Source organism: Tachysurus fulvidraco, chromosome 7 (genome assembly GCF_022655615.1).
Source record: "Tachysurus fulvidraco isolate hzauxx_2018 chromosome 7, HZAU_PFXX_2.0, whole genome shotgun sequence".
Taxonomy (NCBI): Eukaryota; Metazoa; Chordata; class Actinopteri; order Siluriformes; family Bagridae; genus Tachysurus; species Tachysurus fulvidraco.
In genome coordinates, this window is record NC_062524.1 from 21,528,910 (window position 1) to 21,782,085 (window position 253,176).

Sequence of the window (253,176 nt, forward strand, 5' to 3'; positions counted from 1 at the left end):
AGTAACCAGGCCTTGGAATGTTATTGAATGTTGAAGTGTATGTGCTCATCATGCACGAATCTTCAATTTGTAGGTTTTGGTGATGCTCATGCAGGAAGCTGTTCGGCGTAAGGAAAGAGCCGTTGATTCTGCAAGCCTCTTCCTGTTCTGGTTGCTGTTGGTCATCTGTGATATCTTTCCTTTTCAAACCATTCTAAGAGACACATTGAAGGAGGTACTGGTGAAGATCGTCGACGCTTGTTAAAGGCTTAGAACAATTTTGTGGTGTTTCTTTGTGGTTACTGTACATGTCATTTTCTGTGTCTATCCTTTTCAGGAAAAAATAGCAGATCTTCCCAGGTTTTGTCTTTTCTACATAGCTTATTTACTTCAGTTGGTTGCTTTAGTGTTATCAGCCTGTGCGGATATTTCACCTGAACTTAAGGAGCTGGCCAAAAAGGTAAATATTGGTTTTTATATCATATCATTTTTATATACAGTATATAGAAAAAAGTGATAGAATTCTAAATATATACTAACCAAAGTTTGCATTACATTTACATTTTGCCTCTCACACCTGCAGAATCCTGAACTTAGTGCTGCATTTCTTAGCAGAATCACTTTCAATTGGTTTAACTGGTAGGTTTTTGTCTTTCTTTTTTTCTACAGACTTACAGTGGGTGTTTTTACACATTTACTTTTACTACCTTATACATTTAGCTCTTATAGCAGAATGAGAAGCCTTCCTCAGAAGCAGTAATAATGTTGTTTTCAGGTTCATTAGTAGTGCTGTAGACTGGACTTCAGACATTTTCTTGGACTTGAGCTGGATTTATTGACATTGTGTTTGGATTGTCTTTATCTTAGACACACGGTCTCTTAGACACACGGTCTTGGCTTTGTCTGAAAGGGAATAAAATAATACTGATGTTATTGGCACAATGCAGGAATGGAACAGTATTTGAAGTAAAGGCTTGACCTCGCCAATACAATATGTCTGCCAGCCCATTCATCTGTTGAACAATTAATCTGCCTTTGTACTCCCCCAGTACTGACCTTGCTCTTCATACCTTGCTACTTGAGTGTAAACAATTTGTACATTTGCATATTTGCACTATTTATGAAATTATAACATATTTATGATGTTAAGGTCTTGTGTCTTTTCCATCACCTTCTATGTCTGAGCATACTTGATTATGATTCTGAAACGTACTTAGCACATTGGTTAACATGTTTAACTCATACCTTTGGGGTTGGCAGTTCAATTAATTCACCCTGTGTGTGTGTGTGTGTGTTTGTGTGTGTATGTGTGTAGTTTGGTCCTCTGGGAATGCTTGCCATTGATAGATTGGCAGCTCTAAATTGTCCTTAATGTGTGAATGTGCCCTGTGTTGTGTTGCCACCCTGTCCAGGGTATCATTGTGTATCTACCCCCCTTGGGACAGACTCAAGGTTCCCTGTGACCTTATAAGCCTTACAGAAAATGGCTTCTTGTCTCTGTCTTAAGTCTCATTCAATTACATTTGAAATTGATCTTGACTTAAGACTTTGTCTTAGTTAGTCCTTGTCTTATACTTTATATGTTTATATGTTTTGCATATACTGTATAGTGCATACCATACTGAAACATATAGATTGTGACAGAATACATATCATCTTTTTTTCAAGGATGGTCTTCAATGGCTACAAAAGACCGCTGGTGCAGGAGGACTTGTGTGATTTGAATGAGAAGGACAGCACAAGCTCCATAAGCCAGAAGTTTGAAGAAATCATGAAAGAAGAGCTAAAGAAAGCTCGGCAAAGGCTACAACAGAAACAAAGCAAGAAGAAAAAATCTACATCAAAGCTTGATCGTGAGCAAAATGGCCTGGCCAAGGGAGTCAGTCAGGATATCCTGGTCATGGTAATAATAATAATAATAATAATAATAATAATAATAATAATAATAATAATAATAATAATAATTAGCACAGCTTCCTGAATTTTTGTGGATAAATAATGGTCTTTATTCTGCTTTCTGTCATATTCTTGAGGTACACAGTGAATACCTTGTCAATCTAAAACGAGGAGCATAACACAGAACAGGTGTTGGCATATGATAATACAACAGGCCCATAGAGAGACATTCAAAATTCAGTAGAACGTTTAATACAATGACTGATTCTGTCACACTGGTTAACGATAAAATGGAAAAGACTTGTTATGGCTAATGTACGGACACAAGGAGCTTGTTTTTATTGCAGTGTTTCTTGAAAACCTAACGTTTTAATAGACTTCACCTTTTTTATTTGACCCATGTTTTTATTTTTGCAATCAGGAGGAGAGAGGAGAAGAGAAGGAAAAGAAAAAGGAAAAGAAAAAGAAGGGAAAAAATGACAGAGATTCAAATTATCCCGACGCTTGGTTGGTGCCCACCATCATGAAAACCTTTAAATGGATTCTTCTAGAGTCTGCTCTCTTCAAGCTGTTACAAGACCTTCTTTCATTTGCGAGTCCACAGCTGCTCAAGTGAGTCACTTGATTTTCTCTATGGTTTAAAGGCAATTTTTATGAACACTGCAGATTGCTGATGTTTTTCGCATGCTTTTGATATTCTAGTGACTTCCTGTTATATTTTTTGGCACAGGGTCATGATATCCTTCACTCAGGACAAATCCATTTTCACGTGGTGGGGTTACTTTTATGCTGTACTGCTCCTGATTGTGGCGATGCTTCAGTCCTTGTTTCTCCAACAGTATTTCCAGCGCTGTTTTGCTCTGGGTATGAAAGTACGCACAGCTATAATGGCAGTAGTGTATAAGAAGGTATGAAAATCTTTTATCACGCCATTTGTATGTCATTTTATATTTTTCTTTGTGAATGTACTTCATTTTAACTTCACACTGTGTGTTTCGGTAGTTTGGGTTAAACGAACTAAACAAAAGAGTATTATCTAATTAATGTGTACTTTAATAAACACAGCAGTGCCAAAAATGAGCCACAAACATATTTACAATTTTTAAGTTTAAGTTTAAGTTCAAAGTTTAAGTACAGTACTTTAAGTTAAATTCCATTATGATAAAAGTAAAACATTATTCAAGAAAATATGTTCTAATTAAATTTAACATGTTCTGTTTATGTATTTGTTTATGTTTGTTTGTTTGTTTGTTTGTTTGTTTATTGGAGGTCCTGGTTTGAGTGCAATTTTATAAGCTGACAAATAATTAACAATGAATTAAGCTCCATCTACTATGATTAAACAGGACACACAAAACCATTATTCATGCCATAATAATATTTAAATTATTAAGTATATAATACTTAACGTGTGGTTGTTTAGTGGTTAGTGGTTGCATGTTCAGGGGTTGTCTCCAGGATCTCCATTTTTTTAAACCCAGTCGAATATATGTTTGTGGCCGATTGACATCACTTAATTGTCTCTAGTGTGTGAATGGGTGTGTTTGTGTGATTGTGTCACTTGCCTTAAATCCCCTGGGATAAACCATAGGTGCCCTTGTGTACAAAATATGTGTGCTACAAAATATGGATGGATATAATCCCAATAATATACAGTATATTTTAAGATTAATATATATTAATCTAACTAATTAATTAATCATGTTTTAGTTCAGAGGTTACACAAGAGTTACACACATATAGGGTATACAAAACATGATTAAATATATATATATATATATATATATATTTCTACTGTAAATACACTTTGAAATTAAACTCGTGAAATATCATTTGCCGCTGATATTAAACACAAAAATCCTGTATAACATTATTTATTGTTTTGAACTTCACTTTTTAAACTTCACTTTTTCTTACCACATGGATAACATCGTAGGAGACAGCATCTTGCTTATAATGACCAAAGGTTTTATGGCTAAAATGAATAAAATCATTTCAATTTAGTATCTAGTTGCTTGATTAAGTTGAGAGCAGCAACCGTTGAAGCATGATATTAAAAATGCTGATTAATTAGAGGTCCTGGTTTGAGTGCAATTTTATAAGCTGACAAATAATGAACAATGAATTAAGCTCCATTTACTATGATTGAACAGGACACATGAAGCCATTATTCATGCCACAATAATATTTTATTTTAAAATAAACCATGTTTTATCACATGGCTTAAAGGCATGGAGCTATTAAAAAAAATTCTCAAACACCGGTGGTGTAAAACACCATGCAGGTCATTTGCATATCCTGAATATGGAACCCTGAAAAAAGTTTTGTGCAGCGGCATAATCCGTCTCTAAAACTTCTCTGTGTAAATAATGATTGATTTATTTGGATTTTGACATGGTTGAGTCTGAATATTAGTAGAAAATAACAATCCTTCAAATAAAAATGGCCAGATATTATTCAGAATTATTATTCTTTTTTTTATTCACTCATTAGATTTTATTAAATTAATTCTATTTTCATTTTTAATTATTTAATTATTTATTTATTTACCTTTAACTTATATGTGATATGTAATGCATCGCTGTGATGTTGTGACATCGTTTACACGGTTGTATGACTGGGTTGTTTTCCCATTTTAGGCACTGGTCATGTCTAACAGTGCGAGGAAGGAGTCCACTGTAGGGGAAACAGTCAATCTGATGTCAGCCGATGCTCAGCGCTTCAACGACGTCACAAACTTTATCCACCTTTTGTGGTCGTGTCCTCTGCAGATTTGTCTTTCCATAGCATTTCTGTGGATTGAACTGGGGCCTTCGGTTCTTGCTGGTCTCTTGGTGATGTTTCTAATGGTTCCCATTAATGGGTTACTGGCCACCAAATCCAGGAGTTTCCAGGTATTTCATTTTACTATTAGTGTGAATTGGTGTGAAATTGCTTGTGTAATACCTGGCTAAGTATACGCATAAAGACTTTATAATGTTCGACAACAACAACAACAAAAAAAAAAACACTATAATATCTGTTCATAAGAAAAGTATCTGTGTGACGGGTAATAATGCCTTATAGTGCATTATTATATTAAAATAATTTTATAAACAGATATTATAAGGTGTTATGTATCCTTATCAACATTTTCTATCTAAGGTCAAAGTTATAATGAACTTCATGTACAGTAAGCATTCATACACACAGTTATAAATTTCTTACAAACACAATACAACTTTCTGTATTATACATTACGAACTGTTAGCTTTATATAATATAAGCATAATGTGTCCATGACACATTATTCTCTTAATATAGCTGTCTTTTTTTCCACACTAGTCAGTGTGTGTACACAACAATACACTAATAAACAGGAAGCAGATTTTTTGGTATTGGTGAGATGGTGCGTTATAAATGCTGTCTCTTAAAATGATCTTATTAACAGATTTTATAACCTGTTACACATCCTGATATGATCAAATTGGGTAACACTTTTTGTGGAGGTCATATTTATAATGAACTATTAGCTTATTCATTTAAGGTTATAAAGCATTTATAAGGTATTCTATTATATATTCACTTTTATTAATAATATATATATTATGCATTATGAATTGTTAGCCTTATATATTATAAGCAGTGCTCATGACATGTTATAACACTCTTATTATAACTAATTATTTATAACCACTGCTTATAGTGCAATCGGTTACCAGGTTTTAAAAGCATAACCTGTTATACACATAACCTTCATAGAAAGTGTTAGCATGAGATGTTCCTCACAAACATTTGTTTGTGCCATGCATTATGTATACTTTCTAACATATTATAATGTATTATAAATACTGGTTTCATACTGTTTTCTCCAGAGAAGAAAATTCAGACCTTAGTGTCTTTAAATTGCTAAGAAGTGGCACCCTTCTTTTACTGCTTATATCAACACACTGGAATTAAGTGGACCTTTACTTTTATATTAAGTGAAACGGAACTAATTAAATTAGTTTCTCGCCCAGTTAGTGGGTGATGTTGCAAAATTAAATCATGCACAAGCGAACATCCAAAATGTCTAGAGTTGATTCTAATATCCACAGCTGGTGTGCTGGTAAATAAGGACAAAATATTCAGAGAATTTCATGTACATGAAGCATTCCATTTTGTACATTAAAATGCCGTTGTATTTTAAATCCCGTGTGTTGGAGTACAAAGCTAACAGAGTTACTGATGTTGTGAATTCAAGCCAAGCCAAATCATATGGGTTTTATATTGTTACTCCTTTGATATATTGCTCATATTGTTGCTTGCACTGTGGCGCGACCAACACAGCCACTGGTCCCAAGCCTGGTAAATGCAAAGGTTGCGTCAGGAAGGTGTAAAAAAAAATAAAAATCCGGCATAAAAAAACCTGTGCTGAAATCACAAATATAGATTGATTGATCCACTGAGGCATCCCTGAACAGGGAGCAGCTGAAGTATAACAACAACATAATAATGGGTTCTCTTTTGCTTCTGCATCCTCTCATGGTTTGTTCCTCATGTCGTATCATGGAATTTTTCCTCACCACCATCACCTCTGGCTTGCTCATTAGCGATAAATATAAATTGAAATATTATGATGTTTTTCCCATCAGCTGCTCCCTGTTCAGGCTCACCACAGCAGATCACAGAGATTTGGCACAGGTTTTACACCGAATTTCCTTCCTGACACAATCCTCCCATTTTTATCCGGGCTCCGGACCGGCACTGAGGGTTAAGTCTTCAGTGGCTGGGTTAGCGCCCTGCTTGGAAATCGAACCCAGGCCATGGCAATGAGAGAACTGGATCCTGCCACTGGACCACCTGGAGGCTAAAATACTATAATTTCTATTTCTTTAAATCTGTGAATTTAATATATTTAAATAAAAGGCCTGCACACACATGGACACAACAATGTGAGATATGTTGAAAATATACAATAATTACACAGGACAGAAAAGGGCTGAAACTGTCCAAACGATTATATACTGTATAATCGAGTGTCTGTGCCTTGGCTATTGGTAAAAGTTTGATTGGTGTAGCTGAGATTTGAGTAATGACTTCCTATTGAGAAAAAGCTGTTTATTCAGATTCTAGTGTAGGTGTCTTTGCTTTAGCAACTTTTCCCAGATGGCAGAAGGGTAAAGTTTCCATCAGAGGCGTCAGGACATAAACAATACTAGTTTACTTGTGGATGCAGCAGTTTTTGTGAAAGGCATTGATGGTGTATAGAAAGGCCCCCGATGATTTCTTAGTCTTCTTTAGTCCGTGAGGGTCTGTGCAGTTCTCATACCAGACAATGAGCCAGCTGGTCAGGATGCACTCTCTTGTCCTCTTCTTCCTACAAATGTTATTCTCCTGCTGCACAAAAGATTTGTTGACTCCATTTTTTTCCACTCTCAATTTTATTTTTTGATTTTGTCATTTTCAGATGGAAAACATGAAGTTTAAAGACAAGCGCATGAAACTAATGACTGAAATCTTGAGCGGAATTAAGGTACTTTTACACCACGATGAATAAGCTGCTAATTATAGTCCTCAAGAGGAAGCCTGATGTTTAACGCTAATCACACAGTGACAAATCCCTGAACCGGATCTTACATGTTGTCAGTTCAGAAAACTGCTTCTATTTAGTTGTTTATCACATTCATAATGCAGTCATCTTGTAAAGAGAAATGTTGAGAGGCTAAAAGGACTTATTCTTGGTGGCAGCAATGTCAAACTGAGAGCTGCCTTTCTGTTGGACCCACACGCAGCGGTGCCAGTGCCTTGCGAATTCCATTCTTTGTGCTTTGTCTTTACCTTTCTTTGTATTTGCTCTTTCTTTTTCTCCCTGCTTTGCAGATTCTTAAGCTTTATGCTTGGGAGCCTTCTTTCCAGGCTCAAGTTGAAGATGTTAGAGGGAAGGAGTTGAAGGTGATGAAGAAGTTTGCCTACCTGTCATCCGTCTCCATTTTTATCTTCTCCTGCGCTCCAGCTCTGGTGGGTACGATGGGTATCAAACACGAGTCACACGATTCACTAAATTATGAACATTAAGAAAGACTCTTAATTAATGATATGGCCAGAAAGGAAAAAGGTCATTAGTATTTTAAGTATAGGTTTTTATTGTAGCAGTTATTAAAAAACAAACAAACAAACAAACAAACAAACAAACAAACAAATAAATAAATAAACAAATAAATAAATAAATAAATAAGTAAATAAATAAATAAATAAATAAATAAACAAATTAATAATAATAATAATAATAATAATAATAACAAACAAACATAAACAAACAAACAAACAAACAAGCAAGTAAGTAAGTAAGTAAGTAAGTAAGTAAGTAAGTAAGTAAGTAAGTAAGTAAATAAATATTATTCTGTGATTGGTGTTGAGTAAAAATCTAATAAATAAATAAATAAATAAATAAATAAATAAATAAATAAATAAATAAATAAATAAATAAAAGTAGTTGTTAGTTTATGCAACATTCTCTACAGGCCAAAGTATATCTTTAATCTATGAAGTTTGTAAATTGAAATATAATAAACTTTTAAAAGTTTGTTGTTGTTTTCCCAAATATCTGTCTATTTTTTTCCCCTTTAACTATTTTTTTAACCCTTTAAATATTGATAAAAGTACAATGTGGCTAACAAACCAAAAGGCTAGGCAAAAACATGAGGCAGGCAAATGGTCAGATAATTAATCACCATACAAACTAGACAAGGATAAATCCAGACACATGATGCAGTCAAATTGAGTCGTGTGATTGCAAATAGGTGAGTTCCATTAGTAATCATGTGACTTTGACCGAGATTAGGAACTTAAGTAGATGTCACGAACAATTCATGGACTGGTGAGTGTTCTAAAGTTTCAGACATTAAAAAAATGTTTTAATTTTTTGACTTTTTTAAGTGATATACAACTTTGAGTGTGTTATACAGCATCTATAACAGTGTCAGAGCTCATAATAGTCTAATAGTCAATATATCACTTTCCACTGTGTAATGTTTGCAGATTCTCTAACTCAGTTTAACAGTGCAGTTTATTTATATGCACAGTCTAGAAAGAGTGACCTTGTGTAAAGTATGTGCATGTGACTCGAGTTGCTGTGAATTGTGTGTTTTGCAGGTATCACTGGCGACCTTTGCTGTTTTTGTTTCTGTCAGTCCAGATAACATCTTAGATGCACAGAAAGCATTTACATCCATTTCTCTCTTCAACATACTGCGTTTCCCTTTGGCCATGCTCCCCATGCTGATTTCCTCCATTGTACAGGTACACACACGTTCTGGTGTCTGTGGAATTCATATCCTTTTCTTATTGTTGTGTTTTGTCTCAGCTGTTAATCCTAAACATATCAGATATAAGATTTTTTTTTAAATTAAATAAAGGGAGGATGTGGAATGCCCAGTGGCTAAGGTGGTGGACTAGCAATCAGAAGGTTCCAGGTCCACCAAACTGCCACTGTTGGGCCCCTGAGCAAGGCCCTTAACCCTCAATTGCCCAGTTGTATAAAATTAGATTAAAAAAAAACAAAAAAACAAGATAAGATAAGGTCATGTAAATACATTAATGGTCGTAATCATTTTTGTTCTTTTTTCATAGACAGTTGTATCCAGAAAAAGGCTGGAGAAGTTTCTAGGTGGAGAAGATTTGGACACAAGGGCACTGCAGCACACTGGCAACAAGGGTACACATAATTATTACCCATAACATCTACATCCAGACAAAGTTACACATATTTATAGCATAAAAATGTATTAACCACCCAATCGTTGTTGGTTTCCAGCCTTTTTTTCCCAGAAGGTTTTCAATCTTTTTGAAGGCACCTTTGCTTTTTAGCACATTTCTTTCTATGTGCTTACGATCTTCTGAGTTCCAAATACATGTGTGCACAAATTTGCTGACTATACAAAATGCTGTGAATGCAAATGTAGGCGTTTAAAGGAAATATGCAAAAACATATTCAATAACTTGCTGACATAATTGTTATATATATATATATATATATATATATATATATATATATATATATATATATATATATATATATATATATATATATATATAACTCAAGGTTAAGCCTGTCATGTTGTTCTATAATTATATATGATTTCTGTTTTCTGATTCATTTTTTTTGTTGACCAGACTCAGCAGTAAGCATCAATAACGGCACTTTTACTTGGGGGATTGATTCTGAATCAGTTCTGAAGAAGTGGGTACTTTTTTCTTATGTCAGTCTGTGAATCCAAGCCATATGTCATTGATTCCAAAAAACCTTGATTTCTGCTTGAAGCTTTCAGAAAAACCTTGATTTCTGCTTGAAGCTTACAAACTCCAGCTGTATTTTTTTTGATCTGCGTAGATTCTGATAAAATCCGAAGCACAATGAAAGGGTTAATCTGTGCTGAGATGACACAGAAGATGACTAACACTAACATGCTTCCTAGCAAAGACATCTCGTGACTAAATGTCTGCAGGAATACTGCACAGATGAATGCAAAGCCTCTGCTTTTTTTTCTTTCCTTATTCAGAAAACGTTTCAAGCCTTCTACGTGTCGCATTAAATCATATCCACATATTATAGAATAATGAATTTGCATGAAATTACAGCAACTTAAAATAATCAATTGTTGGTTTAATTACAGTCCTGCAATTATTTTTTTCTCAGTTAGTTGACGTGTTGTGTGCATGTTATCATTAGTGTGTGCTTTATCCGCTCAGATGAGTCATACTAGAAAACTGTAACCTGTAATGTTATAAAGATTCAATCAGAGCAGTCTTTTGTGCTCAATATACATCCGTTTCATAGCCTTATAAAGACGATTCACCAAATATTTCAACAAATGATCATTCATTTGTAAATATTAATGAGCATAGGTAGCTTTTGCATTTAAAAAAAAAACTTAAAATAAAACATATTTCTGTGTGTTTCTTCAGTGTATCTCTGGATGTTAAACCAGGTCGTCTTGTAGCTGTGGTGGGAGCAGTGGGTTCGGGCAAATCCTCTCTGATCTCAGCTCTGCTCGGGGAAATGCACAACCTCTCTGGCTCAGTCCACATCAAGGTAGTGAGGCAGATAAATGACTTTTATTTGTGCACTAACACTACGGTTTCCAACTAGAATAGAGATCTGTAGGCAGCGCGAGAACCTTAATCTTTTGCACACTTGCCTCAATACATGTTAGAAGCCAATAACGAATAGATATGACTAGAGATTTTTTTTTTTTAAGATGATGAAGTACCTAATTAGGTTTCAGCTCAGATTCAGCGCAGTTTCTAGATTCACTGGTCTTGGAATATTACTTGTCAAGTGCTTTTCTTTCTCTAGCTCTGCCAGTTCAAACTAATTTAGGTTTGTTTAATTTAGCTGCGAAATCAATACAGATAAGACAGTGCTACTGCAAGTCCAGTATTGAGAATCACTGATATAGATTGAGCTTGAGTCTATTTTTCTTCAAGTTCTGGTGTCAATATATAATCAAATGAGTCAAACTTTGTAGTCAAACACTTAATAGCAACCATTATAGGGCTACGTGACATACAGTATACACAATTAAAGGGTTAGTCCACAAGGTTTTGATCAACATGAGTCACGTTATGCTTTGTTATTTTGTAAAAAACTGTATAGGTCAGAATCACGTAACGTTACGATCTCAATCACCAAAAGCAAAAAGTAGCTAATATTAGCTAATTTAGTCAGTATGATTCTGCTTATCAGATTTTTATAATTTCAATTTTTTTTATAAAAATGTCAGTCCAAGTCATTGTAGCAAACACAAAAGTGCACATTCTCCTGTGCTTTGTGATGTGGTTAAGCGTCAAACACAATCTCAAGGTCTGCGGAATTCTGTTTTTTTTTAAATTTCACTTTTTTTTTAAAGTTCATGCATGTTACATCAGCTCATCTTTCATTTTACACCACATCAGTATACACAATGCATCTGTGCCTCCAGGTAAACTCATTTCTGAAGTTTCTAGAAAACACAGATGTACATGGGCATCACATCAGCTCTTTTCTTACTTCTATTAAAACACTAACTCAAATTATATATATCTCAAAAAATCTCATTAGCTTATTACATGTAACGGATGCAAACTATTTTAATATATATACGACATGTATTTCACTAAGAATACAGTATCATGAGTAAGAAAATAGTGATCTACTGATATTATTCATTTCACATGCTAGCATGAGTCTATGATTTCATCAGAAGTTCACAGTTGCAAGTCTACATTGTTCAGGTGTGATTATCTACTGAAATATGATTCAAAGACAGTAAATTCTGGCCTTCGCATCATAAAATGATTAAGGGGAAAGTTTAATCATGTGGGAGCAGGGAGAGAAGTAAGTGAGTGAAATTCACTTTAAATAAAAAAAAAAAAAAAGGGAATAGAGGGGATTCACAATGAGTCTGCGCCTTGAGGGGAAAAAAGCAGAGACACTTCTGCACCATGAGGTTTCACGCTAATTAACACCACCACAGAAACCAGAGTAATGCCTTACTACACGCTATGTATGTACTTAAATTCATTCTTGGAAAATCGCACAAATAATTCAATTATAAAAATGAGTACAATTTATTTTAAAATAAACATATTTTTTTTTTTGGCTATGTAATGATAGCGATTTTATTTCTGACCATAAATTGTTAGGCTGATGTGGTTTGCCACATCATTATCAGTCATTATCATGACTTTATAAGACATTCTTTAAATAAAATACTACCCTGTTTTCTCTTCTTTCCATTCCTCCACTCAGGGATCTGTAGCGTACGTGCCGCAGCAGGCCTGGATTCAGAACGCTACTCTAAAGGATAACATCTTGTTTGGCTCGGATGCGGATGAGCAGAAGTTGGAGACTGTAGTGAAAGCCTGTGCATTACAGACAGACCTGGATCTACTTCCTGCTGGAGCTGAGACTGAAATTGGCGAGAAGGTAATGACAAATCTTCTGTTATTATATGATGATCTGTAGATCCGAACGCATTGATTGAGTTTCTATAACAGCAGCTCTGCAGCTCTTATTCATTCATTCATTCATTCATTTTCTACCGCTTATCTGAACTCCCTCTGGTCACGGGGAGCCTGGGCCTATCTCACACACACACTCTCATTCACTCACACACTCACACACTACGGATAATTTTCCAGAGATGCCAATCAACCTACCATGCATGTCTTTGGACCGGGGGAGGAAACTGGAGTACCCGGAGGAAACCCCCGAGGCACGGGGAGAACATGCAAACTCCACACACACAAGGTGGAGGCGGGAATCAAACCCCCAACTCTTGAGGTGTGAGGCAAACATGTTAACCACTAAGCCACTTATTCAAATGCATTATATTACCATATTTTTTTTTACAGTAACCCTTCATTCACAGGGACATGGATCTATCTAACATAACATTTACATACAGAGAGACAGAAGTATGTTAATGATAACAAGTAAATCCATCACGTATTAGGAACACTGTAGAGTGAAGGTTTACACCGGTTATTAGTCATTAATGTAATATAATAGCCACGGCTGAGCTATTTTCTGCTTTATTATATCGTAATATAGTGTACTGTATGTAAATATTTTAACTGAATTGAAGTCTTACCAGCTGAGGTTAAACATGTACATATAGAGAACTCAATTGTTACCATCTGATACTGAAAATCAGCTAACACACCATGAACTAGTAGGAACTCTATAATGTAAGTCTGAAAGGGTTAAACCATTTGTACCAAACATGTAGGCTGTTTTGACATATGCGTCTCAAAGAATTGGATCAATGGTACAGCGATATGTTAAAACATGTGAATACGGTCGTATGCAGCACCAAGGTGCATTTTGACCTATTGACCCAAGATGTATGAGTGGTCAGGAATAAATATGGCCACATATGGCTTCATTTGTAGTGAAGTCTAGTGATGTATTATTCATGAACCAGTAAACTTTGTGAAAGCGGGGAGCCTGACTAAAATCCCTAAAAAGATGTCGGTATACTGCATTCATGATTACTGCTACCGCTTTTAACCACATACAGTGCAGTCACTTAAAAGCAGTTCTAGCATCTTTCTCACTAAGACCTTGAATTTTTTTTAGAGAGGTTATTCTTTATATTTAATTTTCAGGTGCTTTCACATCCTTACATTTACCCTTCATGTGGTCACACATGTTCACTCTGATGTTTACCATTTGAATCCTGTCAGTCACATTAGCGTCTGCAAAATGTTTTAAAAGAAAAACCTCTAGCGAGACATCGGCCTGAAATCTTTCTGTTCCGAAAACACAAAAAAATATTGTCAAGCTATAGTACAGTCAAAACATATATAATGTTTTTAAGGTGTTGGACTTCTGACCTGAGCAAGGCCCTTAATCCTAAACAGCTGAGTTGTATCTCCTTCTTCTTCTTCTACTTTTGCCTTTTCCAGTTCGGGGTCGCCACAGCGGATCATCTGTTTCTAACTAACTCTATCCTCGGCATCCTCTACTCTTGCACCAATTTCCTTCATGTCCTCTTTCAACACATCTATGTATCTCCTCCTTGTCCTTCCTCTTGAACTCTTACCTGGCAGCTCCATCTCCAACATCCTTCTACCAATATAACCGTCTCCCTCCTCTGTACATGTCCAAACCATCTCAATCTATTCTCTCTGACTTTGTCCCCAAAACAGCCAACCTGAGCTGTCCCTCTGATGTGCTCCTACCTAATCCTGTCCTGTTCCTAATCCTAAAGAGAACCTCAACTTCCTCATCTCTGCTACCTCCATCTTTGCATCATGTCTTTTCCTCGCTGCTACAGTCTCTAACCCATACAGCAGATCTGCTCTCACTATTATCTTGTACACATTTCCTTTGATTCTTGCTGACACCCTTCTGTCACACAACACTCCTGGCACTTTTCTCCACCCACTCCAACCCGCCTGCACTTGCCTCTTTACCACTTTTTCACACTCCCCAACACACTGGACAGTTGCTTTCATTCCTCTTCTTTCCAAAGCAGACCTCTATCTTTCCAGGTGTTCCTCCAACTGCTCTCTACTCTCACTACAGTTTACAATGTCATCAACAAACATCACTGACCATGAAGATTCCTGTTGACTGAGGCGAATCAAAGGCGATCCTTGACGTATCCCCACATCCAGTTGAATCTAGCTTGAACTTCAGCTTGTCTGACCTTCAGCACATCTCACTGCTATGCCACTCCTGGTATCCTTATACAGTACCAAAGCTCCTCTCTCGACACCTTTCTCAAATTCTACAAAGACGCAATGCTGCTCCTCCTGACCATCTCTGTACTTCTCCATTAACATTCTCATGGCCAAAGTTGCACAACTTTGCATACACTCTCTCCCACCACTACTTTGCAGTCACTAATCTCTCTCAGATATACTCATCCACACTGAATGTAGTCTACCTGTGTACTTCTACCTCCACTCTTATATGAAACTCTACTTTCCTCTCTCTTCTGGAAATGTTAACTACAGCCATTTCCATCCGCTTAGCAAATTCCACCAGGATCTGTCCTTCTAGTTTTCTTTCTTTAACACCAAAACTGCCCATCACATCCTCATCACATCTGCTCCATTTACCAACATGACAAGTTGAAGTCTGCTCCAATCACAACTCTCTCCTTTCTAGGAATACTCTCCATCACCCCATCTAACTCACTCCAGAATCTCTCCTTCTCTTCTTCCTCACAGCCTATTTGTGGAGCATAATCACTGATGACATTCAACATCACCACTTCAATTTCTTACTCCAAACTGTTTACCCTGTCTGACACTCTTTTCACCTCTAAAACATTTCTCACAAACTCCTACCCCTCTCCTACCCCATTTCTCTTCCTATCCCTACCATAGTAAAACAGTTTGTAAATTGCTCCCTTTGAACCTGGTCTCCTGCACACACAATATATCTACCTTCCATCTCACTATCATGTCCGCCAGCTCTCTTCCTTTCCCTGTCATCGTACCAACATGTATACTATACTCCTGCCTTTCCTCTTCTCTCTCAGTCTATGAACCCTTCTCCCTTCTACTTCCTAGACCAACATTAGGCCAATTTCTGCCAACACAATGCATGTCAACAGCGCCGATGAGGGTCGTTGTTAACCTGGGTCTTGATCCAGTATGAAATTCCCACCCATCTGTAATGTCACCCAGCTGCTAAGTCGTATAAAAAGAGATTAATGTAAGTCTCTGGATAAGGGTGGCTATCAAATTCTGTAAATGTATGCTGAGCACTGACTGCACTTCCTCTCAGGAAAAGACATTTTGTCTACAACTAAAGATACAGAATTTTCTTTATTGTTTACTTCCTTCAGCTGAGAAAAATGGCATGCAGGCTGGAACATAAAAATTGTTCACTGACCAACCTGAAGGATTGACATTTTAACCATGAAATGACATCTAAGGCATAAATATCACTTTTTGACTATTCTATTATGCCAGACATGTTCTGGTTGTTTATTGTGACAACGTGTTACTTGAAGCAAAATTGACAACTCTATGTCACTCAAGACCGATATAAATATGATTATTAACTATTAGTGCAAATTTATTGGATTTCCCAGAGTTCATTTGTGCCAAATGTGACACAAACTTATTTTGTGCTCTAACTGCTTTTTGAGTATCAATTACCATAGTGTATATCCACAGGGCATCAATCTGAGTGGAGGGCAGAAGCAGCGAGTGAGTCTGGCTCGAGCAGCCTACAGCTCTGCGGATGTGTTCCTGTTGGATGACCCGCTCTCTGCTGTTGATGCTCATGTGGGGAAACATCTGTTTGAGAAAGTGATTGGACCCAATGGTCTGCTTAAAAATAAGGTATGCGAATTACCTCAGTCAGAGGAGCTAAATATGACCATTGCTGTCATACTAAACCTGCAAGTTCAAAATGGTTTAATTCAGTTCAGTTCAGTTCAATTTTATTTGTATAGTGATTTTAACAATAAACCTTGTCTCAAAGCAGCTTTACAGAACATAATAAATATAGTACAAAAGGATTAATATTATGCAAAATTTCAAAAATAAATACTAGACATATTTAAATGTGTTTGTATTGATCCCTAGTGAGCAAGCCTGAGGTGAGTAAGGCAACTGTGATTGTGGTTTAGTCATTCACTATAAAAGCTTTGTGCCACCGATGAATCAGCATCATCTCTTACTGGGTTGAATGAATAAGTGAAAAGATAGATGAGTCATACAAATTCAGGCAGTACTGATCAGAAGGCTGTGAGTTCAAATCCCATAACCACCAACCTACCACTACTAGGCCCTTGAGCAAAGCCCTAACACTCAACTGCTCAGTTGTATAAATGAAATAAATGTAAGTCATTCTGGATAAGGACATCTGCCAAATAGCATAAATGTAAATTTTCTTAATATTCATTTACTTTATATACTGTAGCTAGAATTATGTGGACAACAGAGCTAAACACTAAACAATGTGCTTGTTAAACATCAGTTCAACATTTAAAACTCAGCTCTGCTTGGCCGTTGTAATAATTTTCATTCTCCTGACATTCAGTTAGATTTTGGTGCATGGTTAATAGGATTTGTGTTCATTCATGCACTGAAGTTGGGTGAGAAGGTCTGGTGGGTAGTCGCCTTTCCAGTTCATTCCAAAGCTGTTCAGTGGGTTTCAGGTCAGGGCACAGTGCAGGACACACTCTCAAGTTCTTCCACAGTTTGCTGGAATGGCTTTCGGTTTAGTTCTAGTAAAGGAAAATAATCCTACAGCATGTATTGACATTGTAGACAATTCTGTTCTTCCATCTTTGTGGGAACAGTTTGGGGAAGAACCTCAGATGGGCATGATGGTATGATGATATACTTATGGCTGTATAGTGCACTTATATAGACTGTATAGAATAAATGTCATATAAATGCTAGTAGCTTTTTTTCATTTGAAATACGAGCCTTATTATATATCCTAAATTGGGTAAGAGTTACAGAATAACAAGCAGAAAGCTGTGCAGTACGAGTTATTTTAAGAATTTCTACATATCAATATTCCAAGTATCGATTCTGTCCTGGAGACTGTTTATCCTATACGTTTGTTATTGTAAAACTTTTCTTCACTTTGTTTTTCAGACTCGTATCCTGATAACTCATGGTGTCAGCTTCCTACCACATGTTGATGAAATAGTTGTCTTAGTGGATGGCGTCGTGTCAGAAATTGGATCGTATAAAAGTTTACGTACCAGCAAGGGTGCATTCTCTGAGTTCCTGGACACATATGCTAAAGAGGAGAACAAGTCTAATGCACAAAAAGGTAAGCTTTATGCATTCCATACACATTTTATTATATATATATATATATATATATATATATGTATATGTATATATGTATGTATATACCTGCCAAATATCGGCTGTCCGAGGTGTTATTTATTTTATTCTTAGAGGACAAGTAGGTTACACCAAAATACTGTACATCAGGTTGACTTTTCTAAAAATAAAAAATAAAAAAATAATAATAAAATGCTGTAATTGTAGCACATGCTACATGGCAGGCTAAAATGCTATCTAGTTGTATGTACAACAGTTTATACTTGGCAAATTAATTTACATATCAGGATAACAGGCAATCATTTTGGTTTGTTAAAGCACTTTCACTTAAAACATGCATTTACTTTGCAATCAAACATATCAAGACATAATAAATGAATGATATGAATAATGAAAAATTTCTTTTATATATCCTTATGAAGCCTCCTGGTCTTTTAGTGGCAGGACCTCATATATCTCTACTCTTTTATTTGTACTATAACCCATTAAAGGAAAAAACAGTTGAATTGTGTCCAAGGAGAAATTCCAAGAAGTCCTTCAATTGATTTCAGCTTGGTTCCACTTGATTAATCATTTGTTTATTTAATTGATTTTCTCAGACTCTGCTTCAGATATTGAGGAGGTTGACATTATTCCCGAGAGTCACGATCCCCAGCTCGACAGTCCTGCTGAGGATGTTGTGTCTGTCATGTTGAAGAGAGAAAACAGCTTACGTCACAGCCAGCGCCATGCAATGCGCAACGGCAGGTGTGTTTACACTCTAACATGTGCCCAATAATTTATGTCAGAGTTTAGACTTTTCTGAGCAGTCTCTAGTTCCTATCTGAGTGAATAGTTTACAGGATTACAGCCACCTTCTATTTGCCGAACAAAAACAGATGATAAATGCTTAGTGTTGGTTACCAAGCAACCAGTTGTAGGTCTATTATCTTCAGGGAACATCACTCACCTGCCATGCGCTTTGGCTTTTACGATCCTCGTGCTCATAACACACCATATTCAAAAGCATCGTTCAATAGTGCTTTTCTTCAAATACACTTATTTCAAAATACTGCTAATACCTCAGACTTCAAATGAACTTAAGTGTGTGTCTGTGTCCAAGGGGAACATCCTATGACTAATCTGTGCAGTGCAGAACATATTTTCAAACAAAACATGTAAGAAATTGTTTCTCCTTCAATCAGCATAAAGGTAAGAAGGAACGGCTCGGCTCGAACTAAAAAACCGCCAGAAGAGTCCAAGAAAGGGCAGCGGCTGATTGAAAAGGAAACAATGGAGACTGGAAAGGTATGTTAGAAATGTTTAGGAATGCTTTCCTTATTTTTTCATGTTTTATTTATTAAATGTAACAATAAGTTATAAATAGTGTGCTGGAGTGCAGAGATCAAACACTCAAAATATCACGTCTGCTCGTTTTATTAAGGGCTTTGTCAAAACTAATTTTGCGATAACTAAGAAACCTCCAATTTCTTTGTTCCACCAGGTCAAATTCTCTATGTATCTGCAATACCTGAGATCTGTTGGCTGGGGCTTCACCACCATGTTCATTGTAGTTTACTTCATCCAAAATGTGGCCTTCTTAGGTCAGAACCTATGGCTTAGTGACTGGACCAATGATGCTCTAAAGTATCCCAATGGAAGCAGCTACCCCACCCATATTCGAGATATGAGAATTGGGGTATTTGGAGCACTTGGAGTGGCACAGGGTATCTACAAATTCATCATACACACAAATAATACTTGTGATTTCATTTGAAGAGATTTTATTTCACACCTTAGCAAGTTCGAGCATACCATTTTTAAGTAAAACACAAATAAATGATTTTTTTTTTTTTTTTACCAAACACTATTTTTAGTAATATAATTGATAGGCCAATACTGGAAAAAAAATGTTCCATTGAATATGTATTTGTGCAAGCCTAATTTACTAGTTAACTCTGTTGTTACACTGTTGTAATGGTCATAAAATAATGAATGCTGTGCTTCCTAAGGTGGAACAAAGCCATATGGTTTTACATTTAAAATACATAGACACTTTTTTTTTTTTTTAATCCATTTTGCTTCAATATTTGCATTTGTTGCTGTCTCTGGAGACTTCCTCCTAACGCAGAAGGAATTAGCTGATATACCACAGACTTTAAGTGCTGCCTTGTTCATCTTGCACTAATCTCTTGCAGCCCAGCATTGTTGGTGTTTCTTGTTTATATCAGCACACTTTAACATAAGTAGACTTCTTCACTAAATACTACTAAATACAACAGAATACAACAGATTAAATTGTTTATTATTTTATTGGTAATAAAAAAGAATAGAGGATGCAGCCATTGCTAGGACAATTTCCACTGAAAGATTTTATTAAGTGTCCTTTTTTTTATGAAGGCATACACATAATTCACCATCTGTGCAAATTTAAATGGAAATGTCTAAATTAAGCTTTCAGAAATGCCAGAAGAACATAAAGAATAATGGTACAGTACAGATGTTCAGCCAGATGTTCAGAGATACATAAAGCTGGTTATACTGGATATACTGGAGTTGTCAATAGGAAAATGACATTTTGGTGGTGTTGGAATTATGGGGATATAAGGACACCAGAAATTCATATAACACTAAAACAGTAATCCCTCTCCATTTCGCGGTTCAAGTTTCGCGGTTCAAGTTTCGCATCGCTGATTTTCAAAAATATTCATCGAAAAATAAAAATAAAAACGGTTTCGCAGGATGCCAGACAAAGAGAGAAACTCTCTCAGAGGCTTGGTACATACCCACGGGCACTCAGACAAGGCACGTGATTGGTTCCCGGCGCGAGATCTGAGCTGATTGGCTGCACATCATCGCATCCTCTCCCAGCTTCTTCCCTTTTGTATCTCACCACTCTCGTTCACGCTGTCAACTGTGTCTCGCATATTGTGTTCGAAATTAACTTTTCGTTAAGCCCTTACAATGCCTCCTAAGCGCCGTACCCCTGCAAAAGATTCCTCTAGTGAGCCCAAGAGGAAGAGGAAGATGATGACCATCAGTGAAAAGGTCAAACTTAGGGCCAATCCTACTTCGCGGAGTTTCACCTATTGGGAGGGGTTCCGGTCCCCATTAACCGTGATAAACGAGGGATCACTGTACTGTATACTAAAATGCCAAGACCCAAGTTTTCCCAAAAGTACATTGCCCAGAATATCACACATCATTCAGTGGTTTACATTCTTCCCATAATGCATCCAACTCATGCCCAAATATATGATTGCCCTTCCATGGCAATCTAACAAATTTTGTTAGATATCAACCTCCTACTTTTCAGGAACACCACCACAAAATCTGCTATTTTGAAGATTGATGTCTGACTCAGACATCTTTCCAGCACAATCTGGCCTTTGTAAAAGTCGCTCAGATCCTTACACTAAACCCCCCACCCCCTTTTCTCAGTTTGTCCCGATAAACTGAGGGATGTGGTAGCCTAGTGGTTAAGGTGTTGGATTGCCAATCAGAAGGTTGTGAGTTCGATTTCTGCGTCCACCAAGCTGCCACTGCTGGGCCTCTGAGCAAGGCCCTTAACCCTCAATTGCTCAGTTGTATAAAAAATGTAAGTCGCTCTGGAAAAGGGCATCTGCTAAATGCTGCAAATGTACATGTCCTGTTTCTAGAACTGACCGTTCCCTTATTTATCCCTCCATTTGACATGTGCCATTGCAGCGAGATGATCGATGTTATTTACACCAACTGTCAGTGGTTTTAGTGTTATGGCTGATCGGTTTATATTTGCTCTCAGTGCTAAAACAAATCATCTAATATTGATATGTAATAAATAAATCAGACACTTGTCTGTGAAGAGGAGTAGGAGAACCATTGGTGAATTTCAATATCATATAGCAGCACATTTAAAGGAAAGCTTGACCGTGAAACAAATTAAAAAAATTGTTTATTTGTGATTTTTGTGCTACTCTGTTAAGTGCTTAACTGCGATTAAAAATTAGTTAATAGGAAAAAAATTCTCAGCAATGTTCAAACGATTAAAGGTCACAGTGTTGATTATAAAGATATGCATGCAAGTCGTTTAGTGTGGATTAAATGTATGCAGTATTTGCAGTTCTGATCTGCACCATTTGTCAGTGATTCCTTGACCATGACTCACTTTCATCTCTTTCACCAGATTTGAGTGTTTCAATGAGCAAATCCATAAAAAGCTTTTGAGAGGTCTTTTGGACTGCAGCGTTATTTTAATAAAATAATTTGCTACTCTACTGACTGTTAGTTCTTTCTGGAGAATTTTACATTTTTTAGAGTACCAAGAAATGGCATTTATTAATATGAACAGAAATTACAAAATTTCAAGAAGTTAAAGTGTTTTATATAAATGATGAAATCTGTCTCTGCAAATAAAATTTGTTTTTCTGTCTGCATCAGGTTTATTGGTGTTTATCGGTGCTTTGATCCAGACCAGTGGAGCGATTCGTGCTTCCAGAATTTTGCACAGTCGATTACTGTCCAACATCCTCAGAGCACCCATGATGTTCTTCGACACCACACCATCAGGAAGGGTGGTCAACCGCTTTGCAAAAGTGAGTCTGCCACTACAATAAGTCCATTATCAAGAACTGTTTTTATTTCATTTATCTGAAAAATCTTTTTTTATAAAGCGTGTACTGAAATATATGAAAGTCCTAACAGGCCATGCATTATAATATTTTTTTCTTTCTTGTTTTCTCATGATCACAATTAAATTTTCTTGTGATCTCGACAAAAGAAGAGCTGTTTTCTCATTAACACGACTTAATTTTCTCATGACGTAATTGTATCACGAGAAAAATCTCAGTATTTTTCTAGTGTAGTCAAGACAACAAGCTTTTATTATCATTTCAACCATATATAGCTGATGCAGTATACAGTGAAATGAAACAAGGTTTCTCCAGGTGCTACATAAAATGACATAAAGCTACATAGAGCAACACATAAGGACTTAAGTCCTAGCCACATAAAGTGCAACATGTGCAACACAAAGTACACAAATAAGGTCAAGCACTCCTGGACTTTCTTACTGATGGATCTGGTGTTGATTGACCTGATGAAGTTCTTCGCCAGATGAATACCAAGAAATTTGGTTCTCTTGACGATCTCCACAAAAGATCTGTCAATGTTCAGCGGAGAATTGTCTGAATTCAACAAATTTTATTCATCTTTAGTTTTGTCAACGTTCATATACGGGGTGTTGTCTCTACACCAGGCGGTTAAATGTTTCACCTTGTCTCTGTATGCTGACTTGTTGTTCTTACTAATGAGACCCACCACGGTTGTGTCATTAGCAAACTTGACGATATGTTTCGAGCTGCATTGCTACACAGTTGTACACAGTCAGCAGAGTAAACAGCAGTGGACTAAGCACACAGCCCTGAGGGTCCCCAGTGTTCAGTGTTGTTGTGCTGGAGATGCTGTTCCCAATTTGGAATGACTGAGGACTCTCAGTAAGGAAGTCCAGGCTGCAGATGCAGAGGGAGGTGTTCTGGCCCAGCGGGCTCAAATTCTCAGTCATGTGCTAAGGGATGATTGTGCTGAATGCTGAACTGAAGTCTATGAACAGCATTTGTGTGTACATATCTTTATTGTCCAGGTGGGTGAGGGCCAGATGCCCATCTGTGGGCCATCCGTGGAGTGGTTTGGGTGATACACAAACTGCAGAGGTTCCAGTGAAGGTGGTAGCTAAGTCCTGATGTGCCTCATGACAAGCCTCTTGAAGCACGTCATCACGATAGGTGTGAGTGCGATGGGACAATAGTCATTGAGGCAGGACACTGTAGAATTCTTTGGCACGGGGATGATGTTGGTTGTCTTGAGGCATGTAGGAACAGCGGCACTACTGAGGGAAATTTAAGATGTCAGTGGAGACATCAGCTAGCTGTTCTGCACATTCCCTGAGCACTCTACCAGGAATTATGTCTGGTCCAGCACCCTTGTCAGGATCAAGAAGTTTATGTTTCGTGTTCACTTGTCTGCCCTGCCCTTGTCTATTCCTTCCCGCCTCAGCACATCTGTCGCTTATGTGTCTAATTGTCTTTAGTATTTAGCCGTGCCGCATTGCCTTTGGCAGCGCGGAATCCTTGTCTTTTGAAGGATTGTTGTTGTCATCTTTTGTTTTGTCTTTGTTCCAGTTTTGTGTGTTTTATTTAATAAACCAGTTTCAGATAGCTATCCTGCATTTGGGTCTGTTTTCATTCCCGCATTGTGATAACCCTTCTGTGGGTTAACTCTGCATAGAGTTCTCCTCACATCAGCCATGGTTATATATAGTGCCTGGTCGTTGAGGGGATAAATTGTGCCTCAATGCATCTAGACCTTGCTGTTCTTAAGGTTGTCTTGTCCCATGCTCTGAAGGCAGTTGAATAGGTGCACGCTTGCATGTAAAACTAAATTTACCACACCTGACAGCCTTCTTCTTTAGTGTCAGATAACTAAGTGGAAGTTGTCGATCATTGAGAGATACTGTAGAGAGTTTTAGTTTGAGTACCTGATCAAAATAAAAGCAATGCTTTTGATGAATGATTAATGATTAATAAAATTTTCATGATCACGATAAAACAAGAAAGATAAAAATTGTAATAATGCATGGCCTCTTAGGACTTCCATACTTTCTTATGTTGAGATCACAATAAAATTAAGTTGTGATAATGAGGGATAATAATAAGTTTTTTTGTGTAGAAAAATGCAAAAATTTTATAAATATATAAAATAAATAATAATAAAAAAAGGTAGTATCTGAATTCTGTGATTACAGTAGTATAGTATGAATATAGAATATTATTTCTATTGTGATCTATGATTGTGTATTGACTAATACAAAGTGAAATGGAAGTAATCCTGTACCTCTAAGGTGATACGCATTTATATGAAGTGCATGGAGTATAAAAGCATGTTCTCATCTCAATTGCTCTCATTTAGGATGTGCTTACCGTGGATGAAATGATCCCCACGTCTTTCCGTTCTTGGGTCCTCTGTCTGTTTGGTGTCCTTGGCACCTTATTTGTCATCTGTCTTGCCACACCACTTTTCACAGCAATCATTGTGCCTCTTGCTGTGATCTATTACTTTGTGCAGGTAATATAGTGAACAAAATGTCCAAATTTGACAAATGTATTCCAGATAGACTTGAAATTTAAGAAGGTTGATTTGTGTAACACTGGGCAAAATTTTACATTTGTGACTTCTTTACAAACTTTTAGACGCTTTTAAGATTGTGCCCAAACTATGTGAAATATCTAGCAATTTCTCTTTTCTTTGAAACTAATAACTGTTCTGTAAATATTCCTGATTCAGGCAGAATGTCTCTACATTCGTCTATTCTTTGTTGCAGAGGTTCTATGTGGCCACTTCAAGGCAGCTGAGGCGTTTAGACTCTGTTTCCCGTTCTCCCATCTACTCCCATTTTGGAGAAACGGTAGCTGGACTTTCTGTCATTCGAGCTTACGGACATCAGGAACGCTTTCTAGAATACAACAAAGTCACTATCGATAACAACCTCAAAAGCGTCTACCCTTGGATTGTTTCTAATCGGTCTGTGTCTTGGAAATTTGTGTTATATCATATTGCGTTATATTATACAATATTCTTATGAAGATTTTCTTGTTTATTTTTAAATTGCAGATGGTTAGCCATCCGGCTGGAATCCTTGGGTAATCTGGTGGTGTTTTTCTCAGCATTGTTTGCAGTGATATCTCGAGATTCCCTGGATAGTGGGTTGGTCGGATTATCTATCTCGTATGCGCTAAATGTGAGGCCACAACTTTGTCAGCAGTTTTCATTGTGCCCTTATTAATGATATACTAAACTAAGCGTAATTACACTAAGCTACACACATAACTATATTGTTGATGACAAAAATTTGACATTACAATATATGCTGAAGAGCAGACCATAAAAAAAATGTATTAATTTACATAGATTTATATTTGTGTCAAATGTTTCACACATTTCCTATCTGTAAAATAAATTCTCGAATTCAATCTATTTGTATTCGAAATGTTTGTTTCCGCAACAAAAACAAATGATATATGTGTAAATTATATAAGATGTAATGTTTATTTATTTATTTATATTTCACAGATTTTATATCATATTTAATAAAGTATCCAACTATTTTAATGTGTGGATTTTAGTCACTAGATTTATATATATTTATATATATATACATACAGTTGCTTAAGTGTGTATGCTTATTTATTCTATAATTTTCATTGTGGACATTCAACACAAAAAAGATGACTAACTTTGTATCTTCTCTGTTTAAAACCCATTAGGTGACTCAGACACTGAACTGGCTTGTGAGAATGACATCAGAGCTGGAGACAAACATTGTGGCAGTGGAAAGAGTCAGTGAATACACCAAGATTGAAAATGAGGTACGGCTTAAGCTCCTAAAGTGAACCGTTAAATGTAGACTTTTATTTGTATTAAATTGACACATTCATTCGGTTTAAATGATCCATTCATTCGTTTATCTTTTAGCAACAGCTTTATCCTGGCACTAACATTTGTAGATAAAACAAATTATTCTAAATGACTCAAATTTTTCTGCCCTTATCCAGGGGTTTGCTGATTATTCATGTGTGTTAAAGCATGGTTTTTAACTGTGCTGTGATATTAACACCTGGGGTAGAATATCACCTATTCTGTGCATGGTTTATTGCTGTATTTCATACCCTTTATTTACTCTATGTGTAATTAGGAAAGAGAAAAAGGAAAGCAGTAAGACAAAGTTTATTATTAGAACGTATGTAAATGTAACGATGAAATGTGTTATGTGATATTCTTTACTGATGTCTACTGACTCTGTGGAAAAAGGTTGGAAAGTGTCTTTATACTGTATATACTTACAAAGAGATATAGGATTTAGATTTAAGTTTTTTTTGTGTGTGTGTGTCTAGGCTCCATGGATCACAGATAAATGTCCTCCAAAAGATTGGCCCACTTTAGGAAAGATCCAATTTGAGGACTATAAGGTCCGATACCGACCTGAGCTGGACCTGGTTCTTCATGGCATCACCTGCAACATTGAAGACACTGAAAAGGTAAAGCATCCATTGAGACGCATATAGTCACAAACACTGCCCAAGAAAAAGTGTGTGACTCCCAATTGGTGAAAAAAGACAAGTGTAATGGTATATGGTAATTTATGGTGTATATGTAAACAGTAAGGGGGCACGGTGGCTTAGTGGTTTGCACGTTCGCCTCACACCACCAGCTTTGGGGGTTCGATTCCCGCCTCCACCTTGTATGTGTGGAGTTTGCATGTTCTCCCCGTGCCTCAAGGGGTTTCCTCCGGGTACTCCGGTTTCCTCCCCCTGGTCCAAAGATATGCATGGTACGTTGATTGGCATCTCTGGAAAATTGTTCTGTAGTATGAGAGTGTGTGTGTGTGTGTTTGTGTGTGTCCTCTGTGATGGGTTGGCACTCCGTCCAGGGTGTATCCTGCCTTGATGCCTGATGACGCCTGAGATGACCCGAGAAGTTCAGATAAGCAGTAGGAAAAAAATGAATGAATGAATGAATGAATGAATGAATGTAAACAGTACTTGAAACTGCATTGTAATTGAATTCATTCAGAAAGATGGGTACATGTTATACTTACTGTATTGCTAACTTGTGTCGCATGAACGAATTCTATTCTTTAGCATTTTCCCATTCAGATGTATTTTGAGCAATGCTACACTGAATGAAAGAAATTTACACTGAATTCGATTAAACCAAAGGAAGAACATCTCACCAAATTGATTCCAAGTACACAACCAAGCACATGCCAAACAATCAGTGTATAATTAGCTTGTGGGAGTACTGGCACCTGTCTCTGCATGCCACATTTCCCTATAACCCATCTCTCTGTATTGTGACATAAACACGCAAGTGCACGTTAATATAGAAATATAAACCAGGACTGACACCAGCTCATGACATGACCCCCTTTCTGCCTGGACTCCGTGGAATATAAATTCCACAAGATTGATCATTCTTTAAAGAGTCTTGCCAAACATTGTAATTGTATACATTTCACCTTATTATCCTGCTACTGGTCTAATCTAAGTCTATGTCAGTGTCTCTTGGTGTAACCCTGTGGAACAGAATTTACTTATGCTCAGACAGCTACATGGTGTCCAGCAGTGTTTCTCATTTGCTGCTAGGATTTTTAGGTTATTACAAAGTGCCACTGTGTTTCAGTATGTGGATTCTCTCTCTCTCTCTCTCTCTCTCTCTCTCTCTCTCTCTCTCTCTCTCTCTCTCTCTCTCTCTCTCTCTCTCTCTCTCTCTCACACTTCCCCCCCTCTCTCTTTCTCTCTCTCACACTCTCTCTCACACTCTCTCTCATTCTCTCTCTTTCTCTCTCCCCCCTCTCTCTCTCCCCCCCTCTTTCTCTCTCTCACACACTCTGTCTCTCTTTCTCTCTCACACATACTCTCTCTCGCTCGCTTCCCCATCTCTCTTTTTCTCTTTTCTCTCTCTTTTTCTCTCTCGCTCTTAATCTTTCTCTCTCTTTTTCTCTCTTTCTTGCTCACTGTCTCTCTCTTTCTCTCTCTCTTGCTCCTTCTCTGTCTTTTTCTCTCTCTCTCTCTTAATCTTTCTCTCTCTCTCTTTCTCTCTTTTCTCTCTCTTTTTTTCTCTCACTCTTACTCTTTTTTTACTGTGTCATATGTGAAGGAGAACAGTCGGATGTTAAAAAGGAGCAGGTTAAGGATACGTTCATAGGGGATGAATATGAGTGCACTATTTATGAGCTCGGTAATACATTTGTGATTATAATTTCCTGGGCTATGTTGTCTGACTAGACAGACAGATCTAATGACTCTGAGGGAATCAGAATGTGTTCCATCGCACACTGGGATGAGGAGATTACTAGCATTCTGAGTATTTCAGAAGGACTGCTGTCTGGACAGGGGAGACAGGAAACTGTTATGACAGGAACCTGATGCAACTGTCCATCACTGGACACACAGTGGTCTCCATGCATTTTGAAAATGCCTTTGTTTCTGTGAAATGGCAAAAGTCAGAATAATAAATTAGAATGTCTGTCCCTGTTCACCAAACCCAGATGCCTCTGTGTCCTGGCAACAGGAACATGAAAAATGTAATGCCCATGTTCACTTGTTGTCTTTCCCACCTGTCTAAAAGTTTGGGTAACAGTCAGGCTTTTAAAAGTGTTTGAATCCTGGGATGTAATGTCCTAAACCAGGGAGTAGATTCATTTAGACTCATCTGGCAGAATTGGATTGCAGTAACCACACCAATGCTGGAAGAGCTTCACCTCATACCTTTGCACAAAATCCTCATGCTAGGACAGAGTTGCCAGTCAAATCCTGTGGGACTTGGTAGCTTAGTGTTTAAGGTGTTGGCCTACCAAATTGAAGGTTGTGGGTTTGAATCCCAGGTCCACCAAGCTGCAACTGCTGGGACATTAAGCAAGATCCATAACCCCCAATTGCTCAGTAGTGTAAAATGAGCTAAACATGTAGAGCGTCTGTCAAAATGGATTACAAGTCAACATCTTAAAATTAGAGCAGCAGAACAGCTGACCTAATATCAGTGCCTGTCACATGTGATACCATAAGCACATCTGGCTTCAGTGTTTTATCTGGCGAGACCAGCAATATGACAAAAGCTTCAGAATTCATCATATTTCATTCATCAAAGCAAAAGATGCAGAGTCTGGCTATGAGTGATCTGGGACTGCACAAAAAGTCTTTATGCATTGGCAAACCCGGCAGGCACAGGTACCATGCAAATGATGATGTGCTTTGTATTGCTTATTGTACCTTATTTGAGCCCAGGCGTGTTATAGTGGTTGTTACAGCTTGCTTTGTGCCTGCCATAGGTGTGATAGAAGCATGTATATACTTATAAATATATTGGATGGATGGATGGATGGATGGATGGATGGATGGATGGATGGATGGATGGATGGATGGATAGATAGATAATTAGATAGATAGATATCGGAGATGAGAAATACGAGAGAATGGAGATTTCAACCAATTCGCCACTAATAAGTCCATGGAAACATGATACACCTCGAAGAAAACAATTTAAACATGTTTTCAACCAATGCAGGCATCCAGAGCTCAGGTGTTTAGATTAGGCTTGTTAATTAGATCAGTGCTTTCTTTATCGTGATTATACACTGTACGTCAGATTCTAGCTTTAATTCAGAATAAATTTACAAAGACCTCGAAGTATTATATGTCCGAGCCACAAATAAGGTCATTACACACATCCAAATACCTGTACACCTATACGTAATAAAAAAGAAACAAACAAAAAACGATACCTGCAGAAATGTACCATGTAATGTTGAAAATTTCTTAGTCTTTCCACTTGCTGGAGTAATTTGAACACATTCAATTTAAGTCATTAATATTTGTTCACAGCTGTACAAATGTCCTGGATGAAAGATTGAATCTCGACGTGACATTGAAATCACTGACTTGAAGAGAAGCGTGAATCACATTTATGACCAAAAGATTCATTCATTTTTATTTATTTTTTTATGGAAGCAAATCTCAGATTCACTGAATAAAGTGGGGCTGATAAATATTACTGCTAATAGGATTTGTGGAATTTATGGAAGTTTAAAGAACACCAACCAATAACTGTATAGCATATACCTGTAAAATACGTACGTAATAGACTTAAAGCCATTCAGCAGCAACTGATTACAAGGTATGAGTCATTGCATGCTAGTGACTGATACTGTGAAAAAACCTGAATTGCTTGGAATTGAAATTTCGCTGACATGTACAGTGTGTTTCTATTGAACTAATCCAGGAATTAGGTTTAGGAGAAGCGGCACTCAAAATAACACAATGTGAAATAAAATAAAAGCCAAGGACCAGGAGATTTACTGGAAGTGTCATGTGCTTACAGATAATGAGTCGTTCGGGTTCATGGGGTCACGGACGCAACCTCACGCAGTCATTCTAGTTAAAATAATAATGATGGGATGTAAATCGGTGCAGAACTAGACACTGTGTTGCATGATTGTTTTACAGATCGGCATTGTTGGCCGCACAGGAGCAGGCAAATCGAGCCTGACCAACTGTCTGTTCCGCATCATGGAGGCAGCTGAGGGAAGTATCTCAATAGATGGAATCAACATCTCCACCCTGGGCCTCCACACTCTCAGGAGCCGATTAACCATTATTCCACAGGTGAGCCGTCGGTACACAAAAAATGATGCAGACACAAATACTGTATGCATGAATAGCTTGAATGAAAGTCAGTATCTGATTTCAGTATTTAAATTTTTACTTGTCACATAAACAGCAGGCACTAATATTTTAGAATACAATAAAGTCACTACAGACTCCCGGATTTTAGCTCAATGATCACGTTATTCAGAGAATATTTCCTTTTTATAAAAAATCTGAAACAGATGGTTATGTTTGCACAAATGCACAGAAGTACAAAAATAGCCGATATTAGATAAAGTCCATAGCTGTAATCTAGACTGAACTACATTTGCAAACCTTCCTAAATCAACACAAACTCCTAGTGAAGGCTTAGTAGTTAAGACTCTAGTCCACGTTCATCAGAATCTAGTCCAAAATCATCAGAAAAAAAAATGCTGGCATACAGTACGTGTTTGATCGATTTATCGGCAAGACGCACAGCTGTAGACAGGCTACGATCATGTGTATAAAAAAAAAAAATCACTTAAAAATCCCTATTTAAATATTTATTTCCAGTACAATTTATGCATGTAATTAATGATTAAGAATGACTTGCATTACTGTAGTGAATAATTCATAGAGAATCTTGAATTAAGTGCATAGACTAAAAGATATATATATATAAAGTAGACTCCAAAAGCAATGGACTGTATAATAAAATATATAATATATAAGAACATTATGTCAGTGTGCTGTTTCACTGCACGTATCTTAGGAATGTTGGTCAGGTTCGACTATTTGTTTTCTAAATAGATAACCATCAATGTTACGCCATCATTTTAAACATCATTTTTATTTGCAGGACCCAGTGCTGTTCGCTGGGACTCTTCGGATGAATCTAGACCCTTTTGAGGTGTTCGGTGATGAGGAGATCTGGAAAGTGTTAGAATTGTCTCACCTGAAGGAATTTGTAGGGACTTTGCCAGCAGGGTTGCAGCATGAAGTCTCAGAAGGAGGAGAAAATCTCAGGTAGGATTAAACCTGATTTTCTAAATTAGGGATGAAGTGTGCATGCCATAATGTACAGTATATCTGTATATGTTTAGTACTCCAAATATATTAATTTGACTTCAATCCTGAAGTTAGTGTTGCCTTCTTCTTCTTCATCATCTTCTTTCAGCTTTTCCCTTCAGGGGTCGCCACAGCGAATCATCTCTCTCCACCTATCCCTATCTTCTGCATCCTCAACACTTGCCCCCACTAGCTTCATATCCTCATTAATTACATCCATATACCTCCTCTTTGGCCTTCCTCTTTGCCTCCTGCCTGGCAGCTCCATGTCCAACATTCTCCTACCAATATACTCACTCGCCCTCCTCTGAACATGTCCAAACCATCTTAATCTGTCCTCCCTAACTTTGTCTCCCAAACGTCCAACATGAGCTGTCCCTCTGATGTACTCGTTCCTAATCCTGTCCAATCTTGTCACTCCCAAAGAGAAGCTCAACAACTGATGTTTATAGGAAATACTGTTAAACTCCAGTAAAAAACAAAAAGGTAGAAATGTCAGTTCTGCAATTATGTACAAATTCTTAATGAACACTTTATTAGGAACACCTGTATATTGACTATATTCGTGTAATTATTTAATCAGCCAATCACGTGACAGAAGTGCGGTGCCTAAAATCATTTAAATGCAGGCTAACGGCACTGGGTAACGTTCACATCAGCCACGAGAACGAGAGAAAATTTGATTGAAGTCATTTTCATCGTTACACCATTGGCTGGCTTGAATATTTCTGCATCTGATGATGGTCTGGGATTTTCAAACAGCAGTCTCTAGCGTTTATATAGAATGATGTGAAAAACAAAAAACGTTGAGCGATTCACAGTTCTGTTGTTGATGAGATCAGAGAAAAATGGCCAGATTGGTTCAAGACTACAGGACACTGTAAATAATCAAATAATCAGTCGGTAAAATTGTGGTGAGCAAAAAGAATCTCAGAATAGAAAAAATTTTAAACCAAAAAATTAAACAGGCAGAGATTCACTAAAACCGGACAAATGAAGACTGGAGAACAAATTTCCAATCTTCAGCTGTCTTAGATAATAACCATTTATTGTCAATAACAGTAAGGGCACGACGTCGGAGGCTCGATGAAAAAATTCAGATACTTTGTACTTAGAATTTGAAAAAAATCCAATAAGAACTTGTTATTGCTGTACAGTATACTTTTTACACAAAAGATGGCATGAGCCAAGAAAGTGAATCATTTTGTCAGGCTGAGGCCAGATGGGTGTACTCTAATTTGAAAGCTGTAAAAAGACTGAAGCAATTACATTCTGTGCCAGTGACCAGTGGCTGGAGATCCACTGTACAAATCTTTGCAATGCAAATCTGTGCTGCTCAGTACTGTAACTTTCAAATCCCACCGCTTACACGCTCTAGCCAAGGCCTGATCTGCTTAATGCTGGAAGTCCAAAGTATGTGTAAAACCTGTATGTGTGTGTGTGTGTGTGTGTGTGTGTGTGTGTGTGTGTGTGTGTGTGTGTGTGTGTGTGTGTGTGTGTGTGTGTGTGTGTGTGTGTGTGTGCGCACTCGGCTGTATGGATAGCTAATGAGATGGCAAACTTCAAGGCTCTAGGCAAGACAAGTATATAATGAGTCTCAGCATCAGGGAGATTGTCTTCACATTGTCCATAACCATTTTTTTATGCTTCTGATCTCTCACTCAGCTCTGAATGTGTTGTTAAAAACAGATTGTGAGAAGTGGAAGTGGATCATTATTGCAATTGTAGTCAACAGTACTATGTATGGAGATTTATATAGAATAGAATGTGTCCTGGTCAAATCATGTGACACTTATTTAGTATGTTTATACAGTATGTATGTATATACACTAAATAAGGGTCAAATCATGTGACACTTATTTAGTATGTTTATACAGTATGTATGTATATACACTAAATAAGGGTCAAATCATGTGACACTTATTTACTACGTATATGTGTATGTATGTACACTAAATAATGACAACACCAGGTAAATGTTTAGATATTTATTTATTAATTTTGTGCACTTTTTAAAAATGTATACCCAGTTTTAGGAGATGGGCTTTCTTTCAAGGACAGAACAGTCTTGTGAAAACTTGTTTCTGAGAACAGTTCTTCAGAGCCGGCAGAATTATTTCCAGGATATCTTTTTTCTTTTACTCTGAAGAAATAGAAAGAGTTGTACACAGAAACCTTTTCCCAAAGGTGATAGCAATAAAACACTTTCCTGTCTGGTATGCGTACAGATAAATTGTTGGATGTTGTAAGCTAGTGGTAAGTAAGTGTTCGTCTAACACTCAGAAGGCTGTAATTTCGCATTCCAGGTCCACTAATCTACCAATGCTGGGCCCCTCAGCAAGGCCCTTAACCCCTTAATTGCTCAGTTTTATAAAATGAAATAAAAATGTTAGCCACTCTGGATAAGGGTGTTGGCTGCACACTTTTCTACACTATTTATCAGGTTTTTTTAAATACAATTATTAATTAAGTTCTGTTAAAATTGACCCAAAAGTGTGAGCATATCTTATTTATGTTTCTATTAAACAGCCGCTGTTTGTATTTTTTTCCCTCAGCGTGGGACAGAGGCAGCTGCTGTGTCTGGCTAGGGCTTTGCTACGGAAGTCAAAGATCCTGATCCTCGATGAGGCCACGGCCGCCATCGATTTAGAGACAGACGAACTGATTCAGAGCACCATCACGCGAGAATTCTCTCAATGCACTGTGCTCACCATCGCGCATCGTATCAACACCATCCTCAACAGCACACGGTAAAATCTCACAGTGGACATGATTAAGTTCTCACTTGCTCACTTACAGGCATGTTTTTGGAGGAGAAAACCATTGGACCCAGAGGAAATGTATGCATACATGATGCCAAGCCAGGCTCTCTAAAGCTTCTGCGCCACCTTCCAGTCCCTGTGAAATAAATGCTATTTACTATAAAAGTAATTGTCATGTTTTTAACAGGCATAAAAAAAAAACTAAACCTCCATGCTGAGTAGGATGACGTGAGTCACACAGAAGTGATATTCAGGCCAATATTTAAAATTCAGCATGTGTCAAAACCTGCTAATTTGCATATGCACATGGAATTAATTATGCATACAAATAGTGAGCATGTTGTGAGAGCTGTACAAAGAATAACTCTATTTATGTAAATCAGGGGTTTGTATAGAAATAATGTAGCTCATGCGGTATGTCTGTACCTTAAAGAAGCAACAAAAAGATTCAGTTGACCTTGAAAATATACAAACAGACTAAAGGCATTTATCCCTGTGGTATCATCACAACGAATTTGCATTCTAACATTTTTTGTTCTCACGGAACAAAACAAGCTGTAATCAAGATTCTAATCCTGGCTGCTAGGTTGTCAATATAAGCTTCTACTCATGTGGGGTTTTTTTTAACAGGGTGATGGTTCTGGATGCTGGGAAAATAGTGGAGTTTGATTCCCCGAGTGTGCTGTTTGAGAAGAAGGGACACTTTTATGCTCTGGCTAAAGAAGCTGGGATCTCACCGATGCAATACTCAGTGCTTTGAACTTGATAGCAGTGCCTGAATTAACCAGGGAACTATTGGACTCTTAAATAAGAAGCTGCAGGTTTTATTGTGTTCAATGATGCTTTGTGACCATACGCACGGAAGAAGAGTAACCATTAGTCTCTTTACAATATAAACCTCCACTAACAGGTAGAAAAGCTGTAACAACTTCTTTCTGGTTTTTGTTCTGTATCTAATATTTAATCCAATTCGATTTTTTGCAGCACTAGACATTGTTATAGAGCAGTTTACAAGGAAAATATACAACAAAACAAGAGATGATCCGTGTAGAAAGTACAGTGGAGTGTCCAAGATTGTTTTGTTTACTTTCTTCAAGACCATTAATATGCTTTTTAAGGTATTTGTCATTGTGTGGAAAGTAAAATTCATTTTTGCATTGTTGTGTGTGTGCATGTGTGTGCGCGTGCTAGGCTGTATGTATGCAAGCAATGCTACTTGTTTGTACATTTACATGTTTAGTGTATGTGAACTGAACAAAGTGTGTGCACTTACATGTATAAACTGTAAGGATGCATTTAGGTTTTTTTTGTTGTTGTTGTTGTTTTTAATATCTGCGTTATTTATGAATTTAGCTTCTTTTCTGACTTAGTCAATTAAACAAAGTGTCCAAGATATTACTGGTCATCTACTTATTTATTTATTTATTTATTTATTTATTTATTTGTGATAGTGATCGTTGTTTGTTTCTGAAATGTTCACAGTATTTTATTATAGATGTAAAAATACAGCATTAAGGTTAGAATACAAATACTTTATTTGGAATGGACAAATAATTTTTCCTGAAAGATGCAACAATACAAGAAAAAAGTTTTTGCTTTTATGTGAAACTGGAGTATTCAGACTAAACCCCAGTAGCATGGTGTGAGGCATACATGCTAACCAGGAAAACTAGATTTATACACTGTATAAAAATTTCTATGTAATAATGACACAGAAAACCTACAAAAAAATGTTTTTTTTTAAATTATTTAATATCCATCATTTCTATTTATTTTATGTTCATTATGTTCTTATGATCTTATGTAGTCCATCTGCCTCAAAGATGAACATGTTCTGAATTGCAGGGTATTGAATAGTCTACTTATTTATTTGCTGTATTTATTTCTAAATGTCATGACCGGGTGAGTTCAATTACGATAGGAACTTAGCAATGCAGAAGGATGCTCAAGGAACAGTCGCTTCTTGCATTTACGTCTAATAAAGGTTCCAGTCTATTCGTTTCATCACCTTGCTGGTCTAACCTCAAAGAACTCATTTCAGGTGTAATAAATTCCAAACAATTATTCTTCAGTGAGTAGATCTGGTTATTAAGGGTTTTTTCCTGTATAAGATGCAGCAATGGTCTTTGATCATAACCGTTCTTTGATGCTCTATTTATCAATTCTCCACATCCTAAGAGCCTTTTTTGAGAAAACTGCACTCGTGTCTAACCATTTCCACAGACGTGTTACTTTCTACGTCCTTCCTTCTGTTAATAATGCAGCACTCCGGGTTTATTCCAATTATTGCAGAATTACCTTGTAATTTTCATACGCATTTAATCAGGATTTCTTCCTTACCATTGAAATCATTTTTCTTAGTTTAAAAAAATCATTGTCCACAAATTGCCCTGATATATTGTTTCTTAGATATTGCAAGGTCAAACAATACAGTCATTACTCAATACAACGTGGGTTCTTTCTGGGAATAAACCTCCTTAGAAACACAGCTTGAAGCTCATTTTCCAGAAATTATCACCAGGCTTGTGTTATCTCTGTATTTTTTAATCAAAAGAAATAAGTTGCATATGTTTTATCTGACTGAGATTGTGTCCTCAATGAGTTCCATGGATTTAAACAACTAAATTAAATAAACACTTTTGTCTGAAGGAAGTTTCAATCAAGAAGATAAAGGGTGTCTCTATCCATCCAGCTCCCCAGTTAATGAAAATATATCGCACATTGTCTTAATTTAAACAGAAAGGCTTGTACATTTTGAGGAAAAGAAAAAGACAACCTTCAGCTGAAGCACATTTTGCCTGTAAATACAAGCCTCGGTCTTTTGTAAGAGGCTAGCAAATTAAAATTTCTTCCTTGCAGAAATGTTTTATATGAAGGGGATCTTTGCTCTCTTCAACAGGATTTACATACTTGTATAAGCTCTTTTTCCAAAAACCTTCTTCTTCTTCTTCTTCTTCTTCTTCTTCTTCTTCTTCTTCTTCTTCTTCTGATATTCATTTTTGCATTTTTGTATTTTTGCGTTCAAGAAAATAACAACATACCCACACACACAAAATTGATAAATTTGTCCCTGACCAGGATAAAGTATAGTTGATAATAGGATTAACAGAGGAATGAATACATTTGCCAGTTACGTAATATTCCATAAATCCGTTTCCATACAGATATTCCTCCTGAAAAAATAAAGTACTTCCATCTGTAGTTAAAGTAAATATCTCCATAGAGACAGAAGCATCACTGGTTTAGAGGCTCCTTTGACATGGCATTGGCTTTGGGCTCAACTGAGGAAAACATGTCATGTTGTTTGCTTGAAAAAGGAGTGCAGGAGACAGCGAGAGACAGAGAGAAAGAGAGAGAGAGAAAGAGAGAGAGAGAGAGAGAGAGAGAGAGAGAGAGAGAGAGAGAGAGAGAGAGAGAGATGGTGTGTTGGGGCAAAAACAGAACCGCATGTACTTTTCACATGGAATTCTCCAAAGACATTAGTTTGGGTGGCTTGAAATCACATCCCAGTATGCTAGAGCAAATCATCACACAGTATTCAGTATCTTTCGGCTGGAGCAGCACTTGTTTGCACTTGCACTTTTTGCTGCAGTTCCACTGTTTATTCTGCTAACAATAATTACTATTTGTTCATATTTTATTTATTTGGAGAGTTTTAGTGTTGACAAAAGATCCAGAACACCAAAATAATTTATACTGACATCTTCTTTTTTGTGTACTATGTATTTAAATGTGTATTTATGCTTTACATGTTCAATTTGTTCTAGACTGTTTAGCATGAGTAGAACGAACAAAATGACTCGAACAAAACAGTAACTGATGTCATGTAACAAAATTCAATGCCTTTTCAGCCATCACACTTGAGAGTGAGAGAGAGAGAAAGACAGAGAGAGGGAGGTTAGATAGATAGAGAGGGGGGGTAGATAGATAGATAGATAGATAGATAGATAGATAGATAGAGAGAGAGAGAGAGAGAGAGAGAGAGAGAGAGAGAGAGAGAGAGAGAGAGAGAGAGAGAGAGGCATGGAAGGATGCAGGGAGGGAGGGAGCTCCAAGTGAATGTTTCATTTAATGGTTGAATCAGACTTGGATGCACATCTCTGTCTCTCGTGTTCCACACTTCCAAGTAAGTAATTATTTTCAGCAAATATTATAGGAATTGTGTGTTGTAACAAAATCTTTAGAAGGGTAATTCTAGAAAGTGGCTGTTGTTAGAATACATTTATCCTTTTTAAAAAAAAAAACACGTTTGTTTTTAAAAACTATCATCAGCATCCATCAGTGATTTTGTTTAGAATTTATTTTATTTATTTAAAAGTGTGTGTGTATATATATATATATATATATATATATATATATATATATATATATATATATATATATATATATATATATATATATATATATAACATTTTCTAAATATTTTACCTGGCTTTTTCTTATTTATTTCAATAATAATTAGTTTTTTTATTGTCTGAATGGATTTTTGAGAGTGTGGGCTAAAGTATGCTGACCGTATTGAATGGGAATACTGACTGTCTTATACAACATCTTAAATGCCTGAATAATATTAGAGATTGTTGTATGATATTATAGTTGCTAGGTATGCTTTTCTTTTGGGACATTCTGTTCTTAAACATGCATGATTAGAGAAAAAGTTGATAAGACACCAGTATATAATGTATTCTATGTCATATATTAATTTTAAATTTAATATTAATTCTTTTTTTCATTTCCTTTAGAAAGTTATCTGATCAACTCAGAGGCTTGTTTAGCAACAAGACATTGTCATTCTGGTTATTTGTCTCCACATTCTCCCAATATGAATGAATCTTTGATGAATTTCGAGTTCTCCTGCAACACAAGTCCAAGCTCAGCACCTGACCTTTACATCAGTGTCACCAAACAGGAACCTTACCATGTTGCCATCCCCATGACAGCCTTCTATGGCATTCTATTTATCTTTGGGGTCCTGTCCAATGGGATTAGCATGCTTACTCTCCTCAGAGATGCCCGCATGAAGGTCAGTGCAATACAGCTCTACCTGCTTAGTCTGGTTCTATCTGACATCCTCCAACTACTGACAATTCCCATCACTGTATACCGTTACTATTGGGAAAGCTACCCATGGAGACTTGGAGAACCCTTGTGCAAAGCTTACTTCATGGTGCGCCAGATGTACTGTGCTACAACCAGCTGGGTGATCCTTGCATTTACTATCGAGCGCTATGTTGCCATCTGCCACACCATGTGGTCCCTTGCTGGCCTCAGGAAGTCACGACTGCCCTGTCTTCTAGGTTGGATTTGGCTACTGGCATTGTGTACTTCAGTACCATTTGCCCTTGTCTACAGGCATGCCCGAGCCTGCATCCTGGATTATGGGGCAACGTCACCTGACACAGCCTTCGTGATGTCCACCATGTGTGAGATGACTGAAAAGGAACCCTCACCCCTTTACAAGGGAGCACTGCTTCTGAGAGGCATCCTTTGCTTCTTGGTCCCACTTGTGTGCATCTTCTGCCTCTACTTACTCATCATTGCCCACTTTCACTACAATAGCCGTCAGCGAATGGCCATGGGCATCACTAGGGCTGTAAGTGAAGGAGGAAGTCCACAGTGCCCCCATAATGGGAAGCTGCTGGTTCAGGAGAAACGGGCCTTGCGGCTTATGGGTAAGATTTTATTCTCTAGATAACTCTACCATAACATATTTTTGCATTCAGATTTTTGACCCTGATACCTTTATTGTGCTGTCTTTTGTGGTGCAAGTCTGGGCTCTTGAAAGCCTTGAAAGCCTGGTTTAATCAGGAACTAGAAAACAGGACTTTAAGATGGTCAAGCAAGGCCATATGACCAAAAACTTCATATTCCATTTGATTTCCCATTTTTTTTTCTTTATATCAACAAGTGTATCCAGGCAAGCCAAAGGTTAACCCTAACCCTGAGGTATTGGGTGTTGAATTAGATGCAGATGACATGCATGGATTGCATCTTGAGTCCATAATTCATATCTAAAGATGTACTAGGAACCTTCGACAACAGCATGTTTATATATTTATATTTACTGTATAGTATATTTATGGCATTTGAGGGTATCCACACTCAGAGTAACTTACATTTTTATTGCACTTTATACAAATGAGCATTTAAGTGCTCATATCTATTTGGGTTATGCTAAGTAAAAGTGAGTGGGATACCTGTATAAAGGCCAAAGAAAATTCCCATTACTGTATACCACTAGTGTTGGGGAAAACTACTCAAAGAGACTTGCAGAATCCTTGCGTAATGTTTACTTTATGATATGCCACAACTAGCTGGGTGATCCTCACTTTCACTACAGAGGAAGTGGTAGCTCAGTGGTTAAGGTGTTGGGCTACTGATTGGAAGGTCATGGGTTTGAACCCCAGGTCCACCAAGCTGCCACTGCTGGGCCCCTGAGCAAGGCCCTTAACCCTCAGTTGCTCATTGTAAGTCACTCTGGATAAGGGTGTCTGCCAAATGCCGTAAATGTACAAAGCTTTATGTCACATTGTGTGTCCCATACCAGACTTAAAAGGTCACAGGTACCTTGATGGATTTGGCTTCTCTTCTTTACAGTGGAACACTGGTTCTCTATGAAGATTATTGTAACAGATCTGGGTCTTTGAGACTAGCTGAGCTACAGAAGGAGGACTGCAGATTCTGTACTCTGACGATTGGTTTCTTTTCTCCTTTATATGATAAAAATGGTCAACTGCACTTTTTCTTGTTTCGTTTTTGCAGGGGCTGTGGTGGTGACTTTCTTTGTGTGCAACTTTCCTGACATTGCATCCTCACTCATGCAAGTTTATGTGGATTCGTGGTCAGGGACGGTGCTAACAGTTTACACTGTGCTCAAATCCTATCTGTCGCTGCCTCTGTGGTATGTAAACAGTGCACTGGACCCCATCCTATTCTGCATCTCCTCTAAAATCTTTCGCAAAGCATGTTGGGAAACCATGGAGCCTCTCAGACCCAGATGTCTATGTGTGAACAGACAAAGAAACACAACGTCAGCGGTTAGCCAGAATTCCACAGGCGCAGTTAGCACATCAGCCTGATGACTCTTAATTGTTCCCCATTTCAACCATGTCAGTATTAATGTTAATGAAAAAAAATGTAACGTGTACTCTGTCTGGAATTAACACTTCGTTCCAGCTGCTACAGGTGAAAATATTTTGTGTGTTTTATTGAGTATATATCGATGGTATGTTCTGTGTAGCAGCATGTTTTCTTATTTTGTATCTGCTGTATAAAGAATAATCTCAGGAACAATTGGACCGATTACTGAATACAGGGGTCATTAAAGGGATCAAAAAATGATTAAATAATAATAAAAAAATTCCTCAGGGGTTCTATTACTCTTAACAGCACAGGAAAGGAAACGATTTGCTATCTTAAGTATGCAGAACCATTAAGACTATCTCCAAAGGGATTTTGCTTGTAAAAATGGAATACGTGTCTCTTCTATCATTTGTGATTGCTGTTGTTTCTGTTATTTATCTAGAATTGCAAAATTACTCTAGCCTCTCCTATGGTTTAATGTGAAATTGGAAAAAAAAAATTTTTAATAATGATGTTGATAATGATTTTGTGGTTATATTGTGGCTTTATGGACCTTGCTTTTGCTGGAATGTTACACTGAACAATTCAGCACTTGACCTGCACTATCTTTGAATCACAGTCATAAAATGTTATGTTATAAATGTACAGATTTATACATGATATATAAATGCCACACTGCAAGAAGAAGAAGAAGAAGAAGAAGAAGAAGAAGAAGAAGAAGAGAAAAAGAAGAAGAAGAAAATTAAGAAGAAGAAGGAGGGGAAGAAGAAGAGGAAGGAGAACATGAAGAGGAGGGCATAATAATCTAGAATTTATGTCATTTTATTAGCTTGCATGTGATAAGTCTGACCAACAATAAACTGTTTAGGTTTTTGTTGTTGTTGCTGTGTTTAACTGTTCAAGGTGCATTTTGCAGTGAATTCAGTGAAAGCAGGAAACTAAACTCTGACCCCTAGTGGTGAATACAGGTTACAGCAAGTAAAAACACACTTACTTTACACTACATTGAACTAGACTAAGAAGTCAACAGTTGTATATTGGCACTTGTTAAATGAATGTGGCAAAACGTTTCACTGCATTTTCTATTATATTAGACTAATATTTACCTAATATAACACCTTTGCACGACAAATCACAAATCAACACAGGTAAGGACATGAATATTGATAAGGTAGAGCACAGAGCCGCCATATGATTGGCTGATTACTCCTTCCATTGTAATACGAATCTATAAATTCCCTTTGAATATTATATAACGAATTTAAATATGTATAAAATATTTGTTGGTGGTGTAATTATTATTATTATTATTATTATTATTATTATTATTGTAATTTTTGTTAGTATTATTGTGTATAAATGAAGAACATTATTATTTAAATTTAAAACAGAGAAAAACGAATATATAACTTTCCACTGCAGAAATAGAAAAGAGTGAAATATCTTTATTCAGCCAATCGCATGCTCGTCTGTTCAACTTCATTAATATTCATGGTTTTACCTTCTGCGATTTGAAAATTCGGTTTGAATCCCAGGTCCACCAAGCTGGGACATTAAGCAAGATCCATAACCCCCAATTGCTCAGTAGTGTAAAATGAGCTAAACGGGGGCGCTGTTGAGCAGCCAATGGAGTAAGACGTGTGATTTGAGACTCCTGCAGAGTTTATGGTAATTGTTATTTTATATCGCAATTTGGATTACCTTTTTGATATATTCACCCCTGGGATATTGTGTTAAAGCCTTTTTTCACCACTTGGACATAATATCATGGCTGGTAAAACAGCAAAAACCCGTGCCACCACGACCCAACAACTGAGGCCTGCTACACAGGTAGCGACCCCGGACCCTGGGGCTCTGTCTTCACCCCACAGCTCCACCTCTCCCAGGGAAGTCGCCCAGGTAATTGATGCGGAGTCCCTGAAGCGAGAACTGCTAATCTCTTTAAAGCAAGACATTGCTGAGATTTTTAAGACCGAACTTCGTGCGGCACTGGGTGATGATTTGTCCACAATTAGAGCTGACCTACAGTCAGTAAAAACACAGTTGGTGAACGATAAGGCCGCTTCAGACGCAGAGTTGGCCGCACTCAGAGGTACAGTGGGAGAAATGGGGGATTCTCTCTCCGTCTGTACTGATGATGTAGCAGAGCTTAAAAACAAACTCGCACATTTGACCGCGGAGTTTGTTTCACTGCAAAATAAGTGTGAGGACCTCGAATCTCGGTCGCGACGAAATAATATTAGGATAGTCGGGATTCCTGAGGATACAGTCATTAACAATACAGTTGTCTCTACCCTACTTAAGGAAACTTTTAAACTTGATGAAACACCGCTGATAGACCGAGCACATAGAACCTCTCAGCCGAAGCCCAAACAAGGTGAGCGACCGCGCACTGTTATTGCCAGGTTTCACTATTATAGCGACTGTGAGAATGTTCTACGGCGTGCCAGAGAGAGACGACAAGAGGCTGTGCGTGAAATAAAGATGTCCGTTTTCCCCGACCACACGGCCAAGGTGGCCCGGGATCGAGCTGCATTTAATGAGGTCAGGAGGCAATTGCGCGGCCTGGAAGGGGTTCGTTATGGTCTTTTCTTTCCGGCTCGTTTGCGGATTACATATAAAGGCGTGGAAAAAGACTTTGTCTCTGCAGAAGAGGCCAAGAAGTATATAAAACGATGAACATTGGGTAGCGTTTCAGTTTGCAGAAATACGGCAATATCGGTGTGTGTTTACTTCCTGTTTATATTATGGGGTTTACATTAATAATATTGCCTAATGTTCAGTATTAAGACTCTGTGGGAGTTATCTATCTCTCTACTGCAGCTTAGTCTCAGGCTGTTCTCCGAGTTGATGTCACAATCACGTGGCATCAATGTTTTTTTCTCTTGTTCATGTATAGTTGTCTTTTTTTTCTTCTTTTTTTTCTCTCTTTTCCCTTTTTTTACTTTTTCTTTCTTTCTTTCTTTCTTTTTTTTTTCGGGGTGTGTATATGTTCATGGGTGTGTGTGTGTGTGTGTGTGTGTGGGGGGGGGGGGGGTCCTGGCAATTTGGTACTATTCATGTGCACTTAAATGAGTACTGTTAAGTCGAATTCCGGTAATCCTGGTGTAGGCCCATCTGTTCGTTTCACTAGCTGGAATATACGTGGCATGAGTAGCCCATCTAAACGTGGTAAAATTTTTAGCCATTTGAAACGGCTTAATTCCGACATAGTGTTTTTGCAAGAAACTCATCTCAAATCTAAAGATCATTATAGGCTGCAGGCTTCTTGGATAGGGCATGTCTTTCATTCTAACTTTAACTCTAAATCAAGAGGAGTTGCTATTTTGATCAATAAAAATATTCAGTTTCTACCTACTGATGTTATTGCTGATAAAAATGGCAGATATCTTATGGTTGTAGGCATGTTAATGCAAACAAAGGTGCTGCTGGTAAATGTCTATGCACCTAACTTTGATGATGTTGAATTCGCCAACAGATTACTTAGTAGCATACCTCATTTAAATTCTCATTTATTGATTTTTGGAGGTGATTTGAATTGTGTACTTGACCCAGTGCTAGGTAGATCTAGTTCACGACCACTATCTCAGTCAGCTTTGTCAAAATCCTTTTCTGACTTTATGAATCAGAATGGGTTGGTTGACCCTTGGAGAGTTCGTAACCCTTTTGTAGCAGCCCTTGGCATCGATAAATGAACAGAGAGTCTCTAAACGGGTGTAGATCATTTATTGGGACACGTCTTCAGTTCACGAGTCGTACTCTTTAACATGAAGCATCCACCAGTCATCACCGTTTAACACCGTGAAACTTAAATTAAAGAAAGAAAAGTACACATTCAAAACAAACAAATGACCTACACACATTAAAAACAAACTTAACAGTGATAAGCTTTAAGCTATCGTAACCAGATTCACAATAAAATAAAAGACATACCTCGCTCCGCTTTACCAAGGGTGCAAAACAATACCAACTCTGCTAAACTCTGACAATCCAGTACCGGTGTGCAAAAATAAAAAACTTACAAAAGTATGTGATCCATGCTATTGCCCTGAGCACATGCAGAGACAAAACCAACAGCTAACCAAGAAAAAGGAGCACATGTTGTGAACATGCGCAACATAAATAAATTCCTCCGGTCAATCTTATCCCGAAAACAGGTTCCGCATACACACGCACACACAACCCTGCACGTGAACAAATGCTGCCAAATGCTGTACATGAACAACGGTTCAAACAAATGAAAGCCCAAAGCCACTTACACTCCCACCAAATCATGTTATGATAAACAACAAACAGATAATCATGCATGATTTCTTCTTTATAACAAGTGGCTATATGTAAAGTAGGTTTCATATATAGGAGGAAGATATCACCCTTGTAAAGCAATTAGAATAACATGTCTGATGCAAGTGTACTTTAAGTTGATAACCAATTATTCACTTTCTATTAAAAGAACTAACCTTTGAATCGGTCGTTCAATAACTGAGGGTTTGGAATGATGGTAATTTTTCCCTGACATCTTGCGCTCTGCAACTTGTACTTTCACACGACGGACTAAACCATCAATTCCTTCTGTGGTCTCAACCACTCTTCCAAGACGCCACTCATTCCTAGGAAGTGAGTCTTCCTTGATGATGACTATGTCATCCACCTTCAAGTTTCGTCGAGGTGTGTGCCATTTTTGTCTTACGGAAACATTCAGCAGGTACTCTTTCTTCCAACGGCTCCAGAATTGTTCGACTAAGTATTGTACTCTGCGCCACCCTTTTGCAGCATACATGTCCTCTTTAACAAACTTTCCAGGAGGGGGTAAGGCAGTCTTGGATTTCATCAGGATGATATGATTTGGAGTCAAGGGTTCTAGTGACATGGGGTCATTGATTACATCGACATGCAATGGACGGCTGTTTATTATAGCCATCGCTTCGTAAAATAGTGTTCTGAGAGAGGCCTCATCCAGTCTTCCTTGACATTGTGCAATTGTAACATTCAACACACTCCGAATGGACCGAATCTGACGCTCCCAAATGCCACCTGCATGACTTGCAGAAGGAGCGTTGAAAATAAACTCACACTGCTTATCTGCCAGAAAGGTCTCCAATGCCTTTGTATCACATTGTTTAAGGGCTTCCTTAAGCTCATTTTTGGCTCCCACGAAATTTGAACCCTGATCACAGCGAAGTTGGCTAACAGCTCCTCTAAGGCTAACAAAGCACCTTAGAGCATTTATGAGAGCATCAGTGGACATATCCTCAAGCATTTCAATATGGACTGCTCGAGAGTACAAGCACGTAAAGATGAGTCCATATCTCTTGTGCTCCTTGCGACCCTTCTTAACAACAAAGGGGCCGAAGCAATCCATTCCACAAAATGTGAAGGGGGCTGAGGCCTCACAGCGTTCTACAGGGAGTTCAGACATTCTTTGCTCTTCAGCCGGTATTCTTAATTTCCGGCACCACACACATTTGTGGATCAGCTTAGCAACTGATTTGCTTCCACCGATGGTCCAAAATCCGTTAGCTCTGAGTTCCATTAGGGTTTGAGTTCGTCCCTGATGATGGATTTGGTTATGGTAGTGAGATAGAATCAACTTAGTAATATGGCTATCTTTAGGCAGAATAATGGGATGCTTTAATTCTTGACTGAGGGTTGACCCGTTCAATCTTCCCCCAACACGAAGCAGTCCTTCATTCAGAATGGGATCAAGGCGGAAAAGAGGGCTTGACCTTGGAAGAGTTGCCTCCTTAAGGTCACCTTTAAGAATATTTAGTTCTTTAGAGAAGGCCTGTTGCTGGATGAGATTAATTATCACTTTAGCAGCTCCCTTGCGTTCCTCGACAGTGACAAAGTCACTGTGCTGTTTTAGTTTGGACCCTAGTCTTTTGATTCTTGCGACAACTTTGACAACTGTTGTCCACATGGAGAAACGACTCAAGCGGCTTATAATATCTTCAACCGCACTGACCTGACTTACAAATACTCGAATTGACTTAACCTCGGGATCTCCAACAAGCAGCTCGGTAGAGGGCTTAGGTGGTGAGAGCGCCTCTTGTTCCCATAGAAACTTGGGCCCTGATAACCAACTAACTGAAGAGATCTCTCCTGCCTCAAGACCTCTCGAGGCATGGTCAGCTGGGTTTTGTGCTGTGTCAACATAATGCCATTGACTTGGGTCTGTACACTCTCTTATTAGTTGAACACGGTTTGCCACAAACACATTGAATCTCCGTGCTTCATTGTTGATGTAAGCCAGCACGACCTGAGAGTCAGTCCAAAAGAATTCTTCATCAATTTTAATCTCTAGCTCTGCCTTCAGCATAACACTCATCTTGGCTGAGGTAACTGCAACTGACAGCTCTAATCTTGGGATGCTTATGATTTTTAAAGGTGCAACCCGTGCCTTAGCCATAACAAGACAACAATGAATCTCGTCCTTGTCATTTTTATACCTTAAGTAGGAACATGAGCCATATCCTACATTACTAGCATCTGAAAAGTGGTGCAATTCCACTCTAACAATGTTACCAAAGTTATGAGGATGATAACACCTTGGTATAGCTATTTCCTTTAATCCTTGGAGTCCATTTTTCCACTGCTCCCACCGTGAGCGCATGCACTCAGGAATTGGATCGTCCCATTCAATGCCTCTACGACATAGCTCCTGTAGTATGCGTTTTCCCATTAAAGTAAAAGGAGCCACAAAACCAAGTGGGTCGAACAGAGAGGCTATAACCGCTAGGAGGCCACGGCGAGTTGAAGGATGGTCCTTTGTATTTAGGTTGAAAGTGAAGGTGTCACTTTCTATTAACCACTGAATGCCAAGCACGTGTCTGTCTGGTATCACATCTAGTTGGAGATTAAGGGAATTGGTGGCTACTGCCCTTTCCGAGGGGGCTACACAAGAGAGGACGTCAATTTGATTTGAATTGAACTTATGCAGATGTAGGCCTGCAACCTTGCACAATTGTTGTGTCTGGAGAATCAGATCTTTAGCTTCCTGCACTGTTGGGACACCGATTAATCCATCATCCACGTAGAAGTTTTTTTCTACAAACTCTGAGGCTAAAGGGTAGTTAGCCGTGTGCTGTTGCGCTAAATACTTAAGGCCAAAGTTGGCACACCCTGGGGAAGATGCAGCACCAAAAAGGTGGACTGTCATCCTATACTCCTGAGGTTCAGTTTCCAACTGTCCGTCTTTCCACCAGAGAAATCTCAAGTAATTGCGACCTTCAGAAGAGACGTAGAACTGGTGGAACATCCTTTCAATGTCACATGTCACAGCTACTGCTTCCCTTCTAAAGCAACACAGGACTCCCACGAGTGAGTTGATAAGGTCTGGACCTGTCAGTAGGGTGTCGTTTAAAGAGATTCCACAGAACTTAGCTGAGCAATCAAAGACTACTCTTAACTTATCTGGCTTCCTTGGGTGGTACACTCCATGATGTGGGATGTACCAAACAGTGTCTCCTTCAGATGCTGGAGGTGCTAGCTCTGCATCACCCCTTTCGATTATTTCATCCATGAAGGTCAAGTAGTGGTCATAATACTGTCTGTTAGACTTTAACCTTTTCTTCAGGTGTTGCAGCCGAACAGTGGCTAGCCTTTTATTGTTAGGAAGTGAAGGTAGACCATTGCCTTTGAAGGGAAGTGGCATCTCATAATGTCCGTTCTCCTTCTGTCTTATTTTGTCGCTTAAGAGTTGTATGAAACGGATGTCCTCTTGGGATGCATACTTTTCCTCATAACTCCTCTCATTGAAATCTGCTTCTAAGATCTTCAGCACATCAGCAGCAGCTGGCACAGGTATCTCTTTCACAGCGATTCGATGAACAAAACTCTGTCTTCCCTGTCTATCTAAGAGAGGGTTAACTGTTCCTATAATGCTCCAGCCTAGTGCAGTTCTTTGAGCAAAGGGCTCGGTTTCATGACCTATGACGACCTCTAAGGGAGCTAGTGCTGATGGACAGTCATAGCCAATTAACAATCCTACATCGCAGTCTTGCAATGAGGGTAACTTATTTTGCAGGTGTCTTAAATGAGACCACTGAAGTGCTGTGCTATTGGTGGGGATATGAGACCTATCTACTGGGATAAAATCTCGTGTATATGCTTGCTGCAGTTTGACATGTGCATTGGTGTTCAGTCCCCGAACTTGTAAACCACTAACAGTTTTACTTGCTATCACTGAGTTGACAGCTGTCATAGTACTGAGCTTGAGTTGTACTGACTGCATGTTCACATTTAGTTCTGAGGCTAAGTCCTCCAAGATGAAGGTTGAATCACTTTGGGTGTCAAGAAGAGCATATGTGAGAATCTCCTTCTGAGGTTCTGTTGTTGATGACACAAAAACAGGGACAATGCTAGAGGTGGCAGAAACGTTCCGTGTCAATACACGAGTCATAACCTTGTGGGTTTCTTCACTTGCTCCATGTCCTGAAGCTGTGGGATTTTTACTTACAGTTTGCTCTGGATTTACATTTCTCTCTCTGTGTAGACAAGTTGGATGACGTTTACCACATGTGCTGCAGGTGTGGCGCCTTTTACACTCCTTGGTTGTGTGCCCCTTTCTTAGGCATCCGAAACAAAGATGATGCTCATAAATGAAGGCCTTTTTCTCATCTGCAGTCTTTGCTGCAAAGGTTGGACATCTTGCAACACCATGTGTTTCATCCTTACAACATAAGCAAGGTGGCTTTAGCGTTTCAGGTAACGCTGGAGTAGGATTTCTTACGTAAGTGCTTGTGTTAAGTGCTTTGGCTCTCTTTGGCACTCTCTCATCTGTGGGTTTGGTGTTAATTAGGAAAGGAGAGGCTACTGAATTACATACTACTCGAGCTTCCTTTTCCAGGAACCTTGTGAAGTCAGCAAAACTTGGATATTCGCCAAATTTGTCTAATTTATCCACGACTATACGACTCCACCTGCGCACCACCCATTCAGGAAGTTTCTTAAGAAGCTTGTGATTTTCTTCACAATCATTCAAAATTGCCAATCCTTTAACATAGGGTATAGCTGCAGCACATCCCTGAAGGAAATCAGCAAACTCTCTCAGTGCAATCGGGTCATTGGCTGCGATCTTTGGCCACTTCCGAAGTTTGTCTCTGAAAGCTCTTTGTACTATGAATGAACTTCCATACCGATCTTCAAGAACTGTCCAGGCACTCCTATATGCTTCTTCCGAGTTTTGGTAGAAAAATCCCTCTACTGCTTTGCGTGCTTCACCTGCAAGATAACTCTTGAGATAGAGCAATTTTTCATTAGCAGGGAGTGCCTTATGGCCAATGAGGGCATTAAAGGATATCTTCCAGTCCATAAACTCTAAAGGATCGCCAGTGAATTTTGTTGGCTCTGGGACTGGTAATCGGCTCAGAGTGAATGAGCTTGCAATTGCCTTGGCCAGATTGACCTCTTCCTGAGTCGCTGACATAGATGGTGACGTAGGACGTGGCAGGAATGGTATAGCTTGTGGGTTTAACAAAGATGGAGGTTCATTGGTTTGGTAATCGGAGAGGAACTTAAGATTAGTTTCTCCCTCTTTAATGCCACCAAAATTATTGTAAGCTCTTACACGAGCTGCTGCTACCTTTACTTCGACGTCTGCTTGTAGCTGCTGTAACTTAGTTTTTTCCTGCTCAAGTTTTGATTTTGTTTCAGCTTCACCTTTCTTGATCTCTGCTAGCATTCGTGTTTCTTTGAGTTTCCATTCGCTCTCCAGTTGATCAACTCTTGCTTGTTGTGCATGTAGCAACTGCATAACCCTTGCTTGTTCTTGTTTGGCAGCCAGGTCTGCTTCAGCATCTGCATGTTTGTTGGAAGACCAGGAGGTGGCATTTGAGTGGTCTGATCTCAACTCTGAGATTACCGTTTCAGTATCTGTTTTCCCAAAGACAGACTCGTACTCATCCTTATTAAGTACCATTCTCACTCTCTCCTTTTCAAGTTGATCATTGAAAACTTCTTCTATGTTCTCTAATCTTTTACTGACAAGATCACAAACATCAGCAGTCAAGGTGACACATGCATCCATTTTCTTATCAATGTTTGATGTAACACTATGGTTGCGTTGAATGGCTTCGTAATGTTGTTTCACAGTGGCTTGTTTAGATCCTATGTCCCTTTGGCTTCCTTCAAGTTCTTCAGCTGAGCAGAAAGTTTTCAATCTCGTTCTAATGTCCTTTGCTGTCTGCTTCCAAAGATCATAGGCTTTGTGGAATGCCCTTTCATTTTTTGCTGCACGCTGTTCATGCATCTCTTGGCCCTTCTCAGTTAAATTTCGTTCGCGAGAGCTGGATCTGAGTTGTTTCTCTTCAGATGAACTGTCTGATTGGTCAACACACGACATCTTGTTGCACTGTACTTATACTATGAAGCCTAAAGTGTCTATGTCTGAACTCTAATTAAGAAGTGGTGACCTTAACGTAACCTTACTATATATTACCACTCACATCAGACATTTACACATCAGAAAAACACATAAGAAAGCAAGTAGGAACAACAGAAAATGTCAGAAATCAACACAAAAATAATGTAAAATCAGACAATTTGCTAAATTGGGTTTAAACCTCATGAGCTAACAATGACCTTGACATACAGTAACTTTTGTATACTCAACCTTGCAGCTGAGTGACCAAAACGATAGCGTGGTGGACAACAGGTTGTATACTCCTTGCTAAATGGCACTGGTACAGCGTAGTGGATGACTTTCACTGAACTGGCACGGCGTGTAGCGACGACCTTTACTTTAGCCACGCGTTGCGTCGAGTTTCACTGTAGCAGCCCTTGGCATCGATAAATGAACAGAGAGTCTCTAAACTGGTGTAGATCATTTATTGGGACACGTCTTCAGTTCACGAGTCGTACTCTTTAACATGAAGCATCCACCAGTCATCACCGTTTAACACCGTGAAACTTAAATTAAAGAAAGAAAAGTACACATTCAAAACAAACAAATGACCTACACACATTAAAATCAAACTTAACAGTGATAAGCTTTAAGCTATCGTAACCAGATTCACAATAAAATAAAAGACATACCTCGCTCCGCTTTACCAAGGGTGCAAAACAATACCAACTCTGCTAAACTCTGACAATTCAGTACCGGTGTGCAAAAATAAAAAACTTACAAAAGTATGTGATCCATGCTATTGCCCTGAGCACATGCAGAGACAAAACCAACAGCTAACCAAGAAAAAGGAGCACATGTTGTGAAGATGCGCAACATAAATAAATTCCTCCGGTCAATCTTATCCCGAACACAGGTTCCGCATACACACGCACACACAACCCTGCACGTGAACAAATGCTGCCAAATGCTGTACATGAACAACGGTTCAAACAAATGAAAGCCCAAAGCCACTTACACCTTTAACTAAAAAATTCTCCTTTTTCTCTCAGGTTCACCAGTCATACTCAAGAACAGATTATTTCTTCATAGATAACAGCTTGAATTCATCTGTTACTGCCATTGATTATTCAAGTATTTTAATATCAGATCACGCACCACTATTTCTGGATATTCAGCTGTCCACACAGAGATCTACTCCCCCCTTTGGAGATTTAATTCTCTATTGTTGGCAGATAACAAATTTTGTGAATTTCTGTCCACTTCTATTGATGAGTTTCTCCTTTTCAATCAGAACGAACTTACATCATCGTCTTTACTTTGGGAGTCACTGAAGGCTTTCCTTAGGGGGCAGATTATTTCATACTCTTCACATTATAACAAAAAACATAAGACCAAGCTTACAGAACTCACTTCTGCCATTGGTATCCTTGACCAAGAATGTGCATCCAATCCCTCTCCAGAACTGTTTAAGAAACGTCTTAACCTTAAGACAGAATTTGATTTGATCTCCACTAAGGAAGTAGAGCGATTGTTATTACAGACACGCGGCACTTACTATGAACATGGGGATAAAGCGAATCGACTATTGGCTCACCAATTGAAACGTCAATCTGCCTCACGTTTGATACCTAAAATTAATAATAATGTTAATGTAATTGTTACAGACCCGGTAGAAATTAATGCCACGTTCAAATCATTTTATACCTCTTTGTATAAATCCGAATTTCCGGATGATATTCAATTCAATTCAATTCAAGTTTATTTGTATAGCGCTTTTTACAATAGACATTGTCTCAAAGCAGCTTTACAGAACATAAACATAGAGCAGAAGGTAAACATAATTAATGATAAAGGAAATAACGAATAATAAAAGAAATAAGAATTAACAGAATAAAAATTCTAGATTATTATTAGATGTATATAGTTCACAGTGTGTATGTATTTATTCCCCTATGAGCAAGTCTGAGATGACTCAGGCAGCAGTGGCAAGGAAAAACTCCCTTAAATTGGTAAAGGAAGAAACCTTGAGAGGAACCGGACTCAAGGGGGAACCCATCCTCATATGGGTGACACTGGGGGTGTGATTGTAATATACAGTCAAACAAATGTTGTATTGGTGTGAGGTTCAAGGACTTCTGATCTTCTGAGTACCACAGAGTCTAACTGGAGATGTCTCAGGATTCTTAGAGTCGGCCTCGGCTCAGTGGACGTCCACAGGCCTCGTCCCACAGAGGACGATGGGAGCTGGTACAGTGTCTGGATGCCTCGGGATGGGTACAAAGAGAAAAGCAGTGGAAAGGGATTAACATATCTGCCGTTCATAAAAATGCGCTGGTCTGATGTACTGGTGCATGATATTATGGGATGTATTATGTGTACGCCTGACTGAAGAGATGAGTTTTTAATCTACATTTAAACTGGGAAAGTGTGTCTGAGCCCCGAACACTATCAGGAAGACTGTTCCAAAGTTTGGGAGCTAAATAAGAAAATGCTCTACCACCTTTAGTAGACTTAGATATTCTGGGAACTACCAGAAGCCCTGAGTTTTGTGATCTCAGAGAGCGTGAAGGATTGTAACGTGTTAGAAGACTAGTTAGATACATGGGAGCTAAACCATTAAGAGCCTTGTACGTAAGTAGCAGCAGTTTGTAGTCAATTCTATACCTAACAGGTAGCCAGTGTAGAGATGATAAAATTGGGGTTATATGGTCATACTTTCTTGTCCTAGTGAGAACTCTGGCAGCTGCATTTTGGACTAACTGTAACCTATTTATTAAAGATGCAGGACAACCACCTAGTAATGCATTGCAATAGTCCAGTCTAGAGGTCATGAACGCATGAACTAGCTTCTCAGCATCAGATACAGACAGGATGTTTCTCAGCTTGGCAATGTTTCTAAGGTGGAAGAAGGCTGTTTTGGTAGTATGGGCGATATGATTTTTAAAAGACAAGTTACTGTCTAATATAACACCGAGGTCTTTCTCTGTCGAGCTACTTGTAATAGTACATCCCTCTAAATGGGAGTTAAGTTGTGAGAGTTTATGTGCACTGGTTTTTGGACCTATGAGTAGTATTTCAGTCTTATCGGAGTTTAACAATAGAAAGTTGCAGCTCATCCAGTCTTTTATCTCTCTAAGGCACTGAGTTAATTTGGACACTATGGCTATTTCATCTGGTTTTGATGAGATATATAACTGTGTGTCATCAGCATAACAATGGAAACTAATCCCATGTCTTCTAATAATGTTCCCTAATGGAAGCATGTATATAGAGAAAAGCAGAGGTCCTAGAACTGATCCTTGAGGGACCCCATAATTAACTGGTAGTAAACTGGAGGATTCACCATTTAATTCTACAAAATGGTATCGGTCAGACAGGTAGGATCTAAACCAGCTTAAAGCCTGACCATGAATACCTGTGTAATATTGTAAGCGATCTAAAAGAATGTTGTGATCTATAGTGTCGAATGCAGCACTAAGGTCAAGTAGAACTAATAGTGACATACAGTCTTTGTCCGAAGCTAAGAACAAGTCGTTTGTAACTTTAACAAGTGCAGTTTCTGTGCTATGATGGGGCCTGAAACCTGACTGAAACTCTTCAAGGATGTTGCTCTCCTGTAAGAAGGAGCTCAGTTGAACAGACACAACCTTTTCAAGTATTTTAGACATAAACGGGAGGTGTGATATCATATTGATATTATGAATCAGTTTTTGGACAATCTTGAAAACCCTACCATTGATTCTGACCATGTACAAGAACTAGATGCCCCACTCTCCCTTGAAGAAATAAAATTCTCAATTAAAGCGATACAGTCCAATAAAGCCCCGGGACATGATGGGTATCCTATTGAGTTCTTTAAAAAATTTGTTAATAAATTAGCACCTCTACTTTTGTCAGTGTTTAATGAATTCTTGGAAAATGGTTTGCTCCAAAACAACTATGACCCAAGCTTCGAAAGCTCTTCTTTTGAAGAGTGACAAAGATCCAACTTTGTGTGGTTCCTATAGGCCTCTATCTTTGTTAAATGCTGATGTTAAAGTTCTGGCAAAAACTATAGCTCTGCGCTTAGAGAGAGTGTTGCCCAGCATTATTTCTGAGGAGCAAAACGGTTTTATTAAGGGACGTCATTTTTTAATACTCGCACTCTTTTAAATATTATTCATACTGTACATTCTGAAACGGTACCTGAGATTGTGATTTCAATGGATGCCGAAAAAGCATTTGATAGGGTAGAGTGGGAGTATTTATTCGCTGTATTAAAAAAATTTGGTTTTGGTAATAAATATATTGGTTGGGTGAAATTACTTTATACATCACCTCAAGCCAGCATTCAAACAAACAATGTGCGTTCAGAGTATTTCCCATTAAAACGTGGGACACGTCAGGGTTGCCCTCTCTCTCCATCTTTATTTGCCTTGGCCATTGAACCATTGGCCATTTCATTACGATCCTCTACTTTATTTAAAGGCGTCACTAGGAACGGCATCGAACACAGACTATCATTGTATGCAGATGATTTGTTGCTCTATGTATCAGACCCCGTGTCTGGTCTACCTGGTATCTTGTCCACTCTTGATACATTCAGCTCCTTTTCTGGATATAAATTAAATTTTCAGAAGAGTGAATGCTATCCAATTAACACAACTGCTTTGCAACTTAAGCATCTGGACATGCCCTTCAAAATCAGTCCCGCTGGATTTAGATATCTTGGTATTAATGTGACACGTACATTTTCAGGTCTTTTTCTGCAAACTTTACTCCACTCGTAACTAAGATGAAGTCTGACCTTCAGAGATGGAATAGTCTGCCTTTGTCTCTGATTGGGAAGATTAATGCTATAAAAATGAATGTTCTGCCTAAATTTCTTTTTTTTTATTTCTAACAATCCCATTGTTCTTACCTAAACATTTCTTTGACTCATTAGATAAAACGATTAATGCTTTCATTTGGTCCGGGGGATGTCCCAGGGTGCGTAAGTCATTACTCCAGAGATATGTCTAGCGGTGGTCTGGCACTACCAAATTTTCAGTTTTATTACTGGGCAGCACACATCCATAAGATACGGTGCTGGGTTGAGTCACCTCATTTAGCATGGTGTAAGTTAGAAGCCCAGTCATGTTCTTCCTCATCCTCTATACCTGCTCTTATATACTCTTCTCTTCCAATAAAAATTTCTTTGTATGTTAAAAGTTCTGTTGTGTTTAATACTCTAAAAATCTGGTATCAATTTAGGAAACCTTTCAAGTTTGTAACTGCTTCTCCTTTAGGTCCATTATGTAGCAATCATCTTTTCCCCCCTTCGTGTCTGGATTCTTTTTTCTTAGTGTGGTATAGCAAAGGTATACACTGTCTTCTTGACTTATATTCAGAGGGACTTTTTCACAGTTTTGCTAATTTGTCGTCATTGTATGGGCTACCTGCCAGCCACCTCTTTAGATATTTTCAAGTTAGGCATTTTGTTCAAAAATGTTTTCCTGGCTTTCCCTCAGCACCACCTCTCCAACACTGGGAAGGTTTGCTTACGTATAAATCACAAGGAAAAGGTGTTGTTTCTGAGATTTATAAACATATTCTGGATTTCTGTGACCAAACTACCTCCAAAACAAAGGCTGCTTGGGAAGGAGAGCTGGGACTTCAGCTTGGGGACGGGTGGTGGGATAGTGTTGTGAATGGCTTTGGTAATGTTTCGTGTGCTCGTCTCGCACTTAAACGCCAGTTTAAGGTCATTTATAGGGTGCATTTCTCTAAATATAGATTGTCTCAAATTTACCCAGATGTCGAGGACAAATGTGAAAGATGCTCTAACGCACAATGCCACCTGAGTCACATGTTTTTCTTCTGTCCACAACTATATAATTATTGGTCGGGTTATTTCAGCACGATGTCCACTATTCTGGGAGTACATTTGCAACCCTGCCCATTGATTGCTATATTTGGACTTCCAGATGAAGCATCTCAGTTAAACTACATCCAAAAAGAAGTTATTAGTTTTACATCATTGTTGGCCAGATGTCGCCTTCTTCTTCAGTGGAAGTCCTCTGTCCCACCATCCCACTCACAATGGCTAAAGGATACAGCATTTTTTAAGCTTGAGAAAATAAAATATACGATAAGAGGTAATACCTCCAAGTTTTTTCATAAATGGCAATCGTTTATTTCATATTTCATGGGCCTTCAGGTTTTGCCGGATTAGGTTTTTCTTCTTTTGTAAATTTTAAATGACTTGTATTCGATAGTTAAAAAGGGCCAGGACCTGGGGTAAGCGGGTGGGGGGTGGTTTGTTCTTTTCTTTTTCTTTTTTTTTACTTTCTTTCCATTATTGTTGTTGTTGTTGTTGTTGTTGTAATACATTTACTTTACTCCTTTTTTTTCGATGAAAAACTAAAATGGGATTGTATTGTTATTTGACTTTGTTTACAATAAAAAGACTTCGACAAAAAAAAAAAAAATGAGCTAAACATGTAGAGCGTCTGTCAAAATGGATTACAGCTGACCTAATATCAGTGCCTGTCACATGTGATACCATAAGCACATCTGGCTTCAGTGTTTCATCTGGCGAGACCAGCAATGTGACAAAAGCTTCAGAATTCATCATATTTCATTCATCAAAGCAAAAGATTCAATTCAAGTTTATTTGTATAGCGCTTTTTACAATAGACATTGTCACAAAGCAGCTTTACAGAACATAAACACAGAGCAGAAGGTAAACATAATTAATGATAAAGGAAATAATGAATAATAAAAGAAATAAGAATTAACAGAATAAAAATTCTAGATTATTATTAGTTGTATGTAGTTCACAGTGTGTATGTATTTATTCCCCTATGAGCAAGTCTGAGGTGACTCAGGCAGCAGTGGCAAGGAAGAAACCTTGAGAGGAACCGGACTCAAGGGGGAACCCATCCTCATATGGGTGACACTGGGGGTGTGATTGTAATATACAGTCAGTTAAATGTTGTATTGGTGTAAGGTTCAGGGACTTTTGATCTCCAGTGCTTGTCAGATAAGATGCAGAGTCTGGCTATGAGTGATCTGGGACTGCACAAAAAGTCTTTATGCATTGGCAAACCCTGCAGGCACAGGTACCATGCAAATGATGATGTGCTTTGTATTGCTTATTGTACCTTATTTGAGCCCAGGCGTGTTATAGTGGTTGTTACAGCTTGCTTTGTGCCTGCCATAGGTGTGATAGAAGCATGTATATACTTATAAATATGATGGATGGATGGATGGATGGATGGATGGATGGATGGAACAATAATATTACAAAACTGTTTTGTATGTAATTATATTGTACTTATTTCCATTGCCAGCTTGTCCTTGTGTTTAGATATTACACATATAATTATGCTTTGATCTTGATATGCTAGGAGTAAAAATAGGAATGAATAGTAAACAAAGGAATATATAACATTTTGCCTTTAGATTTGAAATATATTAAATATATTATGCCTTTAAATTTCAAACAACTTGATTGCTTGACTTGACTTGACTTGACTTGATTTGACTTGATTTGACAATGTAAATTCAGATGTAAATCTATTTGACAGAGTTTTAATAAAGATCGTAGAAAACCACATGGAATGACAATCCAAATATCCAGAGAAATAGAAATGTCATTCATGTTCTGCTAAGCCAGAGTGTAATTGAATGATAGCTCTGATAAACAGGGTTTAAGGCACAAAAAAGCATTCAAGACTGGGAGGTCTGACAAGCACTGAGATTAAGAAGATTTGATTAGCAATGATTCAATAAACTACTTAAATGCCATAAAACCAGGGTGCCTGGATGTCTAGTCATAATCTTGTACATTTCCTGGCTTCAGTGTAGATCAGAGTAAATGCTCTGTAGAGAGTGAAGGCTCAGGAAAGAGAACATGTACAACGCATTTACTTCATGTGGATTATTGTTACTATTTTATGTCCTGGTTGCTGCATCAACAATGAATTGAAACCAATCAATTTGTCAGATATGTTTTGTAGCTGACACATAAAACGGAACAGAAATGCCTGCCATATCGGAGATGAGAAATACGAGAGAATGGAGATTTCAACCAATTCGCCACTAATAAGTCCATGGAAACATGATACACCTCGAAGAAAACAATTTAAACATGTTTTCAACCAATGCAGGCATCCAGAGCTCAGGTGTTTAGATTAGGCTTGTTAATTAGATCAGTGCTTTCTTTATCGTGATTATACACTGTACGTCAGATTCTAGCTTTAATTCAGAATAAATTTACAAAGACCTCGAAGTATTATATGTCCGAGCCACAAATAACGTCATTACACACATCCAAATACCTGTACACCTATACGTAATAAAAAAGAAAGAAACAAAAAACGATACCTGCAGAAATGTACCATGTAATGTTGAAAATTTCTTAGTCTTTCCACTTGCTGAAGTAATTTGAACACATTCAATTTAAGTCATTAATATTTGTACACGGCTGTAAAAATGTCCTGGATGAAAGAATGAAACTCGACGTGACATTGAAATCACTGACTTGAAGAGAAGCGTGAATCACATTTATGACCAAAAGATTCGTTCATTTTTTTTTTTTTGTAAGAAAATCTCAGATTCACTGAATAAAGTGGGGCTGATAAATATTACTGCTAATAGGATTTGTGGAATTTATGGAAGTTTAAAGAACACCAACCAATAACTGTATAGCATATACCTGTAAAATACGTACGTAATAGACTTAAAGCCATTCAGCAGCAACTGATTACAAGGTATGAGTCATTGCATGCTAGTGACTGATACTGTGAAAAAACCTGAATTGCTTGGAATTGAAATTTCGCTGACATGTGCAGTGTGGTTCTATTGAACTAATCCAGGAATTAGGTTTAGGAGAAGCGGCACTCAAAATAACACAATGTGAAATAAAATAAAAGCCAAGGACCAGGAGATTTACTGGAAGTGTCATGTGCTTACAGATAATGAGTCGTTCGAGTTCATGGGGTCACGGACGCAACCTCACGCAGTCATTCTAGTTAAAATAATAATGATGGGATGTAAATCTGTGCAGAACTAGACACTGTGTTGCATGATTGTTTTACAGATCGGCATTGTTGGCCGCACAGGAGCAGGCAAATCGATCCTGACCAACTGTCTGTTCCGCATCATGGAGGCAGCTGAGGGAAGTATCTCAATAGATGGAATCAACATCTCCACCCTGGGCCTCCACTCTCTCAGGAGCCGATTAACCATTATTCCACAGGTGAGTTGTCGGTTGCTTGTTTATTTACTGTGCAAAAAATGATGCAGACACAAATACTGTATGCATGAATAGCTTGAATGAAAGTCAGTATCTGATTTCAGTATTTAAATTTTTACTTGTCACATAAACAGCAGACACTAATATTTTAGAATACAATAAAGTCACTACAGACTCCCGGATTTTAGCCCAATAATCACGTTATTCAGAGAATATTTCCTGTTTACAGAAATCTGAAACAGATGGTTATGTTTGCACAAATGCACAGAAGTAGAAAAACAGCCGATATCAGATAAAGTCCATAGCTGTAATCTAGAACTACATTTGCAAACCTTCCTAAATCAACACAAACTCCTAGTGAAGGCTTAGTAGTTAAGACTCTAGTCCACGTTGCCAGTGAAGAAAATCATAAGAAAAAAAATGCTGGCCTACAGTACGTGTTTGATCGATTTATCGGCAAGACGCACAGCTGTAGACAGGCTACGATCATGTGTATAAAAAATACAATTTTTCATTGTATTAAAAAAAAATACAGTCCACGTATAATACAGTCTAATAAAAATCCCTATTTAAATATTTATTTCCAGTACACAGTTTCTTGCGTATCATTTGTATGAATTTATGCATGTAATTAATGATTAAGAATGACTTGCATTACTGTAGTGAATAATTCATAGAGAATCTTGAATTAAGTGCATAGACTAAAAGATATATATATATATAAAGTAGACTCCAAAAGCAATGGACTGTATAATAAAATATATAATATATAAGAACATTATGTCAGTGTGCTGTTTCACTGCACATTTCTTAGGAATGTTGGTCAGGTCGACTATTTGTTTTCTAAATAGATAACCATCAATGTTACGCCATCATTTTAAACATCATTTTTATTTGCAGGACCCAGTGCTGTTCGCTGGGACTCTTCGGATGAATCTAGACCCTTTTGAAGTGTTCGGTGATGAGGAGATCTGGAAAGTGTTAGAATTGTCTCACCTGAAGGAATTTGTGGTGACTTTGCCAGCAGGGTTGCAGCTTTTTTGTGCAAGAAAATAAACAATAAATAACAACATACCCACACACACAAAATTGATAAATTTGTCCCTGACCAGGATAAAGTATAGTTGATAATAGGATTAACAGATGAATGAATACATTTGCCAGTTACGTAATATTCCATAAATCCGTTTCCATACAGATATTCCTCCTGAAAAAATAAAGTACTTCCATCTGTAGTTAAAGTAAATATCTCCATAGAGACAGAAGCATCACTGGTTTAGAGGCTCCTTTGACATGGCATTGGCTTTGGGCTCAACTGAGGAAAACATGTCATGTTGTTTGCTTGAAAAAGGAGTGCAGGAGACAGCGAGAGAGAAAGAGAGAGAGAGAGAGAGAGAGAGAGAGAGAGAGAGAGAGAGAGAGAGAGAGAGAGAGAGAGAGAGAGAGAGAGAGAGAGAGATGGTGTGTTGGGGCAAAAACAGAACCGCATGTACTTTTCAAATGGAATTCTCCAAAGACATTAGTTTGGGTGGCTTGAAATCACATCCCAGTATGCTAGAGCAAATCATCACACAGTATTCAGTATCTTTCGGCTGGAGCAGCACTTGTTTGCACTTGCACTTTTTGCTGCAGTTCCACTGTTTATTCTGCTAACAATAATTACTATTTGTTCATTCGTATTTTATTTATTTGGAGAGTTTCAGTGTTGACAAAAGATGCAGAACACCAAAATCATTTATACTGACATCTTCTTTTTTGTGTACTATGTATTTAAATGTGTATTTATGCTTTACATGTTCAATTTGTTCTAGACTGTTTAGCATGAGTAGAACGAACAAAACGACTCGAACAAAACAGTAACTGATGTCATGTAACAAAATTCAATGCCTTTTCAGCCATCACACTTGAGAGTGTGTGTGTGTGAGAGAGAGAGAGAGAGAGAGAGAGAGAGAGAGAGAGAGAGAGAGAGAGAGAGAGAGAGAGAGAGAGGGAGGTTAGATAGATAGATAGAGAGAGGGGGGGGGAAAGAGAGAGAGAGAGAGAGAGAGAGAGAGAGAGAGAGAGAGAGAGAGAGAGAGAGAGAGAGAGAGAGACATGGAAGGATGCAGGGAGGGAGGGAGCTCCAAGTGAATGTTTCATTTAATGGTTGAATCAGACTTGGATGCACATCTCTGTCTCTCGTGTTCCACACTTCCAAGTAAGTAATTATTTTCAGCAAATATTATAGGAATTGTGTGTTGTAACAAAATCTTTAGAAGGGTAATTCTAGAAAGTGGCTGTTGTTAGAATACATTTATCCTTTAAAAAAAAAACAAAACAAAAAAAAAACACCTTTGTTTTTAAAAACTATCATCAGCATCCATCAGTGATTTTGTTTAAAATTTATTTTATTGGCTTTTTCTTATTTATTTCAATAATAATTTGTTTTTTTATTGTCTGAATGGATTTTTGAGAGTGTGGGCTAAAGTATGCTGACTGTATTGAATGGGAATACTGACTTATACAACATCTTAAATGCCTGAATAATATTAGAAATTTGTTGTATGATATTATAGTTGCTAGGTATGCTTTTCTTTTGGGACATTCTGTTCTTAAACATGCATGATTAGAGAAAAAGTTGATAAGACACCAGTATATAATGTATTCTATGTCATATATTAATTTTAAATTTAATATTAATTCTTTTTTCATTTCCTTTAGAAAGTTATCTGATCAACTCAGAGGCTTGTTTAGCAACAAGACATTGTCATTCTGGTTATTTGTCTCCACATTCTCCCAATATGAATGAATCTTTGATGAATTTCGAGTTCTTCTGCAACACAAGTCCAAGCTCAGAACCTGACCTTTACATCAGTGTCACCAAACAGGAACCTTACCATGTTGCCATCCCCATGACAGCCTTCTATGGCATTCTATTTATCTTTGGGGTCCTGTCCAATGGGATTAGCATGCTTACTCTCCTCAGAGATTCCCGCATGAAGGTCAGTGCAATACAGCTCTACCTGCTTAGTCTTGTTCTATCTGACATCCTCCAACTACTGACAATTCCCATCACTGTATACCGTTACTATTGGGAACGCTACCCATGGAGACTTGGAGAACCCTTGTGCAAAGCTTACTTCATGGTGCGCCAGATGTACTGTGCTACTACCAGCTGGGTGATCCTTGCATTTACTATCGAGCGCTATGTTGCCATCTGCCACACCATGTGGTCCCTTGCTGGCCTCAGGAAGTCACGACTCCCCTGTCTTCTAGGCTGGATTTGGCTACTGGCATTGTGTACTTCAGTACCATTTGCCCTTGTCTACAGGCATGCCCGAGTCTGCATCCTGCATCCTGATGGGGCAACGTCACCTGACACAGGCTCCGTGATGTCCACCATGTGTGAGATGACTGAAAAGGAACCCTCACCCCTTTACAAGGGAGCACTGCTTCTGAGAGGCATCCTTTGCTTCTTGGTCCCACTTGTGTGCATCTTCTGCCTCTACTTACTCATCATTGCCCACTTTCACTACAATAGCCGTCAGCGAATGGCCATGGGCATCACTAGGACTGTAAGTGAAGGAGGAAGTCCACAGTGCCCCCATAATGGGAAGCTGCTGGTTCAGGAGAAACGGGCCTTGCGGCTTATGGGTAAGATTTTATTCTCCAGATAACTCTACCATAACATATTTTTGCATTCAGATTTTTGACCCTGATACCTTTATTGTGCTGTCTTTTGTGGTGCAAGTCTGGGCTCTTGAAAGCCTTGAAAGCCTGGTTTAATCAGGAACTAGAAAACAGGACTTTAAGAAGGTCAAGCAAGGCCATATGACCAAAAACTTCATATTCCATTTGATTTCCCATTGTTTTTTCTTTATATCAACAAGTGTATCCAGGCAAGCCAAAGGTTAACCCTAACCCTGAGGTATTGGGTGTTGAATTAGATGCAGATGACATGCATGGATTGCATCTTGAGTCCATAATTCATATCTAAAGATATACTAGGAACCTTAGACAACAGCATGTTTATATATTTATATTTACTGTATAGTATATTTATGGCATTTGAGGGCATCCACATCCAGAGTAACTTACATTTTTATTGCACTTTATACAAATGAGCATTTAAGTGCTCATATCTATTTGGGTTATGCTAAGTAAAAGTGAGTGGGATAAATGTATAAAGGCCAAAGAAAATTTCCATTACTGTATACCACTAGTGTTGGGGAAAACTACTCAAAGAGACTTGCAGAATCCTTGTGTAATGCTTACTTTATGATATGCCACAACTAGCTGGGTGATCCTCACTTTCACTACAGAGCTTTATGTCACATTGTGTGTCCCATACCAGACTTACGAGGTTACAGGTACCTTGCTTGAAGGCTGGATTTGGCTTCTCTTCTTTACAGTGGAACACTGGTTCTCTATTAAGATTAGAGTAACAGATTAGACTAGCTGAGCTACAGAAGGAGGACTGCAGATTCTGTACCCTGACGATTGGTTTCTTTTCTCCTTTATATGATAAAAATGGTCAACTGCACTTTTTCTTGTTTCGTTTTTGCAGGGGCTGTGGTGGTGACTTTCTTTGTGTGCAACTTTCCTGACATTGCATCCTCACTCATGCAAGTTTATGTGGATTCGTGGTCAGGGACGATGCTAACAGTTTACACTGTGCTCAAATCCTATCTGTCGCTGCCTCTGTGGTATGTAAACAGTGCACTGGACCCCATCCTATTCTGCATTTCCTCTAAAATCTTTCGCAAAGCATGTTGGGAAACCATGGAGCCTCTCAGACCCAGATGTCTATGTGTGAACAGACAAAGAAACACAACGTCAGCGGTTAGCCAGAATTTCACAGGCACAGTTAGCACATCAGCCTGATGACTCTTAATTGTTCCCCAGTTCAGCCATGTCAGTATTAATGTTAATGAAAAAAAAATGTAACGTGTACTCTGTCTGGAATTAACACTTCGTTCCAGCTGCTACAGGTGAAAATATTTTGTGTGTTTTATTGAGTATATATCGATGGTATGTTCTGTGTAGCAGCATGTTTTCTTATTTTGTATCTGCTGTATAAAGAATAATCTCAGGAACAATTGGACCGATTACTGAATACAGGGGTCATTAAAGGGATCAAAAAATAATTAAATAATAATAAAAATAAAAAAAAATCCTCAGGGGTTCTATTACTCTTAACAGCACAGGAAAGGAAACGATTTGCTATCTTAAGTATGCAGAACCATTAAGACTATCTCCAAAGGGATTTTGCTTGTAAAAATGGAATACGTGTCTCTTGTATCATTTGTGATTGCTGTTGTTTCTGTTATTTATCTAGAATTGAAAAATTACTCTAGCCTCTCCTATGGTTTAATGTGAAATTGTAAAAAAAAAAGTTTTAATAATGATATTAATAATGATTTCGTGGTTATATTGTGGCTTTATGGACCTTGCTTTTTCTGGAATTCAGCACTTGACCTGCACTATCTTTGAATCACAGTCATAAAATGTTATGTTATAAATGTACAGATTTATACATGATATATAAATGCCACACTGCAAGAAGAAGAAGAAGAAGAAGAAGAAGAAGAAGAAGAAGAAGGAGGGGAAGAAGAAGGAGAGGAAAAAGAAGAAGAAAATTAAGAAGAAGAAGGAGGGGAAGAAGAGGAAGGAGAACATGAAGAGGAGGGCATAATAATCTAGAATTTATGTCATTTTATTAGCTTGCATGTGATAAGTCTGACCAACAATAAACTGTTTAAGTTTTTGTTGTTGTTGCTGTGTTTAACTGTTCAAGGTGCATTTTGCAGTGAATTCAGTGAAAGCAGGAAACTAAACTCTGACCCCTAGTGGTGAATACAGGTTACAGCAAGTAAAAACACACTTACTTTACACTACATTGAACTAGACTAAGAAGTCAACAGTTGTATATTGGCACTTGTTAAATGAATGTGGCAAAACGTTTCACTGCATTTTCTATTATATTAGACTAATATTTACCTAATATAACACCTCTGCACGACAAATCACAAATCAACACAGGTAAGGTCATGAATATTGATAAGGTAGAGCACAGAGCCGCCATATGATTGGCTGATTACTCCTTCCATTGTAATACGAATCTATAAATTCCCTTTGAATATTATATAACGAATTTAAATATGTATAAAATATTTGTTGGTGGTGTAATTATTATTATTATTATTATTATTATTATTATTATTATTATTATTATTATTATTATTGTAATTTTTGTTAGTATTATTGTGTATAAATGAAGAACATTATTATTTAAATTTAAAACAGAGAAAAACGGATATATAACTTTCCACTGCAGAAATAGAAAAGAGTGAAATATCTTTATTCAGCCAATCGCATGCTCGTCTGTTCAACTTCATTAATATTCATGGATTACCTTCTGCGATTTGAAAATTCGCCAGTGATTCCAGCCAATCAGAATTAGGGGGCGGGTCTAAGAAGTTCTAAGTGGCAAATTCAAACTGAACATGGCGGCTGAGAAAGATAATGAAGAAAACAAACAGAGCAGAAGGTAAGTAATGTTTGTGTTTTATTGGCTTGTATAAAACGTGAGTTTGATAAAAGTGCGTATTTGTTCACTTAAATTTATATTCAGAGTGCATTTTCAACATATTTGTGTTAGTATCGCATAGCTAGCAAAATTAGCTTTGATGTGTTTTCGTTGACAGCTAGCGTTAGCGGTTAGCATTAGCAGTTAGCATTGGTTGGATTTTCAAATAGCTTCGAATATTGTATTCTTTAAACCCAACAATTAACTATAAAAATGTGTTGTAGTTTACGTAAAACATGCGTTAATCGATATTTATCGTTTAAGGCAACGGAGTTCGCTTATTGTTTTGTTTATATCTGCTTTGGTTAGCTTTATCGCTAATGGCTGCTTAGTAGCTTTCGACTTGACAAAATAACGACCTGTAATAACGTTATTTTTAAATAAGACAACTACAATAATAAACCACACTGACCTGCAAGTATAAAGTCTATAATTAATTCTGCAGACTGATATTATACCTATATGCATTTTTTCTATCATTGCTAACACATTAGCAATTGCTATGAAAAAGTTTTTTTTTTTGTATATCCTGACATGAGCCTTATATGAAATAATACTAATTTGGAAACTGAAAGCTGAAAAAATGATTAAATAATAAAAATACTAAAATAATTTTGACATCTGGGAATAAATACAAAAACAGTAATGTTAATGTTTTCTGAATTTCTTCTCTGACTTGGTAAATATAATTTATAGATTATGGTAATCGATTAATTGTTTTACTGAAGCTTGATAATGACAAGACAATTATTAACAAGATACATTAGGTTGAATAAAAAAGTCACACGTGATAGAAATCTATATTTCTGCATCGATATGAGCCAAAAAACATCCTTAGATTAACCCTAACCCAGTCAAACAAATCAGATGAATATATTAAACTTGGTTAAAAAAAAAAAGTGTGTGTGTTATATATATATATATATACACACACAGTATTTGTGATATATGAATCTCACAAAATCCCATGTGTGGAAGCTGGAATGAGAGAAAATTCATCTAAGCCATCGTGCAGGACTGATCAAAAGTTACTGGAAAGTTTACTTGCAGTTATTGCTGCACAAGGGCTCACAACAGATAATGAAAGAAAAACATACTTTGCAAGTCACAGATCTGTAATGCTGGGTTATTTTAGAAGTTTAACATTGCTGGCTTAATAATTGCCTTCACTTGTGAAAATCTGATGTTTTGAGTCATATTTATGCAGAAATATATCAATTTCTAAAGCAAACAATGCAAAATTTTCAGTTGGCATTGTGGCAGGAATAATGCAGGTTGCATTATAAAATTCAATACAATGATGACTAAGATAACTTGCCTTGTGTATCCGTATCATATTTGACATAGACATATTCAACACAGTGTTACTATAACAATCGGTGTAAAATATAAATGCATTATTAGTTGCTTAAATAAAGTACATATTCATAGTATTCCATAACTACTTCAAAACAAGCAAAGATGTCCCTACAAAAACAAACAAACAAAAAAAAACCTAGCAAGTCAGTCCATAAAGGCAGCCTTATTGGAAATGACAGCCTAAAGCCTGAGGATCATGGGTAAATCCACTAGGGGGCGGTAGACAAGTCTCAGATTGTATACATCAGGTTTTTGAGGAAAGTATTGATAATGCAGGTGTTGCAGAGGTCTCATAATCTCATGTATCAAAGATGATACATTTGCTGTTTTAGGGTTAATTTCTTTTTTCTCCATTCTGTTTTTGCCCTAGGGGAACAGTATGTAACATAGTCATAAGCCAGGAGATGCCTCAAAGCCAGCCGGTTATTTTCAACCCTGATTTCTTCGTGGAGAAACTGAGGCATGAGAAGCCCCAGGTTTTCTCTGAGCTCTTGCTGAGTAACATAAGTAGGCTCATTGATTTACCCGGAGCAGAATTTGCACAGCTCCAGGGAGAGGCAGACCTCAAGCTCCCCGCTTCGACAGGCTTCCTGCGCCTACCCAACTTCCTGAAGCGTAAAGGTGAACAAAACACTTCTCACATAGCAGTGCTACATGAGATCACACACAGCACTGTTAGAACAGTATTTTATCAATCAATTTTTAACTAATGATTAGGAAGAGCATAAAACACAATGGGACATTGTGAAAATATCTACACAATATAATATTTTCCTATCAAAAAAGCAGACAGACTACTTAAAAATAGACATAGGAATCCTTGTGGAATAACGTGCTTTTATTAGTTGTAAATATAGCCGTGAAAAATGTTTCTGAGCAAAGAGAACAGCACATATTATGGGTCAGTAACATAACTAATGATCAGTGATTGCTCGTTGGGAACATTGGCTCAAGTAAGTCCAAGTCAGGAGAACCTGCACTCAGATTGTATGACCCACAGCTGTGATGTAAGTCGAGAGACATGTACAGGACAGTCTGAAATGACTACTGAAAAGCACTGCAGTCTAAAAACTTAAAAAATCCTCTATGGGAACCAACAGGAAGTGTACATCAAAACGACCCACATGTGTAAACTCACTGTGTATTGTAGGTTGTCTGCTGTTCTGATACATCTACTTCTAAATGTTTTTTTTTCCCTCTGTGCTTTTACATTATCAATAAGTTTTGCAACTTGTCACAGTAAACCAATGTTATGTTAAACATGTTTTTGATTTCAGAGAAAGGAGTGATCTTTGGAGCACCATTAACTGAGGAGGGAATTGCCCAAATGTACCAGCTCATAGAGTACCTTGGAAAAAGTAAGAAATCGCTCTGTTACTCTTAGACTGAACGTTAGTGAGTTCAGAATCCACTGCACTGTCACTTTCTTGACCATAAATGAACAAGTAAAAAGTATAAAGTACCTGAACGGTCAAGTAATTAACATATCCTAATGGCGATGGCTCTTTCCTCTATCTGTCAGACCTACATGTGGAGGGTCTTTTCCGTGTGCCAGGGAACAGCATCAGACAGCAGGCGCTGAGGGAGTTGCTCAACAGTGGCGCAGATGTCGACCTGGACACAGGGGATTACCATCCGCATGACGCAGCCACACTGCTGAAAGCCTTCCTGGGGGAACTGCCTGAGCCACTGCTGACTCATCGCCATTACCATGCACATCTCAAAATAGCCGGTACTCCCTTACACGGATGACAGTTTTGTGGCTGCAAATACCTGTGGCCACTAATTTCCACATTTATTTCTTTAGTTCACAAAGTGGTGTTCATGGACCTCTGGGGATTTACAATCATCTCCAACCAGCCATTATTATTTATTTATCATTGAGCTCATGTAGCCTGTTTGATTGGTTACTTGAGTTAAAAGGATTTAATAATAATAAAAATAACATGATCTAATTGTGTTCTGTTGGTGGAAAATTCAGGAATAAAATTCTCCATGGTCAAGAATGTTCTTAATATGTGAACAGTTAAGTCAGTTCATAAATCAATACTTAGGGCTTTAGAAATTATTTAAAAGTGGCAAAGAGTTTGCCACTTTAAAGAATAGATTTGGCAATAAAGTTAGATTAAAGATGTGATTCAGAGAAGTGTGCTAAGTGTGTAAACTACTATTATGTCATGTCATCATCTGAAAGGACAATGCCATAAAAATTGTGCTCTTTCTTACCCAAATAATGACACAAAGAACAAAAATAAATTTCAGAACAAACCCAAAATAAAAAATAAAGATGTGATTTTAGATGGACAAAGCAGTCAGTATGCTTGAATCAAATATTAGTATTTAATGTTTCTATATTTCACAGAGATCACTTTGTTCGACGAGAGAGGCAACAAGACGTCTGTGCCGAACAAAGAGCGTCAGATCGAAGCACTGCAGCTTCTCTTCATGCTGTTGCCTCCAGCCAATCGCAGCCTACTCAAACTGCTGTTGGACCTGCTCTATCAGACCGCCAAGCATCAAGACAAAAACAAAATGTCTGCCTTCAACCTGGCTCTCATGTTTGCACCACACATCATATGGCCCAAAAATGTAGGTCTGAGTTGTTTTCCCCTCTTTATTTTCTTATTGGGTGTTGCAGCCTTCTCAAAAAGCTTTTTGTACACAGGTGACCGCAAACGATCTGCAAGACAATTTGAATAAGCTAAACAACGGCATCACGTTTCTTATCAAGCACTCACAGAAGTTGTTTCGGGTAAGACACTGAATTAGCGGAGGTTTGGCTACTAAGAGTCATTTCATTTTAGAAGTCCTTCAAGAAGTAATCTAATGAAGTCCTATCTTATGGGCATGGATAATGACTTATTCTGTATTTTCTAGGCACCAGCATACATCAAAGATCATGCACGGATGCTCTTCTCTGGCTCAGAAACTCCTCTATCAAAGGTTGTAATTATTGAATTGTGCACTTCATGCACTGTGGTGTAGAGAGATCTTTGTCCCCCCCGCCCCCCCCCCCCCGATCTGTCACCTGGACTCATTAACACACACATTGTGATGGTGTTTTTTTTTTTTTTTTTAATTTTCATACACAAACATGATTATAACTTTTGTTCCTGATCTGGTCAAGTTAAATTAATATTTGAATATAAGTGGGGGGAAAATTAGCATATAAATTAAGTTTGGCTTTCATTGCAGTGTTGTAAAGCACTGACACCCCCCCCCCCCCCCCCCCCGTCTGTGATGGAACCTCATAGATGTCACACACGCATCAAATGTGCACCAGAGTCTTAGTCACTTCTAACACGTTGCTTTAGGATGACACGGCTCTGTACGCCGTAGCCGGGGCTCGAGGCCTGCCCTCTAAGAGAAGAAGCGAGGAGGATGGCAGTGGAAACCAGCAGCACACACAGGAGGCTCTACGTGAGCTTTTTCAGCATGTCAGCAACATGCCCGACTCTACAAAGAAGAAGAAACTCATTCGACAGGTAAGCCGTTGCTTTTCACCTTCACACTGGCTTTGCTGATGTGGTGAATGCTAAAGGTTTCTTGCATTGTCTTTAAATCCACACTACATACAGTGTTATGTGTTGGTACTCATGCTGAACGAACAACGCATTTTATAGTTTACCAAGCAGGGAACTCCGATACGTGACAGCCCGAGATCTTCAGGCCAAAAGCACGGTCGCTCCCGGTCGTTCGGTGGTCTCATCAAGGTCTGCGTTTGCTTACATTTCTAATCTATTGCAGTATTTCAATTCTGTTAGTACTCAGGAAGACAGTTGTATCATTATTACACCTAGAAATCATTTTCTTTAAAACAGAGAAAGGTTTTGGGGAATCCAGTCACAAACGACAGAGCTGGGTCTGGGACGAGCCACACCAAAGAGGTGAACAAGGAAAATGTAAGTTACAGCTGAACCTCAAACTGTCTTCAAATTTAATGTGAAGACATTTAATATGTAATTGCGTTCGATACGCAGATAACACTTTTACATTACAATACACTAAAAGGATTTGATACTTTGGTTAACATTAATGGGTTAAAAGTAACACGAACGCAATTCATGTTTTTATTTGTTGTTTATGTTTATTTTTACATAACCAAAGACTAAACCTTCATTCCAAAATTTGCCTTGGTTGGAATTTTCAGTTTAAACATTTAATCAATCAGCAAAATCACATTTTAACCTACTATCACTTAACTATATTTATCCTTCAGTTTTGTCGATTAATTTTTGTTTTCTTTCATACCACTTTTCAGGGTTCCACATCTGTCAAAAGAACTCTTCCTTCTCCAGCACAGCACTCCAGTTTAAGCCTGTAACTTTTCATTTTGTAAATTAATTTTTTTCGATCAGGTTTGTGTAGCGTTTATTTGGGCTCAGACGTGACCTCCAACTTGTTAACTATGCAAACAAGACGAATTTCTAGACCAGTACGTGTAATTTACACGTCGTTCGGATTTCACCAGTCGCAAATGTTTCGAATTTACAACTAGGAATGAGAAATGAATTGTAAATGAATTATCCGTTTGTGAACGATATTTATATTAAAAAAAAAAGGAAAGAAAAAGAAAGAAGTATAAATTGTCCCAAACATGTAGCATCTACTCAGAAAGGTCAGGAATGGAACGTGTATTCAGAAAGGTCAAGGATGTAGCGTGTGTGTGTGTGTATATATACACACAGGTATGTGAGACTAGCATGACTAGACATCCAGTACATCTAAAAACAACACACTGCCATACTAACGTGTGGTTTTGTCCTTTTATGGCATACTACATTGTATGAATATACAGAGGTTTAGGGTGTAATTGTGGTTGTAAAAAAAAATCAATTCTCGCAGGCTGCACAGCTAGTCCGTGTTATTTAGGGCTGTTACACTGAACATTTTGATATCTGAGAGGATTTCGAAAGTTTGATTTTGAATCTTGTATTTTTAGGGAAAGGGAGATGAATAGCGGGAAATGAGTTTCTGTACCTTTGTGAACAGAAGGTGTCTTGCTGGTAGGCAACTTATTTAGAGGCATGTTGATTTATTTTTTTTCCCCTTTAGGATTTAAAATATTTTTATGCTGTAATAGACTTTATTACTCAATTGCATTATCACTCCAAAGCACATGACAGAAATTACCCCAGGTTCAGCTTTGTGAACGACGACATAAAGAGAGCCGCTTACAGAAGGATCGTACGTAAAAATCTCCATCGATTCGCTGTTTTATGTTTTAGAGTTTTATGGTATTAATTTAAACAAGAAAATATAACAGTCTCTTGGGACACATTACATCCTTCTTTCTGGAGAAGGGATAATATTTTCTGTTTTAACATTTTTTTTTTTTTTTATTAATGGGGAGATTTTAAATGTGAATAAGCTTGAGCCAGACTATATTTTAGACGTGTATTAATGTGTCTTATTTTGATAACTCTGATTTTCATCTCTTCAACTACTGTCTAATTTTTTTTTTTTTTATACTTTACGGAGTTAACCACTATTTCATTTAAGATCGCTTTTAAGTTATTTCTTTTAATATTTTTATATGTGAAAGTGCTTTATGCTATGTGAACACCCCCATGCCCCACACACCAGGTTTACTTGTTTTATTTTATTTTTCTTTTGGTTTGTTTTTCCTCCATATGGTGTCATCGCATTGTTCACATTTTACCTCCAACTTTACCAGTAACTAGCGGTGTGTATGATGTTACCATATGGGTTTAAGTCATAGCTGTATTGTACAGTGCCTTCAGCTTTTGACATTAAAGCAAAAGTATTAAAATCCCTCTTTTTTTGTGTGTGTAAATATGATCAAGGATGTAACGCACTTTCACAATTATTCACTCCTCTCATTGAGGTCCAGCATTATTAAGTGTAAAAAAAAACACAACATTGGGAGATTAAATATAATACTTTGCCAGAACCTCTGAAGCAAAATGAATTTGTATAATTTGCATTCAATTTGTTTTTCAGATTCACAGCAAACACTTATTTCTTTCACCATTTATTAAGTGAACATTAAAGCTTAAGTATGTGCTTTTTCATGGTCTGGCTTATGATGGATCTGGAGACAACAGGACACCGTACCAGCGAGCAGTACTCACTCTGTCATACATCTGGGGACATTTATAATCCAACTGCCATGTTTTTTGGGTTGCTGGGAGGAAACCAGAGAACTCTGAGGAAACTAAAAATGTACAATGTCAGCTGTGCTCTCTCGTTCTCTTTCTTTTGCTCTCTCTCTCTCTCGCTTGCTCTCTTTTTCTTGCTTTCTCTTTCTTTCGCTCTTACTCTCTCTCGCTCTTACTCCCTTTCTCTTACTCCCTTGCTTTCTCTCCTTCTCTCTTGCTCTCTCTCTCTCTCTCTCTCTCTCTCTCTCTCTCTCTCTCTCTCTCTCTCTCTCTCTCTCTCTCTCTCAGCTGTATATTGATTTCTTCCACTGTGTTGAATTCTTTAATCTTGTTGGTCAGTCACTGTTGTCCTCTGATGTTTGAGCCAGCTGTAGTTCATGTTAATGCCCTCATTCTAATGCTATAGTAACCATTCATTCATAAGGGTGATCTACTTAACAATGAAAATGTAGAAACATTGATAGGGATTAAGTTTTTAGAAGATATCCAACATTTCTGGAAGGAGGCTCTAGTGTCAGCACTTGGCAACAGTGAGGTTTCTTCAGGACGGAGATCTTTTCGATGACCTTTTAAGAGCAGGGTGATGTTTATGGTCTAGCTGTAAAGTGCAACTTGTTTATTGATTAATCTAATCACCTGCATATTGCTGTGAAATCAGGGGAATAAGATTCACCTCACGGTTTGATGTTTTACCTTAATTATTGTCCAACGACATTTAAACACAAAGTTCTGCTTATTCAATGCATAAGCTTCTCTCTTGCACTCCCCCCTCTCTCTCCCTCGCTCTCTTTTCCTCTCCCCCCTCCTTCTCTCTTTTTCTCTCACTTTCTCTCTTTTTATCTCTCTCTCTCTGTCTACCTTGCTCTCTTTTCCTCTCCCCCTCCCTCTCTCTTTTTCTCTCACTTTCTCTCTTTTTCAAGGAATGAGGTTCAAGCTTGAGTTGCAGCCAAAATAGAGTTAATGCCTAAAATCTGCTGGAATGATCCTGCCATGTAACATATGAACTTATTTTTTTATGCTCCAGTCTTTGGATGCTGTTATCGTTATTTATTTCCCATTTTTTATTCCAGAGGCTTACTGGAAGTTCTTCATTTCACCTTGACATTGGCATGAGCATGAAAGTTGAGAGACAGAAATGAGCATCATCAGCTGTAGGTCATGCATGCAGTTATTTGTAAAATGAACTGATAAAATTGAAACAAGACTGAAATCTCACTGAAAGTTTTAGGGTTTAAAAAAGCTGGAAAAAACTTTTTTCACGTGTGTGGATTTCACGATTTTGTTTTCAAATTGTGGTTAAGGTTATTCCAAGATTCACCACAAGGGGGAGCAAGAGCTAGAAATCCATGCGGTTCTTTTCACACATGCAGTTAGTTTATCTGTCCTTAGCATGAATCCATGAATAAATCTGTCATTTAGAAACTTTTTTTTTTAATCTGACCCACTATTGATCATTGAATCTCTGAAATAAATGATTTGTGTTGCTTTTTATTGAAGAATTTGCTCCATTTCTGATGCTTTTATATGACTCGTTTGCCAAAATATGATTAAAACTTTATAATACCTAAAAAATGGAAAAAAAAAAAAAAAAAAAAATCCCCAGTGTTTCATTTTGCACAATTCTTGCCATTTCATTCCTGGCATTGTAGCTCGACTTTGTATAAGCCTGGCTCACAGACGCCCAAGGAGTCCTGTTTTCTCTCAATGTGACTAAATGTGGAATTTGCAGAATCTATGTTTAGAGTGTTGAAGTCGAAAGAACGGGCCTCGTTTTTCTTTGCTTCTTACCCTCCGTCTGCATGCACTTATCTCCTGGCTCTTGACAGCTCTTTAAACCTTCAGTTACTTATTCAATAAGTAATAAAGCACGTTGTTCCTGCTGAGCTGTTCCTCTCATTAATGCTGTTTTATATCCACTGACAGAATTACTGTGATGTGTTTGCATAAAGCCTATATGTGGTATTGCGGGTACGTTATACTACGGTACTCAGAGCCGGACAGTTTGATTTGTTCCCATGTGAAGGACTCTGTAGGGACCGAGCGAAGGGAAACTGTAGTGTTAGACTATTTTAAACGTCCTACCCTAGAGTCCCAATTCATGCAATGATATGAAACAGTTCTCTGAACTTGGCGTACAGATATTATGTAATCTTCATATTCTCTGTAGTGTGCAGCAGTCATTTAGCCAGTGATATGTCTAATTTAGTTTTAAGTGGGTTTTTTCCACATTTTCCACGTACCTCAAACGCAGCCAAGACGTGTACGGTGTCCCAATTTTGCTCCCTTGGTTCAGGACTAAAGCTTCAGTATTAACATAGTTCATATGTAATGGAAACTTCTTACCACCAATTTGCATCATTCAAAAAAAAAAAAACATATTTTTCTCCTGTTGAACCATCCATTCAATGAAACACCCCCCCCCCCCCCCCCAAAAAAAAAACAAAAAAACAAAAACAGTAGCATGATTAGCACCATAAAGATCGCTGTGGTTAAACACAGCGGTTTGTACGTCATCACATTAGATCATTAGGGCCAGTTTTACTGGGTCGTAATGTACTCACGTCTATGCGAGTCGGCGCTGTGTATTTAAACCCAAACAAAGACTTTATATTCTGTCCTTTTTGTTTACGTGCCTCTATCGCCAAGTTATTTCTTGATGTTTATAGATTGACTAAATCTTATTTCTTCTTAAACTCGTTGTAAACGAAACCCTGTTGTAAATTCTACACGCAGATAAGGCTAACTTTGACATATCAGAAGTAACATTGCTCACGTTTTTCTGTTGAAATAAATATATTTAAGTCGATTCTTCTTCTTCTTTCGGCTTTTCCCTTCAGGGGTCGCCACAGCGAATCATCTCTCTCCACCTATCCCTATCTTCTGCATCCTCAACACTTGCACCCACTAGCTTCATATCCTCATTAATTACATCCATATACCTCCTCTTTGGCCTTCCTCTTTGCCTCCTGCCTGGCAGCTCCATGTCCAACATTCTCCTACCAATATACTCACTCTCCCTCCTCTGAACATGTCCAAACCATCTTAACCCTCTGGCGTCTGAGGGTATTTTTGGGCCTGGAGAAGTTTTGACATACCCTGTCCTCCCTAACTTTGTCCCCCAACATGAGCTGTCCCTCTGATGAACTCGTTCCTAATCCTGTCCAATCTTGTCGATTAATAGCATTTATTCGTAAATAAAGTCGGTAAGTTTGACGTATCGACTCGACTGAGCGTCTGTTAGCTTACTGTGTGTGGAGTTGCACACGTTCTCTCTATGGGTGGGTTGATTGGAAAGATCGGTTATACCGGAACGTCTCCTAAGTGCAGGATAAAGCGCTTCCTTAAATGTTACTGACAAATATATTGACGTATTTAACGTATAATGACCATAACTGTCTAATTGGATGGAAGTAGTTTTTGTAATCAGACCCCAGATTTGTTTCCTGTGTCGTCCTTTTCAACAGAGCTAGCACAATAAAAGTAATGAAAGTGCCGTGTGCCCTGGACTTATGGTCCAAATCAGGAAGTGAAAGGAACTCCCTTAAGTCTTTTGATTAATGTGCGGTAAACGTGATATTTGCTCCTTCTCGTCTTTCTCATAAGGATCTACACCAGAGCTGTCACGGCTAAGCACCTCTCTCTGGCAGGTCTGTTTAGGCTATCACACATTATTTTCCTCTCCTTGACAAAACAGCTGATTTGTTCATCTTTTCTACAACGTGGTGGACTGTTACGGATACTCTGCAAATTTTGGAAAGTGGGAAACAGCTCGAAGTAACATGGTAAAGGATCATTAATGCTTTAATCAGTTCTTCAGCAAAGTTTTGTTCAAAGTAGGAAAGCGTAATCCATCACTGTCTGCTCATTTGCTTCCAACACCTCAGGTCACTATTGTGCAGCGAGTGATAACTAATATGATACTAGCATTCGATCGCTTTTTTATTATTTTTTTATCCCCATCGTGTCGCTTTCTTCGAAAGGTTTCCAGGAACATCCAGAGGAACCTGGAGCAGAAGAAAGCGTAACTCACCATTTTAAAAGCTCTATTAGAGCTCATGGAGTTTATTTGCCTCAATTATTTAAGCAGTTCTATACATACGGTAATATTTGGACCTGAATGTGCTCTCTCAGAAGAAAGGCCTGTGGCCTCGTTTAATAGCCAGAATATCGTTCTACATTCACAGCATTTAGCAGACACCCTTATCCAGAGTGACTTACAACTGAGGGTTAAGGGCCTTGCTCAGGGGCCCAGCAGTGGCAGCTTGGTGGACTTGGGGTTCAAACCCATGACCTTCCAATCAGTAGCCCAACACCTTAACCACTGAGCTACCACATCCCATGTTCTGCTCATGTTAATAGTAATATTTCAGTAATTCTTTGGCTTTTCTTTAGCTGCCCTTTTTTTCTCTTCAGCTCCCTGGTGGCTAAAAGTTCGAGACCCGCTGTGTTCAAAGTTATTTTGTCTTCTTTGCAATTCTACTAATCCTGTAAAACCCTAACGTTAACCCTAACAAAACAAGCAAGCGGAAATGCACTGATGTGTCTATATTTTAGCTCACACACACAATATGGTTACACACACACACACACACACACACACACACACCATACCTGTGAACGCTTTCTGTTTTGCTCTGTGTAACTAAACCAACCCTGTCCCCTGTCTTTAAGGTCTTCTCAAGAGAGCGTACGCATCGAATTGTCTAACGTGCCCCAAACCATGTCGTACCATTTAATAAGGGGTCAGTGTGTTGGAACACGGGACGCTGTAAATCGTACACACGTGTGTATGTATGGATGCCCAGTGCTGCACTGAGATGCCTGAGAGATTGTAGGGGGTGAGGGTGGTGTGTTTAGTATTGGGGGAAGGAACACTGGATGAAGGGGAGGGGATATGGGAGGAGCTTGGGAGCTGCTATTTGTAGATCTTTGTGATGGATGACTGCTGTGTGTGTATATGTGTGTGCGTGTGTGTGTAAGAGAGAGTGTGAGAGTGTTTTTTTTTTTTTTTTCTTTCTCTTTTTGGTGTTCCTCTGTTCCCCTCTGTGTAGGCAGCCAGAAGAGTGCAGGAGTGGGAGGGAAGCAGACACAGACGCCGAGCACAGCGAGAGAGACAGAGACAGAGAAAGAGACAGAGTTTTCTTTAGGAAGTGAAGCACGGCAGAAGAGGACGAGAATCTTTTTTTTTTTTTTTTTTTTTTTTTTGTTGTTGTTTTGTTGGGTTTGTCTTTTCCCCCTTACCATTAGAACAATCAAAACAGGACAAGTCTGACCTAAAGTAGACATTTCTTCTACTTCTGAGGACAAAACAAAATTACCTTTTTATACGTTTCTTTTGGTTTCATACGTAGTCTTTCTCCCACACGTTGTGTGCGCTTTGCTTTCAGCAGAAGGACTTCTGCAGCAGTAGCAGCAGCTTTGTAAAGGGAAGGAAAAAACAACAACAACAATCTCTTAAGGACAGGCAGTTAAAGGAGTTTTACGGAGCTGTGGATCAGTCATGCCCATGAGAGGCTGTAGGGCATGGAATTGGGCACTGCTATTGTGTGGTGCCCTGTTTGCCCACCGTGCCACAGCGTGCCCGGCACTGTGCACCTGCAGCGGCACCACCGTGGACTGCCACAACCTGGGGCTCAAGAGCATTCCCAGGAACATCCCAAGGAACACTGAGCGACTGTGAGTAGCCTCTCAAGCACAACCTTTCCTCCTGCAGTAAATATGATGTTTAGTGGAGTAAAAAAAATCTGTATTAATCTTCAGGGCAGGTGTAAAGAGGTCCAGGCAGAAAGAAAAGAGAATAAACGTATGCAAGGAAATGCGCCTGTGATTGACACACTGACTTGTGTGCGTGTGTTGTGTGTGTGTGTGTGTGTGTGTATGCTGCTGGTGGTAAATGAGTTCTGTTAGTTTCTTTACTTATTTATTTATTTAGTTTAGTGTTAGGATTTGACCCACTCCCTAATTCTCCTGTAGAAATCACTTTGGAGGTTTCTAAGACACCAAACTTCGATGAAAGTCAATGTTTGTCCTGCTGATTTTGTGATTATATCGACAGTGTAACAGTTAAAAACAACTCTTCTCAGGACAGAATGTGTCTGAATCTGTGGATGGGTCTAAATCAGTGGGGAAATCAGCAACATGGTGCTTAATTATGTGACTAGTGAAGTGAGGGTGTCTCATCAGCAGCTGGTCTGCAGAAGGAACTAACAAGCAGCTCAGTCTGCACATCAGCCGTCCTCTCGTCTCTCTCTCTCTCTCTCTCTCTCTCCTCTCTCTCTCCTCTCTGTCTCTCTCTCTCTCCTTCTCTCTCTCTCTCTTTCTCTCTGTCTCTCTCTCTGTCACTCTCTCTCTCTCTCATCTCTTTCTCTCTCCTCTCTCTCATCTCTTTCTCTGTCTCTCTCTCCTCTCTGTCTCTGTCTGTCTTTCTCTCTCTCTCTCTCTCTCTCTCTCTCTCTCTCTCTTATCTCTTTCTCTCTCCTCTCTTTCTCTGTCTCTCTCTCCTCTCTTTCTCTGTCTCTCTCTCTCCTCTCTCTCCTCTCTCTCTCTCTCTCTCTCTCTCTCACTCTTTCTATCGCTCTCTCTGTCTCTCTGTCTCTGTCTCTGTCTCTCTCTCTCTCTCTCTCACTCTCCTCTCTCTCATCTCTTTCTCTGTCTCTGTCTCTCTCTCTCTCTCTCTGTCTCTCTCTGTCTCTCTCTCTCTCTCTCTCTCTCTCTCTCTCTCTCTCTCTCTCTCTCTCTCTTTCTCTTCTCTCTATCTCTTTCTTCCTGCCTACAATCTTTTGTAACACTTTAAAATATTCATGTTGTAATTAATTTCCGAGGACTAGAAATGGGAAAATTGATTGTACCGGTTTCAGGTTTAGAATATCTCTGATAAATTATACATGGCAAGGAAATTGTGTGTGTGTGTGTGTGTGTGTGTGTGTGTGTGTGTGTGTGTGTCAGTACAATCTTTTTTTTTCATGACCGATAGAACAAAATCTTCCTTGAAGTATCTGCGTTTCTTTTTCTCGATCAGTTCTGGGTTGTTATTTTTCTAGCGAATCATGAAATCATGGTAAAATGATGCACTTTATGTATTTAAACATAAGAAATCTTTCCATCCAGTGGCCCCATTGTGTAGTGGTCATTTTTCAAGGTGATTGCTCAAGTCAAATAAACCACACACAAGTCCCTAGTGATTTTATCCCTGACTCTTATGACAAATCGACGATACCTTACATGCTTTCCTAATTGCTTCTGGTTTTTCTGTGGAATTCCTTTCTTTCTTTTTTATTTGAGTTTTTTTATTTTCTTTCAAAAGGGCATCCAGACAAACTCAAATAAGAGGATTTGAACTCAAATGATTCTATGTTGCACTTTCAGGAGAAAACCCCACTACATGCCCGTCACTGTTTGTACTTCTGTTCGTCCCGTAAGTGATAACGGACGCAACTTTAAATACACGTTTAACGTCAAGATGAGCAAATATGTAGACGAAATTTTTACATATTCATAAATGGATACGTGTCAGCTTGTTTTAGTGCAGACAAAAAAAAACAGGGATTTCTCAGTCAAGATAAAGTGGCTCCGAAAGGGTTGATTGGTTCAGACATCCACTCAAAAAATGCCCTTGCAAGCAGAAGCTGTGTTATACATGCTGACAAGGTTCTGTGAATGTGTGCGTGTGTTGAAGTGTTGGGGGGTGTAATGTGTGCGTGGATGTCGAATCCCATCTGTACTCGTCAGAAAGCGTTTCGATTGTCCTGACCTTTCTGCTCGTGTTCCTTAACGACTGCAGCCACATGTGCCCAACTCGCACCCCCATACGAGACTTCATCCTAACCAGCTTTTGCTAAATATACTAGACAATGAGCCCCACATTCACAAAGCACTCCCAAAGCTGTGAGGTAAAAGATGCTCGACTGCACATTGTACATCCTAACTGCGTAAAAACGGTTACTAAATATGTTTTCCGAGCAGCTTAAACAGCATTGGGAAACGTTCTTCTTTCTCTTTAATGTACCGCATCTTGTTTAATTTTTTATTTATTTTTTACATGCTAATGCATTTATGTATATTCGCAACGTCGCACTGCCGAGATCAAGCGTGGTTGATTGTGCTGAAACCATGCTGTCTGATTTGGGATTCTCTTTGTAGTTAGACGGCTCAAGTGTCTTTTCTTGCCTCCTTTTTTTGATTGTTTATTGATTTAACCATCGAGGGTTTGAAGGACGAGTAGAGATACTGCATAAAGAAAGAGTTTAAGCTGCATAATGAGTAAGTGTTTAGAAAGCTTGGTTGTAACTTCAGCTTTAGTCTAATAAGAGGTACAGAGTATATGGTTTAGTTGAATGAATTGAAGGCTGTTTGTAGAAACTCCTTCAAAATCATAAAGGCTTCTACAAAAAGAACCCAGAACAGCTTGCTGAAGTGACCTCTTTAAAAGATATCACTTCGGCAAGACTTTTAAGCCGTTATAGAGGCAGCATGGTGGTATAGCAGGTGGGTTTTGCTACCTCACATCTCCACAGTCCCAGTGGTGGGGCAGTAGCGGCTCGAGCGGTTAAAGCTCTGGGTTTGTTGATCGGAGGATCAGGGTTCAAGCACTTGAGTAAGTCCCATAACACTCACTGTTCTCTGACCCCAACCTCCAAAGCTGTGATATGCGAAGACACATTTTCACTGTGCTGTAATGTATATGTGACAAAAAGAAAGGCTTGTTCTTCCATCCGGACCTGGAGTTACTGTCCGTGTAGAGTTTTGCATGTTCCTACTGTATGTCCCATTCCATTTAAGGTATTTTCCGTCACATGTCTGGGATATTTTCCAGATCCATAACAACTTTTACCCGGACGAATCGGTTACGGAAGCTAAACAAATAAATAAAATGACCTTTTATTTTCCCCTAATTTAGTCGTGGTCTGTTCCCACCCAACAGGTAATTCTCCCGATCACATCCACACCACAGCTACCAATCAGGGAAGACGAAGCCTATCATATACTTTCTCCAAGACATGTGAAGCTATCTGTCTCTATTTATTCAAACACGCTCAGGAAAAAAACACTATCTGTGCTTTTCTACATGCATGATTGACTAGTGTCACTGTGATTGATAAGGTAGAGCGTGACTAATTTTGCTCTCTTGGACTCTTGCTGTGACATCATCAGGATTCAAATTTGTGATCCTTTGGATGCAAGGGGCAAATGCTTTCCTTTTGCCCTACTCAGGAGTGTTGCTCAGTAGTCTTTGATTAATGTTCTATAAAGAAACTTCGGAGTGGATCATGATGACAACTTTGCTGAAAAATTTCTTCCTTTAACCTGCTTAAGTAGAAACAAACAAACAAACAAACAAAAAAACACTTTAATTTGCATAATAGAACTCTTTAAGGTTTCTGTTAAGTTCTTTATAAATGCACACACACAAAAAACAAACTTTCTTGAAAGCCAGAACCATTAAACACCCAAACAACATCGTGCAACCAGGGCAAATCCAGCTAAAATGAAAAAGATTTCCCAGGCTCATGTACGGTGGCCTAGAAGTGCAAAACACATTAACAAATCCGAAAACACATTAAAAAATCCGAAAAACAAAACAACAAATTCAAAAACACATTAACAAATCCGAAAACAAAACAACAAATCCGAGAAAACATTAACAAATCCGAAAACACAACGACAATTCAGACAACCCGGAAACAGTAGGTATAGTTTGTGATTGGAAACTTACCGATATACAGGTATGGAATCTTACAGTATGTGTAATGTGTAAAGTTCTCTGTTTAAATATAAAAAAATAACAGAATTAATCCACAGTAATCCATCCATCCTTTGATTCCATCTTTTCCCTGTGGCAGACTGTTGAACTTCATGTATACCTTGAGTGACAGGTGTTTTGTCCAATGTTCGCTAAGTGTTCCAATCTATACTATACCAACTATACCAACCTCTTCCGCGTTGTCTGAATTGTCGTTGTGTTTTCGGATTTGTTAATATGTTTCGTACAACGACTCCGACAACCCGGAAGAGGTAGGTATAGATCGCGATGGAAACTTACCGATCATCGGACAAGAGACCTGTCATTCAAGATATACAGGTGAATGACAGGTGTCTTGTCCGATGATCGGTAAGTTTCCATTCACAAACTATACCTAGCGTTTCCGGGTTGTCTGAATTGTCGTTGTGTTTTCGGATTTGTTAATCTGTTTTCGGATTTGTTAATGTGTTTTCGGGTTTGTTAATGTGTTTTCGGGTTTGTTGATTTGTTTTCAGATTTGTTAATTTGTTTTCGGATTTGTTAATGTGTTTTGCACTTCTCGGCCACCGTACTCATGCCTTCTAAAGGGTTTCATACATATTGTGACATCAGGCAGGAGAATCCTGTCACATGACCCTTCTTGTTTTTTACAGATGGTTTAGTTTTAGGAATGTGGATTATTTGAGGAATGCTAATGATGAGTATGGTGGAAAATTAAAGGTTGTGTAGAGCAGACACATTTCCTTTCCACACATTCCCATCATCTCATAAGCCATTGTATTAAATTAAATCGTATTGGCAAGCAGGATCTGATAGATTTCGGTTAAGGTGAGCAAACGAGGATCGAGGAGAAGAGCTTAAAGATCCATCACGACATAATATCAGTGACAAGACAGCTTTTAACCTAAACCGTGAGCAGAAAATGTGTCCGCTGAGTATCTTAATTTACATGAACTGCAATCAGACAAACCTTTTACTGACGTAGGAGTGTCAGAGAACCACAAAGACATGGCAACCCAGCCACAAGGCCGTCTTCCATTTACTCCGTATCAGGTACTTTCTAGAAGAACAAGTTGAAGGTATTCCGTCTGTTACAAACTGTTGTGAGCAAAACATCCACAAAGCACAAACACAAACCCTGTATTTGCTCAGAGGGAATGAAAGCCTGCGTGTGTTCTCCGTCTCAATGTGCTCAAGCGCTCCATGTCCCTGAAGCACAACTTGTTTCCAGTTTCTGGTTGAACAGTTTGGCATATTCAATTACAGGCACAGATGTTTGATTTACTGGCAGTTGCTGACTTTTGTGCTGTTAAGTGCACCTTGTAAATGAGGTTTACTTTCAGACTCCTACACATGGGTACAGTCAATTCCAGAATTGTTGGCACCCTTCATTAAAATAAACACAAACTGAAAAAGAACTGCATTGAGTAATATTTTGAGCCTAAATATATAGACTTTCTAAACAATTAGCAAGATTAATATTTGTGAGGTTAGCGGAGGGACGCCAGCACCGAAATGTTTCCTGAAATATCTAACAAGGTTGGAAATATTTTGTCCAGTTCTCCGTGCACATTTTCGATCCTCTATATTCTTAGGATTGTGCATTTGGACTGCCCTCGATTTTAGAACTGGTGTGCTGTTGTGATTTTGTGTTGCTGCAGCCATTTCTATTTTGACTTGGATGTATGTTTGAATCTTGTTGGACGATCTACTGTATCTATGACCAAGTCTTAACCTCCTGGTAAAAGCAACCAGACATTCAATAGAAAAGTCTGTGTTGTTGTTCAAGGGCCATTGACTGGCGTCCTGTACAGGATGCGTTCATTCCTTCCTCCGGTGTTTCCAGGTAGGCTTGTGATCCAATAAGACCAGCACAAAGCCAATATTCCTTCCAGAAAGACGCCAGTTCTCATGGGGGTGGATCTGGAGCCTATCCCCGTGCATTAAGCATGAGGTTAGGATATACACCTCACAGAGCACCATGTACACATACATTTACTGTACATTAACCCTAGGGGCATTTTGCCGATTTGTACCCAATCTACCAGCTAGACAGAAAAGCATTTGTGGGAATGGGAGGTAGTGGTGAATCCCAGACCCATCCCCTACCTCCCCTCCTCTTCTTCTTTACTTCCATCATTTGCAGTGAATCTGTGACTCCTAAAATGTCAGGTTTATTTCACACATGGCTGAGTGTGGTTCTGATGGCCTTGCTATAAGCAGGGGGGGGTCAGTCCAATGGTTTGCAACATGACTCTAGCAATTCTAATGTCTAGACTAATCGGGCAATAGTCTCAATTCCCCCCTGGCTGTATGGCTACAGATTGAGTTTGCAATCCATTCACTCCTAAGGTAATTTAAGCAAGGCCATTGCAGGTCAGTGTTGATATGGTCGATTACCTCACGACACCTTTTTACCAGGTTCTCTTGCTCCAGGGACTTGTCAGGATCTTCATAATGCTGGTGATAACAAATAGTAAAAGCAGTTGAATGAAAAGATGGCTTATCGAATTCTCAAATATGTTTTAATATTTGAAATGTTCTAAAATAAAAAATATCTTTTTTCCAGTATTAATCGTTTTATTTACATGTGATCTTCAATAGCATAAAAATATATATTCTAATAGAAGATACTCTTTCATTTACATGTTGATGTATTTGCAATTTGTATATTTATATCAAACATTAACTAAAAGACTGGGATTTATTTCTACCTAAAGAGCATAATGTAATTATCGAGGCCCTCCAGGCTCAACGTAGCCGTCAACACTGTCACGTGCATCAAGTAACCAAGCGTCTCTGTCAAAACTTGAAACTGTGTTCTAGAGCTACAGTAAATTCTGGATCGTTCTCTCCAACAAAATATACCAGAATCACTAAGTACATGACAAATATATAAATATAATAATTTTCTTTGTTAGAATTACATTTTTTCTTTAAAGGACAGTGATGCATGGTCTAGTTTTAGATTACTGTATGTGGTCTTTCAAGTGTTTTGCTTCTCGGGTTTTCCCCAGTGTTCAATCTCATTGACACTGATAGTGTTAGATGGAGCGAGTGTAGTTCTGTTTAGTCAGCACTGTACCTGCAACAGTAACGTATTATAGAAAGTGTTCCTTCCAAATAAATAAATAAATAAATAAATCCAGCCAGCCAGCATTTCAACTTAATTCATCTCTCTATTTATGACTAAATGAATGAAACCTGTGCTGTTATTCTGTCCTGTGGGAACAGGATACAACTGATCATCTATTTGGGTTTGTTAGATTAACTATACTAACACTGTCTCCTGGTAGTTATTTTTGTCCTGGTCTGGTTTGTCTCTCTTTTGGAAGACATAGAGTTGTATGTGCAGACAGGCATTTACTGGTCTGCTATGTAGGCCATGCTTCTCAATGTCATTGAGCTTTAGTCCCTAGTCTGTTCTGGCTCACTGGGTCGTCTCTCCTCAATTCTCTCTCACCCTTTATTGTCCTCTACAATTTTATGTGAAATTAATTAATTAATTATATATGTGTGTGTGTGTGTGTGTGTGTGTGTGTGTGTGTGTGTGTGTGTGTGTGTGTGTGTGTGTGTGTGTGTGTGTGTGTGCACAAAGATGCTACAATCTTTCTTCTTTCACTTTAGAGTGTACTCAGTGCCTGGCTGAGGATCTCATAGCTGGCACCTCCATCTGTCAGGAGAGCAGGGTATGCAAGAACATAAGCACAGAGTATTAACTTCTCAGTACTAGCAAATAAATCAAAAGAGCAATATACGGTCACAGCATGTGCTGACATTTGGTGGGGTTCAAGAATAAGAACAAAAAAGATGTTCGGGGTAAATCAATGCTCTGTTAGCGTATAGTGTTCTGAAGCTCAAAGCAAGTAGCTGTGGGAAGCACAGAAGTGGAGCAGAACATTGGAGCACTTTTTGCCAGAGATCTGTGAATTCTGAGTAACAACGCCAACCGTAACAGCATAAAGCAGTCTGCTAGAGTGTGATGTGATGGTCAGCAGCTTGTTGGCCCAGCAAGGTGCACTGTCTGCACAGTTGCGCTGACCCAAGATCTTCCTTGGTTTCCTCTACTTCTGCCAATATACTGTATGGCTTTGGAAACAAACTCTTATTTCCTTTGGAGAATCACCAAGCAAAATTTGATTCCCCACCTTGTATCACATACAGTATATGTTTTGGAGTGCCCTGTATAAAAGTGAGCGGGAGAGAGAAATGTACTGAGTATATGCCTTGCATATGCATTTCCTACACTCTGCCACAGATTCCATGTCATGTTATACAGCTCTCGCCTCAGCGGGATTTTTTAACAGATGGCAGAAATAAACATATTGCCTTTTTTCATTGGACTTCTTTATAGCTCTTTGAATTATTAAGAAATCAGGCCTTTCGGGAGACATGAAACATCTAGGTCCCCAGCTCTCTGTTGAGCTGTGATGAGATGACAGGAAATGGGCAATGGCACTCGTTTGGCTCCTGCACCCGCTTCAGTGGGAGTTCCCCGTGAAGGAAGGGGAAATGGCAGAATTTTTGTGTAAGTGTCTGGTAGAGCTAGTGAATAAGATCTTATTTGGATGCTTTTTCAGTGACCCCAGCAATGGCAATAAACCGTCTCTGTGATAGGAAGTTCATTTTCACTCTATTGTAGTGTGTTTGCAGACTTTAAACCATCAGGAATTAACTTATACTCCTCTGGTAACTATTTAGGTTTCACTATAGTTACTAAATACGTGTAAACAAATACAAGTTCAACTAACTTTCTTTTCTTTTTTTTGTTTCTTTTAAATGGAAAGCTTATCCGAACCATTCACAGGGTATCTGGTTGGGAGTAGAGCAGTGCATCAGGACTGAAACAAAAAATATTATATAACGTTATTTGCAGTAATGTTAGTAATTGCCTGGTTAGGATTACAGTTCTTTAAATGAGACTACTAATTTGTTTATATTTTGTGAAAAATAACCAAATAGTTAGCATGAAATACTGTTGGCAGGTACAAACAAAATGAGTGTGCAAGTGGGAAAAGAAAAACAGTCCCATTGACAGTGGTGGCATTTCTACCTCTGTTTTGTTTTTTTTCCCCCAATCTGCCGAGTTTAGATCCAAATACAGACAGGGATATTTAGAGCACTCAACAGATATAGATAGTAGCATTGCACAACACGCCGGTTAAAACATATTACCCTTTCTGCTTCCCTAAACAAACCATTAGCGCCTTAAAATGGTTTTAAGACATGCCCTATTTTATAAAGAGGCCACTCATTTGAATTGGGAAATTAAAAAAAAAAACAGCTGTTTTGCAAATACTGTAACACATGGACTACCACATCTTTACAAATCTACATAGTCTACTTCCAAGTGAATTAAGGCTCTCTTTTGGGATTCAAATGAAGACGTTTGTGTGTAAGTTTGCACCAGATAAAGTCTTTTGTCACCTTGCTTGTCAGTAAGTTAAATACAATTTGCAGGCAGATGGTGAATGCAGTTAGCATGATTAAGGGTGATTGGTTGTGTTTTGCTAAGTCTCCATTCTCTTGCACAAGGCCTTCAGTCCCCTCGGGTTCCGGTACAGGGGGCCACCCAGTAGATTTATACTTGAGAAGCCATGAGAAAAGCTGGATTAAGTGCCCAGCAATAAACAGCACATGTGTATATCAGGCTGCAGCTAATGAATCCCACTCCATTATTTATTTCCCTCTATCCATGCACCTGTGTACACAGACCATCTGTCTGCAATGACCTCTCACTCTCTGGTTCTCTCTTTCTAGCTATGTCCCAAGAGTGGTCATTATAATGGACCAAGAGAAGTCAATTTTGGGTCCACGGATAAAGATGACTTTTTGTGTCTGCATGCAAGTGTGTTTTTGCCCATTTTATAAGGTGGTGGCCTGACTGCTACAGGATTAACTCAAAACTCCCCAGATCTCATCATGGAACTCATAATAACAGAGTTATGTGTGTTTATACCTGGTACACAGTGCAGGGGCTCACAGCCAAATCCCACAGCTGCTTTAACGTTTAGGAGTGTCGACAGTTGAAAAGTCGCTCGTCATTGATGTGTTATAGAAGGGCAAATTTTTTTTTTTTTTTGTCATGAATTGGGAGAATTCCCTGCAGAGGAAGCGCAAGAAACCTTTAACATATTTAAAAAATATATTCATGAGCATAAAATGTTTTAAATGAACAAACCACTTATGTTACAGAATGCAGTGTTTAGTCAGAACATATCATACAATCATTAGAATATAAAAATCACATGAATGCATAAAACGTTTTCATTTTTGGTTCACACATTTTTTAAATGGTCAGTAGTCAATATGGTCAGTATTCCTGTCGGAGTCTCCGAAACTCATGACAGGCTGGTCAGCCATTAAACATAGAGTGCTTTGATAGATGACTGATTTCTTAAGCTGATATCGATTTATCAAGCTTTATTGTCTTAATGCCTTCGACACAACATAGCAAAACTAGCTCAACTTTGCAAAAACAAAATCAAACTCCAGACTTCCAAAATCAATCCAAAAATATGGCTACATTTCTGGAAGAATGTACATTTTATAGTTTGGTATTGATTTTCAATTCATGTAAAATATTTAAGAAATATAACCCCCTATTCAATAAGACGTTCCTGTAACTGTTTTAATACCGTTTAGGTTTGTGTCAATGTAAAAACGCTTAATAGAAATGAAATTCTTGTTTTTCACGTAACACGATTACGGTCTCAAGTGCCATATATTAGATTACTGATTCTATCATGTATTTCAGTGGAAATGTCCATATATTTATATACATTTTTTTGTTTTGTTTTGTTTTTGCAGGGAACTGAACGGAAATAACTTCACCCGCATCAACAAGAATGATTTTAGTGGACTCAAATACCTCCGTGTTCTGTAAGTCTCTCTTCAATAACTTCTACATGCCTGGTAGCCTCAAAAAAAAAAAACAAAAGCATTGCTTTTTACTGAGGTGAAAGTTATAATATATTATATATTATAGTATATTATATATACTTTATATACCAATGAACGTTTTATTTTAAAGGATTTTTAAAGGAACATTGTATTGTATTGTATTGTACAACGGAACACCATTGTATTTATGCGTGTCAAAGTCTATACTCCAGCATACCCTTTGGAATACTGTTATTTTGTTACATGCAAGATGGAAACAACTTTCTACAAGTATCTCGCTGTTAATATCCCCAACCACTCACTCACTCACACCCATTCACCCACCCACCCACACACACACACACACACACACACACACACACACACACACACACACACACACACACACACACACACACACACACCAGTTTCCCCAAGGAGCTTGAAGGTCTCCCTACGGCCCCTGTATTTCCATGCGGGTTGTTAACATGATTAACTTGGAGGCAGGAGCATGGGGGGTACTCTCACATTTCTGACCCCTGGGATTTAGCTGCCTCACTGTGAAAATGGGGGTGTGAACCTTTGCCCTTGGTGAAGACGGCGCTTACAGGAAAAACGGTTTATGCTTACGGTCACGAGCCTCGCACGCACACTGAGAAAACAAAGAATGGTCGCCTACGTCTTAAAACCCATGCCCGGCGTGTTGTAAAGTCTGAGAACATATCCTTTCCTACTGATTCGGTTTGTTAAGTAATCCTATCCTTGTTTGTCGTTAGGTTAAATAGTAATCTTTAAAAATATATACGATCACAATGACAGAAAGAGCTGGTTTCTTCCTGTATTTTGCTCTAGACAGAGAGGCGAAAAAAACATTCTCATCAATCAACGTTCAACCAAATAATGATCATCTGTTTATTTATTTACTCTATTATTTATTAAGATGCCGTGATCTGTGACTTGCAATTATGTCTCAACCTAGGGAAATAAAAATCAAATTGCTTCATCTCGTTCCACGTTCTCTCAGGGGGAACTGGCTATTTCACAAAAACTCATTTTTTTAATGAACAACTCTTTTGTTTCTTTAAAGCCAGTCTGCGTCTCTCCCAAGGTGTTAGATTGCACCACTTCCAAAGGAATCAATGTTTTTTAAATAAATGTTTTACATGCAAGTGTTTTTGCAGTCCCTGTGGTGAGTCTGATTATGCGCAGTGTTGAGGGTTCATGTGAAGTCTGTGGTTCTAAGGGCTTACCCGACCTGTTTTGAATAAGTAGCTTTAGTTTAAAGCACCTAGCCACAAAGCTGACGGTGGCCTACACATCCCAGGGCTGCACGCCTGCATGGTTCACACCCCACCACCATTCCAGACCACACCAGCCAATGTCTACTGGCCAAACACTGCCACCACAGTCTCCCAGCCCTCCCATGCACCTTTCCCTACCCGCTATCCTGGCTAGACTCCCTCAAATTCCACTTTATTTGCCAACATTCCACCACCTTCTAATTTCCTTCCACAAACAGGTCTACACCCCACTAAACTTACCTGAAGAGCACTCTGTCCCAATCCACCCAAGCTATGCCAAACATCTCCACATCTCCATCACCAACTGTGATTTCTCTCCACAGGCAGCTGATGGAAAACCAGATTGGAGCCATCGAGCGGGGGGCCTTTGATGACATGAAAGAACTAGAGAGACTGTAAGTGTGTTGAGTTTGCAGTCTCTTCTATTAGCCAACCGAGTTCCTAACCAATATTAAGGTTAAAGCAAGGAACAGCTTTAAGCTCAGTGTTGTTAGGAGATCCCCTTCCAAAAAAAAAAAACAAAAAAACAAGAAGCTAAACAAAACCGAACAAGTGATCTGTGGTTCCTGGCTAGATTTACTAGCCAACCAGGAACCCGACCAAGAATGTGTGGAAAAAAGGCTTAGGCTTACATGATACTAAACAGATTTGCCAGTCTTGCTTGTCTGAGAAGCTACAAAAGCCTCTCATCAGACAGGGGGGAATGGTGGCTTCAGCATGTAGCCACTGTCAAAACGGTGGAGCCACATCACAGCTGCACTGCTGTTCTGTGCATATCTTGCGGTAAACTATTGAAACTAGGACTGCAGCTGAACAGCTGCTCACTTTAATGTGCAACATGTGAAGTAAAATAAATAAATAAATAAATAACACCATCAACTGATCTTTATAATAGTCTCCCAAAATGATTAGCTTCCAGAGCCATATTTTTTTTAACTAGCATAGCCTTCAACTGTAAACACTTAGAACCTGTGGTCTCATTTGGTAATTCGTCACAATCTGTCTCGTTCGGTTGTTAATTATGCCAGTCAAACGTTTTTGTTTGTTTTGCACGTTGTAAAAGATATTTTAATACCTTGACCATGTTGTTTGCTTAATTTTTGCCAGCTGCCTTTTCTATCAGATAATTCTCACTTCATTTGTATTCCTGTTTACTGTAGTGACTTCAGTGTAGCTTTTTCCTTTTCGTTTCTGTTAGACGTCTAAATAGGAACCAACTCTACCAGCTGCCAGAGCTACTGTTCCAGAAGAATGCTGCTTTGTCACGACTGTGAGTCTCCTGACATTTTCGTATCTATTGTCTATGATGTGTTTCAGCTTGGCTAAGATTTTATGTGTGTATTTACACAATGGCTTGAAATTCTTTAGCATTCTTAAACCATGTTGTGATGTGATTTGCGGTGAAGGTGAAGGTCATGCTTTCTAGCAGCGTATAGATATCAGAATACCTTTATGAGAGATTTGTAAGAGATGTTTTTATGCAGATACGATTAGGTCAAATCCTGTGCGTGTATGTGTGCCGGTGAGAACAGTAGTAAGGAAATGCAGAATTGCTTGAGAAGATCGAAAAGGGAATTTCTTTCTTCATTTTTATGAATGTTGTCATTGATGGGAAATATTTGGGGTTTGCAGTAGGAAGCCAAATGTTGCCCTGAGAATAAACTTTTGCTTCTGGTAGGTTGGACAGGCTGTTCCTCTGTTCTTTCGAGAGGAAAACTAGCAATCAAAAATGCCCACATCCCACCCCCCACCTCCGTCTCAGGGTAGCAAACCAAAGTCTAAGATTTAAGTCTGAAAGCCTCTACTGTTTCTGCACATAATTGGTATGAACTGTCCTTTCTGCTGATCGCATGAGTTCACCTTACCTGTAGCCAATGGTGGGAATGTTCTCCTTATTGAGACAAGGTAAAACCATTTCCTTTTCCAGACCTCTGTTCCCCCAAAGACACGCATAAACAATTGGACTCTCTAAGACCAAACCTTTAAATTCTCTTCACATCATTCCACTTTTATGTTTTCAGGCAGGAATTAAACTTCAGCCTCTGGCAACAGAAACAGCTGTTTGAACAATTTACCAGCCATTTATTGACTTAGTCGTTGTGGAAAACTACTTCATAAGCAAATTACAATGAATCATTTATTGCCTCATCCTTTTTTTTTCTTTTTTTTTTCAAACAGCAAAGCTTTTTAATTTTGACATCACAAGTAGATGTGAACTTAATGAGTACGAATTTAATTGTTTTGAATGAAACCATGGCACGATCATCAAGGATCAAATGTACCCTTAGTGCCCCTAAACCTCAAAGTCATCAGACATCTGTAACACAGTCTGCTCTCCACCAAAGGGCAGTATGAATAAATTACAGAACTGTCTTACTTGGGTTGAGGAAATTAAATACCGGTAAAATGTTTCTTGTCCCCAAGGAACACTTACTCTTGCACTTGCTTGGAGCACTCACTGGGGCTTGATAAGATGCTTACTTTTTTCAATGTCATTAACAATTGGATTTAATGTAAAAGCCTGTTAGCCTTAGGTGGTATGTTAACCCAGATGTTTTCTTGGAGCATTAATTGGCCCCATTCGTTCTCTTGTGTGTGTGCTCATTTTAATACTGGCACAAATAGTGGCTCCAAGTCATTGGAGCTATCTGGGGAGTGCAAGGTCAGCCTCAGTCAAATTGCTCTCTGTTCCTTTTATACAAAAAAATGGCATCTTCCAGCTATGCACAATGCCATTTTTAGAAAAATCGGTGCTGTTATTTGTTTTAGGGCACTGATCCTTGCTCATTGAGAAGTAATACATTAATGAATTTAGAGTGTAACAATTCTAGAAAAAGAGTCCCGTTGCTCCCGTCTACTGTAGCAGGTCTGGACCGGTTTTATTACACTGTCCGTAAGAAGGCCTTTCGACTTGATTAGGTGTTGTAATTGCTTTTCAAATATGAAATAAGGAGCTACTTCAACCTAGTAAGCAAGACGGTTATCTGTTTGCATTACTCTCACTATGCAACTGTTGACCAATGTAACACAGCATAGATACAGGCAGGATGATGGATTTGTATTGGAGATTGCAAAGGTGTGCATAGCGAGACCTTGGGAACATGACGAGAACGAGGACTGACTTGGCAGAACAATAACAAGCAAGAATGGGTGGCATCCATTATGGTTAACAACCTGTTACTGCACCTTTTCCTCTCACTCACTACCCCCCATGCTAGGAAAGAAAAGCTGTAGTCCCTGTAATTTACCTATACTGTGCCTGTAATTAGTGCATTCGTACTGTGAGTACAGCACAACCAAGGGCTTGAGAGAGTTTAGGGAGGAGGGGTCAAACTAAGCTTGATGTGTGCCTTCTGGCAATGGCATCTGGCATCTGTGCGGGTGCATGTGTGAAGGTAGCAAGCAGGGTCGGCAGGTTTATGACCCTTGCTGATGCTGGGAAGCTTAAAATTACACTGGCTTTGTATAAAGCATCGCTTCTTCAGTTGCTAATATGAACAAAATTACCTGTTACTTTCCATGCATACGGCTTTTCAGTATATAAATAGACAGGTTGTGTGTGTGCTCATGTGAGTGAGGGATGGGTATCTTTAAATGTAATTTTTTTTTAAAGAATTCTAAAAGTTTTTTTTTTCGGTTTTCAGAAGCGGATGTCTATAATAAACAAATATGGTTACTCACAAATTTTGTAATAAATAAGTGGCCCAGCATCACGGCATTCAATCTGTAATTTCCATTGTAATAGACATTTGAAACACTCTGGGAACGTTAAAAACGAGCAATTAACTTAGACCATGTCATGAATCGAAATCCATAAGGGTCATTTTCGTTTCATCTAAGAGTCATAAAAGTGAAGTTAAATACATGCCATATATTGGAGCGAGCTACTTTATTTTAGAAAGAGTGACACAGTAATCAGCCATGAGGTCATCTAACTGCCCATAAGCTTTCAGCAACTGATCAGCTCTCTGTCCCCTGCCCTTCTACAATGTTCAGAGTGGATTTTACGAGTTGTCGGTGCTTTTATGGGCTGTGCTGGTGTGTTTAAAAAAAAAACAAAAAAAAAAACAGGAACACCATAAAACCATCTGAGGTACGGGGAAACCGAATGGGTAATTTAGAAACCACTCTGTCGTCTAAAGTATTTAAATAAGTGAAAAGTGGAACAGTTCTATGTACTAGCAGTTCTGTATATCACTCTCATCGATAATTCAGAGGATGGATAGGCTGTTAAATATTCACGAATAATGCCTTGAACATCAAGCCTTTCAATCAGCGGGTATCAAGAACTGTGCTTCAATGACTGTTCTCAAAGGACATCCACATGCTGGATCAGTTGAAAAGCCAGGAAATCTCTGGAATATCTTTAAAGTCTAGCTCACTCTCTGCTTCTTCCTACCATGAGCATTTAACACAAATTTTCCTAAATGTAACTAGATATTATGAATCGACAGGACGAGAGTAAATTAAATTTCTGATGTCGGACCGCAAACAAGTCAAAGAAATTTTGCAAGATGACTAAGCAGTGCAGTATCCGGGTTAAAAAGGTTGGATGCAGCACTGTTAATGGTGCTATGCTCCAGAGCTCCTACCTAAACTATCCAGCCTTTGGTGCTGGCTGGAATTATGAATCAGCAGCCAGCAATAACATCTTTTATAGTAACTGACTTGTTCTCAGTGAATGAGCATAAACTTCTAGCATCCTGCATTTTCACATGCTGTTTGCTGTTTTACTGTTTTTGACGAATGTGAGTTTGGACCTTTCAGGTCTTTTGTAATAATTTTTTTTGTAAAGAAATCCTCATCGTCTTGCATGTAGAAACAATATCACATGTTGTACAATCCTTTGGTTTATATGATGGGGGTAGCATGTGGTGGTTGTTGTTCGAACTGGAGATGAGTGATGCTCAAAGGAGTACGAGTAGTCGACTGAAAAAGCAATATGTCTAAGCGATTTGTGTAAACAAGGCACGGAGGAAGCTACTTCTCCCACTCCCTGTTTTGTCTCCTGTTCGTCGTGTGTAAACAAGCAAACAGTAAGGGGCAAATGAAGCCCACACACACACACACACACACACACACACACACACACACACACACACACACACTGCCAGCGTCAAGCAGACTAGTGTTAGCCTACACTAATATGTGCTCCTGAGTCCTGTCAACACCTCCTCCTAAGCCCTCACTCCCAGGCGACTGCAATGCACAAGGCTAAACACCAAAACAGAGAGCTGGAGATGGGTAAAGACTTGTAGAGTGAAAGGGCAATAGACCAAGAAAGGTGGTGGGTTCTTGCTTATTCTATCATGTTTGTAATTTAACTTGGCTATTTGAAGGCTTCTTGGTTAACTGATTCTCAATTCTTTCTCACACTTACCCTCTGTTGCTTTGATTTTCCAAGCACTTTTATTTTACATTTACATTTACAGCATTTAGCAGACACTCTTATCCAGAGTGACTTACATTTTTTTTTTAATTTCAGTTTATACACATGAGCAATTGAGTGGCAACTTGGTGGACCTGGGATTCGAACCGATGATCTTCCGATCATTAGTCAAGCACCTTAACCACCGAGCTACCACATCCCGCTTTATCTCCTCTGTTAGTTGTTAATCTTTTCTTAAGGTTGTACATTTGTTTTGCCTTGTGTACAATGTCCCACTTCTAATGTCCCATGTCTAATGTCCCACTTCTGAAACAAATCGAAACAACACTGATTGACCACGTTCGCAACCTAGTCCCTAGGTCTACCACCCTGCAGATTGGGATCGCAGTGGTATACAGATATCTTTAGTAGTCTCCATCAAGAGCAATCCCTAAATCAATAAAAAACAAATTATCCTCATGCTATTACAAAAAGGTCAGGGTCTAAAAATACATTCAAGCTAAATGCTATTAAAGAAAAAGAAGTACATCAACAAACTACATACTGTTGTTGTTCTTTCGTCTGCTCCCTGTCCGGGGTCCCTACAGCAGATCACGTGGACCCCAAATTAGATTCGGTGCAGGTTTTACACCAGATGCCCTTCCTGATACAACTGTCTCATTTTATATGGGCTTGGTACTGGCACTAAGAGTTAGCTCTGCACTGACTGGGTTAGCTCCCTGCCTGGGAATCGAACCCATGCCGCCACAGTGGGAGCGCAGGACCCTGTTTCTGGACCACATCAACAAATACAATTTTTTTAAAATATATATGACTATTATCTATTTATATTTTTATACTATTTCTATACTATTTGTTAAATGTTTTAGTGAAGAAATTTAAGATTTGAAGGTCTTAGGATTTCTATGCTGGAACATTCCACCACCTTGGTGCCAAGACAAAGAATAATCTCGCTTCATGTTTTCTTTATATATATCAAGGGATTGTGGGTCAAGGGGATGTGCTGAAGATGTATTCTTGATACATCCCTACTTTCCACTGCCTAACAGTCAAAGCTTGCTGGTCCAAGATGATGATCTTACTCTTCATATGATCAGTTATTAGCTAAATCGGGATTGAAAATTGAATCTAGGTTGTTTCTAGAAGTCCACCACACACTAATACAAGGACTACATGGTAGGCTATCACTGATCACAGGTGAATTCTATAGCAGTTGAGAAGGCTTTTGCAGTCCAGTGGGAATAACTGGAGTCTGTTTCTTTTGCCAATCAACCCAGACTGGGGTGCCTTTTACTTAATTGTTGGTTTACATCTTACTGGCAAACAAACAAATGTTTGTAGAAGGGAAAGAGACTTTTGTGCTGATACCGTTTCTATGTGATTGTGTTTTAAGAAAACCACTGTTACGAGAGATTTACCAATAGGATTAAGTTATTTCCTCATCCCAGTACAATCACTATGTCTGACAGGTTTGCTTGAGATGCAGCATAATATAAACTGACATCTTGTTTGTTCCTGTAATTTAGGCTCGATTAATATACACCAAACTTTTTCCCGTGTTTACTGAATAACGGATCTAGCCATAACATTGGGATTAAATAGAATGGAAACACTTGGAAGAAGAAGTGTACTAAAATAAAAATAAAAAATAAGTCCCAGTTTTAGAACAAACTTTTTAATCTCTGTGTAATAAATCACACTGGCAGACATCCTCTAGAAAGCTTCTAATGTTCCATGATCATTCCGATCGTTGCGGCATGTATATTTATAGCCGAGATCCCACTGGTCTTGCTGTTTTTTTTAAATGAAAATTTTCAGTCCAGTTGCTGATTAACACCAAGGCATTCGATTTGTGCAGCTAGTAATTGCAAATCATCCAGCTTGGCAGTCTTGATTATCGGTTCAAAATGTCAAAGCTGACAGTGTATCTGTCAGTTTGCGGGGATGAGGTGTGGGGCTCTGATCTCATTTTCCTCCCAGTAGGAGAGGGAGAGAATACACAGGCAGGCTTCAACAAGCTGCTACATAGGCTGGGAAGTTCTGACCCTCCCTAGGTTCTTTGTAAGAAAATGAAAAAAAAAAAAAAACACTAGCAGGAGGAGGAATAGATTTCCTTTGCCATCTTACTGTTTATCCAGACAACATGGGGAGGAACCTAAGTGGGTTCCATTCAAAACATACTGTATTCTTACCTATACTTCTTTTATGGTATAGTCAGCTAACCCTATCATAGAGACTCCCATATCGGTCATAGTGTGGAGACAGGAAGCAGTAACCATGGGCAGACTCATCCATCTATATACAGTCTGGGTGAGGTTACAGAGTACATTTTTTTAATTCATGCTTGTTTGAATCTGTAAATCCCCCTAAATCTGACAAAAAGAAACCAGCCAAATTGTTCTCATAGTTTTTTTTTTTTGCACCTTATTTGGTTTACTACAGGGGGGCTTAGTGGTTAGCACGTTTGCCTCACACCTCCAGGGTTGGGGGTTTGATTCCCGCCTCCACCTTGTGTGTGTGGAGTTTGCATGTTCTCCCCGTGCCTCGGGGGTTTCCTCCGGGTACTCTGGTTTCCTCCCCCAGTCCAAAGACATGCATGGTAGGTTGATTGGCTTCTCTGGAAAATTGTCTCTAGTGTGTGAGTGTGTGAGTGAATGAGAGTTTGTGTGTCCTGCGATGGGTTGGCACTCCGTCCATGGTGTATACTGCCTTGATGCCCGATGACGCCTGAGACAGGCACATTCTCCCCGTGACCCGAGGTAGTTCAGATAAGCCGTAGAAAATGAGTGAGTGGGTGAGTGAGTGGGTGAGTGAGTGGGTGAGTGAGTGGGTGAGTGAGTGGGTGAGTGAGTGGGTGAGTGAGTGGTGAGTGGGTGGGTGAGTGGGTGGGTGAGTGGGTGGGTGTTTGGTTTACTACAAAAATTCAAACAGAGGGACTTCATTTTGGTTTTGAACACTATGGTAATTTATTTAGTACCTTGTATAAATAAAAAATTTTTCTCTATAAAAATTGTAGGCAGAAATGTGGGTTTTATGGTTACTAGTTGTGCTAAAGAAGGTGTGTAAGAAAATGGATAGAATATAGTTCAAAAGAGGGTCAGTTGGATCAGAAAAGGTGGGGGGTTAGTTGTTAGGGGCCCCTTCTTACAAACGGCACGGTCATTGAGTTGTCAAAGTGGGAAGTCGAGGCTTGGAATGACATCACATTTTGAGTTATAATACTGCCTCTACGTTTGTCTTTTGTTAGCAAAAAGCTAGCCAGCTAACTGATGAACAGTGTATATTTAGACGTAACAAGCTCATATGTATGTATGTTGAGTGATCTAAAGGAAAATAGTTGTATATAACATCACTTTGCTGAGCGTAGAGGAACCATCCTGAGTTCCCAGGCAGGAATTCTGAATTGAGGAGGCGATTTCTTTGTTTTTGATGATTGAAGGCCAAGAATGATCGATTAGGAACTTTATTCAAATGCAGCATAAGGTTTGTCTGGATGAAACAGGAAAGCACAGTTTATAGGCAATAAAGAAGTAACAGCTTTTAGTTAGACCTGGATGAGGTATGAAATTTGTGCGGTCACAACTTAGCTCTCAAAAATGTAAAAAAAAAAAAAAAGATAGGACAAAATTTATCACCGAAAATTCATTTCAGTATCTCATTTGATCTGTGATTTTCCTCCTGCAGTCTTTTGCTGATGAGGTCCTTTTATGTGTAAGGCGACACTGTCACTTGGCTTCTTTTTTTTTTTGAAGAAGAAGAATGAGAGAGAGAGAAAAGGGGGTAGAGCACAAGAAGCAGAAGGAGACGCTCTCTTAAGCCTGCACTTTCAGAGAGGAGAAAGTTAAACGGTTTGGCAAGGATGTGGATATGTGTGAGACTTCCACAGAAAGGAGTTGTCATTCACTTCCCCTGCCGTTTGCTGAATGTGTCAATAAACCGTAAAGCCGTCGTCTAAACAAACATGGCTCAGGCTGTTCATCTGTGCTGGGCTGAGCATCTACACAGAGGCACATCAGTGGGTAGATGCTGAAAGTCTAACGGAAGATCAGATACGAAACAAACGCTCACAAAATGCTAGAATGTCTTCCTTACCCAGTCTTTATTATCTAAGGCAGAATGCTTAGCTCCACCAAACTAGTCCTGGCTTTTCTCACTATCTAGCTACCTATAAGTATGTTTTTATTGCAAGGGACACATCCTTAATCCTTAATATCCTTAATATTAAAGCTTTTCACACACATTAAAAAAATAAATAAATAACATTTTTAATCAGTCCAGGACACTCCCTCGGGGTGTACTAGTGTATTTGTTTTATTTAGCCTTCCTTTGTTTTCTCACTTTTAATCCCCGGTGTCTAGAAGATTCTGCTTGGCTTCCCAAATGGCAGGGAACCATGGATGCATGGACATTTATTGTGATGTTTATGTCGATATGGATGATATGCCTTGAATTAAAAAAAATAAGCATTACATTTAATGTTTGGATTATTGCATTAGTGTAATGTATTTTTTATGAAACGGTTCATTCATCTTTGTCTTTTGTAAACTGTAATCATATCCTCTGATATGTGTAGTTTCAGTTGCCATAGAAACGACAGGAAATATGATTTACTTTGTCATATCATATAATAGGTACCTAGATCTGTCTCTTAACCATTCTACTCTGCAAGGTTTTCTCTTTCTGAAGCATTCGTGCATCTTATATGTCAATTTTAGTATTTCATCGTGCTTTCTCAGTAATCCGGTACAGGGACCAATCAGGAATAACCTCAAGAGTTTCAAAGTGTTACAAAGCAACTCTATCTCTATCTGTAAAATAAATTGTCTGTATGCACACACAGATTGAAGCATTGGTGTCGAAAGGGTCTTGTGGCATGGGGAGACCCTCTTTGCTTTGGTTTGTGTCTAAAGCCAAACTTAATCAGAACATGTTGATGTTCTCATTTGTACAATAGGACTTGTTGAAAGGCTTTTAACTAAACAAATCGAATCACGCTGCTTACTGAGAGACGCCAATAAGAAATAATCCCCTTACTCTCGAGGAAATTTAAAAAACAGAGAAATTGAACTTAAAAAAATAAGAGTTATTGATTTAGGGTCATTCATTAATCTGATTCAAAATCTAAATACAAGTTTGTGACTGCCTTTAGATATAAGCATGCGGATAATATCACTTTTTTGTGCCAGAGAATTAGCCTGGTCTTGTTCTTTCTGTCTCTCTCTCTCCTACTTACTCTCTTAGTGCCCCTTTGCCACCTCTTCTCTCAACAGAGTGAAAAGACTGCCCTTTTGCATAAGCAGTGTGCTTTCCCAGGGACTCATTGTTCTTGGTTGCTAAGCAACGGCGCAGCCCCGCTTACGTCGCCAAAGAAATGGGGGGGGGCCCTGGGTATTTGGTTTTGGGTCAGGCGTGATAAAGATGATACAATGGGCTGAGGCGTGTTCAGAACCTCCTTGCTCGTTTATGAGGGTATTTGGCATCCACTCATCTCTTGTAGGAACCCCACGGCGAGGCCTGGCAAAGGTCCGTCAATCTTGGCCGAGTCAGACCACCGCGGGCGACGCAGAAATATGTGACAGAGCCCTTTGCCTTGTACAAAGCAGCTGTGGTTCTACAATTGGAGAGCTCACAGAAAGCTACCTCAAGGTCTGATTCGGGCTGACAAGGCTAGTCGCTGAAGGGTCAGTCAAATTCCGATTTACAGTATAAGGATGTGTTTCAAGAGTGTTTCAAGGACCATCATGCACTCAGGGACTGGGTACGCACGTGAATGCTGAAAAGAGATAGTGGAGTTGGGGGAGTAAAACCAAGCTTTTATTCATATGTATGGTTTATTAAACTGCTTTTCTAGAATTCTCTCTCTCTCTCTCTCTCTCTCTCTCTCTCTCTCTCTCTCTCTCTCTCTCTCTCTCTCTCTCTCTCTCTCTCGCAGTAATCAACAATAAAAAGAGCCACAAAATGTATCTCAATTGCTACTTTGGATTCTTGTGTTCATAATTGCTTTCAATATGCCTGTGATTCCTTTGCATTATTTATAAGATCAATTTTAATAGGATTAAATCTAGGAAGCCTAACTATTTTGTTTTGCCAGGAGGCAGCTCGCAAGACCAGTGCTTTTCTCATAAAAGAAAGAGAAAAAAAAAATCTCATAACTCACTCAATGGAGAGACCTCATAAAAGCCTTACTTGTGTTTATTTAATCAAGCAGTTTCAACACAGTGGATAAAAAAATACATGAACTCAGTCCCCAAATTGTTCTTAATTAACATGTAATTATTCCCTAATTGTAGATTATGCTTTGCTCCTAGATAGTGGGTGGTTGTGAATCAATACCTAATCTTTTCTTCATGATGCACTCTCAACGAGATGTTTGCCTGCAAGGTACATTCTTAATTTGGTGGCTCAAGCTGTTTCTGTTCAGTTTTTCAGACCTTTTATCAGTGATGTGTGTGTGTAAAGATGTGAACCTGGAAAAGGAAAATCTTCTGAGGTGAATGAAGTCGTCTTTATTTTTATGGTCCTCCTTTAAAAAAAAAAAAAAGTCTTCATAAAGTCTGAATTAATTTCAGCTTGCAAATTAATTTTCTAAATTCTTTAATTTCATGTTAGTGTGTCTGGAAAAAAAAAATCTATTTCCCTTGATTGTGAATAATGGGATATGCACCTTATAGGATATATTTTAAAATCTGTGTCATTGTGTTTATTTTTGCTCCTGTATATTGAGTTTTATGCACGCTAAGCACATAGTGAAGGAAATATCTTGTGTATCAAAAACCTTTATAAATATATGCACCAGCTCATACGTCTTCATGGCTTTTTTACAAGCTACACATTGTCTGGCAATGTGCATCATGGAACCTGCAGAAAGATAAGGCACTGAAATGTGGAGATAGGAATGAGGATTGCTAGGGCATGGAAAAATAAACTCTAGGGTTTCTGTCACTCAGACGCCTATCTGCACAGAGAAATGGATGTGGGCTGCTGAAGCTTCTTTGTGAATAAATAAATGTCTTAAATCGGAGCAGGTCCCGGTAGGATTGCTGTGCAGTGTCGGGAGGATCTGTAATTGTAGGTGACTATGTCTTTCTTCAGACTTCCTTTGGTAGAACCAGATCCACGAGCGAGTATTCCCTTCTGTTCCGTGGCTCGTCTCAACCCGGATTTGCATACATAAAAGCGTTTATCCCTTTGAGTCACAGTTGACATATTTACTTCATGAGTTAGCTAACGTATCATTAACTCATGGAGTGTGTAGCAATTGTGAATCATCAGGATAAATCCCAGTCTTTTTTTCTCTTCCTCTGCTCAAACATTTCATCTGGGTGTCAAAGAGAGGGCAAAGACTCAGAGAGAAAGAAAGAAAGAACAAGTTCCGACGGCCCTTTGTTCCCATGATCCCGTTTCCCCATGTGCTTTAAAGCTTCAGGGTCGGGAAAGCGAGACGGCATGCCACACCACTTTTAATTACAAGCAGAAGAATAGTGTCTTTAAATATTTGGAGTCTGCATCTACCTTGTGTTTCGAGTAACTAGGCCACGGAATTTGGTCTTTCCAGAGAGAGAGAGAAAGAGAGAGAGAGTGAGAAAGAGAGAGCGAGCAAATAAAGTAAATCTACTGTATTGCATTACTTTTGGCAGGCGATGGCCGGCTGCTTTGAAAACAAGACACTGTGAGACACTGAGTCTGCTCCTTGCCCTTGTCCACGTTCCCTGAGCTGGCATTCTAACGCAGGCCAGGAAAGAGCCACTGAGATGTAGTGAAACGTAGACAAAGATGGTACAGACAGACAGCTGGGGTCCTGTTGACTTCAGTCAGTTATCTTTCTGCCTGGCTGCAACCACACATTGTACTGTGCCATGTTTTGGAGCCAGGATTCACAGAGCTGAAACTGCATTATTAAGCTTTAAAAAAAATATGATTAAGCATTGCATTTGGCTCACAGGTTTTATTGGAATTATATGCTTGAGTGGCATTTGGGTTTCAATGCATATTGAAAGTGTTTATAACTGAGATAATTTAATGCAGCTGGAAGACAACTGCATGGTGGTCGCTGCTTTTTTTTATGATGCCATTTTCGGATGAATTCTCCATTGAGTTAAAATAAAAGGAAGTCCCTTCCGAGAAGAAAACTAGATGTTTCCGATATATAGATGTCCTTCCACTTAAGACAAAGACAAAGGTAGTATAGATCATGTGGAAATAAACATTGTGCTTACTGTTCTATCGTAAGGAACATAACCCACAATGACCCTGTCTGCCTCATTAAAAGAAACATCACAGTGTGGAAAACAAAGCCTTTGTTGGTGCTTTTAATGACTGTGCCTGCAGTTCAGAGCCCAGGAATGGTCTTGGATGTTTACATAATTGGCTTTAAAATGCATGGTGACTGTTACATTGTCTATTGGCAAGTTAGTGTTAAGTCCCAAGGCCAGTCTGGATTATGACTGGTAGTGATTAGTTGCAATTGCATTAGCACAGATGGTTGAGCAGTACTGTTACCATCACTCTACACTACAATGCAAAAATTTGGTGGACAACTTAACATCACACCCGTATGTGGGCTTTTACCAGACTGTCACCACAAAGTTACAAGCACACCATTGTAGTATAGTATATGTATGTTGTAGCATTAGTCATCTTTAACATGGCCTACTTGTTTTGGCATGGCAATGCTCCTGTGTGCAAAGACAATGCTGGATTGTAAATACAGATGCCCACCAAAGACCACCGGGATAACCTCTGGAATGCTGAATGCACCTAACATCAGTACCTGACATCAAAAATGCTCTTGTGACTGTAAATTGGGGTAAATGGTCAAATCCGCACAGCCTTGCTCCAAGTCCAGTGGAAAATCTTCCCATTTGGATGGTTAGTTTATTATAGAATCTGTACTGGGATGCTAAAAATCACATGTAAGTGGTATGGACAGGTGTCCACATACTTTAGCTCATATTATGTATTAAAGGCTGTAAAGAGAGAGGACATAGGATTACTCTTGTAATTTTTGTGATACCAAAATATCTCTGTCTCTTGTATGAGTTTAGTGATATTTTTCCCTCCCTTCACTCTTTGTGGTAGAAGGACAGGAATGATAACAGGATTCGTATTTAGAATAATAAGCATATTTCCATACAGGAACTTGTACTCGTTCTCCCCTTCATCCTCTCTTCCCCATGGCCCCATGCTGCTAGGTAACTCAGCAGCGATCTGTCTTTTCATTCCTTTTTACAAACAGTGAGAGCAGAAGGGAAAAAAGCTAAATCTGTGCACAAATATTAGCCCGGAGTAACAAAGGCATTCCTGAATTGCACGTCACTCCCTGACTTGCTCCCACATACTAAGCCCCCACCCCTCCCAAGCCTCCTACCAACAGCTTACTCCATGACACCTCTGCTTAAGACCCATTTCCTCTTCCATGATTTTTTTTTTTTCCTTTTGAACATTTTTCCTTTCCCCTTACTGCTGTCAGTGGCTTTTTGTCAACCTGTCATGCTGGGGCTTGCAAGCTACAATGCAACCATTTGTGGATTATGAATAAAAAGCATAAAAAGCAGGTAATTCTTCAGTCACAGAATTTTGTGCAGTGTTCAATTGTGTCCCAGAGTACACAGACAGGATTCCCTAGGAATGGGGGCGGAACAACACAAACAGCCATAGCAAAAGGGAAGCGTTAATCTCCATTCAGATCTGTCACCTCTTGCCCCCTGGTTGAAATGTCATTCTCATTCGTGTCAGTGGCCTCTAAGATGGAATGGTCAGAATTGTGTCTGCCAGGAGCTCTGTTTGCTTGGAAATGCTTAGAGGTGGAGTGGTTAGTGTGTGTTTGAAGCCTGAAGAAAGGTGTCCACCAGTAAGCTTCAATGGAGTTCCTGCCACCTCCTAGGCACTGCTATTTTCTCAGTAAACACCTCTATCCACACAGCAACGTCAAACATCCAGAAGGGTAAAATTGCCTTTCGCTACGAGCCATGGGGTTGTAAATATCTGTCTAGAAAAACAGATATATGACCCCCAAGGCCTCAGAACCTTCCACTGAGAAAATCAATTAGCTGTCTGGTAGTTCCCAACCCCCAACATCTTAGTGTCAGATCCTAACTTTTTGGTTCAGTGCCTAACCTACACAATTCCCTATCCCCTCTATCCCTGAAGTTAACTGATGCTTCCTCCCCAGCTGGAATATGTATCACATTCTCTGGACAAAGCTGAGGTCAAAACATCCTTGCAATGGCCATGTGGCTTGGCCTCTCTTTAACCCATTTTAAGATTTAGTAAATCAATGAACTCTTTAGAAACATAGACTACATAATGGTGAAATGATGTCTGGACACAGAGACGATGTACAGTGTCCCTTATTAAAACAAGTACTGACTGTTACTAAGTAAAAAACAGCCTATACACTGAAGACAATACTAATGCGGCACATCCTTAGGTTCAAAGTCCAAGTTATATTTGCAAGCAGCTGCTTAAACAGTACTTCTGGCATTCTGTTTTGATTTTACCATCTGCCCAAAAAGCCCTATGCTTGATTTTGGTGAAAGCTATATTTTTCTTATTATCCCAAATCCAACAATGATGTCAGCCTGTCTCAATTTTTTTTTTTTTTGGTAAGTAGTCAATAAGCAGTGATGTTCCTGGCATGCAGTATTTCATGTGGCATTCTCATTTTATAGACATTTGCCTCCATGGTGTCCTATAGTCTCAGGCTTGTATCTTTATTAGCCTTTGTCCCAACACCACCACAACCCCCGCCCACCATTCTGTGGTCGTGGGCTTTAATTTCATGCACCCTTGCTCTGGCAGTTACTTCCTCTGGAAATGCCAGCCTTGTGAAATGACAACTCCAGAGGGTCCCTGTGCTGCCCAGGCCACATGGTGTTGGCGTCCAGTTAAGCCGTCGGGCCATAAAATAGACATAAAATTAACTTTTTGCTCAGCCCACACATACTTAAGAGAAATTTATGTGTACCTGCCCACATGTGCACAGATACGGACTTAAGCTTGAAAAAGTGTTCACTGATCTATTTCAGTTAAAGCAACCACGAGGCAATAAACAATCCTTATATGCTAATACGTGAAGTCTAAAGTATGTCATTTTTATGGCCACAAGTAAAATGTCATATTTATTGAATCATTTTTTAAAGTGGTCTCTGATAAAGAGAAATGAATCTCTTCAGAAGATAATCTAAATGATTATAATCTTTTTTGTTGTATTATAACTTCAAATTAGAATTTCATGGCTTAGCACAAAAGTAATTTGTCTAAACCTATGAGTTAAAAAACTGAAAAAAGAAAAAAAAAAAACAACAAACTTGTAAAACTAAGCTTCATTACCTCTCCTTGAGATAGAAACTGCTTTCTACCCCTAGGGCTTGAGACTACCTCTCCGATCCTTGCTACTCCAGGAGTTCATTAACTGTGACGAGCCATATTCCCTTTCAACTGTCATTTTCAACCCCCTGCCAAAAATAAGAAACCTGCCTAATGGTCTCCAAAATGAGAAAAGGGGAAGTGATCAGAAAGGAAGTCAATTAAGAAAAGAGAGCACATGTCTGTCTTCGGCACACATTTCTGCAGCACCACTGAGGATGTCCAGCCTCTTGTGTGTATTAAAATAGTGGCAACCCACAGATCTCAGTTAAGACCATGTATAAGCCTAGTAAATATAATTCGCCCTGCTTTAACTGCAATCCTGTGCTGCCCTCAAATGTGGTTTCCCTGCTGAAAGTTTTCATCACTGTCTCTGTTTTTTATAGCGTGCTCGAATGTGAAATTTCCTAGCCTGAAGGAAGGGAGGATGTACTGTTATTATATTGATGTACTGAAAAGGTGTGTATATACAGTATGTGAAGGCAGGGTTCAGATAGTGGTTGGGTCTTACAACTGGCAAGAGATCAGTTTTTTTTGTATACACTTTTATTGTATTAGTATTTTTGCAGCTATACTACCATTCTGTGTAATACATTAACAGGAAAAGAGTTCTCGGAGGGGAAAAGAATCCACTAGTTTGGGTTATAATTTGGTACTGTTTTGTATTTAGTTTTTTAAATTACTTTCTCTGTAGAAAGTAGAATGTGTCTGTTTTTTCCTGCTATAAGTATTATAACAGATAATGATTTAACCACAGAGTGGTTTTACAGCCTAATTAAAAATTCCTTTACACTTTAGCTACTCTACTGAAGTTTTTTTTTTCTTTAAACACAAGCATTGCACAAATGCAAATATGCCATATATGTGGGAGAGTAGTTGAGTTTGACCTCTTTGCTTTCTCCTTTTGCTGAAAGAGACAGAGGTTTTGTTTGTCTGGAGGGGAAGTTTGCCTTTCTCGCCCTTACCCGTCTTTTCGAGATGGTGATGATGGAGAGCGCTGGAGCAAAGCGAGTGAGAGAGGGATTTATGACCTCTGAAGAACAAAGTAAATATGAGAGACCAGCTATTGTTGCCCTGCGCCCCCCATTGTTGCCCTGCAGCTCTCTTCCCACTGCTGCACAGCTGGGACCAAATCCTATTGTTCCTACACCCCCAATATACACACAGACACACATACACACTCCCCCAATGGCTTAGTCACAGCTCCAGCTGGGTACCTTTAGTCTCCTAGCAACCTCCACCTCAGCAATTTGACTCGAGGCACCTCTGGCTAGGAATCTTTATTGATTCAAAGAGCCTCCAGACATTTCATATTATAGCACTCAGTGATGGGCCTGTATGTATTGCTAGGAAGCACCCGTAAGACTTTCTGTTTCCCTCAGACAGCCTTGAATAGGCCACTTTTATATTTAAGCTTTGTTAGTCTAATGCCACCTATTAGGACTGGGTTACAGTGTCCTTGGTTGAGAGTTGATTCCCAGAATCCACTTGGACAAGAGATATTACTACTTTTATTTGAGGCAGATTGTCTACAACAGCAGAAGTCCACACTGGGTTCCATTCCTGTCAGCCAAGAACAGAAATCTGAGGCTACGGTGGGAAAAGGCTCACCTAAATTGGACCAGCTGAAGCTTGGGAAAATTTTACCTGGTCTGATGCATTTTGAATTCTGCTAGAAAGCCCAGAGTTTGAATCCAATTCCAAATTATGAATCCAAGGACCAAACCTGTCTTGTGTCAAAAAACCTTGCTGCTGGTGTTGGGAAGGTTTTCTTGGCACCTGATACCAATCAAGTTGCTTTTAAATGACACAATGTTTGAAGGTGTGTTGTTCCTGAACAGCTTTATGGCTTTATATATCATTAAATAATGATATTTAGTTATTGATGATGACAAATAACAAAACAAATAATCACAAACGGGGTCCATGAATATGCTAAGGAGTTCTGTGTACTGCAATGGCATACTTTACTTTGTCAGCAGATCTGAATCTAAGAAAGTACTATTGAAATGTGGTAGAAGGGGAGATTTGCAGCATTAATGTGTGACTAGTGAGCTGTCCGTAAACAATGTCCAGTAAATCTTCATGCAGACCTTGGCCTGGTCAGATTAGCTTGGTCAGGAGATGAGCATGCGGTAATTTTGAGCCAATGATTGATGCTGTTTTGCTTTTACATATCTTCTGTTTTCTTGAGTTCTGTCTATAAAATCTTGATGTAATCAATGATCGTGGCCCTTCGTTTCTCATGCTACTGTACATGTGGAGTGTTGGGTCCTGCTGCACAGCTGAGCTCAATAAATTGCGTAACCTTTTTTATTCTTGCCCGTGTCTACCAGTGTTATACTTTATTCTTGAAATCTCTCTAACCTCAAAACTTCCACAACACAATTCTACAACAATTTTGCGATGTAATCTCGTAAAATATTGAATATAATTTCAAAGAGGTAGTACGGCACTGTTATATGGTAGTTTTAATGGCCAGCAAAAATATGTTTTGAGAGTATTGAATTTGCATTCCTGAATGCTATTTTTGTCCTAGAAGACACACATGGACATACACTTGTCCTAGAAGACACACATGGACATCCCTTAGAAAACCTTTGAACGTTTGCCCATTGCAGTGTTTTTAAAGACAACCAGTATCACGTTGGCATCAATGAATTTTTAATTTCCTTTGCTTACATTTCTACCTATTCCACGCCAGTTTACATAACACTCCATTTAGGGAGTGACATAGCCCAGATATCCATCTGATGCTCTCAAACATCAACATATGGAATCAGTGTCAGAGACTGCTGGTGATAGAGAATTCACTGATTGCCTGTTCTCCCTATTGTATTCAGTGAAGGAGAAACCATGCTTACAAAAATAGCTGAGCAGAGTGTTTCAATTATAAGCAGAGCATTTCAAAATATTCATTAGGAAGTAATATGATAGTCTAGTTTGGCTACATCCCAATCAATTTTTCTCACTAAATTTCATGCCAAAATGACTTTATTAAGACAGATACTGTGGTCTGTTTCAATTTTTCAACAAGGCAGTCCTCCAACAAGTCCTCCTTGATTTTGCTCTAGGGCTTCAACGCAAGCTTTGTGCATCATTGTACTAAAAGTTAAGAATAAAAGAAACTGTGCCAGCAGTCACATTAAGACAGCGATTGAGTGATGAGTCATGACACTTTGGTCTAAGCTGGCAATAGTCAGATGTTTCCCAGATCTTGATATGTTTGATAAATAGAGATTAAGTTTGATGAATAGAGATAGAGATTGATCATTCTAACTATGCACAACATCGATAGCGTATGTGTAGGTTTGGGCCGAGCATGTGCGTTCCAGAGATAAGAAGACTATGGTTTGTGGAGACCGGGTGTACGTGTCCATGTGATTTATAGACACTACAGTATGCCTCAAATCTGTTATTGTTTCTAGATGTTATTTATTTCTAATCTTGTTCCTGCTTGAATGCCATTAGTATGGCACAAACACCGACCAAAAACAAATCACACCCATGCTTGTAAAATTACACAGAAAATAGAAAAAAAGAAGAAAAAAACAATTTTTTAGTTCACTCGTGCATCTAGACATTTGGTTTAGAATAGATAATGAAATACCGGGTGAATTTCCAATGATGAGTCAATAAAGAGGATCGTTATCTCTGAAGCTGTGCCCCCTGCACATGCATAGATTTATAAAGCTGACAGTTTCAGAGGCCAAACTGTCAGCTTAATTAAAAGAGCATAATTTATCACAGTATTATTGGCAGCAAGAATGTGTATTGCAACAGGAAATTTCATTAATGTGGAGATGATTATCTGACCAAGAGAAAGAACACGTGAGGCAGGTATTGAAAGGAACTGGTCAGAACTGTGTGAGAAAAGTGAAGAAAGCATTAGTAAGAGATGTGTGAGTCCTATGATTGCCTCCCAGCTCCTTTTGTTTAGTCAAAGCCTACTCTTAACATGGTCATTGATTTGAACTGAGCACAAAAGCTGAACATTGTTTAAACTAGAAGAATGAGAACCACCTGAGCACTCAGACTGTTGACTTTTTGTTATTGTCTGTCCAAAGCTGAAAAATTGATTGTAAGTTGCAACCTGGGTCTTAATTATACCAAAATCAATAGGGATTCAGAGGTTTAGCTCTACAATGGCACACTTCATTGGTATTGGCAGAGTAGAGTGTGTTGAAGGTGATTTAAAGTATGAGTAAGATGCTTTTTATGGCTGTTCCCAGTATGGTAGCTCTAATATGGTTAGTTTTATATCTGTACGGTGCTCCCATTCCTCATATAAAGTGGGCTAAGTGTAATAGAATATCTTATCATAAGCTATCTTCAACTTTTTGCTTAAACAATTTTGCCAACAATGAACCTTGAATCTAAATGTGCTTAAGTGCTCTAAACCTAATTATCTATAGTGTTTGAACGGTGTAATTCTTATGGTTGTACAACTTGTCATAATATAACAACCTGCAATAGACTTACGTATGTCATGACAGTTCATGTACTTAGGGATGTGGTAGCTCAGTGGTTAAGGTGTTGGTCGACTGGTCGGAAAGTCATGAGCTCAAATACCAGGTTCACCAAGCTACCACCGCTGGGTCCCAGAGCAAGGCCCTTAACCCTCAATTGCTTAGTTGTTTAAACTGAAATAAAATGTAAGTCATTCTGGATGAGGGTGTCTGCTAATGCCATAAATGTACTTACCATATCTCCTATAATAATAATTATATTATATTATATTATATTATATTATATTATATTATATTATATTATATTATATTATAATAGTAACAACAACAATAATAATAATAACAATATATTGTTATTATTATTATTATTATTATTATTATTATTATTACTACTACTACTACTACTACTGCTATTACTACTACTACTAATAATAATAATAATGTACTGCATGATCCGTAATTAAGCTAGTGTTAAACAGAGAACAGTTGATGTGGCAGAGATTAGGAATCTGTATGTGTGTGTGTGCATGTATAGACTAAAATGTTTGTTTGTTTGTTTGTTTGTTTATTATGGCGCTTACTTCTTCCAGTTTTCTAGCATCTTTTGTGGTACAATCAACTGGTATAACCGTTTTTGGATAGCTATTCTTGGAGTTTAACAAGTTTTTGCAGAAATTATAGTTAGTGGTTCAGTAATGGACGTGCTGATGCTTTAGTTTCAGACAAACTGACGGAAATGTTTCTCAGCTGCACTATGTGGCCACAAATAGGAGCTCAACCTGGCCGAGCACTAAAGTGCTCTAATGGCGTAATGGGCTATTAGTCTGCACTACAGTTACACCTCTCTCATCGTTTCTCTTTCTCGCCTTCCCTATTTCTCGTTCTCTTACTTTTACTCACTCTGGCAGGTATCATCTGCATCAAGTTTCTGGCAGGTATCATCTGCATCAAGTTTGTATATTCACAATTATTTGAGAATATACAAACTATACCACCCATACATCCCCCACCCACACACACACCTCACCACATACACTCACACACTTGCACGGTGAGACAAATCAATCAATGCAACTTGAGCTTAGTCGATTCTCTTTGTCAACCTTCGCCTCCTGACTGCCAATCTGTGTTTTTATGTAAGTCAGCAGGGTGTATTTAAAGACTTCTACACCACTGAGATTCACTAATTGAGCCAACACCTTCAGTCAAGTGGGATATTTTTGGCAGTGCAACAGTAATTAGGGTAGTTGGGATGACATGAGAGAACAATGGTGAATATGTGATATACACAGTTTTTATAGTGTGCTACTTTCTCTAGTTTCTTTTAGAAGGCACAGACAAATGTTGCATATTGAAGTGATACAAGACACCTACCATTCCTGCCGATCACATAAGATGTCGTGTATGGGTAACTTTAGTATCTTTTTGTTATATACAGATAAAATTAGTTCCATGCCATTTCCCTCCTGACCCAAAATAACATAATTTAGCTTTATGAGATCTTTCTTGTGGTCTGCTCACAAATTCAAATAAATAAATTAAAGAAATGGGTTGGCTTTAAAAATCCGGATGTTTTACAGTAACTGAATGTCCCTCCCTTAAGTCAGTTAATTTTTTTAATTTTTTAAAAATGCACATCGGCATTATACATTCTTCTGAGTTATGGACAACAAAAAGACAACTCTTTAAACTTATATTATCAGCTACTTCAGAGGGAATAATCTCACACAACTTTACACTCTTAGACATCTTGATGAGTATAGTTAAAGGTGGGGTCTCCGTTGTTTGAGAAAACTGTGTTTAGCAGCTAAACAAAGCAAAAACAAATCTAATGTGTAGCCAATGAGCAGAAAGAGGTGTGTCTTGTCAATATGGGTGGAGAGAGTGTTTCGTGCACATGTGTGACATTATCAGAAAGCAATTTTAACATTGTCATGGCGGATAAAAAGAAAGAAAAGTAAAGAAAGAAAGTGAAGAAAGGCTTGCATTTAGGCAAGAAGCAGGACCCGTGTTAATATAGGATCAGCTTTTCAGTGCTGGAGAGAACTGAACGTCTTCCACGTGAAACGGAGCTAAACCTTTCACGGTACAACACACACTACTACAAAAACACATTTGTATTACCGTAGTATTACTCATTGAGTTCATTTATATACAGCCGCCCCAACAGGTTCCGCCATAATACTTGTCTGGGTTATACTTGGGTTATACAGTGCTTGTCTGGTTGGTGTATGTGTAGGGCGGAGCTATCAAAACAGGGGTGGGACCCATTTGGTTTAGGGGCGTGTTTGTTTTAGTGATTTCAAGTGTCAACATTGGCTTTCAAACAACGGAGACCCCAACTTTAAGGATTTCAAGCTCATTGAAGGTGTTCTACTCCAGAGGGTAAACTCCCTTTAATAGGGAGTTTACAAGGAACAAACTGTTTAAAATTTCATCCAAGAGTGAACTTTTTCTGCTTAAAGTACCAGAACATTTTCATTTGGAGTGGTACACAAAGCAAAGGCAGTTTATAAGATGGGAAAACAGAAGACATATGGACTGTTTTCTTGATTGCTATCCTCTAATCTGTAATGCCACATTTCAACAGCTTTCCACAAATATTCACTGTATGTGTGGGTTTAGGTGATAAAGGGATGGCTTGAATGAATTAGGACCATCTGTAGTGCGTACTTCCAATGGCAGAGCTTCAGCGAAAGACAAGTTGCCAAGATCTTAGTACTATTTGCTTATATCTTGAAATAACAGAATAATAATGAACAATAATGGGGCCTTTTAATGGAGAGAAGTATGACCCCACCTCCACCCCACTTTGAGATTATAGCTTCGAGATACCATAGACCACACACCTCCCAAACCTGAGACCTCTAGAGCCGTCACAGGAACCCATCCTCTTTTATTGGCGGTCCCCTGAACAATCTTTAAAGTCTTCCTTCTGTCTCCTCCATTAATCCTTCATTTTTAACACCATCTCTATCTCGCTTGACTTACAGCAATCCATCATTTGCCCATCTACTTCTGTCTGTCACACCTAAACCTCTGCGTTCTTTTTCTCTCTCTCTGTTTTCTCAGTTCCTCACTTCTTGAGCACTTTTTCCTTCTCCAGAGAAACACAGCAAAAAAGGAGCAAAAGTAATTTGTCATGCCCTAGCATTTGCTTTTCAGGCAGCCTGATTTTATAGAAGTGACGGATGTGGATGTGCCATTGCACAGGAAGATGGATGGTGTGCAATGCTCTGAGCATTCCTTATTGGCTCATTATTAGGGAGTTAGAGTGCATCACAGAATGCTTGCTGTCAAAATGCTGAAGTATTTATTGATTCTTGCAGAGATTTGCAGTCAGTGCTGGTGTTTGAACTGCTAAGAATCTCTTCTTCTTGCTTTCATATTTTTTCCAAATTATTCTTTTTTCTCTCTCTTTATGTGATTTAGTTTCACCTTTCTCACCTTTATTTCTTAGTCCTTCACACATTAGGAGTTTTCATACTCGAATTCTGGAGGCTTTCACGGTTTATGGTTGCATTACACAGTATTACTGTAGGTTTATTCTGTGTATCTCATCTACAAGAAATCGGTAAACAGTGCATATTGTAATATGCATAAATTTCACTCCTAAGCATACATTTTTTTAAATGTACAAATGCTACTCTTTCTGATTTTCTCTTCCAAAACGAACCACTTAAATCTCTGGAAGTGCTAAGATTTCTGACAGGCTAACACATTTGGGTATCTAGTCAAGTGACTAAAGAGTATAAGATAAGAAACACTAAACTCAGCAATACTGTAAGCTGTCTAACTCCTGGCCTCGTTCATTCACAATTTGGAGTTTCTGCCCTGCTATCTGTTTCTACACAGTTTTGGTGTTAGATGAAGCAGATAAAAAGGGGATCAGTAAGAGTTTGTTGGACCCTGTCATTCTATTAACAGCTTTCCACACCTCATTTGGGCAAGTAATGACTAACTAATTACAAGCCACTGTTCAAACAGCAGCCGTGCATCATCAGATCAGCACTCTTTATCTTTCTTCTTCTTCTTTTCATCACATGTGATCGTTCATCTCAGATCTGACTTGAACGTTCCACATCGTGCGTATACGTAGGATGACGGTATAACACTTATTAATCATTTGCTATTAGACAAATGCACATCGCTATTTGATTTCAGCAGCAGATAGACTGGGAAAATGTGTGGAGAGCAATTGTTTTATTCCTCTAACATCCCTATTTATAAGACACTCAGGTCTTTAAAAGCAGCGGATGCTTTTATATCAGCTATAAGCACTGCAAATGGCACCCCAGAACAAAGTCAGGGTAGAGCTAAATTGCACAGCGTTTCCTGAGATAATTGGGTTATTTGCTTTCCTTTGTGGAATGAGAAAGCGAGAGGTAGGTATGTGGAGAGTGAAAGATAAAGAGGTGAGCGGTAGATAGATAAAGGGAAGTAGCCTAATGGAGAATGATGAAAGACGGTTTGTTTAGCTGGTAGACGATTACTAGTAAACCGTACAAAATGCAGCGTCTGCCACCGTATACAGCTAATTATAATCTTGTAAAGCTGATGTCTAATAAAGTCCAAAAATTACAATAAACGAATTCAACATCTCAGAGCTGTTTATACAGTGACTCCAGAAAGAATCCTCTCGATTGTGTTAACTAAATTTCCCGCCTACAATGTGTTTGCAAGAACAGTATAACAGTTTCACAGGCTTCAGCGTTTTCATTTAATCCTTGAGTACCGCAGACGCCATAATCTATATCGTGGATAACCAATGGTTACTGATTCGTTACTGATCCTTTAGGTAGACTATGGCGTCTGGCAAGAAAGACACGAAAACATATTTTAGATTTAAGCGTGGGTTGTGATCTGCACTTAATGAGGTGGATCAAACAGAAGTTTTCCACAGAATGACTTTCCTAATCCAGAGGTGAAAGCATTGAAGAATGGCTGTTAATCCTGCTATAATTATGACGACACGTGTCATTAACAGAAGGTCTGTAAAGATCTTTTCTGAAAGCATGTCACTTTAGAATTTCCTTTTCTTTATGACTACATATCCTGAGTGGGATTAGGTAGAATCAAGTAATTATATATTATATTATATTATCTCCATTGTCTTCACCCCAGATGCTCAGATGGAACAGACTATAAAGACGATAACAGATCACATTGCACTACCATTTTTTTCCCTAATTAATGGTGCGTCCTGTGTCCCAATGAGGAAATTTTAGGAGAGCTCTTGATTTCTTAATTTCACATAAAAACACCTGTAATCAAACAGCAATTGCAAGAGGGTGAAAAAGCACAAAGCTTAAAGTTGTGTGGTGTGGCTTAATATTATTATTACTATTATTACCGCAGCATAAGATATGTAGGTTCACCTATATTTGGAACTGAAATTTAAGCTCAGGGACTTTTTCTAAGTAGTGTTAAGCAGCTACAGCTAAAATTCAGCAATCAGTACAGGAACAATTCTTACAAAGTTTTTCTAGTCTTTCTTTAAGGGGAAGGGTTTGCCTTTATCTGAACCTGCATCAGATAACTGAGTTTACAGAGATCTTATGGCATCAACTGCTGTTATCACTGTGACTGTAACTTAACGCTGTCTGTTTCCACCCTCCATAACTTGGGGATCTGATAACCAATAAGGCCCTGAGTCTGGCAGGACAAAAGCGCTGGTCCCAACTCCAATTAGTTCTGCTTGGTTTGCAGCAACGGACCACCTCTTCAACCTTTGGCAATGCCAGCTGGACCATTAATTAAAGCAGAATCCAGGCACCAAATTGTGAAACAAGAATGCGTATTTCAGTAAGACAAGCAAATGAAAATATATATTGTGCTGTGTTAGAAAATTATTAATATGAATGACTATGGCATCAAAGCAGTTCTAAAGTAGTTACATAAACACAAACAACGCAAACATTAGCTGAAAGCCTTGAATTATAATCGGTTAGTCAGAACACAACCGCTTGTCTATAATGTTTTGGAAGCCAATGTAAGAAAAAGCTCTCCCACCTGTCTTATCCTTTCAAATTACTGAATAGATACTGAAAGTCTGGAGAAAAATAACTGCTCTTTGATTCTGTCTTTTTTTATTCTTTGTGAGATAACTTTGTTTTTGTTTCTATCCCTGCTTTAGCTCCTTGGATCACACACACACAAAAAAGAAAATAGATCGGCAGGGTCAGTTAAAGGTAGACTGAAAAACAGGAGACTTTAAAGCAGCCTTAAATGAACTTTTTCCAGCAACACATTCAAATAATCCTGTAAATAAATCATACGAAAATAGTTTCACGAAAACAAAAGAAAGCAATGCCTTTCTTTTGCAGCCATTTCCCAGATAGGAATCTGCAATCCTGTTCCTGACATTCCTGAGGGTTAATGATTCAGGTTCTTATTCAGACCTTCTAGGAATATGCATATTTATAGGTGCGTATTTAGTCATTTACTCATCATGCTGTCGCATTGAGATATATACTTAGCAGTCAGTCTTTGGTTTGCCGAGTGACTCTCACGGCTTAACACCACTACACACAGTGAATCATCACTGCAGTAAAAACACCCACCACATCCAACACTTTCCCCAAATCACACAAAACCCATAGCACTAGCTCATTTGTCCTATAAATGTGTGTATTTAAAGCACTACATTTAAAACTTTATACACTCCATACACTATTTACACACCTGGACATTCTAAGGACTCTTTAACTCTGGACTTGCACAGCACAATGCCACTTTATACACTATTTACACACCATACTGCACCTGGACACTTTAAGGACAATCTTTAAAAACCATACACATTTATGTATATGTATATTTATGTATATGTAAATACATTATCTCTTCATATTCTCCATATATTTCATATTTTGATGTTTCTTATATAGTTTATACTTTCTTATATGAGAATTATTTTATTTTCTTAAATGAGAATTATTTTATTCTCATTTTATTTTTTGCCTTTTTTTACATTTTTTATTCTTATACCGGATAGTTGCATAAAGCATTTCACTGCATATCGTACCCTGTATGTATGTGTATGTGACAAATAAAATTTGATTTGATTTGATTCGATTTAAAAGATCTCTCCAAAGTTCTTCCATGAAGTTCCACCAAGCCTGGACTCAATAATTATTCTATTACTCAAGGACAGAGACTGAGTGTGTGTTGTAAAATCACTAAAGAGAGAAAGAAGCCGCATTTGTCATCCTCTGCGTTCTCATTATCTTGTTCAAAGGCATACAATTAGCCCCCTGCCTAACACCAGTTCATAATCCACTAAACAAACACAATCCTAGCTCAATCACGTTAGCGCATGCTAACAGGATTTATGATGCTGATTTGCAGCTTGTCAGTCTTTGTTTTTATTCAACATGGTTTTAACCACTGACACTTTGTTTTGTTCTCTCATCCAGACTATCCACAAAATACCGAAGTCAAGTAATATTAGTAACAAATTGCAACTGGTCTTCTTTTTCCTTCTGCTTTTGGCATAATGCTTTGTTTTCAATGCTGTTTTAAACATCAGGTTGCTTTTGAACTCTGTTCTTTCTTGGATAGATAAGAGAGGACAATTAACAGTCAAAAATCAGCGATGTGAGAGAAAAGAAATGTAGTCCATAAAAAAACAAAAACAACATGTCAAGGCAATTATCAGCACAACGGGACATCAAATACCAGGCTGAACTCCACTGTTAAGATGGCGGGATGGCAGTCTGCTTTTGCATTAATATTCAAGTACAACCTTTAAAAGATTTTATTTAAAAAAAATTGTGAAATCTTTGTTTTCTTTGCTGAGTGACTGAGGAAGAATGTTCGATCATTAACATAATATCAAAATCAAATAAAATTTGATTTTGCAAATATGATATGCAGTAAAAATGCTTTATGCAACTGTGCGGTATAATAATAAAAAAGATATATAAAAAGTATAAAAAAAAGCAAGAAATAAAATAATATTATTAATTACTGGTGTTACTGTTTGAAATTTTCAGCATGATAACATATTTGGAATATATACTGTATGTTTCACAGTATCATGATATTAATTAATTAACTATTTAAACACACAATCACAAACCGTTTCATTCATTTTTTTACCTATATTTGGAAAAAGGCAACAGTAAGGTAACACTCGTTGTTGAGTGACTTGCTAACAGGGAATACGGTGACACCTCGAGATACGAGTGCATTGACACAAATTTTTTGAGAGACGAGCTGTGATTCGACCAAATTTTTGCCTTGAGATACGAAAAAATGTTTGAGATACGAGCATCTGAGCCACCACCGAAACAAAGATCCCCAACAACCATGTGTGAGATACCAACATCCGAGCCGGTTTTTATTAAAAAGACCGGCAGATGTTAGTGAGGGAAGAGTGACAAAAAAGGCAAAAACAAGTGAAGAGAATATTAATGTAAAGAAAACAGAAATTGTAGCTATGTAAAGTTCAGTTAAGAGAATTTCAGTTAAGTTCGTAAATTTTAGTGATGTTTAGTTAAGTTCCATTTAAGTGTAAAGTAGCATTAAGAGTATACAGTAGTGAGTAAGTGAACGAAAGTGAAAGTGTAATTCCTCCTAACTCCTCCGCCTGTTTACTCCTCCATCAACCTCAGTGTGCATATTCCGTTAGCTCAAGTCGTCTGATCTCCAAGGTAAATAATACACTTTATAGTAAAACCAGTTTATTTTTTTAACCTTCTCTTTTATTACTGTATGTTTTATACAATATTTCTCATTTATAAATAAAGGTTCTGTACATTTTTCATATTCAAAACACATAAACAAAACAAAACTGGAGTGGAATTTTGCGAGCTGGAACGGATTAATGGGATTTCAATTCATTTAAATGGTGAAAATTGCATTGAGATACGAGCAAATTGAGATACGAGCAAGGTCACAGAACGAATTATACTCTTATCTCGAGGTATTACTGTATATAAAACAACAGCATTTCCCACAACTTATTTGGTCTAATGGCAGATTTAGTTTTTTAGGCCAGAATCATTTGTCAGAAATGGACTGGCTGGTCTTGATGAAATGTTTTATACAGGAGTGCAGATGGACCTGGAGCTTCTACATGCACATTCTTACATGCTTTTATTATTCATGGATAATGGTAATTGCTCCGGGTAAAAAGTTGGTAATAAGAAAAAAAAAATTTCCATTCTGTGGGAAAGCATGTACACTGGTTTGTTTTTCGTAGAGAGTGTGGGGCATGGTAACTACCGCTACTCTGAAAGTGTTCAGTTCCCCATTGAACCTCAGAACAAAACCTCACACTAATTAGCCTCATTGGGTTTGTTCCGTCTCTTCTACCCTCCTTCTTGCTCCACCTTGCCATCCGCGCTCTCTAACACTGTTCACAAATAGTGCTATCAATGGCTTTTAGAAACAGCTAAATGGGTTCAACCCTTCACACTGAAAGGCACATCACACTGGTTCAGTCAGGACTGGCGCTTTGTAGATGTTTGTGATGGAAATGAGATTAAAATCCACTTAAAAGCATTGTGCCTGCACTTGCATAGTGACAGCTGCATTAGGCTGCATTGCATTAGTTTTAATAAGGCTTCAGGAATGTATTTATTACGATCTTTATTATAATGCTTGCAGGTCTTTGGTGTCTTCTGCATTCTTCAGAAATGCATCACGTGATTAATAAAGCTATTTGTTTTAACAGAGACTTAAGTGAGAACTTCATACAGGCCATTCCCCGCAAGGCCTTCCGGGGGGCTACAGATATCAAGAACCTGTAAGTTAAACATCTCACTGATTTAATATATATTTATATTCAATATACAGTAAAGCTGTCTGTCTTTCATGTTAACAGTGCATATAGTTTGGTAAAAGTGCATGCATTTTGAACAACTTTTGACCTTCAAGTCTCAAGTGCCTCGCAAAGATGTAATTAATGGCCTGTACACTCACTCTATCAGTACGAGATAATTTATAATTGAGCCATCATGGAAACCCACTGGGACCTGATTTAGGTCTAAAGCGGTCTTGCTATTCAGCATGACTACACCGATATCGATTTCACCAGGCAGTGAGCGTAGTTCCCGCATATAATAAGCTCTTGCTTATGGGAATGACTGTTATTAAAAGGCATGAGAAGAAAAAAAAAAGGAGGTGGTGTTAGATGATGGGACATTCTGCATTGCTCATCGCTTTCACTACTTGGTTCCGAATATTGGAACAGTTTATTTGAATCGATGCTGTTCTAAGCTCAAAGTGTGTGTGTGTGTGTGTGTGTGTGTGTGTGTATCCTTTAACTTCTGTCTTGTTCATCCAAATTATCTTTTGCCTCCACAGTCAGTTGGACAAAAATCACATCGGCTGTATTGAAGATGGAGCATTTCGGGCACTTAGAGGGTTGGAGGTTTTGTAAGTAAAATACTTAGTAAAAGTCTTTCATTAAAACTCACACACAAATAAATCATTTACATATCAGTATAAAAAATATTCATTATCTGTACACACCTATTGTTATTTCATAATAACTATCAATTTAGTATTTACTGCAATGATAAGCTCTGTTTCTCGTTGAATCAGTGCATCGATCCCGAGTGGTTTCCATGAGTTTCTGTGCTACCTGTTCATGATCAGGCTAAAACTATTGCACGTTAATGTTTATTTTAACGCTCACTACTCTTGCAAAACCCAGCCCCAGATTTATTTATTTATTTATAATTAATATTATTAATGATTTTTGAGTCAACTAACTGTCATTTTTCATAGTAAAGACAAATGTTTTAAAAATACACATGTGGTAATCACACACACGTTACAGATGTGGTAAAAACACTCTTTCCTCGAACCCACAGATCTTATCATAGATCATTCATCTGACAGGAGCTGAGGTAGTGATTGGATTTTAGCCATATTGCTTTGTATAGCTTTGTGGTTGTTTGTGTGTGTGTGTGTGTGTGTGTGTGTGTGTGTGTGTGTGTGTGTGTGTGTGTGTGTGTGTGTGTGGTATGACAGAGAACAAGACTGATAAAAATGACCTCCAGCAGAGGTCTATGGGAACAAAAGTGATCTCTGCTTCCTATTAGGAAATCATCACACCCTGCCAGACACTGACGAGACTTTGTAAACCTACATAAGCTCCCCAAGGCTTGCAAACAGACATTCTCCAAAAAGCAATTTCAACATTTTGCACCTCTTAACATTCCTGGTTGGTCTGAATTTGCCATGTGGCACTTACAATGTTTGGCTTTTGATCGATGTTATTTTCCATCTGCAAGAGATGGGGTGTTACTTGCCCTCCAGGAGGGTGAAAGAGAGGCAGGTGATTGAGGAATGGCAACCAAAAAAAAAAAAAAAAGGTGATACCTTTAGAACATGATGTAAACCAACTGCACAAACCATTTAGAATATAAACAGTTCTATTACAAGGAAAAGAAAAACTGATTCCAGAACAGCAGTTTATGTTCAGAGTATATCTCATGATCTAAGCAGTGGCAATTAAACAGAATTAGCTTTTGGCAGGATAATAATTAATTGCACATTATCTTGCTTGATGTTTCACAGAACACTAAACAACAACAACATCAGTGCCATACCGGTGTCGAGTTTTAACCACATGCCCAAGCTGAGGACGTTGTAAGTAAAACACACACACAACATATGCTAATTCCAAGTCACTAAATCATAGCCACTCATTTCGATTTTTCTAGGTCACAAACGGTTGCATTCTAGACGTATAGAATGTTTCAGGGTAAATTCTATTGAATGAAAATGACACCCAGTCATTTAAGTAAGCACGGGCTATTTTTTCGACTAAATAAGTAACCGGCGATATGTCGTGCTAGTCAGTCTTATCCACAAACCCATGTATTATATAAATCAGAGACTAAAACCAGGCAATTCAGATTCAGTTATTTACAGCTACTTAATAATGTCTTGCTAAACATGTCGGACTTTATGTCTGATCAGGAAAACTGTTTTCAGTGTAACGTACTACTGACATTTAAGACCACCTTTCATGACATGCCACAAAAACAGACTATTAATTTAAGAATTTTTTAAGCAGCACTTTGGTCTCTCTGAACCCTTGTCCGCAAACTTTTATGACATTTTTATTTACTTAGAGTTCATTTTTTTGGTCTGCTCAGCAGGCAGCTCAGCAGCTAGCGAAACCATTGTCCCACACAGTTTTGAGCCAGAAGACACACACTGTATCATTCCATGGAGTTTTGGTGGGCAGCCATAGGCCACACTAGGGTTTGTAGCCGTGCCAGAAACCATTTCCTCAGTTGATCCTCAAAAGTTTCAGAGCGAACAGCCCCAGAAATGAATACCCCCCTCTGACCCTATTGTGTGTATATAATTAGAAAATGTGAATGCATGCTGAAATAAAAAGTACTTTCCCAAATTTTCATAAAGTTAAAAAAAAATAAACAATACCACCCACTATTTAAACTGCAACTTGTTTTTTTTTCCCCCCTCCGATTACAGGACATTAGACACGATTGCTTCGGGTTTCTGTCACGAGATGTAATACTGACAATAGTTGTATTTAAATCCAGACAGGACCGTTTTGTTTTACACCGAGGGAAATGAGACGATTCAGTGCTGTGAAAAAGTATTTGCCTGATTTGCCAGTATTTCTCCTTCCTGATTTGTCACACTTATGCAATTTAGATCATCAAAAAATTTAATATTACCCAAATAACCTGCGATGGGTTGGCACTCCGTCCAGGGTGTATCCTGCCTTGATGCCCGATGACGCCTGAGATAGGCACAGGCTCCCTGTGACCCGAGAAGTTCGGATAAGCGGTAGAAAATGAATGAATGTATGAATTACAAAATACATATTTTAACAATGATTTCATTTATTAAGCTACAAAAAGCAATTGCCCCTAAATATAATGCCACCCTTGGTGGCAGCAACTGCAATCATGCGTTTGTGATAACTAGCATTGAGCCTTTCACATTGCTGTGGAGGAATTTTTGGCCCGTTGTTCTTTGAAACATTTTTCCCAGCACTATATATCTCCTAAGGAAGATGATGCATGACATAAATGTGTCAGTACTGTTATTAATGTCAATAATACACCATTTCATTCTATATGGTCACTATATCTATATTTATTGTATTACTTGTTTTCATTTATGGAGCTCTGATGAAAGCTTTTGTAAAATCGGAATCACCTCATTTTAATTGGACTTTCCTCCTTTAGCCGTTTGCACTCAAATAATCTGAATTGCGACTGCCACCTGTCCTGGTTGTCCCAGTGGCTGCGTCAGAGGCCAACGCTTGGTCTGTTCACACAGTGCTCATCTCCACCACAGCTCCGTGGGATCAACGTAGCCGAGATCCAAAAACACGAGTTCAGTTGTTCAGGTAAGTCTTTTTTTTTTTATTTATTTATTTATTTATTTATTTATTTATTTATTTATTTATTTATTTTAAAACCACCTTTCAGGCTGTTGTTCAGAAATATACAGTGCAAAGTGCTTCAGAGCCTCCAAGGTTTATTCTCCTTACTGCAACGCAATGTGTCCATAGTACAATCATATCAAACACGGCCATGTTGATAACAGCTGGTGTGTTCATCATCCTTCTTATTTGCCGAGCCAGAATAAAATAGATATGCACTGCTGTTTCTTAGATAAGTCCAAGAAAACAGGTAACTCCCTCACACTTCTCAAAAAAAGCATTGAGGCTGTATGAGAAACAGTGGGGGGTATGCAAGGTCATTTCTAACTCCCAACAGCATCTGATGGTTTTGTTTTAATCAGAGGATAGACAGCTCGTTCCAAATCTTAAATATTTGGTGTCAGGCTAAATTAAAATCTTGAGCCATAATTATGACGAGGTATAAAGGTCAGTTTATTCCAGTTAGCATAAAAAGCCTCTTAGAGTCTGTTAAACAGTCTTGTATACTGTTACCATTGTTAGCATAAATTTCAGACAGACTTCCATACAAAAAAAAAAGCAGATTGTATTCACAAAGACTTGATTTTTTTAGATAATCGCCAATTACACTCACTCCTTTGGGGCCCCAGAGGCCTCCAGTGAGACTGTTAGTTTCTGTTCATAGGCTAACAGGACAAGGTTCTTTTAGACAGAACTAGGCCTTGTATTAATTACTCAGAGGAAGTCACAGCAGCTGAGTTTGGAACATCATGGAGCCAGTGCAGGTTGGGGACTGTGAACCTTTTCACATGACTTGTGATTTTCACACAAGCACGCAAGCACGACAGGATATGAACTATTTACTGACAGTGGGAACGGAGCTTCATGCAAGATACAGAGCAGATGATAAATAAAAAGAAGGGAAAATACATCTGCAAATATTGTGGTGCATCTGACCTGCAAAATCCGAAATCCTCAAGAGGATGCAACATGGATGTTACATAGATGCAGTTTAAGATGAGGAAAAAGTTAGAACATAAACTTTGATTTGGGTTTCCATGTTGTCAAATGAGGCACCCTCAGGTTTCTATTGATTATTATATATTTTCATAATAAAAATAATAATTTCTACTTTTGTAATATTCTCATGTTCATCACATTGAGTAGAAACCCAATCCATGAGCCTAATCAGACAGACGTAAACCATGTCTCCAGAGCCCTGACCAGCGCGTGAACTCGCAGTGCAGAGATCGTTACTGTGCGACTCGCTGGCACATAAATGCATGTTGGCTGCTTTTTTACAGGGAGGTGTGTGTATGTGTGTGTGTGTGTGCATGCTTATGCATAAGAGGACACCTGGGTGGGATTTAGGGTGCATAATCGGGATGCATTTTGCTGTCCGGATAGTGGGAAGGCTTTTATCAAGTTTAAACTTTATTTATTACAACTTTATTCAAACTTGTTATCTCTTATTATATGGTATTATGTTTGTTCTCTGAGAGTTAAGTGATAAATACTGTATCTACTTTCTATTGTCAAGTGTGGATAAAAGCATGGCTTTTTGTTACGCTAAGCATTTAAGTAGTTGTAATTAAGTTAATGGGCCATGAACTAGTGCCAGGAATTTCACTGTGTAATGCTTATGTGTAAAATTCCGCTCGATATGGCCAGACACACTAGGGAAAAGTGTTAACCATGTATATAGATGGCGTACAGACAGGCGTAAACACCTTTGTTAATAGGAGTATTTCAATAATCCAGATTTGTTTGTGCATTTTGGATTAATCTGGACCCACCTGGAAATAAACCAGAATTACCTTCAAGCATATTTAAGAATTGTTTCTAATATTTGGCACATTTTGAGGGTATAGCGATGCCCTCGGTGTGCCTTCTTTCTCTTTGACTTCCTTTCCTTGACTCTACCTCCCTCTATTCTCTGGTGCCTTTCCTCACTTCCCGTATGCCGGATGCGTTTCTCTGGTTATGAATTAACCAGTAGGCAGCCGGCACAACCAGAACTCTGTAAAAGAGAGAGAGAGAGAAGCAAATCAAATATTCATTGGTCGAAAGGCTCCCAAGGACCAGATTTGTTATGCAGTGCAAATTAGCCCATTTAAAAGTCTGTTTTATTCGCTTTCTAGGTTAGGCTGTCTGGAGGGTATCACAGTGCAGTGTTATCTTCTTATGACAGGTGCAGAGCAAAAAGTATCAGGAGAGAACATGGAGAGTGAGAGACTATTATAGTGTATGCATATTGCTGCGCCCTCTTCTTTCAGAGGCAAGGGATAAAGCGCTGAATTGTAGTGAGAAGCGCTGATTGTGCGGATTTCAAAGCACTCCCTTGGGCAGTGGACTGCATTAATGCGTCTTTAATATGCAGTGTATCGTACTAGAGGTGATTTTAGTTCGTCCTTGGCATTGCCAAGACGCTATTACAACAGATTTTGTTTCAGAAGTAGTACAAACGATAAATTCCGTTTCTGTTTCATTTTTCCTCCTTTAAGTTCACTTCACAGAATCCCCCTTTATTCTCTTGCCTACAAGTGCCATATATTTGCAATTGACTGACATGGAACTTGCTAAACAGAAAAGGCTTAAGGTCGAACCTCATTTTTCCAGGGACTTGACAAGACTAATGGTGCCTCAAGCCAAAGCCACAATCCTTTCCTCTGTGGTCAGTGCTGAACTCAGGAGTTTGATTCTGCTGTAAAAAATCATTGCTTTGCTCCTTAAATAAGAACGGAAGAAGATTTACTGTAGTCCGTCATACATATTTATATCATTTTTATTTCGTGCCTTAATAATTTTTGTACTAATATTAACCATATTATGTCCAATAAGCAAATGCTTAAACAAAGATAACGCATCATATGGTTTCAAATACAGTAAACAACAGTAAAATAAAATCTATTATATTGCTTTTTGTTCATGTTTACAGGTCAATCAGAGAATTCCAGCCCTCAGACATGCAATCTTGCTTCTGGCTCCTGTCCTGCCATGTGCACCTGCAGCAATAACATAGTTGACTGCAGGGGTAAAGGACTAACGGCCATCCCGGCCAACTTGCCTGAAAACATGGCTGAAATGTGAGTATACTGTACCATGATCAATACAAAGGGAATCTTACTATGCTAGTGTAACTGTATATCTAAAATGGCAATGAACAGCTAAATTATTGGGAGCATTATTAATTGGGAATACTGGCCTATTGAACGGCTTTGTCATCACTTTTTCTCAAGAACACTGTACTTTCTTTTCAATCTGCCATTTATCCACAGGATGGAAACCTGTGCCAAAATTGATGCCACGATTACCCCATTTTGATTACAGTGGGCTCCAAGGGCAGCTTTTCAGACTTCTAAGATGAAAACTTAACATAATGTACATATATCATCCTCAGGGAGCCTGAGTATCTGACTGTTCGCCTTTTGCCCTTTTCCTGTTGCGAACATATGTGAGCAATTACTCTAAAACCAACGGTGGCTTATCTGCATGCATGTCGCCCAGGGCAAGTAGGCCATGGTTATGATAACTTACTGTTCTAGGAAATCTCTTAAGATGATATCTTTATATTATGCAGGATTGTGCAGCCTGGGTAAACCTTTTTTGTATATTTGGAAAAATCCTAGCAAAAAAAAAAAAAAATCGTTGATATCTACTATTTTGAATTAATACGCATCAAGAAGCTATGAAAATAATCATTCTATATTATATAGATAATGTTAGGGAAACACATTAATTGATGTACATACTGTAGAGACAAGTGAATGACATGCTCATACAACTTAAATTTACTGTATCTATTTATTTCATTATGGCATGATGCAAATAAAAATGACTTAATAAAGTTTACTTAGCTACATTTACAGCACATTTATTTGACAGATGCTTTTTTTAATCCGAAAACGACTCACAACAGAAGAAGCGATGATACATTATATAGCCATACCTGACTAGTTACATGTGGCAATTTACATTTTTATATAAATTGATTAATTCATTTTAAGGAATATAGTAATCTGTTGTGTTTAGTTACAGTCAAATTGTTAGCACGTATAATATATATGACACACAATACACTATGTATTCTAGTATGAATTGTAGAAGGGTAGCAAATAGAACCTTACTTTTTTTTTTCACAAACCGGAAGTATAAGCCTATCGATGGAACGATGGCAAACGCATGTAAATAGTGTGTTAGTAAACTAGCACATTATAGTGAAAATTATTTTATCATTTAAACATGATAATCATACAACACTTGTATGCAACTTCGGTTAGCAAGGTAGCGTATTTTACCAACCAGAATACAGTGGGCAAACATAACAGACGTCACTCTGTTCTTCCCAGTTTTGTCTAGAATATCATGGTATAATGTCACTTTTGTTTAAACATGCAAACAGATAAACTGACAGACGGACCTGCTAAAGCAATACTAATGTAAAATGTAAAGCTTTTGCTCATAGAATCGATTCTTTGAGTCTGATCTTTGAGTCGGTTCATTAAGGTGAACAATGGGAGTCGTTTAATTGATTGTTTAGCAGATAAATAACAGTCAATTTTTAAAAATACCACAATTAGACTGTAACTGCATAATATACAGGTCGGGGATATTGATAACAGCGAAGCTATGAGACTAAAGACGATTTGACGTCAAATACATCAAAAAATTGATCGGAGCCAAGTATTCCTAAAGCATACTCAAGTACAGTATTTCTAGTAGATTGGAAGCAGATGTTAGCATTATGAAAAACTACAGACATTTTTGTCAGTTTTTTGAAGCCAGGAACACCTTTAACTATAAAATAAATTTACAGAACCCCTTACTTCTGATGTATTTCATGAACATTATTTTATTAGTGGCCAAGCACCAAAAGTGCTAGTTTGTTTTTTCAATGAGATTTGGTATTATTGGTAATTCCAGTTCCAATTAATTCCGGTTTGGGTAAACTGGCTAATAACTATGCAAACTCCATAATAAACATAGTAACTTGGATTGGAACTTGATGGATTGTGTTTCCCATTCTGAAAAAAAAAAAAGACTGCGTCTTTGGCTATGCTTCCTGAACCCCCGGGTTTCCACAGACCCCGCTTTGAGACCCACTGGTTTAAAGAAACATTACTTTTAATTAAACCATTTTAATCATATCTTGAAGTAATATCCAAGAGATTCAGATTCAATTCTAAATAACAGTAACTCCTGTCTAGACATTATGTCGAGTAAAGTGAACTGCAGCTAAGGCTTGGGATTTCACTCATCAAGCTGTGCACATACAGTTTGGGAGCAGGGTGGCCATGTTAGCAGCTCATTCATCCATCTATGGCCCAACTTACAGAAAGGAAACCATCGGGCTGTTCTCACAGTGAAGAAATGATATCGAAAGGCTAATATAGCCTTGGCGTAATCTCAGTATTTTCTTGGCTAAGCACTTAGCTATCCTGGACGTTTCACTTTATTGATGTAGCACTAAAAAATGCAAAATTGATTAAAATCTGGTTTCACTGTCAATGTTATTATGTAGCACATCTTGTAAAGACATTCGGCTTCACAGTGGACTAATATAATTTAATAGATAATAATATAATACCCATTTTGTTTAATAGTTTTCACAGAAAACCTGAGTGTGAACAAAGATACAGTACAAGTTAGCAATTATCCATTTACAGTTGAACAAAAGCAAAAGTTGTCCTTTATGGTGAGGGCAAGAAGGGCAGTGGATTGGTTTTTGCATTTCAGTTTACTGAAAAAAACATGTTTAAAAATACATACACAACATGGGTGTAGCTTAATAACCCTGACCCATTTTCAGTGCCTTGGCAACAACGTTCAGAGGCGACCAGAACCTCCCCAAGTGGCAGCACAGAAGAAGGTGTCCTGTGGCCATACAGAACCATCTTGACACAGACGCTCAGACACTTTCAGAAAATTTTGTGCATAATAAAATTTTAGCACTTGCAATATTATCAATGCCCAAAGAATCCTGTTTCTCTCCCCCCCGCAAAAAAACAAGTATTTAGTCTGTGTTCAATCAGATGTATCTACTCATACTCCCAGACTAACGTATCTCTGTTCTCTGGCCTTCAAAAAAAAAAAAAAAAAAAACCTGCTCATCCTTAGCCGTCCAGTGAGTTTTCTTTCCCTAGTGGCCTTGAAATGTTTTTCTTTTCAAAATAAGTTATGAAAGCTTGTGACATGATATACGAGGCCAATATATTACTTCGAAAACAAAATAAAATCTTGGAGTTTTTTCAGTTTGCTTCTTTTTATGATGCATTTGTCATCACTACAGACATACAGTCTACAATCATCCATGCCTTGAACCTCTTGCCCTTCTCCTGGTTCCTTCAGGACTGGACTACCTAAACACTCCAGTATCCATACTTTATCCATCTTTCACAAGGTTCTCCTCCACCTTCATTATACTATAGCTTTCAATTACAGCAGGACAGCTATGCTTCCTCATGGCCTCGAAACAATTCACAGAAGCCCAGCAGTCATTATTTTTCTGCTTCCTGGTCTGGGCCTATGTGGGAGGGTGTTTGTAATGTCTATGATTACTGCAGATTGGGGGTTTCAAAAGCATTTTTTTTTTCAGACTGGCTTTTTTTTTTTTTGACAGTTATGCTGCTTTTTCAGCAAAGCTGCCCTCTAGTTTGTGCCTTTTTTGAGTATTTCAGCATGAAACCAAGGGATCATTATCCAGTTTCTTATGATTTCTTACAAAGTCCCAGCTTCTTCTTTTTTTTTCGCTCGTATTAGCCGAACACAATTACATCAGAGCAAACCAGAGTGATACTGTTAGCTATCAAACTTTGAGCTGATGAATGGCATGGCATTGATTGTGCTCCCTTGATTATTTCATTCTCTTTCATGGATTATTTTGGATGAGTGTATCTCTTTTTGTCCTCTTTTGATTATAGGCTCTGGGCAACTTGTCTGTTAGTAATCAAGCCTGTCTTTGTGGAAGCTTTGTACTGACCTACAATCAATTCCAATTTGTCATTGTCCAAGCTTCTTTATTCATCAGCTGATCTCTACATCGTGACCAAACTTAGTCACCAAGTATTGATTTATAGAGTTATATTCATGCCTCAGATGCCTGTGAAGAGCATCTTGGTAGCACCCTATAAGGCCTTGCTATAAGTAAATGTGGCTTTAAATAAGTAAGGATGTGCACTTATAATGTCAGAAAAAGGACGAAGAACCAAATATAATTCCTGAAATAGAGTGGTCCAAATAATGGACATGACAGAAACGTGCTTAGCTCTATCCTATGTTCTGGAGCCAACGCCATCCATGCAATTGAATGTGCAATTTAATTCCCACTAAATGCATCTTTGAAGTGGAATATCTCTCTTCATTAAAAATTATGTAAATCAGTCTTCACAGCCAACAATGCTATTCCATTAAAAATATCAGTGATCTCCAAATGTTTAATGGAACTACAGTTAACTTATACAAACGCAAAGAAGTGCCTTCGTGGTGGAAGCTTTCCACAATCAGGCTTATGTATGCAAGCAGACGCAGTTTTGTCTGCATTGATGCTCTAGGTCATCTCGCAGCTTTTAAAATTGCCCCTTTTAATAAGTCTTAGGGGGGATCAAGGCTTATGCCTTGTGGCAGAGGTGAAATGTGTGGTCATTAAGTGAAAGCTTCTTAAGTTTAAAAAAAATAAAAATAAAAAAATAAAGACCAGCATGCACAGCCACTAATGGGACTCGCAAAACGCGAGAGAAATAAACCTTTATTGCGTTCCCGGACTTTTTCCAGCACAGCTGACGGTGATTAGAGCAGGCCAATTCGTAAAGATTCCGCAAAGGGATCACCACATATGCGATTAATAACAGTTAAATAGTCTGAATTTGAGCTTTTTTGTGCTCTCACTCTTGTCATTACACACACAGTGCATAGACACAGTAAGTCGGTGAGATATACAGTATATATATTCTTGCAGTTAAGTTAAAGAGGACATTGTTTAGTCATTACATCAACAGACACATACGTGAAACATTTTTATGTCATATATATATATATATATATATATATATATATATATATATATATATATATATATATATATATATATATATATATAGTAGAATCAGAATATGCATTCATTGCATTAGTACATAGCTGTAAGTAAGTGTGTAATGACATAAATGCAGGTGCACGGATCTAAAGCCGTGGAGACAGATTCTGGAATTGAGACTCTGCATGATTGATGGCGAGAACTGATTGTGTGTGGCTTAATACTAACTCTCCTAATGGCTGCCTGCGATGTAAAAAGAGGCCAGAACAACTTGTGGTTTCTAATGATGCCAGCAATATAGTGGTTGGAGGAATCTCAGATGTCTGAGACTCACACTTGCTCAGGGTCTCTATTTCAGGAACACTGAAACTAAACTAAAGTAGCATGGTATTTCCTTTTGCTCACCTTGATCAGTGTTTTCCTTTGCTTTTTCACTTATGTTTTAGTTATTTTTTCTTTCTAAATTGAACTGGAAAGAGGAAGAGGAACATTTGCAGTTCTTATGGGTGGGGTGAACAGCAGTCAGGTGCTCATTTGGCATGTTTCTACGGTGTGGGGCGTTGGGATTATGAGGCTGAGGTTTAGTTCTGTCATTTCAGTCATGTCTTGCACTTAATAATCGTGCTCTTGACAATGCATCCACATAATGCCATTACTGCCAGCTTATACCATATGAAGTTGTTGATATTCTTCAGACCTTTCAGTAAGAGGAAGTTCACCAACAGATGGTTTTAGAATGTAAGTGGATCTTTTGCTAACAGGTTATACAGATTTTTATGCAGTATAATTAGATTTGAAATATAATTCCTTGACGTTTTTGCAGACCTTGAGGTTCTTCTGGATCAAATATTTTTAAAAGTGGGTGAGCTAGCCCAAGGAAAGTGACCCAAGGCTAACAATGTCGGTTGAAATGCAAATAACCTTCCCTTATTTCAGTCATGTCTATGATTTTCTTTGTCGTTGTCACTGGCACAATAACTTGTTATTATGTAAATATGATCCAGTTGAAGCCGGGATAACAAGAAGCACCTGACCATTATGCAATCGGGCCGAGCGGCTGCATATTAATGAGCTTTGTTGCCATGGTGCTCTTTGTTGTCTAGTTTTCTGACTTTCACCAATGTCCCTCTCTTCTTCTCTCCCTTCTTTTTTTTTTCCTCTTTACACAGACGACTGGAACAGAACGGCATCAAGTCCGTCCCACCAGGAGCGTTTTCGCCTTACAAGAAGCTTCGCCGAATGTGAGTTTATTGACCCAATAACACTGAAATTCCACTGAATAATAATAATAATAATAATAATAATAATAATAATAATAATAATAATAATAATAATAATAATAATAATAATTTAGCAGCTTATATTAACTTGTATTTTTAAAATTGGACAACATCTCTTGGAAACGGATAAAATATTTCAAAAGCAAAAGTTATAAAAATAAAAATCAGAGCACGGAGAAGTAAATATAGTTTTTCCTGCTCCATTGTTAACTGCACCATTGATCTTTTTTCCTACAGGATTCAGACAATCCTCTGACTTTTTAAACTGAAAAATCCTTACATCAGTGCTATTGTAATATTTGATTGGTCTTCCATATCATTCATCATCCTGTCTACGTGCTATAATTATTTAAAAGTGTTCTCAAATTGGACACTTCTAGAGAAGAAAAAGAAAGAAGTCGAGAAGAAAACTGTGGAACCTGAAAGACATAATGTCCCACCACACCCATCTTCCAACCAATCCTTTGTCAATTTTTGTCTGCATTGTCCAAAATCTGACTTTGGGAATATGAATAATGATTAGTTTGTCCTATGCATTAGGTCAAATTAAGCATATTTATGAGGCATTTTCCCTGATTATTGTACACAAGTTACAACAGTTCAAACTCACTGTAATTTGTGACAGAGGGATTACCATCCATGGGAGGACAAAAATTTCACATGGAAGACTCTAGACATAATGGCCTGAATGACCTGACGCAGCAGCCACATCCACAAAAACGTTTGCTTTTGCCTAGTTTTGGACCTCAAATAGCAGCCGTGGGAAGAAGGAGAATTTCTTTTTTTTTCTATTTCAGAGACCGCTCACTTGTCCTTCGGTGATGCGTTGGTCCAGTAACCAGACGAGTCATGGCAATGCTTAATCTGTGTAAAAATAAAACTTACAAATTTCCCTCCCTTTGGCCTGTTTGCTTTTTCAGCTGTCCCACTTGCCATCACAACTTTTCACCAGGCTGGAAGAGCCCAAGTAATCCACTAATGGAAGGGTGGTAAAGAAAAAGTTCGCTCCTCGACATTCCTGTTGATACAAACCACAACCCTGTTTTAGAGTCATCTGCTGGCTCCTTGCACATCACAGCTATGGTCATCTTGTTGTTTTGTCACTTTTTAAAAACCAATTTGAATCTGAGATGTAGACCACCTCTGACTAAAATGACTAGCTGGGGGGGTGATTGGCCAAATCAAGGACATTTTATTCACCTTCCACACTGTGCAGGAAATTAGACTTCTGCCTGGAGACAAACTCCCTGAATGTATTTCGTATCAGTTTAGGTGCCTGGGAGGAACCACATTATATCATTTATGTAAAAAAAAAGCACATATTTGGCTGGACGACTCAATTCCACACGTTGTAGTTGATTAAAATACATTCAGCTGACTTTTCTTGTGGTTTTGTATAAATGTTTGTTAAGAGGACAGCCTCTTCTTTATACAAGACAGATTAACAGAGCTGGAGCAATGTACATGCTTTTTTTCCCTCCTGAGGCATATTTTGATGCACATTTAGAATATACTCGGCAGCTATGTCTGGTTTAGGAAGCTCACAACACAAAGAATGCCCACTGTGGTTTTGAAAGAGGGCCACGAACCTGTGGAGTTTGTTAAACTGTGTTCCAGTATGAGGGAAAAGCCCTGTGCTGTTGTAATATCCCACCTCATCACTCTGCCACTGGGCAGACAGGCTGACCCAGCCAGAAACCATGCCCTGGACAACTGGATTTTCAGCCAACCCATGCGCAGCTCTTTGTGGGCAGCTATGTAAATGGGTGCAGACTGGTTGCCCTAAAATTCCCCTTGCCTCTCAGCAAAAGACTGATTAAACTGTAGACAGTCACAGGTAACTGATGTTCCAGTAGTGCCAGGGAAAGGGGGCACAAGGTCAGATTACTTTAAGAATGTCTGAGTCAGTTATGTCCTGCTTTTACATACTCTGCAATTCTATCATTTTCATTACCCTATTTTCCCCCCGTTTTCAGTGACCTCAGCAACAACCAGATCTCTGAGATTGCTCCTGATGCCTTTTTAGGCCTGCGTTCCCTCAACTCTTTGTAAGTGTGTCTTGCTTGTCAAAATGTTTGTGTTGAATTTAACCCGAAAGACACAGAATCATGTGGAGCGTAGATCAGTTTTTTGAGTGTAAATATTTGAACTTATCAAGAGCCTCTCCAAGCATTTCAGCCTTGACAGCTTAAGACAGTTACATTTGCTTGAAATATCAGTACCATATGTATCAGTCTGTTTGATTTAGACTACCATTACTGCATACTGCAAACACTACTTTGTCTGACCTTCAGGGTACTGTATGGGAATAAGATCACCGAGTTGCCCAAAGGAGTGTTTGACGGCCTCTATGCCCTACAGCTGCTGTAAGTTTGACACAATTTTGGAGCCCTAATAAATACAGTATATGTAAATTCCATCAAACTGCTTGAGGTGATAACCATAGCGTACCCTGCTGTCTGTATCAATTTGGCTGAACTTAACTTTACCAGTAGAATTTGTCTTGTTCTGACCTGCTCCCATCAGTCTGTTTTTCTCTGTGTGTCTTGTTTCCTCTCCTCTCCCCAGACTACTTAATGCCAATAAGATACACTGTGTTCGTGCTAATGCATTCCAAGACTTGCAGAATCTTTCTCTGCTGTCTCTGTATGACAATAAGATCCAGACTTTGGCCAAGGGCACCTTTGCTTCTCTGCGTGCCATTCAGACACTGTAAGTGCCTTCCTACCTTTCGTTCTTCACATTCTTCATTTTCTCATCTGATAAATCCATTTCAAGGTGTCAGAAAACACAAAAATGGCATATTTTGGCCTTACTAACTCCCTCAAGCAAAAACAATATTTTTACCCAACTAGCTCAAGTGCCCTTTTCCCATACTTCAGCTCTTAATACATCTAGTGACGAATTATGCTTACACCTGTAACCTTATCTCAATACAATAGCAATAGCGTAGGGATGTAAAGAGATGTCATAAATCATTCATGTCAGTAATTTTATCCTAGGAGGACTTCAAACTATAGTCTATAATCCTTCCGGGTTCCTGAACTGCTCCATAAACCATAGAATATAAAAAACAGTACCTTCCAGCCCACATACTGTGAAATTAACTAAAAAGTCATGTTCCTTTATTTTTGTGTGTGTGTACATTTTTACCCTACCCTATTACTAGCAGAGCAACCTTATTGACGAAGTGTTGCAACTGAACTGCACGCAAACATGGCAGACATACTGTAGCATGCAAGACCAAGACATTTTTTCTTAACATTTTCTTGTCTCCTTCCCAACATACATCTGTAATGTCAATAAAGCATGCCGGGTGACATTTAGAAAGAAAAGCCAAAATGTTTGTTATATATAGACTGAATTGTGAGGAAACACTATAAGATAACCCCTGGCCCCTCTTTGTCCACTGCCTGAATTGTTCTAGATTTAGACACAGGGCTCGTATGACCACAGCTATGGTTGCTGCATGTCTAGCACTCCAAGCTACTGTGTACCCTCTCATTTAACTCTTGGACAGCATGCAGGGAACTTAAAAAAAGGTTTAACAGTTACCGGAACAGTGTTATCGGATTACATTAAAGCTGAAACAGTCCCTATTCACTGCAGGACATGCTTGAAGTTAACTGACTATAGGAAATAGAGAAATAGGATAGTTTAATGGATGCAGAGGTTTATTTAAACCCTTTGCTGCTGCGATATCAACATCAAGACAGTTATTTGTAAATGAAGCTTTAATATGGAAAGAAAGGTGTAAATGAAATGACACAATTTTACTTCAGTCTTTTCAGTACTTTACTACAGTCTGAGTTATTACCCTTAGCCTTTATTTGTCTCGGTTAACATTAACAAGTGAAAAATATAGCTTTTGTATTGATTGATTTTAAAACACTGCGTAACTAATTGCAGTGTTGTACAGACAATGTGCTTATCCGGATGCTAATGTTTTCTTTTTTCCACTTGGCCACTATAGTCACCTGGCCCAGAACCCATTTATCTGTGATTGTAACCTCAAATGGCTAGCTGACTATCTTCGTGCCAATCCCATTGAGACGAGTGGAGCACGGTGTGCTAGCCCACGCCGCCTTGCTAACAAGCGCATTGGCCAGATCAAGAGCAAGAAGTTCCGCTGTTCTGGTGAGCCTTTAATTTATATATATATTACTACTCTTTCTACCAATCATGCAGCTTATCATATACATTTCTACCATCCTCCTGGTCACTTTATCATGCAATCTATGGGTGTGCTGTCACCGCTAAACTAAAACAAAATATTAAGCTAAGTCTAACAGAAAAGAAAATCAATCTACCCTGGCAGTGAAAAAAGTAGTTGTGACAAGACAAATTTTGCTGGTTTTATTTGCCCATTTAATACAAAGTAAATAATGTTTCCAGACATTGATTTTCTCAGGCAGTGTGTTTGAGGCATTGAGTTTCTCACCAACATACGCACCCAAACATGGTCAGAAACACAAGTTCCTGATGCCTTACTTTTGGCTTTAGCGTCTTGGAAGCCTGTGAGTGTCAGAGCTTAGCAGCCTGGCACATATTTCCCCAGTGGTTTTTCTAACAACTGTCTAATCCTGTCTGAATGGGCCCATCCCTGTAAACGCGGTCTCAGAGTGGAACAGCTGCCAAACATGCCCTTATTTACGGAACAGACATCCTCAGACCTGCCCTTGCTATTCAGAGAGTCCTGAAGATTACACAATTAGCTTCTCTTGGATTTGCTTAGTTGAATTTTTATGTAATTCATTTCTTTTCCACAGTGTTAATACAAAACACCAAATAAAGCTCTTTACTAGATAAAAGCAGTAGATTTTATAATAATAATAATAATAATAATAATAATAACAATAATAATAATAATAATAATAATAATTATTATTATTATTATTATTATTATTATTGTTATTATTATTATTATTATTAGTAGTAGTAGTAGTAGTTATTTATTTATTTATTTATTTATCTATCTATCTATCTATCTATCTATCTATCTATCTATCTATCTATCTATCTATCTATCTATCTATCTATTTATTTATTTTTATTTTTTATTACATTAAATAATCCAATTCTAGTTTTATTGTATGACAGGTAAAATAAAATAATAATAATAAAAAAAAACAAAGAAAAGAAAGTTTAATTTCAAGTCCAGCACCTGCATTTGCATGGGTCTAATACATCCATTTAACTGTACCTTAATGATGTCATTGCTTTTTCCCTTCTGTCTCCATCACAGCCAAAGAGCAGTACTCCATTCCAGGTAAGTGGGCTTCAACATTGCTTTCTCTTCTCTTTCACTTTGTCATTCACTATATCACCTACTGTCTTTTATTTTCTTCTGCATCACATCGCTTTGTGTACATTTATTCAGTAACAACAGGGATCTCGAAACGTACATATTGGTTATATGTTGCGGTTGGAGTAAGAAAGGCAGAGCGGCATTTTATAATAATAAAAACAATTCAAAAACAAAAGGAGGGTCTTTACTAGAGATTCATATCTGGATATCTTTCTGGAATCTTTTACCCGAACATCTTCCATGGAAATAATTTTATGACCAGCAGTCATGCAAATAAAATTAAAAGCTGACTTTGGCTGAAGTCTAATAAAAATTTTAAGCGGAAGAAAGATCAAAGAGATACTTGATTCATGCATTATCTGTCTTCCTTAGAAAAGAATAAAAAAAAAAGCTGAATTAGTTCCAGGTCTGTCCTGAAGAACATTCCTGTATGAATAATGAATAATAGGAAACCTTATGTCATAAGACAAAGCACCTGAGGCTTTATATAGTTAAACCAAAAGCCATAAAATACTTAAACGAGAGGTATTTCAACTCCCTCTTTTGTTATCCTCTCTGTTGTTCTTTTTCTTTTTCTTTGCCACCCTAAAAGTTCTAGAAGTTAAACAGCCCCAGGAAAAGTGAAATTATCTGTGTTGTACTGTAGATGCTTGTCTCTGTGAGTCACTCAAAATCTCCTGCAAGCATGCAGTCTTAATTGGAGCTCAAAACAGCAGTCATGAACACAGGAATTTGCCACCCATCTTCATTACCCCTGGAAAAACAAGCGGGGAAAAAAAAAAAAAATCAAAGAGCTCAGCCAATTTTATTGTTTCCTGTTTAACTCATTTGTCATTATCCTACCAGGAAATGCTGTTTCCACCAGTCACATCCAAAACAGTCACTAATGCAGATCATTAGTGTGTCTAAACTTCCTGATTCCGACGCAGTCTCGGAGTGAAGTCTTTGAAGGAATGTTTAGAGGAAAGTGTGTCAGAGGACTCTTGCTTCATCAGAACATGATTATTTGGATACAGGGATACAGCCAAATATCGCTAATCATTTTATGCATTCAACGTCAAACAGATGGTTTTTAGGTGCTCAGATTTAGGAGCTGGATATTATTTACTGCCGTTGAGTTCCCGAAGAATTATTCACTTAGCTCTAATTTGTTCCAGATCCATACTGTTCCCTGTTAGAAATTATGTCTTTGAACAGAATTTGTGGGTTGCTCCACTTCAGGATTTTGGTTAAACAACAAATTAGCTTTTAACATTTCATCAGATGGATTTGTCTGTGGTGAGTGAGAATGGGCTTTTTCTCCCACACGCTGTAGCCAGGAGCGCTTCGGCTCGTTAACAGCTACCCACAGCCACAGCAAGAGCAACAATAGTGCACCATCCAACCAAAGCCCACAAAGCTTTCACTATAAGTGGCTTCAAGTGGAATCTGTGTGCTTAATTATTTAAGGCCTATTATATAACTGTGTTCAAGCACCTTGGCACATTAAGTCTGTTCTTGGTGAGTCACAAACGGTGAGGGAAAGAACCAGTATGCTGGTGGTCCTGTGACCTTTATGGCTTACATGTATTAGAGGTGCATATTGACCAACTCCCATAGAAAGCTTAACTAATCCATCCTTTTCCCACAGTTTTGCCTACCAAACATAGTTCTCTTTATCAAAATACATGTAAGTAGTTTATTTAACTCTTTTTTACCAGAGGCCAAAATATTGAATTTGAGCTTTTTTGTGTCCATATTCAGTATTGTCATGTCACATTCAGGGGCTGTAAGCAGTTGTAGCTTTTCATAAGTATTTCTGTTTTCATTTGGTCTACTAGGGGCGATAAATTCATGGAAACGTTTTCGAAAAAAATTACATAATTGTTTATGTAAATCAACTAAAATTCTGTATAAAATGAAAACATTTCGTGCTGAATGCCAACAGTGTCCTGACTCATTTAATATCAGACTTGCAGTGATGAAATAATTAATTAACACACAAGGAACATTCCTGGGCTCTAAAGTGATGCTAAAGAAAGTGTTGTAGCTAATTTTGCAGGAGATTATGGGTGCATATAATGCAGCCATACATGGCTGTGAACCCTAGAAAGCACCACTGTCCATATAATCTAGTTGTGATGGTATATTCTCTCCCTTGTCAATCAGAGCAACACTAAGCATATGTCGGCATCTTTAAGTTCATGTATGCTTAAGAGGGCAGATAGTGCTTTCTTATCTGCCCAGTGACATAGACTGAGCAGGAAACACATACTGTAGGAAGACAGCCTTCACCCTCACTGGGATGGTAGATATCATGTAAGGACTTGCTAGTGAGCATTCAAATTGGCAAATCACCAACTTGGGAAAAAATACTAAAGGTACTTTCTTTGTCACATACATTTCAGCTAGATATTTAACCGACTCTTAAAATAAAAAATGCAGGTTCTCTTACGATTTTTTTTTTGTTGGGTCCCACAAGTCATGTTTGATCGCAGTCACACTCACACCTACAGTATATTATCTATGGAGCAAAGTGATACCTTGCTCTGAAAACAAATCTCAGCTCTCTCTCTTATCTTCCGTTGAAGTTCTTTGATTGTGCAGTTCCTTTATTTCTGGCGAAGCAATTCCCACGTAGACCTACAAGAGCCAAACAACTGCTGTTTTTACACCACAAAAGACAGCAGGAAACCTTGACTGGGAAACACATTGCCTGACACAGAGTTAGGATCTGACAGATGATTCACTGCAGGCAACCAAAAACTTGATGAGCTGAGGAGAAAACATTTGAATGAATTTGCTGGTATAATGATTTAATGTGTGAAGACTGAGGCTTGTCCGAAGATTGGAGAGACCATAAATTTCATAAAGCTTAAGGGAGGTGGAGAGAATAATGTTCACAGCCTCTTTTGATATAAAAAATTTTCATTTGTGTTCCTTCAGGCACAGAGGACACCAGGTTGAACAATGAATGCAACAATGAACCAGTCTGCCCAGCCAAGTGCCGCTGTGAATCCAACGTGGTGGACTGCTCCAATCTGCGCCTCACCAAGATCCCTGAACACATCCCGGCTTCCACCACCGAGCTGTAAGCATTTCTGCATGACCGGAAGCTCTAAATCAGGGCTATTCATCTTAACTAACAACTGGCCAAATGGGAAACTCATGTGGATTATACCGTACAAGCAGAGCTAGAATACTTTCAATGAAAGGCTATTGCGGATAAAACCTTTCAAAATACAGTTAACTTTCACTACAGATGTCAGTAGTATAGCTTAATTTCTTTCACCTTGTACTCTGTCATCATGGTTAGACTTTCAATATACAGTAATTAAAGTTTAAGATACTGTTGATATTGATTCTTGGTAACACCAGGGAGTATGGCATGGTATAGCCATTAGGGTATTGAATATTTTTCTACATTTACTAATTACCTTGCAACCTCATGTGCACAACTGGAAAAAAATTCTCTGTGTAAACCTGTCCAGGACACGCACACTGTGATTACACTTTAATCTCTGAAAGCTCCTGCATTACTACAAAGTCTAGTTCTCTTTCCTGTAGATGATGAATCTCCAGTGGCAAAACCCATTGCCTCAGTTTAGGATGTGGTTTTCTGCAGTCATCAATGCTGAAAGTTTACCCACTGATCTTTATTCAGAAGGGACTCGGATTTGCATGAATTTTTGCCTTGCCAGCATGCCATCAAGACTGATTGTTTTAACAGGGCTAGGAGGACTATTTGCTTTAATATCTACCTCAATCTGTCTGTTTTTAACTTTGTTTCGCATCGTTTTCCCTGAAGCCGCCTGAACAACAATGAAATCACTTCTCTGGAAGCTAACAGCGCATTCAGGTCTCTGACACAGCTGAAGAAAATGTAAGAACAAACCCCAGAGCCACATTCAGACATGTGTTTCAAACTTACTGTGCCAAAGGTTTCTTTTGATATTGCCATTTGTCTTGCAGAAACCTCAGCAACAATAAGATTACTGAAATTGAAGACGGTGCGTTTGAGGGCGCTTCGTCTGTCTCTGAGCTTCACCTGACGGCCAATCAACTTGACTCCGTGCGCAGTGGCATGTTCCGGGGTCTTGAAGGGCTTCGGATGCTGTGAGTTATGAGTATATGTGGAGGGAAAAACACATGAGAGAAAAGTATAGCCTTAGGTTACAATGTTTGTTATATAATAAATGGAAAAGAAAAGCATAGTAGTGCCTCATAGCATTCATATTGAATTTCTTTATATCGTTGTGGTCTTCATTATTAAACTGACAATCCCCTTTGGAACAGCTGTGGAAATCTATTACCTTTGACACAATATCATTACATATGACTGTTTTTATGCCGATTTTTAGAATGCTGCGCAACAACCGCATCAGCTGCATCCATAACAACAGCTTCACCGGCTTGTACAACGTTCGTCTACTGTCCCTCTACGACAACCAACTGACCACAATCTCACCTGGAGCTTTTGACACCCTTCAGACCCTCTCAACCCTGTACGTTCTAACGCGATTTTCACTTTATTTTTTGATTTTATCCACTCAGATCAAAATTTTGATTTTTTTTCATCTTGGTCTTAAGGCTCACAGAACAGAAAACCAACCAAATACTTCTTTGCTCCAATCATCAGTCTTTGTATATTTGGGCGATTCCAGCAATTTAGAGTTAGTATCAAATTTCTTGAGCAGCAGCTCAGGAGTAACGGAGCTGGTTTTCATTAGCATGAAAGAAACAGGCTTTTACTCTGACTTTATCTACTCTGACTTTTCTGTCTTGCAATTTCATTTAATATTTTTCTATTCCTGTGGCAGGAACTTGCTAGCCAACTCCTTTAACTGTGATTGCCGGTTAGCATGGTTGGGCGACTGGCTGAGGACTCGCAAGATTGTCACTGGCAATCCGCGCTGTCAGCGTCCTGCTTTTCTGAAGGAGATTCCACTACAGGATGTGGCTCTACCAGATTTCCGCTGTGAAGATGGTAGAAACTCTCTTTTTCTATTGAACCAGAACGTTTTTTAATGTAGCATCATAGTCCATGAGAAACCTTATTTACTTTCATTGTGTACTTAAACGGCTATATATAATTTAAATGACAATTAAAGCTACTTGCCCCGTGACCCAAGAAGTTCAGATAAGCGGTAGAAAATGAATGAATGAATGAATGAATGAATGAATGAATGAATGAATGAATGAAGCTACTTGACTTGACCTGGGTGGAAGATGAATACAACAGCAGTTTGTAATGTATTTGCTGAGACTGTTAGTCAATCACATATTTTCCAATATTTATTGTTTTAATCTGTAGCAAGATTAATGTGCAGTACAATAAGAAAAGACTAGAATGAAAACTAGGGAAAGATACTAGGATAGAAAGTTAAGCCAAATGCACGATCAGTACACATTAAACTGCTGCACTAATGCAATTTTACAATCGTTCACCTCACGGATTGAAGAGAAATGTAAGTTCTCTTGCTTTTTCGTTGTTTTTGTTACTAAGAGCAATACTATCTTAGAACAGGAGTGTCAATGTCAAGCCCTTGAGGGTCAAAGCTCTAGAGAGATTTGTGTTTTGATCTTTCTTACATGCTAAATTCACCCATGGTAATTGACTGATGAGTTAAATTGGGTATGTTAAGTGGGGCTGAATGATTATCCCTGCAGTACTGTGGCCCTCCATGACTGGAGTCTGACACCACTCACACTTCTCTTATTCGGATTTATCTCCTGTCATTATTCAGAATAAACCTATAATATATTCTGTACAGATATGAATAGTAAAGTTTCACAGGAAATTTGATGCTATGTTTGCTACTAGAAATGTGTATCTGGGACATGGCAAAAAAGTTCTAGCTCATGTTTACAGATAAATACCATATGTGCATGTTTGGTTCAGTAAACAGATATAAATGCAGGTACTGTCATTGTGTTACAGTCTTAACCAAATAGGTTGTTGAGCTCTTTTTTCTCTGTCTGTCTGTCTGTTTACATTTCTTCAATTCTTTGTATTTACTGACCCCTCTGTGTCCCATGGCACAGGCCAAGACGATGCCAGCTGCTTACCACGCCCACAGTGCCCGAGCGAGTGTACTTGCCTGGAGACAGTGGTCCGCTGTAGCAACAAACACCTTCATTCCCTCCCTAAAGGGATCCCGCGTAATGTAACAGAGCTGTAAGTCTGGTGCTGGGAATATCAAGGAGAAGCTTTTTATACATTATTTTTTAACAAGATACTCAATCACAAGCATATGGTCATTATGCTGTACTGTGGAAAGTAAGCCAAATCTGATATAAGACTGAAATGCAGCTAGAAAGACATAATCTTTCACATGCTCCTGAATAGCTGAACATATCGATATCTGATACGCATGCTTTCATTGCAAATTTTCTAAATTCACATTTCTTTTCTGTACTTCCTCTACTTCCTCTATGGTTTTGCTATAAACATGAAACCAAGAGAAAAATAAATAACCGCATTCCTTGGAGTGTGGCTCCCAAGAGGAACTAGGGCTGATGTCATTCAGGTGCTCAGGGCCAAAGAGCCCCAGGCAAATTGGGAAGGTGATATGAAACTCCAAAAAAAAAAAAAAAAAAAGCATCCAAAGGCAAAATTACATGATGATGAGTAGGAGTGATGGAAACTTGGACACTTGTAGGTATCAATCTGCTTTCCCCTAGTTTACTCCGAACAATGTGCAATAGTCTTTTCCAGACCATCCTGTCATTTCCAAATACAGGTGCTCTCACTGATGGTAAACACATACATTCCAGGTGTGTCCTGCTTTCATCTTCAAGCTCCTTAACCACAGTCATTAGCCAAAACAGAAAATCTTACAACCCATGCTCCATTTTTCACATTTTTCGGCATAGACAATAGTATGTAGGTGTATAGGTTTTGTTGAGTTTGCTGAACGAGAGTTGACACACCCCAGTGACCTAGTAGAGTAAAATATATATGGGTCAGGAAGAGGGTCACAATGAGGGGCAGGATGCAAAGTGGCCCGTGCGTGTCTGTGTGTGAGTAAGTGTGGAACTGACACATTCCACACACAAGCACAAACAAGCGTGTCTGAAAGCATGCTGTCATCGGTTATCCCGGCTTGCCTTCTTTCCATGGTGCATCCTGGTGATTATCCACATCAGACTAACTTCTTCCATTGCTCCTTGATCCAGATCTGCTGCCTACATGCCCATTGTAGATGATCGGTGTTCAGCATGGGCACTCAGACTGGTCTTCAATTTACCTTTTCAGAACGTTGTGCTACAGTAGCTTTTCTTTGAGATCAGACGATGCGGACTAGCCTTTGGTCCCCACACGCATCAATCAGTAAACCCTGGGCACTGTGACCTTTTTTGCAGGGTCACCAGTTGTCCTTACATGGACCATTTATTTATTTATTTTTTGGTCATAACCACTGCATACCAGGAACAAGCCAAGAGGCTGTTTTGGCAATTTTCTTATATAATCATTTTATATAATACAATTTGTCCCTTTGTCAAAGTCTCTCAGAACATAACAATTGCCCGTATTTCCAGCTTTTAACACATAAATGTTGAGGACTTACTCTTCACATTCTACCTAATATAGTCCCACCCTTGACCGAATATTGTACCAAAATAATAAACGTGATTCTCTTCACCTGTCAATGATTATAATCTTATTATTTTATGGTTGATTGGCTGGGGGGCACGGTGGCTTAGTGGTTAGTACGTTCGCTTTACACCTCCGGGGTTGGGGGTTCGATTCCCGCCTCCGCCTTGTGTGTGTGGAGTTTGCATGTTCTCCCCGTGCCTCGGGGGTTTCCTCCGGGTACTCCGGTTTCCTCCCCCGGCCCAAAGACATGCATGGTAGGTTGATTGGCATCTCTGGAAAACTGTAGTCTGGAGTGTGTGAGTGAATGAGAGTGTGTTTGTGCCCTGCGATGGGTTGGCACTCCGTCCAGGGTGTATCCTGCCTCGATGCCCGATGCCGCCTGAGATAGGCACAGGCTCCCCGTGACCCGAGAAGTTCGGATAAGCGGTAGAAAATGAGTGAATGAATGAATGAATGAATGGTTAATTGGCTTATATAGGGTCAGTTAACATACATGCAGATAAAACGTTTATAAGACAAAACACTGTATAAAATTGACAATACAGTATTTAAAGGTTCTATCTCTTGATTTATCTATCTATCTATATTTTTTGCTTGTACTGGACATGATCAATTAATTCAGGTCGTATCCATTTATTATTAACGTTTAATCCTTAAACCCACTTTAAGTAGTCATTTCCGATATACAAAATGTCCTATGTAAATAAAGTTTTTATTGTCATTATCTTTATTAATACGCACCCCTACTGCTTCTTTTCAGAGTAGGCCAAGCACCAGTTGCCAAAAAAGGCGGCCTATTATAACACACTGTGGGTGACAGACTCTCAGAGAGGCTTTTGTTCTGGAAGAGAGAGAGATATTTTCTCACTGACGATATGGGAAGAGAAGTAGCATTTAACCGTGACTGCCTCTCTCCGCAGGTACCTGGACGGCAACCAGTTTAGTGTCGTGCCAAAAGAGCTTGCCACCTTCAAGTATCTCCAGCTGGTGTAAGTGTTTCACATGCCTTATTCTCTCCTATTTCTTTCTACGTTTGATATGTGAAAAAAAAGGTAGTGCCACCTACAGTATAAGTGTGTGATATTTGGAATTAACGGTCAGTTCTGTTGTTGTCTCGTTTGTTTGTTTGTTTGATTGTTTGTTTGATTGTTTGTTTGTTTCTTTAGTGACCTGAGCAACAACAAAATCAACGTCTTGACAAATTCGTCTTTCGCAAACATGAGCCAGCTCACCACCTTGTACGTTTTCAACATTTGTGAGAAATTGCTTCATTACTCAAACGAGAATTTTGTGTATAGGTTAAAAATCCAAAGCCTAATTTAACACACTGTCTCTTCTATCCAAACAGGATCCTGAGTTACAACGCGCTTCGTTGCATTCCGACGCTGGCTTTCGCAGGACTCCGTTCTCTCCGTCTGCTGTACGTCTCCTTATTTTTCTTAGCAAAATGATTCATTTTAGTTTCAAATGATTAGCTTCGACCATTCACCAGTTGGCATGCAAGTTGGCATCTTTTATGTAATATGTTTTCACTTTACAGTAATTAAAGTCTAATGCGATTCATTTAACTATAATTATTTTAGAAATAAAAAAGCGTCAGAAATAAGTAGACAATTCAGTTCAATTCAGAATTCATATTCGTATAGCACTTTTTTTCAGTGGATGTCGTAATTTGGAGTTTAATATGTCATATACAGAAATATCTAAATTCAGGATATACATTTTAAATTGATCAGTTTATTCCTAAATCGGTGCCAGAGGAAAATAAATAGATGCATAAACTAATGAAAACATTTTTGGATGGATGGATGGATGGATGGATGGATGGATGGATGGATGGGTGGATGGATGGGTGGATGGATGGATGGATGACTTTAAAGTAAAGCAACTAAATTCTCCATATCTGAGTTCTTTAGCGTCATTTCAGATAGACTGTGCAAAATATTTTATTAAAATATATGACCTCAGAACATTTTAAAAGAAACTGAAGCCAAATGATTTAAATACTCATTCCTATTAAACATTGCTTTATTTCCATTTTAAAATAGTATATTGTTGTTGTTGTTGTTGTTTTGTTTACCCGAGCAAACTGGAGGTTTTTAAGGTAGCATGTTGGATCAGAAAGGTGGCAAAACCAGTAAAGATTTTTTTACAGCACAGTTTGTATTGAAGAATGTTTGCAAAGTAAGAAGCAGATGTGGGATCCTTTCTTTCTTTCTTTCTTTCTTTTTTTTTCTTTCTTTCTTTCTTTTTTATAGCCTACTGGGTACAGTTACACAGCCTGACAGAGTCTGAGCCTAGATCAGTGTTCCTACTGAAGTGTGTGACAGGGTGCCAGGAGGTTCAAAATCAGCCTTGGCCCATTTTTTCTGACTGCCAGGGACATAATTTCCACCTTTAGATGGTGGCCTGCATATGAACCTCTATACACTTCAAGCATCGGCAAGAGTTATGGAGGAGAAACTAAGCAGAGAATGTTGCCAAATTGTGTTTTGAAGACTCCTTTCATTCAGGAGGGGAAAAAGCAAAAAGCCATCTGTGTGTGGGGACTGGGAGAAAGCGAGGGCACTTTGACAGATGGAACTGTGTGTGTGTGTAGCTAGAGGGGCATGTTTTCCAGAATCTTTATATCTCCACTCTTGATGCTTGTGTGTATGTGAGTGTGTGGTGGGAAAGGGGGGGAGGTTGCGTTAGCAGCAGACTTGTGACATGTGGCCCTCCAGACATGCGTTTTTACAGCCTGCAACAAAGCCCCGAACATCCCCCTGCTCTTTAACGGCTAAATGATGCCAAAATCCGATAATCATTAGCAAATACGGTCTATTTCTGCCCTGCCCCCATTTCTTTGATATTTATAAATCTGCATTGGTGCTTGCCCTGACTGCTGTTCTTTAACATTGTGCTCATTTGCAGCGTATCCCTACAAAAGATCTCTTAAAACTGCACCACTCCCCCACCAGCCGCTGTAGTCTGGACCACCCTATTGTCTCAATCACCATTTAACTCTAGCAAAAGCAATCACAGTCACGGTAGAACTTTTGATCTCTTTATTGCTAGTCTGATTCTTCAAAGACTTTCCATAAAATATGAATTGGCACCTTTTTTTTTTCCCTGCCGTATTGCTTAAATAACGTGTCGCGACATAACCGTTTAACAGTTCGCTTAAAGACTCGAAAGAGCTCAGGGGTTCAAAGCCACCAGGCATGAAAGACCGAGGTAGCCGTCACAAAAAAAAAAAAAAAGGCACCTAGGTGCTAAAGCGATCATAAAGCGTCACCTTTAAATTGTTTTTACTGGGATTGGGAAAAGAGCGAAAATAATTGTGCAGCTCGGCATGTTCTTGGAGCTGGCTTGAATGTGGTTTTTTTATTTGGTATTAACAGGCTGTTAATTGGCCTTTTTGGGGGAAAAGAAGATGAGGTTTGCTCTTGGTCCAGAAAGAAATGAGACTAGGATGTGAGGAAGTAAATAAAATAAAATAAATAAATAAAGAGAGAGAGAGAGAGAGAGAGAGAGAGAGAGAGAGAGAGAGAGAGAGAGAGAGAGAGAGAGAGAGAGAGAGAGAAAGGGACAGAAAGGAATGAGTCGAAGCCAAGGACTGTCAAACCATGGGTCTTTTTAGCAGCACATGATAATGACCTGATGGATTAGGACGTCCATATTGTTTTACAACCATTAAGCCCTTGATCGCCTTGTCACCTAATCATGCTGCTGAGAGATGAGGAACTCTCCCTGTCGCACTCACTCTCGTCCTCACACTCACTCTGACCAGACGAGTACGGGCCGTTCGTCGTAACCCAACACGCAGCACCACTGAATTCCATACAAGCTTGCTGCCAAAACCGCAGCACCAAAATATAGTTTCGACTTCCGCCATGGCACCAGCGACAGGTGTCGAAAAAGTAACAGAGGGAAAAGAAAAACAAACTTGCAAGAATGGGTAAGGCTGTGGGTTCAGTCAGGGCTTACAGCAACTACGCTTGATTTGTCCACTGGGAAAACTATATGTACAGAAGAAATAAGGATTATCCTGATGAAAAGCACATTTAAAAAGAAAAGCGCAATACTTCGCATTATGCAGGCCGTAAAATCCAGGCTGTCATTTCAAACCTCAAGGCTAAAGAAGTAAAACGTACATCTTACACACTCGAGAACACCTTTAAAAGAAAAGAAAAGAAAATCACTCTCCTTTTCTACCATGAAGAAAGAAACAAGGTAATCGGACAGGAAATAATGTCTCTCTGCTCCACTTATACATTTGATGGTATATAATTGTATTGCAAACACTGGGATATTTCCAAAAGGAACAGAAAGTTAGGTGCTCATGATAAGAGCTGACAGTATGGGGAGAGGGACGTGGAATATGATCAAAAATCAGAAGACGTTCAGAGAAGTTAAAACTTGTGCACACGTCTTGGATTTTTGCATATCGTCCTTCACACCTCCAAAAACATGCTGGTAAGTGGCATGGCAACACTAAGGTGTGTGTGAGAGTGTGGGAGAGGCTGGCAGGCCAATAAGGGCATAATCTAGTGTCCCTGGTGTAGGTTCTGGATACAGTGAGACCCGGCGCGAGTTAGAGCTGTTAATGAAAAGGAATGAAAAATCAGTGCACATGTAATATTGTGATTTAATGATGGTAAGACGATAGTAAGAGTAAGTGCTAAACTGGAGAGAATTGGCTTTGGTAAAGGTGCACAGTGTAAGTGTGATTGTGTTTCATTTCCCTTCTCTCAGGTCCCTGCATGGTAACGACATCTCCGAGTTTCCTGATGGGATCTTCAGTGATGCAGTCTCTCTGTCTCACTTGTGAGTATGGCTGTAGTGTATAGATCACAGAAACACACACTCACACACACACACACACACACACACACATACACACACACACAACACACACACAATGTGAATACAGTTCATCTCCGTAGTAGCCTTCAGTTAGTCTGCTTTGTGTTATATTGAAGAATACACACACGCACACACACACACACACACACACACACACACACACACACACACACACACACACACACACACACACACACACACACACACACACACACACAGAGTCCTTTAACTGTCAGTTGATCATAGGCGCTTCACATGATGCAGGCATTCTGTGGTCTGCGGCTTCTGTACACAGCTCGGGCCGCAGTGTGTCCTGCTTGCAAAAACTCCCACACACTGCTAGCATGTGTTTTTGTTTATTCTGACAGTGTAGACTGCGTCGACTGTGTGCGTGTGGCCCCAAACATCTGCATGTATGTCAATGCAGAAAATGTTTGAGCTTCTTAACTTCTCCTTCTTGTTCTTCTTCTTTTTCTTGTTCTTGTTCTTGTTCTTGTTCTTCTTCTTCTTCTTCTTCTTCTTCTTATTATTATTATTATTATTATTATTATTATCATACACATCGTGCCATACACATCGATATTAGCTATTTTTCCACTTTTATGTCTTTGTTGTCTCAAAAAGCTATTTAAATGGAAAATAAATAAATATATAGGGAGAAATTAAATGCCGAATTAAATGTTTAAAATTAATTAATTTAAAATTAAATTAATTTAAAATATTCAATCATTTATTTTAATATTTTTAAAAATATTTTGTCAATACCATTACACACCTATCTATCTATCTATCTATCTATCTATCTATCTATCTATCTATCTATCTATCTATCTATCTATCTATCTATCTATCTATCTATCTATCTTTCTTTCTTTCTTTGAGAGAAAGTGAGCCGCCGACCTGTCTGTCTCACAATAAAACAGTCCAGACCTTTGCATGTTTATCTCAGTTCTTCTATTTTGTATCTATCTTCTGTTTTCATTGTTTAATGCTTGTATTTTTTCCACACTAACTGCCTCTCTCTTTTACACACACACACACACACACACACACACACACACACACACACACACACACACACACACACACACACACACACACAGACACACACAGACACACACACACAAAAAACCCAAAAGAGTTCCAATGCAATGTTGATTCAGTATAATGAACAGTCCTAGAGCGCCATCTACTGAAATCTATAAGATTACATGTATTTAACTTTATTCATGGCTGAAGAACTTTTTGCATTTACTTGAAGTTGTTTTTTTAAGTGAAAAGTTTGCTTTTTCAGAGCCATCGGTGCGAACCCACTGTACTGTGACTGTCGCTTGCGTTGGCTCTCAGACTGGGTGAAGACAGGCTATAAGGAGCCGGGCATCGCTCGCTGTACTGGGCCGCCTGAAATGGAGGGAAAGTTACTCCTCACCACGCCAGCCAAGAAATTCGAGTGTCATGGTATATTTGACTTGTTTTATCATTTATTTCCCTTACACTATGCTAAAAAATGGTAGGTTGATTGGCATCTCTGGAAAATTGTCCGTGGTGTGTGAGTGAATGAGTGTGTGTGTGTGCGCCCTGCGATGGGTTGGCACTCCATCCAGGGTGTATCCTGCCTTGATGCCCAATGACGCTTGAGATAGGCACAGGCTCCCCGTGACCCGAGGTAGTTCAGATAAGCGGTAGAAAATGAATGATGTATTAATTTTTACATTTTTGATGTATTAATTACTTGGAGCATCTCAGAGAGCAACAGTGGGCTCTATATAACCATTTACTTTAATGACATAAACATATGTTTGAAAAAAAAACAAAACTAATTATTTTATTGCTTTGAATATTTCTAAGAAAATATGAATACATTTACATTTCCAGCATTTGGTAGACGCCCTCATCCAGAGCGACTTACATTATCTCATTTTATTTTATACAACCGAGCAATTGAGGGCTAAGGGCCTTGCTCAGGGGCCCAACAATGACAGCTTGTTGGACCTGAGATGGAACTCACAACCTTCCGATTGGTAGCCCAACACCATAATCACTAGGCTACCACATACACCACAATAATTAATAAATAAATAGATTAATGGTTCAAAGCTCTTACTGCCGACTTTCATATAATACACCTTTTATATTACTTTTGATAAACTACTGTCAGTCATTTCATACTCAATCAGTATCTTATTACTTTAAGTATTAGCTACTATCATAGTTAATTAGATATATCAGATATACAAAAATGCATGTTCTGTCCAGACACCGTTACGCTTTCTGTTATGAAGATATGTAACTCCAAAGCAGCCCAGATTTATGTTTAAAAAAGCTCCAAACTGGTCAAAGTACGGTTTAGCTCAGCATTGTTGTGATGATGGATATATGGATTCATTTTCTATCACAGCGGCTCTGACTATAGTGTAAATTAAAAACAGATGAAAATATTTTGAAAATACTTCTCATGAAGCTCTAAGGAGACGTTTATTAACCATTTATGGAAAGAGTCGCCAGTGTCAGAACTTTGCTGACAAGTTGCTGATGTACAGTATATGAATAAACACTTTGGGACAACGCTGTTCTAGGAAATGAATCAACCTTTTTGGTTGGTATTAATAACTTTATTATGCACCATGCTGCATATAGCTGCATCACACTAATCCTTTGTTGATCATTTTTCTGTAACTACACAAAGATCTGAACAAAGCTTAGCTTACCAGACAAATATAAATATGAGAAACAAATACACAGACATAGTTCATGATGATGAGCAATGAGTATTTGAATGACTGTGACCTCTAGTGGTTGTGGTGTGGATTTTTTTTTACTGGAGTTCTGTATGATGTTAGTTAAAAACTAGATTTGTAAAGTGCGTCGTGACAAACTTTGATGTTGGCTTTGACGATGCAAGTATTCGCAACGGATGGTGCTTTTTGGAGGCAAGTGGACATAAGGGTTAGTGTTGCTTTTGGAGGCAAGTGGACAGAAAGCTAGGGTGCCAAAAACATTTGGAGGTAAGCGGAGACAAGCATGTGACATCACCCAAATACTCTTGAGGAAGTTCCCCATATTGGGCTGATTGTGTTTTGATATGTCACTTGTCCATGTTGTGCTAATTTTTGATTTTCACGTGACATCACGTAACGTCATGTGACGTGAGCAGAATACACGTGAGGAATTTCCCCTCATTGTTCTGAGTGTTTAGATATGTCAGATGTCCATGTTGTAAAAAGTTTTTTAATTTTGCATATTTTGGGGGCGGGGCTGCGAGACAACCGGAAGGCCAGTCGGTACACCAATTTAAAACTTTGTTTAGAGTATCACCCTACAGGAGCTGGCCGAGTTTGGTGTAGGTAGTTCGAAAGCTAGCCGTGTTATAAACCTCCAAAATTTATAATGGGAGTCTTTGGGGAAAAAAGGCCACTTTGAGACCCAGTACCTCAAGTACCGGTACTCGGATCGCTTAGAAAAGTAATAGCAACAAACTTCAGACCAGGATCTAAAACAGATCCGAATTCGGTGCATGTGGCTCAAAAGTCCTAGGAGGAGTTACTCTTGATAAATTTTTGTCTAAGCTTAAATAGGAAAACAGAACGTTGGCTTCTACAGTACAAAGCCAACATAATAAAGTCTTTTTTACGCTAGGAAGTAACCTTCAGAGGCTGTACTACTACTAATGTGTGTGTGTGTGTGTGTGTGTGTGTGTGTGTGTGTGTGTGTGTGTGTGTGTGTGTGTGTGTGTGTGTGTGTGTGCTTGTTCGTGTGTGTTTTGCAGGTGAAGCTGACCCGTCTGTCCTGGCAAAGTGTAACCCGTGCATGTCTAACCCCTGTATGAACCACGGCACTTGCCAGCTAGATTCAGCAGAACTGTATAAGTGCACGTGTGTAGAAGGCTTCAAGGTGAGCGGCATCCTGCTTATAGTTCTGCATTTATTTCCACCATTACAAACATTAAGAGAAAATATTAGAAAGATTCATTTTGGTTCTATTTGGTTCTATTCTTATTGACTACTATTAGACCAGTTTTTAGCCCTGTGGGAATTTCCCTATAAACACTTATTTATATAATTACACAGGGGAAGAACTGCGAGACTGCCCTCAACGCCTGCATTAGTAACCCGTGTGCTAATGGTGGAACGTGCCAAGTGACTGAAGAAGAAGATAGCTACATGTATGTGTTTGTTGTTAATACAGCACATCTGTGTTTTATTTATTTATACCACAGCAAATCTTTGCCCGTTTATACAGTAATTCAAAGTTATTAATATAAACAGTAGTAGAGAATCAACACCTACTGGTAATATCATAGTACAGGGACTGGCGATTTGCAGCGATAAAATGATCGTATATGTGAATGCAACTTTACATTATAACATCTGTCAACACCAGCTCTCTGCAGCTTGTAATGTTACGAAGAACCATGAAACAACGTATTATTAAATGTTACAGTTACCTCTGTCTATACTGACACTGGAGTCTCCTTTCAAAAACGCTGACTAAAAATGTCCTTACGGAAAACATCACCCTGAACATTTTTTTATGGTAGATCACCATCGAAGCCTTTGAGTAAGCTGTCGCTATAGAAACTATAATGCATTGACACAAGGACAATAATTTGCCTTGAAAACAAACTACTGTCTGAGTCATGGTTATAAAAAAATGAATCATCAATAAAATCGGGCTAATCGGCGTCAGGAATTTAGCAAAGCTGTGGTGTGAAATATTACAGTGATATGCATTAAGGGTTGTGTTTAAATCATTTCATTTATAAGTTCAAATAATGGTTACAGAAGTTTAATGGACTCATGTCTAGTAAACCATATTGTCCCAAATATACATAAAATGCCCTAACTGTAGCTTAAATCTCTAATCAGTGTTTCCTCCATCAGTTGTTCATGTCCGCTGGGATTCGAAGGCCAAAGATGTGAAATTAACATCGATGACTGTGAGGACAACGACTGCGAGAATGGAGCAACCTGCAAAGACGGTGTGAACAACTACACATGCTTGTGTGCACCTTATTACATAGGTACCCAATTTTCATTTGTTTAATGGTTTGGTTTTATAGAGTTGTGTTGCACCATTTGGTTTTAAACATGACCAAAAATATCACCAATTAAACACTTAATCTCTGATTAAAATTCTAACATGGCATTAATTCTCGATGCAAATGCATTTAGTGCTTTCAGACTACTTTTTTTTTTTACCTTCAAACACGTTAATTTTCACAATCTATTTTAACGCATGCCGGTTTAAATTTCACATATTTTAAACCACCTGAATTCCGATAATCAAAACCACTGTTTAAGATTTAAAGTGGAGCAACAGTAAACAAGTGGAGTTTCTGTAAACAACTCAAAGAAGGATACAGTTTTGGTTTGATTTTTTTTTTTTGTTGTTGGAAGGATTTTTCATTTAATCCAAGTTCATAATTTGTTGGTCTTATAATCAAATCGACATTAAAACCTGCATAGAAACCAAAGATGTTCAAAGGCTTAAATGTGTCATATACATCTGGCAGATGTAAAAATGTTGGCATATGAATAAAGAAAGGGTGCAATAAAAAGTATTAGAAACAGACTGTTCAAACAGATTGTGTGTGTGATCTCTCCATAATTTTTCATATCTACGTGTGTGTGTGTGTGTGTGTGTGTGTGTGTGTGTGTGTGTGTGTGTGTGTGTGTGTGTGTGTGTGTGTGTGTGTGTGTGTGTGTGTGTGTGTGTGTGTGTGTAGGAGAGATGTGCGAAGAACTGGAAGACGTGTGTGCTCCTGAACGCAGCCCCTGCAAGCACCAATCAACCTGTCTTATTACAGCAGCTGGCCCAAAGTAATAACATTTAGTATTAAATTCACTAAAGCAGACATCTTTTTAAAAGTTTTAACAACATTTTAACGGCCACCTGTTAAGATTCAGATGCGTGACAAATTTGTTGATGTGGGATGTTAACTGCTTAATTATATCATGCACAACACCTGCCTAGGAACATCTGTACTTTTTTATCCATTCACATATTTGTTTTTTTTTTTCTCTTTAATTTGTCACAAATCTGCATCTACAATGAGATAGAAATGTAAATAGTAAACCCCTTTATTTTATAAAGTACCACTTTATAGAAAAGTTTGGAATGAATTTTCTACATTGCTTTTCATTGCTAATGTGTGTGTGTGTGTGTGTGTGTGTGTGTGTGTGTGTGTGTGTGTGTGTGTGTGTGTGTGTGTGTGTGTGTGTGTGTGTGTGTGTGTGTGTGTGTTGGCAACAGGTGTGTGTGTGCGCCTGGGTATGTAGGAGATGACTGCAGTGTGGACTATGATGACTGTCAGGAACACAAGTGCCAGAACAATGCAGAGTGTATAGATGAGATCAACGGTTACTCTTGTGCTTGCACCCGAGGCTACAGGTCAGTCTAAGTGATGAAATATGGTACACTTACTGTACATCTGCCCTAAGAGCAAGTCAGTTAAAATATTCTAGCTGCTTTCTCTAAGCAAACATTTCAAAACACAGTGTTCTTAAATGTGTATAAATGTCTTCCTTTAAAATTTTTAACTAGGGATGCATGGATACTGTTAGTGATTTCAGTTTGATATCATGCTTGTGTTTATGTCCTGAAAATATACTGACGTGGTCTATTGAACAGTCGGCACGAAACAGACAAGTCTCGGGATTAATAACGGCAATCAGAACAAAGGAAAATGGCAAGCTGTGCTTTAGTGAACATCTCAAGAAGAAGAACTACTGTACAGCATTAGATTAGTGCAAGGTTTTGCAAATTGAGCACACAGAAATTTTCACAAGTGATGTACAGAGAAACGGCCAGGCATTAGAGCACTGTCTGTGAGCGCTGGGCACTGAGACTGCCGCACTTGCAGTGTCTCATCTTTGTTCATGAATAAAAGTCGCATTCACTCAAAAGCCATAACATGACTCATAGCACAAAGGGTTCATTTCTAGCATGACATGGCAGTGAACACTGTGTAGGCAAAAAAAAATAAAAAATCTACTGAATGTCACAGCCTGTATATTGTGTTGTTTTCCATGTTCAGCATCTCTCGGTCATTGACAGTAAGGAAGACAATGAAGCATACTATAAATTAAAAACAGAAATTAGCTTGTTGCCATTGAAACCCCACTCAATCCATAATAAATAGCTAGTCAATGCACTATGCACAATGCACAATGCCTATCGTTGCATCCCGGCTCAATCTATAATATCGTTAGAATTGGTGTGACTGGCAGGAATTTTCTATCCAGATAAATTAGATGTATTCAAAATCCACAACTAATAAATAAAATCTCTTGTTTTTATTTAGCGGGCAGCTGTGTGAGGTGGCTCCTGCACCTCGTTCCCCCTGCCAGCTGGCTGACTGCCAGAATGATGCACAGTGCGTGGAGCGAGCAGGACGGGCACTGTGCCAGTGTCTGCCCGGCTTTGGCGGACCGCGCTGTGAGAAGCTGGTCAGTGTCAATTTTGTGGACCGGGACTCATATCTACTGCTGAGCGACTTGAAGAACTGGCCTCAGGCCAACATCACCTTGCAGGTCTGATAACATAAACGCATGTTTGTCTGTTTATGTGGATTCCTCACTGTAGTTCATACACACACACATCTGTGTTTCACTGTAAGGTCTTGAGCTAAACACTGATTCATAATTACCTGATTTTTCAGTAGGCTTGGTTTATTATTTGCATTCCAACAGGGATGGTTTACTACCAACTAGCTATGACATGACAGCGATGAATTCCTGTTAGTTTATTTTAGCTAGGTAGCATTAGCAAGAAGGAATATAAACTTGTATGAATCTCACTAAAAGATGCAGTCTTGTATTAGCAGTGAAGATTCTTAATAGTTTTTTTTAAATATGACTTAAAATCATATCTGTTATCGCTCAGGTTAGCCAACTGGATAGCATTAGCAATACAGCAGATAAAGTTTCCTGACTTAAAATCCTTGTGGAATACAGTCACATTAACTCCATTTAGCTTGTATTAACAGTCAAGGTTATAAATACTTGAGAATTTGACCCAGTCCTCAGTGAGATTATCTCATTTTAAATAAATATACCAAGTTGTAATACCAAAGCGATATCTGCTTTCTTACATCCTAATGTTTCGTGTCTCTTTAAGGTGTCCACTGCAGAGGACAATGGCATCCTCCTGTATAATGGAGACAATGATCACATTGCTGTGGAACTCTTCCAAGGTCATGTCAAGGTCAGCTACGACCCAGGCAGTCAACCCGGGCATGCCATTTACAGGTATGTCAGTAAATAGAGACAATCTACAGAGCCAATAGAGTCCAGGGATATTTGATTTTTAATTTTTTTGCTGTCTTACTTTTCCCTGCTTTAAATAGCTTTAACCTCTAACTTAATTCCATCCCACTACTGCTGTTTTATTTCATTTTTTTTACTTTAATCTGTCACTTTTTTGTATTTAAATAATAACATTATTTCCCATTCACCATACTTCATACCTTATTAACTTATTCAGTGAAACGTTCTTTTTTAAATGTGATATATTTTCAGATTCTGATTTATTCATTCCTAAAAAGGAAAAAAATAATAATAACCATCAATGAGTGAATCAGTCTTATGAGTCAAACAGGCTTATGTAACTTGACTCAGCCAAAAATATCTAAGGTGTGATGTTGCTTCTGTCCCCATCCCCCATCCCCCCTCTTTTTCTCTTTTCATCTCTCTTTTGCTTTCTATCTCCAGCACAGAGACTATTAACGACGGTCAGTTCCACACGGTGGAATTGGTGACATTTGACCAGATGGTGAACCTGTCGATCGACGGCGGTGTGCCCACTACCATGGGCAGCGTGGGAACAGAGAGGCCCCTCAATGGAGACGCTCCGCTATACGTGGGGGGTAGGGGCCCAGCGCAGATACCTCGCTCCACTGCAGGCACTCGCAATTAACACTACTGTTAATCATCCCTATCCTAGACACCCCCTCTTACCATTTCCCCAGACTGTGTTTGCTATGGCCCATTTCCCTGTTTAAAAAAAACAAAAAAACAAAAAAACCTTTTAACTGCTTTTGCGTCATTAGATGCACAATTTTTATTAGCTCAGCAGACAATTGTTGTACAGTCCATAGTTTAAGTCCTTATCAGATACAGTCTATACTTCCAAAAAAAAAAAAACGAAAAAAGTACAGAACGATAAAAAGCTATTCTTGAGATCACACCATTACTGTCAAATTCTTGAAGTATCGTAAGTGTGAGGGATGCTAATTGTGGCAAAAGCGATGCAAATTGGTCTCAGATCTCAAAAGTGGCTTCGTGTGTTCTTATGTGTGACTTACTGTATACTTTGTGCTTTGCTGTTTATTGTTGCTTGCCTGTGCTGCAGGAATGATCTTGCACATTCCCCTGTCTTTGTATTATAAAGTCGCCGAGTCCCACACTATTGAATCTTGCTTTAAATCACGTGATCACATCCCATATTCCTAAAAGATAAAATATAGTAGCACTTAATGAATCCGGTCTTTATAATGTTATATACTATTTAGAACACCTTATAACTGTTCATACGTGGCTACGATTCAAAGTAAAGCATGAAAACATTACTTATGGGGTCTGGGGTTTTGTGCTCTTGTGAAGATGTGAAGAAAATTTCACTGTGGTCTAATAGTTTTTGGACAAAAGTAAAGGCTTTTGTATAAATTGCTCAAAGATTTTGTCACATGCATGACCGTTCACAGTATTTTTGACTGACGGTGTCGTAAGAACAATAAAAAATATTGTATATCACTCTTTTAACAATAAAACTATTAAATAAATAGTAGAATTTATAATTTAAATAGAAATAGGATTATCTGTGCAAGGAAAGGAAAAAATATAGAGGAAAAAAGACTACTAAGTTGTCTTAGACAGGATCATATAGACAAAAGTTCATGTGTGGAACACGGCTCTTTAAAATATTCCTTCCTCCCCTTTGCCATGCTTCATCTCTTATGTATTAAATGTGTACTCTTTCCATCCTGTTACCTCTCTGTTAATCATGCTCCTTGTTCCTTTTTGAATGGCAGGCATGCCCGTTGATGTGCACTCCTCCATAGCTCCACGAGCATGGCACATTCAGAACGGTTCCAGTTTCCATGGCTGTATTCAGAACCTGTACATCAACAACGAGCTGCAGGATTTCACCAAGACCCAGATGAAGCCTGGCGTGGTGCCCGGCTGTGAGCCTTGTCGAAAGATTTACTGTCTGCATGGAATCTGTCAACCAGATGCCGCTCTTGGCCCTGTTTGCCATTGTCAGCCAGGCTGGAGCGGTCAGCACTGTGATCAGCCCAATGCCAACCCATGCCAGGGCAACAAGTAAGTTTGCTCTCCAAAAATGGCAGTTTTCCCCAATTGCACACTTTATTCTAATACAAATTACAGTCATACTGTTTCTGTCACTTTTCTGTATGTGTATATATATATGTGTATGTATATATATATATATATATATATATATATATATATATATATATATATATATATATATATATATATATGTGTATACTCTCTAACCATTAGGCCACGACTGCCCTTAATATATATATATATATATATATATATATATATATATATATATATATATATATATTAAGGGCAGTCGTGGCCTAATGGTTAGAGAGTCTGATCCGTAACCCAGTCGAGTCTCAGCTCAGGCCGGTTCGAGTCTCAGGCCGGCCATGACTGAGGTGCCCTTGAGCAAGGCACCAAAACCCCCCAACTGCTCCCCGGGCGCCGCAGCATAAATGGCTGCCCACTGCTCCGGGTGTGTGTTCACGGTGTGTGTGTTTTCACTGCTGTGTGTGTGCACTTCGAATGGGTTAAATGCAGAGAACAAATTCTGAGTATGGGTCACTGTACTTAGCCGTATGTCACGTCACTTTATATATATATATATATATATATATACTGATTAAAAAAAAGTTACATTTTGTTGCATTTCGTATTGTGTACGGTTGTGTACAAACCAATCAAATTTACATTTGTAACGTAGCATAATTCTAAGTTTCTCAAACACGATGCCCAAGACTCATCGTTAATATGGAGGATAACGTCACCTGGATACTAAGAACTGATATAATCATAAAAGATTGTCCAGGTTTATTCACAATCTACTAGTACTGAACATGCTAACTGAATATTTCAAAAATCCCCAGACTCTGTGCTGTTGATAAAATGGTCAAGCACCGGTGCATCCAAGCCTCTGTGGTGCTCAAAAAACCCTGGAATTCTCAAGAATTTCACTATGTCCTGCCTGTTCCAGTAATCCCATGATACATTAACAACCACTCATTAGTTCTCGGTAACACGGGTTTAAATCCCAGGTGGTGAACCAACCCATCCACTGAAGGGTTAACTCTCAGTGCCAGTCATAATCCTGGGTAAAATGTGAGGGGTGCTGTAGTAACTCTAAACAATGAGCAGCTGAAACACAACAGCATTAATATCCACTTATTATGTAAGCAAAATATAATCAGTTTGGCCATAAAGAAAACACAATTTTTGCATTACAGTTGGATCTGTTTATCAGATCAACATTGCAAATGTCACTGAAGAACCTTTCATCTTACTGTAGGTGTGTACATGGAAAATGCATCCCGCTGGACATGCAGTCCTACCGCTGCGAATGCCAGGAAGGTTACCGCGGTGCTCTGTGTAACCAGCATGGAGAACTCTTCAACCCTTGCCGAAGGTTACAGTGCAAGCACGGCCGGTGCCAGATTTCAGACACGGGTGATGCGTACTGCCACTGTGATAGCGGATACACTGGAGAATTGTGTGATCAAGGTGAGAAATAACTAAAGTACCTGAATGTTTGTCAAAAAAAGTTATAATGAAAAAATAGAACATAAAAATCATAATAAAGCATAATAGAAGCCTTTGTTTTGTCACATATACAGTACAGCACTGTGAAATTTTTTCTTTGCTTATCCCATCTTTGGAGGTTGGTGTTAGAGCACAGGGACAGCCAATATACAGTGCCCATGGAGCAGAGAGGGTTAAGGGCCTTGCTCAAGGGCCCAAATGTTGCAGCGCCGGAGCTTGAACCCTGAGCCTTTACCGCTGCCTCAAATACTATAATAAGCCCATAATAATAATAATATAATATATTAATAAAGTTGCCAAAGTAGTCACATTCCCAATGTCAAGGCACTGTGGTTGTGTCTTAAAGCATACACTGTACACTATATAGTATATGGAATATGTGTTACACTTGTGTTGAGTTATTGCAAAGACTTGGCTCTTTCATTGGTAGCCACTTTAAAATGCTTTGGTTGAGAGAGCTAGATAAGATAAAGAGACTGATGCAGCAGAGCTTTAATTCTGTAAGTAGATGAGATGCAGTAACTGATTGGTATTGTGTGTAATGTAGGAAACTGAAAATAGATCTAGGGTTAGGATTTATGGAACTAATTTCTAAATCAATCTAGGATTACCTCCAGAGGTTGTGGGGATTGATCCCTGCCTCCAACCTGTGATTGTGTCTCCAGTTTCCTTGCCAATTCCAATAATATTCTCTGGAGGCTTACTTGCATCTCGAAATTGCCTGTAGTGCGTGGTGTTTGTGTTTTAATGGGTTGGCACCATGTCCAGGGTGTCCCGCACCTTGTGCCTCAAAACCTCTGAGCTATTTCATGACCCTGTGTATGTTAAGCACGGTATCTTTCTACATATCGGTTCTATACACATGTATATTCTTTTCTGTTTAGAGTCAGAGTGTCGCGGTGAGGCAGTGCGGGACTTCTACCAGGTGCAGCGCGGCTATGCGATCTGTCAGACGACACGCATGCTGTCGTGGGTGGAATGCAGTGGAGCATGCCAGCCAGGAGCCTGCTGTGCCAGCCAGAGGACCAAGCGCCGCAAATACACATTCGAGTGCAGCGATGGCACCTCGTTCAGCGAAGAGGTGGAAAAAAGCATCAAGTGCGGCTGTGTGGGCTGCATGTAGTGCAGAGAAGAGAGGCAGAGAGTTAGGAAGAGATAGGCAGAAAGAGAGAAAGGCAGAGAGATAAAGAAAGAAAGAGAGATGACACGAGTCAGAGAGTATACAGAAATATATAATAAAACTATATATTATGGACAACGTTTGTAAAATAGAGGACTTTTTTCTCCCTCCGTGAACTCCAAAAGGGTGTACGGCATAAGACAGAGCCAAAAAAAAAAAAAAACAACAACAAAAATACACAAAAACAAACAAAAGTATGTTGTATCTGTGAAACAAAAAAAAACCCACGGTGGCTGAGAAGTCATGAGGTGTCGCACGATATCCATTCGTTTCCTTCTTTCCATCCATTTGCTAGGCCTCAGTTAGCCTCAGAGCAACCAGCAGAGAGGTTAAAGCTTTCTCGGGTTGAGCACTAGAGAAGCATGTGGATGAAGAAACGAGGCTTTTTTCCTTTCTGCATAAGCAGCGCAGGGGCTGTCCCCTTTGTAAATGAGTGTCTCGGTAACACCAATGACGCACAGTCTCACCACTGTCAATAACACTGAACTTTTCTATAAAGTACCTCTACATCTACATACACACACACGCACACACACATCTACAGACATAATCTATATTATAGACGATGTATACTGACTAATCGACCGTACTGGACCATGTCCAAACAAGTACAGCATTAGATATGATGCTTCAGGCATGTTGGGCTAACAAGTGAGTAGCTTTGAGAAGCTAGAGAAAAAAAAATCATCCAGAGAGAGCAGGACAAGAGATAATATCTTAGAGCATGTGCTCCTAACATCCGAGCTAAACAAAGCTAGCTACCTGTTGTGCTTAGCCTCGCATTAACGGTATTGAGAGCACAACCTTCTGGTGCCATTAACTTGTACATCGACTTACACAAGAGGGTTTATCAACATTCAGAATCTTCCACAGAATGTCTTGTGAAGGTTTGGGCCCTAGATCTTTTTATATCTTCACGCTAATACGTGGATGATAGTTTTCTTACCCCCCCCCCCCCCCCCCCCCCAGTGTGTTTCTTGCACATTTGTCTTACAGTGTAAACGGAACGTATATTCAGATGATAGTACTGAAAAAAATCTAATTAAAACAACATCGTGGTGACCATCACCACACAAGAACTGTCGTTAAAGTTTTCAAGACCCCAAAGTAAAGTCAATTGTGTTGCTTCTTTAGTTCGTATCAATGAATTCTGGTAGGTGTTTAATGAATAGCGCTTTTCGTTTTCTTTCCTCCTCAGGATTCTCCATATACGCCACTGTATTTGTACAGCTGAGTGCTATTACTACATCAGACACTATACACACCAGCCGATAGTGTTGCGTGAACACCGTTTACCCAGCATGCATTGCGTTTCCCTTTCCCTCAATGTGAGCAGAAGGAATCTTATGTCCTCCTCTCGAAGCCTGCAGTATTACTTGTGCAAATTTTTTTTTGTGCATGTTTGAAAAACTAATCTAAACATCGTTATTACTCGTTTTTTTTTTTTTTTTCTAATTTCAATGCTTTTTCGCATTGCTTTCTTTGACATTTTGTTTCCTGATGTAACCTAACTCATTTAGCCCTCTCTTTATAGAGAAATGCCTAACAGATTCTAATATATATTTGTATTTTTTTCTTTTGGTATAGTATTTTTATATGTTAAAAGAGTTAAGCTGTGTTGTTGTTTTTTATTTTTTATTTTTATTTTATTTTTTTTTTTGGAAGTTACAGTACTGTTGGAAAAAAAAGGCAGAATGACATTTGGCAGACTTTATTTTATTTTATTTTTTTTTTTAACTCTACTTATAGCAAGCTAAACTAGATTGAAATTGGCCAAGATAAAATAAAAAAAATCCCAATGGCCTCGTTCTAATAGGAGCCAGTATTGATTTAGGGGAAAATTTAATCTTGTATATGTTGTCTTCCATTTGTATATTACATCTAATACTGTGTTGTTGTTTTTTATTATTTTTTTTTCTTCATTTTAATTTATTTTATCTAAAGCCTTCCTGCTCTAGAAGTGGCAAAATAACGTTACAGATTTGAGGAAAAAAAAATTCTTCCTTTCTTTTTTTTATTTTTATTTTTTTCAAATGAGCATCAAAATAAAAAACCTTTCTTTAAACCTTTGTATTTATGATATCGACATTATTATTATTAAAGCTAGAAAGGGCTGCCTAACACATTCCGGTTTCCCAAACCAGAGAGTTGAGAGGCTTAAACACAACTGCGAGCAGAAAAGATTGTACCTCTGACTTTTTTGTTGTTATTATCATTTTTTTTGTAGAGTTTAACTTGTGTTATTACTTTTGTTTCCCAAAAAAATCCCTACACAGAATGCATATTTAAGGTTACTCTGTGCTAATTGCTTGCTCGGTCAGCATCACCCAAGCATAGGTGCCAACATCACAGACTTTTTTTTTATAGCGGCCTACTCTTTAGTGAAGTGCTTTTAGGACTGACTTTTAACGTGTCTGCTATCTGAAAGTCATTTCCTTTTTTTTTATTATTATTTTGTTTTCTTTTTGTGAATGGTGACACATTTTATCCTGCATTTTTCTGCTACTGTGGAAGCTTAAGCACTCGTTTTTATAACCCCGTTCAAGCCTTGTCCTCTCATAGTGCTTCTTCTTTACTGAACAGCGCGGCTGTTAGATGTAAGTGAACTCTTAATCCATGAAGGTGTGTTGCATGGTTTCAATGCACTTTCCATGCTTTCCGTCTCGCTCTCCAGTCATTTTCCCCTCAAGACTTTAAGATCCTGTCATAAACCCTCTATTTTCCTAAGCTATACTCCTGAACATGTATTGTGAACAATGCAGTGTTTCTGTTGTACTGATTTTTTTTTTAAGTGCTGCAAGAGCTCTTAAATGTTCGCTAACTATCAAATGTGCTTCTGTTGCTTTTTGTGCGTCTCTGGGATTCGATGGTTATAATTGATCATTGCAGTAAATCTGAATGTAAGTAGTGCCACCGACAAAATGTTTACCGAAAACTCCACCCTTTTCATTCATTAAAAATGTGTGTGCTTTTATTATGTAATACTGTGTATGCTACTTCTTTTCGATATTTCTGTATGCACTTGTACACTAAGGTTTCAATTCTGAGCCAAAAAAAAAAAACTTTATGAATGAAATAAAGACCATCATGTAGTTTATTTTATCATGCTGGTATATAAAAAAAAAAAAAAAAAAAAAAAAAAGTTTTAGGCTGAATAATTTAGAATCAGAATTCTAAAGAAAAGAAAGAAAACAAAAAAATTGGACAAAAGTATAATTACATGTAATAATCAATAATTGTAATATAAATTTAAATTCAATGAAAAATAATATTAAATATGTAATCATCATCGGGGGGCACGGTGGCTTAGTGGTTCGATTCCTGCCTCCGCCTTGTGTGTGTGTGTGGAGTTTGCATGTTCTCCCGTGCCTCGGGGGTTTCCTCCGGGTACTCCGGTTTCCTCCCCTGGTCCAAAGACATGCATGGTAGGGTGATTGGCATCTCTGGAAAAAATTGTCCATAGTGTGTGAGTGAATGAGAGTGTGTGTGTGCCCTGTGATGGGTTGGCACTCCATCCAGGGTGTATCCTGCCTTGATGCCCGATGACGCCTGAGAAGTTCAGATAAGCGGTATGAAATGAATGAATGTAATCATCATTAAAAATAACAATAATAATAATAATAATAATAATAATAATAATAATAATAATAATAATAATAATAATAATAATAATGATGATAATAATAATAATAATAATAATAATAATAATAATAATAATAATAATAATAATAATAATAATAATAATAAAGAACACTTGAAATGGTTAAATCTAGAATTTTGTTATGCCTAATTCTACATTTCTTAATAGAAGGGAAAAAAGGAAATGGAAATAAATCGTAATTTGCTGTACAACAAAGTGGGAAGCTGTACAAAGTATGGGAAAATATAACACATGACTACATTTCAAAATGATATCACAGTGTTTATAGTCAGAATGATTCACATTATAAAAATACAAATAAATAAATTCATATAAAATAGGAGATTTGGGGGATTTCCTTACTAGACCGTTTGTAAATCCCGTTACCACTCTCAGAGTCAGGACCCAAAGTTTGGAAAACTCAGCTTTAAAGCTTTTCAGTAATATTTTATACCGTCCATAGGCTCCTTTTTTCTGATTGTTTCACACAAAAATGCTTTTCTGAAAATCTGATCTGTGGAGTTACAGAGTTTTTTGTGATCTTACGGAAAAACTACTTTAAAGGTTTTTTTTATTTTAAGCTCCAACCAGTCTCATATGAAATGACTTTCTATGAAAGCTGTACTCGTGTGACACCAATACACACATGAATCTGGGAATATACACATAATTGTACATAAACATAAGTATCTGTAAAATCAATGCCTTAATTTACTCAATTTTGCGCGTGCATACATTCTCAGTGGCCACGAAATTAATACAATTAAACAGAACAAGAAACTGTTCAAACCTTATACTATAAACCTAAATAAAAATAAAAGTGCACAGGTTTAGAACGGTGTGAAAGTTGTTGCAAAGGATGTCTTAAATGCAGCTAGGAACAGAAATGTTTATCACACAATAAGCCATTTTTTATCACAAGACTTTTTTGATAAATGATGAAGATGAATTAGTTCGTCAATCGGTGTAAATGGGCTTCTGTTAATGTAATACCTGCCCTTTAGAATTATAATTGGCATTTTCATATGAATTTCAGATAAAAGTGTAATATTAATTAAATGTGACACCAACCTTTTTTTTTGCATATTTAGATAGAAATTATGTGTATATTCTTTAAGGGAAAAACAAAACAACACAAACAAAAACCTCAGTGTACATATTTTATCCTGCTGTCAAGTTTTTCCGAAGACCCAAGAAAGAGAAAGTTTTGTAATTGCTGGTTAATATTACTGAAGAATCTTCTAATATTTGTCTGAAAGGGACCTTGTGGTGGATTCAGACTTTTGGCTCCTACTGTACTGCCAAGACTCAGTCGAGGTCTAAGGATACTCGATCTACTGAATCTAAAATTAGAATGTTGTTTACTTTGAGAATTAATCATGGTGGCAATGTCTAAACAGATTGCTGAAAACAGAGAGGAAAACTAACAATACAGACCGCTTCCTGACGCTCAAAAGACTCGTCAAGAAGCATGGAGTTCACAAGAGGCTACCTGCCTATGGAATGGGAAGAGCGGTGGAGAAGAGAGAAAGAGCGAAGGAAAAAAGTAATGGAGGAAGGAGGGGAAGAGTTTGATAGAGAGAGCAAGAAGTTAACTTGGATAAAAGCTTACAATGACCGAAGAATGGGGATGAAGGAAAAGGAGGACGTAAAGAATGAAAGAATGATTCAGGACACAATAAAGAAGTGGGATGATGAACAAGAACCAGAGAAGTGCACAAGAGAGACTCACTCATCTGAGGTCTTCCAAGCGATGGAGGAGCTGAGGTGTTGTTCTGTCCTTACTGACCTGATTGTAAATATTAAGCATGGACATACTATCCATGCTCACTCTTTAGTCCTGGCTGCTGTAAGTTCTCTCATCTTAGAGATGCTCCAGAAAAGGAATGAGCAGAACGAGAGAGAAATATGTTTATGTGTTGATCCTGAGGTATCTGATTTGGGCATAAATGCAGTGTTGGAGTTTGCCTACACTGGAGCCATCTCTGATTTGAACAGAAGATCTTTAGCACAGATTCAAGCTGCTGCTCTATATCTGGGAGTTACCAGGGTTTTGGAGCTTTGTAAAGAAGAAGAGGAAAGAGAGAGAAGGAAATATGCAGAGAAGAATCAGAGGAAAAATGTTGGTGAAGAGCACAGAAAGGTCACTCTTCAGAGCATCAGGCAGCTGAGGCAAGATAAAGTGGGCTGTGATGTGGAGCTGGAGGCTGAAGGAAGAACATTTCATGGTAAAGATATGCCACAATATCAACCATTGGCCAACAGTGTCCAATCTTATCCGGAAAGGACCGATGTGGGTGCAGGATTTTATTCCAACCAAGCAGAAGCCACACCTGATTCCTTCTGTTTAATCAGCTGTTCTTGGCTTTGACTCTGATGTGGCTTCTGTTTGGTTGGAATAAAAACCTGCACCCACAACAACCCTTTCCGGATAAGATTGGACACCTCTGCTACAGGCTATAGGTTTATTTTAGTTGTGTTTACATAATAATATTTATATACAAGAAAAATGGTAGCTCAATAGAACAAGGGCTAAAGGCACACCTCAGATGTTTCAAACTCATTACAAATAGACCACATTATGTCTAGAACAAGTTCAAAAAACAACAAAATCTCTTTCTTAGACCACTAATACACATAGAATTCCTCTTAAATGCGTTACTTTATCAACATTTATCTGCAAACATAAGTACATAAGTCAATTCTCAATGCAAGGCCAATTCTATTCATTTTTGCTATACAATAAAGACATTTGTGGTCGAGATCAAAAAATAAAAAGAATACGGATAAGACTTGCAACTTTCACTTCCTATTATTTATTTATAGATATGTAATGCAACTTTTTTTTAGCTGAGCAAAAAGTAAATCAAAGTAAATAACATTTTAAGTTGTGTCTCAGTCAGCTCTCTAACTCCTTAGGAAGTGAATCTAGAAACTAGTTGGGTTACTGATAAAGGCTCTGGCTCAACACACATTGGGATGAAGTTTTTATGGCATATAAATTCATTAGCTTAATCACATTTCTGTCCATAAGGGAACATTTTTAGGATCGATGCTCCTTGATCTGTGTAAAGCATTGTGAGATTTTTTTTACTTAGGGAATATACATTTAAGACAGCCCTTAAAATGTCCGACTCCCCTATCAGTGCTCTAACTAATCTGGCAGCAATCCACTGACATCAATTGCTGCATTCTTCTTCTGTGATACTTTTTGTTTCTCATGTGATCCCAAATATTGGAACATTGTAGTAGTAACACATCTAAATATCATAAAATGACAGCTTAGGCTCTGATCTATATGTTTAATTTTTGAACTCAATTCCAAATGACTTCAGTCTACAACAACAAATTGTAAATCATTTACAAAACTCATGTGCAGTGCTTTACCAGCATTGAAACTTCAAATAAATATTCAGTTATTTTGAAGAGTCATGGTTTGAAAAGAGTTAAATTTTAGCTTATCCAATGAAGAATTTAATATATTATCAGTAGCTGAGTTCAGTTCAGTTTGTTGCTCCATATAGTGAAATAGAGATTTATTTATTTATTTTTTTTGTGAATTCAATTATGTTCCCCAAGAGAACCTTTATAGGGCCCCATATGTGACATGTGACATGTATTTGATACACTCTAACATACATATACTCTTAAAAATGTATCTAGAACCCTTGTTCGGCTTGTTTCTCTGTTGGAAAACAATGTTATTGTTAATGTATAGAAAACTACAATGGAGTTTCGCTATGAAAGTAGGTTACAAGTATAACTAGGAAGATATAATATATTGGATAGTTCAATGCCCTTTATTTACATTTTTTTGTCAATTTTCAGCACACAGAGTCATTCTGAGCGCCAATAGCGACTACTTCCGTGCCATGTTCTGCAGTGGTATGAAGGAGACACACCAGACCTCAGTGTCCCTGCTAATGATAGGAGCACCTGAACTAGAAGCCCTTCTTCACTGCTGCTACAGTGGACATCTGTTTCTTGATTGGGGCTGTGTTTTTGAGCTCACCTCCACCGCTCTTCAGTTCCAGTTCCAACCCGCTCTGTCACTCTGTCTCAACTATTTGGAACAGAAAATGGATGTCAACAACTGTCTGGATGTGGTTGCCTTTGCTGAGGCGTATATGATTAGTGACTTGCTTGAAACAGCTGAAGACTTTGTTCTCATGCACTTCCAGGAAGTTACGGCAACTCCAAAGTTCCTGGAGCTGCCGACAGAGAAACTGTTAGACCTTCTGAGACGTGACGCCTTGTGCGTTCAGTCTGAACTGGCAGTCTTCAGGGCAGTGGTAGCATGGATCGAGGCTGAACCAACCCAAAGGCTGTGTCAAGCCCAGGAAGTAATGACAGGTGTGCGCTTTCCACTCATGACCTTCCGTGAGTTTCGTGAGGTCCGAGCTGTTAACCTGCAGATGGAGTGTAGTGGTTGTGATGATGTATATCTGTACCACACAGCACTAAAAGAATTTGGATTTGGAGACTCCAGTCCTGTAGTTCAGCACCGCATACGTTACCCCAAAGATGTTCTTCTTGTTGTTGGAGGCGATCAATTAAATCAAGATGAAGGCCAAAGGCTTCCAAGTAAGCAGATGTGGTTTGCTAACTCCCTGCGTAGCGGTACAGGGTTGGTTAAGGATATGGAGTGGAGGATCCTGGGTGAGATGCCAGAGCAAGCCAGGTTTAGGCATGGAATCAGCGTACTCCACAAAAAGCTCTATGTGGCAGGAGGCTGCTATTACTATTCTAAGGCAGACACAATGAAATCTGCATACAGGTATGTCATAGTTAAGACATGACAAAGGTTTGACATCCCAAACTTACTAAAAAGCACCACACGTGGTTTATAGACTATTTGGATTGTGTGCAAGTGTTTTTCCATATGTAATTTGTCACACTATTTACTTTTCATAAAACAACAACTGTAATTCAAAGGTATTTGGAATTGGCATAAAAATAAAGAGCAAAAGTGTAACATGCTCCATGTTGATGAGGCATTAAAGTTAAATCTTTTTTTTTTTTACACAATTGTAAATGGTTTATAATTATAAACCATAAACCATATAACTTTATAATTTATGGTTAGCCTGATGTTGTTTTTTGTACAGTGTGATAAAAACATTAAATAGTGATGTGATTTTTATCTCAAACTAATAATCACTACATAAGGGTTAATAGTGCACTCTTTTGTTTTGTGTTTGTTTCTATCGTGTCCTACTCTATTTTTTTCTTATGCATAATGCACACATACAAAAACTGACACAGGTATGACCCTGTAAACAACTCATGGGACAGACTGTCAGATATGCAGGAGCACAGGAGTAACTTTACCATGGTGGTGAGGGAGGGCAGTCTGTACGCTATTGGAGGAGACAGGGATATCAGGACTAATTTGGACAGTGTGGAAAAATACTCAGTTGAAACGGACACCTGGAGGTAAGAGACTACCTTTACTTAGTGTATGTAAGTGTACTCAAATTTCCCTAGTAATCATAATAAATCATCAGGAGACTAAGGGACAGCAAAACAAATATGTTTCGTAACAAAGGTATACAGTTTACACACACATGTAAAACCACAGATGTTTAAATTATGTTTACTTGGAATGAACAGTGAGACTGCAGACAACAATATCCACTACTGGTTTATTTTTAAAATCTAAAAAGTTCACCAGTGATTTTAACAGAGCTTAATTATTGCTGAATTGGATTTCACAAACAAAAGAAAGCTTCTGTGTTTTATTTTAGCTTCACACATTCGTTGGACCAGCCTCTGAGTGGCCACGCAGCTGTCGTCTGGGGAGGAGAGATTTTTATCTCAGGAGGGTTTAATTTAAAATACCAGTGCCTGGTGTCCATGTTCCTCTACCATCCAGAACAAGGGACGACTTATCTGGCGGACATGGCGCATGATCGAGCTCAGCACTGCATGGAAAACGTGGCCCAGGGCTTCTACGTGGCCGGAGGAGTGTGTAACTTGCGAGAGTTTTACACTGACCAGTTGTCCTGTGAAAGCTATGACCCTATAAATGATACGTGGACTGCATTCACACCACTTCCTCTCTGCCATGTTGGAGCTGCCTCGGCTGTCCTGGAGGGGAAGTTGTATGTGCTGGGTGGGTATTCACAAGAAGATTTCAGTGAGGCTAGACTGGTGCATCGCTATGACCCAGGAACTCAGAGGTGGGAGAATATGGGCAAGATGGCCGGCCCTGTCACAGACATTCGGGCTTGTTTACTCCACTTACCTGCTCATTTAAGAAGGTCAAATTGACAGAAAGATTTGGAAAAGACCTATTGATTTTAAAACAATAAAATTACATGTTATATATTTTCCTTAATTACTAGTATAAACCTGTTTCTGAAGACAGGTAGTGTAGTGTCCATAGTGTGTGAATGTGTGTGACTGTGCCCTGCAATGGATTGCCACCCTGGCCAGGGTGTCCCTTGCCAGGTTATGCATGACTCTGTGCAGGATAAGCAGCATAGAAGATGTATGGATTTATGGATGGATGGATGGATGGAGCCACTTTGCAACCTCATAGAGCCTAAAAGATAAATAATGTAAACATAATTTCAAAAATATTGAATTAAATACACTTATGTACATGATTAATTAAGCACATGATTATGACCTTAATGTTTGAATTAATTAATTTGGCTATATTGTCTCACTTTAAAAAAAAAAAAATTTTCAAAGTGATCATTTTGAGTTTTGAGCACATATTGTTAATAAACACTGTATTGCAGTTAAATACATCAGTTATGCTATATTTAATTTAAAATATTTTAAACTCCATGAAGAAGAAAAAAATCCATAAATCAGTAGAACTGCATCTTTTTTATTTTAAAAAGCACTATATTCTTAGTCAGTGTGATGATGCATGTCTACTATATTAAAAGCTTTGAGCATAAGATAACTGTTCTGTAAATCTTATATAGAAAGTAAACTACAAATTGTTTCATGACTTATAATAAATAAATTCACTGTTTTAAAACAATGCTTTGTAATTGCTGACTATACTTTTAAAGCCTATATCCCGATTCCTAAAATTCAGAAGCTGAAGGCCAACAGACGATGAACAGTAAATACAAATGAAGTCCTGTTTGTCTTGTTTAACATCTGATGTAAAATATATGGTTAGCATAACACCTAAAATAAAAACAGTATTAAAATAAAAAAAAATAAAAAATGCAGTATTATATTATACACACAATTTTATTTCAATAATGAATGATAATCACATTTTAGTTATTATTTTTGTCAAAGCGCATAAAGCTCCAATGTCACCAGAGCTAACAAATATGGTCACCACGACCCAGCTCCCAGCAAGCAAAATAAAAACCTGTTTCTGAAAAAAGTTTCCAGAAATATTAAAGAGAATAATAAACCTTAGTTGTACAGGTGGTTTGATCTTGAATTTAGTTAATTGTTTGTATGACATTTTGCATTTATTTTGTCTATGTTTATGGTCTTCCACTAGGTTCCCTGATTTTCTGTATGAAAACATACCAGTAGGTACAGTAGTGTGATATCACAGCCCACACCGCCACCTTACAACGCCTATTTTCCACTCCTCTGTGGGTGTTACGCCCCGCCTAGTGGTGAGGGCAAAACATGAACGAGAAACCAGGGGTAACTGAAATAACAATATTTTGAAACAGCTTTTCGGAGGTTGTCAGTAAGGGGTTTCACTACATCAGAAAAATTTCTACAGAAACTTCTGTAGTAACCAGCCATGCCTAGAAAGCGCCGGAGTTCTCTCTTTTTGTCTGAGGTGTAGGAAAGTTAACAATGGCACTAACTTTGGCTTCTACCGGTCTTACGGTACCTTGGCCAACTTTACCTAAATATGTAACTGTAGCATGACAAAACTCACATTTGGCGGGGTTGAGAGTTAAGTTGGCTTCCATCTAGAGAACACCTTTTCTAATGTGTTCAAATGACTTTCCCAGGTCTCTGAATAACACACAACATCATCGAGATAAGCTTCACAGTTGTTCACATTGGACAGAACTTTACACATCAAACGTTGAAATGTTGCTGGAGCATTCCGAAGACCAAAAGCTAACACCTTATACTGTAAGAAGGTATCTGGAGTAGCGAACGCAGAAATTTCGGAGGCACGTTCTGTAAGCGGCACTTGCCAATAACCCTTTAGTAAGTCTAATTTAGTTACAAACTGAGATCTTCCTATTCGGTCAACACAATCTTCAATTCGTGGGAGTGGATAGGAATCTGCTTTGGTGACCTGGTTAACCTTTCTGTAGTCTGTGCAGAAACGTGAGGAGCCATCAGGTTTGGGAACCAACAAGTAGGGTGAGCACCAGGGACTAGATCTAGCTAAACGACTAAACCATGTTTCACAAGGTAGTAGGTTTCTTGTTTCATTATCTGATGTTTGACCGGATTTACTCGATAAGCATTCTGTTTGATCGGACGATGGTCAGCAACATCAATATCATGCTTTAATACAGAAGTAACAGTAGGCACATCGGAGAAAAGTGATGAAAATCTTTCAATTAATTTCAACAACTCATTTCAGGATGACTCAGATAAGTGGGAGAGTTTTGAACTTAAAATCGCAAGGGTTTCTGAATTTGGATATGGCGGTACTGCCTAAACGAAGATCATCTGCAAAGGGAGAATCCTCAGATGAAACAACTTCCACAGGAACTGCTACAGAGGGGCAAGTTGTTGGAGAAGATTTAGAATTTTAAAAATCTGAACGGACAACATACCGTATGACTAACATGTTAATGTGGCAAACACGGGACTTTCTGTGCCTTTCAGGAGTTCGTACAACATAGTCTAGATCACTTAGTTTCTTCTCTATTTCATATGGCCCTTGAAACTTTGCTTGCAGAGAGGACCTGGCAAAGGCATTAATACGAGCACTTTATCACCAACCGCAAATGAACGCTTGACCGTTTTTTGCCATAATTATCCTTCATTTTGGACTGTGAAGAGGCTAAAGACTGACGAGCTAACTTCCAAGTGGAATGCAACCTTTCACAAAAGGAACTGACATGATCCAACACATGGGTGGGAGACTGAGAAGAGGGGACATCAGCAAGGAGATGCTCTTGAAGCAACTTTAAGGGTCCACGGAGGAAATGTCCGAAGACTAATTCAGCTGGACTGAAACCTACAGACTCTTGCATGGTGTTACGAACTGCAAACAACAAAAGTGGTACCTGCTCATCCCAATCCCTCTGATGTTCCACACAATAAGTACGAATCATAGTTTTTAAGGTGTGGTGGAATCCTTCAATTGGACCTTGTGATTGAGGATGATATGGACTAGACACAGTGTGAGTAATGTTCAGTTCGTTCATGGCTTTTCGGAACACTCGAGAAGTAAATTTTGTACCTTGGTCAGATTGAATGACCCTGGGTAGACCAAAAGTGGTGCAAAATTTTACAAGGGCCTTCACAATGTTGGGGGATTTCAGAGAACGTAACGGGATGGCTTTGGGAATCTAATGGCAGAGCACATCATAGTTAACAAATATATATGTCCCAACTTAGTCTTGGGCAAAGGTCCTACACAGTCGATCACTAGCTTTTCAAACGGTTCATTTAAAACTGGAACTGGCTTTAAAGGTGCTGGAGGCACAATCTGATTAGGCTTCCCTGCAATTTGACATGAATGGCACGAACGGCAATACTGTGACACAGAGGACTTCATTCTTGGCCAGAAGAAATGCTTCAAGAGGTTATTGTAGGTTTTCCGAAGACCTAGGGTCCTGAAAGTTTGTGGTCATGGGCTAGACTTAATACATACCCACGGTAAGTTTTGGAACAACAATCTGAAATACAGAACTCCAATCCTGTTTTATTTTCTCTGGTCTCCACTTACGCATGAGTACACCATCCTCTAGAAAATATGCAATTGCATACCGAGGCAAATCAGACTTATGTACCACAGAGGACTGACATGTCCACAGTGTTTGGTCATCTTTTTGAGCACTAACTAATTGTTGCTAACTGAAAGGAAAGTCAAAGCTAGGCTGAACAATCACACCTGAAGAACAGTCTTTTCCTACAGCAGCCTTTGTATGAGACATTTCGGATCCCATTTTGTACGAGACATTTCGGCTTGTGCACGAGTGACAACACAAGACTGGAAAACATTTGGAAACTCCTGCACCAACACATCATCTTCACTAGCTGCACACGGTACATCAGTAACCTCGGGTAAAGCAGTAACTTTACTTCCAGCTAGATCATTTCCAAGAATAAGGGAAATTCCTTTTACCGGCAATTTAGAACGTTCAGCGACTTTGACTAGGCCAGTCACAATGTCAGAACGCAAATAAATGCTGTGTAAAGGAACCCGCACTATCCCCAACTCAATATCCTGAACCAACACATCAGACCCACAACTGGACTGAGAAGAAAATGCTAACGCACTTTCTAAAATGAAAGTCTGTGCGGCACCCGTATCTTGCAAGATACGCACAGGTTTAAACTCAGAATCAGACAAAGCAACAGCACCATCACAAACAAACGGTTCAAAGGTTTGGTCAACAGACTTTAGTGTCTCAGAAGAAGGAACACAAACAAAGGCTACACTCTTGGACGTGTTCTGAGATTTCCGCCAGTTCTTACGCTGCAATGATGGACAAACAGCAAGCACATGTCCCTTTTCGTGACAATAAAAACATTCACGAGCTGCAAAAGTGGTGTCAAGTGATTGTTCATCCTTTTGTGCACACCTAACATTATGAGTACGGTCTACTGCATTGCGTGAAAAGGAACAGGGTGATGGAAAAGCTTTGTGGGTGAGCACAAACTCGTCTGCAAAGACAGCAACATCAGCAAGAAATGAAACTTTCTGTTCATTCAAAGAGACAACAATTTTTTCTGAAATACAGTTTTTAAACTCCTCAACTGAGATTAACTCTTAACTGCTCAAAAGTTGTGACTTTACTAGCATTACACCACTTCTCAAACAAAGTAGTCTTCTCACGAGCAAATTCAACAAAATGTTTGACTGGGGATTTTTATATGTTTTCTGAATTTCTGACGATAAGCCTCTGGAACTAACTCATACCAACCCACATTGCCGCTTTAATCGTGTCATAATCCAAACTTTGTTCTGACGTTAGAGCAGAGCACACCTCCTGTGCTTTTCCTAACAGTTTGCACTGCAAAAGCAAAGGCCAAATATGTCTAGGCCACTGTATTGTGGTTGCGATGCGTTCAAATACAGTAAAGTAAGTGTCGACTTCACTTTCTCTGAACGACGGAACTAACGAGATTTGTTTGCCACCATCGAAATCAGAAGGACTTACCAGTGCCATATGCGATACAGCAGGGAGAGGAGAGGATGTATTCACTGTCACAGGAATTATATTCCCCTTTTCATCAGGAGACGGACCTGAGGGCTGGCCAAACTTTAACTGGAGCTCGAGCTCTTTCAGATGAACGTCACGCTGCGTCTCAAGCTCAAGTGCTCGGATTTGTAGCAGCTGACATTGATATTGTTGGCGTGAGAGTTCCAGGTCTAATTCCTTCAGACAGACCGCCAACAACTTCTCATCCGGTAAAGACAGGGGAATGGGATCTATGCCAATGACCTTCAGATTTGAGCTCCGCTTCGGCAGCACCCAAACCTTCAGAGAGTTCAAGGTGAGAAGCAACAACCGAAACCATACCCGCTTCCGGCAATACCTTCTGTTTTACGAGCTCAGTGCACAACACCTCTTTAATCCCCCTCTTAACTGCAGTACAAGGAACAGCGATATCAAAGAAATCAGCAATAAGCAATAAATCATCCTTACGGCACTTGCTCATGCATGGGTGCGATCGCAAATTTCTCCGATTCAAATCCCGACAACATCATTCAACCTAACCACCTCCCACACAAAGCAGAAAATCCCCGGCAAACAACAAGCGAAAAAAAACAACGATGATCGTAGGTGAGGACAAGCCCCCAATTTCATGTTACACCCCGTCTAGGGGTGAGGGTGAAACATGAATGGGAACGAGAAACCAGGGGTAACTGAAAGAATAATATTTTAATAGGAAATTAGTGTACAAGCGGGGGTATGTCTTCAGGAGCCGACAAGGCCAAAATAACAAACAAAACAGCTATTTATTGCAACCTTTTACTTCCCTACTAAACAAAAGAAAAAGAAAATACAAATCACTTCCCTATCTCCCTAAACATAAACACAATCAAGAAAAAGTACCAAACAAAATGGCATTGGTCTCCCTACCTCCCCAAGAATACTATGTACAACTATATACAGATTAGCAAACAAGTCCAAACAAGGGCAATCCAGAATCAAAGTCAAAAGAACAGACAGGAGACAGTATTAACAGGGAATGCTAAGAATATAAATACACAGAACAATTCACAAAAATAGTTTGCAGAACGCAAGTAACCACAGCAAATGAGCCAAAAAAAAAAAAAAAAAGCTAAACAGGAAGTGGTGGTGGAGGCTTTTATAGGCCAGAGGGAGTCAGCTGACCAGCAGGGCATGGCACCAGGTAAACCTCAGGAACCAATCAGGGTTTATCCTGCACAGAAACACAAACACCTCCACAAAACAGAAAACAGACAGCCACAGTTCAGCACAAGATTTGTTATGGATAGCCAGCATGCATTCGGTGTCGAGGCGGGGCGGAAAATGCGTGGTAAAATCCTTGCAGCCAATCAGAGCACAGCTACAAAGTCCTCGCTCTCACAAAGAGAAGCATTTCAGCCATGCTGGGTGCAGTGCTCCCAAACAGGTTAGAGGCTTAGGCCAGCAAACCTAATTGAGTGTCTCTGCTGTGCTTTTTCAAATTGTCCCTCTGGGACAACGGATGATCAAGGCCAATGGATTCACCTTGCTAATGACTGCCTGTCTTCTGGTCATGTCGCTCTGCTGCCGTTTCACTGAAGGCAGCTGTTGTCTCGTAAGCTGCACTGCCCCTCCCTATGGCTAAAGGATGCCTTCGCTGGGAGCATCATACAAAGGAGTGGACTCTTCTCTGTATATTATTCTTATGTTATGTTACTGACTCAGTTATCATTGAGTACTCCTTTAAATGCTATTTTTTCCTGAACACGGCTATTTCTGTTGTTAAATAAAGCTCCTGTGTTTGATATTATCCACTCCACTCTGTCTCTGTGTTCAGCCAGTCTGTGAGAGAGAAAAAAAAAAGAAAAAATGGAAAAAAAAATTGGAGCAAGTACTTAAACATCTCAGGGAAGCAAGCTTTCAACAGCAGGCAGTGAACCAAGAGCTGGCCCACCGCATGCAAATGGCCACCATAGAACTCAAGACAATTAAACAGCTCTCCATTGGCACTGCCACTCCTCTCCCAGGGCCCGAACAAGCCCTCAGGAGCCTACTCATGAAACTGATGGCAGAGGACCAGCTGTACAACTACCGGAGCTTCAAACAGGTCAGGGATACTAGCAGGTGGCCCTGGCCATGGGAGCAAAAGAAAAAATGGGGTTCAGCATCGCCCCAAGTCACTGCCAGTTCCGGGTTCACCCATTTGGCCTCCATGGGGCACCAGCAATGTTCCATAGGTTATGGATATCTGCAGCCTCATCAATCCTTTGCAGCAACATAACTTGACGTCCACATAATCCACTCCACCACCTGGACAGTCTATTTACTCCATCTCAGAGAGATTCTGGGGGACCTCCAGAAAGTTATGGCCAACCCCAGGAAGTGCCAGCTGGAGGCACAGTAGCTGAGAAGAAATTAAAAGCCTTGTGCTTCTATCCACAACCACGGAAAAAGAAACAGAAACGTTCCTAGGGCTGGCTGGATACTACAGAATGTTTGTCCCTAGCCTCTCTTCTATAGCCTTCCCCTCTCAAATCTCAGAAGGAAGGGACAACCGGACCGAGTGCACTGGACAGAGGTGGAGGCGTGCACCTTCAAGGAGTTGAAGAAAGACCTCATGAGCAGCCTCATCCTTTCCAGACGGAGGAATCTATGACCGGACTTGGGACTGTCTCAGCTCTTCGAGGGTGAAGAACACCCGGTCCTATACATAAGCCAAAAGCTGAAACCAGCGGAGGAGAAATACACCACTGTGCAGCAGGAGATGCTCATTATAAAATGGGCCAGGAGGCACTACTACTGTGGTGGGGCTGAACGGACAGTGACAGTTCATGACCACATTTGTTATGTATGGCAAGTGTGCACGCTGGAGCAAGGCGGGGGTGGGAAAAGCATGGCAAAATCCTTGTGGCCAATCATAGGACAGCTACAAACTCCTCACCCTCCAAAGGAGAGCAGTTCAGCCGTGCTGGGTGCAGCACTCCCAAACAGGTAAGCGCTTTAGGCCGGCAAACCTAATTTAGTGTCCCGCTGGGACGATGGATGATGAGGGCCAACGGATTCACCTTGCTGATGAATGCCTGTCTCTGGGTCACGCCACTCTGCAGCCACTTTACTGAAGCCCACCGACACCTTGTAAGCTGCACACTCCCACTGGCTAATGGAAGCCTTCGCCGGGAGGATCATACAAAGGACTAGACACTTCTCTGGGTTTTCTTGACATTATTTTTATTATCTTACTGACTAAATGTATGTTTCTCTTAGTTATCTTACTGACTCAGTTATCTTTGAGGACTGAACACGGCTATATCTGTTGTTAAATAAAGCTACTGTGTTTGATATTATCCACTCCTCTAACATGTCTGTGTTCAGCCCTCTGCAGACCCAAGTGCCACAGTAGATAAACTGTAAACTGTGATTGAGTGTCACTTCCAGAATATATTTCTACCTAACACCTACTGTAGTGTTCGCAAGTTCAAGATACACTACAACCCTAGCCAAGCGGTTTACTGCTGACGAGGATAGTCCCAACATAGACAGGCTGAAAATACACGGGATTGCTTAGAAACTATGGTGATGAATTTGGACTGCAATTGTCAAGATCAGTTTTTCACTCAAGTCTCCATCAGTAAACAGTTCATAACTTTAAAGACTTCATGTTAAAACTAGAATGAATTCAGAAATTCTGCTGATTCTCAAATTGCTTAAAAGATCTTGGTTACACAATTGCACTTTTCAGAGAGTTTTTCCTTACAACCATTACCTTTGACTCGCTCATTAGGAATATTGATTATCCATATTAAGATGATCAATAAAGATTCAGCTTCAGTCTGTAAGGTTAAACCATGACCAGTTACCAACAGTGGGTGCCAACATCCCACACCAGTCTACCTTATATGACAAAATAGCTTAATCACTTGACATCACAAGACCGTATTTGAGTAAATGCACAAAAAAAAATTAGACATATTTTTATAAAAATGCATAAATGCATAAATGCATTTTGTAAATGCATAAAATATGCATTTACAAGATGTGCCATTGTGATGTACCATTGTATATATCTATAATTGTGAAAATATGAAAGTGTTTAAATTAGAGAATTATTGGGTGTGCATATAGGGATTGTATAAAGATGGTAACATCAAAAAAGTTACATTAAATATATTATATTCAAGTATGTGCTTGGTGATAACTGGTTGGAGAAAATCTTACATGACAGTCTATATTTCTATATACAAACCACAGTAAGTTAAAGAGCAAATGAAAGCAAACATCTTCATTCTCTAAGGTGATGAGGTAAAGCCAGTACACAAGCAGCAATATACGTGTTAGAGCCAGGGGTTCCACTCAAGTTCTCCCAGAGTTGCATTAAAGGATCAAACCTATGGACCACTTTTGTGTCGCTATAGTCTTCATGGCAATAGCCACCAATGATATAAATCTTTCCTTCCAACACTGCAGATGCTGCACCAACATGAGGCAAAGACATGGGTGTAATGGCACACCAGCATCCGTTAACTGGATCAAAGGACTCACAGGCTAGCTGGTCAAGTAACTGTCCACCCACACCTGAGACTCCACCAGCTACATACAAGCAGTCATTCAAAGTCTCCATGCAGTGCTGGGCTCGATTCTGTGTCATATCTACAAGGTATGTGGAGCCTTTCTCAGGATGGTAGACCAACATGGATGACAGGCACCGGAATCTACTGTCAAAGCCTCCTGAGATGAAAATCCTTTCATTCCATACACTGGCAGCATGAGCACTTAAGGATTGGTCCAGAGGGTGAACAAAGCTGGAGAAGGTAAGAAAAACAGAGTTTTTATGGTTCAATTCATGGCCTCAGTAATCTGACCAGTGGTGTTTTTTGGGTTCAGTGTTTTTAAAAGTTCTAGCTTCAAACTCAAACCAGGTTTTACATGGTTCTATACATAAGCCTATTATTATCCAGTATGAGCATAGCATGAATGCAAAATAGACACCAACTATATCAAGACCAATCAATATCTGTTTACACACTCACATACTTGAAGCCTCATTATGACAGAGGCGAAAGTACCTTTAAGCTGTAGACATTTTACATACACCTCATTAGAGTAATACGATTTGTACAAACCTGCTTTACTCACTGGTCTTAACAATATATAAACATTAGAAAGTCTTTACTGCAGCAGAAAGCTGTGTTTTATCTACCATCAGATAACACTACCATTAAATACTCCTCACATTTACAGTAGCTAGCTAGATGCAACATTTTTCTAATGGCAAAACAAAAGATCCTAAGAATAACCCCATTTAGGACATTTAGAAAAATTTAGTCCAATGTTTCAGTGTTTATCATGCTTACCTCCAAGTATCTGTAACAGGAGAGTAGACTTCGACACTTTCTGTGTTGAACTCAGAATCTTTGACTCCACCTATTGCAAACATATTTCCATCCAAAACCACAAGAGCAAAGTTGCCCCTTCTTTCATTCATATCAGCCAACCTTTGCCATCTATTTTGGATTGGATCGTACCTGTAGAAGAGGGTAAAACTCATCTAACAATGGACAAGAAACTTCTAAATGATCTATCTACAGTCTGAGTATAATCATACTACTTTACCTATAGGTGCATTTCATAATGTCTTCCTTTCCATAATAATGTCGACCACCAACTACATATAGTTTCCCAGCTATTACTCTAACACTATGACAAAATCTTGGCTTCTCTGGTAAATCTCCCAATTTTCTCCATTCAACTCTTTTCATTAGGCCAACGTGGTTACGGAAAGAGTTGCTGAACCATATTTCCCTACATGGTAAGCGTTTATCAAGGTTTTCAGTGATCCTTTCACCTCCAACAAGCACCAATGATTCTTTAGGAAGGTAGGTCCTAAAGTCTGAATGTGAATTAAAGGTACTGGTGCAGAACTCTTCAAACAGAGACTCATAAAGATCCCTATTGCTGACTTGTGGCCATGACATTATAACCTTCACTTCCCTAAATTCTGTAAAGGTCATGAGAGGAAATAGGACAGTTCTCATTAGATCCCTGGCTTCTTTCACCCTAGTCTTCGGATCGGCCTCAATCCAAGATACGACAGCTCTGAAAACAGACAACTCTGATGTTACGCAGAGGCAGTTGCTATGTAGATATTTCTTCAGCTTTTCCACAGACAGGTCCTGAAATTTCACAGTGGCTGCTACATCCTCAAAATGCCTAAGCATAAATTCTTCCGCCATTTCCAGTAAGTCACTCATTTCATAAGCCTCGGCAAAAGCAACTACGTCCAGACATATGTATGCATCCATTTCCTCCTGCATAAAGTTGAGGCAGAGCGATAAAGCAGGTTGAAATTGGAACTGAAGAGAGGTGGAGGTGAGCTCAAAAACACAGCCCCAATCAAGAAACAGATGTCCACTGTAGCAGCAGTGAAGAAGGGCTTCTAGTTCAAGTGCCCCAATTAGTAGCAGGGACACTGAGGTCTGGTGGGTCTCCTTCATACCACTGCTGAACATGGCACGGAAGTAATCGCTGCTGGCGCTCAGAATTACCCTGTGTGCTAAAAATGGACAACAAATAAATAAAAAAAACAACAATGGTTTCTTATTTGGTTACCCAAAAATGTTGACATCAATGTTCAATTGCCATGTCCATATAATTTTTGCATATATACTATATGTAATATGCACATTTATGTATAGTAATTTTTCTTGCTATAGACCATAAAATTCTAAACAAAGCTATTTTTTTAATTATCTCCATACCACAAAATATTCTTCCTTCTGCCTCCACCTCCACATCACAGCCCACTCTCTCTTCCCACAGCTGCCTGATGGACTGCAAGCTGACCTTCTTCTGTTCTTCAGCAGACATTCGACTGTCTTCTGTCTTCCTCTCTCCGTCTTTCTTTCTCTCTCTTTCAGCTTCTTCTTTGCAGAGCTCCACAACCCTGGGAACTCCCAGATATAGAGCAGCAGCTTGAATTTCAGCTAAACATCCTCTGTTCAAATCAGAGATGGTTCCAGTGTAGGCAAACTCCAACACTGCATTTAGGCCCAAGTCAGATACCTCAGGATCAACACATAAATATATCTCTCTCTTTTTCTGTTCATTTGCTTGTATGAGCATCTGCTGAATGAGGGAGCTCAGGGCAGCCAGGACTAAAGAGTGAGCATGGAAATGAACTTCGTTTTGAGTTCTTACATTGAGATCAGTGAGGAAGGACAATTGTCTCATTTCTTCCAAAGCTTGGAAAAAACTGTTTGGGAAGGCTGGGTGACAGTATAACTTTTCTGGAAATTCTTCATATTCTTCAGTGGTTTCGCTATCATCATCATCATCATCATCATCATCATCATCATCATCATCATCATCATTATCACTAACAAACGATGTCTTCCCAAACTGCTGCTTGTCATCGTCATCATCACCATCATCATCATCATAATAATCATCATCATCATCATCCATGGGAAAATGCAGAGCATTACAACTGTCAGATTTTTCCATTAGCTGGTAATTTTCCTGTAATACCTTTGAATGCCTTTTCCTCTCGTCTTCTTCGGGGTTTTTGTCTTCTTCCATGTCATTCATGACTATTCTGCTACTTTCGTTGCACAATTAATTTTTTTTTCTGCCTCTTCTCCTTTCCTCGTCTTCTCTATCTGTTTTCGAAGATGCTGGCAAGTTGCATAAAGGCCAAAGCTGAGACACTGTCATGACTAGCCTTCACCTCTTTATTTATTTGGAGCTCACTTTCTTCTCATTCTGTATCCCTCCTGTAAAAACCTGTTGCAGTATATAAAGTAGCTGTTCAGTACTTGGTAGATAAAAAAAAACAAAAACAGACCCACTCCAGTCGGTTTATTCACGGTGTGTTCTCTCTGCCCTACTTTTCTAATACTAAGTCTGTGTGACTGGGTGTCTTTTAAACCCCCTCACATACCAAGCAAATGCTATTTTTACCTTAGATGGGACTTCAAATTATGGACAGATTCTGAGTGACTTTTTAAAGACATCTTAAGTCATCGGATGTGTTTTATGGTTTCATTGTTTCTTTGGTTCAACATTATGGTGATTTCTACACAAATTGAGCCCGGGTCATTCGTCAGCCCACTTTTCTTATGCTTAATATTGGTAAGTCGTTATTGATGAATAATGGTTGCCAAAGATTAGTAATACTAAGCAAGTGTTTAGTAATATTTAAGCAGTTATATAACCTCTAACTAAAAGTTATTTTGAGGACTTTGAGTAGTCAGTGCAAATGTATAGCTGTTTACTGTAACAGTAACTGTTTCCCCATCCTGACCTTGGCTGCATTAGAAGGTTTGGATTCAAGGCTGAAGAAGCATGTGACAGCCTGAGGGATTAAACCAGATGCATAAAATTCTTAGGCAGTCAGAATCATGTTGCTCCTCCACAGCCAGAGAATGGTATCTGGGTTAAGTCATAGGAGGCAACGTAGAGCAAGAATATAGCTTGTGGAAAATAAACAGTCAGAGGACAGAGAAATGTTCAATTACATTTTAGTTGTATATTGCTTTCAACAATGAACAATGTCACATAGAAGTTTTACATATATTTATCCTCATGAACAAGCCAGAGGTGCCATTGATCAGGAAATATCCCTGAGACGATATGAGGAAGAAACTTTCCTCAGGAACCAGACTCAAAAATGAACCCATCATCATCTGTGTGACATCTGGGTGACTTTCTTGCTTGATATCTGAATTAGTACAAACTAATCTGGTTTCAAATTCTGCCCACTGCTTTCTAATATTGTTGTAAAGAATAATCACAAATTATGAAAGAACTCTGAGAGCATTTTATAAGAATACAGGTTAACTCCTGATTTATTTGCAAACACAATTTAATACACCTGGTTCAAAATGACCCACATTTAGTACTTGGTGAAATCCAGTACTGAATCAATCAATCAATCAATCAATCAATCAATCAATCAATCTATCTATCTATCTATCTATCTATCTATCTATCTATCTATCTATCTTTCTTTCTTTCATTCTTTCTTTCTTTCTTGTTTTTTAATTTTGATGTAATATAAATATAACACTTTAGCTATACTGTACTTCTGATCAGCGGCAACAACCTCACAATATTTTACAGTGCACAACTGGTTTATATTTACACTACATGAACTGACCATGCTCTATATCACTTAATGTATTCATTCGAGTTTAATATACATAACAACAGTTACTAACAACAGTTAGTTTAGAGACATATTTTTATGTAAACTATACAGTATAGTAATATTTATAGTAATAACTTTGTTTTATGAGGAGTATAAAGCAATTGTGGTTTCCAAACTGCACAATACAAAAGCTGATTGTTTAAACTGGACAAATGCCCAAATATGCTATCTCTAGCAAGCTAATATTAAAAGGTATCAACAACATAACAAATATTGTCAGTCATTATACTTGTTACCAAACAATAGAAAACAATAGAAATAGAAATATATAGATAGAAAAGTGCATTGTATCTAAGCTAAAAAATTTCACATATTTGCATTGCATTTATTTGAACAATTTTCACTTTTTATCGTGTTTCTTTCTGTTTTAGTTCTACTCTGTAACGATTTAGCAGACCTTCAAAAAAGTTGAGCAATTATTTACGAACAGATAGTTATTATGAAAATGTGTATCTATAATCGTTTTTTTCCCCTCAAATGCTGTAAAGGCTGGCGTGGTACTTCAATCCCTGAGTGTCTGCATCAGAACGCTTCCACCTCATCCAGACTTTGTCCTTGATGATGATGACTATGCTTTAGTATTGTTAAGTAAGTAGCACTTAGACATTTACTACAAGTGCTACAGGCCTCGAAACCCAGCAGAACGCAACTTACTCTACTAACTCTACTAACTGATCCACAAGCAGCATGTGAATATGATTACATAATGTATGCAACAAAATGTATGCAACACAAACCTTTCTAAAATTAGCCCTTTTTATTAGTACACTAGCAGAATGGAAATCGACCTATGGGACATTTTCAATCAGTACATACAAATGAATTATTTTAGCACTATCGAAAGTCTGAAATAAAATGAGTCAGGACACTGTTGGCTTTCAGTCTGAGGTGTTTTTGCCTTTCTTCGGATTATCTTACACAGAGGCGTTGAAGGCTTCAAATTAACGGTACATGCTTATGAACAAGCACTTGGGGGATCTCAGAGAGCAGAAATGAGTTTGATATCATCATTTGCTTTGAGGATTTAAATTTTTTTTGTTTTTTGGAACTTTTCTTTGAGTATATTGACACTGGAAAGCTATGTAGAAACAGAAATCGTTATAAAAGACTACAAATTCCTAAAATCCTGAGTGTCTACTTTCATATAAGCTTCATATTAACCACCACTGTGGTGTGTGTGAGATGACGAAGAGTGTTTCTGGTAAAAAAGAGTTAAAACATAACACTATAAAGCTGATATTTTCTGCTACTTTTAGTAAAATAGCGAAAATAGTGTAGTTTACGTTTTGAGCTCACGCCATATAACACAATAAAGCATATGCTTTCAAACCATTTTTTTTTTATTTATGTTCAAATGGACCCAAAAGTTTTCACATACACACCTCAATTTTCATTTTAAAGCTGAAGAGGAAACGCATGAGACGGTGACACGGACAGAAACATGATGGAGCTTGTGCAGCTATAAAAGCACAGAATCAATAGCATAAACATTTAATAATACTGAATAGGAATGCCTGAGCGATCGCATCAGGGCTGTTATTAAGATGTAACATAAAAAAAAGCATAGAGGAAGAAAAAAAAAGTTCAGGATGCACTTAAATCTTTAATGCTGAGGTCGATGTGAAACATAAGTAAAGTATTAAGCTTGGCCACTTATAGCAGATTAGATGCATCGGTTGAGGTTTTGCTTAATATCGCTTCAGCCATGCATTCACAAAATAAAGTACAAAAAAAAAAAGGTGTATTTTTATCATAAACATACCCTAAACGACTTGTCTGTACATTGCATAGTAATTTCAATCTTTTACACATGTGATGCTTTGGCCCTCAAAGACTCTATACGTGCACATGTATGCAGTGGCGTAAAAAATGAGCAAACATTTGAGCACATGGTGACGCTTCAGGACAAGCCATACTAAACAGCAAATTAATAATTTTTTGAATATAGCCATTAATTAATGGAATACGATGGGTTATCGTGGGTTATAAAACATTGACAGTTCAGTCAAGACAACAGAAAAGGCATAAGGAGTGAATTACAGCATTCTGTCAGACTAATAAAACTGCAGACATTGTAAATCATGAATACAATGAATATCCACTAGCTAACATGTACCAGATGTTAAAGTTTCATTTCAAGGCGATTTTTGTGCTTCTCATAAAATACCAATCAACAACAACCAAAAAAAAAAAAGGGGGGGGGGGGGTTGTTCCTTGAGTAAATTGTTACAGGGGAGTGTGTCGGGTATTTGTAAGTGGGAAGAGGAATGAAAAGAACACGATTATGATTGAAATACAGAGGGGGAGGAGAAAGAGGAAGAAGAACAGAGGTAAAGAGAAGGAGGAAGGCCATATGTTCGTCCACCATTTTCCTTCGCTGGGGTGGATGTCTGAAGCAGTCGGGGTATCTGCTGGGTTACAGTGACAAATCACCAGCGGCCTAACCTGAGAAACGCTTTCCTTTAGGACAGAGCAGAGAAAAAGAGAAAGGGAAGAAGAGGAAAAGGATATGAAAAAAAAAAATACTGCTCAAGTAAGCCATAATAAACATGGACTAATCAGCTAATTATTGTTCCTATTTTTTATGATACAAAGCTGGAACAGAAATATGAATTAACTACTATATGTTATGAAGCTTCACTTAGTTTGTAAAAGTTAATTAGTCGCTCCTCTTTACAGCTTTTCAAAGTTGCAGCAGATTTGGGTCGAGACGTCATTACGGCACACGATCAACCACAGCTCTCTTCGATGCACGTGCATTCGACATGAGCACCTTAGCTATCTTAGAAAGTAATGTCATGTTTGACTTCACTGAGAGGATTTTAAACATAGAATCCTGTGCTTGCAATTTTAACTATTCAAGTAGTTTTCAAACATACATTAAATAAAAAATAAAAAAATGAACATGCTTCAATAGCGCCATTGCTTCCTCACCGTTCATTAAAGGCCAATGGGTCAATCCAGTATAACCTGTACAACACAATCTATTTTGACCTTCTTCCTATGTTGTTTGCCATTTACCTAATATATGTTCGTTTCCTGTAATGTTGTTCATGATAATCACTGTATCAGTTAACACACAATATGCTGTAGGTTCTAAATATGCAATATGCAGCGTTGAGCCGTCAAATCAAAGGATTAAATCGGAAATGAGTTGATTCAATGATTTAATTGAAGGCAAGTCAATTCCGAAGCTTGGGAGTCTATAGCAAATACAAACAGAAAAGGATTCGTCTCATGCAAACAATACAAATTCAACTTCTCAACGTTACAGCTAATGAGACAGTGGATATTGGTTTTACTCTGAACTTTGACTTACTCAAAATGAACGAAATCACAGATTGAATAGCAACGATTCAGAATTAGTCCCTTGATAAGATATAACATTTTGGATGAAATTACAGTGTATAAAAATGTGTTAGAAATTTTGGTATTTGACCTGGTATTTAACTCATCCTAGTTACAGGAGTAACAAAATAATTAGTGCTGCTCTAATTACATTTAGTCTGATTATGAAGTTTAAATATAACACAAGACTGTTAAAATCATTAAATAATTTAGCATACAATAATAATAATAATAATAATAATAATAATAATAATAATAATAATAATAATAAACCTCTAGTATGGTTCTGTTGGGTGAGCGATGAGGACTCAGTCTCAGATTCCAGCGGTGGTTCCTGTGGCTCTGTCCGCCATCATCCTCGCTCTCTGTAGTGTCTTGCCTGGTTACTCGCTGGCGCCTTCGCTTCCGAGAGCTGATTCTCTGCAGAGAGCCCACCACCTGTAGTCTGAACCCGTAGGAACATACTAAACCAACAGGGCATTTTTTTTATGTTTAATGTTCTGCAAACTGTTTTACAGCAAGCTAGTAATGTAACTGACCTGGCCATGACATGAAGCAGAGTTAAGTACAAAAGTTAAGTTCAGCTCCACTGCAACAAGCAGAGTACTTCAAAAACATGATTAAGAAAAATCACTCACAAGAATGGGACCTAATTAGATGGATTTAGTGGGGTTTAGTGTTATAATTCCAGGGCTATCAAGTATCACACACTGAGAGTGACAGTCACTCATTTGGGTCTTTTGTCACGCTCTACCGCCACACATTGTATTTGTCACGCAGAAAAACTGACTATTTATCATATATTTAATATGCCGCAGCGCCCAAAACGTATCTCTATGGAACCGGGCAGAAATCAAGCGCGTCTTCCCTGGAGTTCTTAGTCTAGCCTGACACTTATCAGCCAATCAAAAAAAAGACTACAAAATAGCCAATCAGAAAATAGCACTATTGTATCTGGGTAAGATTTAACACAACATCCAATGGAAAAAAACAGATCCTGGAATTGTTCAGCATCATCCTCGTTCACCCTTAGAGAAAACCACTGGAGCTGCGAGCAACACTTTGAGCACAGAGTAAGTCATGATCTCCTGTTGTAATGTTACAACAAATTCACAAATTCACTTGTTTGACACAAACAATGACATTTTGACTGCTGTTAGAGAAAATTTCCTAGATAATCAGCATCAGTGTTTCATGAGTGTCTGTAACTTAGCCAACAGTTTTACAGCCTGTTCACGGACAACACCTGCTCAGAACAAGTAGTCTAGACAAGTGGATCTCAAACTGGGGGCACTGACATGGTGCCAGGGGGCCCCGGCTCACTGACAACACCTGCTCAAAACATGTAGTCTAAGCCAGTGGTTCTCAAACTGGAGATGTCACACTTGCCTGTCTTCAAAACTTGAGAGCCCTGTAATTCAATCCCCTAGCCATAACCCAAGCACATGTCTGACTGAATGTCTGACTGCTAATAACTAAATGCTAACAATTAGCCACGGAGAATCAGAACGCTGATGCTAGCTTCCAGTAACAAGCAGAATACCTGGCTAACATTAGGTCACCCAGGAAGTGTAAAATATAATCATCATTAATAATAACCACCTGTGTATATCTGCATCTGTATGTTTTTACTGCTAAGCGCTTAAATGACCGTGCAGGCAAAAGCTAAACACTAAAGTGCTAAAATCGACCAGGCTTTATACAAAGCTCTGATGCTGGCCGCTGAATACTTCTGTAAAATGATACGAGAATAAGTTCACTTAGGATAAATAAAATATAATTTCATATTAATGAATAATGTCAATCATCACCAAACACATTAAATCTGCACCTACTCGCTCTCTCTCTCGCTCTCTCTCTCTCTCTGCCTTTTAAAAAAAAAAAACTGCATGGATTTACATCAATTTAAACAACACACATGATCAGGAATGACTGGCCAGACTGGCCAGACTCCATTATCTTTTCCTTAATAATGAGGCGATTAAAAGAAAAGTGCTATTAAAGTTCTGAAAGCTTGAAAGTCTGACATCATTATGGTTCGTGTGGGTGAAAATAACTACCTACAGTAAGACTTTTGAACAACTTTGGTATTCTGAGTGCATGGAGAGCATATTTGATGACTAGTGTGTGAGTCATTTACCTGGTGTCTGCATCCTCTACGTCTGCATCTGCATCGCTCTCTCGCTGAGGATCGGACTGGACGCACTCCTCCTGCAACATGAGTCATAGGCATGAGCAAACACACACTTCTACAACTCCACTCGAAATATCACTTGCTCTTTCACTCTCTCACACACACACACACACCTGCACACATACTCAACTACACACACCTACACATACTGTACATACTCACCTACACACACACCTACACACACATTCACCTACACACCTACACCTACACACACATACACACCTACACACACACTCACCTACACTCACATATACACACACCCACACACATTCACCTACACACCTACACACACACTCACCTACACACACACATACACACACACCTACACACACACACACCTACACATACACACACACCTACCTCAGTGCCATAGCCCTCTGAGTATCTGGCCATTATTACCCTGTTTTTCCCACATTCCTTACACTTCAGGCTGCTTTCCTGGAACAGTCGCAGAACACAGTTGTGACACAACAAACAGTACGGTGTGCTCTTTAAACACAGTATTAATTGTTGTGTCTTTCAGAAAATAGTGACCCATCACCATAACCATCAGACACTTCATTTTGGGGAAAGAAATCGTACCCAATGCACCTTAGCTAACATATAGCTAACACACCCAAGTGTGTTAGCCTGAAACGCACAGAATATGTTTTTAATGAAATATTTGTGATGTGATTTTTTTGTTGGTCACTTGATGCTATTTTTTCATTGTTTCCATAATTCCTGTGAGAAGTTAGTGATTATGTGACACTATGACATAGTGGGACGTTTCTAGCTCAGCTACAGTGGCCTTTCATAAGACCGACAACCATCTTGTCGCAGCTTGTTAGTAATCTATGAGGAATTGGCATCAAAAGTGAATCTTTAAGAGCTGTTGAGTAATGCAGACAGATGAGATGAAAGGAGAGCTAAACAGACTAAATGACTAAAGCACTGCTGCATCAATCTTTGTAGGCAGAGGCAAGGGCTAAATGGCTCTGGAGCCACTATTGGCATGTAGGTAAATAGCATGGTGGGTGATGTAGGAAATGTTAACCAAATTGAAAATATACCCACATAATAAACATCATTCATTACAAAACATAATTAATTATAAATACCAGTGAGTCAGTGTGTAGCTTATGACCCTTACCAAAATTGATCCAAGTAAAATTTAAATTTTATCATATCCTTCAGTCATGCTGGATTCAGGTGGGAATAAATAAATACCACAGTTTATAATGCCAAACTTGGAGTGCTGATTCACAAGCCCTTATGCCATGCCACAACTTTCATTCCACACCTCTTCAAACCCTCTCATCCAACACCACGTCATTCTATGTTCCTTTTCCTTCATCCCTTCATCCAGCATGTCACATCATTCAATGCCCCACCATCCCATCACCTCATTCCACATCTCCCCATGTCAGCTCATCCCATATCTCATCAATCCACCTACATTCCATATCAATCACACACCAGCCTTAACCCACATCACCCCTTCCTACACCCTGATATTCCATCCCCCTCACACACACACTTACAGATTTTGCTTGGCTATGTATGTATGTATGTATATATATATATATGTGTGTGTGTGTGTGTGTGTGTGTGTGTGTGTGTGTGTGTGTGTGTGTGTGTGTGTGTGTGTGTGTGTGTGTGTGTGTGTGTGTGTGTCTGTGTTGGGGTGCATTACGGGTATGAGCTCATTTTATAGAAGCATTTTACTCACACATTTTAAACAGGGACAAATTTCTCTCTCTCTCTCTCTCTCTCCTTCTTCTCTCTCTATCTCCCCCTCTCTCTCTCTCCTTTTCTCTATCCTTTGCTCTCTCTCTCTCTCCCTCCTTCTCTCTCTCTTTACTGTATCTCTCTCTCCCTCTCTCTCTCCCCCTCTCAGACCCTGACACCTGATTAATTTCTTATTGAAGTTAGCACATATTCATCTAGAGTCCATGAATAGTGAAAAAAGTGAATGTCAATCATCCTCACACACACACACACACACACACACACACACACACACACACACACACACACACACACACACACACCTCTGTACCTCACAGTCATGGTCAGAGTTGTCAGAGAACTGGCCACTGGAGTCTCTTCGCCTTGTCACCTCCATTCCAGTCTTCCTTGCTCTAACATAGACCTTTATAGGACGCAGTCACATTCAAAGAGTTTCTTTATCATTAATAGCAGACTTATTACTATTTAAAGTACGTAATGAAACGTCATTACGTAAATCATTACGTAATCCAGCTCTATGATTAAGATTAAGAGTCTATTGAGTCATTCTAGCAGCAGATACAGCCTTTAAACTAAAGAGTGTAGTAATTATAGAGAAAATAAAACAAGCACAGATCACAAAAAAAGGTCAACTTGTAGGTAAACTTGTTCATACCTTAAGCTTGGGTTATTGTGAAGATATCATCACTTTGGAGCAAAATATCACTTCGAGTGGGAGTCAGAAATAAAGCAACAAATAAATCACGACGGATCTTCTACCCTTGGAGTGAAAACGGAAGCTCGCGATACTCCTAAAAGGTTTGACATTGTAGTCGGTGACAACGTGATAGAGCCAGAGAGCACGTCGTGAACGCGCGTGCCATAAATAAAAATTCCCAAAACAGGGAACGTGACCGCGCACGACTGTGTGGGAGGAGATAAAACGCGCATGCGCAGTTACAGCCTATAGTTAACTCGGCAGTCGGCATGGCAGTGTGCTAAATATTGTGTACTGTTGTGTGCATGGTATATAGCTGATAGATAGATTTTTTTTGGACAATAGCCCTTATTTTTTTTTATTATTAAATTCCAATCATCTAAAGCTGGAAAAAGGCTACAAAGTGTTTAAAAATTATACTCAATTCTACTAAGAAATTAAATTAGTGCTATTTTTTATGTTTTGGTATATATATTTTAGTATTATATAAAAATGACCAAAACATATATACTAAAATGTGTGTGTGTGTGTGTGTGTGTGTGTGTGTTTTTAAAAAAAATTTAATACATATATAATTCTTTATTTTATTTATTTTTATTTTATTTTATTTCATTTTTAATTGAAGAATTGTTTCTGCTTGGTAAAACCTTTTTCCTGTTGAATGTTTTTCATGCAGTGCTCAGTATTAGACTCTATGAGGTTGCACTGATGATCCCATTTCTTTAAGGCAGAAGCAGTAGCACTAACAATAATTCAGCAGCCACCAAACCTGCCTTTAACCACCGAAACAACGGTTTAAAACCATCTCGTCATCATATGGACAGGTGAAGAACGGAAAATTTTGACTAGGGTTTTCAACTGTCCAGTTCTTGATGTGTCTTGTGCTGTTGTACCTCAAGAAAATGGGATGTTGTGCATTTTGTGATGTGTTTCTGCTCACCATGGTTGAAAATAGTCATTATTTCAGTGGTTGGTAGACATTTCTTGTCCTGTCTGTCAGAGAAAGAGGGTGCTTTAGAGACAGGATCAGAGATCTCGCTTCCATTTGACCTCTTGCTCTAGACACTGGTGCTGGTGCCACTGGATAATTATGCATCATTATGTATCATTATGGGGCAGATCTGTATGAGCGATGTCTATCACCTCCCATGGGTTTTCAAGTACTGTACTTTAAATGTGAAACATGAAAAGGAGTTGACTACAGGGGTGGAAAAGTATAGTGTGATTATAATTTAAATATAAAATAGAGAATATAAGATTTTCCCTTCTATAACGGCATACTGTATGGTTAAAAAGTGCAATTGTGTTAAAATTTTAATACATTTCCTGAATTTATCTACTTGTTATGTTAATAAACTCTTATGCTTCCTAGCTGACTAACAACTTAACTAACTGTTTATGTGGGCCTTGCAATTGTCATGAAATGGCTTTTCTATTTATCATTTATTTTATTATTATAATTTAATGTGATAATGATACTGCATTTTCTGAAGTGTTTCGTGTAATCATAAGACAGACTAAAGAAGATTTTTGTAATGAAATAAATGATTATAAAGTGTAAAGAGTATAGACAATCTAAAGTGCTTATAATTCATTCTATATGAACAAAATGATAAAAAAAATAAATGTTATACATCCGAGTTGAAATATTACAAGACAGTGACTATGTCTATACTGGATGCGGCTAGGTTTTAAATCTTTCTATTATGTATGGCTTAAATAAGCAACATATAGCTGAATAAAATGGATTTACTCTGTGGTCTCATGTCTATTTCCCAAATGAGTGAGATTTGCAGACTGCAAGCCTATTAGTCCTGGTCAACTGATTTAACTGAATAGCTTCAAAACATCATAGCATGTATATATATATGTATACATGCTATAAGAACCTGCGTCACACAAACTACCTTGACACACAAATGTCTTTATAGTAGGGATTAGTGAAATGCTTTTCATTGCACTTCATTTGGATGAAATAACACGTGAAAGTGAAAACATCTGGACGAGTGCACAAGTAAAATGAAATGCTCTAGGTGTTCTATGACAACAGTGTTTGACAACCAAGCATTGAAGGTCAGAATAAATATTTTGGGTTGCTAACTGCCCAAGACTAATATCATAAGAGATGAAGGGGAAGCAGTGTGTGCTCAAGCAGTACAGTATGTACTTGTATGTGTAAAAGTGTCTAATACAAGTGCTGTGTTTCAAATTAATAAAGTTATGTATAACTAAATGTCGACACACCAATGTATTTAAGATCATTTATAATCATTGTGTCTAGCAGTCTATGAAATCTCAGTTAAATCATTAGTTCACTGTTGATTTCTTGAATCTGATTGGTCAGTGGGTGTTGATTAATGTTCTATAACAAAAGCTTTGAAAGTATAGCCTTGCTGGGTTTAGGTTAATGCACTCAACCTTAAACATTATCGTATCTATGGTTAGAACTGATTAGTTAATAAGAATTTGTGGTAAGTGAATAATTGATTGTAGCTGCTAAAACATAACAGGAACCAACATCAAATGTAATAAATTATGTGTAATGTGTAATTATGGGAAATTCCTGCTGTATAAAAAGAATAGAACACTTAAGGATCTGCACTCTACATGTGTTGGACCACCAGATTGTGGATTATTATTTTTATAGCAGCAAACCCCCATGTATTTAATGCCTTATTTAATGTATTGTCCGTATTTGGAATTTTTTATTAATCAGTGCAGTTTGGTTTGAGTTTTTAGTTTTGTCCAATGTACATTTAAACTTCCAGATTGTTCACTCAATCCAAATGGAAGGCTTGGACAGGCTCCGAGGCCATAAAAATGAAAAGCGACGAACAGAGAGAGAACGAGAGGCTCTTAGTTTGGGTGAGAAAGAGGGTGGAGATGTACAGAAAATGATAGCACAGTTGTGTATACTCAGGGAGCAATATAAACAGGAGATGCTGGTGTGATAAGGAAATTAAGGGAAAGGGCGCAACTCAAATAAGCACGGACTGATGCCCATATAGACCACTGATTTAAAAAGCTACTCAAACACAGCTACTGAAGAGTGGAGGACTAAACTGGTGGCTGAGGGTTAGCTTCAGGGCTTTAAAGCTACACAACATTCTGGAGAGTGTTCAAGACAGGACATAATACAAATAGATTATGCTTGCTTCTAAAAACAACATGGACTGGACATCTGAGTAAGCAGATTTGAATTTTGGATCACGATTTCTCTGAAAACGTCCAGAAACTGCTTAGGGTTGGAGGCTGGTAAGGCTTGAATGCTTATTTGAACACTTTTAACTGAGTTTTGGATAGTGTCTAGAAGAATTAAGCTAATACTTGGAAGATGTCTCAAGATGAAACAAAGAAAATTGTATAGCTTCAAAAAGAGAAAATAATTGTTTGCTCCACTGGAATCTGAATGAATCTGTAAATAAAACTGAAAGCAACTCTGGCTTTTAATAAATACAAATTATTTAAACATTTGTAGTAACCTTGCCAAGAAGCACCGATGAAACAGTTTGAATACTCTAATTCTGAGCAATGCTGGCCTTCTTTTGTCAACCGCACTCCTCGACTAAAGCTCAACACTTTAGATTTTTCTGATTTGTGGGATGAAGAGGATCTGGACCTGGGCATTGTTGATGATGACCATTTCCAAAGCAATGTGCCGCCCATGCAAAACTCAGGATGCCATTCATATCCTACAGCACCTCCACACGCACCACCACTGGCTCCTCCTCTTCCTCCTCCTCTTCTTCCTCCTTCTCCTCAGTTGAATCCTCTGGGTTTGGGATCAGCCCGTCGAACCCTGAGGCTCCACTGGAAAGAGTTGTTGAATTTGCAGCCCCTGCCGAGAGTCAGCCGTTTTGGCTCGCAGTCCATTTGGGCTGCTTTGGAGCCAGTCCATCTGGACACCAACAGACTAGAATATCTGTTCGAAAGCAAGAGTAACAGTAATAAGACTCTTTCTGCACTGAAGGGTGGAACACGGGTGAGATTCTTAATAATGTGAAGAGATGAAAACTGTGTATATGCACTGACTATTTTATACAAGCAAAGAACAAAATTTTAAGTAGAGACAAGTGCATTAGCATTAAATGCCCTATTGCCTACTAAAGACTGAATAAATATCTCTGTCTATATGTTTCACTCTAACAGAATCAGCTGTGCGTGTCTGTATTGGGTGTGAAGCGGAGTAACATCATTACTATAGCACTGAGCAGCCTGCCTCCTCCCCATTTGCTCCCTCCAGCTATCTACAGTATGGACTCCAGTGTTCTGGACAGGGAGGATGTACAGGTAGAATCCCTAATGCTTTATTGTCTGAAATCATTCTTTAAAGAGCCACAAATATCCAAATGACAGAGCTGCTATTTCACAGGAGGGTGATAAATTGTTCTATGACCATTAGCATCATACTTTCTATAGATGAAAATTGAGGTATTTGGAAAATATAGTGTACAATGATTTGCTAATTCCATGATCGTTTAGTGGTTCACATTTTTCTCTCACACCCACAGGGTTGGGGGTCTGATTCCTGTATTTACCCTGTTTTCTTGTTCTCCCTGGGGGGTTTTCTTGTTCTTCCTTTCCGGTTTCCTCCCCATTTAAAGAATGGCATCTCTTAATTGTCTGTATTATGTAAATGTGTGTGTGTGAGTGATTGTGCCTTGTAATGGGTTGGCACTCCAGGGTGTCCCCTACCTTGTGCCCAGAATCTCCTGGGATAAAGGAACTGAATGTTTGAATTGGTACCTGAATACCTGAAAAAGTGATTTCTTGTAATAACATCATGAATAATGAAGAAAAATGGCATTTTCCTTGTACCTCAATGTTGAATCTGATTCTTTTATACAAATTCCATATCTAAAGGATTTGCAGATGTACATAGGTGTTGTGATTGTGTGAATTATTTGAAATACTTCATTTGCTTTTCTGACCTGTTTCAATGTAGACTAATTTAAGGTTGTGTACCTCGAATTCGAGGTTTCTGGAACAACAGAGGTACATTTTCACTGAGCAAAGAAAAAAATAGCGACTAATTAATACAGCAAGAACTTTTTGTCTTCTAATCTTCAGTTGTAAATTAAGCTGAATGAAGCTTCTTTTGATGGATGTTAACATTATGTATTTATCTTTATGTAGAATGTATAACTTTTGCTCAAATTCTATCCTACAATTTGTTTTACTTCTATTATTACATGAAAAAAGCTGAACTATTGTTTTAATGCACAAGAATGATGAAATCTTCTGTGTAAAATTAAGACATTAATCGTTTTTTAATGCAGAGGATTCAGTGTCTGGTCCCAACTGAAGAAGAGCTGAAATTGATTAAGGAGGCAAAATCTCAGGCACCACACTGTCCTCTGGCCCTTGCTGAGCAATGTCTCCTCACCATGGGCAATGTCACACACCTGAGCTCTAGGCTGCAACTTTGGGCATTTGCACTAGACTACGACACACTGGAGAAGGTAAGGTTTCCATCCCTTTTTATTTTTATGAGTGATTATTTAAAATGCTTTCAGCTACCGTAGAAACCGCTAGTTTTTAGTTGTTTTATAGATAGCATAGTTGTATATGACATATACTGCTTTACGCATTCTGCAAACCTATTGTACGTTCTTGCTCGCAATCCAAATAAGAGAATTGTCATCAAAGTGACACACTTTGATGATAATTTGCCTGTAATCTGTTCATATCTAGATGACTCTGGAGTCACCATGTGGCACAATCCAGTTTTTCTGCTCATTTTCATTTTCTATTGACTCTACAGTATATAAATAAGGTGCCATATCATGTTATATATTTTTTCTAAATAAGATTTTTTTTCATGGTTAAAAAACAAATTCTTTCGAATTTTCCCAGTGATGCCTTCTTGTTTATAAAGTGTGGCTGCAATTAGTTTTTTTTAATCTGAAATTGTTTCACGCATTACTTAAATGTTTTTGTAAACAGGAAATTGCTGAGCCTCTCTTTCATCTCAAGCTTGCAATGGAGCAGCTGGCAACCAATCATACGTTCCACTGTATACTTGCAACTGTACTCGCCATTGGAAACTGTCTTAACGGCTGCAAGGTGAGATATTATCATATTCGTTTTTCTAGATGCACTTAGTGGTGTCCGTCTACTACGAAAATATATCCGCAAACTACTTAAAAACACTTTTGCAACTATGGGAAACTGTGTCATTAACTATGTAAAATACTGAAATGAATGCGATCTCGACTTGTGTTGAAAAACAGATCCTTGGAGGATAAACCTGTTAAAAAAAAGACTAACAGACAGTGCTAATGTTAAATGATATACATATACATATGTCTTCTAATTATGAGTACCTTAAGTTGTTTTTACATATCACTTAGTTAGATTATTTAAAATTCAAGCAAATCATGGTGTGATCTCATGTATCACATATACATCATATGTATATTCTGCTTCTCTAGGCTCGGGGGTTTGAACTTAGCTACCTAGGGAAGCTCTCGCATGTAAGGGACACACACAGTCGGCAGCCTCTTCTACACCACGTGTGTGTGTTACTCTTGCAGCTTTACCCACAATCCTCGGACCTGTACTCTGACATCACCGCCGTCACCCGGGCCAGTAAGGTAGTGTGTGTGTGTGTGTGTGTGTGTGTGTGTGTGTGTGTGTGTGTGTGTGTGTGTGTGTGTGTATGTGTGTGTGGGTGTGTGTTTCTATTTTGATGCCTTTACCCTGTACAAAATTATAAAAAAAAATTCATTTTTATTCTATTGTATTCTATGACATATGTTTGTATCTATGTATAATTCTGCTTGTATAAACAGGAAGCATTAAGACACAAAAAGAGAACATTTTATTCATGTTATACTTTTAACAAACACCTAATGACTGTTACAACACTGATTAATTACCATCGATACTAATGATATTTGGTCATGCTTTGGTCTGTTAGTGTGATTACTCGCAAGTCAAATCCAGTCTCTCTGCTCTGGAGTCCCATTGCAAAGCATCATGGGAGCAGCTGAATGTGTTGAATAAAGAAGGTGTGAAAAAAGGAACAGGGCGAGGAGATGGGGTTGAGCAGAAGGGTATTAGTGAGGCATGCCTCTACCACAGACTGCCACAGTTCCTGAAGGAGTGCAATGAAAGGCTAAAGGTGCTTAGAGCTGTGCATCGGCGTGTCATCAACAGGTAGTCCTGAAGATACAAAAAAAATGTTCAAACATGATTTTTTTCTCTTACTCACTTCTGTCTCTCTTTCTGTCTCTCTCAACCTCCCTCTTCTCTCTCTCTCTTCTTCTTGCTTACTGCTGCCTTTCTCACTCTCTCTCTCAATCTCTCTGTCAGATTTCACTCATTCCTCCTGTACCTGGGATACTCACGTTCCATGGTGCGGGAGACGAGCGCGGATGCGTTCTGCAAAACTGTCAGCGATTTTGCATTAGAGTACAGAGCTGCTCGTCATGCCATTCTCCAGCAGAGAGAGAGGGAACGAGAACGGGAGGAGCGAGAGAAAGAAGAAAAAATACGAAAAGTTTCCTCTTCTACAACCCAAGCTATGCTTAAAGAAAGCCCGGCTCCGGTGAGAATAGGTTCTGCTGTATCTTTCTTGAACATCTGAGGCACTAGAGAATACCTTCCTGTTCTTGTGTATGTGAATGCTCTAACCTTTTAACAAAGTCATATACACTCTGAAAACTAAAGGTTCTTAAACGGTTCTGTGTCAGGGTGTATGGTTCTGAGAAGAATTTTGCAGTGGAAAAAGGTTATTTATACTATATAATGGTTCTATGACATATGACGCCGTATTTGAAATATTTCTCTTATACATTCCGTGTTTCCATTTTGAAACCTGTCCTCTAAAGCATGGAATAACACTTTCCTTCTTCATCTTCATCGTCTCTTCTGCCTCGGCATTATGAATGTTTATTTTTATGTTGGTATGAATGGAAACAATATTATACATCAGCATGTGACCTTGTCGGATGAGCTTCGGTATGCGTGTGCACATGCACAAGAAGGTATCTGGTTTATTCTCACTGCTCCTTGTAGTGAGAATAAACCAGAAGTGGAATTTAAGTGGAAAACTTCAAACTGAAGACTTTCTAACAGGTATCTAACTCTCTCACTCTTTAGGATTGCATGGAGCAGTCAGTGCTAGAGGAGGTCCTGAACACACCTACATCACCCTCTTGTTTTGACCTCCCACGTCAGCGCAGGAGAGGTATTACCAGCACACACCTACACACGTATTTGTGTATCCGAGGGCATCAGAAAAAATCACTAACACTTGAAGGTCTTTTTTCTTTCAGGTTGCTTTCCACGAAGACTAAAGTGGTAAAAGAAACAGCTTAGGATATCTAATCGACTGAACTTTAAACTTAATACACAGCAGTTAAAACAAAGCTGTTGAGAAATACATGAAATTGAACCATTCAGTCATTCGCAGTAAAGATACTTTTTTTTTTTATTATTTCACTTCTATGTATCTGCTTGAATATAAATAAATCTGTTTTCTTTACTAAACTGACTTCCATCTTGTGTTTGTTCAGGATGAGTGTTAAACACAGACAACCTTCTATTTGCTGTACACAATAATTTGCATTTCATTTACACATCAACTTCAATGATGATTATAAATATTACTATTGAGTCAGAGGACAGAAAGTACTCTAGAATATGCTGAGAATATCATGAGTGCCATGAGTTACCCTGACAATCCTGTAATAGTGATTCACAGTCAGCACTTTGTCAGGGGTGTTGAGGTGAACATCAACAGCTACATCATATGCCTGCTCGACAAATGAGCAAAATATTATCACACCCCAATATTAGCTGAGGTGCTAAAATTCTAGCCGGAGGAAAGAAAACAGAATTTTACCAAAATATTTATAAAAAATAAAGTATTGGAGGATGGGACAACTTCAGCAGTGATGCTCATATGATTCATGTACATTGTAGACACATATGCAGACTTGAATATCCCTATTACCTATTATCTGAGTAAATTGTTAACATGCTGAAGGTTTAAACAAGAAATGTTTTGCATTTATAATATTGTAGGTCACATGACGGTGCCAAAAGGGTGGGCATAGTATGTATGGATTGTATTCTATCTATCTATCTATCTATCTATCTATCTATCTATCTATCTATCTATCTATCTATCTATCTATCTATCTATCTATCTATCTATCTATCTATCTATGAATGCATTTGATACTGAATCAAATGCATTTAATACTAAATCAAATGCAGTATGTACTGAATCGGATGCAGTTGGTACTGAATCGATTGCATTTGGTACTGAATAGAAAGTAGGTCACATGACGGGGCCCAGCATGGTGGGTGTAGTATGTATGGAATGTATTCTATCTATCTATCTATCTATCTATCTATCTATCTATCTATCTATCTATCTATCTATCTATCTATCTATCTATCTATCTATCTATCTATCTATGAATGCATTTGATACTGAATCAAATGCATTTAATACTGAATCGGATGCAGTTGGTACTGAATCGGATGCAGTTGGTACTGAATCGATTGCATTTGGTACTGAATAGAAAGTAGGTCACATGACGGGGCCCAGCATGGTGGGTGTAGTATGTATGGAATGCATTTGGTACTGAATCAGATGCATTTAACACTAAATCAAATACTGTGGGTACTGAATCAAATGCAGTTGGTACTGAATCGAATGCAATAGGCACTGAATCGAATGCACCTAATACTGGATCAGATGCAGTCTGTACTGTCTGGCCTTAACGACCTGGCAATAAAGCTCTTTGTGATTCTGATTCTGATTCTGATTCTGATTCTGATTCTGAAATGTAAATTGAAGACATCAGAATCCACCTAATTATCTGTACTCTAATATTAGGTAACGTTCTAACGCGGTGCTCCCCCTGGAGGCTGCACAGTGTAAAAGCACTACGTGTTTGCGCATGCGCACGGCGCCATTTTCCTGTCCTCGCCTGTGGTTGCAGTGTTAGCGAGCAGACACCCGCTCTGTCTTCCAACAACACTGCGTCGAATTTTAATCATTTTTAATCTTAAACTCCCGGTGAGTATTTTGATTCGAGAGATTTTTTTGTGATTTTTTTTATTTTTTGGCTGACTATGAACTTATCTATGGAGCGTATTTTTTATTTTTTTTTTATTTTTATTTTTTATTTTTAGCATTTTTCTGCCTGCTTGAGACTCTGATGGTTTGGTGGCGTACATTTTGTGATGCAGATGTAGAACAGCCTAAAACAAACGAACAAAAAAACAGAGAACTTTTTTTTATATCAGAGTAATTTATTTTTCACAAAATTAACTTTTTTTCCCTCCCAGTAGCTGAGATGTGTTTGTATTTTTGAAGGTGAATGTAGGCTAAGTGTAAACTGGCTCTGTTGTGTTTTCCAAGATGGTGGTTTTCCTCATCCATGTCTGGAGTCTTAATCCTTTTAAAAAACATTTTTCAATAAGTATTTTTACCCCAAACGTAGCCTACATAGTCTGTTTTTAATTTGGACATGAACCAGTGTGCTTTGTTTTTAATGTATTGCTGATTTTTTTTGCTGATTCATGGCTGCACTCATGGTTGGACAATGAAACTGAAACACTGGCTGATCTAGAATCAGAGCTTTCACACCTATATGTTCACATTTTTACGTTCCGTAAGTAAAAACGACGTCTGAAAGAGGAATAGAGCGATAGCACTGTTTTAAATAATATACAGCAATGCACACAACATACTGGGAGACATTTCAGAGGATAAATTGCTTGTCGTGTATTTAGGGCCATGTAGGTATCCTGGGTAATGTCGGCGTACCACAGCCAAGGACGAACCGCTTCCAACAGGAGTAACTCAACACAAGGAAGCTGTGTCAAAAAGATGTCTGGATACTAATCATCGTTGTATCCCAAATCACATTTGCCAAAATCACTTCTTTTCTTCAGAAGAATGAAGCACCTACCTCCTTTCCACTCGTTTGTTTTGAGATCCATCGGTTTAATATTTATAATCTGGTTGCTATCCAAACCCTGGTCATTTGTGCCAGTGCCAAATTTAGGTGTCTGAAGTGAAAATCTTGGCCCGTGGTTCATGTGAAAGATGTATAGTTCTCTGGTGAGTCCACCTTCACTGTCTTTCCCATACAATTATGGTGTCGAGAAACCAAAAAAAAGGCTTACTGTGCCTACTGTAAAGTACTGGGGTCAGTACTGGATCAGTGAAGGTTTAGGATGCAGTATCTTGGCATTCCCAAGATTCCTACTTGTGCTAGATTGGCACGTCCCTGCCGAAGACTACCATGCTATTCTGGAGGACAGTGTGCACCCGGTGGTTCAAACGTTATACCAAGGCTGATGCAATGTATAAGGGGGGTGATGCACTAATACACACAGCAAGACTGATGACAGTAGTTTGATAAACATTAAAATGATGTTGGACATCTCGCATGGCCTCAACAGTCACCAGGTCTGAATAATACTCAGACACTTTGGGGTGTTTTAGAGAAGCCAAACTTCTCCACCAACATCATGTAGGGAGTCTGCAAGAGGAATGGCTCAGAATCCCTCTGGCCACAGTGCAGGACAATGAATTGATGCTGTATTGGCTGCAGAAGTACGTACACCTTGGTATAAATTTATTGTGGTCTAAAAACAAGGTTTTTCAGTTTCATTGTCCATCCTATTGTCCATGTATTGTACAATTCTTTGCAATTTTTTTTTTTTTTTTTTTTTTTGGAGAGACGGATTTTTGAATGATGCTTGTGGGACGAATGATTTTTAAATGGACTGCAGGAGAATAACGATGTTTTTTTGCACGGACATAATATAATCAGTGACATTGTTGAAATCAACAACTGCGTTGATGATTAATGCCAAATAAAAAAAGAATTGCCTGAATATCCAGGAAGATTTCTTATTGCTTACGTTCAACAGAATTATTTAAGGGGGAAAACTGATTCTTGTCATTAGGGATTCTCAAATTTGCTATTCACTGACTTTTATAGATTTTTCTGTGTTCAGTACTGTTTTTGACACTCCTCTTAAATTCCTCACACTGTTTGGAAGTGTGCAACTCTTACATCGTGACAAACGGGCGGAGAATTATTTACAATTCGCTAACAAGCTATCAGGGATAAAACCAAAACCCTTCTAATAAGAAATACGATTACCAGTAAGCATTCAAAAAGTAAATATAAATTTGAAAAATGGTTAATAGAAACAACTAGGACAGTTTTTTTTCTTCTTCCAAACCAGGGAGATATTTACTACACATTGTACAGGATTATTTAACGCCAACGTTGATACGCAGGCGTGATTTCGCATATCTTAATAAAATGTACATTACAGGACACGAAACAAAATGTCATTCAATGTATTTAAGGTATTTATGTTCCCACATTTTCAGACTTCGTTTTGAAGCAATATTTAGCAATACTCCAGATAGTTCAGGAAATCTTTCGCGAATTGACACACATTTGTTTGGTTTTTCTCAGCATGTGCTGGTGCGAACGCAGCTCTGCTTTGCCTTTTAATCATCTTTATATTTTATACCAGTAATAGGTCTGTACTTTGAAGATACACTGTTTGCTTTTACACCTTCTCTTTGTTAGCCTACGGTGAAGGAACATGATTAGATTTCATTCTGAGCGTTCAGTTTTAAACTGGATTTAGGTGACTAACCTCTTAATTAGAAAACATACTTTTCCCTGGATGCACTACATACTAAACGGTTAGATGAGATGTAAAAAACAAATAAGCTACTCTGGCAACCCTGGATGTTGAAATTTTATCAAGAATAGGAGAGATCCCCCTGCCGAAACCCGTCCCTGTCTGATCATTTCATTTAATAAATAAAACAATTGTTCATGAATTTATTGATTTATTGATTAATTAGTTGCGCTCCTGTTGCATATTATCTCCTATCTAGCTTTCTGTTAAACAAAGCATAATTTTCTAGTGCGCATCGCTCCAGGAACCTACGAATCGGTCAGTGGGCATTTGTGTAGAAATTGTGCTCAAAAGTTTGCGTACCTTGGGAGAATTTGCAAGAATTTTTTATTTTTTTATTTTTTAAAGAAAACGAGCGAGAGGTTAAAACAAATAATTTTTTTTCTTATTGGACTCAAGTTAATATGTAAGGCACAACAGAATGGCACAATCCTCAAACAAAACATCATAATCCCTGTTCTAATGTTTGCATACATTTAGTTGTTAATATGGCGTATTGGCCGCTCTAGCATCAGTGATGGCATGCAGTCTTTTGTAATAACGGTGCATGAGGTCCTTAATTCTCTCAGGTTGTCTAGCTGTGCTTTCTTTCTTTTCTTTTTTTATTGGCAAAATGCCTAAATGTATGTGTTTTGGTTATCTTGCATGTTTAAGATCTCCCCAAAGTGGCTCAGTGATATTGAGGTCAGGAGACTGTAATGGCTGCTCCAGAACCTTGACCTTTTACTGCTGTAGCCATTAAAGGTGCAAACTTGTCTTGTGCTGTGGATCGTTGTCATGTTGGAACATCCGAGAGCGTCCCATGTGCAGATTTCCTGCTGTAGATGCAAATTGTCTGCCAGTATTTTCTGATAACATGCTGCATTTATCTTGCCATCAACTTTTACTAACTTCCCCGTGCCACTGGAGCTCACACGGCCCCAAAACATGAGATCCATCACCGTGCTTTACAGTACGGATGGTGTACTTTTCACCGTAGGCCTTGTTCACTCCTCTACAAGCATTTATGGTTGAGATTATAAAGTTCAGTATTGGTCTCATCACTCCGAATTACTGTGAGGCTTGTCTAGGTGCTGTCTGGTGTACTGAAGTGAAGATTCGAGTCAGTTCTATTGTTAGGTTCTTACTAATACAGTAGTTGTAGCTTCTGTGGCAAGATTTTTCTTCAGTTACATTTTACAGATCGTTTAGAAAAAGACCTTTCTTTCTTTTTATTTGGTTAGTTATATTTCTTGAGTCTTCGAATATTGTTAACAATATAACGAACAAATCCTCATATTTTGGACTATTAAAAAAATAACCCACAGGCTTTCATGGGGCGTCCTAATTTTTTTGACATGACTGTGTATACAGTGGTGTGAAAGTGTTTGCCCCCTTCCTGATTTTTATTTTCAGATCAAACAAATGTAAACATTAGTCGAAGATAACACAAGTAAACACAACATGCAGTTTTGAAATGGTTTTTATTATTAAGGGAAAACAAAATCCAAACCTACATGATCCTGTGTGAAAAAGTGTTTGCCCCCTAATCCTAATAACTGGTTGGGCCACCCTTGGCAGCAATCGAGCGTTTGCGATAACTTGCAATGAGTCTGTTACAGAGCTGTGGAGGAATTTTGGTTCACTTGTCTTTGCATTGATGTACAGTAATTCAGCCACACTGGAGGGTTTTCAAGCATGAACCGCCTTTAATAGCCTGAGGTTACAGCATCTCAATAGGATTCAGGTCAGGACTTTGACTCGGCCACTCAAGTCTTCATTTTGTTTTTCTTCATCCATTCAGACGTGGACTTGCTGGTGTGTTTTGGATCATTGTCCTGCTGCAGAACCCAAGTCCGCTTCTGCTTAAGGTCACGAACAGATGGCCACACACTGTCCTTCAGGATTTTTTGGTAGACAGCAGAATGCATGGTTCCATTTATCACAGCTTTATCCATTTAAGTCTTCCGGGTCCTGAAGCAGCAAAACAGCCCCAGACCATCACACTACCACCATCATATTTTAATGTTGGTATGATGTTCTGCTTCTGAAATGCAGTGTTACTTACACACCTTCCAAAATTTCAGCTTTTTTCTCGTCAGTCCACAGAGTATTTTCCCAAAAGTCTTGGGGATCATCCAGATGTTTTCTGGCAAATATGAGACGAGCCTTTATGTTCTTTTTGCTCAGCAGCGGTTTTTGTCTTTTAACTCTGCCATGCAGGCCATTTTTGCCCAGTCTCCTTCTCATGGTGGAGGCATGAACACTGACCATAACTGAGAAAAGTGAGGCCTGCAGTTCTTTGGATGTTGTCGTGGGGTCTTTTGTGACATATTAGATGAGACGTCGCTGCGCTCTTGGGGTAATTTTGGTCGACCGGCCACTCCTGGGAAGGTTCACCACTGTTCCATGTTTGTTCACCACTCTCACTGTGGCTCTCACTGTGGTTCGCTGGAGTCCCAAAGCTTTAGAAATGGCTTTATAACCTTTTCCAGACTGATAGAAAGCAATTGAGATCTTTCTCATTTGCTCCTGAATTTCTTTGGATCTCGTGATGTGTAGCTTTTGAGGATCTTTTGGTCTTCTTCACTTTGACAGTCAGGTCTTATTTAAGTGATTTCTTGATTGTGAACAGGTGTGGCAGTGATCAGGCCTGGGTGTGGCTAGAGAAATGGAACTCAGGTGTGATAAACCATAGTTATGTTTTAATGGGGGGGCAAACACTTTTTCACACAGGACCATGTGGGTTTGGATTTTGTTTTCCCTTAATAATAAAAACCTTCATTTAAAAACTGCATGTTGTGTTTACTTGCGTTATCTCTAATATTTTAATTTGTTTTACATTTGATATGAAACAATAAACTGCGACATACATGCAAATAAATAAAAAATCAGGAAGGGGGCCAACACTTTTTCACACCACTGTATTTATATATTAACTGCATTTGTAGCTTTGTACATGTAATTTTCCCAATGACAATAAAGTCAAATCTAATAGGAGTCCATCAGTGGAACGTTAGCTTAGAGTTTAGAGGACAGACGATTGGAATCAAATTTATTGTGAATCAAATCCCGGGGCCTTTAACACTCAACTGCTCTACAATAATGTGCATCACTATTTTTGTGTGTTTATAAATTGATAATACAATTTGTACAGTGGCTGCACAACTAATCAGTGCCTCCATGATTTCAGAATTTTCTGTGCAAAATTGTTGCAAAAAATGCTGCGGATTTTTTTTTTATCTTTTACAATTTGGCGAAATTGCATAAACAGGATTCTTTCTTTAAACTTTTAGCAGTGAAAAGACACATGATATTAAAGGTGGGGTGCACAATGTTTGAGAAATGCTTCAGAAAACTGAGTCGGGCCGACTAACAGAACAAACATGTAGCCAATGTGCAGAAAGGGGCGTGTCTTGTCAATATGCGGCGGAGAGACTGTTCAGTGCGCATGTGTGACATTAGCCAAAAGCGGTTGAAACGTTGATATGGCGGATACCTGCCGTTACATATGCATCGGGTTCTAGGTGTTGAACGTCGCCTTCCGCATGAAACGGAGCTAAACCTTTCACAGTACAGCACGCAGTACTACAAACACATTTGTATTACCATAGTATTACTCATTGAGATCATTTATTGATAAAAAATACCCCCTCGGCCAAAAATACCCCCAAACAGGTTTCGCCATAATAGTTGCCTGGGTTACGTATGTATGTATGTGTGGGGCGGAGCTAAAACAGGGGTGACACCCATTTGGGTTAGGGGCGTGTTTGTTTTGGTGATCTAAAATGTCAACATTGGCTTTGAAACATCGTGCACCCCACCTTTAATGTCTATAATGGCTGCACTCACGTTCGGCAAACATAAGAACAAAGACGACTTCAGCTCTCGTGATGCCGTAATGCAACAGACCAAAAAATACTGTGATCTTTTTAATGGGTTGCATTTTCTGTCAAAGTACGTTGAGTTTGCTTGATATTTGTGTTAATTTCTGCTATCATGAAACCCTGGAGGAACAGTAACTCTTATGTTTGTTTGTTTTTTGTTTGTTTGCTTGTTTGTGTCCATACAGTCATAGGGGTTTTGAGACATGTGCATAGATAAGTGTAGTACACACAACCCATGCGATGTGACGGCAAAATAGAATATAATAATAATAATAATAATAATAATAATAATAATAAAAGTACCCTTAAAACCCGAGATTGTAGTTCAGCTTCTAAACTATAGGTCCGTTAATATTGCAATGTTTTGAGTATGGCGTGCCAAACACATCCAATCTGTCACAGTGTAGATGTTAAGTGTCTCAAGAGTTTAAGTTGATCAGAAGATCAGTGTTCAAGCCCCACTAAGCTGCCCTTGCACTCTGACCCCAACCTCCTCGGCTGGGATATGCGGGGAAAAAACAATTGCACTATGCTGTAATGTATCTTAAAGGCGTCTTCTTATAATCTAATATATAAATACGAATATATTTCCTCATATCAAACCAACTAATCCCTAGACATTTCTTCATTAATCATGCTTAAATAAGTAACTAATTACACACTAGTCTGCAGAGGAGAGGATCCGGATGAACATCAGGATGCGTTTACCTCCTATGTATCTGTACTCATACCTTCAGTGTCCACTTTGGACTTTTTAGAGTATTCCCCTCATTCTCTTCTCCGTTTTTGTTTCTCCCCTTTTATCATTTTCACTTTTAAAAGAAGGTCTCTTTCCCAGCATCAGTCTGTAAGTTTGTTGTATTTGTTTTTCTTTCTCATGCAGTTACGAATGAGTACTTGTGCCCTGTAGTTTCTTTGAGCTGGTTCAAGCGTCGTCTTGTAGTACCGATCGCTAGGCTGTGCAGTGACTCTAATCACCCATCCTCATCCTCCTGACCCCCGACCCTATTCCTAAAAGTCCAGACTGTTGATAAATGTTATTCTAATATTGGTATAATAAAAAAAAATCCCACATTGTATTAAATCCTACTCAGAAAGTGTTAAAACAAAATAAATAAAAGGATTCAAGCTACTCAAGATAAAAAAATTGTATTCAAATATTTAACTTTTAAAGCCTTTATTCAGCTAGGAATAACCAGTTTTTTTTTTTTTCTTGTTTCATTAATTGTTTAAGCTTTATTTTCACGTATTTGAATATTTACAGAAAGCCTCCAACATACTCATTTTTTTAGTTCATGTCTGATGTCATAATATATATATTTTTTTAGGGTTTCTTGTCTTGAAAGTAACACGCAAACAGACTCCAGTTGTGCAACAGCCACTTTTTCTCCCTTTTTTCTTCAGTCTTCATTATGTAGCGAGCAGATATATTGACAGTTGGAAGCCTACTTGTAGGTTGGCCTGAAAGAGCAAAAAGAAACAGCAAGAGAACACAAAATCGATTCAATAAATGAATAAAAAAACATATATATGGCTAAACGTTTATATCACGTTGTAGTATAAATGTGTCACGGGATGATGAAGTGATTCAAAAGAACCGCATTTATTGAAAGACATTAATTAGGAAATAAATAATAAACTCTTCGCATTAAAAAGTTGACTATAAATAAGTGATTATTATTAAAGAACGATACACTACAACTACAAACACAAAGGTCTCGGAAGTTGATTACATTTTTATTTATTCTTAAATTAACCTCAAATAATAAATTCATACCGAAGTAATTTAGGACGTCTTCTGCACCGTGGGTTTGCTAGTTTAATGTCAACACTCATATTTTATTTCATTTGAATGTATTTATTTATTTATTTATTTTGACAATATAAATCTTTACACACTACATCTACAAACCATTTTTTTTTGTCCATGGCAGTATATAATAAACGACTCGTAGTAAACTTGCTGCAATTAAAGCTCAAACGCACAGACTGTATATTTGATCTCAGTCTATTTCATGTATATATCAGAGATGTCTGCTACAATAGACAATTTTTTATTTAAATAAATAAATTGCATAAACCCATGTAGTGTCTTAAGTCTGAATGTTGTTTTGTCTATCGATAGAAAATGTTTCGGTGATTTTAGAATAGATCCTTTTAACTATCTTTTGGTCTAGAGGGTGTGGATGCACCATATATTCTGTTGCTTGCATCCAAGCTGACTAACTGCTATGCGTATCGAGTACATGTCTACTTCTACTTGCTGTGTTCCAATATCGCTTTTAATACGCCCTTTGCTTCACGACTCGGACGTAATTACTGCACGGATGTCTGTTAGGAGCTGAAAAGGAGGTGAACAGCCTCAGTATTTTAAGTAGGATTTATAGTTCTAACCAGCTAGGTGTCCCCCTTCCTATACAAAGGGCATATTAAAAGCTTTCTTTTGTGCAAGAGCTACAGATCTGTTTCATTTTCCGTTCACACAGCAGTAGTCATTGCGTCATTCTGCCACTGGGTGGCGGTAGCAGCACTATCCCTGTCTGGGTTGTTGTTGGTGTGACCTTGATAGGGGGGGGGGGGGAGGGTGGCGGTAACGTCTCACTGAACACCCACCTCCCTTTTACCCTGAATGCACTGCTGAGCAACAGCTCACCGGTGGACCAATAATGACCCCTCTTTTCTCCAACAGAATCAGGCAGACAGACGACTCAACCCCGAAAAACACAGGATGGAGTGAGTGACTATTCCTCCCCCCTCCCCCTCTGTATACTGTGTACAAATGTTATCAAATCCTAAATGCTTTCTAATGTACCGAACACACACACACACACACTCTCCCTGTAAAGTTCATGTTCACTTTATTCACACACAAACCACTGCAATGCTCGTGTTCTAATGCTGTAGGTCAAAAAGTTGATGTTGATTCACACAAATGTCATGTATATTTTTTATATATATGTTTAAAAAAAAAAAGGAACAGCCAAATCATGAACCACCAGGTGATGAGGCTATGACACCAGTTATTATTTATCTCGTGTTTTTTTTTTTTTTGTTTTTTTCCCCAGTTAATTTCCTGTTATATGTTCATACAGTCCCTCTAGTATTTAGCACTGAGGAGCTTCACCATATCAATATTTAAACATTTTTATCAGTTAAATGACATTGCGTTTTTAATCCATTTAACGTACCTCAAACGTAAATATCTTCAGAGCCGCTGCCATACAAAATGAATCAACTTCTTTTTACCAATCAGATTTAAGGGAAAAAATGCACAATAAAAAAAAAAATCTACTTATTACAAGCTAATCTGGGGATCAGAACATTTAGTGACAAGGAACAAATCACATGTTAGAATAACTTTTTTTTTTTTCCTACCAAATGTTATGGAGATTCAAGAAAAGTGATTTTATTTAGTGTTTCACATATTGATCTGATGTAATATACAGAGACATTGAGTTCCCAGACCTACCTGATGTGAGGAAGTGCTTTCAAACCAAATCAAACAATGAAATATGATGATAAAACGACGAAAAAAGAAAACCCATATATATCTTATTTAAAATTTAGTCTGCACACAACTCAGAGCTGATTTAATGAATTTAACGAAAAAGGATGATAGACAGATAGACAGACAGGTTTGTGTAGACTGATGGATAAATGGGTGTATAGATCGGGGGAGTCCAACCCTAGCTTGAAAAGGCTAGTGTAAGTGCAGGTTTTCATTCCAACCAAGCAGCAGCCACACCAGAGTCTAATGAAAGCCACGATGAGCTGAATAAACATGTGGAATCAAGTGTGGCTCCTGTGGACTGGTATGAAAACCTGCACCCACTCTGACCCTTTGAGGATAAGATTTTACTCCCATGGTATTTATAAACACAGACAGGAGGGGATGTGTGTGGAAATACAGTTAGATAGATAGACAGATGGATGGATGGATGTATAGACAGACAGACAGGCAGAGACAGACGGGGTAGTGGATTGATGGATGGATGGGGTGTGTGTGGATGTATAAACAGACAGACAGAATGGGGGATGGATGGATGGATGGATAGATAGAAAGACAGACATACGGATAAGGGGCAGCTGAACGGATGGATAGATGGATGGGTATATAGATAGGGGCATGTATAGGTGGATAGACAGAGGGGGGTGAATGGATGGATAGATGGGGTGTGTGGATAGACAGACAGACACAGGTCGGATGGATGGATGGATGGATAGACAGACGAGGGGTGGATTGATGTATAAACAGACAGACAGAATGGGGGATGGATAGAGGATAGACAGACAGACGGATAAGGGGCAGCTGAACGGATGGATAGCTGGATGGGTATATAGATAGGGGCATGTATAGGTAGATAGACAGAGAGGGGGTGAATGGATGGATAGATGGGGTGTGTGGATAGGCAGACAGATGCAGCCAGACACACAGGTCGGATGGATGGATGGACAGACAGACGGGTATAGCTGGTTGGATGGATAGATGGATGGATGGGTATATAGATAGGGGCATGTATAGGTAGATAGACAGAGAGGGGGATGAATGGATGGATAAATGGGGTGTGTGGATAGACAGACAGATGCAGCCAGACAGACACGGGTCAGATGGATGGATGGATGGCTAGAGAGACGGGGATAGCTGGTTGGATGAATAGATAGATGAATGCGTGTAAAGATAGGGGCATGTATAGGTAGATCGACAGAGAGGGGAATGGATGGATGGATGGATGGATAGATGGGGTATGAGGATAGACAGACGCAGACAGACAGACACGGGGATGGATGGATGGATGGATATATGGGGTATGAGGATAGACAGGCGCAGACAGACAGACATGGGGATGGATGGATAGATAGGTAGATAGATAGATAGATGGATAGAGCTCATATCTTTGAGGAAACATCTACATGACTTGGGTGTTTTTATAAACCATGATGATTTCTGGCCAGATTCATTGCACCACTGGGGGCAAAAAATGAAAGAGAACTTTTTCCCAAATTAGGATTACCACAATATCGATCGATGTCATCACTTGCCATATTGTTTTTATTTAAGATTGTAAATGGTTTGGTGTTTTATGTAAAATAAAATAAATAATAATAATAATAATAATTTCTTCCGACAGCAGTTATTGGAGTCAACAGCACATGGAGCAAGAGAATCTAATCCACACGTGTACATTATTCTGAGCCTGTTATACAATTAAATGTCATCTTATTACTGAGCCTGAGCTTCGTTCTACTCTGCTGTGCTCATTGTAACGTTATATATTAAGGTCATTTGAACCACAAGAAAAATAAGATTCACGCATTAACATGAAGCTCCAACATACCAACCATGCGGAATCAAGAAAAACAGCAAAAAGTTCAACACCACGACAAAACCAAACCTACCACCTGAATGCTGAAAGTGGGGCAAAAAAACACAAGAATCAAGTATCACAAGACATAAAAACAACTGCACTTTTCCCACTCGCTTATTAAGTTTAATGTGAAGTTACAAATGTTCCATGTTAATAACCAGACTTTCTTTAGGATGAATTTCATCTTTGACATGCGTATTTAAATCAGAATTTGAATTTTAATGCTTTACTGTCATAAAGATCTGATTTGGTTGGTTTTGCAGAGGTATATTTAATGACACTGATATGTGTTTGAGTCGGTCTGTACTTCACATGTAAGACTACCAGAATATTTGTGTTGATGTGTAAATCTCACAGCATATACACATATACTTAGTACACATTTTTATGAAAAGCCTTCAACACTGTGTGTGTGATTTAGAACACGGCCCAGAGAGAGAGTGTGTGTTATTCTAATCTGGGAGAAATATGGTTCAGGTCTTCGGCTTGATTTAGCAAACTTAAGCATGTGCAAAACCCAGTGGTGTCTTTTATGTGTTAGTTATTATTATTCATGCCTTTCTTTTAACCTGTACTAAATCTTGGTTGCTTTGTTAGTGTCCTCATACGAGGTAGGTTCTTTTAAATCTGTAAATATATGCTTATAACAAAACTCTTTTATCTTCAAGCTCATGGTAGCTTGCACGAGCCTGACCAGTGAGTGGCCCCGTCCAGTGGAATTGCTTTGTAGCACTTTTGCAAGACTAGTTTTATCCACCCCAAATAGTCATTCTGGCATCTATTTTCTTTCCCGTACCCTCCGTCTCTTGTTTTCTTGCCTTCCCTTCCCCCACCCCACTGCTACGCAGACTCTCACCAACTACAAGCAGCCTGATGGCAAGTAACGTGACCAATAAGACGGACCCGCGCTCTCTCAACTCGCGCGTCTTCATCGGAAACCTGAACACCATGCTGGTGACCAAGGCCGACGTGGAAGCCATTTTTAGCAAGTACGGCAAGATTGTGGGCTGTTCAGTGCACAAGGGCTACGCCTTTGTCCAGTATGCAAACGAGCGGAACGCACGTGCTGCCGTGGGCGGGGAGGACGGACGAATGGTCGTAGGACAAGTGCTGGGTAATGGTGGCTCTCAACAACTCTTTCGTTTCAAAAATAAAACTAACGAACTACTTTTTTTAAATTACCCATTGGACCACAAACTACATTGTCAGGCCTGCTATAGCTGAAGAAGGAAGACACTATTTCAACTTTTTCCTTTAACCAAGAAAGAATTTGCACTGTTCAGGCTTTAACAGCTTCCATTTCATTTTCTTTTATAGATTTAAATAATTTTTTTTCTTTTACAATTTTATAAATTACATTTGAATCTGAAAACTTGCTGATCTCCTTCATTCACAGACATTAACCTGGCTGGAGAACCAAAGCCTCACAGATCGAAGACTATCAAGCGTTCAGCAGGAGAAATGTACAGGTACATAATTGTATTTTTTATTTTATTTTTATTTTATTTTATTTGTTTATTTATTTATTTATGCTGCTGTATAGATTTAACCCTTTCCCTTTCCTCTTTTTTGCTTCCAGTCCTACATTTGATTTAGATTATGACTTCCAAAGAGATTACTATGACAGGTGAGCACTGCAGTGTCTTTCCACTTCACCCAGAATGTGTTGTTAATTCTCTCCTCTTCTCATCTCTTACCATACCATCTCTTCCCATACCTTCCCTTACCATACCGTACCTTACTAGGGGTGTAAGAAAATATCGATACACGTGAGTATCGCAATATTTTGTTTGGCGATATTGTATCGATTCTCAAAAACAAAATATCGATATTTATTTAAAAAAAAAAAAAAAAAAAACAGATTCATGGCAGTTTCATTTTGTTCCGTTTATATCCCAACCTCTAGATTGCAGTCTTCTTATCTCTGAACTTAAACAGTGACAGGAAGTAACACGTTAATGGAGATTTAGGATAGCTCCTCAAGGTTAGGCCCGCGAAAATAAGGACGAACTCACAAACGTTTCACTCGCAGCGGTTTATTCCTCCGTACACAGGAAAAACCTCCGTAATGACATGTTACTAAAACAAAAAATGCTCATTAGTATGAGAAAATGAAAATAAAAGAGAATATCGGATGCAGCATCAGACTTCCACACACGTGGTGTTATAACTGAAGTGTGCACACTTTTGCGCATGCGCACATCCAACTAGTATAACAGTAATAAAGCAACGGCACATTGCTCTTAAAGGGGTAGCACCACTCCACTCGTTACAAAGTACTAGCATAACGGCGCGCTACTAATGTTAACGTTAAAATAGTTCGCTATATATATGAAGATACGCATAGAAGTGCCCTGACATCTGAGCATATTGACCAGCTTATCTTTCTTCAGAAAAACCTTGACATTAAATAAAAAGACAAATATAAATACAAATGAAAGAAACCTGTAAAATCCAAGTTGAAAGGTTCTGAGAATGTGCAACATCTGTAAATATTTTATTGTTTATATTTTTGTTTTCTTTAGGAATCCTGCAAGCACTTTATTTTTTCATTGATATTAAGCAGATATAATTCTTTTGTTCAGATCAAAATGTTAGGACACTGCATGCTACAATTGTAAACTGAAACTGTGAAGCTTTAAAGACAGGGTCTAAAAATATATGTGGTCTGTTTATAACAGCTAACATTTAAAACATTTAATTTAATACATTTAAGAAATCCTGCAAGCACTTTATTTTTCCCCATTTATTCATACTGCACATAAAGTGGTTCAATCATATTGAATGTTACAGGGGCTAATTAATGCAAATGCAGTTCCCACTGTGTTCTGTTTAAATAAGAATTTTTTTTGGCTAAGGTTGCATATGGTGGTGTTCTTGACAGCTTCCCTAAAACTTTATCCTATAATTAAAATAAGAAATATCCCAATATATCGCCTTGCTTACAATATCGCAATGTATCGCAACATATCGTATCGCAACCCCGTATCGTGATACGTATCGTATCGCCAAATTCTTGCCAATACACAGCCCTATACCTTACCTTACCTTACCTTAACTTCTCATACTATACCATACCTTCCCTTCTCATACCTTCCCATACCTTAACTTTTCATACCATACCTTACCATACCTTCCCTTACCTTCCCTTACATTGCCTTGCCTTGCCTTGCCTTGCCTTGCCTTGGTCAAAGTCTAAATCCTGGCCAATACCTCTTGCTCTCTTTTTTCTTCACTTAAGCTTGATACAACTATTTGAATTACCCATCACATTTGTGTGCTATAAGGCAAGGGTGACAAGAGTGGATATGGGGATCGTTTTCTTGGAATTGTGCCGATTCTTCTTTCTAAGGCTCAGGTTCTCATCCTGACATATGGATAGGAATGCTGGATTATTTTTACCATTTGTTATTTATATAGTTATATTAATATAGTCCTCTGCATGTAAACAGCATGGAAACAGAACATAAAAGCCTTTACACCAGACAAGGGTAGAACTTAGAGCTGTTACTTTCAATAAAAAAATCTTTCTAGCTTTACTGTTTCCCTGGGAACTAAAAGGCCCAAACCTGTTGCAATGACCATGCACCTTGTGACAAAGCAAGCTCCGTGTTCACCAAAGTTGGATTGGATGAACTCGAGTGTTCTGACCTCAGCTGCCACTGACCACCTTCAGGATAAACTGGAACATGACCATGTCATGGGGAACCAGAATAAACACAGCCACGCTGTTTACTCACTGTTCCTCTATCTTGTTTTTTTGTTTTAAACAATGCTGAACTGTTTGAACCTGCTGAACTCTGACCGTCACCACTGCACTGCTGATGTTTCTCGCGGGAACACGGGCGAGTCAGAAACCCAAATTGACTGAAAAGTTTTTACGCTTCACTGACATGATGTTTATGAAATGCATGTGGTGGGACTTTGAAATGTAATACTAGTATGTGTGTTTGTTATTAGGGTGTACACCTACCCCTCACGGGTGCCTCCTCCCCCTCCCCCACTCTCCCGTGCTGTAATTCCCTCAAAGCGGCCGCGAGTCAGCGTGAGCGGCAGCCGCCGGGCCAAGACCAGCTTCTCGGCTAAGAGCAGCCAGAGAACCTCTCGCACTAGTTAGTACTTTATTACACATATATACATACATCTGTATGTATACACAGTCACACAGAAAAATGCCATGGTTTTGAACATAATTCCCACGGGTTCTACTGTGATGTGTGTGTGTGTGTGTCTGTGTGTGTGTGTGTGTGTCTGTGTGTGTGTGTGTGTGTCTGTGTGTGTGTGTCTGTGTGTGTGTGTGTGTGTCTGTGTGTGTGTGTGTCTGTGTGTGTGTGTGTCTGTGTGTGTGTGTGTCTGTGTGTGTGTGTGTCTGTGTGTGTGTGTGTGTCTGTGTGTGTGTGTCTGTGTGTGTGTGTCTGTGTGTGTGTGTCTGTGTCTGTGTGTCTGTGTCTGTGTGTCTGTGTCTGTGTGTGTGTGTCTGTGTGTCTGTCTGTGTGTGTCTGTCTGTGTGTGTCTGTCTGTGTGTGTGTGTGTGTGTGTGTGTGTGTGTGTGTGTGTGTGTGTGTGTGTGTGTGTGTGTTTAGTGAGAGCTGATGACCTGCAAACCATCAAGAAGGAGCTGACTCAAATCAAACACAAAGTGGACTACCTCCTGGAGAGCCTGGATAGGATGGAAAGAGAACACAGCAAGAAATCAGGCAAAACACACACACACACAAACAGTCTGTCAATGTTATACACCACACATACACACGCTGTTCTTGTTCTTGAACAAAGAACAAACACAAGAAATGTTTTGTAACTGCACTGATTTTTAGGCTCATAGGTAACAATTAAGTGCCAAAGTTTGTATGCTTACAGGGAAAATGAGAACAAATAGTATTTTATGGCAGAGTTAGTATTATAGATCGAATGGTCTCAATTCAAAAGTTTGGATTTCCTTCCTCAATTTGATATTTTGTTTTAAATGCCATTATATCTCTTAACAAATCAGTTAGGTGATTTACTACATTAATGTCAGAGATCCTACAGAGAGAGACATATTTCAGCTGTAATTCTATATAGTAGACTTCCAGCGTGGAGCTTCTGACTTTCCAGATGTGGTAGCTCAGTGTTTAAGGTGTTGGGCTACTGATCGGAAGGTCATGGGTTCGAACCCCAGGTCCACCAAGCTGCCACTGCTGGGCCCCTGAGCAAGGCCCTTAACCCTCAGTTGCTCAGTTGTAAGTCACTCTGGATAAGGGTGTCTGCTAAATGCCGTAAATGTAAATAATTAGGAATTAACTGCAAGTGGACAATTGCCTTTATTTAAGGGTCTACATTTCGAGCCAGTGCCTTTTTACCCATTGCAAATCGAAACATTTTCAGACAACATAGTCATTGTAAAGAAACAAAACCCCATGATAAGGAGTTAGAGGTATCAAAGACTAAATATGTACATTGCCCATGAAGAGGGTGGGTCCTGTATTACCATGGCATGGAAATTTGTTTCTCACCTGCTCCAAGGACCAGCATTATCATGCAGAAGAATGAGAAGCCTTTCGAATTCAAAAAGCACCATCCCAGAAATAAAGCATGGGGTTCGCAGGATCTGAGACGGAAGGGGTGTTCGGATTTTGCTTGTAAAAAAGGACTGGTGCAGAAATTTAAAAATGGCGTCTTTCTGCGAGACTACAATGCTAAGCACACGTCCAAAAATGAAAGGAAAGGCCATCACAAAGCCCTGACCTGAATCCGTTTGAAAATTTGTGTGCTGAACTGAAAAAACATGTCTGAGTTAAAGGAGACCTAGAAACCTGTGTTCTTACACCAGTTCTGTCAAGAGAAATAAGCTAAAAAAAACAACAAAATTATTAGTGTAAAGCAAAGCTTGACGAAGTCCTGATGCTTAGGTTTAAGTTTGAGCATTTAAAAGGCAATGCTACTAAATACTAGGTATGTCAATTTATTACCCACAGAAAATCTAGTATAGTAAATAAAAGCTGGAATAAATCAAGCGGTATCTTAGCAAAAAAGAAATTAAATGGATATCTTAATTGACTTAACAAATCAAATGTATGGTAACGTGTGTGTGTGTGTGTGTGTGTGTTGAATGTTTTGATGTACTCAACACTTTTCTTGTGTTTAGAAGTGAAAAGCATTAAAGCGGAGGAGTCATCTCCCCAGCATCCCAGCATGAAAAAGGACAGAGAGAACGTGGACATCAACGACTACGAAGAAGAGGGTGATTTAGAGGAAGAGGAGGTGCGTAGTGGAGAGAGGGGGGAAAAAAGAAATGAGTTGGGTAGAGTTGTTGTTCTAGAGTTCTATTTTAGATGTGTTTGATTTTGCTCTGTGTGTGTGCGTGTGTGTGTGCGCGTGTGTGTGCATGCACCCGAAAAGATCAAGAGCCAGGGAAGGGAAGAAGATGAAGAGGAAGATGAAGGAGAACAAGAGGAAGGAGAGGATGACGGAGACAGCACTAACGGAGACCACTCTTAAAGCACCGGTTCTTACGGTTCTAACCACACAGACTTTACGCTGAAATACGTGGGTGTCTAAAATTATGCCACATACAGCATGCAAGTATGCGTGCGGAATTAAATCCACAAATCTCGTGCGATAAATAAATAAATAAACCAACGTTTAAAAAAAAAACCGAAAAATCAGATCCTCTTCGGAACACACAATTTTTTTTTGTTCACCATGCCACATTTTTTTCATAATTCGTATAAGTAGGAGTGATTTCTGTTTTTTTCTTCCCCCTTCTTCCAGCAGCAGGCTTTAAAAATTCCCCGTAGGTCAATGCACTTCCATTCCTCACCTGTCAGTGGCAGCGTCACTCACTATTTCAGTTGTAAAGTTCAACCGAATTTGATTCTTAACTGATTTTATGGGGTGAGTATGTCTGAGTATGTCTCAGATCACCCATCAACAAAAATAAATAGCTTGTACAGTATATACTTTTAATTTATTCTTTTTTTTTTTTTTTTCTTTTTTTTCGGTTTGTTGTTGTGAGTCTAGTGACATTAAGTGGAGGATTGTGCTACAGAGACATGTTTGTTGCTGTTTCATTCTAGTGGTTTTTCTTTTTGTTCTGTAATAAATTTCAATAAAAAGTCTAGACCTTTTGTGCAACATTGTGCAGATCTATAACTACATGCCGCGTACCGGATGAAATAACGATTCTAATCAAACTCTAGTCACGCTGTGCTTTATGATGTTTGCTAATCTTCTGGGGAAGTGGTGCTTAAATTACACTAAATGTTTTGGCTAATAGTAATTAAATAGTAAACATTTGGAATGTACCAAAAAACGTCAGACAAGTTGTTTGTGAGAAAATAAAAAGTGGCCAAGATTTTCATTTTGATTATGAGGCAGGTTCAGCTAGCAATTGAGGAAGTTAAAATGGGTTGTTGTTGTTGTTGTTGTTTATACTGTTACACCCCCCCCCCTTTTAAATCAGTTTTACTCTAAACCTTTTCTAAAATTGAAAACTTGTGTCCCCATTTTGCTTTATGCTCTAATTGTTAGCTGTGTCCCAAATGACAGACTACACACTATGCACTTAGACTAGAGTGAGTGAGCTCTACTGTCTGGGGGAAGTCGTGGCCTAATGGTTAGAGAGTTTGACTCCTAACCCTAAGGTTGTGGGTTCGCGTCTCGGGCCGACAATACCACGACTGAGGTGCCCTTGAGCAAGGCACAGAAACCCATCTCCTCCACCCCCAACTGCTCCCCGGGCACCGCAGCATAAATGGCTGCACACTGCTCCAGGTGTGTGTTCAGTGCTGTGTGTGTGTTCAGTGCTGTGTGTGTGTGCACTTTGGATGCGTTAAATGCAGAGAACGAATTCTGAGTATGAGTCACCATACAGCTGTATGTCACGTCACTTTGTAGTGTAAAAGGGGACTTTCCTTTTAAATGGAATACTAACACTTTTTAAGAACAAAGAGTAGAAGCCATTTCCCAGGTCGATGGCAAACACACAAGCAAACACTGCTAGCTTCCAGAATAGGTAGGTTTAAAGTGTTAAAAATACAGTTAATCCCACAACATGGGTTAATTTAAAAGACATTTGTAAGATGGCTTGTCCATCACCATTTTGTCTGCCATCTTAATTTTTTTTCCTCATCCAGCACCACTGACTGGTAGCCCGGTCCCTCCTTTCCACATAGTTTTTTTTGATTGAGCGATTATCCGGGTACTTGAAGTACACCTATTCATGTTGTAATTTTCAGTGTGAATTTTCTACTCACATTATTCATACTCCAAAATGGTGTAGAGCGATTAAGTGTGATCTTGGACACAATTTTTGTGTTCCCCAAGGACTCAGGTGCCCATGCCTAGTCCTGGAGTTATGATTGTTTATCACATTTAAGTGTTTTACTGCTCTAACACACCCAGGAAGGGCTTTAATTTAATTCATTTATATAGGGCTTTCAGCAATGACTATTTTTAAGAATAAAAAAAATTTGTTTTAAACATATTCATCCCTAATGAGCAAGTCAGAGGTGACAAGGAAAAGCTCCCTGAGATGACATGAAGAAACTTACGAGGAACCGGACTCGAGACAGAACCCACCCTAATCTGGGTGACACTGGATAGCAGAGATTGTTAGAATTTCCTTTCTGTAACTGTGCACTATACAATGTATCCGGTAAGTATTCACAGCGCTTCACTTTTTCTACATTTTATTATAGCCTTATTCCAATTTTTTCCTCAAAATTCTACAAACAATATCCCATAATGACAACGTGAAAGAAGCTTGTTTGAAATCTTTGCAAATTTATTACAAAAAATATAATAAAAATCACGTATAAGTATTTACAGCCTTTGCTCATTGCTTTGAGTATGATGCTACCGTACATACTAGCTTGGCGCACCTATTTCTGGACAGTTTCTCCCTTTCTTCTTTGCAGGACCTCTCATGTTCCACTAGGTTGGATGGGGAACAGCCATTTTTAGATCTCTCCAGAGATGTTTAATCTGGTTCAATTCTGGGCTTTGGCTGGGCCACTCAAGGAAGTTCACGGAGTTGTCCCATAGCCACTCCTCTATTTTGGCGGTGTGCTTAGGGTCGTTGTCCTGTTGGAAAATGAACCTTCACCCCAGTCTGAGGTCCAGAGCACTCTGGAGCAGGTTTTCATCAATTATGTCTGTATTTTGCTGCATTCATCTTTCCAACTAGTTTTTGGCTCTGAAAAACATCCCCACAACATCATGCTGCCACCACCATGCTTCACTGCTTTCCTCCAGACATGATGCTTGTATTCTGGCCAAAGAGTTAAATTTTGGTTTCATCAGACCAAAGAATTTTGTTTCTTGTGGTTTGAGAGTCCTTCAGGTGCCTTTTTTCAAACTACAAGTGGGTCATCATGTGCCTTTTACTGATGAGTGGCTTCCGACTGGCCACTCACTCTACCATACAGGCCTGATTGGTGGAGTGCTGCAGACACGGTTGTTCTCCTGAAAGGTTCTCCTCTCTTCAGAATGAGTCACTTGAGCATTGTCAGAGTGACAATCAGGTTCTTGGACAATCAGGTTCTTGGACAATCTCCCTTACTAAGGCCTTTCTCCCCAATCGCTTAGTTAGGCCGTGCAACCCGCTCTAGGAAGAGCTCTGGTGGTTCCCAACTTGTTCCATTTATGAATGATGGAGGCCAATTTGCTCATTGGGACCTTCAATGATGCAGAAATGTTTCTCTACCATTCCCCCAGATCTGAGCCTTCTGTTCAATCCTGTCTCCGAGATCTAAAGACAATACCTTGGACTTCATGGCATGGTTTGTGCTCTGACACGCATTGTGAACTGTGGGACCTTATATAGACAGGTTTGTGCTTTTCCTTTGCCATGTCCAATCAACTGAATTTAACAGGTGGACTCCAATCAAGTTGTAGAAATATCTCAAGGATGATCAGGATGCACCTGAGCTCAATTTCTGTGTTTTGTTTTTTTTTCTTTTTAATACATGTAGAGATTTTAAACAAACATATTTCACGTTGTTATTATGGGGTAGTGGGGAAAATAATTAAATACATTTTGGAATTAAGGCTGTAACATAACAGAATGCACTGTATAGTCAAGTGGAATTGTGTAAGCAGCTTATGGTTACTTGTTCATCTTTCCTTGATGTAAACTGCAGGGATTACTCATCACATCTACATCTAAACACATCCAGGTATATTTAAATTTATTTCTGGGTTTAAAACCTGACACCATTTCACAAGCTCACAAAACCTTTCTCCAAATATGGAATAGGTTGCCAGAGCTATTATGACCATGACCTGTGCTTTCTCAAGCAGTTTAAAAGAACATCATTCTCAAATCAGACATAAGTTCAGGTTCACTTGGCTGTTTTGGCTGATACAAATGTGCATACTGTCGGAACTCAGAGCCGGTCTCCAAGTCGACACATCGCATGGTGATCTCCACACTTAGACTTTTTGGTTACTAAAGACTGTTTTAGTTAAACTTAACTGTTAACTCTATAATTACTACAAAAATACTGAGAAAACTCCATAGACCTGGATGAGAATGACTTCTTCATTGTGGTCAATCAGCCAACAAATTCTAAGAGAAATTGCCAAATTAAAAGTAACAAATGAAAACCCCCAAAAAGAGCATGTCATGCAAAATCAATCAAGAAAAACAAGAACTCTCACGACGTCCTTGCAAAAATAAAAACACCCACCTTGACACACGGGCACCCACGCGCACACACACCTTCGCCCCCGAAGAACCAAAAAAACCTCAGATATCTTCTCAATATATACCCTGGCGCTCCTAGGAGCCCAGGTGCCATATCACCTTATTTACCGGCATTCCCTCCTATGTTTTATAAATACACTGACCCAATTTCCCCTTATTTCCCATTACCTTTCACCCATATGCCCATTTATGGATTTTCCTCCCCTTATTTTTCATGACCTCAGACTAAACACCTGGGCCTTCTTCAGTCTGCACAACAAGTTTATGAGCACCACATGCCCATTTATGGATTCTCCTCCCTTTAGTTCTCAGGGCCTAGGTCTGTGGACCACTGTTTTTTTTCATTCTACATAACATGTTATTGCTATGGACCAAGGTCTGAGAACCATGGTCTTCTTCATTTTCCATAACAATTTATGAGCTAAGGTCTGGGAACAATGGTCTTTTCCCTTCTACATAACAAGTTGTTATTATAAATGTGCTCAGACTGACTAGGCCTGACAGCCCCGAATCTGGTTGCAATAAACATCTTTGGCCTACAACATCACCTACATATGTCTTATGACAGCAATTGTAATATTTTGCAAGGCCTAATACTTTACTTTGGTTATAGTATTGTAAGGAATAATATTTTAATTATTTCTACTAAGATTTTTTACAACAATACCGTCCCAGACATGTTATAGCAAACAAAGCATATAGTTCCAGAGCCTAATCTAAGGGCAGGAATTCACCCAGTATGGGACACCAGAACACACCTTCGCATCAAGGGTCAACCTTGTTTTTAGGAGGTCCTTGAAAACCCTGAGAACACTCAATGCATGGAGACTCCAAACAAACCGTAACCTGAGCTCAGGGTCAAACGTAGAGCTGTGAAGCAGCAATACCACCCGCTGCACTACAATACCACTTATTTTACATTGAGCTAGCTGGAAGCACGGCTTGTCCTTCATTAAAATGTACAAGAAATTAATGTGTACTTAAAATCCAACTTAGCAAAAAGAAAAAAAACTTGGCCAAGTTAGTCCAAATGCTGGTAGTTTCTGAATATATACTATTAATGCTACATCATAAACATGCAATTGTTGAAGACAATACCAGATTAGGGAGGCATTTGAATGGGACATACAAACATGATCAGTTTAGGCTAGTTGTAAGAACTTATCTGCTGTGGAAACAGAGAACCAGCTGATTTCTTCCTTTTTTCAAGAAGGGAAGTTACTAGCATTCAGTGAAGAATTGCCTTACCACACTATTCTTCACTCCTAGCAACTTTGACTTGCAAAACTATGTGAATCTTTTGTTTTTTTGTGTATCTGATGTGAGCCCTTGTGCAGCAAAAACTTCAAGTAAAGTTTCCATTACTTTTGATCAGTCCTGCACAACAGCTTAGAGGAATTTTATTCCATTCCACAGAACAGCTTGGACCCTGGGAATTTAGTGGGTGTCCTCGTGAACTGCTTGCTTCAGGTCCTTCCACAATTTCCCTTTGGATTAAGGTCAGGACATTGACTTGGCCATTCCAAAACACTATCTTTTGCTCCTCTTTAATTAATCATTGTTTGTTAGAAAGGCTTGAGTGCTTGTGATTGTTGTCTTGGTGTATGACCCATTTTCCTTTAGAATTAACTGGTATAATTCTGTATTCATTATTCCATCAATGATGGCAAGCTGTCCCAGTCCTGGCCAATATGCAGCAATGCAGGCCCAAAGCATGATACTACCACCACCATGTTTCACAGAAGGTACAAGGTTCTTATGCTGGAATTCTCCAAAAATAATGCTTCTAATAGAAAAAGTTCTATTTTGATCCCATTCCTCCACAAACTATTTTTCCAATTGTCCTCTGGCTTCTCCACATGATCTTTAGCAAACTTCATGGGCAGCAATGTTCTTTTTTGAGAGTAGTGGCTTTGCCATGCACACTTTAAAATACTTTACACACAATTTAAATACGTAGTGCACTCACTAATCTTAAATAATAATCCTAGAGGTTCACATACTTTTTCCTCTCACAGATATCGAATATTTGAACATTTTCCTGAAAGAAAAAATTACCAAGTATAATATAATTATCTGGTTTGTTTGACTGGATTCCCTTTGTCTGCTTTTGAGATTTGTGTTAAAAGCTGATGACTATATTTGGGTAATATTTATGCAGAAATATAGGGTTCACAAACTAAGGTTCAAGCGACACTAGATAGTTACAGTTACCCAGATGAGTCTGGTTCCTCTCAAAGTTTCTTCATCATATCATCTGTGGGAACGTTTTCTTGCCACCATCCCCTTTGGCTTGCAGATTAGGATAGATTTATCAGTTTAAAGTCTATATCCTTAGTTGATATATGTTTGTAAAGCTGCTTTCTGAAAATATCCATTCCTAAAAGCTCTATATAAATAAAACTGAATTGAACGCTTAGTTTTTCTGACTCTTATGAATCATATGTCCAGGGAATAAAAACAAAGATAATCTTGAATTTTTTATGTTGAAAAATGCACATAAAACCTCACAAAATAAATTCCTAACAAAAAAAATAATAATAAAGCATGGCGTAAAGGCGTCATGCCCATTTAAATCTGAGGGGTCATGTGTGTCCTCAGCTTGTTGAGTCAAGTGGATCTTATGTTCTAGATATTAGCAGCTCTGTGTTCAGTTTTTGCTGTTTTGATCACGCTTAAGCCTAACACACTTCAATAAGTGGCAGCAGCTGCTTCGCTGTTTATGTAATAGTCATTTGCATTAATCAGCATCTGTGCACATGCTCGTTGCTGCAATTTTTTCCCCTGAAGAATTACAGCGTTGGCAGTGAAAACCCTCCTGTACCCGAAAAGATCACAAAACTCACAAAAGCAGACGTAATGTGCAATTTACCCCGGCAGTGAACAAAGATGGTGTTTCAAAGCCGATTTGTCTCACAGCATCACATGTCTGTGTTGTGCACACTGTGCACCCCCTTAAAAAAAGTCCCTGGTATGGAGTACCTATTGTCTAAGAAATCCTTTCAGAATTTCAGTTTGTTTTGTTCAACCTTATTTAATTGAATCATTTTGGCACTGTATTTGTATTTTATTGGAAATAGCGTGTTGGTATAGAAATCCTCACCCACAAGGGTTTATAAAGTTTTTTTAATGAATTTTTTTTTTTTTAAGTATTTTTCTACTAATGCTCTGTTCAAAATACCATACTAAACATATGGCAGAAAGATGAAGTATTTCATATGCGAGTATTTTGAAAGTATGCTATTTCAAACATAGCATAAGCACTGACATCTGGTAAGTTTTGCAAGCTGTTTCTTATTTGTTTCCTATTCGACACCCAAAACAACAGCACTACCCCTTTTCGTTGATCCCGCCTCGCGAACTACCTTCCCACCTTCCCCGTGTTGTTTATGATGTTACTGCAGGTTGAGCAATGTGCTCATTAAGTTGATATATTCTGTACAGAGGCCATGTTGGGTTGAGTTCAACTACAAAAATACAGTGGAATAATGCACTTTTAGGAATCTTTAAATATGAACACATTTAATTTCCATATAGACCTGAATAGGAACCCAAAGGGATCTTCTTCTTATGATGATTATTTATTTATTTATTTATTTATTTATTTTTTTAATATCCTGTAGAAATGGTCTCAGAAGATATTTACGTCTTATGTCCTTATAGGAATGCTTCCAAAAATCTGATAAAAAATTATAATTCCAGTCTTGTACAATTTTTTTTTTCTTTTTGCAGGAAAGGGAAGGTTCTGTTTGTGGATATTTATGTGAATTCTCCTGAAATGAACTTGCAAAAATGCCCATGTGGCTAACAAGTAATGAAGGGTGGGACCAGTGACAAGCAACTTTCAGTTGAGCAGATGAAGGAAAACAAAGGCACAGTTTGTACTATAACAATATGAACTCTGCTTTTTTTACTTGCCTCTTTTGTTTTTCCAAGCTCTTGGACTGCCTCCATCTTGCTTAGGAACTAGGTGTGGCATTGAGCTGGGTTAAAAACAAAAACAAACAAAAAAAATAAACATAAAGTTAATGTTAAGTAATATCTCAAATCAAGAATTTTGCCTTCAGGTAGTTATGTTTCATAAAACCTCAGCAATGCCAAGCTGCAATGTTGGAATGTAAGCAAGCTGTTCTTTTTTTATTATTATTATTTGCCTATAATTTTTCTATTTGCATACGCTGTTAAAACAGTAAGGCACACCTAGTTTGTACCTACCTTAGTGAGCTAAACACAAATTTTTTTGTTTGAAGACAATTTATTTGTATGTAAGAATGTACACTCTGCAATAATTCACACCCCATTATAAATGTCAGAAAAACAAATTTATGCCATTCAGCAGACAACCTTAAGGAGAGCGACTCACATTTTATACAACTGAGCAATTGAGGATAAAGGGCCTTGTTTAGGGGCCCAGCAGTGGCAGCTTGGTGGACCTGGGATTTGAACTTGCAACCTTCTGACCGGAAATCCAACACTTTGACCACAATGACAACACATTAAAACATGTACTAAAGTATTAAAAAAAGTAACTGATGAACCTCTCCAGGGTTGGGGGTTCGATTCCTGCATATTATCTGTTTGCATGTTCTCACCATTCTTTTGGGGTTTCCTCTGGGTACTCCAGGTTCCTCCCCCAGTCCAAAGGCATATGTTTGATTAGCATTGTATGAATACGCAGTACAGAAAAGAAAAAGTTTATATGTAAAATAAGTATTTTCATTATTTGTCAAATGCTGTCTAAAAACAAACAAACAAACAAATAAATAGTTATTTTTTTATTAGTTAATTAATTTATTTATTTGGTTGGTTGGTTGGTTTTGTTTGTTTTTTATTTATTTCAGATATCCTTTAAGAATGACTTTGAAAAAAGGGCATATTGACCTATTTTACATATTGAATTTTTTCTTGCCGCTGTGAGGCTATCGCAGGTTTACGATGTACTTTAACAGGAAACACGGCAAGAACATCACACACAACACTTCTGCCAAACTCCCAGCCAAAGATGGGAGAGATGCCTGTGAGAGCTCAGAGCTTCTAGCTTCTTGGTTGTTTTTTCTGCTTTGATGAACTTGTTTGGATGTTAATCTGTATAGGCATTGCCTGAATATGAGAAAAAGTGAATAATAGTTCACGATACTAAGGCAGGCTAATAGAAGGATGGATATCTGGTGAGAGAGTATTTCATTACTACAGGTGGTAAGTGGCACAGATTGCACAATATCTTATTGTTTTCTCTGAGCATCCATTTATTAAGTACTGTATGAGTGTGTGTGAATGCTGACTGAGTAGAAAACATGCCACCGGCTGATTTCAAGCCTGAGTGACAGAATGGAATTTGGCAGGAAGGAGTGGCAGAGAATGAATAAGTCAAAGAGACAGTGACTGACCAAAGCATGGTTAAAACAGGGCAAAGTGGATTTGTTGTTATTATTATAGCTGTAGAGAGAAGTCGAAGAAATTGAAGATCTTTGACACAGTGGGAGCACGTAAGGGGGTATGAGAAATGATGAAAGGCCGAAGCGGATCACTTTTTCATACACACGCTCATCAGCACAGAGCCCGTATGCTAGAGCGCATTGTGTTATTCTGCGTAATGGATTTAAGTGAAGAATGCAGCTACTGAGGACATGCTAATAAATACGTGCAGGTGTGAGTCGCCACAAGCAGCTTTTGTAATGTGAACCAGTGAAAAGAAGATACAAATAGTTCCAGATAAAGAAGTGAGAGTGAGAGTAAGCTGAGAAAGCAAGCAAACAAGCGCTGAATCGCCCTAGAGGTGATTTAACGCTCCTGACTCCTGCTGAAAATCTGGCTCTTTCTGAGTTGTGTGTGTGTGTGTGTGTGTGTGTGTGTGTGTGTGTGTGTGTGTGTGTGTGTGTGTGTGTGTGTGTGTGTGTGTGTGTGTGTGTGTGTGTGTGTGTGTGTGTACACCACAGAATCACTAGGCTGCTCTCAAAAGATTATTTTTTAAATGGACAATAGATCCCTCACGAGAACTGCGTGTGATGTGTGAGAGGCAGAGCGAGCGCCCTTCCCTTTACTCTTTGTATTGCTATTGCACCATGAAAGCCTCAGTGGAATATCTATGAGAAAACAAAATAAGGGAGAGGGAGAGAGGGAGAGAGAGAGAGAGAGAGAGAGAGAGGGGCTTGCTTTTTAGCCTGCTGTCCTCATCGCAGTTAGTGTTGTAGCGCAGGCTGAGGTGCAAAAAAGGTGGACAGAAAGAAGCAGCCACAGGCAGAAGAGAAAAAAAGGGAGGAAATGAGAGGAGGGTTTATTATAACTCTCTTGAGGAGAAACAGAAACATGATCTCTCTGCTCTGTTTTTCTCTTCTTCCCATGTTTCTCTTCTTCCTCTCTCTCTCTCTCTCTCTCTCTCTCTCTCTCTCTCTCTCTCTCTCTCTCTCTCTCTCTCTCTCTCTCTCTCACTATATTTCTCCTGCCATTGCAGAGGTCAGATAACTCATTTCACAAGCTGTGTAATCGCCTGTGAATATTCCACCACTCACATAAAATCATTCTCTACATACACCGTACATGCAACAGTGTTTAACATCCACATACAAGTACATTCATGTAGACAGTAGGTAATGGAAGATAGATTAGTAAATTACTCAGTTATGTGTTGTCTATAATCTTTCAACATCATCCTACTAAATAATGCAAAGAAGTTGTCTGGGGTTTGAAACAAGTGTCTTTAAATGGATTTTCCTTCAGGTCAGTGGTGTACGGTGAACTCATCAGAATCTGAGCCAAGCTCTTAAATCACTAGTTTGGTAAGATTTTGCAACTTCCCATGCAATCTGATCCTTCAACTTTGTTGTTTTTATGCGTGTTTCCGTGTGAACCACTATAAACCTAGAAGGTCCTTAAAGAAGAAAAGAATCGTACAGAATAACATGTAAATATAGGCATCTCTTCTGCAATCTACAGCAACAAGTACCGAAACTAGTGCCATAGCGTGACTGTATTAATGAAACACAAGTGATTAACAGAAACAGGAACAGCCTATTGCACATTAATTCAGGAAGAGCTGAGGTCAGAGCTGAGGTGGATCCTGAGCTTATCGCTGAAACACAGGGTGTAAGCTGGGATTCCTCCCTTGATAGGATGCCAGTGAACACACACACACACACACACACACACACACACACACACACACACACACACACACACACACACACACACACACACACACACACACACACAATCATGCAGACTAGTCAAAACTGGCATGTATTTGGGAGGTTGGAGGAAACCCACAATAAGGGGAAACATATGTTGACAACTTGCCATCACACCCCAAATGTGATCCGAGCACACACTTGCCTAAAAGGATTTGTTTGTATGCTGTAACATCTAAAGAACCCAAACTGCATCATGACAATGCTTCTGTGGAACAAAAGTAAGGTCCATGAAGACATGGTTTTCATGAGTAAGCATGAGGTGACGGTGACAATGAAAAACTCCCTGAGAAGATATGAGGAAAAAACCTTGAGAGGAACCAAAGTCAGAAGGAAACATCCTCATTTGACTGACACTGGACAGTAAATAATGTAAATGTAAATAATGTCCTTTCTACAACAATTTAAATTCAAGTGGAATTGTGCAACCAAGAACTCCTGAGGAACTCACAGGCCAGCATAATTTCTGAGTTCATTACAGACTTAACATTAATTCATCTGTCTTCAAATGTATTGCAAAGGTACTTGATGCTTTGTGCTTGTGATTTAGGATTAATTGGAATGCTGACCAGGCTTTCTTACTTGTCATCAAAGTGTAAGTAAAATTAGCTTGTTTAATGTGTCAGGTTCTCACTGATTGTATGAGTTTCCTTCCACCTGCTTGTCTGGTTTCCTTCCCAAAACTGGTTTCTTGTTCGGTGTTTTCCATGTATTGTTTTGGCTGTAACTGGCTATATATTATCCAAAGGACCTGCTGCTAAGAAACTGTGTTCATTCTAATGTTACTGCACGAAATATTGTTTGAACATTCAGTATTTACACTGGTCGGTCGGCGCTGTTTCTGTTACTGTTAGTGTTTATTGTCCTTTGTGTATTGCATTTTTTGTACTTTTTGTATTGTCTTGTAAATTTATGTCTGCACTGTCTTTTGTCCTGCACTGTCTTGTTTGTCTTGTCCTGCACTGTTTGCACCAGGTTGCACAGTTGCACCTTATGTGGCTAAGACTACTTACATGTCCTTAGCCCTGACTTTGTTTTATGTAGCACCATGATCCTGATGCAGAAACGTTGACTCATTTCACTATGTACTGCAACAGCTATATCTGGTTGAAATGACAATAAAAGCTTCTTGACTTGACTTGACTCATTGGCTGGCTATCTCACCACCCCATGATACATCAGTCATGATCTGTGATGCATGCATGCACAAAAATCTAACCTGACAGCTCGGACTGTCAATTACTGTTACAAGTTATTGCAGCTTTAAATGGCATAACATGAAATGGTGCCACATCCACACTGATTCAATGCTAATATGTTTATTTGAATTCCATGGTGTTTCTATGGCCATACTATAAGTTCTTAAAGTCCAATATGAGTCCTGTTTAAACTTATAGAGACATCAACTATCATTTTGTACCTTTGACATCAGGAAGTGTCAGTGCACATTAGTCTCAGATGCTGTCCAGAGCAGAGACAGAGCTTTGGAAAGGTAAATGATTTATATATATTTTTAGATGGTCCTTGAGTTTCATGACCGTGTGCAGTGATCCTTTACTATTTATCTAGAGTTCTGTTAAAAGATATGAAATCGGGTATGGGTAGTGTGTGTGTGTGTGTGTGTGTGTGTGTGTGTGTGTGTGTGTGTGTGTGTGTGTGTGTGTGTGTGTGTGTGTGTGTGTGTGTGTGTGTGTGTGTGTGTGTGTGTGTGTGTGTGTGTGTGTGTGAAAGAGAGAGAGAGAGAGAGAGAGAGAGAGAGAGAGAGAGAGAGAGAGAGAGAGAGAGAGAGAGAGAGAGAGAGAGAGAGAGAGAACATGATAAAGACAGTGCTGATGTCATGGACTACACTAAACTAGGTCACCAATGTGATGTCAATCCCAGCAGCCAATCAGAGGTCATTAGTGGAAAATAGTCATGCTCCCCATCCTGAGCACTGCAGCTGTCTGCACACACACACACACACACACACACACACACACACACACACACACACACACACACACACACACACACACACACACACACACATGGAACAATCCAAAAAACGCTACACTTCACATTTCACTTTTTTGTAATGGTAGAAAGCTTCGCAAAAATCATGTATAGGTGACGGTTCAGTGATTAAAGCTTTAAGATTTAGCTGCTCAGCTCAGTTCTAATTCATTTTGGAAAAAAAGCATCTGCCAATGAGTTAATACTAAGAATAAAAATAAATTCTCAATCCATTTACATCAGCTTAACTGCATGAATTATGACCATTTTGGCCTGAGAATACTTGCTGCAATACATAGATGCACCTGTCACCTGCAGAAGTTCTCTGATGACTGCCATTGTCGGTCTGATTACAGTTGATGATGATGACGACAGGGAGTACAGAGGACCGATCCAGAACTTTGTGGACTGGTGCCAACGGATCTGCCTCCAGTTAAATGCGGGGAAAACCAAAGAACTGGTGGTGGATTTCCGTGGGCACAAACAAAATTTCTTACCCCTAGTGATCATTCAGGGAAAGGACATTGTGAAAGTGGACTCTTACAAATACCTGGGTGTTCATCTGAACAGCAAACTGGACTGGACAGACAATACTGAGGCAATCTATAAGAAAGGACAGAGCAGACTCTTTCTGTCTTTTGGAGTGCAGGGAGAGCTACTGAAGACCTTTTTTTTGACTCTGTGGTGGCCACAGCCATATTCTTGCACATTTTTTCCACTGTACATACAACTGTCTAATATATATGTGTTCATTTCTTATCATTGCCATTCTGTTTACACTGTGGAGCTCCTGTACTAGAACAAATTCCTCGTATGTGAAAACATACTTGGCAATAAAGACCTTTCTGATTCTGGTGTGGTATCTACTGCAGAGAGGAAGAGACAGGACAAGCTGATCAGGAAGGCCAGCTCAGTCCTGGGGATTCCTCTGGACACTGTACAGGAGGTGGGAGAAAGGAGGATGGTAGCATAACTATCATCATTGCTGGAGAACGACTCTCACCCCCTGTATGAAACGGTTTCATCTCTGAGCAGCTTCTTCAGGGACAGAATGTTACATCCTAAGTGTCTGAAGGAGCGATACAGAAGGTCTTTTCTCCCTGCTGCTATTAGACTTTACAATCAAGGCTGCTGCAAGTGAACCAGTCACCATAATTACACACTGGATTAACTGCAATAATAACAATAACAAAGTATTTTAAACAACAGGAATTTTGAAAAATGTGCAATATTACCTGTGTGCAATGTGTCTGTTAGCATAACTACTTACTCGTGGTTTATTTTCTCTGTATTTATACATTGTGTTGTGTATATACTGTATATTATGTCTTTATTTTTTATATATTTGCATTTCTTTCTCTTTGCTGCTGTAACAGAGAAATTTCCACATTGTTGGATGAATAAAGGTATATCTTATCTTATCTTAGATTATTATTAGTAGTAGATCAGTATAAAATATTGGCACAATAAACATATAACCAAAACTACCAGATTTTAAAACCACACAATGCAACAAAACTAACATATTAGTTATATCAAGGTTTTGGGCCACCACATGTTATTAGAATAGTCTTAATGCACCTTCTATAAATATCAGGAACTGTCCTGGAGAGAGGAAGCGCCATTCATTCAAGTCTCATTCATTGGGTCTTGTGCCTAGGAACCCATTTTTCATCCTCATTAATTAATATCTGCCATTCAGAGAGCCTTCCTGCACTATGGAGGAGGCAGGATCATTACCACAAACAGTCAGAACAACTTTGTATTGATCAGCAACTCTGCAGTAATTAAGAAGAGCCAGCAAAATGCACACCCACTTTTAATAAATCATATCATATCAATCAGATTTTTCTTTCAAGTGCAAAGATATTTACTGGTATGACTTCAATTTGTCTCAGACATATTGGTATTTATACTTGGACTGGTTTTGGTCTTAGGCATTTGACTTATGGTCTTGACTGAAGTTCGTTGAAAAAACATTTTGTCTCAGGCAAAATTTGACAAAAAGTAATTCCATCATTAGTGGCTTTTAGTCTCAACTCCCTTAAAACTCAGTTTTAACTATGACTCAATAATGGCAGGCTCGATTACAATCCAAGAACACAGCTTTTGACCCTATTTTGATGACTAACCGCAACCCCATTAATTAATTAAAATCCTGTGGCATCAGCTGAAGAAGAGAATACACAAGAGAGAACGTGGAAATCTAGAGGTTCTATAGAGACTCTGTAATGATGCTCAGATTTAGAATTTTCAGTTTTCCAATGTCATCAAACATTATATCTAAAAACTGGCATCTTTTTTTTTTTTTTTTAGCAAAGTCAGATTGCACAAAGTATTAGATGCAGGAGTGCCAATAATTGTGAAACATAGTTTTGTCATATTTGATTTATGTATTGCATCTGAATAGTAGGTGAATGTAGGCCATCTTAAGCATGTGCATAAAAAAGCTGTATATCCTGTTTACTGTATGCAGCTTTGACCTACTTAGATTATAATAAACCTGCTCTAACCAATCAGTGTTTTAATTATGCACATTGCTTTTAAAATACATTCTGATGGGACCTATTCTAAAAGTGTTAAGTCCAATCCATTTCTGCTCTGAATCCCTGCTTTTCAGCATGTTCTTTGTGACTACTAATTATATCCTTAATCATCTACAGGGCTGTCAAGTGTCACGCATTGAGCGTGACAGTCACGCATTTGGGTCTTTTCTCACGCTCTCCCGCCACACATTGTATTTCTCACGCAGGAAAACTTTTTATCATATATTTAATATGCCGCAGTGCCCAAAATGTATCAGTCTGCACCGCTGTCTCTATGGAACCGGGCAGGAATCAAGCGTGTCTCAGTTCTTAGTCGAGCCTGACACTTATCAGCCAATCATAAAAAGAGGCTACACAATAGCCAATCAGAAAATAGCACTATTGTATCTGGGTAAGATTTAACACAACAACCAATGAAAAAAAAAACATTCATTAGAGAGGGTATTTTCGATGGTCGGTTTGAACAAAACATCAACATGAAACAGCTTGTCTCTGGACAGGACATTGTCCTCAATCATGACCTGGGCTTGAGCGGAACTGTTTTATATGGGAACAACATTACAAATGATAAAGAAGTCCAAAAAGGCAACAAGAGATGTCATGCTTGCCTGTCTTCAAAAATTGAGAGCCCTGCATCTATGTACTGTACTGTGAAAAAACATAATATACCTGAAAAATGATTGTAACTATTTAATTATTAAGGTTCTATTCGCAGTTAGGTTTCATCATGGTACAGAGACATTGTTATAAATAATAATTGCACATGAGATATGTAATGAAAGACTAATCATCTGAGTTTGTAGTTAACCAATATTAGCACTGACATTACATTTACGGTATTTGGCAGATGCGCTTATAAAGAGTGACTTACATTTGATCTCATTTTTAATACAGCTGAGCAATTGAGAGTTAAGGGCCTTGCCCAGGGGCCCAACAGTGACAGCTTTGTGGACCTGGGATTTGAAATCACAACTAGTAGTTCAACGCATTAACCACTAGGCTACCACATCCACACTAGAGAAGTAGCTTCCAGTGAATTTACTGCCAGTAGGCTTTGGTTCAGGGAGTTTATAGTCTCAGGCTCAGATGTTACACCCATAAACCTTTGGCTGAATGTCTGATGCATACGGCACACGAAATTGGAAACAAGAAGTGTTTGTCATGTTTTTTAATGGTCTGCCTAGAAACAAAGCCACTTTCCTTATGGAAGAAGGAAGCTGTCATGATTGGTGTGACAGTGAGAACATATGAGGATCAGCAAAATGCTGGATTTTCCAAATGATGTGAAGTTTATGGTATAGACTCATTAATTTACATGACTTTCTTAAATAAATGATCAATGATTGCATGCCAGTCTTTTCTTGTAGTCACATCGACTTTAGATTTTTACACCCCTAAACGTGATGCAGAACAAAACGTAATGTGATTGGTTGCCTTACAGTACATGTCAGTCAGATGCCCTCTTGTGTGGTCTTTGGCCAATTTAAGCTGCTATAGGGACCAGACCTTCTGCTGTCAGTCTGAAGGTCTGGCTACGCAAGACCAGGGTGTTTATAACATGTTAAATAAATAAAGTGTATAGTGAGTGATTATGCACTTTTGTCTTTTTATCTATACTTCAAGGTATTTATATGTCCATTTTCTGTATGGCTTATTCAACACAGGGTTACAGGGTGCCTGGAGTTTTAAGCATGGACACCCTGGACATGGTGCAAACACATAAGGGTACTATCACACATACTCACACACACTACAATGCAATTTAGAGATGCTAATCAGCCTAGAACAAATGCATTTGGACTCAGTATTCAGAGAAAAACCCCAAAGCACAGAGAGAACATGCAAACTTCTCTCACACGTACAAGACAAAGGCAAGAATCAAACCCCCAACCCTAGAGGTGTGAGGCAGACATTCTTAAATGGCACTTAAAACTGAATTTGCACTCACATGTTTGAAAATGTCTGCAGGTCATTAACTCCTAGCTTGCAGGTGCTGCTCACAGACTAAGCTTTGGAAGACACTCCTAAAACAAACTGGATAGTGTTAACTAACCCATACGACTGGATTATAGCATTTTGCCCAATCTCGGATGAACCAGAATTTACCATACCATAGAGCAAGGATTTTCTTGAAAGCTTCTTGAAGTTGGACTCTCCCAGGCCTTTAAGATGGACACCATGCTCAACTATTATTGTTACATGCCACTTATGAGGAGCATCTATTTTTCTTGGGGATTTTTTCAAAGCATGCTGCAAACATGACAAAAAACATAGACGGGGAAAAAACATGGAAACATGACATGGATAAACAAAAAATAACAAACTCTGGAGTCATATGCAACGCATGAAATAAATAGGCATAATAAATAACCAATTAGGAACAGGTGAGTCCACACACGAAACACGTGAAAACACACTGCCGGGAGTGAGGAACACGGCAGCAAGGCCAAATTGTCCCAAGCTAAATTTACCGCCGAGAAAAAGTGTCGAACAACATCCACTGCCGAGCAAAAGAGATGAAATCCTCAGCCGAGCAGAAGACCTGGCAAAGTCCAGAACTGAGCCATAGAGGCCGAGAGACACCCTCAGCCCAGGACTTAAGTGGAGTGGCGTCCCCCACAGGAATAGGAGCAAGGCAAGATCACAGACACAGAATCAAAACAAAAAAAAAAAACGAAAAACAAAAGCAAAAACAAAAGCTCCTGTAGCCGTCGGGTCAGGTGAGCTTGCCGTTTTCTCGTTGGGTTGGTAAAATGGTGGAGTCCTTCTGTCAAAGAAATGCAGTTGCCATGGCAAGGATAATACCAGGCCCAAATGCAGGAATAACAGAAACACGATTTATTAACAAAAAACCTAAAACATAGGCGGGGGGGAAAAAATCAGTAAAACTAGGAAACTGACAGGGCAGAGACAAACACTGAACAGACGAGAAAAGACAGAGGACTACACCAAGGGAAACGCAAAATTGGAGGAACAAATAGGTTAATAAATCAATTAGAAACAGGTGAGTAGCGATGAGAACACACATGACACATAATATGTTGCCGGAACGCCCCCTAATGTTCCGGCAGAGAATGTCCAAGCATAGTTCCTTAAAGGGGTTATAAAACCAAATAAACAATGATTATTCAGATACAATGGCAACATTGTCAAAGTAAACTTTATTGTCATTAAGCCTAGCAACAGGGTGTGCATAGCATAATGAGATAGTTTTTCTCGATAGCTCCAGTGTACAGTCAACAACAACATCTTGTTGAACAGGTCTTGTATAGATGGGACTGAGGCTCTGATGATTTTCTCACCCATTTATATCACTCTCTGAAGGATCTTCTGATCAGAAGAAGTGCAGTCACCAAACCAGACTGATATGTTCGGGTCAGAATACTACATTTGTGCCTGTGTTGAATGTGGTGAGGACAGGAGAGGGGAGGTTGGTTATCCTTAGCCATTGCAGGAAATGCAGATGTGCCCTCTTGCATTTGTATTTTAACACTTGTTGACATTCAGTACTAGGTTGATGTTGTCACACAAGACAATAAGTTGGTTCATCTTCTCTCTATAGGCTGACTTTTCATCATTATTGGTTATGGCCCACTACTTCAGCATGATGTGTCATCTGCAAATTTGATGATATGGATTGAGCTTGGCATAACAGTCATGGGTCATCAGGGTGAAAAAACATGTGCTCAAAACACAGCTCTGCAGGATGCCAGTGTTCAGCATGATGGTCTAGAAGGTGTTATTACCCACACCTTTCTGTGGGAAAGTTCAGTGTCCAATTGGTTCCTTTACCAGGTGTTGGGGGATAACTACATTGAAGTTGGAGCTGAAGTAATTGAAGGGCAATGTAGCTGTACCAGATGTGACAGGCTCAGGTGAATCACTGCCGATATGGATCAGTGGAGTGGTTATGGTGAAATGCAAATTGAAGAGGGTCACGTTTTGCTCGGAATCTAGAGGTTATAAGGTCTTTGACCAGAATTTTAAAGTACTTCATCATGAAGTGAACATATAGTCTTCAGTTTGGCTTGATTAAAGTCACCAGTGATTATACTGTCTGTGTTAGCATTTAGCATTGTGCTGACAGACTGGTACAAGACAGATCTTTTGTACTAACACTGTGTACTTCCTTGGCAAGTAGTATGGTTAGCATTTTAACGTCACGGATTCTATGTCATCCAAACAATAGCTGGAAACAATTTCATTGGTAGTGCCCCATGTGTGAAGTGCATTTGCATGATTGAAGATTTGGAACTTGTGAGCTTATCTGCTTTGTAGCATATCAGCTGAGGCAATGAAAATTCAAATTTAATGGCTTAGGGATTTGATTCCAGCCTCCACCCTGTGTTTGTGTAGTTTGCAAGTTCTCCCTGTGCCTCTGGGATTTCCTCTGGCTACTGGTCTTCTCCCCGAGTACAAAGGCATGCATGGTAGGCTGTTTAGTATCTCTAAATTGTCTGTAGGTGTGAATATGTCTGATGTGTGCCTTGTGATGGGTTGACACCCTGTCCAGTGCCCCATGTTCCCTGGAATAGCCACCAGGTTTCCTGTAACCCTGTGTAGGATAAGCAGTACAGAAAATAGATGGACGTTTTAAAAGTCCTAGACTTTTTCAGGACCTTCAGACACCCTGTACTTACAGTATACAAGCAATGAACAAATGAAAATGATAAATGTATGTAAGGTAATTACTATTTTACTATATAATTACTATAATATTACTGTAATCTTTTAAAGACTTCTCTCTTTAATATTTACTCACACGGATCACATGGATATGTATTTTCATTTAAGCAGTGCCAAGGTTTTCTGGATTTATTACAACCTAAACCTACAAAAGACCACAGAGACCATGGGTTATTTAAAGAAAGAGGTGTGAATGCAAACAGCTGGGGACTGCGAATGAGATAGGAGCTTGGCTGGTGGTCATGTGGGCTGAGGATTATGGGAGGTGTAGTCTACAGTCCGGGATCTGAGACAATTTGAACCAGTCACATAATTGCATTACATTTATGCCACTCATGTGTTGTACTGATATATGAAACAATGAGTGCAATAAACTCACAGGTGTAAAATAAATAAATAAATAAATAAATAAATAAATAAATAAATAAATAAATTTCCACTGAATGTTCTACCTTTTGTTTTTCATGAATACATTTTACTTGTGCTTAGCGCTCTGGTTCTTTTGGAACATGTTGTATCAGGTAACTCCTGATAACACTGGACCTTGCTCTTTATTTGCTTTTCTTTCACAGTCCCGTTATCTTTGATTTCATCCTGTAACCTCGAACCTGAACAGAAACCTTTCAGAGCAAACAGAAGATTGTACGGACAGAACAGTTGTAGGTGTAGACCTAAGTGCTAAGGCATTAATTTTCCTAAAAACAATAGATCACCCTGGGATCTGTTATGATGAATAAGTCTTTTGGTTGTGTGAGCAGAGGTGGCTATATCCTGGCACTTGTGGGTGTTTTTATTTTCTGCTTGTGCCTTTTATCAGTCTTGAAGCAAACAGCATTAATGGGGTGTTCTTGGTGGTGATGACGTCCACAACAGTTTATCCAACAAAGCCAGTAGCCCCTGAGACTAGCACTGTTACTGATAAGTGCCTAGCTTGTGATCTCCTGAGGGGCTCATTACAAGGAAAAACTGTATTTGCTTTATTTATTATTATTTATTTATTAATAAAGAGACTTGATGTGATCTAAATTAGGTATGTCACATGCCTTATGTCCAAAAGGTATTAGACATAGCGATACATGTAATCATTTACTATTTTTAAGCTATTTTCTAGTATCAATGTAAACGATAATTTTGCAAATATCTTCACGCAGGAATAAAGATTTTAAAGATTTATGAAGTCAAATCCACTACATGTAGGGGACATCATTTTACAACCACAGTTGCATTAAAACCAGCAGAATGTAATAATAAAAGAATTTTGTCTTTACATTTCAAGTAAGATTAAAAAAGTAATCACCATTAAAACCGCTCTTAATTACAGTTTGTTTTAAAAGCAATTGTTACTTAGCTGTTTTCAAACTGACAATTGTCTTGTTTAAAAATTGAACGTATAATGAACCTTCCTTACTTCTGATCCTGTTCCTTGCTGTTTCTACTGTACACATCTTTTTCGGTCTAATAGCTAACATTGGTAACTTGGCAGTTTGGCTGTTCATGTGCATGTTTATACTCTGTGGTCGTACACTAATGATGTTACCTGCAGGCCCAAACATTCCAACAAAAACATGAATCGCTTTACTGCTGTTTGCAATCTCATTGGTGCTATTATCCCGCACTTGAGATGTGTTTATGGTGGAAACTCATATAGTAATAGCGATAAAACTACCATGAGTCATGCGGCTCTACATCAAAACAATCATTTATTCAGGAAAATATACATCAAAATTAAATTTCTAGTAGTGATGTCACTATCATGTCCATATTTACATATTATTGGATACATAAGACAGGCCATTCATGTTGAAATGACAGGAATACTGTTTGTACAGTCTGTAGTGAGGCAGCAATGGCGTATAGATCTTGTTCAAAAACTAAATAGATTTAATGTCAATCACACTGATGCTTAAAAAAAAGTAATATTATTTTTTTTACATAGCTACCAAACAGCCTGCTGTAGGCTACTTAAGTATCCAAAACAAGAATTAAAGTGAGATGTGTGTGTTTGTGTGTGTGTGTGTGTGTGTGTGTGTGTGTGTGTGTGTGTGTGTGTGTGTGTGTGTGTGTGTGTGTGTGTTATAGCAAGTGCTCTAAGCTGTGTCTGTTTGATTTGCCATTTGGTCACAGTGAACATTTCCAAGCTATGCACAGCTATACTGATTTCTCTGCCAAAAACGTGAAGTAAAAACTGAAATCACAATTAATCATGCAACTTATGCTTTACTATTAATCTGCCATAGCATTGCTTCAGGGGAGTCATGTGTTTTACAGGATGCAAAAGGTTGTGCATGACGAAAACGCTACATAATCTAAGACTAATAATGTTTGGGTTTAAAAAGTGTTGTTATCCATTATAATTTAATGTATTGTTTATTATACATAGTGTTGCAGTGTAGCCTGAGGTCTATACCAGGGGACTGGGGAAGAAAGGTTGGGGACTCCCTGGATGGTGCATCTTCCAACTGTAGGGTGCAATAAGCCAAGCATGTTTTTGGACCAGGGGAGGAAACTGGAGTATCCAGATGAAACCCTGAAATCACAGGGAGAACATGGAGACACCACACACACAAGATGGAGGTGGGAATCACTCACCATGGCACATGTGCTGTGGTGATGTGACAATAAAGGTGACTTGACTTGACTTGACCATGTCCCTTTTTTTGTACTTTAACTAAGAAAAATATGTTGAAGCATTTTATAAGAAAGTTTTTCATAAAAGTTACAGAAGGAGTCTCCAGTGTCAGTGCTGTCAGTTTTCTAACATGTCTTCAGAGAGGTTCTGATAAGAGAATGGATGTTTATCAGAATCAGAATCAGAAAGATCTTTATTGCCAATGTTTTCACATACGAGGAATTTGTTCTAGTACAGAAGCTCCACAGTGTAAACAGAATGGCATTGACAAGACATGAACACATATATAATATAGACAGTTGTATGTGCAGTGGGAAAAATGTGCAAATTGAAATATAAATGTGTAAATCGAAATATAAATAAGTAAGTATGTATTTTAAGTAAATACATAAGAATAGTTGTGTGTTCTGTATATGTCAAGTGTTCATCATGGATTGCCTGAGAGAAGAAACTGTTCCTATGTCTGGTCGTTCTGGTGTTCTGTTATAGTGGGAATAACGGGAACTAACTATCAGATGTTCCACAACATTCACTTGTACCTATAAATTGTGAATTGATTAGAACATTTTTGAGATGTCTGTGGTATGAGAAACACAACACAATAATCAGCTTTGTAGTGGTAACATCACACCATCCTATTGAAGATGATTTCCCTATAACACAGTCATTATTCATTAAATAACTTGCTGATATTCTTACAAAGGCATATGGCAGTATATCTTCACATTGTACATACTTATGTTTACATTTCAAGTTTACCTTATCCAGGGAAACTTACACTTTTATCTCATTTTATACAACTGAGCAATTGTGGGTTAAAGGGCCTTGCTCAGGGGCCCAGCAGTGGCAACCAGTTGGACATGGGAATTGAACTTACAACCTTTCGATTGGTAGTCCAGCACCGTAACCCCTAGCACTGTCCACATCCATTACATACATGAATTTGGACACCGTATCCTGGTGTTTAGTCAGAAATGCTGTTTATGTGGTTTATTTAAAAAAATATATATTAGAATTTG

At 38.6% G+C, this 253,176-nt stretch overlaps 12 protein-coding genes across 18 annotated transcripts in view; 9 read left to right on the top strand and 3 right to left on the bottom strand.

Moving 5' to 3' along the window:
* The window catches only part of abcc2 (ATP-binding cassette, sub-family C (CFTR/MRP), member 2), a 43,758-nt gene extending 7,246 nt beyond the window's left edge, over positions 1–36,512 (top strand). Inside the window, exons 4-32 of the mRNA XM_027166041.2 lie at positions 74–214; positions 317–439; positions 563–618; positions 1,648–1,882; positions 2,297–2,487; positions 2,606–2,783; positions 4,515–4,769; positions 7,304–7,369; positions 7,717–7,854; positions 8,989–9,135; positions 9,466–9,550; positions 10,009–10,075; positions 10,801–10,927; positions 12,626–12,802; positions 16,516–16,683; positions 17,953–18,133; positions 18,750–18,897; positions 19,335–19,437; positions 19,634–19,856; positions 22,549–22,703; positions 25,075–25,230; positions 25,487–25,686; positions 25,777–25,903; positions 26,430–26,531; positions 27,057–27,200; positions 31,167–31,325; positions 32,149–32,315; positions 34,913–35,107; positions 35,750–36,512. Coding sequence (XP_027021842.2) covers positions 74–214; positions 317–439; positions 563–618; positions 1,648–1,882; positions 2,297–2,487; positions 2,606–2,783; positions 4,515–4,769; positions 7,304–7,369; positions 7,717–7,854; positions 8,989–9,135; positions 9,466–9,550; positions 10,009–10,075; positions 10,801–10,927; positions 12,626–12,802; positions 16,516–16,683; positions 17,953–18,133; positions 18,750–18,897; positions 19,335–19,437; positions 19,634–19,856; positions 22,549–22,703; positions 25,075–25,230; positions 25,487–25,686; positions 25,777–25,903; positions 26,430–26,531; positions 27,057–27,200; positions 31,167–31,325; positions 32,149–32,315; positions 34,913–35,107; positions 35,750–35,879 — 4,344 coding nt within the window. The 3' untranslated portion in view covers positions 35,880–36,512. The remainder of the gene's footprint in view (positions 1–73; positions 215–316; positions 440–562; positions 619–1,647; positions 1,883–2,296; positions 2,488–2,605; positions 2,784–4,514; positions 4,770–7,303; positions 7,370–7,716; positions 7,855–8,988; positions 9,136–9,465; positions 9,551–10,008; positions 10,076–10,800; positions 10,928–12,625; positions 12,803–16,515; positions 16,684–17,952; positions 18,134–18,749; positions 18,898–19,334; positions 19,438–19,633; positions 19,857–22,548; positions 22,704–25,074; positions 25,231–25,486; positions 25,687–25,776; positions 25,904–26,429; positions 26,532–27,056; positions 27,201–31,166; positions 31,326–32,148; positions 32,316–34,912; positions 35,108–35,749) is intronic.
* Positions 36,513–39,129: 2,617 nt separating this feature from the next.
* Positions 39,130–43,057, top strand: LOC113655480 (pyrokinin-1 receptor-like). Its single transcript, XM_027166052.2, has 3 exons — positions 39,130–39,245; positions 39,862–40,791; positions 41,882–43,057. Exons 1-3 carry the CDS (start codon positions 39,179–39,181, stop codon positions 42,196–42,198), a joined length of 1,314 nt encoding a protein of 437 aa, XP_027021853.1. The 5' UTR covers positions 39,130–39,178; the 3' UTR covers positions 42,199–43,057.
* Positions 43,058–45,866: 2,809 nt separating this feature from the next.
* LOC125145091 lies at positions 45,867–49,206 on the bottom strand. The gene is made up of 2 exons (XM_047815716.1): positions 46,136–49,206; positions 45,867–46,009 (listed from the first exon to the last, which is right to left on the bottom strand). The coding sequence occupies exon 1, from the start codon at positions 48,882–48,884 to the stop codon at positions 46,635–46,637; it is 2,250 nt and encodes a 749-aa protein (XP_047671672.1). The 5' UTR covers positions 48,885–49,206; the 3' UTR covers positions 45,867–46,009; positions 46,136–46,634.
* Positions 49,207–61,373: 12,167 nt separating this feature from the next.
* Positions 61,374–62,838, top strand: LOC113661798 (ATP-binding cassette sub-family C member 3-like). The gene is made up of 2 exons (XM_027176252.2): positions 61,374–61,770; positions 62,668–62,838. Exons 1-2 carry the CDS (start codon positions 61,597–61,599, stop codon positions 62,821–62,823), a joined length of 330 nt encoding a protein of 109 aa, XP_027032053.2. The 5' UTR covers positions 61,374–61,596; the 3' UTR covers positions 62,824–62,838.
* Positions 62,839–63,860: 1,022 nt separating this feature from the next.
* On the top strand, positions 63,861–67,483 carry LOC113661794 (pyrokinin-1 receptor-like). The gene is made up of 3 exons (XM_027176248.2): positions 63,861–63,964; positions 64,468–65,400; positions 66,314–67,483. Exons 1-3 carry the CDS (start codon positions 63,898–63,900, stop codon positions 66,628–66,630), a joined length of 1,317 nt encoding a protein of 438 aa, XP_027032049.2. The 5' UTR covers positions 63,861–63,897; the 3' UTR covers positions 66,631–67,483.
* A 681-nt stretch (positions 67,484–68,164) lies between these two features.
* Positions 68,165–75,467, top strand: arhgap19 (Rho GTPase activating protein 19). Its single transcript, XM_027176247.2, has 11 exons — positions 68,165–68,296; positions 70,065–70,315; positions 70,972–71,052; positions 71,217–71,426; positions 72,057–72,283; positions 72,360–72,446; positions 72,572–72,637; positions 73,009–73,179; positions 73,318–73,407; positions 73,516–73,596; positions 73,956–75,467. Exons 1-11 carry the CDS (start codon positions 68,253–68,255, stop codon positions 74,016–74,018), a joined length of 1,371 nt encoding a protein of 456 aa, XP_027032048.1. The 5' UTR covers positions 68,165–68,252; the 3' UTR covers positions 74,019–75,467.
* A 5,348-nt stretch (positions 75,468–80,815) lies between these two features.
* slit1a (slit homolog 1a (Drosophila)) lies at positions 80,816–171,366 on the top strand. 3 transcript variants are annotated; one of them, XM_027176258.2, is made up of 37 exons: positions 80,816–81,492; positions 92,366–92,437; positions 94,062–94,133; positions 94,937–95,008; positions 124,646–124,717; positions 125,278–125,349; positions 126,499–126,570; positions 128,151–128,314; positions 131,268–131,415; positions 137,528–137,599; positions 139,615–139,686; positions 139,933–140,004; positions 140,207–140,350; positions 141,612–141,775; positions 142,884–142,907; positions 145,872–146,016; positions 146,734–146,808; positions 146,898–147,041; positions 147,287–147,430; positions 147,746–147,912; positions 148,971–149,103; positions 151,446–151,514; positions 151,692–151,763; positions 151,874–151,945; positions 155,263–155,334; positions 156,668–156,831; positions 159,140–159,264; positions 159,441–159,535; positions 160,254–160,351; positions 161,099–161,192; positions 161,626–161,763; positions 162,677–162,905; positions 163,492–163,622; positions 164,085–164,275; positions 165,404–165,695; positions 166,954–167,165; positions 168,089–171,366. In XM_027176258.2, the coding sequence occupies exons 1-37, from the start codon at positions 81,317–81,319 to the stop codon at positions 168,325–168,327; spliced, it is 4,569 nt and encodes a 1,522-aa protein (XP_027032059.2). In that variant the 5' UTR covers positions 80,816–81,316; the 3' UTR covers positions 168,328–171,366. The 3 variants fall into 3 exon arrangements, with proteins under 3 accessions (XP_027032059.2, XP_027032057.2, XP_027032058.2); XM_027176256.2 differs by having other exon boundaries at positions 80,817–81,492; positions 160,254–160,393; XM_027176257.2 differs by having other exon boundaries at positions 80,817–81,492; positions 160,254–160,393; positions 164,085–164,239.
* A 1,952-nt stretch (positions 171,367–173,318) lies between these two features.
* Positions 173,319–178,993, top strand: si:ch211-63p21.8 (kelch-like protein 33). Its single transcript, XM_027176254.2, has 4 exons — positions 173,319–174,252; positions 175,853–176,801; positions 177,290–177,460; positions 177,772–178,993. The coding sequence occupies exons 1-4, from the start codon at positions 173,496–173,498 to the stop codon at positions 178,295–178,297; spliced, it is 2,403 nt and encodes an 800-aa protein (XP_027032055.2). The 5' UTR covers positions 173,319–173,495; the 3' UTR covers positions 178,298–178,993.
* A 1,975-nt stretch (positions 178,994–180,968) lies between these two features.
* LOC113661800 (kelch-like protein 33) lies at positions 180,969–191,195 on the bottom strand. Its single transcript, XM_027176255.2, has 4 exons — positions 190,077–191,195; positions 188,932–189,871; positions 188,673–188,843; positions 180,969–188,120 (listed from the first exon to the last, which is right to left on the bottom strand). Exons 1-4 carry the CDS (start codon positions 190,903–190,905, stop codon positions 187,601–187,603), a joined length of 2,460 nt encoding a protein of 819 aa, XP_027032056.2. The 5' UTR covers positions 190,906–191,195; the 3' UTR covers positions 180,969–187,600.
* Positions 191,196–193,845: 2,650 nt separating this feature from the next.
* On the bottom strand, positions 193,846–200,711 carry si:ch211-63p21.1. 4 transcript variants are annotated; one of them, XM_027176245.2, is made up of 6 exons: positions 200,455–200,701; positions 200,102–200,202; positions 198,429–198,506; positions 198,015–198,085; positions 196,148–196,319; positions 193,846–194,986 (listed from the first exon to the last, which is right to left on the bottom strand). In XM_027176245.2, exons 3-6 carry the CDS (start codon positions 198,459–198,461, stop codon positions 194,753–194,755), a joined length of 510 nt encoding a protein of 169 aa, XP_027032046.1. In that variant the 5' UTR covers positions 198,462–198,506; positions 200,102–200,202; positions 200,455–200,701; the 3' UTR covers positions 193,846–194,752. The 4 variants fall into 4 exon arrangements, with proteins under 4 accessions (XP_027032046.1, XP_027032043.2, XP_027032045.1 ...); XM_027176242.2 differs by having other exon boundaries at positions 200,110–200,202; positions 200,455–200,700; XM_027176244.2 differs by lacking the exon at positions 198,429–198,506 and having other exon boundaries at positions 200,110–200,202.
* A 1,750-nt stretch (positions 200,712–202,461) lies between these two features.
* On the top strand, positions 202,462–208,953 carry si:ch211-63p21.2 (FH1/FH2 domain-containing protein 1). The gene is made up of 9 exons (XM_027176251.2): positions 202,462–204,478; positions 204,646–204,786; positions 205,776–205,958; positions 206,443–206,562; positions 206,931–207,092; positions 207,419–207,657; positions 207,814–208,048; positions 208,603–208,690; positions 208,779–208,953. The coding sequence occupies exons 1-9, from the start codon at positions 203,996–203,998 to the stop codon at positions 208,805–208,807; spliced, it is 1,680 nt and encodes a 559-aa protein (XP_027032052.2). The 5' UTR covers positions 202,462–203,995; the 3' UTR covers positions 208,808–208,953.
* Positions 208,954–210,373: 1,420 nt separating this feature from the next.
* Positions 210,374–229,546, top strand: LOC113661795 (heterogeneous nuclear ribonucleoprotein C). 2 transcript variants are annotated; one of them, XM_027176249.2, is made up of 9 exons: positions 210,374–210,535; positions 219,754–219,797; positions 223,279–223,544; positions 223,827–223,899; positions 224,010–224,057; positions 226,391–226,542; positions 227,014–227,127; positions 228,558–228,673; positions 228,812–229,546. In XM_027176249.2, the coding sequence occupies exons 2-9, from the start codon at positions 219,793–219,795 to the stop codon at positions 228,908–228,910; spliced, it is 873 nt and encodes a 290-aa protein (XP_027032050.1). In that variant the 5' UTR covers positions 210,374–210,535; positions 219,754–219,792; the 3' UTR covers positions 228,911–229,546. The 2 variants fall into 2 exon arrangements, with proteins under 2 accessions (XP_027032050.1, XP_027032051.1); XM_027176250.2 differs by lacking the exon at positions 219,754–219,797.
* The last annotated feature ends 23,630 nt before the right edge of the window (positions 229,547–253,176 follow it).

Bases quoted from the DNA above. Each gene is read 5' to 3' on its own strand.
- LOC125145091 (XM_047815716.1), bottom strand. From the start codon at position 48,884: ATGGGAAAACGCATACTACAGGAGCTATGTCGTAGAGGCATTGAATGG.
- LOC113655480 (XM_027166052.2), top strand. From the start codon at position 39,179: ATGTTTCATTTAATGGTTGAATCAGACTTGGATGCACATCTCTGTCTC. The intron at 39,246-39,861 runs GTAAGTAATTAT...CATTTCCTTTAG, and splicing joins CTCGTGTTCCACACTTCCAA to AAAGTTATCTGATCAACTCA. The intron at 40,792-41,881 runs GTAAGATTTTAT...TCGTTTTTGCAG, and splicing joins ACGGGCCTTGCGGCTTATGG to GGGCTGTGGTGGTGACTTTC.
- si:ch211-63p21.2 (XM_027176251.2), top strand. From the start codon at position 203,996: ATGAAACAGTTTGAATACTCTAATTCTGAGCAATGCTGGCCTTCTTTT. The intron at 204,479-204,645 runs GTGAGATTCTTA...TCACTCTAACAG, and splicing joins CACTGAAGGGTGGAACACGG to AATCAGCTGTGCGTGTCTGT. The intron at 206,563-206,930 runs GTGAGATATTAT...CTGCTTCTCTAG, and splicing joins ACTGTCTTAACGGCTGCAAG to GCTCGGGGGTTTGAACTTAG.
- LOC113661798 (XM_027176252.2), top strand. From the start codon at position 61,597: ATGATTGTTTTACAGATCGGCATTGTTGGCCGCACAGGAGCAGGCAAA. The intron at 61,771-62,667 runs GTGAGTTGTCGG...TTTTATTTGCAG, and splicing joins GATTAACCATTATTCCACAG to GACCCAGTGCTGTTCGCTGG.
- si:ch211-63p21.1 (XM_027176242.2), bottom strand. From the start codon at position 200,175: ATGGAGGTGACAAGGCGAAGAGACTCCAGTGGCCAGTTCTCTGACAAC. The intron at 196,320-198,014 runs GTAAATGACTCA...CTACGGGTTCAG, and splicing joins GTAGAGGATGCAGACACCAG to ACTACAGGTGGTGGGCTCTC. The intron at 194,987-196,147 runs GTTTATTATTAT...TCTGTCCTAAAG, and splicing joins CCAACAGAACCATACTAGAG to GAAAGCGTTTCTCAGGTTAG.
- LOC113661800 (XM_027176255.2), bottom strand. From the start codon at position 190,905: ATGAATGACATGGAAGAAGACAAAAACCCCGAAGAAGACGAGAGGAAA. The intron at 188,844-188,931 runs GTAAAGTAGTAT...CCTCTTCTACAG, and splicing joins ATTATGAAATGCACCTATAG to GTACGATCCAATCCAAAATA. The intron at 188,121-188,672 runs GTAAGCATGATA...TACCTTCTCCAG, and splicing joins CCTGTTACAGATACTTGGAG to CTTTGTTCACCCTCTGGACC.
- arhgap19 (XM_027176247.2), top strand. From the start codon at position 68,253: ATGGCGGCTGAGAAAGATAATGAAGAAAACAAACAGAGCAGAAG. The intron at 70,316-70,971 runs GTGAACAAAACA...TTTTGATTTCAG, and splicing joins CAACTTCCTGAAGCGTAAAG to AGAAAGGAGTGATCTTTGGA. The intron at 73,180-73,317 runs GTAAGCCGTTGC...CGCATTTTATAG, and splicing joins AGAAGAAACTCATTCGACAG to TTTACCAAGCAGGGAACTCC.
- si:ch211-63p21.8 (XM_027176254.2), top strand. From the start codon at position 173,496: ATGGAGTTCACAAGAGGCTACCTGCCTATGGAATGGGAAGAGCGGTGG. The intron at 174,253-175,852 runs GTAAAGATATGC...GTCAATTTTCAG, and splicing joins TGAAGGAAGAACATTTCATG to CACACAGAGTCATTCTGAGC. The intron at 177,461-177,771 runs GTAAGAGACTAC...GTTTTATTTTAG, and splicing joins GTTGAAACGGACACCTGGAG to CTTCACACATTCGTTGGACC.
- LOC113661795 (XM_027176249.2), top strand. The intron at 223,900-224,009 runs GTACATAATTGT...TTTTGCTTCCAG, and splicing joins TCAGCAGGAGAAATGTACAG to TCCTACATTTGATTTAGATT. The intron at 228,674-228,811 runs GTGCGTAGTGGA...GCACCCGAAAAG, and splicing joins GTGATTTAGAGGAAGAGGAG to ATCAAGAGCCAGGGAAGGGA.
- LOC113661794 (XM_027176248.2), top strand. From the start codon at position 63,898: ATGTTTCATTTAATGGTTGAATCAGACTTGGATGCACATCTCTGTCTC. The intron at 63,965-64,467 runs GTAAGTAATTAT...CATTTCCTTTAG, and splicing joins CTCGTGTTCCACACTTCCAA to AAAGTTATCTGATCAACTCA. The intron at 65,401-66,313 runs GTAAGATTTTAT...TCGTTTTTGCAG, and splicing joins ACGGGCCTTGCGGCTTATGG to GGGCTGTGGTGGTGACTTTC.
- slit1a (XM_027176256.2), top strand. From the start codon at position 81,317: ATGCCCATGAGAGGCTGTAGGGCATGGAATTGGGCACTGCTATTGTGT. The intron at 151,764-151,873 runs GTACGTTTTCAA...CTATCCAAACAG, and splicing joins ATGAGCCAGCTCACCACCTT to GATCCTGAGTTACAACGCGC. The intron at 161,193-161,625 runs GTAATAACATTT...TGTTGGCAACAG, and splicing joins ATTACAGCAGCTGGCCCAAA to GTGTGTGTGTGCGCCTGGGT.